General features: G+C 42.7%; 8 protein-coding genes and 1 pseudogene across 31 annotated transcripts in view; 1 reads left to right on the forward strand and 8 right to left on the reverse strand.

Annotated features, from left to right (window-relative positions):
- LOC139411440 (TEA domain family member 1b) overlaps positions 1-41,427 on the reverse strand; it is a 63,726-nt gene extending 22,299 nt beyond the window's left edge. For 5 of the 7 annotated variants that reach the window (XM_071157816.1, XM_071157812.1, XM_071157813.1 and 2 more), the window contains exons 1-3: positions 41,242-41,415; positions 40,694-40,820; positions 15,351-15,603 (exon numbers count right to left, since the gene is read on the reverse strand). In XM_071157816.1, the coding sequence (XP_071013917.1) occupies positions 15,351-15,552 (202 nt within the window). In that variant the 5' untranslated portion in view covers positions 15,553-15,603; positions 40,694-40,820; positions 41,242-41,415. Of the gene's footprint in view, positions 1-15,350; positions 15,604-40,693; positions 40,821-40,946; positions 41,051-41,241 lie in introns of those variants that run through there. The other 2 variants (XM_071157814.1, XM_071157815.1) reach the window with 2 other exon arrangements.
- Positions 41,428-44,439: 3,012 nt separating this feature from the next.
- On the reverse strand, positions 44,440-60,385 carry LOC139411441 (alpha-parvin-like). The gene is made up of 14 exons (XM_071157817.1): positions 60,047-60,385; positions 57,483-57,572; positions 56,389-56,459; positions 56,165-56,267; positions 55,868-56,008; positions 54,751-54,866; positions 54,592-54,650; positions 53,561-53,580; positions 53,359-53,420; positions 53,204-53,272; positions 53,021-53,122; positions 52,842-52,914; positions 47,127-50,704; positions 44,440-46,656 (listed from the first exon to the last, which is right to left on the reverse strand). Exons 1-13 carry the CDS (start codon positions 60,180-60,182, stop codon positions 50,628-50,630), a joined length of 1,119 nt encoding a protein of 372 aa, XP_071013918.1. The 5' UTR covers positions 60,183-60,385; the 3' UTR covers positions 44,440-46,656; positions 47,127-50,627.
- A 6,018-nt stretch (positions 60,386-66,403) lies between these two features.
- LOC139411432 (microtubule associated monooxygenase, calponin and LIM domain containing 2a) lies at positions 66,404-112,384 on the reverse strand. Of its 9 annotated transcripts, XM_071157784.1 has the most exons (28): positions 112,206-112,384; positions 94,195-94,575; positions 88,110-88,317; positions 87,459-87,575; positions 85,235-85,336; positions 83,015-83,170; positions 82,755-82,855; positions 81,918-82,175; positions 81,690-81,805; positions 81,443-81,569; positions 81,170-81,266; positions 79,731-79,878; positions 78,727-78,926; positions 77,140-77,240; positions 76,795-76,866; positions 76,540-76,677; positions 76,002-76,121; positions 75,280-75,639; positions 74,357-74,464; positions 71,953-72,105; positions 71,688-71,765; positions 71,355-71,447; positions 70,562-70,690; positions 70,072-70,249; positions 69,691-69,767; positions 69,517-69,595; positions 67,585-67,645; positions 66,404-66,613 (listed from the first exon to the last, which is right to left on the reverse strand). In XM_071157784.1, exons 2-27 carry the CDS (start codon positions 94,453-94,455, stop codon positions 67,587-67,589), a joined length of 3,636 nt encoding a protein of 1,211 aa, XP_071013885.1. In that variant the 5' UTR covers positions 94,456-94,575; positions 112,206-112,384; the 3' UTR covers positions 66,404-66,613; positions 67,585-67,586. The 9 variants fall into 9 exon arrangements, with proteins under 9 accessions (XP_071013885.1, XP_071013887.1, XP_071013886.1 ...); XM_071157786.1 differs by lacking the exon at positions 71,953-72,105 and having other exon boundaries at positions 112,206-112,374; XM_071157785.1 differs by having other exon boundaries at positions 66,410-67,645.
- A 1,159-nt stretch (positions 112,385-113,543) lies between these two features.
- Positions 113,544-118,346, forward strand: LOC139412179 (dickkopf WNT signaling pathway inhibitor 3a). The gene is made up of 8 exons (XM_071158996.1): positions 113,544-113,654; positions 113,820-114,117; positions 114,465-114,590; positions 114,788-114,868; positions 115,797-115,889; positions 116,682-116,826; positions 117,240-117,396; positions 117,570-118,346. Exons 2-8 carry the CDS (start codon positions 113,911-113,913, stop codon positions 117,655-117,657), a joined length of 897 nt encoding a protein of 298 aa, XP_071015097.1. The 5' UTR covers positions 113,544-113,654; positions 113,820-113,910; the 3' UTR covers positions 117,658-118,346.
- A 120-nt stretch (positions 118,347-118,466) lies between these two features.
- Positions 118,467-142,211, reverse strand: LOC139411442 (ubiquitin specific peptidase 47). Of its 7 annotated transcripts, none has more exons than XM_071157820.1 (30): positions 141,926-142,194; positions 138,651-138,710; positions 136,587-136,781; positions 135,825-135,938; positions 135,518-135,671; positions 133,673-133,769; positions 133,416-133,561; positions 133,125-133,204; positions 132,843-132,863; positions 130,740-130,889; positions 130,407-130,502; positions 130,104-130,256; positions 129,697-129,855; positions 129,399-129,530; positions 129,151-129,227; positions 128,664-128,719; positions 128,359-128,471; positions 128,134-128,241; positions 127,690-127,897; positions 127,479-127,594; positions 127,197-127,316; positions 126,259-127,057; positions 123,983-124,158; positions 122,125-122,205; positions 121,829-121,944; positions 121,199-121,317; positions 120,744-120,874; positions 120,394-120,441; positions 120,143-120,273; positions 118,467-120,048 (listed from the first exon to the last, which is right to left on the reverse strand). In XM_071157820.1, the coding sequence occupies exons 1-30, from the start codon at positions 141,968-141,970 to the stop codon at positions 119,874-119,876; spliced, it is 4,176 nt and encodes a 1,391-aa protein (XP_071013921.1). In that variant the 5' UTR covers positions 141,971-142,194; the 3' UTR covers positions 118,467-119,873. The 7 variants fall into 7 exon arrangements, with proteins under 7 accessions (XP_071013921.1, XP_071013919.1, XP_071013923.1 ...); XM_071157818.1 differs by having other exon boundaries at positions 132,843-132,860; positions 141,926-142,176; XM_071157822.1 differs by lacking the exon at positions 138,651-138,710 and having other exon boundaries at positions 141,926-142,211.
- A 993-nt stretch (positions 142,212-143,204) lies between these two features.
- Positions 143,205-146,503, reverse strand: LOC139412180 (tetranectin-like protein; annotated as a pseudogene).
- Positions 146,504-148,041: 1,538 nt separating this feature from the next.
- On the reverse strand, positions 148,042-185,238 carry LOC139411443 (synaptic vesicle membrane protein VAT-1 homolog-like). Its single transcript, XM_071157826.1, has 9 exons — positions 184,941-185,238; positions 183,839-183,968; positions 181,962-182,177; positions 181,064-181,206; positions 179,194-179,297; positions 175,973-176,028; positions 175,635-175,829; positions 153,417-153,500; positions 148,042-150,482 (listed from the first exon to the last, which is right to left on the reverse strand). Exons 1-9 carry the CDS (start codon positions 185,168-185,170, stop codon positions 150,384-150,386), a joined length of 1,257 nt encoding a protein of 418 aa, XP_071013927.1. The 5' UTR covers positions 185,171-185,238; the 3' UTR covers positions 148,042-150,383.
- A 1,322-nt stretch (positions 185,239-186,560) lies between these two features.
- On the reverse strand, positions 186,561-192,992 carry LOC139411446 (bolA-like protein 3). Of its 2 annotated transcripts, XR_011634602.1 has the most exons (5): positions 192,825-192,992; positions 192,493-192,619; positions 189,909-189,997; positions 188,237-189,627; positions 186,561-186,750 (listed from the first exon to the last, which is right to left on the reverse strand). XR_011634602.1 is itself a non-coding variant. In XM_071157830.1 (4 exons), the coding sequence occupies exons 1-4, from the start codon at positions 192,858-192,860 to the stop codon at positions 189,562-189,564; spliced, it is 318 nt and encodes a 105-aa protein (XP_071013931.1). In that variant the 5' UTR covers positions 192,861-192,992; the 3' UTR covers positions 186,562-189,561. The 2 variants fall into 2 exon arrangements, 1 of the variants encoding a protein (XP_071013931.1); XM_071157830.1 differs by having other exon boundaries at positions 186,562-189,627.
- A 91-nt stretch (positions 192,993-193,083) lies between these two features.
- LOC139411444 (beta-carotene oxygenase 1) lies at positions 193,084-201,782 on the reverse strand. Of its 3 annotated transcripts, none has more exons than XM_071157828.1 (11): positions 201,673-201,782; positions 197,043-197,171; positions 196,691-196,820; positions 196,358-196,505; positions 196,119-196,269; positions 194,867-195,087; positions 194,495-194,746; positions 194,291-194,396; positions 194,055-194,149; positions 193,844-193,955; positions 193,084-193,690 (listed from the first exon to the last, which is right to left on the reverse strand). In XM_071157828.1, exons 1-11 carry the CDS (start codon positions 201,734-201,736, stop codon positions 193,536-193,538), a joined length of 1,563 nt encoding a protein of 520 aa, XP_071013929.1. In that variant the 5' UTR covers positions 201,737-201,782; the 3' UTR covers positions 193,084-193,535. The 3 variants fall into 3 exon arrangements, with proteins under 3 accessions (XP_071013929.1, XP_071013928.1, XP_071013930.1); XM_071157827.1 differs by having other exon boundaries at positions 193,086-193,690; positions 196,101-196,269; XM_071157829.1 differs by having other exon boundaries at positions 193,090-193,690; positions 194,867-195,066.
- Between the last annotated feature and the right edge of the window lie 30,870 nt (positions 201,783-232,652).

The following is a 232,652-nucleotide window of genomic DNA, read 5'->3' on the forward strand; positions in this document are numbered from 1 at the left end:
CATGTTTAAATGTCTTACTCACCTCGGCTGCAGTGAAGGAGAGACCGCATGTTTTCGTTGCAGGCCGTGTCAGTGGCACTGTATTGTCCTCAAAGCGGGCAAAAAAGTTATTTAGTCTGCCTGGGAGCAAGACATCCTGGTCCGTGACTGGGCTGGGTTTCTTCCTGTAGTCCGTGATTGACTGTAGACCCTGCCACATGCCTCTTGTGTCTGAGCCGTTGAATTGAGATTCTACTTTGTCTCTGTACTGGCGCTTAGCTTGTTTGATAGCCTTGCGGAGGGAATAGCTGCACTGTTTGTATTCGGTCATGTTACCAGACACCTTGCCCTGATTAAAAGCAGTGGTTCGCGCTTTCAGTTTCACACGAATGCTGCCATCAATCCACGGTTTCTGGTTAGGGAATGTTTTAATCGTTGCTATGGGAACGACATCTTCAACGCACGTTCTAATGAACTCGCACACCGAATCAGTGTATTCGTCAATGTTGTTATCTGACGCAATACGAAACATCTCCCAGTCCACGTGATGGAAGCAGTCTTGGAGTGTGGAGTCAGCTTGGTCGGACCAGCGTTGGACAGACCTCAGCGTGGGAGCCTCTTGTTTTAGTTTCTGTCTGTAGGCAGGGATCAACAAAATGGAGTCGTGGTCAGCTTTTCCGAAAGGGGGGCGGGGCAGGGCCTTATATGCGTCGCGGAAGTTAGAGTAACAATGGTCCAAGGTCTTTCCTCCCCTGGTTGCGCAATCGATATGCTGATAAAATTTGGGGAGTCTTGTTTTCAGATTAGCCTTGTTAAAATCCCCAGCTACAATGAATGCAGCCTCCGGATAAATTGTTTCCAGTTTGCAGAGAGTTAAATAAAGTTCGTTCAGAGCCATCGATGTGTCTGCTTGGGGGGGGATATATACGGCTGTGATTATAATCGAAGAGAATTCTCTTGGTAGATAATGCGGTCTACATTTGATTGTGAGGAATTCTAAATCAGGTGAACAGAAGGATTTGAGTTCCTGTATGTTTCTTTCATCGCACCATGTCACGTTAGTCATAAGGCATACGCCCCCGCCCCTCTTTTTACCAGAAAGATGTTTTTTCCTGTCTGCGCGATGCGTGGAGAAACCTGTTGGCTGCACCGCTTCGGATTGCGTCTCTCCAGTAAGCCACGTTTCCGTGAAGCAAAGAACGTTACAGTCTCTGATGTCCCTCTGGAATGCTACCCTTGCTCGGATTTCATCAACCTTGTTGTCAAGAGACTGGACATTGGCAAGAAGAATGCTAGGGAGTGGTGCGCGCTGTGCCCGTCTCCGGAGTCTGACCAGAAGACCGCCTCGTTTCCCTCTCTTTCGGAGTCGTTTTTTTGGGTCGCTGCATAGGATCCACTCCGTTGTCCTGTTTGTAAGGCAGAACACAGGATCCGCGTCGCGAAAAACATATTCTTGGTCGTACTGATGGTGAGTTGATGCTGATCTTATATTCAGTAGTTCTTCTCGACTGTATGTAATGAAACCTAAGATGACCTGGGGTACTAATGTAAGAAATAACACGTAAAAAAACAAAAAACTGCATAGTTTCCTAGGAACGCGAAGCGAGGCGGCCATCTCTGTCGGCGCCGGCACAAGCAGCTAATGTGTTGTGCACTGAAGTCCCACCCATCCATCCCTCCTAGCTTTTACAAACGGAACGTTTAAGCCTATATATCTAAGCCTATATATCTTCCAGAGCGGCCGTCTGTGTGTGCGTCCATCTGCCTCCTGCTGAGAGGGCACGGTCACACGCAAACACACGTATACACATCCTCTACATCCTACTCACTCAGCTTGCTTTGATAATCCATCGCATGGTGCCATGCTGCTGAGTTAGAGGAAACAAGGATTAATAAAGACCATATGTTCGTTTTTTTGTGCAAATAGTTTTCAAGAATGTTGTTCTGAATTATTTGAAGTGAAACATAGTGAAGGATTCTGATTGTCATCTGCAGTCTATACATTCATTGTAGCCTTCACCCAAAACTCCACAATCCATGATTTGACTATTTGATTTGTAGATCCTGCTGTGTGCCTGTGTAAATGTAGGGCAGGCTCCTTAATGTCTCTGGGAGAGGGAAATAGAACATCAGTGGCTGTTTGCTTTCAGCTCTGACCTCGGCCCCCAACACTCAACATGGGTATTTCTCATTCATACAGCCACATACCACAACAATTCTGTGCTCATTTGAAACAGAAAAAATGAAAAAATGAACCCAATCCATGAGGGCACTTATGTAACACTGAAGAAGAAATGTGAAGAGCTAATGAATTTGGTTTAAAAAGTCATTAAGTAATGTGGACTTCTCAAACAGAGATTCATATCACCCATTTACAAAACATGAATGCCCTCGAATAACTCACTAAACTCACATATGGGTTTACACGAATAGATGATGTTTTTAAGATTATGTTTACATAATATCACGTTTAATATAAAAAACTATGTATAAAATGAGCTCCACAAACAAAAAACAAAAATCCAGTCCACTTTCAAAGACATAGATATAATGACGTTCCCAATCTCTTACATAACCTTTAGCATACAATGTGAAATGATAGAAAGTAACATTCAAATGTAATGTCATGATTGTCATTTTAGAAACAGGGGCCTACTATTACTCAAAACTATTACTCAAATACATTTACAGTATTTCTCTAAAATCGATGTGCTAGTAATCTGTTGCAGACGAATACGTTACAAAACTACCATAAACCTATATTTTTAATACTTCCGTCTAAAATGTATTTATCTACGAGAAGATAAGATCTTATGAGAAGATATAAGTTCTTATGAGAAGATAAGATCTTATCTTTATTGAAGTATAATCACATTTTCTCTTAGATACACTGATTTCAAGTGATTCATCGATCCCATTTCTGCAGTTTGTTAATTTGTGGTTTCTAATGTAAGGACTTTGCTGATTGATTGAGAAAATAGAAGCAGTTCCTTCTGACGATCAGGGCTACAAAGGGTGAGCTCTTCTATGGAACGGCTAGGCTATATTGGTGGTCTTAAGAAAACAAAGAACAAACAAGGCAGCAGACCCCAAACTTGAGTAACGTTTCTCATTCAGTCGTCGTGCCATCCAACAATATCCACTACTTAATCATTGTCATGTGATATAACTGTTGTTCCACAGTGAGTAACAGCATGGTATGCAACCAGGATCTACAAGCATTCAGTGGTAATAGACCATCACTTTCACCCGCAGAAAGTGGCCAGCTGAATTGGCTTTTGCCAAGTTCCTGCGACTCCTGATACACATCCATAATTCAACCCAGTGGAGATCGGCGCACACACACACACTCAAAGGCACTGTGTTTAGTCTTCCGGCCTGATTAATGGATAAAAAGTCTCATTCGGTGGCTGGAAATCTGACTGCGGATCAATTCATTTCTCAGTATAATGTCTTTGTATGTAATTAATACCTCTTTAGAAATCTATTTATTTCTGCCAACACCAAAAAGAAATCAATACTTCACTTTAACTGACCTTAAAGTGGGTTAAAAGCCCAGTGAGTGGTTGAGGTAATGAGTCAGGTTAATCGTGAGAGGTTAAAGGTGGGGTATTTTTTCTCCAGCTAACAGGACATCAGATATCAACGGGTTACTGACCCGGGTCTTCATGGAGACACAGAGAGGATTACACCAGCTAACCTCTGCTAAATGTTGACTGTGTTTCGGACAGGGGCGAGGAGTTAGGGGCGCCACCCATCACTCAGAGGCCCTGGCCGGCTCTACGTCCTCTCTCCCTGGCCTGTCCTGCTCAGGCGAGCCTGCGGCTGAAGCCTACTCTCAGAGCAATACATGCGCTCACCGGGGAACAATTAACGCAGCCAGCACTAGTCTGAATCACTCTATCAATTAGGAGCCACTGAGTATATCATCACATACACTACTGCAGAGGCAGGCCTGGCCGTTGGGTCGGGGTGTGTCTTTTAGGAGTAGTGGGGGAGGAGAAGAGAGAGAAGGTGGGAGGGATTAAATAAACAACCAGGGAGTCGGGCTACAGTCAGACTGGCTGCTGGACTAATCTGTGAGGGCGGCGGTAATTAGGAGTCCCCTGAGGAACTTGTAGCGGAGCGCGGCCGATGTGTGAACATGACGCTGGCTGGCAGGCAGAGAGGCACCCCCACACGCCTCCTCACAGGGTTAAATCAATATTTTCAATCTCTCAGGATCAATCCGGCATCTGAACACAAAGAAAAACCTGTTAGCGGCGACCAATATGTGTAAATGAAAAGCCCAACTTTGTGGCCCTGATGTGGTCTGCCTCTCCTTCTCCTGTGTGCTTCTCTTTAACTCACACAGGCTGAAAGTAAAAACCTTATCTCTTAAAGTTGTGAGGGAATTCTATCCTTTTCCAACAGAGAAATCGCACACAATCCTCTCTGTCAAGGCTGTAACAGTCTGACAGCTCCAATCAGTCTAGAAGAGATAGCTGCCTGTGATACAGACCAAACACGATAGTAAATGATAGTAAACGTGCCCAATGTGATCATTTCTCTGCTGTTGAGATATGAATATAGAAGTCTTCTAAGTGCAGCTCCTTTGTCTGCTTCTCTGCGATAAACACTGCAGTATTGGCAAGGCTAGCATATATCCTACCTGATCTTCATGATCCTCTTCACAAACAGACTTACAGTTTGTACATTTGAGAATCCTATGGGCTTTACCTTGGTCATACAATCACAGGCTTCAACATCTGCTGCCAACATTAAATGACAGGCTTTAGGAGCACTGGTTGAAAAATATAGAGATACAGTACAGATTCCATTCTTACGGATTCCATTTTAGACAATCTGGACGTTCTCTTCCTAAAATGATCTGCTGCCATTGTTGCAACCCCTATTACCAGTCTGTTCAACCTCTCTTTCGTATCGTCTGAAATTCCTAAAGATTGGAAAGCGGCCACAGTCATCCCCTTCAGGGATCTTACAGACCTATATCCATCCTGCCCTGCCTTCCTAAAGTCTTCGAAAGCCAAGTGAACAAACAGATCACCGACCATTTAGAATCCCACCGTACCTTCTCCGCTATGCAATCTGGTTTCCGAGCTGGTCACGGTTGCAACTCAGCCACGCTCAAGATCCTAAACGATATCATAACTGCCATCGATAAAAGACAGTACTGTGCAGCCGTCTTCATTGACCTGGCCAAGGCTTTCGACTCTGTCAATCACCGCATTCTTATCGGCAGACTCAACAGCCTTGGTTTCTCTAATGACTCAAATCGGAGGGCCTGTTGTCTGGACCTCTGGCAGTCTCTATTGGGGTGCCACAGGGTTCAATTCTCGGGCCGACTCTTTTCTATGTATATATCAATGATTTCGCTCTTGCTGCGCGGGTGATTCTTTGAACCACCTCTATGCAGACGACACCATTCTGTATACGTCTGGCCCTTCTTTGGACACTGTTTTAACAAACCTCCAAACCTTCTATTGTGTTAAGAGGTTCAATGCCATACAACACTCCTTCCATGGCCTCCAACTGCTCTTAAATGCTAGTAAAATGAAATGCATGCTCTTCAACCGATCGCTGCCCGCACCCGCCCGCCCGACTAGCATCACTACTCTGGACGGTTCTGACTTAGAATATGTGGACAACTATAAATACCTAGGTGTCTGGCTAGACTGTAAACTCTCCTTCCAGAGTCATATTAAGCATCTCCAATCTAAAATTAAGTCTAGAATCGCCTTCCTTTTTCGCAACAAAGCCTCCTTCACTCATGCTGCCAAACATACCCTCGTAAAACGGACTATCCTACCGATCCTTGACTTCCACGATGTCATTTACAAAATAGCCTCCAACACTCTACTCAGCAAATTGGATGCAGTCTATCACAGTGCCATCCGTTTTGTCACCAAAGCCCCATATACTACCCACCACTGCAACCTGTATGCTCTCGTTGGCTGGTCCTCACTACATATTCGTCGCCAAACCCACTGGCTCCGGGTCATCTATAAGTCTTTGATAGATAAAGCTCCACCTTATCTCATCTCACTGGTCACCATAGCAACACCCACCCGTAGCAAGCGCTCCAGCAGGTATATTTCACTGGTTATCCCCAAAGCCAACACCTCCTTTGGCCGTCTTTCCTTCCAGTTCTCTGCTGCCAATTACTGGAACGAATTGCAAAAATCACTGAAGTTGAAGACTTATAACTCCCTCACTATCTTTAAGCGTCAGCTGTCAGAGCAGCTTACCGATTGCTGCAGCTGTACACAGCCCATCTGTAAATAGCCCATCCAACCAACTACCTACCTCATCCCCATATTTGATTTTGTTTTTCAGCTCTTTTGCACACCAGTATATCTACTTGCACATCCTCATTTGCACATCTATCACTCCAGTGTAAATACCTAAATTGGCCTATTAGTTGCCTTACCTCCTTACTTCATTTGCACACACTGTATACAGATTTTTCTATTGTGTAATTGACTGTACATTTGTTCATCCCATGTGAAACTGTGTTGTTTTTGTCGCACAGCTTTGCTTTATCTTGGCCAGGTCGCAGTTGTAAATGAGAACTTGTTCTCAACTGGCCTACCTGGTTAAATAAAGGTGAAATAAATAAAAATTATTACACAATTGATTACACAGAATGGTTTTATCATTGTAGAATGGTTAGTCTCATCAGTAGAATGGGTTTCATAAATATAAAATGGTGCCATCATCAGTGTTAAACTGATGCTGTACATGAATGGAGAGCATAAGACACTGTATCTTTAAGAAGTCCAGAGTTCCAGCATTTTACTCAAACAAAAGCAGCCAATTGGGAGCGTGCAACCTGAAACCAGCCCAGCTCTATAGAGACTCACACAGGCTTCCCTGCTGGGACACACCCCATAAAGTCCCTGACACACACAGGCAGCAGAATATTCCCTACTAACCTAACCCTGCTCTCACATGCAAACCTTTCCTGATAAAACATTGAGCAAACCTCACTATGGTCAAATCACAACTGAGCACACTGTAACCCTCTCTCTTCCCTGCAGGTCAGGAGTTACATGGCACCTTAAGAAAGCGCTCTTTCTTCTCTTGTTAGAACAGGATGGAACTTGAAAACACGATTGTGTCCTTTACATGGGAAAAACAAACATTGTATTTTGTACAATCATTTAAGGATAAAAACAGCCTCAGTGTTGATCATTTTAGGACAGAGGTCCATGCTTGTTGTGTGTACGCTTGTGCGTGTGTGCGTGTGCGTGTGCGTGTGTGTGTGTGTGTGTGTGTGTGTGTGTGTGTGTGTGTTTAGCCTACATGCATGTATGTGTGTCTGCTTTGTCTGTGTATAAATGTGTCTGGGTTCTCACAGTCTCTAAGAAAGCCATCTGAGATTCCATGGTACATTCCATTCTGATGAGGAGCCTGTGTCTGGACATTGATAAACCAACTGAGGTCCTGACCTATAAAATACAAACTGAGACTGCTGTTCATACCAGCCACTGTATGCTGATGGATTTACATAATATACCGAAAAGTCCCTAAATGCCACTAAACAAATCCAGCGGAAAGAGATTTACAAGAATTTTCCTTCATCCAACCCTGACATATGGATACACCAAAAGCATCCTCAATATTCAAAAACGTTGCACACAATCTCAAATCAAATCAAAATCAAATCTCCGTTCCTATTGCTCCGTCTACGAGCAAGCCGTCTCTTTAGCACTATTTAAGCGCCTGCCAATAGCATCCCGTCACTCACTGGTCAACAAATAACAACAACAAGAGTCCAGGGCCCATTGTTCTGCCTGAGCAGCCAAGCGTGGTGCAATCCCCCAACAGCCTGAGGCTGGTTAACGCAGCAGGCAGGCAGGCAGGCAGGAGACAGGAATCTAAGACAAGTGCCAACATGCCATGCCTGGTCACACCTCACACACAGGGTCACTTCAATATCAACACAGGTCGACACTGGGGTCTACATGCTGGGGAGACCCCTACTAAAAATAACAGTACTGATCATCAAAAAAGCTGAGAATCTAGATTAAAATCCCTTCTAATGTAAATTGATTACATTACGATTACATAAGTGATATGAAATCCAGTTGTAAATATAACCAGACCTGTTTCTATCACCTGTACTCCTACTCTTCGAGCTGGGCCTATTGACCGAGCACACGTCTCTCTCTTCATTGCCACAGGCACAAAACAACAACAGGTGCAGGCAAGCAGCAGCAGGATTGTCAGTGTTGAGCTTGGTTTAAAGTGACAGCACAAAGAGCACATATAAAAGGTACCCTCCTCGAATTTTAGAGGCTGAAATGTCATGTGAGTCTCGTTATACTGCAACAGTCTCCCTTTGAAAATCCGACAGAATTTTAAGGAGCAGACAATTGGAAGCATTGTTCCTGAGAATAAACTAAATATACTGTAGTGAGTGGGGCAGGGCAGACGACAAACAAACAGAGAGAGAGCAGAAACTGACTGACCCAGAATGACTACATAACTTTGGTGTGTCAACCTATGAACTCATGACCTTTACATCCTTTACATTATTCAACACAACCCCCTGCTAGTCTCACAATGCCAACATCCAGCCCGTCCAGACTGAACTCCGATTACACTTCAAGGGTTCCTCTTATCAGGAGAAAAATATAATATAATTGGAATTTTTCCTTTATGTGTGTAAAAACACAGCAGTGCTCCATTGCCACAATGGCTCAGGAACAAAGAGGGGATTATTGTGGAGGTGTCTGATGCCTCTCCGTCCTGAAGTTCCGCACACTCCAATCTGTGTGAATGCAGGTGACTCAGGGAGCCTGAGCTGATCCCAGAATTCCTCATTATCCGCCCAGCGGGGGATCTCAGGTCCGCTCGCTGTCTCTGGAAGCACTGCAGGGCCGGCAAAGCGGGCCCCAGAGGAGCACAGAGCTGGGCCATCGGGGGTGAGCCAGGTCTGCTCATTATGCCTAACTCATCCTTGGCATCCCTGCAAACCAAGTGCCACTTAGTGCCCGTAGGAGAGGCATGGGTCGGCCCACTGATGAGATGACAGAGCACACAGCATAGCAGTAATGGGAAAGCTTTGTTTCAAAAGACAAGAAGGACCAAGACATACGTGGACTGTATGTGGACTGATAGTGTCCCCAATCTCCAGAATCGCATGTAAAGCCCTGTCTTACCTGTACCTTAGTCATCAAGCTGAAATGACAGAAAGCAGTAAACATTTTCCACCTCTAAACTCAACAGATACAGTGTAGTGATTGGCCAGGCCCAGATAGGGCCCAATCAGACAGCCTCCAAGAGCAGAGCACAGATGGTCGTTTCACACATCATAATCATTACTGTTGACACGGCTTCACTGCTCCAACACAAACATATTGTGATATTTAGACTGGTTTATGATAGCTGTGCCAGTGCTTTATCTACATTGATGCAAAGTGGAATATTTTGCTGCGGTATGTAACACACACACCAGAGTTAAACAGCTCTGCAATGGAACACATGAATTAGATACAGCCATCCTTTGAAGGTGATGAGCGTAAAATACAAGAAATGTGACTATAGGCAACACCTGGGAAAATTGAATGAATTCAGATTTTCTTTGGCAGCAGTAAAATGGGAAAGATTCACTCACTTGTATTGCAAGGCTAGCGCGTAAATGCAAATACACAGTGAATACATTCATAATGTGGGGCATGTCATTTCATGCGTCAACCCCATTTCTGGGCTGAGTTAAATAGAGGCTTGCACAGCAGGTGAATTATGTAAGTAAGCAGCAGTGTTGGGGGCTTGGGGCCACAGCCACTTTCTCACTGTGCTTTTCATGATCCTCTCATCAGCCAGCCCAGGGCCAGGCTCTGCCTACCATGCAGCTGTGCTGTTGTTCACCCCAGTCACAATTAACCTCTGAGACTGGGCACGGCGCCAGCCCCGATGAGACTCAGGGCACCAGAAAGCTCTTCAGGTAAACACCGCCACGATAGGCTAAGAAGCCGAAATTAGACATTGTTTTGAACCATGAGGCAGTTGCTATAGAGACTGTTGCTAATTAACTGCACTCGGTCCGGGGGCACCAAAGGGCTTAAGGGCACTCAGGACGATTCCTCTTGTGATGAGCTTTATGCACGGTACCCAAGTACTATCCCCAGGGTCTCTCATCACCAAAATACCTGCGTCTCCACCCCCCACCTGTCACAGATGCCATGAGAGGGGCGGTGGTGGTCTGTCTGTCTGTCCATCAGGACCAAACCCTGTGAACCAGGATTACAAAGCTGTGTGAGGGGAGATGCTCTATGGTTGGCAGGGCCCGGCTCGCCCTCTTAAAACACAAATCACTGTGGCGTTTCAGACCAATCAATGCCCTCCATCAGCACTGAGGACCACTTCATGGCTTTCTCATCATCTCTGGTGGCATTCTGAAGTGATGCCCTGTGAGCTAGAGCACCTCACTAATGGAAATCTGTAGCATGCAGGGAGAAACAGACACATATCTAACATCATAAACAAAACGCTTCAGTTTTTCTCGGGGAAATGCAACAGGTCGGAATGTCTAAAGATGAGGCTCTTGCTGGTAAATCTGCTTTGACGGGGGCTACCTCTAGAGATATCCCCTTTGTTCTCTGTTTTTTAAAGAATGACACCGTCATCATACAGATATCCCAACAATTCATGATTGGTGAGAAAGGAAGGAAGGTGTGAGATTCCTGAGGGAGATGGAAGAGGCTGTGTTGTGAGATTCCTCTTGGCTCTCCAGTCAGACACAGTGTCTCCTGTGAGACAACATTGCCTCATTGAGAGCTGCATCTTTCCACAGTTTACAACACCACTGACTACATCCATAGCAGACTACCCTCTAAAAATGGGCCTTCTTCCAATAATAATACTAATACAATTTCAATGTTTGATAATTATTACATTTTTGTGCAAATAGTATTTCTTAATAAAACAATAACATTTGTGAGTTCAATTATTTTGGTAAAATTGCTTGAAGGTAAGATGTTTGATATTTCTTACTATTTCCTTAATTACACAGTCATAATACGTAAACAAACACTATACCCATGTTTTTAAAAATCAAAACAGTCCCAATAAAAAGGCAGCCTATTTTCCATACTGGGCAGTGCTACAGTCCTCTTAATGGCTCAGTGAGTATGAGTGGGGTCACAGTTCACGCTATGATGGGTTTGGCACTAGGACCCAGCAACAGCTGCAGGGTTGAACAGAACAGCTAGCCTTGCCCCCAGAAAAAGCCCACAAACACACTGAGACCAGTTCCAATCTGCTCCCCTCCCCACCCTCCCGCCTCAAAGTCCCACCAAACTTTGTGTTAGTTAGGCACTGAAAGACCACGTCCCCCCTCCTCCCTAGCCCCCTGAAAATAACAAAAACAAATCTTCCTCTACACACTGTCTTTCAAAAGCTCTTTCACACAGCTGAACACTGGCTCTCGACCCAGTCTGTTTCCAAGGCACAACAAACAACCTTGTATAGAGCTTTCATGTGCAGCATGTAAGCTTGTTGTCTTCACATCTTTGGATCCGTTGGCCATTGTGCTGCAGAAAAGCAATTGAATTGTGCAGCATGAAAATTAAGAGAGAGTGTTACTCACATAATACACTGTCCATTAACACATCCCCTGATAAACTTCAGTGGTAAGCATTATTTCAATACAAGGATCATCCCACTAGATTTACACACCTACGCATGTTGCCTCCAGAACAGCCTGACTTCTTTGGGGCATGATGAGCTGTGATGTTCAATTGTTGCTCAATCGGACGTGCTACCTGTCCCAGACCTGTTGTTTTCTCTCTAGAGACAGCAGGAGCGGTAGAGATACTCCTAATGATCGGCTATGAAAAGCCAACTGACATTTACTCCTGAGGTGCTGACTTGCTGCACCCTCGACAACTACTGTGATTATTATTATTTGACCATGCTGGTCATTTAAGAGCATTTGAACATCTTTGCCATGTTCTGTTATAATCTCCACCTGGCACAGCCAGAAGAGGACTGGCCACCCCTCATAGCCTGGTTCCTCTCTAGGTTTCTTCCTAGGTGCTTCTACACCTGCATTGCTTGCTGTTTGGGGTTTTAGGCTGGGTTTCTGTACAGCACTTTGAGATATCAGCTGATGTAAGAAGGGCTATATAAATACATTTGATTTGATTTGTTATCAAGGGACCTTGAAAACATTCCCTACACCAGTACACCACTACCACCAGCCTATACTGTTGACACAAGGCAAATTCGCTTAGGTCACTTGTTTTGCACATTCTAATGTTCAATCGGACAGTAACTGAATGCCTTGATGCCAGTCTGCCTGCTATATATAGCAAGCCACGGCCAAGTGACTCTGTCTGTAGGAGCGAACCATTTCTGTGAACGACGTACCTAATAAACTTGCCACTGAGTGTATATTTCAGTCAATATTTCACCGTGATGGGCTGACATCTCTGGCTCAGGGCACAGTGAAAGGCCAGTCCGGGGACACAGTGGATTATGCTGGTGAGTATATACAGTGGGGCAAAAAAGTATTTAGTCAGCCACCAATTGTGCAAGTTCTCCCACTTAAAAAGATGAGAGAGGCCTGTAATTTTCATCATAGGTACACTTCAACTATGACAGACAAAATGAGAAAAAAAATCCAGAAAATCACATTGTAGGATTTTTAATGAATTTATTTGCAAATTATGGTGGAAAATAAGTATTGGGTCTCCTACAAACAAGCAAGATTTCTGGCTCTCACAGACCTGTAACTTCTTCTTTAAGAGGCTCGTCTGTCCTCCACTCGTTGCCTGTATTAATGGCACCTGTTTGAACTTGTTATCAGTATAAAAGACACCTGTCCACAACCTCAAACAGTCACACTCCAAACTCCACTATGGCCAAGACCAAAGAGCTGTCAAAGGACACCAGAAACAAAATTGTAGACCTGTACCAGGCTGGGAAGACTGAATCTGCAATAGGTAAGCAGCTTGGTTTGAAGAAATCAACTGTGGGAGCAATTATTAGGAAATGGAAGACATACAAGACCACTGATAATCTCCCTCGATCTGGGGCTCCACGCAAGATCTCACCCGTGGGGTCAAAATGAACACAAGAACGGTGAGCAAAAATCCCAGAACCCCACGGGGGGACCTAGTGAATGACCTGCAGAGAGCTGGGACCAAAGTAACAAAGCCTACCATCAGTAACACACTACGCCGCCAGGGACTCAAATCCTGCAGTGCCAGACGTGTCCCCCTGCTTAAGCCCGTACATGTCCAGGCCCGTCTGAAGTTTGCTAGAGAGCATTTGGATGATCCAGAAGAAGATTGGGAGAATGTCATATGGTCAGATGAAACCAAAATATAACTTTTGGTAAAAACTCAACTCGTCGTGTTTGGAGGACAAAGAATGCTGAGTTGCATCCAAAGAACACCATACCTACTGTGAAGCATGGGGGTGGAAACATCATGCTTTGGGGCTGTTTTTCTACAAAGGGACCAGGACGACTGATCCGTGTAAAGGAAAGAATGAATGGGGCCATGTATCGTGAGATTTTGAGTGAAAACCTCCTTCCATCAGCAAGGGCATTGAAGATGAAACGTGGCTGGGTCTTTCAGCATGACAATGATCCCAAACACACTGCCCGGCAACGAAGGAGTGGCTTCGTAAGAAGCATTTCAAGGTCCTGGAGTGGCCAAGCCAGATCTCAACCCCATAGAAAATCTTTGGAGGGAGTTGAAAGTCCGTGTTGCCCAGCAACAGCCCCAAAACATCACTGCTCTAGAGGAGATCTGCATGGAGGAATGGGGCCAAAATACCAGCAACAGTGTGTGAAAACCTTGTGAAAACTTACAGAAAACGTTTGACCTCTGTCATTGCCAACAAAGGGTATATAACAAAGTATTGAGATAAACTTTTGTTATTGACCAAATACTTATTTTCCACCATAATTTGCAAATAAATTCATTAAAAATCCTACAATGTGATTTTCTGGATTTTTTTTCTCTCATTTTGTCTGTCATAGTTGAAGTGTACCTATGATGAAAATTACAGGCCTCTCTCATCTTTTTAAGTGGGAGAACTTGCACAATTGGTGGCTGACTATATACTTTTTTGCCCCACTGTATGCAAGCGGATACCCAGCACATCAAGCATGGTTGACCTCCGCTCAATCCCCTTGATCCCAGGCAGGTCAAGTTACATTCAATACCACCAATAACACAACCACTGACAGAATAGCTGTAGACACCACTCTGCATGGCACTTCCCTTTACACAGCACTGGAAACAAACAAAGCAGAGGACAATGGATTTTTATGAAAATGAATAACCTTGAATCGGTTATTATCATATTATTTATGCATTAGCAGAGCCAGCAAAGGCCTATCAATTCTCCCAAGGTTTGCATTTGACACAAAACGTGCTGTTTTATGTTAAATGCTGTTTTGTGGAATTTGAAATGGTAGAAGTGCCTGAGGTATATAACTTGTCTGATGGTGGCCATTTGATCTCTTATCGGAGAGAAGAATGCGTCCAACCAAAAATGAGACTGGCGTGTCCAGTTGTGCACTAGTGAGTCTTGTCCTTGGCGTTAATCATTTAAAACTTGCTAGGCAAACCTATTTGTTATGCTCAGAATGGCACTCCCATTCTGCTTGCGGGAGAGAGGAGGTGGTGCTGAGGTGGTGAGCTGCTTGGTCATGTGGTCTGAAGCCTCTTTGTACCGGCAGCTGAGGGGGCTTCGCTGCAACTCGTAGACTTTACATTTGGTTTGGCCGGAGGGGTCACATGACAGCTGCAAACTAACACCCCGAGGGGCTTTCTGCTTTCACTTGACACTGACAGGCTGTGAGAGAGTCCAACACTGCAGAAAGAAAATATTCCCTCTTTCCATGACATCACCCAGCCAGGAATGGGGGAGGTGGGGGGGGTTGGTGGCAGCCACAGCTGGTGGCAGCCACAGCACCATCTGCCCCTGCCTAATAGTTAATGCTGCTTTACTTATAGACTTCTACTTCTGCAGAGAAGAGACATGAATGTATGGCTACCGCCAAGGAGCCCTTAACAGCCTGCAAGTCCCACAAATGAATTCCTGATTGACATTTTCACTCCCAGTCTATTGTTTCACTTGTACGGTCCCTTTATTAACACTGAATCTCTCTGAAAATCTTCCTCAGTCACTTTGGGCACTTTTTAAGCTCCCATACCAAGATTATTTGAGTGTGAAATGATGATATGCAATTGGTTTTAAAAGTGAAATGTTGTGACTACCATCTTAAAAAATCTACGTAAAAAAAAATAATATATATATATATATATGTATATATAATAACAAAGGAGGGTATCGTCGCTCTTCCTCCCATGTACCAACCCACATCCCTGACCCCATGTACTCACCGTACATCTTTCCCTCGTCAGATAGAATGATCTTCCTGCGCCCACAGGGGGGATAGATGGCCAGCGCCTCCTGAAAGCTCTGCTCGATGTCGGGGCTCCACACCCCCTCGGCGTCATTGTCCAGGGGCTTGTCTGCCGAATCGCTCATCCTCTCCATGTCCTCGGCAGGGCTCTCGCTGCCGCTCCAGCTGCTGGGGTCCATGGTGGTGCTTGGGATCTCCAAGCCGAAGCCTGGAGCACAGTAGGGATAGATCTGGAATTCCCAAATAAACAAACACAAACTATCCGTCACTCTCCACAGCACAGGCATCTGCCTCCAAGACGACAACACACTGCTCATGGCCACTGGTCAATAGTGTGGTGAGCCAAACAAGAGAGGATTCTTGGCCTGGCTATCTACCTATGATGTTAGGATTAGGATGACTGTGGTACAGTTTCACTAGATGCCATGGAAGGGACTGAAGCGTTCCTTCATGCTAGTTTTTGTCCGAAATTTTAAATGGTACTCTTGAAAATACTTCATGTTATCTCCCATTTAAAACAAATGATGTGATGGAGGTCAAGTGCAGCGACTTCATCACAGGATCCATTTTTAGCTTGTTGTAGTAGAATCCCCTCCTTTACTTTCCAAAATAGATAAGCAGGCAAATAAAAAATACAAGACTGCAGACATAAAATATCTAATGAGAACATAACCCTAAAACACATCCAGCGCACCTGGCATCTCCTGCACAGGAGCAGTTGAAGCCTTTTAATACCAGCTGTCAGGACTGTCAAATAGACTCTTAAATCTGGATGAAATTCATGTAGGACAACTGTAGAATGTTTATGAGGCAAAAAGAAATAGAGAAGCCCACTCAAGAAAGGACACAACCATATCTGTACCACTTTAAATTTCAAATGGAAAAAAATATCCCCTGTCCTCTTTGTTCCAGGAAAGAGTCTGTTTTCCACATTGTGAATTCCCTTGACAGAAAATTCCACTGTGAGATTCCTCAATTTTCTTTGCATTTATGCTGTGTAAACAACCTGCTCTGAATTAGATCCCCATTAAAAACTCATTCAAACTGCTAAGCGAAGGAGGAGGAAATCACATTTAAATTCGAGGCAGAAAAGTACCTAAACTGAAAGGGTCCATCTCTCCTCAATCAAAACTATTGTCCACAAAGTAACTCATGAAAGCAATGTAGATTCTTATATATTGCTGTAGACAATGATCTCAGCATGCTGAGTTGAATTTTAACGGTGAAAATCACAACTGGGGAGTTCATTTGGTGGATGTTTTTGTAGCCCTTCACTCTAGCACCCCGCCCCCCCCCCCCCCCCCCACACTTCCCCATCTCCCTCCCTATCTTCCCCTCTCCCTCCCTATCCTCCTCTCCCCTTCCAGACGACCGCTTCCTCTCTAGGCAAGATCCTATTCAAGCTGCACAAGCTGTTGTGAAGTGGGACTAGCAGCATATGTTTCTTCTAGAATGTCGGTTCGTGAGGGGGGAGAGGGGGGGGGGGATGGGAGCAAGCTGTTTGGGAGAAGAAAAAAACCTCCCAGAGAGTGGAGGGAGCGTTTACTGAATTCTGTTTTTGTGAACTGACTGCTGACTCTGCAGAACTTACTCACAGACTGATGAGGGAGGGGAAAAAACGTCCATTTCGACCACTAAATGGCTTGGTCTTTTTCTCCAGCCCTGCTCCCACCACCCAGACTGAATAATAAACTACACCGGTAACCACATGCAGCACGGTCATGATTGTAATACCTGACCTCAAGCAAGATTTTTTCTTTACTAAGTAACGCCTTTGCATTTGTCATTGCCAATGCCATTGCCGTAAGGGATTCTGAAAAATGAGTCTTCTCTGTGATACAGTATTTATTTTTCTTAAATGGCTGGGAACACTCTTTCCAGGGGTTCACCATTCAGAAAGATAGAGAGAAAAAATATATATATATAGAGAGAGAGAGAAAATAGAGAGAGAGAAAAGAGAGAGCGAGAGAGAGAAAGAGAGAGAGAAAGAGAGCGAGAGCTAACGTGAGTGTCTGGACACGTCTGGTTTCCATGCTAGCTCATGATTTCCCTCCAAAAGAGGGAAACAACACTAATATTTGGAGGGGTGTTTAGTGAGTTCATGGCCATGTTCATTCCACAATGGTCTGATGTTTCCCCGCTCTTCTACAGGTGGTTTCCCCTGACGCGCCACACCAGGAAATGAATACTGTTACACTGAAGCGTGCAATGAATTATTGAATCCAACACCCCACCCTGTCCAAAAAAAAAAGCTGCGCTCTCAAACACAACTAGCATTTACCGCTAGGGAAGGGCAGCAGAGAGCCTTGGCCTATCATATTGCTAGATGAAAAGAATAGAGCAGAAAATATTTGAATCTGGGGTATAAAGATCGAGGGGGGTAGGGGTGGAGGGGTAATACATATCATTGAAATGGTATAATAGAACTTGGTTGGCTAATTCATTCATTTTAAGTGGTACTCTAAATTAATTTTGTTAATATAACCACTATAAATAAACCTTTCCTCTCTCCTCCATCCATTGCTGGGGATGGTGGCAAGCCGCATCTGCTGAAGGATTACTCTGAGGGGGGAAACAGCGGTACACACTCCATGCCATGTAATCACAAAGAGCTTCAAAGACTGAGGCAGCAAAGGGGCTCAAGAGTACCTCTCTTGGCCAGTAGAAGCATCCACGTCGTACAGCTGACAGATCTACAGTAAGTCAATGCTATTTAGAAATGCATTTACTTAGTGGCAGTTACATTGTGATATAATCAATGTCCGCATAATTCTATGACATACTGGTGTCATAGAATACACATTTCTCTTGTTATTGGTACGTTTATTGCCACCATTCGCCAAAGTCAATTCAATGGAATAATACATTGTCAAGGGCGTCAAGAAGTTTATTTCCCACCAAGACACCACAGCCAGAAGCACTCTACCGTATGTCCCCTGAATGAATGTCTTTAACCTAACACTGTCATTAGCACGCTGTAGTCTATTAACCTGAACAAGTGTTAGAGAACATCAGATAAATCTATTGAGTTACAACAGCTTAATCACTGGGCATGGCTGAAGTGACTCTGCAGTCATTTGGCTTAGTAATAAATCACCCTACATAATTGACCTCTGTCACTATTCCATAAGGAGCATCTCTCAGGAGAGCACCTCGACAACCAGATGAATTCTGGGTCCAAGCGGATGACCACCTCCTTGAGCATGCTGAGGAAATATGAGGTCAGGTTCACTCAATTAGCCAGAGTTTGATGGGTATGTCTTCATCTTTCAATTACTGATAACCCTTTGTTTCATTGATCTCTCGACATTGACAAGTGAGTCGTTCTTGCCGTTTTGAACAGAGTGAGATCATCAGTGGAGCATAGCACTAGACATTCTTTGCTGAAAGTTTGCACTTTTTTTTTAACGGATAAAACATGTTTTTAAACACAAGACAAATATAGAACACCTTGAATATTCTTCTAATGAACGTCCTCTAAACTATGGTCACTCAGCTGTCTTAATGGAGAAACAAACGCAGGGGCATTGTCACGACTTCCGCCGAGTTTGGCTCCCCTGCCTGTTCGAGCGGTGCTCGGCGGTCGTCGTCACCGTCCTACTAGCCACCATCGATCCCTTTTTCGTTTGTCTGTTGGTTTTGTCTTATTAGTTTCACCTGTGTGTATTTTAGTTTATTGACGTCCTTATTTATAGTAGGTTGTCCCGCCCTTGTTTCGTGCGGGATTGTTTTGGTTTCATGTATTTTAGTTATTACGTATTGTGCTATTTTGCTCCGATATCTCTTAATCCTGTGTTGGATTATTTCACCCGTGTTTTCGGGTTTTCAGTGTTTGTTCCGGAGAATAAAAACTATCGACTCACTGCACCTGCTCTCTGCGCTTGATTCCACCTACCTTGTGAATACGTGACAGAATCCCGCACCACCCATGGAATCAGCAGGAGCAGCCGCGTCTCCTCTCCCATCGATGGAGGAGAGAGTCCTCCACCACACCAGCGTGCTCCATCGGATTGGTTCTGCCATGGACCAAATGATGGAGAGGATGGATCGATGGGAGAGGAGTGGTCTTCCCACATCATCACCAGCACCCCCTTCTCCAGCACCTCCTGTTCCTGTGACCACATCTGGCTCCGGGGCTCTGCGGTTGACGCTCCCACGGGAGTATGACGGAACGGCGGCCGGGTGCCAGGGTTTCCTCCTTCAACTGGAGCTATACCTGGCTACCGTGCGTCCTGCTCCCTCTGGAGAGGAGAGCGTGAGCGCCCTCGTCTCCTGCTTGACTGGGCGAGCCCTCGAGTGGGCCAACGCAGTATGGAATGGCCCGGACTCGGCGAGGGATAATTACCCAGAGTTCACCCGCCGATTCCGAGCTGTTTTTGACCATCCACCGGAGGGTCGGGCGGCGGGAGACGAGGAGCGCTCAGGACTTTGCTCTGGAGTTCAGGACCCTGGCCGCAGGAGCAGGATGGAACGACAGGGCCTTGGTCGACCATTTCAGATGCAGTCTCAGGGAGGACGTCCGCAGGGAGCTGGCATGTCGGGACACCACCTGCACACTGGATGAGCTCATTGACTTGGCTATCCGTCTCGACAATCTGCTGGCTGCTCGCGGGCGTTCGGATCAGGCCCTGTCGTTTCCACTTCCCAGCCCTCCTGCCCCTATCCCTATGGAATTAGGAGGGGCAGCTTCGAGGGAGACCGGAGGAGGAGTGTCCTCCTGTACCAGTTGTGGTCGACGAGGGCACACGTCAGACCGGTGCTGGAGGAACTCGTCTGGGAGTCGGGATGGCAGGCGGAGCACTGCTCGATCACCCCAGGTGAGTAAGCACCAGACTCACTCAGAGCCTCCTGTCGGTCATGTGTATGTTTTGATTTCTTTCCCTGGGTTTTTCCCCTCTCTACAGCATAAGGCGCTAGTCGATTCAGGCGCAGCTGGGAATTTCATGGATCGTGGGCTTGCGTTAAGGCTAGGGATTCCCCTGGTGTTGGTAGATCAACCTTTCCCCGTGCACTCATTAGATAGCCGACCATTAGGGTCAGGAGTGATTAGGGAGGCTACGGTGCCACTGGACATGGTAACGCAGGGGGATCATAAGGAGCAGATTAGTCTGTTCCTTATAGATTCACCTGCGTTTCCGGTGGTGTTGGGGGTTCCCTGGTTAGCTCAACACAACCCGGTGATTTCCTGGCGACAGGGGGCTCTTAAGGGGTGGTCAGAGGAGTGTTCAGGTAGGTGTAGAGGAGTTGCCGTTGGTGCGACTACGGTGGAGAGTCCAGACCAAGTTTCCACCGTGCGCATTCCCTCTGAATATGCCGATTTGGCTATCGCCTTCAGTAAAAAGAAGGCGACCCAATTACCACCTCATCGTCGAGAGGACTGCGTGATAAACCTTCTGGAGAACGCTGCACTTCCTAGGAGTCACGTGTATCCATTGTCCCAGGAGGAGACGGTAGCGATGGAAACATACGTTGCTGAATCACTGAGACAGGGGTACATTCGGCCCTCCGCATCACCCGTCTCCTCGAGCTTCTTTTTTGTGAAGAAGAAGGATGGAGGTCTGCGTCCGTGCATTGATTATAGAGGTCTAAATTCCATCACAGTGGGGTTTAGTTACCCACTACCTCTCATCGCCACGGCGGTGGAATCATTTCACGGGGCGCGCTTCTTCACAAAACTGGACCTGAGGAGCGCGTATAATCTGGTGCGTATCCGGGGAGGGGATGAGTGGAAAACTGCATTCAGTACTACATCTGGTCATTATGAGTACCGCGTCATGCCATACGGGTTGAAGAATGCTCCAGCCGTTTTCCAATCCTTCGTAGACGAGATTCTCCGAGACCTGCTCGGGCAGGGAGTGGTAGTGTACATCGATGACATCTTGATCTATTCTGCCACACGCGCGGCGCATGTGTCTCTGGTGCGTAAGGTACTTGGGCGACTGCTGGAGCATGATCTGTATTGCAAGGCGGAGAAATGTGAGTTTTTCAAACAGTCCGTTTCCTTCCTGGGATATCGTATTTCCACCTCTGGGGTGGTGATGGAGGATAACCGCGTTACCGCCGTGCGTAATTGGCCGACTCCGACCACGGTGAAAGAGGTGCAGCGGTTTTTAGGGTTTGCCAATTACTACCGGAGGTTCATCCGGGGTTTTGGTCAGGTAGCTGCTCCCATCACCTCGCTGCTGAAGGGAGGACCGGTGCGCTTGCGCTGGTCAGCAGAGGCGGGCAGAGCATTCACTCGTTTGAAGGAGCTGTTCACCAATGCACCCGTGTTGGCGCATCCGGACCCCTCTTTAGCGTTCATAGTGGAGGTGGATGCGTCCGAGGCTGGGGTCGGAGCCGTGCTGTCCCAACGCTCGGGCGTGCCACCCAAACTTCGCCCTTGTGCTTTTTTTTCGAGCAAGCTCAGCCCAGCGGAGAGAAACTATGATGTGGGGGACCGGGAGTTGTTAGCTGTAGTCAAGGCTCTGAAGGTGTGGAGACATTGGCTTGAGGGGGCTAAACACCCCTTTCTCATCTGGACTGACCATCGTAATCTCGAGTATATCCGGGCAGCGAAGAGAATGAATCCACGTCAGGCTAGATGGGCCATGTTTTTTACCAGATTCCGGTTTACCCTCTCATACCGGCCCGGCTCCAAAAACACCAAGGCCGACGCGCTGTCCCGCCTCTATGATACCGAGGAGCGGCCCGTTGAGCTAACTCCCATCATTTCACCGTCATGTCTCGTGGCACCGGTGGTATGGGAGGTGGACGCAGAGATAGAGGAGGCCTCACGGTCAGAGCCGGCCCCCCCCAACTGTCCGGTAGGAACCCAGTACGTACCGAGGGGGGTCCGGGACAAGCTGATTCGGTGGGCTCATACTCTCCCCTCCTCGGGTCATCCGGGCATCGAGAGGACAGTGCGGAGTCTGAGAGGGAGATACTGGTGGCCCACGCTAGCTAAAGACGTGAGATTTTATGTCTCCTCCTGCTCCGTGTGTGCTCAGAGCAAGGCTCCTCGGCACTTGCCTAGAGGGAAATTACAACCCCTCCCCGTTCCACAACGGCCGTGGACACACTTATCGGTGGACTTTCTTACCGACCTTCCCCCGTCCCAGGGAAGTACTACAATCCTGGTCGTTGTGGATCGGTTTTCTAAGTCCTGTCGTCTCATCCCGTTGCCCGGTCTCCCTACGGCCCTGCAGACTGCTGAGGCCTTGTTTACCCATGTCTTCCGGCACTATGGGGTGCCTGAGGACATCGTTTCTGATCGGGGTCCCCAATTCACGTCCAGAGTATGGAGGGCGTTTATGGAGAGACTGGGGGTCTCGGTCAGCTTAACCTCAGGTTTTCACCCCGAGAGTAATGGGCAGGTGGAGCGCGTAAATCAAGAGGTGGGCAGGTTTCTGCGGTCCTATTGCCGGGACCGGCCTGGTGAGTGGGCAAGGTATGTTCCCTGGGCTGAACTAGCTCAGAACTCCCTACGCCACTCCTCAACTAACTTGTCTCCTTTTGAGTGTGTGCTAGGTTACCAGCCGGTCCTGGCTCCATGGCATCAGAGCCAGACCGAGGCCCCTGCGGTGGAGGAATGGGTACAGCGCTCCAAGGACACATGGAAAGCCGTTCAGGACTCACTACGGTTAGCGGGCGAACGGCAGAAGAGGAGCGCTGACCAACACCGCAGTGAGGCCCCCGTGTTTGCACCGGGGGACAGGGTCTGGCTCTCGACCCGGAACCTGTCCCTCCGCCTGCCCTGTCGGAAGCTGGGGCCGCAGTGTGTGGGGCCGTTTAAAGTCCTGAGGAGAATAAACGAGGTGTGTTACAGGTTACAACTTCCTAGGTATTACCGTATTAACCCCTCGTTTCATGTGTCTCTCCTCAGGCCGGTGGTGGCTGGTCCCCTGCAAGAAGGTGAGGTGCCTGAGGTCCCTCCGCCCCCCCTGGACATCGAGGGGTCCCCGGCGTACACAGTTCGGGGCATTCTGGATTCGAGACGCCGGGTGGGGGGCCTACAGTACCTCGTGGACTGGGAGGGGTACGGTCCGGAGGAGAGATGCTGGGTTCCGGTGAGGGACATTTTGGACCCTTCTCTCCTGAGTGATTTCCACCGCCTCCACCCGGATCGCCCAGCACCTCGTCCTCCGGGTCGTCCTCGAGGACGGTGGCGGCGCGCTGCGGGGGCCGCGCGTCAGGGGGGGGGTACTGTCACGACTTCCGCCGAGTTTGGCTCCCCTGCCTGTTCGAGCGGTGCTCGGCGGTCGTCGTCACCGTCCTACTAGCCACCATCGATCCCTTTTTCGTTTGTCTGTTGGTTTTGTCTTATTAGTTTCACCTGTGTGTATTTTAGTTTATTGACGTCCTTATTTATAGTAGGTTGTCCCGCCCTTGTTTCGTGCGGGATTGTTTTGGTTTCATGTATTTTAGTTATTACGTATTGTGCTATTTTGCTCCGATATCTCTTAATCCTGTGTTGGATTATTTCACCCGTGTTTTCGGGTTTTCAGTGTTTGTTCCGGAGAATAAAAACTATCGACTCACTGCACCTGCTCTCTGCGCTTGATTCCACCTACCTTGTGAATACGTGACAGGCATGTTTGCAAACAGAAAATAAAACACTTATCTTTCTTGATAGGAGAGAATGGAGGATTTGCTGACTCCCAAGACCTTGACTTTTCATCCCTAAAACACTTACATGACGAACATAAATCATTGCTGTCCCCTATAGACTTGAGTAATGAAAGGCAAGGGAAATACATTTACCAATAGAACATGATGTAGATGAACTGAGCCAAATCCAAATGCAAACCATGCCAAGTGCACTGTGTTGTTAAGAACTCTTTTACAGCAATCAAACAAGTGTGTCTCTAATATTTAGTCTATGTTACACAGCCTTATGTATAAATACACTCATAGGAGAATGTGCCTGGGTGCTTTAGCCATAACAGGTATGCTATGCTGAGCTGGCTGTGTGTTTGGACCGGGAGAGAGACGAGTGTTGTGATTAGTGCAATATGTCTCCAGATGATGCTGAAGTGGTGATGTTTGTCCAGGCCCCAGTGGCAGATGGGAGACAGAGATTAGTCATGCAACAATATACTGTGGCTGGGCTGCTGTTGCTACACCTCGCTCTCAAAGCAGGGAAAGCATTTCAGACATACCCAGAACAAGGACACCATAGGCTACAGACAAATCCTATTCCCACCCAGGGAGAGGTGCTTTCTCACGATCGTACATCACTCAAAACAAAATAGCCCACCAACAAACATGATAATTTCATCTGGTGTGCACTAACGTATCACTATAAGCAGGTGTTTGCTGCACACTTTTCAATACAATTATGGAGCTAGACTGGTAGAGCAACATTGCATTAGCTGCCCTACAGCATGTCTACAAAGTAGAAATATGCTTAATTAAAATGCATTTGGCTGTAATAATGGAACTGTATGGTAGATGGGAGCTTCTCAATCTGGCTCCATTCATATATTTCTGCGTAATAGTACAAAAATGGTGAAACAATACGAACACCTGCAACCTTCAGCAGGTAAAGAGCATTGTGGCTTTTGTGAGTCATTACAGTTAATTGAATGTCTGGAAATATTTCTGTAAAACTCTAATCAAATTCCCAACTCAACTAAGCCCAACTGTTTCAGTCATCAAGACTAATGGACAAGAACACAGACATCAACAAAACCCCACATGAAAAGTATGTGATGACTATAATGCGACCACTTTAAATTAATTTGATTAATTTAATTCCCAAAAATCAAATCAATGATGAAACAACAGTGTGTACTCAAAGTGTGTACTTTTCTCCACACACATTTTCCTATAACCCTCTTCACATACAATGGATGATTTCTTGCATCGTGTCTACTCTAACATAAAATTGGAAATTAGGATTTCCCTTCTCTAAGAGCCTAACACTGTGGATGGCAAATTCTATGCTTTTAAATCTCAGTGGCACGGTCATAAGCCAGGCCTATGTTTATATAATTTTGTACTGATGTGCCTATAATATCATAGTGGAGTTCAATAGCTTTCCTCACTCACCAAAAGGTTGTGTTCATTGTATCTGTGTGTGTGTTCACAGGTTCTCCTGAGGCTGTACCCCTCTCTGAAAAGTCTCCCCAATCATTGCAGCCAGGATGTGCCCCTACACGCCTCTTTCACAACTCACACACACACACACACACACACACACACACACACACACACACACACACACACACACACACACACACACACACACACACACACACACACACACACACACACACACACACACACACACACACACACACACACACACACACACCAACAGTTCAAGGATTGGGGATTTGGATCTGTAAAACAAAATGATGGAAGCTTAACAGGATACACCACGTGACTGTTGTTTGATGGCAGGATTTCTGGTATCTGTTCTGGTTGGATGATAAGGCACTGATGTGTCTCATCCATTATTACACAAGAGAGATAAAGAGGGAGAGAGAGACACAGGGAGAGAAAGAGAGTGAGAGAGAGAGAGAAGGAGGGAGAGAGAGAATGATATAAAAAATAAAGTTAGAAAGCAAGAGAGTGATAGAGCGAATCAGGGCAAAAATCAATTTATCAACATGCATAAACAAAGAAAATGACAACTTATACCTCAGAGAGTTCAGTGATACGGTTGAATGGCGGGAACCTGGTTACTGAAATTTTCCAGGATTTACCGCTCAAAACCACTCCCTTTTCCCGGGATAAATAAGTATGAGAAACTGGTAAATTATAATAAATTATTTATATGAACAGCACGGTTGTAACGAGTGCGCTGAGAGTCAGGAAGCAAGTTCAGGGAGTGAGTGATTTAATCAATAAACGAAACATAATACAAAACAAGAAACACGAACAACGCACAGACATGAAACAGAAACAATGACGCCTGGGGAAGGAACCAAAGGGAGTGACATATATATAGGGAAGATAATCAGGGAGGTGATGGAGTCCAGGTGAGTCTGAAGACGCACAAGTGCGAGTAACGATGGTGACAGGTGTGACCCATAACTAGCAGAGTGGTGACCTAGAGGCCGGAGAGGGAGCACAAGTGACAATGGTGTGAAGTGCAACTGTTAAATTAAATGCGATGCCTAAATCTGGCTTCTCTACGGCCTCTGCATGATGAATCAACGCTGAGGGTGGGGACAGACAGTCCATCTCAGTATGGAGCGCAGTTCACAATGCATGTAGACTTACCATCTCATCATGGTAACTTTTTTTCTTGTGACAGGTAGGCCTACATTTGCTGCAGAATAGTCTATGCTACAGTAATATAAAGACGGAATTGGCGTCTAATTTACCCATCTCCATCTGGCTTTCGGGGGTCAGCTTGTTTTTTAATTGTAAAGATTATATATTTTTTTAATTACAGCTGCAGAGTTTTAAAAAAGCCTATCACTCGAATATCGTTGCTTTAAATCAGTGCACACGCAAGCACTCTCTCGCATTCTGTCTCTCACCATCTATTCCATTTTAGAATAAGGCTGTAACGTAACAAAATATGGAAAACGTCAAGGAGTCTGAATACTTTCCAAAGACACTGTATGTATTGGATAACGGCATTTGGGCTTTTTTACGCTTGGACTCGTTAAATGTCTTTAATGTATGTCTCATCAGGCTCAGGTAGCATCAGGTTGGAATTTTCATGCTGATCAAAGCTCCAATCAAATCCAGACATGCTTTATAATGCTTTCGAATGACACTTCCGGTTTTGGCAGGAAATACCGGGTTTTGTAAACATTTGTAAAATACAGGGGGGGAAAAAATTCAACCCTATTCTGTAATAAAACATGACACAAACAAAGTCCCTAGAGAAGTCAACTGTCTAATCTGGGTGCTTGCCAAAAACTCGCTTACTGGAACTCCAAAGGCAATAGCGCTATCCAAAGATGCAAAGACTCGGCTCACTGCACTAGTAATATAGGATGGACAATTCAAAAGATGTTGACAATCATAGAATTTCACTTTGGGCCAATTTTACGTGTCACGCTCTCTCAAGGTCATTGGAAAAGATGGAGGAAAGAGATTTCTCTAACAAAGGAAACCACTACGGAACAAAGTTTGAGATTGTCAAATGTACAATATTCAGGGGGGAGACATTCTTCCCATAATTGAATGTTTTCTGTGTCCTGCTTTTCCTTAGCAATGACAATACAACTACAACAAGATTACTTTTGGACAGATAATAAGCATCTACACTGAGTATACAAAACATTAGGAACACCTTCCTAATATTGAATTGTCAGGGCGTGGACTGTAAAAGGTGTCGAAAGCGTTCCACAGAGATGCTGGCCCATGTTGACTCTAATGCTTCCCACAGTTGTGTCAAGTTGGTTGGATATCCTTCTGGTGGTGGACCATTCTTGATACACACGGGAAACTGTTGAGCGTGAAAAACCCAGCAGCACTGCAGTTCTTGACACAAACCGGTGTGCCTGGTACCTACTACCATTCCCCATTCAAGGGAACTTAAATATTTTGTCTTGCCCCTTCACCCTCTGAATGGCACACACACATTCCATGTCTCAAGGCTTAAAAGTCATTATTTAACCTGTCTCCTCCCTTCATCTACCCTGAAGTGGATTTAACAAGTGACATCAATAAGGGATCATAGCTTTCACCTGATCAGTTTATGTCATGGAAAAAGCAGGTGTTCCTAATATTCTATACAATATTTTATATTCTGATTCCATTGTCTTTGTAACCCTAGTAAACTCCATGGCTTGGTTTGACATTTTAATTTACGGTACAACTATGTTGAGGACATTCCAACCCATATGTTTTAAAACAAGCTTCTTGTGAATAAGGTTATTGCCAAGGATTATGAATAAGGTTATTGGATCAATTCAAAATAATTTCTACAAACTACAATCATAAAATGTCTACTCAATTAAGCTAACCTAAAAATAACCCCTTAATAACCCCATAATCTCCACCGACCTTTCACATTTATAATGGCACACATCTGTGTGAGAGTGTGCATATTTTGTTGTGTCTGCTCACTCTCTGCTGAGTGGGTCCGGGTTCTTGTATTCCTGCAGAAGACTCTGTGGCAGTGAGAATCATTATCACCTCATCACACAGGCTGTCATGGAACAGACCCATCTCCTTGTGTATTCCTGTTACTGGTGTTCATAGACTCCACATATCCCCAGGACACCATGTTACACCTTGTTTATCACAAAACCTCCAGTAGCTACCAGGCCCACAAGGAAGAACAGCCATTACTGATGCTGTTAGAAGGTACTTTTTAAATCTGCATTGTTGGGAATAGGCACGAAAGTAAGCGTTTCAATGTAAAGTCTGCTGTACCTGTTGTATTCGGCGCATGTGACCATTCAAATTTGTTTTGAAGGTAATAATGCTGTCGACAGTCAAATGTGATAAATAGAGAACTAAAAGATGTTAGGAATTAGTAAATACATCTTTTTTTGTGAAAAAATACTCCTGAAACCTCGATTGAGAGAGTGCATCACAGAAGTCATGCTCAAAACTATGTGCGCCCAGATTCCATCTCCATCCCTGTCCCCAGATGCCAGGTCTTCAACACCATGTGGCATCAATCAGATAGTCCTGAGATGTGAGAGGTACATGGGGACTGTGAGGTTTCCTATTGAGCTGGTCTCCTAGTGTCTGAGAATCTGAACACTAATTATCCTGGCCAAAGAGAGAGGTAGGAATGTCACCTGTAGAAACACTTGGGGCCTTAACAGATAATTGCATACTCCTATCACACCAAGGTCGGAACCATGGAAATGGTCTTATTAGCAAGATAAGGACAAAAGCGGGCAACAAGTGAATGCATTGGCAAGGGTTGGGCCATAGTTGTGACATGGCATTATGGGAGATGACACTTATCGGCAGATTACATAAACCACTCTCGTTCACGCTAAAATGGAATCCAGCTCCTTAAATTAAAAGAACCCATTTCACCGATCATACAGACCTGGGTAATGAAATAGCAGATGAGAGGTCTCAAATGTAATTTTCCATGTGGAGTCCTTTTGTGCTGTTATCTCAGAGGGTGCAATAATGATCCTGTGAATGGCTTTTGCGCACCCCATAATGACCCATAGTAGTTAAGCCTGCACTGTGGAGAACTATAATTACCATGTGATTACAAAACTCAATGTTCGCTGTGAGTTTTAAAGGCGTACCATGGGCTTCGGCTAATTATTTCAGTAATGTTGAATGTATGCCAAAGCCCTCATGTTAGGAACAAAAAGTATCCAATTATGCATATTACCATGATGGGACATTACTGAGATTCCATTTACAGTTTGCTTCATCAAAACATGTTCATTATAACTGGAATGGCATGTATCAAGAATGACGAGCAGAAACCCTTTCTGTACGGTATGGACCTTGAGATATAAAGTTCTAGAACATTCATGAAATGATACAATTCAAACATTCAGAAAGCTTTACATTTCTTTTCATTTCTTAGATGCACACCTAGCAACATCGAAATATGACGTTTCTTCTGTTAGACATCTATTCTTTCTGAAACAGGCTTATTAAAAGCTTTACCCCATCTATGACTATGGACGCAAGTTTTGACTGACGAACCCAGTGCACCAGTATTGTGCAAAAAATGTCCAATTGGCACAATTTCTGTTCTGCTGTAGCCTCTTTAAGGAGAGGAAAATGACAAGGTGTGCAGGGGAACACAAGAATGTCCAGCCGTACACAGGGACAAACCGATTGATCTACGTAGTATTGGATTTTCCTCCAGGTTTCATGAATAAATCTGCTGGGTATGGAGTGCTGATGAAATGAATGAACACGGTTTTCAATACCAATCTCCCAATGCAGGGAGCAAAAGGTTCAGTAGAGTAGCTCGCTAATGCTCCCTCTGTTATTGGCAATGGCCAAGCGTTTATTTCATGCCTCTTTAAACCAGCAGGCTTGGGTGTAGTGAATCTGTCTGATAATATCCCACTCAAATGTGAGGCCTAGAGCGCCCGACCAACGGGCCGCCCGCTCGGGGATCAATCTCTACTCGGTAGAGAATGGGATTGATTTACAGGCACTGTCAAAGAAGCTCTCCCAGTCCCCACCTGCCTCACGACGTATCAGAATCAAGTAGCACCTTCTAGACACATCAGATACAGTGGGAGTACAAGGGACCAATTTCCATCAGTCTTTTACTGTAGATGTCTATTCAGAAAATTAGCAACTGATCTGCTAAAAAATGTGCCCATGATACATTCTTCACGTCAGAAATGACGAACTACAAATCCATGACATAAAAACATGCCATCCAACCGCAACAATGTTGGAAATCAATGCATTCGACGCAATAAACTTCTGTTCGTCAAAAATATGCAGGGCATTCCAACGTCTGCACATGGTCGCGTCACACTAGTGAGGAGAGAAGGGGGAGCACATAAAGCGCAGGAAATTAAAGCTGTAAATAAACGTCTGGCAGATAAAGGATCCCCTGACAGTTATGAGAGCAGAGCAGTCTGGGGGCTTCAGGCTGGGCGCAGGCTCAGTCAGGACACTGTGGATAAGCATGAAAAAACAAATCAGTGATGAGCATGAAGACCACCATCTGCATCCAGCTCCTCCACACCACACTCACCATCACAGAGCCCTCCATCTCAGGAAGGACGTCTGTTTGGGCCTCCATCTGCCATAAACCAGCCCAAGGTGCTACCGGTAGAAAGGTAAAATGGAATTTTCTAGAAACTATTGTTTGCTGTTCATTGTGTGGCGGATGCTGTCCAGTTTATTGGTACTTAAAGGAAGGCTTGGCCAGATGAGACACATCATCCCCCATGAAGCTCCAAGGTAATTTGATGGAGAAAATTCCTTGTTGACCTGGCTTGGTTAAGTACATATTGAGTCACTGTACGAAACAAATACCATATAAATCTGCCAGTGTCAAACAAAAGCTCAAACCTCACTCAAGGTTTTCTCAAACTCTGATTTACTCAACTGAATTTTTCACCCAACTTCAGCACAAAGCTTTAATTCATTTCCTTGAGCTATTTCAATTAAGCAAGCAGTGTACACAAACAAAAACCATTGAACAGTTATTGAAAGAAACTAAGTTTTACATTGACAATGATCATTTCCCTATTTGAAGCCCAAAATGTAAGGAGCTCTATTGAAGTGCTTACCTTGTAATATAATTTATTTGTCAGGGCAAAACGATACCAAAACAAACAACTTTGTCAGAACATTTTGAGACAACATTTTTAATAAATGCAAGGAATGTCTAAACATGCTGTAGTCCATAGCCACATCCAGCATCAACGCAAAAATGGACCAAAGCAACATGTACTGTATGGTCCTCAGACGGAGCAATTAAAACTGTTTATGAGGTGTAATCATATTAGACCAATGTTTCCCAGCCAAACATGCTTACAGTAGTATTTACATACACAGATCTAAGCCGTAAGGAAACCTACGAATGCTGTGCTTCGGGCTAGAGTTCAAACTCATTCACTGGGCACAGAGTGCATACTAATGTTGGGAGCTCACCCAAAGTCTATCTGTGCCTCGGCTGAATCCAGGGCAGCTTCAGGGCAGAGCGAGCCTGCCTGATCTCTGTCGGCCATGATAACAATACAGCAGCCATTAATGAAAGGCCTTGTAGGGATTTATTACAGGAGAGGACTGGGGAATACGGTGCCAGAGAGCCTGGTCAGCCCACATTTGAATACAGACCACAAATTATAAACAGTTTCAGTAAATGAAGTGACTGAGGGCCTTTGTTCTACGGGCGTACATCTTCCTATTGCTAGTGGGCACTAAACCACTAGTATAGCCTGCACTGGGAAAGGAAGTTATTGAAGCCTGGATTTCCTGCTTTCAGCTGTGGCCAACAACTTGAAGGTTTATAGTGGTTTCAGGAACTGACTCATCTAATGATTCATGGATTAGATATTGCTTCTCATGTGTGTCTGGTAATGTGGTAACTCATTTAAATGACTTTTTCCCATCCAAAAAAGAAGAGTTCGGAAAGTGTGAAAGTAGGGAAGGTACTTATAACAATTTCCCAATAACTTCCAAATCATTACAGTTTAATAAGACGCGATTAAGACGACTTTCCTGAGAAACTGACTGAGGCTGACATATGGTATGACTTATGAGGCTATAATTGTAAAGTGCTGAAACAGTGGTTTCTTTACTGTATGACTTCTAAAGATGAGGAAAGCTCTTACATTTTATTTTTCTCTTTCCTTCTTATTTTCCCCAGATTTCCTGCAACAGTATGGCAGCATAATGCTCTACAACTTAGTTTTTTAAGATTTCTTTGACTCTTTGACTTATCTAGAGAGAAAGTGCTTTGGACCTTTTGAAAATTAACATATGATGAGGTAAAGGTCAATATACCAAAAGACAAAGCGGGACAAACAAATTAATACAAAAGCTGTTTGTCATAATTATACATATGTAGAAAAAGTGAATTACACTTGCAAAGGCAGTTGACAAGGCCAAAGTGCACTCTAGCTGGCAGTCATTTTATGACTGCAGTCCTGAAGCAGATTTACTTAGATGACGTCAGTGGCTTTGAGCCAGCTTTTCGTTTTTGGTGGCACTCTACATCGGCCTCTCTGCGGCCTTACTGAAACTGTTGAGCAGCAGACCATACTGCAAAATTCTCTTTCTAGAACAGAGTTTACCTCAGGGTACAGAGTGACTGGAACCCAGCAGTACGTTAGTGTGTTTTAGTGAAGCATGCTATCCGATCACAGACACAATGATGTGGCGATGAGTCCCTCCCCTGCTAAATGTCTGCATGTAATTACACAATTAACGACCCTGTGTCCAGATTAAATGACAGATCACATCTCTTTTACTCGCCCTACTCCTCTTGTTTTGTGTAGCTATAACAAAAGCAGCATCCTTTCATTTCATCAATTCTTCCCTTGATTAGATAAAGGAATGCTTTGTGCCATTCTGATTCCCACAAGGCATTTCTCAGACTGTTATCATACAGGAAATAGAAAATATTTGTTGGGTATGCGTAATTGTGCTTTTGATCAGTTTAGGCCTTTATTCCTAACAGCTGTTTCCATTTCTTAAAGAATGCAACAAATGTAAGAGGATTGAAAAATAATAGATTTTCTGAAGAAAATAAATGTCTTCCATGCCAACCTACACTACTAAATAAATACATAAAATAACATTGTGAAGGAAAACTTGATATGTGGCACCAGCCCAAGCACAATCCCCCTGCACAAAACCAATGCACTCAAACATCCAACAGTTTCCATGGCATTCTTTTTTCCTATGATAACTCTTAATTAGTTTTGACCGCAGATGGATTTTAATAGGAAATTATGACTTAGTAGTATATTAAAACGACAGGACGTGCCTGTTTGCTTTGGGCTGTAATCCCACTACAGTTTACATGTTCACAATGACCCATGACCACAGAGGGAAAAACCAGCTTGCTGATTGTAAATGATGTGGTAATGCCCATGTGTGGTTCATTCATACCTGTTGCCTTGTCTATGTGAACTTGTTTACAAAACTATGAACGTATTTGTTCGCTTAGTAAACCTTGAAGTGCAATTCAAGGCCAGGAATTTCAAGTCAAGAAGAAATCACGCATGTGCTCAGAATCACAAGTTGACTCAAATATGAAGCATATTATGCTTTTTATTTATTTATTTTTTTTACCCCTTTTTTCTCCACAATTTCGTGGTATCCAATTGTTGTAGTAGCTACTATCTTGTCTCATTGCTACAACTCCCGTACGGGCTCGGGAGAGACGAAGGCTGAATGTCACGCGTCCTCCGATACACAACCCAACCAGCCGTACTGCTTCTTAACACAGCGCGCATCCAACCCGGAAGCCAATGGCAACCTTGGCAACCTTGGCTAGCGCGCACTGCGCCCGGCCCGCCACAGGAGTCGCTGGTGCGCGATGAGACAAGGAGATCCCTACCGACCAATCCCTCCCTAACCCGGACGACGCTAGGCCAATTGTGTGTCGCCCCACGGACCTCCCGGTCGCGGCCGGTTACGACAGAGCCTGGGCGCGAACCCAGGGACTCTGATGGCACAGCTGGCGCTGCAGTACAGCGCCCTTAACCACTGCGCCGCCCGGGAGGCCATATTAAATGCTATTGATAAGGTAAGGGAACAGATAGCTTATCAGAAGCATACAAGAGCCATATGGTGTCATAGTCAGCGCAGCCTGTTTTTGACCCAACATTGGCCTGGCCAGGACGTAGAATCACAAGTTGACAAATAGTCATTGGCATGAAATCTCAGAGCAGTACAAGCTAGAGCAAATGTTGATATTTGCATTTTTTCATACAGGTGCAGAAAATGACCCAAGCAGATGTCAATGAGAACTGGCTTGTTTGCTCTCAGCAGCTCAACAGCCTCGCACACATTCAGTCTTGGCAACAGGAAAGACAATGGGTCTCTCTCTGCTCCCAGAAGTAATCCAATCCACTCAATGCCTCAGCAATGCACATATTCTCCCCACATTTCACAAGTGAAAGACTATATTCTTCTTTTCCCGGCCCTGAGACTTCCACATTCCTAGCCAAAACAGTAGAGCGGTGGGATCTATAAAAAGGCATGTGTATTCAGAGAGAGGTGGTCTGCGTACAACTACTACTGAATATTGAGGGTTCAAAAACTCACAATTTTGAGCATGTTTTAAGCTAGAATCCTTAGTTGCTACATCCATTTTGTAAATTATAAATTAATGATATACCCGTGCATTCGGATAGTATTCAGACCCCTTGACTTTTTACACATCTTGTTATATTACAGCCTTATTCTAAAATTGATTAAATCGTTTTTTCCCCCTCATCAATCTACACACAATACCCCGTAATGACATAGCAAAAACAGTTTTTTATAGTTTTTTGCTAATTTATTAAAACCAAAAAATGGATATATCAAATTTACATAAGTATTCAGACCCTTTACTCAGTACTTGTTGAAGCACCTTTGGCAGCGATTACAGGCTTGAGTCTTCTTGGGTATGACACTACAAGCTTGGCACACCTGTATTTTGGTAGTTTCTCCCATTCTTCTCTACAGATCCTCTCAAGCTCTGTCAGGTTGGATGGGGAGCATTGCTGCACAGCTATTTTCAGGTCTCTCCAGAGATGTTCGATCAGGTTCATGTCCAAGCTCTGTCTGGGCCACTCAAGGACATTCAAAGACTTGTCCCGAAGCCACGCCTGCATTGTCTTGGCTGTGTGCTTAGGCTTGTTGTCCTGTTGGAAGGTGAACCTTTGACCCAGTCTGAGGTCCTGAGCTCTCTGGAGCAGGTTTTCATCAAGAATCTCTCTGTACTTTGCTCCGTTCATCTTTACCTCGACCCTGAACTAGTCTCCCAGTCCCTTCCGCTGACAAACATCCCCACAGCATGATGCTGCCACCACCATGCTTCACCATAGGGATGGTACCAGGTTTCCTCCAGACGTGATGCTTGGCATACAGGCCAAAGAGTTCAATTATGGTTTCATTAGACCAGAGAATCTTGTTTCCCTTGGTCTGAAAGTCTTTAGGTGTCTTTTGGCAAACTCCAAGCGGGCTGTCATGTGCTTTTTACTGAGGAGTGGCTTCCGCCTAGTCACTCTACCATAAAGGCCTGATTGTTGGAGTGCTGCAGAGATGGTTGTAAGGTTTTGGGGCAGCAGGTAGCCTAGTGGCTAGAGCATTAGGCCAGCAACCGAAAGGTTGATGGATCGAATCCCTGAGCTGACAAGGTAAAAATCTATCGTTCTGCCCCTGAACAAGGCAGTTATCCCACTGCTCCCCGGTAGGCCGTCATTGTTTGTTCTTAACTGACTTGCCTAGTTAAATAAAGAGCCCTTTTCCCCCGATTGCTCAGTTCGGTCAGCTCTAGGAAGAGTTTTGGTTGTTCCAAACATCTTCCATTTAAGAATACTGCAGAAATGTTTTGGTACCCTTGGTTTTTGCTCTGACATGCACTGTGGGACCTTATATACACAGGTGTGTGCCTTTCCAAATCATGTTCAATCAATTGAATTTACCACAGGTGGACTCCAATCAAGTTGTAGAAACATCTCAAGGATGATCAATGGAAACAGGATGCACCTGAGCTCAATTTCGAGTCTCATAGCAAAGGCTCTGAATACTTATGTAAATAATGTATTTTTGTTTTTGTTATTAACACATTTGCAAAAAAATCTAAAACAAGTTTTCACTTTGTCATTTTGGGGCATTGTGTGTAGATTGCTGAGAAAATAGGTATATTTAACCAAATTTGGAATAAGGCTGTATCCTAACAAAATGTGGAAAAAGTCGAGGGGTCTGAACACTTCCCAAAGTCACTGTATGCCCATTGATTCTTGAAGAATATAACTTATAAATGTGTATGAGATTAGGTCTACTGTCGTACCCCACCGGAACCCAAAATATAAGCTTGTTTAACTCCAATGTTTGTAAACAATGCAAATGTAAACAAACACTGTATAGCCTCAAAACCTGGTTAAACTACATATTTCATATAATGGGTGGTCAGTCCTTGCATCCATAGCTCTGTCTATGAATTTGAGAGTGGTTACATTTCTCCAGCTTTCTCTTAGCTTTTTTAGCAAAACAGGGACGGGGAAAACGCTGTATTATTGTTTAAATAACAGCTTTAAGCTTATACAGTGCCTTGCGAAAGTATTCGCCCCCCTTGAATTTTGCAACCTTTTGCCACATTTCAGGCTTCAAACATAAAGATATAAAACTGTATTTTTTTGTGAAGAATCAACAACAAGTGGGACACAATCATGAAGTGGAACGACATTTATTGGATATTTCAAACTTTTTTAACAAATCAAAAACTGAAAAATTGGGCGTGCAAAATTATTCAGCCCCTTTACTTTCAGTGCAGCAAACTCTCTCCAGAAGTTCAGTGAGGATCTCTGAATGATTCAATGTTGACCTAAATGACTAATGATGATAAATACAATCCACCTGTGTGTAATCAAGTCTCCGTATAAATGCACCTGCACTGTGATAGTCTCAGAGGTCCGTTAAAACCTCAGAGAGCATCATGAAGAACAAGGAACACACCAGGCAGGTCCGAGATACTGTTGTGAAGAAGTTTAAAGCCGGATTTGGATACAAAAAGATTTCCCAAGCTTTAAACATCCCAAGGAGCACTGTGCAAGCGATAATATTGAAATGGAAGGAGTATCAGACCACTGCAAATCTACCAAGACCTGGCCGTCCCTCTAAACTTTCAGCTCATACAAGGAGAAGACTGATCAGAGATGCAGCCAAGAGGCCCATGATCACTCTGGATGAACTGCAGAGATCTACAGCTGAGGTGGGAGACTCTGTCCATAGGACAACAATCAGTCGTATATTGCACAAATCTGGCCTTTATGGAAGAGTGGCAAGAAGAAAGCCATTTCTTAAAGATATCCATAAAAAGTGTTGTTTAAAGTTTGCCACAAGCCACCTGGGAGACACACCAAACATGTGGAAGAAGGTGCTCTGGTCAGATGAAACCAAAATTGAACTTTTTGGCAACAATGCAAAACTTTATGTTTGGCGTAAAAGCAACACAGCTGAACACACCATCCCCACTATCAAACATGGTGGTGGCAGCATCATGGTTTGGGCCTGCTTTTCTTCAGCAGGGACAGGGAAGATGGTTAAAATTGATGGGAAGATGGATGGAGCCAAATACAGGACCATTCTGGAAGAAAACCTGATGGAGTCTGCAAAAGACCTGAGACTGGGACGGAGATTTGTCTTCCAACAAGACAATGATCCAAAACATAAAGCAAAATCTACAATGGAATGGTTCAAAAATAAACATATCCAGGTGTTAGAATGGCCAAGTCAAAGTCCAGACCTGAATCCAATCGAGAATCTGTGGAAAGAACTGAAAACTGCTGTTCACAAATGCTCTCCATCCAACCTCACTGAGCTCGAGCTGTTTTGCAAGGAGGAATGGGAAAAAATTTCAGTCTCTCGATGTGCAAAACTGATAGAGACATACCCCAAGCGACTTACAGGTGTAATCACAGCAAAAGGTGGCGCTACAAAGGAGGGCTGAATAATTTTGCACGCCCAATTGTTCAGTTTTTGATTTGTTAAAAAAGTTTGAAATATCCCATAAATGTCGTTCCACTTCATGATTGTGTCCCACTTGTTGTTGATTCTTCACAAAAAAATACAGTTTTATATCTTTATGTTTGAAGCCTGAAATGTGGCAAAAGGTCGCAAAGTTTAAGGGGGCCGAATACTTTCGCAAGGCACTACTGTGTTTTTGTACGATGTAGTGCATTGTGAAGATCACTTCCACCACATTGAAACTGCACATGTAAAATTGAGTGCTAACAAATACCTGTCCAATGAGTCATTGGGGCTAAATGAATGTTATAACAAAAAACTATGCAAAGCTTATGTTTAGAAAAGGGGGAGGAAGGGCTTACTTAGTAGGCTACAGTCTATCTGTGTTAAAGGCCAAGTTCAAAATACCTTCAATACATATTGCCATAATGTACATTGACTTGTTATTTTTTATCAATCTTAAATGTTTCTGTGATTGGGTTTTAACATAAGTTTAGATGGTATTACTTTGGAATAAGAGAAATTCCAGATAATTATTATAATTCTTAATTACAAATTTGGGGTTCAACTGATATCATCTGGTAAAATTGGAATTCATAAGCCCACTTTCAAAAGTAAAAACTCATGGAGTCAAGCAAAGACAATGTACTATTCTTGCACTTGAAAATGCCATGCGGGCTAGTGTCCAACAGGTCCACTTGTTGCATAAGCAGAAAACAAAGCATCTATTGCTGGTCCTGATTTCCCCCCTACAGCAAGCAGCTTTACTTCTCAACATCATGACATGTCAGGGGTTAAGTCTGATAGAAGTCAACCTAATTAATGTAGTAAATTCTAAATGCCTAGTTAGAGGAATCAACAAATAACACATTGTATCTTGCTGGCCCCTACTTTCAAGAGAGACAAACTGAAAAATAAGGCTATAATTAACTGCAAGAAAGGAGGTCTTTCCCCAATCACACAATAGGGGAACTTAATAGAATTAAGAGGTGAATTCCACTCTATATCAGAGAACTTGCACAGCCAAAGAATACCCTCATGCAGTTTGGTTTGTTTAGTTACGAATGAAGTGGATATTACCACGCATCAAAATAAACAAGACATTTCACCTTCTATATTCACCAACAAGCATATACAGATATATTTGAATATTTACATTATTTGAGATAATTTAAACAACACTATAAGTTAATTACACAATAATTGCATAGCCTACTCTATAAAATATATTTGCTACATAACCTATTCTTATTCATATGTTTTTTAAGCTCTGTAATAGCATCAGTGCAAACCACAACATCCACACAGCCTACAATAAAAGGCAGTGCAAAGTTTCCCGCAAAGTTACCCCCAACAAATTCATCCTTAAAATAGCAATAGTTGAGCATCTGTGTAATCTATAGGTAATGAATGTATATTACGAAATTCTAAAGCAATAAAAAACTACATAATCCTCCTTAACATTCCTTAATCTTGATCTATACTTTCCTGAGATTAACGTTATAGGCCTACATGTAATAGGCATCGGATCACACGGTTTCTTCGGATGCGATGAAACTTTATAACACATAGAAAGAAGTGGCCTTGGCTACATAATACGACCCCCATCCTTGTGATTTATTCAGATTTTAGCTGAGCAGGCAACAATGTATCCCGAAAAAAAGGCGGATATGGAAAACAAGGATCGAACAGAGCAATGAAGCAGACATAAACATAGCTCAGAGCCCACAATAACCTACTTGTAAGAATATATTTTTGAAATAGTTCAAATCAATATTGAATTACCAATTGTTTAAAAACTAAACAGACAAAGAGAGTTGCAAATAAGGACTGGGTGTCAATGGTCGTTTTGTGTTGTTGTTGCAACGTTTCAATAGTGTCCGAAAGCAAGAAAAACCTAGCATTGAATCCAAACAGATATCAAATGTTCCCATTCACTATCACTAGAACACCAAAATTATGTAATAACATTTTTTGATTATTTTGTAAATGCAAAAGATGTGTTTTATAAATTATATTCTCTAAAAGTATGTTGCCCGGCCCACTATCCCACACTGTGAAAGCACATGGGCAATATATGTTTAAATGTAGGCCATAATCTTCTACTGTCAAAGATTATCAAAAATTATCTTAAAAGACACATCTAATCAATTCGGCAGCATTGATGGATCTTGACTATGATCGGTTGAATCAATTCCGCATGTGGAAAATGGAATGCAAAGAATTTGATGGAATTTTTGTAGCCTAAACCTGATAAAAGAACAAAAATATACTTACAGTGACTTCAAGATGCGATGGATAAAATACACGACCAAAGGTGTTGGAGCAACAAGTCTTTCAGGAGAATGTTTTTGCACTGCTCCGAAAATGTTCCACTGAAATCTCCAACTCCCGGCTGAGCCAACTAAGGAGAAGAAAACAGCAACATTTTGATCCGTCATCTTGTCCAAAATTGTCATTCATAAAATAATGTACGTCCAATCGTATCCGGAATCTTGTTAGGAGTTTGAGGTTCATGCACTGGACTTACTGTGATATAATAGGGCGTATGGTCGGGCTTCTTTACAAAAATGTGAAAAATGTCAAAGATATTCGTGTCAGTCGAATACAACACTGAGTGGACAAAGTGAAAGCACCCTGTTGCAACAGCGACAAGAAACGGCAACCTAAAATCTCACCGAGACACACTTTTATTGTAATATAAAAATATGCCCACTCATTCTAATACCATACATTACTTCTTATTTCTAATGAAAGGCGCAACTTCATCATAACAGTGTTAGTCTGCAACCATTTTGCATATTATTAACTACATTGAAACTTACCTCAAACACCTCCGTTATTGTTATTTGAAATAAAATTCGTCCCCCTTTGTTTGTCTAATGTGGGATATATAGTTTTTGTAAACTGTGTAAAGTTATTGTTGTGTTTCTGGGTCAGCCAGATATGTGTACGTGAATCGACAACGCACGGACAGAGATGCGAAGAATGCTCGGAATGAGAACAGGAATGAAATGAACGCGAAGAGCGAGTTTGCATTGGGGGCGGAGCACAGGTGGCGTCATCCCGAACCGAACAGCCCTAGATTATGGCAGATAGGAGGGACAAGCGGGGAAAAAATAAGAAGAATGACCTCACAGGACATGTCGAATTCAAATTGGTGGGAGAAAGAAGATGGGATTTCTTTGTGGAGTTAGTTCATTCTATTTTAATCATCTACCTCAATAAAGCTGAATAAAAGTAGTACAAGTATGATACCTTTATCACAACCATGTCAGTCATTTCAAATGTTGTTGCTAGATAAATATATGATGTGAATACAACTGACATTTTTTTATTTGACACTTCCACAGCTGGGACATGAAATGGAGCACATTTAGAAACATTTATCAGGTTGAACATCTGTCACCTGCCTCTCATACTTCGGTAGCTGCATGTGTTGTAAATGTAACATCAGTAGGACTCATATATTCAGAACTATATCTTCAATACAGTATCATCTGAGACACAAGCAGGATAGAACTGTTGGCTAGACCTTGTGAGCCTGTGGAGAGAACCATGCCAGTGCCACCACACAACCACATGGGGGGGAATTATGAAGTACAAACTGGTAATATGGGAGAGCAGACAATCATAAGACATGTCAAAGAACATAGAGCAAGTTTGCTTACAGCAAACCTGGTTTGGGCTACATGTCTGATCGTGTCCGTGCAAGCCATCCATTAGGAGGCAATGTTTTGACACCAATTCTTATAAAGAGAGATCTATGAAGATGAATGGCTGGCTTTTTGAAGACATCCATCAACACTTGTAACACCTGTCTGTGCATGTTTAGAAAAGAGAGACAGAGGAAGAGAGCAGGCAAGAGAGAGAGGTGGGTGAAGAGGGAGAGAGGTGGGGTTTTGCTCTTGAACTATAGATAGTATCACACACACATGGATTGCCAGTCAACAACATCCTCATTTGCAATTTAATTTAAATTGTGGTTCACTTCCATATTCCTTATATCAGGCAGTCTCAATTGCATAATCTTGGGGGAGCTCTACTTTAAGCTGTGATTCTTAACCAGCATGTCTGCTTTCCAAGGGCCCCTTATCTTATCAGCTTCTCTCTTCTCCAGGGTGGTGTCTGTTCCCTCAATACCAACCTATTAACCATCAAAAGGGAGTCTTATCTATGCAAATGCAGCAAGCCCTGGAGGAACAAACTCTGCTAGCACAGCACATGTGACACCACACCAACACCTGAGTACAGTCACAGCGGTGATTCATTCACAGCCATGGGGTCATCTGTCGACAGTGTTTCACAAGCTCCTTGTTAAATATTAGCCCTGCATATCCAGGAAGCCCACCAATGGATCCCAGCATAATGGCAAATTGTAAAATGGTTCATAGCCTTACATCAGAGCCAGTTCTCATTGCCTTATCGGGCACATGAGTCGCCTGGCAGATTGCATCCAGGAAATGTGGCCATATGAAAATGTGTGTGTGTGTGTGCATGTTTGTACCCAGTTTGGACGGCATTTGACAAGGTACAATATTGAACCAACACTAATTTCAGTGTAGAATGTGTTGTTATTCCTTATTCCTTCCTATGTGTAGGTGAACAAGTTAAACTGAGTTAATAGTACACATTTCAATAGATATTACATGTCATAATGAAGCCATAAAAGTGTTATCTGACAGCATGGAAACACATTTCTGTATGACCTGAATTATTTATCAGTGCGCGTGAAAACGTAACATCTGAAATTCTCGTGTGTCTCCGCTTGCAAATTTTACCTAGACTAATCATTGAATCTGTGTGCATTGTTACAAAGGACCACTGCATGTGGTGAGGGGAGAAGACAGTGCTCAACACGGCTGAACTGTTTACCCCAAAACAGACATTGCAGGTTTCTGTCCCCACCCCCTTATTCACACAGCCTTCAAACTATTTTATGACTGGGTGTGGCCACAGAGCAATAGGAGTGGGGGTGGAATAAGGGAGGACATAAACCTCACAGCAAGGATTTTAGTGGGGGGGCATTCCCATAATTCAGAGACAGTTGATGGAACCAAACAGATACGCCTAATATAATTGTAATTGTATCAAAGAAATATATTGGTATTTCAGCAGTGGACATCAATATCCTGTTAGATTCTATTTAGCCCTAATTTGTAATAAATATGTATTCGTTCACGGATCATTGTTTTTAACATTGACATCTTTAAAAAGTTTAGAATATTAATTCAAACAGGCCACTTTTTTATATGACACATTTCTCATTCAGTGTTAACTACATAGGTCTTACCCCAGATAAGGATTTGCGCTCTACAGTACCATTTGTCACTACAGAAGCCTCCAGGGATAGCTGCCTGCTGCCTGACACCAGGGCAGATAAGGCCCTACAGGTCTAGTGTGGCAGGGCTTTGAACTGGAGCCTTCTGGAGCCTCTGCTCCAGGGGAGGCCTGAGGTGCTGCTGGTTGGGGAGGATGGGGAGATGTTGGGGAGAGAGGTGAACCGGCTGCCCTGCCCTCCGACCTCTCCTAATCAGACAGCCCTGGGAGGGCAGGTGCAGACCATCACTGGCTCTTTGCTTTGACGGCACACTGATTCGCTTTATTAGAAGATAAGAGAGGGGTTAGCAAGGAGCTGAGGACCATTCTCTCTGGTGGAAAAAGCTCACATAATTTCAATCAAAATATATAGAGAAATTGGTCATACCTAAGGTGGCTCTGGGTCAATATGATCACTGATTTCAAATTAAATGTATCTTACATAAAGTAACATGTTTTTCTTAATGAATGAAATACCAGAATTATTCCTCAACACCTGAAGGTTAAATTATTATAACAAAACAGTATATCATAGTGTGTAGCCATTTTTGTGTTGACATTGGCCGAAATTGGACATGCGTTGGAGTTTGTTTGGGAACTATAGACATTCAAGTGCATCATGCAAACAAACCAACTGTGTTAGCAGATGCCATCTTGTGGTCACTTAGAAACAGTGCTTTGTGAACATACTAAGGAACATTGAGTGAGCTGCATATGTCGACTACTTTTATTTTATTTATTTTTTATTTCACCTTTATTTAACCAGGTAACCCAGTTGAGAACAAGTTCTCATTTACAACTGCGACCTGGCCAAGATAAAGCAAAGAAAGTGCGACACAAACACAGAGTTACACATGGGTTAAACAAACGTACAGTCAATAACACATAGTACAGTACGACCAGGCCATAGTAGAGCCAGAGCTCAGTCAACGACTGACACATAATTGCAAATGTTCTCTCTCTAAGGTCCAACTTCATATGACCTTAAAACTTTCAACACTGTACACAGCCCCCACTTCAAATGAACTTCCCATGACCAATCATTGTGATGTATTGAACAATGAGAAATTGAAGACAGTTGAAAACAATGAAGTATGAGGATGTCATTTTTTCATGCTGAATATTAAGCTGGGAAATTATGATGTAAACTCAAAGTTGGAAAATATATTTATCTGTGTATATAAATTAACATTCAATAGTAAAAAGTGCCTTGACAAAAGGCCAAATTGTGACAAAGGGAAAAACTTGAATTACTGCATACTCCAGCAGTGAATTCAGCAGGCAGACTGAATTACAGACAGTGGATAACAGAGTACACTTGGGCCTCTCACAAGGAGGGGCAATTTCACTCCTTACCATTCTTACCCTCTGAACTGACATACATACAGACAATCTGCCCGTCCATCCGTTCGTCCTCTCTCTCTATATCTCTCTCTCTCTCTCTCTCTGAGGGTGCAGACACTTAGCCAGTTTCACTAGTCTCCAGGCAACAGCTGAGGTTTTGATGTCTAAATGTTTGTGCACTAAATTTCTCTTTAATTCAATTCCATAATGCAGTGTTTGAAGATATGGATCAATGCCTGCTGCCTTTGATGGTCATCCTGGTAGTCAGAGGCATGTCAATGTACCAATCCTGCACTACAGAGAACAACAAGGACCCCATCACATGATGCAGCCAACGTGGCCATGCAGATCCTTTCATTGTTGTCTCATCATAGAGGACTATGTGCTAATTCTGAATCACATCACATGAAGGATAAGTGTGCAACCATGTGGATAACATTTTCTTTTTTGAGTACAACTCCTAAGGTACTGGAAGACCATTATACAGTAAGCATGAATCCTACCAACCCTACCCTGCATTGAGAAGAACAGACCAGGCGCTATCTTTATTCACATATCTTATCTCTTCATAATTACACCCTCTGCCAGATCAATACAAATAGCAAGGGAGAGAGTGGATGAGTTAATCAATTGTCTGTTTTGTAGTAACCTGACACAATGTAAATAGAACGAAGAACAGCTACAGCTATAGGTTTGTCTGGAAATGTGATTACCCCAACAAAGGATATGAACTTCTTGAAGAGGTAACTTCTTAAAGAGATAACTGGTAATCATTAAATAAGACACATAAGTCCTGGTCAACACATTCATTGAAATAGTGTTTTTCTTTCACAGCATTGCATGTAAAACAGATACAGTTGAAGTCGGAAGTTTACATACATCTTAGCCAAATACATTTTAAACTCAGTTTTTCACAATTCCTGACATTTAATCCTAGTAAAAATTCCATTATAGGTCAGTTATGATCACCACTTTATTTTAAGAATGTGAAATGTCAGAATAATAGTAGAGGATTATTTATTTCAGCTTTTATTTCTTTCATCACATTCCCAGTGGGTCAGAAGTTAACATACACTCAATTAGTATTTGGTAGTATTTGACTTTAAATTGTTTAACTTGGGTCAAACATTTCAGGTAGCCTTCCACAAGCTTCCCACAATAAGTTGGGTGAATTTTGGCCCATTCCTCCTGACAGAGCTGGAGTAACTGAGTAAGGTTTGTAGGCCTCCTTGCTCGCATACACTTTTTCAGTTCTGCCCACAAATTTTCTATAGGATTGAGGTGAGGGCTTTGTGATGGCCACTCCAATACCTTGACTTTGTTGTCCTTAAGTCATTTTGCCACAACTTTGGAAGTATACTTGGGGTCATTGTCCATTTGGAAGACCCATTTGCGACCAAGCTTTAACTTCCTTCACGGTTGGGATGGTGTTCTTCGGGTTGCAAGCCTCCCCCTTTTTCCTCCAAACATAACAATGGTCATTATGGCCAAACAGTTCTATTTGTGTTTCATCAGACCAGTGCACAATTCTCCAAAAAGTACAATCTTTGTCCCCGTGTGCAGTTGCAAACCGTAGTCTGGCGGTTTTATGGCGGTTTTGAAGCAGTGGCTTCTTCCTTGCTAAGCGGCCTTTCAAGTTATGTCGATATGTCAAGCAATGAGGCACTGAGCCTTGAAATACATCCACAGGTACACCGCCAATTGAATCAAATGATGTCAATTAGCCTATCAGAAGCTTCTAAAGCCATGACATCATTTTCTGGAATTTTCCAAGCTGTTTAAAGGCACAGTCAACATAGTGTATGTACGCCTCCCGGGTGGCGCAGTGGTTAAGGGCGCTGTACTGCAGCGCCAGCTGTGCCATCAGAGAGTCTGGGTTCGCGCCCAGGCTCTGTCGTAACCGGCCGCGACCGGGAGGTTCACAATTGGCCTAGCGTCGTCCAGGTTAGGGAGGGCTTGGTCGGTAGGGATGTCCTTGTCTAGCGACCAGCGACTCCTGTGGCGGGCCGGGCGCAGTGCGCGCTAACCAAGGTGTTTCCTCCGACACATTGGTGCGGCTGGCTTCCGGGTTGGATGCGTACTGTGTTAAGAGGCAGTGCGGCTAGGTTGGGTTGTGTATCGGAGGACGCATGACTTTCAACCTTCGCTACAACTCCCGTACGGGCTCGGGAGAGACCATGAGACAAGATAGTAGCTACTACAACAATTGGACAGCACGAAATTGGGGAGAAAAGGGGGTAAAAGAAGAAAAAAAACACTGGAATTGTGATACAGTGAATTATAAGTGAAATAATCTGTCTGTAAACAATTGTTGAAAAAATGACTTGTGTCATGCACAAAGTACATGTCCTAACAGATTTGCCAAAACTATAGTTTGTTAACAAGAAATTTGTGGAGTGGTTGAAAAATGTGTAAGTGTATGTAAACTTCCGTGTATGTAAACTTCCGACTTCAACTGTAGATTAATCTAAACCGAGCAGGACTTTCCATCTACAAACTTCACTGTCAGAAGGTAAACCACGGCCATTAGAGAGATTATGGCATAACCGATTTCTAAAATGTGATTAAAACCAGATGGGAGTGCAGATTGTATGAGGCAGAGGGTTTTACGGTATCACACAAAAGCATGTTTTTAAAGCAGAGTTTCATGTCCTGCCATCTAGAAAAAAAATCACTTTAGTGCTGCACATCTTTAAGCAAATTAAGAATCTCTCCCTTTAGAAATGTCTTTAAGCAACAAACAGGAATGATGGGTCTCTAAACGTGATATGCATTGCTGCCTATCTGCTAATCTCTTGACTGGATTTAATTACAGAAAATCTCAAAACTCTTACCAAACATAAATCAATATCTTCCATCTATTGTTGAAATATGTGTGAAGAATCCTGGAAAGGAAAAAACTGATTGCACACAGGGAAAATGGCTTAAGCAATCTTCAGCAAGAAATGTAACAAACCATCCATACAAAAGGAGTACAAGGTAAAGCCTTTACACCCATATGCTACATAGAAAATAGGAGCTTTCAAGTAACTTCAATGAAGGACCAATTCACTCTTTCAGATCAGAATCCGTGGTGCCAATCAATAGATGCCAACATAAAGTGCCAACCCTGTAATAACTATGAACCACTTATCAGTAGTATTACTCACTTCTTACCTCACCTTTTGTGTGTGCGTCTGTTTTCTCAGCATAAGAGCAGCTCTTACACTACAGAGGCAAGAGAGTATCATGTCTGTTAGTCATGCGTAGAGGCTTATTTGATATAATGAATGGAGGGAGGGATGTAGAAGATGCGATGGGAGGGTAATTACTTTAATGGCTGCAAAGGCTCCTGTTCAAAACACCTTTGCGCACAATGGTTGATTATGGATGGTCATTTCAGCTTTCTGATGAAAACGCAGAGCTCTTAGTCTCTGGGCTTGACTGATAATAGCATGACCAGAAATGTGTCAGAACAATGAAGTACCGAAATACATTGTCACATTCTCCCCTAAAGGTCTAAGCCTTCAGTTCTGAGCTTCAATTCATGGAAATAGTGGTATTTGTTAAACGCACCACAAAAAGCAAGATGAAGACAGAGGGTCAGAGTTTATACAGTATGATGTATAGAAAGATAGCAACTCAGTTCACAAGAGATATGACCAAGAGTAAAAACAGAAATATCAAGAAAACAAAGAACTGAGCTATGAGTATTTTCTACTTTAGGTAACTCACTCATTTCTCCTCTCACTCATTTCTGTGCTGAATTAAATTAGTTGACATGACACACTAAAAGCATCTTAACTAATCTTAAGTGTCTGTAAATTGAAATAAGTGAATTTCAACTTCTAAAAAGAAGCAATTAAATAAAAGAAACATGCTACATAGATCAAATCAGGCACAAAGAAATTCCACTGAAACTTCTATTGTACCCTTGTCATGCATTATGTGCTGTGCTCAGTAGTGTTGTTACTCAAAGGAAAAATGTGACCTTCCTATTCGCAGCTAAGCACTTAGCAAAGCCACTCCGTCAGTGTGTGGTTAGCAAATCCATTCATGAATTGCATGTAGAGCACCTCTACTTCTTGGGAATACTGTAAGCTAAGTTCTCGTTGTAAAGCAGCCACTTCCCCCAACACCCACAGTCCCATACAATATTATTTGTCTATGAAACGGTCCAATGTCAGGTGTAATGAAAGTTGTTAAAACCACCAAATCCTGATGGTATTTAAAACATGTATTTAAAAAGGCAAGTCAGTAATGAACAAATTCTTATTTACAATGACGGACTACACCGGCCAAACCTGGACGACGCTGGGCCAATTGCGCGACGCCCTATTGGACTCCCAATCACAGCCAGTTGTGATACAGCTTGGATTCGAACCAGGGTGTCTGTAGTGACACCTCTAGCACTGAGATGCAGTGCCTTAGACCCCTGTGCCACTCGGGTGCCACATTTTCTTGTGCTCTTCTATATTTCACTTGATGATAGGGCATATTAATAATACAGAGCATACAAGTTTCCATGGGAAGGAATGCCACAAGTTTGCTACAGCACAAGACCCATAATCAAAACTGCACTCAGACCACAACATAGAAAGAAATGATTACGACCTTCAAATTAAAGTACACAACGGAATCAATTTTGGTCAAATTCCCACACTACATTCTCAGCACTACTAGCTAGTTCTGTTGAACATAGTGTATGTTTTATCGTTTGAATTCATGCTCCACTCTTGAAACTGGCACTGTACTGGGGTCTTGCTGTTCTGTAGTTTTAGTAAACACTGCTCTGGAACATTACTTTACAAACATTTTTTATGAATAGATTATGAACAAATAGTCAAAATTAGCCATACATCATGCTTTGGATAAGTACAAAATATTTTTAAGACTAACAGCTTCATATAATTTATCTAAAATACTTTCTTTGGTAAATGATGAGCCAAAATGTCACTAAAAGGTAGACTATTTTTAAAGCACAATGACCAGTATTAAAATATATAAAATTAGACATAAACCAAACAAAGGTAAAATATATGCAGCGTGGCAGTATATAAATTAATAGTGCATACTGTGTGGTCCCATTGCTTTATATGCACAAAAATCAAAAACACTCTGAGCCAATTCAAAACTTCTGATTTCTTTCAAAAGATGGAAGTAAATACTTTGATAAGCACAAACTCAGCTGTCATACATTCAATACATCTATATTCTGATCCTTCATGTAGTCGCAAGTGAATCCAAGTAGACTTCAAACTGTGTCGGCCCGGAATGACATGGGCAAGAACAATTCAACATGGCAATGACTCAACAATACGACGGCATAATCAATAATTCATTAAGTTAACCTTCAATAATACTGAAATATATCTGTCTTTTCATATCCAAGTACTTTACAACATATTGTGCTGTACTTGTGTTTTAGTGAGCCTTCAGCAGGACAAAGCTAACACAGGTGTGCTCTCCCTATTAGATGCATCGTGTTTGCCCTGAAATATACATCTAAACAGGGCATTTGCTTGATAGATATGTCGATATAACTGAATGAATGGTGAAGCTCCCGTCTTTATTCCACATTTCTGTATTTGGTGAAGAGGTTGTAGAGTACCCTCAGAGTAGACTTCAGGTCACAGTTCACAATATCTGCCAAAAGATCAGAAAAACCAAAGGCAGACTTTAGTCTGGGAAACATTTACTAGAAAATAATCTAAAATGACCCAGATTCAGAGATACGATTTACATGCTATATGATACCTTCTTCAAACATTGCCTGTAATTGGAACCAGCTCCTGTTGCTAGCTACTGTATACTTAAGACACAACACCTATAAGATCTACATTAGCGCATTACATCCAGTGAGGCAAAACTGGAAAGATGGAATTATAAAAATGCATTATAAAAACAGATGCTTCCATGAAGCTGTTTTGATTGCAGTGCGCTTTAAGTAGGCCTATTGCTATAATTTGGCATGCAACCACCTTTAAATAAAAGCTAAAGGGGAACACTTAAATGTTACAGCCCAATGCAGTCATCATGTGCCACTCACTGGTGCTTGACCGTACCATTAAAACTATTACAGGCCTCAGTTCAATTAACACAACGGTCACATAGTAATACCCAGGGGGAAAAGTAATCCCACATCAAATAGGGCGGCAGGTAGCCTAGCGGTTAAAAGCGTTGGGCCAGTAACTGAAAGGTTGCTGGTTCGATTCCCCAAGCCGACCGACTAGGTGAAAATTCTGTTGATTTGCGCTTGAGCAAAGTAGTGCCTATAATTCGCTTTGGATAAGAGTGTCTGCTGAATGACTAAAATGGAAATATGTGCGCTCTCTCTTGGTTGTTATGATTAGAAGGCATGCTCTGATTATATATAGAGTGTTGAGTGAATACTGCCCCAAGGGATTTTTATTTTATTTTTTATCCCTTAATACAAAATGTTGAAATTCTGTTGTCACATATCTTTCTTTCAGAAACAAGTGGGGCAAAAAAGTATTTAGTCAGCCACCAATTGTGCAAGTTCTCCCACTTAAAAAGTTGAGAGAGGCCTGTAATTTTCATCATAGGTACACTTCAACTATGACAGACAAAATGGAAGAAAAAAAATCCAGAAAATCACATTGTAGGATTTTTAATGAATTTATTTGCAAATTATGGTGGAAAATAAGTATTTGGTCACCTACAAACAAGCAAGATTTCTGGCTCTCACAGACCTGTAACTTCTTCTTTAAGAGGCTCCTCTGTCCTCCACTCGTTGCCTGTATTAATGGCACCTGTTTGAACTTGTTATCAGTATAAAAGACACCTGTCCACAACCTCAAACAGTCACACTCCAAACTCCACTATGGCCAAGACCAAAGAGCTGTCAAAGGACACCAGAAACAAAATTGTAGACCTGCACCAGGCTGGGAAGACTGAATCTGCAATAGGTAAGTAGCTTGGTTTGAAGAAATCAACTGTGGGAGCAATTATTAGGAAATGGAAGACATACAAGACCACTAATAATCTCCCTCGATCTGGGGCTCCACGCAAGATCTCACCCTGTGGGGTCAAAATGATCACAAGAACAGTGGGCAAAAATCCCAGAACCACACGGGGGGACCTAGTGAATAACCTGCAGAGAGCTGGGACCAAAGTAACAAAGCCTACCATCAGTAACACACTACGCCTCCAGGGACTCAAATCCTGCAGTGCCAGACGTGTCTCCCTGCTTAAACCAGTACATGTCCAGGCCCGTCTGAAGTTTGCAAGAGAGCATTTGGATGGTCCAGAAGAAGATTGGGAAAATGTCATATGGTCAGATGAAACCAAAATATAACTTTTTGGTAAAAACTCAACTCGTCGTGTTTGGAGGACAAAGAATGCTGAGTTGCATCCAAAGAACACCATACCTACTGTGAAGCATGGGGGTGGAAACATCATGCTTTGGGGCTGCATGGAGGAATGGGCCAAATTACCAGCAACAGTGTGAAAACCTTGTGAAGACTTACAGAAAACGTTTGACCTCTGTCATTGCCAACAAAGGGTATATAACAAAGTATTGAGATAAACTTTTGTTATTGACCAAATACTTATTTTCCACCATAATTTGCAAATAAATTCATTAAAAATCCTACAATGTGATTTTCTGGATTTTTTTTCAAATTTTGTCCGTCATAGTTGAAGTGTACCTATGATGAAAATTACAGGCCTCTCTCATCTTTAAGTGGGAGAACTTGCACAATTGGTGGCTGACTAAATACTGTTTTGCCCCACTGTATGTGTACAGAAAGAAGTCACCCACCCTCTGCCCGTGGCTTGGGTTTCTCCAGGCTGCCATCTTGCATCAGCTCAAAGGAGAAAGCCACATTGTGCACCTATATGGGAAAAGAGATCCAGCATTAGCCATGCCAGTCCAGTAAGCAGCTCACTGTAAACTATTTGTAAGAGATGAAAATGAGTCCGATTCACAATGTAGCCTACCTTTTGGTCAAAATGCTCTGGCGTTAGGAAGAAGTTGAAGAGAGGAACAAAGTAGCCCTCAAGCAGTCCCATCAGCAACACCAGGTACACACCATCAGCAAACTGCATGACAGGTAGAACAACATACTAATAATGACCATGTTCATAAGCAGGTATATTAAAAGGGAAACAAAGTAATCTCACCTGTGTGTCCAATTCAGACACCTCCAAGTTCAACTTGTTCAAGTGCTTGTTCACAAAGGTGATCAGAGTCTGCAAGAAGGGCAGGTATTCAGTCAATTTTAATGTTACACAAACAATGAATACCTTCGATTTTTCAAATTAGGATGGAGACTTGCCTTTTTCACCACATTCAGCTTGTCTGGTGCATGGTCAAACAAAGTGTCAAACGCATCTCGCTCTGAAATTGAATAGAGGTTAAATGATTACAATAACAGAATGTTCATTTTAGTAACACAGAAGTAATACAATAGTAATAATGTAATGGCTAATTAACTCAAATTAATACATGGTAATATGACACATTTTGAAAATGCTTACCATGTCTTCCTGATAGAGCCCTGCAAGAGAAGAGAACAACGTATTTCAGCACTGGTATCGTACGGTGTAATCACAGCGCTGGAGAACGACATTAGACAAGTTCAAATGAGAAGAAAAAATGAACTAGGACTTTGTTTAAACTGGAAAATATTAACTGAATGCAGATGGTCTAATCAAGAAAGCCAGGCGGAAAGACAAACAAAGAGATTTGCGTTGTGGTTCTATCCCAGGAGCAGTCCGATCAAACGCTGTGTGGTGGGCCTGCCTGGTGGACATGTGCCCGGGAGGCAGTGGCTTGTCTTCACGGTCCAATCTTCCCCGGCAGAGACATGCTTGAGCAGCTGCTGCCCCTCGCAGGACAACAGCCCAGGGCCCCCTCCCTCTTATCTCCAGAGCTGATTTGCACCCGTTGGACCACTATTAATCAGATGCAGCTCCATAAAGCAGTGGTGTGGCTGGCAGGAGCAGAACCCCCAAACCCTCCTCCCCTCACTAAATCTGCCCATCAGCATGGGGCTCCAACTGTCCATATCAACCCCCCAAGGTGTTGGCGTGTCCGCATTGTCTTTCCGCTTTAACGCGAGACCGGGAGAGGCCGTTCCATTCCCCTCATCAGTCCCTCAATTGTTCCAACTGCTTCAATGCCCAGCGTACTCATTTGCTGACTAATTTGTAAACAGATATTTACAGACATGTGATTCGCCCTATAATCACCTTGTTTTGAATGACCTTTCCAAGGCAAAGTACATGATTGTGTTCGGTTCTCGTCCCTTATACTTATACCTCCATTAACTTCGAATATGGAAAGCAAATGATACAATTAACATAATCTTCACTGACAAGTTTCTAAGGCCATCTTTCCTTAAACATTGGCCTTCATTTTCTTGGCTGCCTCTGTAAACAATTTTCCAAAATTTTCTCTTCATACCCTGAGGGTCTGATAAAGGCCTTGTGGAAGACAGGACAAGTTGGGTAGTTTCATCCAGACATCTGCACATAGTTAGTTAAAAAGGATGACAGTGAAGACATACTCCGTGTTCCCTGTGATCTCTTCCTGAACCTGGCGAGACTGCAGGATCCCCTCCCGTTTCTGTAGGGCAAAACAGACAATTATGACATTTGACAAATATTTCACTTGTTTTCAGGGTTTCCCTTTTCATAGTACAAAATGTATCAGGAAAGGACTATACCTGTACAACCACAACTTGAATGGACACATGATCAGGTAGGCGGATGGGGGCGCGGCAGTGCTGAGACAGCGCCACCAATAAATGGAGAATGGCCACGATGCTTTTAGCATGGACAGCTAGGGGAGAACATAGGAAAGGAAAGAGGGAAGGAACAAGAGGAATGTTATAGTACATCCACTGGGCATTGTCATTAAACAGATGATGCACACGCTGGTGCACTGGAGCAGGGTTCAGATAAGGAATTCTCTTTTTTCACAATTAGCAAGATAGGCGACTCAGCTTTCACAATGCCAAGTTGAAGGTTAAACAAAGGTCAAAAACAAAACGATGAACTCCGTGTCAGGTACAAACTGAACTTGTGTCTTTGGGGTAGAAGTAATGTGCCTTTGTTAGAAAACTGTTACAACCAATTCCATTCTTGTTGTCTGTTGTGTCAAAGCGATTCCTGTGACTAATACACCGAGCTGCAAATTACAGCTTCTTGAAAGATGGAATTCCAAACATGCTCATTTACCACAAAAATATTACATTTACTATTTAGAGAACCTGTATGTGAGGATATGAGTGAAAAACAAAGGGATTAGCTGTCCTTTGATCACAGTCAGAAACAATCCAATTGATTTCCTCAAGTGCTTTTAGATCATCTACAAAGGATAAACCGAAAATTAAACTGAAATTTAAGAGAATTAGAAGGTTGCAATACACCAAAGAACAATAAACCAATGGAGAAAAAAAACATGGCTTCAGCATATTCTTAAAAAATAAACATGGCAAAAAATCAAATTGAAAAATGATTTTTTTTCGTTGACCTGCTGTGTACCGTGACCTCCCACCACTTGAGACAGGGATTACTTCTATGGTCATAATGTCAGAGGGTCAGCAGGGTGCAGATTAGTCCAATGTGAACTTTCTCTGTGCCTCTCTGTCACCCAACAAAATGACCAAACAAGCAGGGTAAAAAAAATAACGACCTTATTACATTACCTTTACATTGTCTTTTACACACACCATTGGCATAATAATCATTTTGATCAACACATTCCAAATGGTTTATTAACAAATTAATAGAATACCAGGGATTCGAGTGAAACAGCGCTCTGTGAAACATGTCACCTACAGTCAATGGTCCATTTGATGTTTCTGATTGAGACCTTCAGAGTGTCGTTGATCTTCTCCAGAACTGTCTGCAACTTCTGCTTCTGGGCTATCTCAGACTGGGTCACCTCAGCCACATTCAGCCGCTCACCCTCCAGCTTCTCTGTAATACAAAGATAAATAAATATGCTTTATTGTCACATACAACGAGAACACAGGGAGGACCATCAAATCCAATTGGAATCAGACAAATACCAGAGGATAATGTGCTGCATTGCAAGCATAGAAGGGATGTTTTGGAGGGAATGAAATACTTTACCAAAGAGTTTCTGCAGAACCTGCCCATCGTAGAGGTCCTCAGCCAGGTCTTTGACAATGATTCTCTCCCCCACCAGCACATCATTGATCCAGTCTATGAGTACCTGCATACAAAACCTTATATAGAATTTAACAGGCACATACAAACTGTACATTCACGAGGCCCATAATATCGCATTCCAATGCTTTGATTGTGACATACGGCAGTCATTTTCTATCTCACACCTTCATCAGTTCTTGCAGTTTGGGGTCATTCCTGGAGTTAGGGTCAACCATGGTGCGGACCTCATTCTCCTCTAGAACCACACACACACACACACACGTTTAGAATATAGACAATGAGAAAGAGCATGAGAGTTTGCTGACGACACAACGATGAAGATGGCCTATAGGGAGGAGGTCAGAGAACTGGCAGTGTGGTGCCAGGACAACAACCTCTCCCTCAATGTGAGCAAGACAAAGGAGCTGATCGTGGGCTACAGGAAAAGGTTAGCCAAACAGGCCCCCATTAACATCAACAGGGCTGTAGTGGAGCAGCTCGAGAGTTTCAAGTTCCTTGTTGTCCACATCAGCTACGAACTATCATGGTCCAAAAACACAAAGACAGTCGTGAAGAAGACACAACAAAACCTTTTCCCCCTCAGGAGACTGAAAAGATGTAGCATGGGTCCTCAGATCCTCAAACGCTTCTACAGCTGCACCATCGAGAGCATCCTGACCGGTTGCATCACCACCTGGTATGGCAACTGCTCAGTATACTGATCGTAAGGCGCTACAGAAGGTAGTGCGTACGACCCAGTACATTACTGGGGCCAAGCTTCCTGCCATCCAGCACCTGTATAATAGGCGGTGTCAGAGGAAAGCCCATAAAATTGTCAGAGACTCCAGTCACCCAAGTTATAGACTATTTTCTCTGCTACCACACGGCAAGCGGTACCGGAGCGCCAAGTCTAGGACCAAACACCTCCTTAACAGCTTCTACCCTCAAGCCATAAGACTGCTGTAAAAAATTACCTCAACTAACCTGTACCCCCGCACACTGACTCGGTACCGGTACTCCCTGTATATAGCCTCGTTATTGTGTTACTTGAGTTTATTTGGTAAATATTTTCTTAACTCTTCTTGAACTGCAATGGTGGTTAAGGGCTTGTAAGTAAGCATTCCATGGTAAGGTCAACACTTGTTGTATTCGGCGCATGTGACAAATAAAATTTGATTTGATTTGAAAGAGCAAGAAAGAGAGAGTGTGTGTGTGTGTGTGTGTGTGTCTGTGCGCGTGGGCATGCGATACACTGCAGGAGTGAAGGTGGAGGCCTTACCCAGCATGGTGTCCTCTGGGTCCAGCTCAAAGGGGATGGGGCTGAGTGGCAGGTTGATGGCATTCATGCCCTCCTCCTGGAGCTCAGACACTGCAAAAGCAGAGAAGCAGAGACCTTTAGTGGCGTGACTCAATGTGTGACAGGCTAATTATTATACAACTGTGCTGAGACCTCCATTGAGTTAATAGGCACAAAAAATGTGTCCAGCAGAGAAAATCGGAGGGCAAGTCAAGTAGCATCAGCAACACACAACATTGGCCCTCATCATCTCAGCAGTAAAGCTCACATGTACACAAATAACAGAGAGAGTGAGTCTTTCCTCCACTCACCTAAGGTTGTCCTCTACACTCATTCCACCCAATTTAGGGCTATTTTCTTCAGGTTAAGCTGTGCTCTTCATGCCAGGTTGTCAGTATTATGGCACATTGGTCTTACCAGGAAGAGTTGGCTCACAACGCATGTCTCTAATTATAACCGGTTATCTTTGGTCACGTTCGGGTTAGCCAGGAGAGAGAGAGCTCAGTCTAGCTTTGATCAATAAGATGAAGCGCCTCATTGTAGCCAGTGATAATACTACATGGGGAGATTCCCAGAATGAGCCAATCACACTATTACCGTAAATTGGAGGAGATGTAAGAGAGTGTATGTCTATTAACTAAGCATTCATGGTCAGTTGATCTGATAGCTCAGACCATGCTGAAAGCCATTACCTCTTTGAAAAAAAGCTTTCTCTCTGAGACACATCGCCCCACACAGGACAAAGCCATCCTCTCCATCCAGTTGCTAGGCGTTCATAGATCTAGGCTCGGTCTCATGCTGCTGTCCTGAGCATCCGCCTCCTTCCCTGATCATTTCACTTACCTCGCCTGGCGTCGTGCAAATTGGCACATGTGGGGAATTCACACAGGTGATGTGACAACCTGACCACTCTGTCTGGCCATGGTGCCAGCACTGCTAGTTCCTGTCCGGACCAGTTGATATGTCAGTAAGATCCCTATAGCACTGATGCAGAGCTGCATAACATAACGTGATAAAGGCCTGCAGAACAAACTACGATATGTTTTTTTTCCAGTTTCCTCCCAAACAGAGAAAGCGCCCCCTGGAGATGTCAACATCCTGTTAGTAATCAACACCAAGATCTCCCTCTGCTGTTCAGTCCTAACCCACAGAGACACCTTCCTCCTTCCTCACACTAAAAGAGCTGCATCCATTTGGTTCTTCAACAAATTGTATAACCAACGCAAAAGCGTCATCTGGATAATGTAAACCTCTCTGTCTGTCTCTGTCTCTCTGATCTGAAAGGACTGCTCCTCAGTTCACAGGCAGAGACACAACATGGTTTACAATAACGCTCATATGATTGAAATACTGTATGTTGCTGTCATGGCAGCGGAGAGGCCCTCCATGGAACAGACCCCTACAGGACCAGGTTGGACGGTATTTGTTCAGTATTTTGGTGAATGGGGCTCAGCTGCACACTCACTTTCACATGCCCCTCAGGAGTATATATAGGGCATGTCTGTATCAAAAGATACGCTTCAAATGTAATTAATAGAAATGGGGTCAAAGTGTCTTCCAAGAAACATTATAAACAATAATAGTGCTTCAGACATTTAATCATACTTGATGCTTGCTCATTTACCAAAAAGATTCAACGAAAACTTAAGTGCTTGTCTAATTCATACTTAATTGAAGGTATGATTTAAATAAATGTGAAACTATGAAAGCCTTGGCAGCCTCTGGTCTGAACTCAGGCAGTGGTTGTGCTGGAGAGAGCATGCGACTTTTTCCTCATTCCTTGGTGAACACATCTGTGATGGAATATCAGCAGCCTCTTATCCTTACATGGCAGTAGCTCAGCCATGTGTACTGTAAACACAGACACACACAGCCTTCTTCTGCAATGGCTTGGACAAACACAATGTAATACAACTCAAATAGATCCTGTCCCCCTCACCAAAAACAAAATTATCCAAATTATTATCACAGTTATTTGATGATAGATTCAGACATCAAACATGAAGAGGGCCTTTCAATCACCATCCCCGTTGTCGTATAACAAAATGACGTCATGGAAATAGACACACCTCAGCAATTACTCGTGGGCCTATACTATTACCGCGTTCAAAACAACTGTGAACTCAGAAATCTCCGACTTCATTCTTCAGTGTGTTCAAGCTCCGAGTGGGAATGTTTTTTTTTCTTCCACCTCAGAATTCACAGTCGGGAACTCGGGCATCTTTCCCGAATTTCCGACATGAAGATCACATACGCCATGATTTGACCTAGTTTTTTCCGAGTTCCCAGTTGTCATGAAAGCACCATATAGCAACGTTTCTTAACTTGTTTTCACGCAAAAACTGTCATTAATCAATTCAACAAAATGATTAATTCTGAAGAAAAAAAACGGTGGAATGTGTCTATTTATAGCATATAGCCTAATGTAGCTTACTGTTCAACAGGAATCGTATTTTATTTATATATTTTTTAGCTTTCGTGATGTCAACCTTTTTATGTAGATGCCTTAATAATAAATAAATAAAAATATAGCCTAATGAACGAACCTTCTTTTGCCTTTTTTCTTCTGGCCAAAGTTCCCCCAAGTTTTCCGAGGAAAGAGTCGTCTTTTTTTCTTGAAGGTGGTGATTTTGGAGTCGGAGATTTGGGAGAAGAAGGTGATTTCTGTGGCGAAGAAGCCATTTCCAGTTTTTACTGGATATTCAAGCTATTGAGACTGTTGTAGACTATCATAGAAACACAACTTTCTGCTTGTCAAAGTTTACGGAATAGACAACGATGGAAACAGAATTCCAAGTATTTGCGCAGCCATCCGACTTCTCCCTGTTATTTGATTCCCGTACACATCCCGTTCCCACCCACATTTTATGGATATGGAAAAAATAAGATAGCCTATGTCCAGCTATGAGGAATAACGGTATTGTGAAGCATGAGCCGACAATATAAAAGAATCAGAGGGTTTTCGATTATATTCATAGGAAAATTAAGTCCAGCGAAATTATCAAACGTATTTTTCCACTATCCAGATTTATTTACTTTCAGCAATATAATTCTCCATCAGTTTTATTTTACTTTTGCTAAACATGAGTTTCCATGGGGCTAGAACAAGGCCAATATAGGAAATATCACCAATGATATACAGCACACTCGTTCTGCAGTCCTAACATGGAGTGTAACAAACTTGTTCAAGGAACCCCTATCCTTAATGGGGGAGAATGGGTAAGCCAAGGCAGCGGACTCAATCAGTGTTCAGCCAGATCAATACACGATTGCTTATTTACCTCGTTCTGCTAATGATCTGGTGAACTTGGTCTAGCTAGCACAGCTGACCAGGCAAGTGGGAGCTGTTAGCAAAGCAAGGACATTCAAGCCTCTACACAGGCCTACACATTTCTGCCACATTATTTACCTCCAACATCTTGGGATGTAATCAAATATGCAGATGATAATAAATACATTTTTGTGTGTTGTTTTTACATTAATAGTAACATACTCTTGCTGTCTAGTTTTATGAAAAACTTTGGGTGAACAAAAGGCCTATTGTGCAGCCAGTGCAGCCCTTTTGCCCTCTCTTTTGATACAATTATGTGAACAAAGCCATGTAAACAAAATGCACAATGGCCCTGGCCTTGCCCTGGGCTGTCATTAGAGGAGACATTTCCCATGCAGTACTGTTGGACTATCTGTGGCATGGCCCTGGTGTAGACAGTGAGGAGCCCTCTGGTCAGGACGTCTGGGGCCACTTCACCCAAGAGCTCTAACATTGAGTTTGACCCATTTGACCAAGCTTTCTAATGCATTTCTCACTAGACTGACGTTCTCTTATTTGACAAGAGATGGACAGATATGCTCATAGAAGCTTGTTTTAAGGCAGGCTTTAAGAATGACATAATCAAATGGACTCATATTAGCACTCAACTGATATGACTAAGAGCATGCTTACCAACTTATAGGTTTTTCTTCTGCCATCAGGAGTCATACAGCAAAAGGAATAGAAGTCCTAGATACAGTATTTCACCTGAAACATGGTTTATAATTAACACATGTAGATATTACTCTTCTGAGATACATTTACTGTAACAATGTGGGGTTTTTTTTGCTTATGGGAACATTTGTCTTGTTTCATTTAAGGGAATGATTTGGAAAGTTCTAAGAAAATGAAATTGTGAATTTTATTTATTTATCCTCTCCACAGCGTTCTATTTTCATTGCCACTCACAGCTTCTGTAATTTCATTGCAATTTCAGCCTCAGATTGCTGTTCTTTTTTAATGCTAATCATTGTTATTATATAACCTGTGTGAACGACAGTTTTTTCCCATTTAAGATGAGGGCATTTACATGAAAATATGAAATGCTCTCAGGGTCAATCCACAGTCACATTGCAGTCCACGGGGATGAGCAGAGCGGACAGGCAGATACAACAACGAACAATGACCTCTGCAGTGGATTCCATTTTACACCAGCATTCTACCAATGCCCCTTGCTGTGCCATACTCAGTTCTGTGAAAGACAGTGAGGGGTAAGAGCAGGGCCACTTCACATATTCTTTGCATGACTGAAACCTCATACGTTTCTGAAATCACATTCAACATGTCCCTGCAGCTTCTGTTGTGTTGATCACATGCGGAGGTGGGAATGTAACTCTTTAGACTAGATACAATTAATGAGAGAGATCTGTGATAGGGCTTGTGTGATTATTTGTCAGTGCATGTGTTCTCCCATGGCCGTGTCAGCTCTGTTAGATTTTCCCCTGTGCTGGAGGATCCTGCTGTGGTGTGAGGCATGAGGAGCACGTTAAAGAGGAGTGGGAGCGCTGAGCGCTGAGCCCACAGCCCTCCTCCTTACACCTCCACATCCCCTCGACCTCAGCATCCGGCCTCCTCTGTGCCTTCTAAACTCCCCGCTGTGGTCATCTCCACAGACACAAAGAACACAACTCTAAAACGCTCCCTTTCCTCTCAGTGGAGTCCCACCTCTCTATCCACCATTCAGGGCCATGCACCCTGTCACCCTACACCACGGACTACTGTCTCATCTGAACCCTTAGGTCATGAGTGCGGCTCGCAGGTGGACTCCCAGAACACGCTGATCATAACGTACTGAATTAACAACATGTATTTTGACTGATGCATTGCTGTTGTTTCAGAACGGTGAAGGACGGTCAAGTTCACAGGCAGAGGGCTCCTCAGATGCAGTGGTGACACACACAAACACATGTGCACACATCAAAACAGACTTGAGTTATCACTGTGATACTTGACTTGCCCTCCATAACTGGTCTCAATTAACCCCAGCTCTCACCAATTCCATCTCCAGGCATTAAATGCTGTGTCCGTGACAGACAAGTAATCCAATGCCAAAGAGATCATCTGTGCAGTTTGGTTGGGGTAAATGCTTTTAAACTGCATCTCTGTTCTCTTCAATTACGTAAGCAAGGAGTGTGTGCCGAGTATAAATGACTTTGCATGATTTGTTCTCAGCTGGTAATTTAATTTAATATCACTAGCCAGTTAATAGGCAGATAACCCTTAGGTACTGTATTATATAGCATCTGGTACCTCCACTTGCCCAAGCATCTGTTCCATGATAAATAACTGACGTCAAGAGGTATGGTTATACAAAATGTATGAAACAAATTAATAGAAGTGGTTATCACAACTGATAGCTAGCTATTTAGCAAGTTCCTAAAATAGAAGCAGAACTTTTTAATTTCCTTCAACTGATAGATTTCATTAGAATCTGTGTCAGTATTGGTCACATGTTGGATCTGACAGGTTTAATTGTTTGTCAGATTGAGATGTGACTGATGGTCGTGGTATTCAGAGCACCTTAACCTTTCTATTGGGAAGATAATGCAGTCTGTCCTGTAAAACTTGGCCTGTTTGTCACCAAGCTGCCTTATCTTACAATAGAGAGGTGAGCCATATGATGGGAGCCAAACACTGGGGATCAAACAGACCCTCCCTTGAGCAATACGATTATTCAGGCAAGATTTCATCCTGTTGTGAATGACATTAAGCATGGAGCAGCCAGTGTGGTCTGATAGGAGAGATATCAAATCAGCCACCATGCATATTGTGATACCAACATAAACCTGCCTGAAGCTGATGGTTTAACTGGTTCAGTGAGCTGAACAAGTGAGAAAGTTGGAGACAGAAAGAGAAAGAAAGTGTTTCCGATTCTATTGGTATGCTGTAGGCCTTGGTTCTTTTAAACATGTTTATGCTGGCCAATGCCTGAACCCACATATTAGACAATTACATAGAGGCATTTTTGGGTCATTTCCATGATCTCTTGATATGAGCCTCTTTCTAAACAACAGTGCTTTCTAGTGGTTACCTGTTCCAATGACATGTTAGAGGACATGAAATAGAATCAGTAGGATAGAATCATTACACTGTTATGAGCTGTGGTAGATGGTAGTTGCCAACCCGTAAATGACTCATACGTGATCAGTTAATAACTTAGATAACGTAATTTGACCCATTTAGTTTATTTTCCCAGAGTTGAGATCATAAAAATTACTGTGAGAACTAGAGTCCAGAGGGTATTGCTATTACGTAGCAGAGCTGCACAGCAACGGGTGATGACAGAGGAGGAAGGAAGGGGCAAGAGGTACAACAGGAAAAGGAAATGGTGGAGACAAGAGAGGAAGACCTTACAGACAGAGAGGCAGACATGCACTATAGTGGCAGAGGAGAGACAAAGTAGGGGAGAGTGAGAGACACAGGCAAACATACATGCCCGCACATACAGGCACTATATATTAATATCTCATCACCCTCCCTCTCCTGGGACAGTGGCATAGATCAGGGATCAAGCTGAGGGGAAGGTGTGAGTCAGAGTAGAAAGTGGAGCCATATCACACTGTTATTGGAAACAGTGATTCCGCCAGTGGGTGGCATCAGAGGCTCAACGTTAGTCTCATCCAGGCCAGATAAGAAAAACAGTCCCTTAACCAGCTGCATATTACTATAAGGCAGTGATTTACAAAGCACGGCTGCTGAATAGAAAATGCCATGTCAAGGCGGTCAACTCTAATTGACTGTCAAGAGAGTGTGCCACTTCAGTTGAGTGTAATTTCCCTTTGCAAGTAATTGTTCTGTAATTTCTGGAGACATTAAATAGCTCAAATGCCACTTAAAAAAATTGTAGCTTGCCCCTGGATCCCGCTTGCATAAACAGTTTTTTTTACCTCCATTTTTTACAAATCATTTATTATATTCTGTCCTGTTGATCACTCAATTACTAAATAATGTCAGCTATGCACATTTACCCTTGACTTGATAGCTCCAATGGCTGAGGTAAAACAGTTGGCATTCCTCAATTGACAATCTCAAATCTATGCTAAGGGTTGAATGCTCTGAAGGCAGCAGATTAATGAAATAAAATATCTACCTTTATACAACACCAAATAGACACATACCTGTGTGTGTCATGATTTATCTCACTGAATACATTGCTTTTACAAACCTCCATTGTTATTTAGTCAAGAAACACTTGGCCTTCTGTAGACCTTTCAATGTTTTTAGGGGTCACATTTCCTCAGCTTCTCCCTGATCTCTGCTGTACTGGAGGAGGGAGTGAGGCATAACCTGCTGACCCCAGTAGCTTCGATTACATCACAGCACACACACCATTGGTCCGTCACACTGTGTGATGCAAAGCTTCTGAACAAAATGTCCAGGCCCATCCAGCCCCGGTCTAGCAAATGTGCCAGATCAACAGTATGCTTAAAGTTGAAGTTTGGTTTAGAACATCTCCCTCTGATGTTTGTGTGAGAGGCTCTGAGGACTCAAGGAAACAGACATTTTTACAAGCAGCATCATCAGGACTTGCAAAATTGTTGGCTGAAGGTTGTTTTTTTGGTTTCCGTGGTGATAGTTTGAAGGGACAAGTGGATGATACTAGAAAAAAAGAGTGCTTCAATAGTATATACCTCTGTTGTGATTACATTAAATCAAGCTTTCCCCTTAAAAGCAAAGCTAATGGAAGGTTTTGGATACTGGTGATAATACAGCCAGGGACATATGCTTTGGCAGCTAGTATAATACATTGATTGTATGTTTCCTTTGAAATAATTCTATTCTTTATAAAACAGTACACACCATTTTTTTTAAACACTTCAAATTCTAAAGTATATGCTTTAAAAAAAAGTTATTCTAGTGGTGTGGGGTGGCATGTAGCATAGAGGTTAGAGCGTTGGGCCAGTAAGCGAAAGTCTCTGGTTCGTATACCCGAGCCGACAAGGTGAAAAGTCTGTCGAAGTGCCCTTGAGCAAGGCACTTAACCCTAATTTGCTCCAGGGTTGCTGTACTACTATGACTGACCCTGTAACACAACACATTTCACTGCACCTATCCTGTGTACTGTATGTGACAATAAAACATCTTAATCAGGTATGATGAGAGATGATTTCATGGCTGTTGAATAAGACACAAGACACTGATGGAGCATATGGGGAAAGAGAACTGACTCCTTCCTGTGAGAACCATGAACCATATCTGGCAGGACTACAGTGGACTGGCTGGGGAGAGAGTTGTATGGTTTGACATGTCCCCTTTGACCTCATCACCAAAGAATCCTTTCTGGCTCTCACGGATACAGAAAGAGCTCCAGGAACCCATCCAGGAACATGTCCGCCTGGGATAGAGGAACTTAACCCATCCAATCATACATTTTAATTTAGGAGACTAGACATGGTAAGTAGACTAAATATAGGACATGCTCTGTAAAAGGAGTTCATGTTTAGGATTTACTTTGAGTACTGAGCCTGTATACTATGTGATGCTGAACGGCTCGACTTAAACGTGTTACCCCTATCTGTACTATTCTATGTGCCATGTCAACCCATGGGGAGAACAACATTGTGATAGTATGAAAGAATGACACTAAACTGGATCAAGATGACAAATCACTTTATTTACATTTGTTGCTTTAGGTCATACATAAAGCAACACAGAATCTCCATGAGAAAAGCAGGCTGCATTTGAAGTCCCATAAAACATTGTTCAATGTATTCATTTAAGACAACATGAGCTATGAACCTGTTGGGAGATTCATTCCCTTTGTTTGTGTGGGTCAAGAAAAAGTTATCCTGGGTGACAGCGTCTGGAAGAGAGAAAGATTGATGGCAAAAGATGGGAGAAAAAGTGGCATGCCTTTACATGACAGAAAGCTGTCTGTCAATCGTTCAACATGCACTCGGGAAGACCAATGCAGTCCAAACACCACAGTTTCCGTGTTATGCATGCAGACACTGAAAAGACAGTCTCGTAGAAGGTGTGACTTTGAACATCATGGTATTATGATGTGTTTCAACCTATAACAAGTGTGTGCTGTAGTTATGGTTCTGCTGGGGGTGCTGGACACAGACATTAGTAGTTTAATAACTTCATAGGTTCCAGGGAATTCCACATATTTAGCCTCACATTGACGTGTTTTACCATTTTATTTTCAGGACAACCAGGGCTACAAGTAGAACATAACATTTGACATAAACAGTTGCATTCATGAGTTTTATTGACAAATGTCTATAAAAAAAACAAGGTCCAGCCCCCAGAAAAGCTGATTAAAAATGAGTATATAATAATTACAATTGTAAATTCAAAAATGGTTTGCTTAGTGGGAAATTAATATCCAACTAGTCAGTGACAACTGTGTGGAGTATGGAGTTTGTGACAGCAACTATGTGAGTTTATAAACACTATGTCCTGCGATTTCCTATGATCTACTAAGAAGAACTTGTTACCTCCTAACAACTCTTGATTGGCTTATGAGCGTCATAGAGCAGACCAGATTACATTTACGTGTTTGTGAGAATCTCAGCCTTTCAGAGTACGGTCATAATAGTTTGTAGATTAGACATTTTTGTGAGAATAATCGTTTTTGGGATCTAATATCGGCGGATGCAGACGAAATAGAAAAATCCTATGCTAAAAACTGCTGTCGGTAGCTCAAACACAGGGGTTAGAAGCATTTTTTACTTGTGTGTGGAAATGCTGACAGTAATTGGACTAATCTAACAAAGCATCCACTCCAAAACATTGTTCACAAAACCATGTGACCATGCAGGTGATCACCTTCAGAATGGCATGTCTCCTAACCAATCAGGAGGCCCATCATCAGAAAGTTGAAAATAGACTTCCAAGTGAACAAGAATAGAAATGAAAGGAAGGAAATATAGTAGGTTAGAATATAGAGAAAAATCTGAGGAAGGATCAAATCCAGTTACAATGCATAGAAACTTTGTAATTGTTAGATAACATGAGATTGTGCTATTCAACAACATGCAATTTAGCACTGTACAGTGTACTGCATGAATTATGTAACTTCTGGTTAGGGCTGAAAACACTTCTCATTTTTAAAGTGCACCAACTGTATCTTTGGATTTTGTATTGGTAATAAAGCTGAGATCCTGCTATCATACTTAACATGGTTATTAACAGTGAGATGAGTGGCAAGCACATACACACCACAGCATTCAAACAAAGCCTGTGTTATCATGTCTGATTCAGTCCTTCTGAACAATTCAATTCAGCAATATTCTTAACATTCTGAAAAACATATTGAAGTGAAATAGACCTGTACAAATAATAAAACATGAAGAAAAACCTCCTCTATTACAAGCATACAACAACTCTTTAGAAGATTGTCTCTTATTCCACCTTATCATACAGTAAATTGAATTTGGCCTTGCATCTGTTTCACCAACAGGTGGCAGCAATGAGTAAGCATTAAACAGTCCATGAACTGTAGTAAACCAAAGCCCATGTCCATGAAACCTTTTCCCCTTTTTAAGTACAACGGACAATGCACAAAAATACTGGAGGCACTGGGCCATAAAATAAAGCAATAAAAGTTATCATAATGTGTTGCGAAAGTACACTATGGTCACGGTGTCATACGAGATCTTACAATAAAAACATAAACATTTTAATTTGTGTCAAACAATATTGAAATTGAAAAAAAGATGATAAAACCTTGTCGAGCACAGATCCACGTTGGCCCCCGACCCAGACCCCGACCCTGACCTGTGAGTTCAGCAGGGTTTAGTAAACGTGCAGCGTCAGCACTAGTCATTATCCAAGGCCTGGACAGCCATTAGGCAGCCATTAACTCCCACACCATTCATCAGGCATCAGCCACAGGTCAAGGCAGCTCCCCAAGTTAAAGTGCTTCAAGTCAGTCTTTTCATTTAGATTACTTTTTCCACACAAAAAAATCTGTCATAACCTGAGTTAAGCCATGTAAAAACTGGCTCGACTTTGACAGCCAGTTGTTGAAAGACTCAACTCTAGAGCAATATAGATTGGATGATTTCAGCAGTCATATCAACCACATACCGTGAATGATTTATACCACCATGAAACCATGTACAGCACATTACCCCTCATCATAAAGAAAAATGTCATGTTCATGAAACATCGCACGTATCACAAACCAAGCTACCACTTGGGAAATGTTACTTGTTCTTTGGTTGGTGTAGGACTAGATCTAATGCACTGACAGCTACATATTCTGTGAGAAAATATTAACAAGGTGCTTGTACACATGGTCAAACGGTAGCTTGCCATCATATGACATGGCACAAATGCAAGATACGCCAGTTAATGTTCGGCCAGGCTTCAGACCCTATTGCATGAAGGTTAGGGATAGAGATAGGGATAGGGTTAGGGTTAGGATTAGGCTTCCCTCCCTGGTGGGCCTCTACATGAGCCTATGGCCTAGGTGTTCCTCCAGCCACAGCAGTAGGGGCTGGATGGACTGGGAGACAGGCCCGGTTTCAGAGTACATCTGCAGCAACACCTCCTGGAGCATGAACAGCAGGGGCACTCCCAGGCTCAGCAGCTCATACAGGAAGACATAGTCCTGCACATTGGCTCTAAAGTGGAGGCCCACAGCATGGGCCGTACCATGCACCCAGCGAGACAGGAGGCGGGGGGAGTCACACACAGCCCGGGTCACACTCAGGGGCCAGCTCAGGCACTTCCTCAGGCGGGAGCTGATGGTACCTGGTGACTGGCTCTGCCGTCCTTCTGTTGTGTCACAGTCAGGAGTCTGTGTCCCTGATCCCTCCTGAACCCCAGCTCCCTGAGGGAAAGACCCATTTAGTCACAAAGATGTCCCACAAATTAACATCAAAATGACAATGGCAAGTGGATGATTGAATGATCCAGAACAATTACCAGATGTGAATTGAATGTCCTCCGATGGTTCATTCCATTTTTACGTTGTGTGAAGTGCAGCTTGCAGTACAACTTGCCTAATTGAACATGATCAAAGGAGGATTTAGAAAAATTGGCACATAAACAGTTAATTATCTCTACCCGGCACAGACAAAAGAGGACTGGCCACCCCTCAGAGTCTGGTTCCTCTCTAGGTTTCTTCCTAGGCTCCTGCCTTTCTAGGGAGTTTTTCCTAGCCACCGTGCCGCTACATCTGCATGGCTTGCTCTTTAGGGTTTTAGGCTTGGTATCTGTATAGCACTTTGTCACAACTGCTGATTTGATAGATTGATTGATTGACAGCAAGCAAACATCTAAACCTTAGTGTTGGGAAACACATACCCTGCTCAGAGTCGAAGGCATGGCCTCCCTGGCGCAGGATGGAGCCACAGGTGTCACAGCGAAAGCATTCCCTGTGGAAATAAAGTCCCTCAGCACTGATCCTTTCCACCACGTACACACGCTTCTGACAGGAGTGACACTGGTCACCAGACCCGGGGAACTCCCTCCGCAAGGAACCCTGGGAAACAGAACAGAGAGGCAGACAGTGCTACAAATGCTGTCAGCCCAGTAAATGACGATAATAAGGGAGTGATGCACTTGTGTCAGATTCCACAACTTTGACCCTAAAAGGCCTTATGGCCGAGTTTGGCCTTTAGTTCACAAAGCATAAAGAGTCATAGAGTCCTGCAAAGAATAATCATCCCAATCCTTATTTTACACAATCCCCCGCCAGGGCCTGGGACATAGTCTATGTTCTTCACCTAGATAAGAGCTGTTGTTCAAGGCTGGTACAGTCTGAGAGGCTGCATGCTCAGCCAGACATGCTTACCGGAGACAGAGGCGCAGAGGCTGGGGGTGAACAGGGGGAGGAGGCTTTAGGCCTGTGGTCAGTCTCATAGAGGGTGACCAGCGTCTCAGCCCTGGCTGCTATAGCCAGAGACACCTTCCCCACCGTCCTCTGACATGCAGCAAGGAGGAAAAGACAGGAGGAAGACAGGGAGGACGAGAGGTAGGAAGGGAGAAAGAGAGTAAGAATAAAGGTCAGAATGATGAAAGCAAAAGTGATAGTCCACATCACTCACAGACCAGACCAGACCAGACCAGACCAGACCAGACCAGGATAGGTAGATAGATAGATAGATAGATAGATAGATAGATAGATAGATAGATAGATAGATAGATAGATAGATAGATAGATAGATAGATAGATAGATAGATAGAGATTTGATTACTTTGTTCTCTGACTAAGGCCACTGTTGGGGAAATTAGTAAAGTTCTTTCATCAAAATAAGAGTCTCAGCTCAAAAGTATGGCCACAGAAGAGGAGGGAATGTTTTCTCATTATGGTTAGCTGGTGGGCCTGTCTGGATGCTTCAGATTGCACTGACTGCATGGCGCTGGCTCAAAATGATCAGAAATCTGTGGACAGGGAGGGGCAGTCTAACCCACAAAGTGCAGCACCACAAAAATATATTCAACCATTGCATGAGAGGCCCTAGGATAGCTAAAAGACATCTCAAATGCTTCTTGCATGCAAGACCTTTGTGTCTACACGTGTCCTTTGTGATTTAGAGGATAGTACAAGTTACTTTAGCAGGCATGTGGCGCTGGGGGCAAAATACCTGTTTGACGTTATTAAAACCAGGTTCTGGCTTTGGTTGTAGTATTGCAGTGCGTTGTTGTTGGGATATATATGTGGAGCCACTGCTGTGACACTGAAACAGCAACATGACTGTGATGTTAATAACTACAACTGTAATTTACAGGCAAATTAGATTCAAAGTTAAACAAATATATACTTCTAAAATATATACAATTTACCAGATTACATAATGTTTCAAATCAAACAGACAGCACTGCATTTTGTGTTTCTCTGAGAGGCAGCAGGCTCTGCATATAGAAATGATGTGGCCATAAATAGTGCTATGGTTTGGAGGCACACAAGAGTCACTCACCACATGTGACTCATTCAAGGGATCTCTTTGCATTTCTTTCTTACAAAGCTGCATATCTAGTGCCCCAGATTGACTGGTCTTTGGTTTTCCATGAAGAATGAAGGAATTAGAGGAAACAGAGAAGAAAACTTAGTTTAACAGTTCAGTGACAGATAAGGGATAGATTAGTGCATCAAAATAATAGCATCATGTCTGCTCTGACATTAGGGGATATGGGTTTCATGATGACAGACAGATGGTGAGAAATGGATGTGCTTGTTTTCACCTTGAGTTGGAGTAGAATGGATGAGGATGAAGACACGGTTTGAGGGAGTGAGAAGGTAGAAAGGGTGATTTCTGGACAAAGGAGGGAAGTGACTTTAGGAGTGGGAGCAATGAGGATGGGAGGAGAGGGAATGGTCTGTTCAGCAGATCCAGACTAGGGTGGGAATGGGAAACAGAGGAATGGAAAGTCAAAGAGGGAGAGGATTGTTAAAAGAGAGACTGAGAATCAGATAGGTTAAATGATAGTTGGCATGCTCAGTTTGATGGGCTACAGCACCTGGCATTCCATGGCACTCTACCGTCCTATTGACCAAGCCCCAACCTGCTTAGTCTCAACTCAAGAACACTACATTCCATTTCGATGCCAACTCAGTTATAGTGCTACAGATTAAAGATGTGCAATATCTCTGCAGGATGAATATTGAATGATCACAGATGTTTTAGCATAGCACACAACGATAGGGACACAGCAAGCATTTCACCCTAAGGTCTACTACACCTGTTGTATTCGGCGCATGTGACAAATATAATTTGATTTGATTTGACATGCTGAAACACAGACATGGATGTGGTTATTTATACCTGATGTTGAAGTAGACAGGAAGAGGAGGACGATGGAGAATATATATGAGGGGGTGAAAATGTAGAAAGGGTGATTTCTGGACAAAGTACCGATGAAGAGATTTTAGGATGGGGAGCAGGGAGGATGTAAGGTGAGGGAATGGTCTGACTCTGTCTAGCAGATCCAGACTAGTGTGGGAATGGGAAAGTCAAAGAGAGGAAGATATTATGAGCCTCAGATGGGAGTTAAATTAGAGTTTGCATGCTTAGTGGGTTGGGCCTCAAGCCTAAAATGCCTGGTATTCCATGACACTGCATTCCATTGAAATGGAAATTCAGACGGATTTAGATAAAACGTGTATTTCGCCATGATAAATGTTAAATGATCAAAGGTTGTAGCATGACACACAGTGATAGGAACACATACAAGACAGTGAGACAGACATGGATGTGGTTCTTTTTTACCTCAGGTTGGGGCAGACAGGATGAGAATGAGGAATAGGGATGAGGAGGTGAGAAGGTAGAAACTGTGATTTCTGGGTAAAGGTATAATGAGGTAACTTCTGGACTGGGGTTAGGGAGAATGGGATCAGACTCTGAGGGAATGGCCTGTTTATCAGAATCAAGCTAGGTGAGGAATGGGACAGGGGAGATTTGCAAATGAAAAGAGAGGGAGAGGATTGTTAAAGGAGAACTTTGAGTGTTAATAATTAGATACAAGTTACAATGAGAACTGGCGTGCACAGGGGGATAGGCTTTAGGCAAAGGTATTCCGTGGCACTCTCCTATCATAGTATTAACTAAACCCCAACCTGCTGAGCCTCAACACAACAGCTTACCCTGGTTTCCACTGAGATGGAAACTCATTTAAAGAAGGTGAGCAGTTTCTTTTTTGATGATAAAATATATTTTCCTGTAATGGAAATTGCAGTATGATGATGATGATGACTACTCTAGCACTAAACACCTTGTTTGATGACTGCAGCCTCTTCCAGTGAAGCACAGAGAACCCAGTGCAACCTTTCAACAGTGTCCATGCTGAAACCCTCTGAGTCTCTGAGCACAGAGTAGGCGAATTACCATCACAGACAGAGCTGAGAGAGGAGGATACCTAGTTTTCCGCCTGAGCTCTCTTCTGCAGGTCTGTCTCAGTGGGAATATAGAATCACGATGATTTCTGCTTTAAACAACGAACTGCCTGATGTGTTTTCACAGGGTGTTATATTGTTTTAAAAAAGCCTTGTTGAAACCCACAACGTAAACAGTCATATATTGACTGACAGTGAAGGCGATTTAAATTACAGATGTAGGATCTTAATTTGATCACTATTTTGTTGCTGAGAATTTTCTTGCACAGCAGGAAATGCAAACGTGTAGCGTATTCAAGGTTTAAAAAGGTTTCTAAAGTTTGTAATTCCCACTTTAAAATGTCAGACTTTCTTTGCCCTAAAGAAAAATGTATCAACACAAAAAACAAACAAAATGCCATTAATTATAATCCACATAATAATTCAAATTTCCTGTTGCTGCAGGATTATTTTCCTGTTTTAGCAAACTGTCTCAAATTAAGATCCGACATCTGTTTAACAGAACACTGTCCTACAATAACCTGAAATCACCTGCGCTAGCTGTGTTCTGTTGCTACAGACTCTGAGCAGCTGATGAAGACATTGCCAAAAAGGTAATGTTTCTGGAGATGATGGATGTTGAATTTCAACACAGGGAGGATTATATGAACTCTGTGCAGCAGCAGTAATGTCAAACAAGACTAGAGCGTGCAACACGACAAACACACTGAAGGACGGGAGAGGTGAGGGGTCAGAGTTCAGGGGTTAGATAGTCACCTGGGACGTAGAGGTCACATCCCCAGAGAACAGTGCTCTCAGGTGGACCGCTTTCTCCTTGATACTTTTATTATGAAACTCTCTAGCATTCTGGGTCTGAGCTTTCTTCTGCAGGACACATACAATGAGACACAGAGACAAAGAACAGGCATCAGAAAGAGAAAGCTGCACCCGCAACACAGTACCACATACTCCCTGTCTGATGAATGGGTCTGAATAGTAACATAATTAGGCGGATTATTAACTCCCAAATCAGTTATAATGTACAGACAAATAAAAGTATGAAATGTATGCACTCATTATTGTAAATCGCTCTGGATAAGAGCGTCTGCCAAATTACTAAAATGTCAAAGGTAATGATCAAGCAAGATAAGTGGACTTTGGTCCTACTTTCCCACTGAAGGAGCTAGATGGCACATTGTTTAATGGGTGGTGGGGAACAATAGTGTTGCTGTGTTGAGTAGAGTGGCAGTTTTTTAACACTAATTTGACACACCAGCAGAGATGACTCCACACTTAGACATGTGCTCTTGGAACAGCAGACTGAGACCCAAACAGAGACAGACAGACACACAGGACTGGCACAGAACAAGGCTACAAGGGCAGCGCACTGGCTAAACTTGCCAGTCAGCAGCCTCTGTGCCTCTTTGTCTCTGCCAGGGCTGTGGGTCTGTTCTTGCCATTGTGGTCGTCAGCGTGGATGATTAGGGGTTGACTTCACCAGCCGACTATGTGCTATACAATGCTAAATGTATAATCACGATGATTATCTCAACACTCATATTCAGCCTTTTCCTAAAAAGGATGTCTTATATGATCACACAGTAGGAGGCAATAACAATAGAAAAAGACAGAGCAGACAAAGAGAAACGGACAGATGGAAAGGAAAGGAGAGGAAAGGAAATGAGAGGGGAATAGGTCACCTGGGTGATCTTTTCCTCCACTTCCTGAAGGCGTTGGAGCATTCTAGACATGGCTAGGACTGCTGAGTGGCAGGAGGGAGAGTAGCCAGGGTACTCTGTGCTCTCTGGCTTTTGAGGAACCGTCTGAGGTTGCGTCTGAGCACATGTCTGATCAGCCTGTCTGACCTTCCTGAGGATGGGATTTGGGATGGATGGGGGTTGGAGCTTAGGTTGGGGCTGGAACTGGGGTTGGGGCTGGTGCTGAGACTGAGACTGAAGCTGGGCTTGGAGCTGGGGAGAGAGCTTGGGTTTGGGAGGAGGCTGTGGTGGGGGCCGAGCGATGCACTCAGCTGCATATTTGGCACAGGTTGCAGACGGAAACTGGAAACACACAGCACATGTGAGCTGCAGTTCTATGGCTCTCCATCAACTCAGGGTAAGCTTGATGAAAAAACAAGAAGCAATTGCAGCTAACAGGCTCCAGTAGTTTAACAGCTGGAGAGAATAGGAGGGAGATTTATGCCCCATGCTTTTCTTTATCGTGTGAATCTACTTCACTGGGGGGCTTATTTTTCATTTCCAACCCACAGGGAGCATTAAACACTCTCACTCCAGGTAGAGGATGACTGGTTTGTGAGTGAGTGTATACCAAAACTGAGTGACAGTGTGTGTTCTGCAGAGTGTATCAGCATGGGTATGCGTGTGTATTACAGTATGTTGACCAGGCTGCTCCAGTCCTCTACCTGTGTCTTGGGGGGAGGGTTGAGTGGGGTCTGCTGCCTGAGGTTGGTGAAGCGTGGGGTCTCAGTCATGTCCATGGAGCGTGGCCGAGGGGCCCTCTCAGAACCCCAATCACACTGAGACTGATGGGGTTTGTCAGCCAGAAACAAAGCCAAGGAAAAAGGTTAGTAGAAAGACAGAAAAGGAAGAAAAGAGAGAAAGTGACTTGCAAGATAAGTTAAGTATCTCACCAAAACAGTTAAGAACAAATTCTTATTTACAATGACGGCCTGCACCGGCCAAACCCGGACGACGCTGGGCCAATTGTGCACAGCCCTATGGGATTCCCAATCACAGCCGGTTGTGATACAGCCTGGAATCGAACTAGGGTGTCTGTAGTGACGTCTCTGTTCTATAGCACACTGTGGTATAAGGCATCTGAGAACAAACATGCCAGGTACTATACCATACTACAGTACTGTATAAGCTATGGAGGACACTGTCCAAAACTGACAAAGTCCTGAGGAGGGGGAATGGAGGACATATCTTGGTGGTTCTGACCTGTCTCCGGAGGGTGAAGCTGGGGTTGCTCTCCTCAAACTTGGACAGGAGTTGGCTGGCCATGGAGCGGACCTTGTTCTCCTTTACCCCCCTCCCCTCATCCACACAGGACACACTCTGACTGGAGAAGTTGGTTGCCTGTCATGAGAAATAGTGACTTGAGCTATCAGGGCCAAAATAAATAGTATTTTGTCGTATTTGACGTTGGTGCGCTTAGAATGTCATTATGAAATTGTAGTTGATGATAATAACTACCTCTTCCAAATAACTGCAGACTTTTCGTCTCCTTTTGTACGTTGGGTCAGTATCTTCTAGCTTCTTCTCATCCTGAAAGAAAACAAACAGGCCATAGTATATGACTAAATATTTCAGACTGCACTCAATGGTAAAAAGATTCAACATGAAAGTGAACTAATTAAAAAGAGCCCATCTCAAAAAAAAACTCTAGAAGAATACATTTAACTTGTGGAAGGCCCCAATACCGTCCACTTCCTCAAATGAAATGACTTTTGAAATGATAACACAGGGAGGCTGAAATGGCTCTCAAGTTGCAGTAGTTATCAAGGCAGACAGGTACCTTTGAGAGAGGAGTGTGATTACCTTTGGTACCCTTTTTCTTGGTACCAAGTTCAGAACTTTGTTCATACTTCTGACTGCCTTTGAAGGATAGTCTTCACTGTTTTCGTCGGCCCCTCTAGAATCTGCAATGAAACACGAATGCATTAAAAGGTATGATATATTCCACGGAGCTCAGCCATGAATGCCAAATAAAAGCAATGGCCAATGTTTTTTTTTACATTATGTCTAAAAGAAACCTAATATTATTGTGTTGGAAAGAACCAGATGGGGCAAGACCATCTGCGTTTCCTGAGAAATGCCACCTAATAAAACCAATACTGGGAACACTTCACTTCAGATCATAAGAATGTATACAATTATTGCTAAATAGTGCATCCTCATTCCATCATGTGGGAAACCAGCTTTGCTGTGGAGAGAGGCATATCATGTGACCTCACAGAGACCATAAAGCTAGTACAACTGATGTCCCTGTGGCAATAATATGCTCTGTTCACCTTAGGCATCTCAGACCAGAAACTGGAGTAAGGTATAGTGTTTTCTCTCCAGGCACCCTAGACTCAGAAGCTATTTGTAAGGTAACCTGCACTGTGCTGGGCAGATGTGCATTCCTCTCATGCCAGACAATGTGACTGATAAGGTTGTGCAACGCAGAGCTCCTTTCAAAGGAAGCTAAATGAAATCTCATACCCTCTTACACACCGGCAAAAGTGTCTCTAGAAAGACATAACTTATCTGAAAGAAAGCAGGGGTCAGCCCAGAAGCAAAGGGATGAATTACATTAAGGACAGAGACAGCTTGATATGTAAAGAAATGGCTCTGGTGAAAACAGAAAAAGTGAGAGGCTGGGCTTTTAATACAGTGGACACAGTGGAGTGGTAGGGCCTTCGACGGTGACAATGACGAGGTGGTAAAGTGTGGAGTTTCAGGTTTTGTTATTAGTCGTATGTACGGGCTACACATGGTATACACAGTCCATATAAATGCTTACTTGCAGGTTCCTACGTGACAATACAACAACAATAAGAAATAAGAAATTATAAGAATACGAACATCAAGTAAATGGCTCAGTTGAATATTTTACCATAAGTATAATACAGGAAGGCACAATTTATAGTCCAATATTTACACTCATTATGGGGAATGGGGATAGGGGTGCTAGTATTTAAATTGTGCAGTATTTAGCAATAATGATGAGAGTCTGGTGGCAGCCTTGTGATGTAAGTGTAGCATGAATGTGTGTGTGTGAGTGTGTGTGTCTACAGGGGGAGCATACACCTGCCAGTGGCCAGGGCAGAGCAGTAGGACCATATGCCTCTCCACCCTGTCTGCTCCTCCTAATGAAGTGTTCAGAGCCAAATGCTTCTGCTGCATTTAAAAATAACTCTGACATGGGAAGGAGCCTTTAAAAAAAGACCTGATGATTTAAAGGGCTGCTACTCTGTGTGTGTGTGTGTGTGTGTGTGTGTGTGTGTGTGTGTGTGTGTGTGTGTGTGTGTGTGTGTGTGTGTGTGTGTGTGTGTGTGTGTGTGTGTAGGAGTGAAATCTGAAGTCTGGGGCTTCAGGACACATGTGTCTGCTGGGGGATGGGGTGAGGGGTGTGAGGCGTACCTGAGATGGGGAGGGGGGTGCCACGGAACAGCTCGTAGAACTTGGAGAGGTAGGTGACCATTCTGGTCTTGTCTGGTTCCTGACCAGCAGCCATCTCCACCCCAGTGGTGAAGGGCCGGATGCCAAACTCCCGCTCAGCCAGGTCACATGCCAGCTGGAGGTTGTTAGCCGAATCCTCCTCATTCAGCGAATCAAACTCTCTGAGGGAAACCGATTGAAATGATATCACGCAATGTTGTTGTAATGTTGTGTAGGTAACTAGGTGAAGGCTTTATAAGACTAAGCTGGTGTCAACATAGAAGTTATGAAACAGTTCTAGACTAGCAGTGTAGCCCTCCCTTTACCACAAAGAAGAAGTCATAAATAACAAACTGCCCTACATACTGAATGTGACATGTAATACATAGTTATGCTTTCCAAACTCCCTTTCACATACTATAGGGTTTCTCTAAAAGCAGTTGTGTCTTCCGTGTGCTCTGTTTCATCACACCTATCAGTAACAGAGAGAGAGAGAGAGAGAGAGAGAGGAGAGAGAGAGAGAGAGAGAGAACTGACATCGGGAAAAAGGCTCTTCGATGAATCTCACACCCACCACTTTCATTTACTCTCACACAAAGATGGGCTGTGAGTGAGAGGCAGGGGCTTGTGTGTAGATAGTACACCAGGACATACATTGACATACTTTCATGCCTGGCATAGTTTACATTAGACACCGTCAGAAGGAGACAATATTACGGTGTGGGTGTAAGAAATTGTGCTATTACTGGTGTCTTGATGTAAATGTTAGCCTAATGTACAAATTCCCCATTACACAATATACCATAGAGGCATTTTATGAGGAGCCAGTCTATCGACTTACAATGACGAAGTGCTACATGCCAGGGTGTGACATAAAGAAGTCTCACACATGGAGGTTATTTACAGTCACAGGAAGGTACATGAGGCCAGTCTTACTGTGGTGGTTTACAGGGTAGTTGTGTGTTGCAGTGTTTTGCTCTACATACATGAGGTGGGATCTGAACCGGTGGATGAGGGCACAGAGAGCCAGGCCGCTCTGCCACGAGGTGGTCAGGTCTGTCACGCTCACGTTCCTGTAGCCCTCGGTCTGTTTCTGGCACCACGTCAGCAGCCTGCCCGGCCTGATCTCCGACTCTACACACACAGACAGGAACAAGGTGTTCAGTAGGGTGAAAATGGCGTGAAAAAGGGAGACACTACCTTCGTTGGTCCAATAAGAACAACATAGATGTTTGTTTTCCATTGCCCTATTTTACATTTGTGTAACTGTCCCCGTCTATCAGTGTATCAGTGTTTTGTCACTTGTCATGTGTTGTGTTTTTGTGGACACCAGGAAGAGTAGCTGATGCTTCTGCGAAAGCTGATGGGGATCCAAATAAATAAAATACTAAACACAACCCAGCTAACAGCCACCCACCCACTCACCCGGCAACACAAACACAGAGCTAACAGGAAGTGAGATCATAGATGTGGGAGAGTGACAGCAGGTGACGTTAATGAGAGGTAAGACTGATAAGAGGTAAGTTATAATAGGGGCTGAGGTATGCATATGACTCTGTCAGGACATGTTGAACCTGTCTGTCATTGTGTAATAGGACCCATGGTTGTGTAACATTGTGTTTGGTGCATTGTGTAGAGGCCAGGGTGTGCTTAAAGATATACTGTATACATGGAAGAAACATTTTCTGATGATGGAGACCGTACTCATGTTTAACATGATCCATGGGGCCAAAAATATCTTGAAACGTAACCAGCTAGACTTTGTTAGGTCTGGTATCTGAGATCATCCTAAAGATTTCACAGATGCGTTTAACTACTAGTGTATCAAGTCATGTTTTTCCTTTTCACAATACACAGAACCACCAGCTTTGGCCTCCAATTAAATGATGAATATAGGGGGGAGGGTCTGTACCCTATATGACCCTGTCCACAGTCCAGAGGCTTCACCAAAACCCCCCTCTCATCAGGGATCATTGAAAAAACAAACCTCAGAAGGTGACTTATTTCCTAAGCATGAGATTAATGCGGTCCTCAGTCTGACACTCCTGTTAGCAAGAGAGGTCTGCCTCACCTTAAAGACTTCTGTGGGCCTCTGTCTCAGAACACTCCCAGAGCACAGGGAACGGGAGAGAACTCAATAGAACTAGAGTGGAATAGCTTATCTTCTCCTACTTTTTGGGTAAATAGCCACTGAATGAATGAGTGCTGCAGATATTTGGGCCCATGAAACCCAAGGGACTCATCCGTCATCATTTTCAAATGAGTTACTTGAACCAGTTGAATAGACATCACAACATGTTCTGTAGGTTGGAGCCATGCACTGGATCAGAGGTAAGTCCATACTAGACAGCGGTATCCAAACACTGTACTAAAGCCTCCCAACTCCACAGTCTCTCTGGCCTCTCTTGTATCGTGTGTGGCTCACCTCGTCTGGCCAGGTTCACAGGGTGACGTATTGTACCATTACGCTCCAGAGAGCACGACTTCACTGGCAGCTCTCCATTGATGTACAGGTGACGCACCTGGAAGAAATAACAAAGAGACACAGCTGAGATTTAGGCAGAAGAAGAGATAAGAGATAAGAAGACAAGCACAGTCCATCCTTCTTGTGTTAATGTTAAGGGTGAATCTGATATTGGTGACAGCAGAAAGTGAATACTGCAGTAAGCAATGTGATCCTTGAGAACGGCCTTCGTACCTGGTTTTGCCTGACACAGGTGGAGATGAGGTTGGGATACCGAGTCCCAGGGTCAATGGTGTACTGCTCAAAGTTTTTGCCAATGTTTTCAGTGGTTGTCTGCGGCAGGATTCTGTAAAGACTCTCCCTGGAGAAATATATATATTTAGTGTGTGTGTGTGTGTGTGTGTGTGTGTGTGTGTGTGTGTGTGTGTGTGTGTGTGTGTGTGTGTGTGTGTGTGTGTGTGTGTGTGTACTGACCACTGACCTCTCAGCTAGCACCTCCAGAGGGGTCCTGCCCTCAGCCCACCTTTTCACCATCCAGGCTGAGTCAAAAGCAGCCAGGAAGCCTCTCGCACACCCTGTACCCATTGGCCAGAACGGCTGCACACACAGACACATAACATCAGCATAACAGTACATTTTGCTGAACATACAGTATTAATGTCCAACTATTTTAAAGCATGATTGAACCCTGTTGTCACAGTCTCCTCACCTCTAACAAGCTGTCCCCAACCAGTGCCACCAGTAGCTGATGTCCGAAGCGTTCTCTGACCAGCGCTGCATTCTCCGAGGCATACATGCTGGTGAAGTCAAACATGGCCACGTCCGGCTGGCCACAGGCATTTATGGCAAAGTCCAGCGTGGGAAGCTGGTAGTTGGTGCCAAAGTCAGCAGCTTCGCGGGCGTAACCCAGCAGAGCTTCCTGGTTCACATTCTCACTGCTCAGCAGCATCTCTGTGTCTATGTAGTCCTACGAGACAAAGTCAGGGGAATTGTGTTTATGAGAGAACATGACCAAAATGATGAAGTAAAAGAGGCAAAATGAGATGCAACATTGATACCCTAGGTGTAATAACAGTTATTCACCTTGTATATTAGAGGACCATTAAAGATGGATGCTCTTTAAATTGTACTGTGACGCCAGTCTCAAAGTCCCACATTGTCTTTATGAATGAATTCATGGGATGACTCATGCAGAACCCTGGCAATTTGAAGTGAGAACGAGCGCTGAGAGGATTTCATAAGCAAGTGAAATATGTGCTCCTTTAGGGATGTTTATAACACTTAGCTTTCATGGATGTCATTGTGGTGCCCACCCGGCTCATGGGCTGTTCAGCTGGCAGACCACCAAGGATGAGATTCCTCCGACCCAGCACCCTCCTCTATTAACTCCTCACCTCTCCTTCTCTCTCCCCCTATCTCTATTTCTCTTCCTTTCTCACACACACATCTGAATACACATCTGAATACAACACCCTCAGACAGCAGGAAAAATCGTCCCGAGGCTGAATCTAGTTGATGATCCCTGATCTAAACAATGTTTGCTCACATGAATGATGACACCCTTGTCCAGTAGGCTCTGCTTCTTTGCTGTCATGACAAAGTAGTGTGTGTTGTCCTTGTAGTACACAATGTTCTCCAGGTCAATACCTGCAACAAATGACAGACACAGACAGGAAGGTTAAAACCCCCCATGATAATGACAGGGTTGAAGATTGCTGTTGTTTGACAATGTGTGAATTTAAGTGCATTCTAGGGGCAGTCTGCTCCTCTGGCTGAATCATTGGCTGTGGGGGATCTCAAGCCCACCTGTCTCCTCTTTGAGGTCCAGGAAGAACTTCTGGTTAAAGATGAAGGCCACACCGCTGATCTCCTCCACCTTGGCCTCGGCCGTGGTGTTCCTGTTGACAAAGTTGGCCGTGATGGCGATAGCCAGCTTCCCACGGAACTCCTTCCTCTTGAACCCTAAGTGCGAGAGAAAGAGGGAGAGAGAGAAAGAGAGAGAGATAGAGAAAGAGAGAGAGGGATAGAGAAAAGAGAGAGAGATGGGATGTTACTATTCTCTGGCTAGGCCAGCGGAGTCATACTAATCCAGAGGAAATCTAGCACTGAGCTGTAATCACAGGCCAGTTATTTTAGGATCAGAGAGGCTTGTTACCGAGGTGATACTGTTTATATCACCAGGGAACAAAAGCCTCGGCAGGAGAGTTGGGTCAGTACTAAAATGTTATGATCTAATAAATATGTTTTCCAGGTTGATTAACTTTCACAACTTCAGGTGGAGTAGAGTGCAGTCACTCCTTGCATGTAATGGACTATCGTAAGAGAAGGTGCAGTCTCATTTTTTCACGGTGAGATTTTACAATATGTACTACTTTGGCTGCAATTTTGTACACTTCTGCTATTTCGGATATCAACAACAACGGAACAGAATTCAGTTCCTCTTCAGATAGAAACATTGGGGAAATGCTTCTTGCATTGAAGTTTAATGCTATCCTCTCACTGATCCTGAATTTCTTTTTTTTTTAATGGAGACATTTTAGAGGCTCATTTAATATTAACTTTCTGTGCCCTATCCAGGGCCAAACATAACTGCAGGCAAGCCTTAAAATAGACTGAAGCATGGGCTCAGACTTTTAATGCCAGACTGCTATTCACTTGGGTTCCTGTTGCTCCTATTCTCACAGTTACAGTTTTATAAAAAGCTGTCTGACTTTTTAAATGACATGCAAAACCTTGCCTTTGTGAAAGAGAATATGCTGAAGTCTCTTTGTGGTGTCAAAGCTCTACCGAAGCTCCTAAAGCCTGGAAAAGGCAACCAACCACAGCCAATACCCGGGATATGTCACTCCAGGATGTATGTCCCACAGGCCACATGTTAGTATGCTTATAACTGTCCTGGGGAAGAGGAGGGTTCTGTACCAAAGCCCTTTAGTGAAGGAAGATACATCCTCATTACCTCTAGACCTGTGACTCAGGAAGGAAAGGGAGATGAATGTTCTAATGTGTTCAGCCTCTCTTCCTCCTACAAAATAATGTATGAGCTTCTGAGAGATGCTTTTCTAGGAGGTAGCATTTTAATATGAGCCAGAAATGTTCCATTACGGTCACTGCTAATTCACTGGGGCATCCCCCCCCCCCCCCCTCACATCACTCTTTCCAATGCAGCTGTGTTCCTCTCAGACGATTAGCTGGGTACAGAACAGATTGCGGTATATTTAACCCTCCTCTCAGACAGGGCTTGCATGGCAGTTCAAAAGTAGAAGGACTTCTAAAAAGAAAGTTTGCCTCAGGCTTTTCGTCATCAGACGATGACCTAAACGCCTCATTGTTTGGAGACAGAAAATGCCCTTTTTAGGAATAAGCATCTGATGTGGATTGGTGAGGAGATGACAGGCATCTGTGAGGGAGAGTCCTACATGCATGCATCAACTGTTGAACAGCATCCAGATGACGACACAAACAGGGTCCCAGATCTTTTTTATTACAACGATATGGTGATTTCATGTGTAACCTTGCCCTTTGAAGGAGAGATTAATGACATAGGGTATCGTTTTACCGAGGCGAGCTTGATTTTATGCCTTCCTAACTTTCTTGGATGAGACTATGCTTTTTTAAATGGATGCTTTGTGCAGCCAATAACAATCGTATGTTTCTTAGTTACAGTTGTTAGGCTGCTATCCAGACAAAATAATGATATGAGAAAGGTGTCCTGGATATTATTTGAAACAAGCTACTGTCAACAAAGCTACGTAAACATACTTTTCAAGATAGAAATGGTGTTTGAAGGCGCTCCAGATAATATCCAACTGCATTTTAACTTGTAGCTAAATTTAGCTTTGGAGCAAGTAGTGTTTAGTAAACATATTGAGCAATCTCAGAGAGAGCCATTCCACGGATGTCATCGCATGATATCATATACAATACCATATCACCATATCCTATGTCTGGGGTCAGGTCATTAACGGTATGTAGATATACTCTGCATGGATACAACCCGTCACCCTCCCATCCCTCCAGAGTTCTCACCTTCCAGGGTATTTCTCCTCCCATCAGCCCCCACCACCACGTCAAAGTCAATGTTTGCCACGGGGTGATCGGCAGGCCTGATCTCAGCTCTCCAGCCAGGCCCTGAAACACAGACAGAGGAGAGGAGAGAGAGCAGGAAGGGAGGAGAGGAGGGGAGAGAGGGTCAGTACAGTTCCACATTCACAGGGACACACACCTCAAACAAACATACTTATCAGTATACAAACGGGTAGAGTTCAACCCAGATAGAGAGAATGAGAGGACATGGGCTAGAGAAACAGACACAATATTTACTTGGTTGGTCTTTAGGCCTGTTATTTCTGGGGAACAATATTTATGATGCCTATCAACACCAGTGGGGAAAATGGTTTGCTAATCCTGACAGCTCTTAACAAAGAGGCTGACACAGAGGTCACACACATTGTGTAATTTAACTCAGCAGACTATACCGTGCAGTAATTATATAAGATATTGATTAATGTGGGGCGGCAGGTAGCCTAGTGGTTAGCCTGTTGGGCCAGTAACTGAAAGGTTGCTAGATCAAATCCCCGAGCTGACAAGATAAAAATCTATCGCTCTGCCCCTGAACAAGGCAGTTAACCCACTGTTCCTAGCACGTCATTGTAAATAAGAATTTGTTCTTAACTGACTTGCCTGGTTAAATAATTCATTAATTAAAATGTCAGTCTCACTTGTACTGTATAATTGATACCAGGGCATTAACCATCTACATTATATAATTCAATACATAACAACATTTTAGCACTTAGTGGATCAAATGTGGTGAATGATGTCAGCCACAGAGGCAGTGTGAGACCCCAGCAACTTTGGGTTGGCTGTCTATCCGCTGTGTAATATCACCACGTCAAAAATGCATTCCATCATGTCAAGGACACCGAGCACCCTGTGACAGCAAAAGTAGGGGGACCATTCTGTATCCAAATTTAGTAAAGACTCTTGTTTTTATCAGTTGGTTGACGTCGCTGTCGAGGCCACACATGGGATAGCTAATGACCTCCAGTCCAGGAGTCCAATCAACAAAGCTCTGTAGGAGGGAGGGGGGTCAAGTGTAGAGGTATTTCAGATAGCCAGCCTTTCAGCTCGGCGCCACATCACCACACACCCCGCAGTGTTCACATCTTGAAGCAGCTAGTACTGTACTGTTATAAGAACTTAGCCGAGGTGGCACGGTTGTAATTACACCGGCGAATCAGCTCTTAATTAACTTCCATGGCCGTAATTTGGCTCTGCTGCTCCTTAAACAAAGCCACTAGGTCTGCTCTGCTCACTGAATTTACTGTGTACTTTGCTCAGCAGCAACCATAAAATAACATTAGCATCTGGCGAGGTTGCTAACCATTAGCAGCTGAATAGGAATGGCGAAGCAATGATTATGACTTTTAAACATTTTGATTTCCATGGCAATGCAAATATCAAATAAAGGGTGATCAGTGCACTACTCTAACAGTGCTGCTGTTTACTGCTGGTTGCCAAGGAGATACACTGTTGAATGGGGAGGCAGAACTACTCCAAAAGGTACTAGTTATGGACTTCAGTAACTCCCTGTAGCTCAAGGTACAGTGATGTAAAGCAGCGGAATGATATGGTGTGGGAGAGAATATACTGTGTTGGGATCCTCTGGGCAGCTACATACAGATGTAGGATCTTAATTTGATCACCCTGTTGCAGGAGAACTTTCCTGCAATGTAGGACATTTTAAACTTGTAGTATATTTGAGGTTTTTCAAAAGGCTTCTGAAGTTGGTCATTTCCACTTTGAAATTTCAGACTTGATTTTCCCTTAAGAAAAATGTATCAACCTCTACAAAAAATGTCCATTAATTATAATCCACATAACAATTCACATTTCATGTTGCTGCATGATTATTTTCCTGCTGTAGCAAACTGGCTCAAATTAAAATCATCTGCAACAGTCTTACTGACTGTTGCTGATGCAAGGCTCATGTTAAGGTGCACTGTTGATGTTCTCCATATGCATTGCATGAAGCCCTTCAACCCCAGCTAACCTGTCAGATATTGGAAGTCTGGTACCAAATGCTGTAACCTAGCCCTTGCCTGAACCCCTGAACTGCATCCAAAACACCCTTAATGGTTAGCAGGAAGGAGCAGGGATGATGGGTTGATTTGTACTAGGCCAATGTTGATGGAGCTCAATGGACATACAGCTACTGTAAGTGACGGCCTGTAAGTGGGCTGTCACTCACCGTCATTCTCCTGGTTCTCTGGAGGTTCCAGCAGTTCGACAAACTCCACATTGACATGGAACTCCACAGCTACGAGCAGGGCGATCTTCAGCAGCATGAGCTGGAGCTGACGAATACCTGGCAAACACAGACAAGAATTAGGAGTTCTGAGAACCGTGCAAGAAACCCAGCTGTATTTTCTGCATTATCTAATACAGTACCTAGTACATGCACACTGCACCGGTATCCATGCATTTACAAATTAACATTAGCAAATGAGCATTTACAACAAAACTTGGCCTTTGGCCTCTGTCACTTGAGAGCTGTAGAAAGATTTGCCTTCAACACCAGCAGTTGGCAGCTCTGCTTTGTATCTCTGTAGCTAAGCGCAGATGGAAGGTTCACCTTCTATTGCTCACAACCTTGGCATTATGTAATGGAAGGGATTGGCAGCATCAAGGCTACCAGACAAAAAATAGCTTTGGAGGGGAAGAGGATACAATAGCATAATCATAAGCTGAATCAAACAATATCGATAAGCAAAATATTCCATTGCAAAAGTAAGTACATGTCGGGCTATGGGAAATGTCACTTATTAATAACAACTGCTATGGCTGTACGGGCGGAAAGGTTTCCTGATGAGATGCTTACCCCACATGTAAAAGTACTTACTGATGTGGTCTATGGCTCCAGCGCAGAATTTGCCATAGAACTTCTTGGCCCCGAGGCCCTTGAGGTCGTGGATGGTGTAGGGCCACAGGTGCAACACGTTGTTCCTGGAGAAGGTGTCCCTCTTCTCAATCACCACCACCTTGGCCCCCAGCAGTGCCAGCTCGATGGCCGTCCGCAAGCCACATGGACCTCCCCCAATGATCAGGCACTGCAGGGACAAGAAAGACAGAGGGACACCATTATCATTATGAGTGCAAATAAAGGACTCAAAATTGTATTTCATAGTCACATTTCTGTTACACAAAATACGATACATGTGTGCATCATAACCATATGCCTGCCAAAGAGATCATATACTGTAACGTGCCTTATCATCATCATAAATAATACTTACTGAAAATAGAATCATTGTTTTAACCTGTAGACATACTCAATAGCAGATTAAATAAGAGGGGAGGAGTTGCGTGTTTACTGTATATTGCCAAGTAAAGTGTCTGGGGTGGATGTTTATGGTTACAGTATGTTGTGTGTTACTCTGACCCAGCGCTGGGAGAGTATGTGTCATTACCTCAACCGTAGATCCTTATTACAGCCTAGTCCTATCAAAGACATGATTCATGCATCTGCCTCACTCATCTGCCTCACTCAAAAATGCATGAAGTCAGTTATTTTGGGTTAAAGGATCCTTCTGAGAATGTGTGGTGAGAACATGACTTCATCCAGCCTTCTAGAAAGGATGAGAAGGAACTGTTTTGGAGTGTTAGTTCTTCGGAGGAATCATCTCACCATCCAACCACTCCTGAGTCAGACAGTAGCCCCTGCAGTGGCCAACAAGTTGGGTGGCTTCCTGTTTCCTTAACCTTATAACCAATCAGAGCCTCTCTCAACCAGGCTCAGCCATCTCAGCCCACTGTGACCTTTTCATTTTAGATCCCTTATTTCCTCCCCAGCCCAGTCAACCCACACACCTGACCTCTAAATCCCCCCTGTGTGCAGGGAGGGCCAGCAGTATATTTGAACAGCAGGACTCACTTCCTGTCACCCTGTGTGTTTGCCTGAAGAGCCACAGGAACGCACAGGAGGTGTCAATCTGATCAATATTGTGACACGGTCGTGTTTCAGCCCCAGCTTCGGGGGCCTTATCATGTTTGTATACTGTAGCTCTGTGCTGAATGGGGTATACTCGCTCTCTTTTTCTCTAGCTTTCTATCCTTCTCTCTCTCTCGTTCTCCCTCTCCCACTCTCTCTCCTTCACTTTCTCTCGCCCCTCTATCCCGACCCCTCTCTCACTCCCGCTCTCTCCCAGGGTGCTGTTTACAGAGCTAAACGTGCCAGCTGCCCAGATCACACCATAAATGGTACCGCTGCTCCCGGCAATAAAAATAATATTGGGCTTTAGTCATTCTGTTTTCTCATTCTGCATGTGTGAGTCTGCTGCAGGGTGTCATCAGAAGGCGAAGGAGAACATAACAGGGGTAAGAGTATGAGGTATTCAATACTCATCGGGTATACTAGCCAAACCCAGGTGGCTGCACGTGGCTGTGTCTGAACAGGAATGGTCCAGTTCTTTTCATCACGAGGAGTGATTAAAGTGAATGGGCTCTTTAACCATTGTCAGAAGAATCAGACAGTCACTGAGACGTGCCAGGTGTGTTAAGCATCACCGCCACAGAGGAAAAAGAAAAAAACATATGGAACAATGCCTTATTCACAAACACAGAAGAACATTAGCTCAGTTTATTCAGATGTGCCTAACCACACATCCCACAATGTGGGGTATTATCAAACCTGATATGAACTAGATAATCACTATCAAAGCACTACTTTTGTTTTAGTCTGTCTCTATGGTGCTATGAGAGATGAGCGGTTTGTTTTCCCTGTTTCTATGCAGTGCTGTGTTATCGCAGATGGGAGGGCTTCCTGAGGGCCCACTGCAGTTCTGCTGAGTCAGATCACAGCTACTTCCTGTCTGTCCCCCACCTGTGACCTCACTCGCTCACCCTCACCAGGAGTGGAAGACCCCGCCCCCCGCCTCACCTTTCATTCTCTCCCGTTCATTACATTACTGCACCTGGAGCCCTATTAGATGGCAATCAAATCAAAATCAAATCAAAGTGTATTGGTCACGTACACAGTTTATCATACTCACTACATGCAGAATGTACACTGGAGGCCAACTCAAACATGCTTATCAAATGGAAAGTGGACACAATGTCAGGCAGCTGGCAATTATTGTCTTCTGGAATCCTGATCAATCTATAGAGCTCAAGACTATAGGATACTGCTGAACCAAACCGTATCCTCCATAACTGCACTGTTTTGAATGAGTACAAATGACTCATTAAACTCTACAGCTATATCTCTTTAAGGAGTATAGTATGTCCTCTAAGGTCTAAGACATTAGCTGACTGGTGGTCTCTAGTGTGTACATGCTGTCCAGCCACTTCAACAGGCCAGCCAGGTTAGATTGACAGGAACACCCCCAAACACTGGGCTGAGTGGAGCTCCTTAACACACATGCTTATTCTGGCTTCACCGGAGTAAAACAAACTGACTGTGTGTGTGAGTGAGCGAGCGAGCGAGCCTGTGCACCTGCAGACATGATGTGATGCCTCAATAGCTTGGCCCAGCGCACAGTGATGGCTCACGCTGTTTTAGGACAAAACGTCAGACTTAAGGTACTCAATCCACTGAGAGAGACCACCAGGAGAGCCACAACATGAACTGGCAACACTCTCAGACAGCCATCTGGGATTTCATGGGAATTAGAACAGGAGAAAAGGAGCAATACTCATGTCTGGGCATGAAATAGGCCTGGGAAACAGGCAAGGAGGGCACAGTGTGTCTCTGAACTTTCAAATCATACCGTAGAAGGTTCCATATAGTGAATTATTTGCTCAGTGGAAGCACAATTTTCCACAGTATCAAACCATATAATTAAGGGAAAATAGGTCCATCTGTCAAGATGTCACAATTGGCAAGGGAGGATGCCAAGCATGGAAATGTTGATGACACACTGTTCAATGTTGGGCCATCTAGGGTGAGATTTACGAGCATGACAAAGACAACCTGTTATAAAGGGGAGCTCCTCTACAATGAGAGGGGAAATAATCCTTAAAAAACAGTTGTTCTGTATTTAATTCTAACCCGCATTCAGTGGGTTGTGAAGTAAAGAGTTCATGTCTTCACTGTAGTTTAGTCTAAAGGGCAGGAGACTGGGGAACTGAACAGTGTAATAAACAACAATACAATGAAAACGTTTCCATGTGCTTCATACATGAGGTATGTGCCAACATTATACAGGCATAACAGTTCACGTAAGAAAAAGGAAGTGAAATGTAGCACTTATGATTGAAGGCATTTCATGAATGCAAAGCCATTCCAAACATATGGCCGAGCTCAAGGAGCTTTGTGTTTGCACAACTGAGACCACAAATGATCATGCTGTTTGCCGTATGATTTAACTAGGCTATTATTGCAATGATAGTATGTGTCATAATGTGGAGTTTGATTGCCTGATAACTATAATACTTAAAAATGCAGAGAACAGACAAATCAGTCCCTTAATAGAAAACAGTGTCTGTATTTTGCTGAGGTATACTGGCGCTGAAGTGCAGGTCAGGAGCTCACCTTCAGGACATAGCCGGTCCAAATAGTTTCCATAGAATCTGGCACTGGACAGCGGCACCGCCCTGGAAAACTAACCGTCTCTCTCACTGGGCCTCTTCCCACTTCAGCTCACTTCTCCAGACCTCTCAGATGAGACGAGCACAAAGCAACTCTGATACTAATAAAATAAGCTTGTCAGATCTCAGGCTCAAGAAGCCACTTCAATAGGCCTAAAGCGCTTACATTTAACAGCATAATCAGTGAAAGAGACTAAGCCCAGTAACATATGACCATTCTGTTCAGTGTATCTGCTTCATATTTTAAAAAATAAATACGGGCCTTCACTGTGTTCCTTATTAAAAATGTATATATAAGAAACCAACAGTACGTGTGTGTCATTAGCATTATAGGCAGCTGTATGCAGTAACAAACTGGGGATGACTTCATATCCTATACAGATTGTATCTACAGCAGGCATTTGGAGGCTGGGTGAGGAATGCTAAAACATTATTATTCTCTGTGAACCACCACCAAACCCTAACGCATCGCTTACGCCATCCACTCCTTGTGAAGAAAGTCAAGTAAAGTCATTTATCAAGCTGTGGCAGGTGGGCCGCAATTAATCACAACAGGAGAGCCATATGCTGTACCACTATCTGTGGGAGATGTCCGTCAATTATTTTACTCCTTAAATCTCTTATTCTGTAAACAGACTTGAAACGTAAGAAGTGAGGGTAAGTTGAATTCTAGCCTCAATTTTTTTTACAAGGTCGTTCCTGTTTCCATCCACACAGCCAGCGTAAATCAAATACTTACGTGAGTCTCTCCTACTGTACCAACAGTATAGTTAATTACCCAGAACCAAGAGACTGTACATCTGTTTTATTACTTTGATAAATAAGACCATTCTACGCCGTCCTGTGGCTTGTCAGACTGAGGAGACCTAGCTGAAACTATTTGGCACGGGACTAAAGACAATCAGACAGTTTAATGAAGGGTTCAATAGAACTGGGATAGCACCTAATCATGGCATACTCTCAGATCAAGGGGGTATATGGTGTTCCAACCTGGTTTATAGTTGGTATCAGAGAGAACTAGTAAAAAGCTGTCTTATTTTGAATAACTTAAAACACACTTTAATAACATTCTGGGCATGGTTCCAACCTTTTAGGAGGGCCCAATAAAGAACACCGCCCCCTCAGTAGAACCAAGGAAAATAATCACACTTGCTGAGTGATGCTGTCTGTGGATGTGTGTTATGAAAGTATTCTGGTGACTGATTGAGGGTGATGTAAGAGGCAAGACTCTGTAGAGCTGTGGATGAGGAGGAATGAGGATAGTGCCGAAGTGATGGAGGGGGGGGGGGGGGGGAGTTACAGTAAAGGCGTTGGCATGCTTCCCAGCCGTTCAACAGTTCGGAAGAGTTTGTAAATATATTAGGATGACATTTTGTGGTGTTTTTTTGTTCGTTTTGGAGGGGTTTTTCGGCTGTTCGGACACATTTAGAGAAATGCTGCATCTGCAACAAAACATCTTAGTTAGATGTAAAATTGCCCAACTAAGATATCCTCAGCAAAAACATCAAAATTAATGACAGATTTGTTGAGTTATCTTAGATTAATTCAGACTATTTTGAGGAAGTATATACTGGCTATGGGGTTTCAAAATGCACAAACACCCTGCCACTTTTGTTCGGTTCGCCTAGGTGAGTTCGAACTGGCACCAACCGACCTGAAGCATGCAGATGCCTTAAGTGTCTGTGTGTGTTTGTTTGATTGTGGGCATGTGTGTGTGTGTGGGCATGTGTGTGTGTGTGTGTGTGTGTGTGTGTGTGTGTGTGTGTGTGTGTGTGTGTGTGTGTGTGTGTGTGTGTGTGTGTGTGTGTGGAGATGAACCTTGAGTTCTGTCTGATCAGAAGAAAAGAACACACTTTCTCAGCTGTTTATATGCGTCAGCTGCAGTAAAGGATAGTAGAGGATTTAATGTGTTCTGACAGATACAGTTTAAAGTGATGACCATGACGTTGCCTATGTCACAACCCTCCACAATGACAGAGCACTTCTCTACTAAGGAAGGACAAACTGTCGATTGTCTAAAACCGATTACAGCTGGGAAAAATGCAGAGAATCAGTCACACCTCACTATTGTGACTTGAATCTGGATTAATCATAAGCTAATGGGTCAGACCAGTCATACAACTCACAGTTACACAACGAGAAGTGAAATGCATAACATTCATAAATATTACTTCCACATGAATATATTGGGATCTTATTTCAAACTACTGTAGGGTGTGCACTGGGCACTGTCAAGACAATTTTCACGCTGATGGTCTTGGAGTTCTTTGTCTCTTTTGTCTCCAAAGACTTCCATGCAACAGAGCTCTGTGCCAATAATACCAAAGGTATATTCAACACCTCTGAATGATACAAAGCAAGTGTTATTTGAATGTCATGGTGAGTGGCTCTTACTTTACCTTGGTGCCCACACAAGCCTGGCCCTTCTTATACTCCTTGTGGCAGGTTCTCTTGTCCAGCTTGGTCCAGAGGGCCTTGGCCCTCCAGGAGGTGAGCCTGGTCTTCAGACTACAGTAGAACGTCTCATGGTCCTGAGGGTCTAGATCCAGCAGCCTGCACAGGAGGTTGAAGGACTGCAGGGTGCCCTTACAGGTGGAGGCTTGGATGAAATTCTCAAACAGCTTCCCTGCCTGGTCCTTCTCCTCCTCTGTCTCCCCCATCTTCCCCAGCGGGAGTGCAGGCTGCTTGGCTGGTGCCGGCTTGCCTTTCCTCCTCTCTCGCTCTCCCCCAGCTGTCTCAGTGGCTACACCCACAGCCTGGCCCCCATGGTCATGCCCAATCTGAGGAGGTACAAAGAAAACATATTGAGTCTGATGTCATCGCATGGCCTTTAGAAGTGTAGAATCCTTAACAGATGGCTTTATGGAACAGTGGAAAATTGTTTAAAACAGTCAAATATTGGACAGGAAAAGGGGCAACCCTCCATAAAAAAAATATTTGTTTTATTAGGTAAGTTTAAAAGGTTGACGTTTCGACTTTCAATGGCCTTCTTCAGAATAATCACAGAGGAAAAAGACTCGTTCATATAGGGCATGGGGAAGATAATTAGGGAGACAGTCAATTAACCAGCCTGCAACAATCACTGGTTTTCTACAGAACAGGTTTCATTGCATTTATTTTGCTTCAAATCAATGACTTACATATTGAAACATTTGGCATTGTAACATTTCCAATGTAAGAATAGATGTGTTTGAACTCTCATAGAAAGCATTTTTACTTTCTGACAAACTAATACAGCATGCCATACTAACTGATTGTTTATAGATAGATCCTGGGATAACGATTGTCTTCATTTCTGGACAACAATGGACTATAAAAGAGTGCACATTTCCAAAAGTCACAGCTCAAGTTCAAAAGCTCAAAATAGAAACCTGTTTCAAAACATGCAGTACTCCCATTTCTATGAACTAAATGACATACAGGAGGTCATACAGTAACACAGAGAATATCAACACAATAATGAATCATGGCTTCCATCGAGAAAAAACAGCTTGTTTCATTCTAATGACCAAAACTATGGATAAAAATACCAGACAGCTCATTGAGGTCAGACAGTTCTGTCCATGCCTGTTTGCACATCACTGACTTGGCACTAGTGGACACGGACATACTGCTAATCAGGGAGAAAAAAGTGCTTGTCTTGTGGCTTTCGCCTTCCAGCTGAAAACTGGACAGATATATATAGATATATATATTATATTATATATATATATATATATATTTAAAAAAATAAGAATCATTTGCAGAAGAGGGACATCTCCTACCCCTGGATGTACTACCTAGAGTTGTAGACTGGTCTCATAGGTCTACATTACATAGTAAGTGTACAACTGGGACACTCAAATTAGTATGAGTGATATGCATTTTTACTAATTAGCAGATTTGCAACTACTTACTACTTTTAGCTACTTTGCAATTACTTAGCATTTTAGCTAACTCTTTCCCTAACCCTAACCTTAACTCTTTTAGCTAACCCTAACCTAACCTTAACCTTAAGCCCTAAAAAAACAAATGTTAGCATTAGCCACCTAGATAACATTAGCCACAACACATGGGAATTTGTAACATAGAGGTTTAGCAAATTCACAACATATTGTATGTTTAGCAAATTCACAACATATTGTATGTTTTGCAAATTCACAACATATTGTATGTTTTGCAAATTCACAACATATTGTACGAATTGCAATACGTAATTTATCAATGAGTTGTCATTCTAAACATATCATAGAAACAGCTACAAATTAATACATACCATATGAAATGTAACACACACTAAATGTAATGTCCATAGATTTATGTAATAATATAATAATTTACGTAATTTACGTACTGTCGAGACCACGTTGAGAGCTGTGTATTTTTTCCGCTTCCCGCTAGTATTTCTAAGCCGTTGAATTCCCTAAGATAGTATTGATGTCTCGACAGGTCCGAAGGATAAAAGTGAAACAGAATATTAGTTTGAGGACAACCTCTCTGTATCATTGAGTGGCCAGGGTGGTACTCAGGCCACACCTTAACTGAGAGAGACTGAAAACTCTTCGTTAATTATGATTGAGGCTCACATATCACAGAAACTGACACAAGAAAAATAACCCAATCCCCTCCTTCAAAAACCACTAATCAAACATTTGAAAATCATGCCAGGGAATCCACACCAGAGCACAACATCAAAGCAAAATATGGAAACTTCTCCTAAAATATGGGAACGTTTTGGGTGGAGATCATGGCTTCTGTGAGGTTTGGGAACAGCAGTCCTTTGATATTCAAATCATCCATGGAGAGGGCTGGCCTGTGCTGGGCTTGGCCATGGGAGAGGTGAGCCCAGCCCAACAGGACCTGCTGCAGTGCCGTCCCCCACTCAACTAACACTACAGGGCCTGGGGGAGGAACACTATATATACAAAAGTGTGTGGGCACCCCTTCAAATGAGTGGATTCGGCTATTACAGCCACACCTGTTGCTGACAGGTGTATAAAATTGAGCACACAGCCATGCAATCTCCATAGACAAACATTGGCAGGAGAATGGCCCGTAATGAACAGCTGAGTGACTTTCAACCTTGCACCGTCATAGGATGTGACCTTTCCAACAAGTCAGTTTGTCAAATGTCTGCCCTGCTAGAGCTGCCACGGTCAACTGTAAGTGGTTATTGTGAAGTGGAAATGTCTAGGAGCAGCAACAGCTCAGCCGCAAAGTGGTAGGCAACACAAGCTCACAGAATGGGACCACCAAGTGTTGAAGCGCGTAACTTCACTAGTTCCAAACCGCCTCTGGAAGCAAAGTCAGCACAATAATTGTTAGTCTGGGGCTTCATGAAATGGGTTTCCATGGCCGAGCAGCCACACACAAGCCTAAGATCACCATGTACAATGCCAACCATCAGCTGGAGTGGTGGAAAGCTTAACGCCATTGGACTCTGGAGCAGTGGAAATGCATTCTCTGGAGTGATGAATCCCGCTTCACCATCTGGCAGTCCAACGGACAAATCTAGGTTTGGCGGATGCCAGGAGAACGCTACCTGCCCGAATGCATAGTGCCAACTGTAAAGTTTGGTGGAGGAGGACTAATGGTCTGGGGCTGTTTTTCATGGTTCCATGCTAGACCCATTACTTCCAGTGAAGGGAAATCTTAACGCTACAGCATACAATAACATTCTAGACAATTATGTGCTTCCAACTTTGTGGCAACAGTTTGGGGAAGGCCCTTTCCTGTTTCAGCATGACAATGCCCCCGTGCACAAAGCGAGCTTCATACAGAAAGTGTTTGTCGAGATCGGTGTGGAAGAACCTCACTAATGCTTTTGTTGTTGAATGGAAGCAAGTCCCCGCAGCAATGTTCCAACATCTAATGGAAAGCCTTCCCAGAAGAGTGGAGGCTGTTATAGCAGCAAAGGGTCATGCAGTGTATCTGCTCTGCTGCCTACTGGAGTTGGGCCGAGTGACACCACCTCTCGTCTTCCACTGTGCAGCAGCTGTTGAGAGAACGATATGCCATCTGTCCATGAAGAAAAGTGTTATTATGTCACTGACACATGATAAGCAACTCCATACATGAGACTTGTCTTCTGTTGTCAAGTCCTTGAACCAAGTCTTCGTTCTCAGACAGCTTTCGGGGATGCGTTTTGGGAAACAACTCTAAATAGGCATACTTAAAAGGAAAGATCCACTCAAAAACTATCTTCAGGTAGTTTTTTCCATTAGTCCACTGTTGATACAGTCTCAAAATGTTTTGCATGTCAGCAGTCAAATTTTCAAGATATAGGATTTTCAAGAAGCAAAGTGTCACTCATGATGATGCATTTTGGGACTATATACCATGGACTAATGAAAAAAATAACAAAATATAGATTTTTCCTGGAACATGAGCACTATTTGTGGTCACTGAAAACAGTTCTCATACAAACAAAATCATCCTATCTTACAGAATCCTGTTTGGCCCAAACTAGCTGTATATTTTGCATCCTGTTCGCTGTTGTTTTTTTGCCTTATAGTCATTCATCCTGGATAATGGGATGCAAGCTCGTATTGAGGACAATGTGGGAGGGGTGTCAACTTTTGTCCCCCAGGCTGATACACACACCATAGTGACCCCCGGCTCCTGTCCCAGTGTCAGACACAAAACCCTATAGGCCTCTCTCTGGAGACAGCCAAGCCACAGACCGCATTCCAACGCTGCATGCCTCACATAGCACTGAACTGCTCTATCAACAAGGAACCAGAGGCAACGCCTACCGAGCTCTGTCAATGGTTCAACCACAGTTATCCAATGGCGGTGCTCATGACTCTGGGCCCATTCTGCAGTCCGTTATCAGTGTGTTTTTGTGATGTAATGTTTATGAGTGCTGGGAGATGGCTGGGAGGGGCTCAGCATAGTATACAGGTGCTTTAATTAGTTTGGGGCAGGGTCATTTGTTTATGCAAAGGGTGTATTATTATTCTGCTGGGGGATAAGGTTGTTCCCTTTGCCCTGCAAGGTGTGGTACAAGACAACATCTGCATTCACACCATTGTTGAAATAACAACAGCAAATGGTGAGAAAATCCTGCAGTGGATGGAATGAATGGACCGCTTTGTCCTCTGGTTATATTGGTCTTGTTGGATGTGACCACATGATGGTATTTGCAACAGTTTTTTCTGTATAGATTTCATAATAAAAACTTAAGGACTTCTGTTGAACTACAGTAAACAACCGCTTGGGCTTCCATTAACAAGTAGTTGTACTCCCAGAACAACATTTCAGAAAGCAATTTTAATATGTGGCTATCACAATATCAGACCATTTCCAACTAAAATATACAGTAACTACAACTTCTGCTTGGAAAGTTGAGATACAACCAGGGGTTTACGCTCCAAGCTTCACGAATTGTTTTTCCCTCATCAAATGTTTTTCCCTCATCAATCTACACACAATATCCTATAATGACAAAGCGAAACATGTTTTTAGAAATGTTAGCAAATGTAAAAATGTATTGAAAACAGAAATACCTTACTGACATAAGTATTCAGACCCTTTGCTGTGAAACTCGAAATTGAGCTCAGGTCCATTCTGTTCCCATTGATCATCCTTGAGATGTTTCTACAACTTGATTGGAGTATTTGTGATGAATTCAATTCATTGGACATGATTTGGATAGGTACACACCTGTCTATATAAGGTCCCACAGTTGACAGTGCGTGTCATAGCAAAAACCAAGCCATGAGGTCAAAGGAATTGTCTATAGAGCTCCGGGACAGGATTGTGTCTGGGCACAGATTTGGGGAAGGATACCAAAAAATGTATGCAGCATTGATGGTCCCCAAGAACACAGTGGCCTCCATCCTTCTTAAATGGAACATGTTTTGAACTACCAAGACTCTTCCTAGAGCTGAGCAATTGGGGGAGAAGGGCCTTGGTCAGGAAGTTGACCAAGAACCTGAATCTAGAGTTCCTCTGTGGAGATGGGAGAACCTTCCAGCAGGACAACCATCTCAGCATAAATCAGACCTCGTAGAGTGACCAGACGGAAGCCACTCCTCAGTAAAAGGCACATGACAGCCCGCTTTGAGTTTGCCAAAAGGCACCTAAAGACTCTCAGACCATTCGAAACAAGATTCTCTGGTCTGATGAAACCACAATTGAACTCTTTGGCTTGAATGCCAAGCATCACATCTGGAGGAAACCTGGCACCATCCCTACAGTGAAGCATGGTGGTGGCAGCATCATGCTGTGGGAATGTTTTTCAGCGGCAGGGACTGGGAGACTAGTCAGGATCGAGGCAAAGATGAACGGACCAAAGTACAGATAGATCCTTGATGAAAACCTGCTCCATAGTGCTCAGGACCTCAGACTGGGGCAAAGGTTTACCTTCCAACAGGACAACGACCCTAAGTACACAGCCAAGACAATGCAGGAGTGGCTTCGGGAAAAGTCTTTGAATGTCCTTGAGTGGCCCAGCCAGAGATCGGACTTCAACCAGATCTAACATCTCTGGAGAGACCTGAAATAGCTGTGCAGCAATGCTCCCCATCCAACCTTACAGAGCTTGAGAGGATCTGCAGAGATGAATGAGAGAAACTCCCCAAATAAAGATGTGCCAAGCTTGTTGGGTCATAACCAAGAAGACTCAATGCTATAATCGCTGCCAAAGGTGCTTCAACAAAGTACTGAGTATAGTGTCTGAATACTTATGTAAATGTGATATTTAAGTTTTTTATTTTTGAATAAGGCACTAACGTCACAAAATGTCGAAAAAGTCAAGTGGTCTGAATACTTTTCGAAGGCACTGTACGGCCAGCTAGAAAAGCTGAGGCTACATTGTCCCAGATGGAATCCCATGACCTCACCCATGATCTCCATCTGATCGCATGGAAAGGCAATCCGCAGGCAGACAGCACCATCCCACAAAGCACCCGTAAAAACACACATACAAAAAAAAGAGAGAGAGAGAGAAAGAGCGAGAGAAAGAGAGACACAAAGAGCTGGGCTCGATGGCCGTTCCAAGCTGTTTTTACGCGAACCTGGACGCTCGATTTCACCATACGGTACAGGTTTCAACAATCATACCTGTTTTTTAAAAATCGCATCTGCCCATCTATGACTTGGCTAATTACTAATCCATTTGCAAACACTGGCTACTCATTTTATGCCTGTAATATCATTTTAACAATGAATCAAACAAACCATCCCATCACTGGTGCTTTCACAATACAGCACGGGTGTCTCAGTTACCTGTGATTGTATTAGATAATAGTTCTCATAACTTTGTTATTCAAAGACACTTGACTCATGACTCTGACAGAGTATACTCTACAGCGAAACTGAGGCAGAGCTACAGTATATAGCATATAGTATATCTCCTGAAGGTTATTCTGAGCTCAGGTAATCCAGTGCATTTTTCAGAGGGATGAGTGTACATGCTATCAGTTTCCAGAGGAGGAATTCTCAAGATGTGAAGTATGTACCTGTTACAGCTGGCCTGCCAAGGCAGAACAGCTAAAGGGAGCTAGCCAGAGACACACACTCCCTCAAACACACACATACCTGTATACGCATTATACTGTAAATAAATCGGCACATTTTCTTTGAGAGCAAAACAATTATTCAAACACCAGCTATTTAATTAATGCAATGAGACTTGTAGTGGAGCGCATTTAGTGAGGAGAATCCCAAGTCACCTTAACACCTAAAATACCTTTACAACAACACCAGTGTCAGGTTGTATTAGTCTAATAACAACCAACCAGGCAATACATGGTATTAGGCAGAAAACACTGGCCAATAACTTAATAAGTGGGCCTATTGCTGCATCAGCCATGGCCATAGAAACTGAGCAATATAGTACATACTGCTAGACCAGTAAAACACAAAACAATGACGTGATGTCCATCTGTGTTGCTCCACACAGCCTCAAGCTATCAAAAGACAATGAGAAGCTGACGACTCAAAGGAAAACAGTGTGAGGGCTGGGAATGACACGTAATGCAGTTAATTACAGAGAGAACTGAAGGAAACCAGGAAGGAAGCCCTCAACCCCTGATAAGGAGACATTACGCCTCAGAGCTGGAAAACAATCTAAGAAAACCATATGTTCCAGCATCCCACCAACAACTTTGCCCCTCTCCAGCCCTCATAACTCGCTTGTACTATCTCAACTCTGAGAAACCTGGCTGCCTCTTCAGGCAGCGGTGCCAAAACAAAGGAGAGCGTCTTGGACACGGTTAAAAACACTGCGTTATCTGTCCGGTTCCAGTGAATGTCATTCATCTAGAGAGGAGAAAATAATGAATTTACACAGAAGCAGGCGCTGGAGAGGTGAAGCAGCTGTCTGCCGTCTGGAGGCCTGTCTGACCCACGCAGTGTGTGTTAACCACATGTCCTCTTGGACTTGGAGAAAGATTTATCTGGACAAACTTCAGACACACCAAGCACACAAATAATGTCTGTCCAGCTATTTGAAGTGTGACAGACAGTATGTAATCCACTTAGCACAATAGTTTGACCTCATCCAGTGGCACATTCTTTTCTTCATTTCACACAAATAAATGAGCAAATAGCTGACAAACGCCGTGAACTCTCGCCATGTATAAAGATCCCACAAAGAATGCTCTGATGTTCTTAAATCAACATTGAAAAATCAGGGAAACACTGGAATAATGCCATATTCAATGCAATCATTACACCAATAGGCCATACAGTAACATGAGGTCCTCATAATGTGAGTGAGATCAAGATTCTTACGGTGAGAAGTGACTGCACAAGGCAGATTTTTTGGTAACTGACATTCCCCAGACAGTCAGACAGACATTCAGTCAGCAGAGGCAATTGGATCCAAAGATTCTGTTCCATATTTCAGAATGGCACCGAGGGGTTTATATGACACTGTATGACCACAGGGAAGGAATAGAGGAGCCGGTAAGGCAACTTTCAGGGAAGTCATGCTCAGAATAGACAGGTGTCATGTTCCAGAGGAAAACAGCACATGTCCTGGAGGATAGCCTGACATCTGTATAAGACCACTCTACAAACATAAATACACTGTGTTGCTGACCACAAAGAGAACAGCTCCATCAGACCTGAAGGATCTGTGCCACTCTTCAGAAAAAGGACTGCTGGACTCTGTCCATGACACTTGATGACCATTTATTGTGATCATAGACACAATGATGGAGTGCTTAGGGGTTGTTGCTCTGTAAACACAATTATACTTTAACCCTTACAGTAATTTGAGGGTAAAGAAAGTCATGATATGCATCCAGCAAGTGGTGTAAAGTACTTAAGTAAAAATACTTTAAAGTACTACTTAAATCATTTTTCGGTGTATCTGTATATTTTTGACAACTTTTACTTTTACTTCACTACATTCCTAAAGAAAATAATGTACTTCTTACTCCATACAAGTAGCATTTTGAATGCTTAGCAGGACAGGCAATTGCTCCAATTCATGTACTTATCAAGAGAACATCCCTACTGCCTCTGATCTGGCAGACTTACTAAACACACATTTATTTTATTAACGAGGCAAGTCAGTTAAGAACAAATTGTTATTTACAATGACAGCTTAGGAACAGTGGGTTAACTGCCTTGTTCAGGGGCAGAACAACAGACTTGTGTCTTGTCAGGTCGGGATTTGATCTACAACCTTCAGGTTACTGGCCCAACGCTCTAACCACTAGGCTACCTGCCGCCCCTCATGCTTTGTTTGTAAATTATGTCTAAGTGTTGGATTATGCCCCTGTCTAAAAAACATGAAGGAATTTATGTAAGGTAGGGTAGCCTAGTGGTTAGAGCGTTGGACTAGTAACCAGAAGGTTGCAAGTTCAAATCCCCAAGCTGACAAGGTACAAATCTGTCGTTCTGCCCCTGAACAGGCAGTTAAACCCACTGTTCCTAGGCTGTCATTTAAAATAAGAATTGGTTCTTAACTGACTTGCCTAGTTAAGTAAAATTAAAAGGTATTTGAAATTATTTATAATTTTACTTTTGATACTTAAGTATATTTGAGCAATTCCATTTACTTTTAATAGTTAAATATATTTTTACTCAAGTAGTATTTTACTGGGTGACTTTCATTTTTACTAGAGTCATTTTCTATTAAGGTATGTTTACTTTACTCAAGTATGACAAATTGGGTACTTTTTCCACCACTGCCTCCAGCTACATGTGGCAGAACTCTGATGTGTTATTGGGTCATCTGATATGTGAGTCTGTCTGTTTTCCTGTCCAGATCAAAGGGATGGAGAGCTGCCACTGTGAAACTGCCTTTGCTGGAGGTTAAAGCACAAGGACTGAGTCAAAAACTCTTTTTAAGTTCCCTTAATGACCGATTTCTGAGCTTGTACAAGCCAGGGGAAACGTGTTAATGTAGTCTAGTTGCCGATTTATATCCTGCTGATGACCGTGGTGGTTTAAGTTGGCAGAGCGGGATCCTACTGAAAGGATCAACCAATTTAAACCATGCATAAATCCTGCAAGTGATTTGCTTTCTGAGCCTCAACCTCCCACATCCTCGTTCTGTCCTGGTGCTGGAGCTGTTGCCTGGAAACATGTGCTCACTTTCACAGTGTGGCTCTAGGAAGGAAATAATGCAAAGAGGAAGAAGAAAGTTCACACAGTTCTGCTCTGGGATATTGTGAATAAGCCTACAGACAGACGCTGCTCATTTGGAATGCTGTCTGCTGTTTTCTTGACTTCAGCTTATTTATCTTCTTATCTTCTTTACTGTAGTGAGCCCTGAGAGAGACATAGCTCTGAATCCAAAGGCTTGGTTCATGTCAAACTAGTTATACAATTAGATTAACCTGAGGCCCCAGAGCAGGTGCTCTGGTGCGTTTTTTTATCTCTAACATCCGTGTATAAATCAAGCCTCACACAGGCAAATTGTCCATCTGGCAATTCTAGCAAATGCCAGATGGGCCAGACCCTCTTTTTGTTGGGCTGGCTGGTAAAAACAAAACAAAATAATTTAAAAAACGGACATGGCAGGAGGTCCATGTGCCTGTCAAGATTTGGTTTGAAAGATTTTTGTGCAATTTCTCTATTGTCAATAATATACTGGAGCATTTGGGACGGCCCGGTTTTCTGATTGGCTGAGCTGAGGTCACAAAAATTGTCACATTCAAACTCAAACATGCCTCAGTAAAAACACCCGCTCTGACTCTCTGTCATCAGTCAGCCCAGATCATGGATTGTTAAAAGGTGGTGCCTCGAGGCCTACGCTGCTAAATGTGTGAAATTTACAAACTTATTTTCTAAACATTCTGGTTCTGCTGAGTTCTAAAAGACATTAAATACAGCGCTACTGCTTTTTATTAAAGTTATAATGTATTACAATGAAACACTGAATTAATGTGTAATAATTGCTAAATAATCCTCTGTTAAAGGTCAATTAAAAGACTGTATTTAAATGGTTTTTTCAATGTTTCTGAATCTCAGTCTGTTCAGTCAGCGAGTGAGTATAAGTTTATGAGATGGAGTAACGAGCAGTGTTGCCAACTAATTTTCAGGGTAAGTTGCTAGAGGCAGGTTGATTTGTTGCTAAAAGTTGCTAACTGACATTGTGATGTCATTGCTTGATAACGTAAATCTGTGTCATTATGTAGAATACACAATAACGTTACTCAAATTGACTGGCCATCTCTGCAAAAAATATGATTTGACATTTGTTCAGGTACAGACTCCCACTCTTTTCTGTACTTCTGGCTGTACAATTTTGATTGAGACATGTTGATTGATGTTGTAAGTTCTGTTCAAGATCAAACATTCGGGACCAACTATATTCATTGGGTTTGGCTCGCCGAACACGTACTACTGCGGCGGCAGTCAGCCAACAATGATTTGCAATTTACTGAAATTGCTGCTGGCCTGCTGCTGCCCTGCTGCTGCCCGTGCACGAGCTAAGTGCCCGCTGCTGACATCACTCACAATGCACTTTTGCAGCCAGGCACGTGTGTTGTGACTGAGTGTGACAGAGAAATCGTTTTTGTGTCATTTAGAGGGAAAATTAGTGCATTTTAGCGTTTGAGTCACTTCAAATGTTGCTAAAAGTTCCAAATACATTTTTAAAAGTAGCTAAATGTGTTGCTAGGTGCTGTTTGAAATAAAAGTTTCCAGGGTAGTCTGAAAAGTTGCTAAATCTAGCAATAAAATTGCTAAGTTGGCATCACTGGTAACAGTGACTCTGGTGTCGGATTACATTACATAGGCATCGCCACTGGAGGCTGGAAAGCCTATTTTGTTCGCTAAAAGGCTGTAGAGATGTACTGACAGTTTCTTAATATTGTGGCTCCTCTATAATATATACAGTGCCTACAGTGCCAATCCAATGGCGTGCTCATGACTCTGGGCCCATTCTGCAGTCCGTTATCAGTGTGTTTTTGTGATGTAATGTTTATGAGTGCTGGGAGATGGCTGGGAGGGGCTCAGCATAGTATACAGGTGCTTTAATTAGTTTGGGGCAGGGTCATTTGTTTATGCAAAGGGTGTATTATTATTCTGCTGGGGGATAAGGTTGTTCCCTTTGCCCTGCAAGGTGTGGTACAAGACAACATCTGCATTCACACCATTGTTGAAATAACAACAGCAAATGGTGAGAAGATCCTGCAGTGGATGGAATGAATGGACCGCTTTGTCCTCTGGTTATATTGGTCTTGTTGGATGTGACCACATGATGGTATTTGCAACAGTTTTTTCTGTGTAGATTTCATCATAAAAACTTAAGGACTTCTGTTGAACTACAGTAAACAACCGCTTGGGCTTCCATTAACAAGTAGTTGTACTCCCAGAACAACATTTCAGAAAGCAATTTTAATATGTGGCTATCACAATATCAGACCATTTCCAACTAAAATATACAGTAACTACAACTTCTGCTTGGAAAGTTGAGATACAACCAGGGGTTTGCGCTCCAAGCTTCATGAATTGTTTAAAAAGCTATAGTATTAACACATGCTGGGGAGGTCTTTCTGTGTTGGTTAATGGAAGCTAGCACACACTGCCCTTACGGTGCCTGCAGAAAGTATTCAGACCCCTTGACTTTTTCTACATTTTGTTACGTTACAGCCTTATACTAAAATAGATTTTTAAACTATTTTTCCACCGCAATCTACACACAATACCCCATAATTCCAAAGTGAAATTTTTTTTTAAATAATATTGCAAATGTATAATAAAAAAATAAAAAAAACAGAAATACCATATTTACAAAAGTATTCAGACCCTTTGCTATGAGACTCAAAATTGAGCTCAGGTGCATCCTGTTTCCATTGATCATCTTTGAGATGCTTTTACAACTTGATTGGAGTATCTGTGTTAAATTGAATTGATTGGACATGATTTGGAAAGAACACATTGGTCTCCATAATTCTTAAATTGAAGACATCTGGAACCACCAAGACTCCTCCTAGAGCTGGCCACCCAGCCAAACTAAGCATTCGGGGGAGAAAGGCCTTGGCCTTTCAGAGAGATCCTTGATGAAAACCTGCTCCAGAGCACTCAGGACCTCAGACTGGGACAAAGGTTCACCTTCCAACAGGACAACAACCCTAAGCATACAGCCAAGACAATGCAGGAGTGGCTTCAGGACACGCCTCTGAATATCCTTGAGTGGCCCAGCTAGAGCCTGGACTTGAACGAGATCTAACATCTCTGAAGAGACCTGAAAATAGCTGCGTAGCGATGCTCCCCATCCAACCTGACAGAGCTTGAGAGGATCTGCAGAGAAGAATGAGAGAAACTCCCCAAATACAGGTGTGCCAAGCTTGTAGCATCATACCCAAGAATACTTGATGTTGTAATCGCTGCCAAAGGTGCTTCAACAAAGTACAGAGTAAAGGGTCTGAATACTTTTGTAAATGTGATATTTCCATTTTAATTTTTAATAAATTAGCAAAAAAGTCTAAAAACCTGTTTTTGCTTTGTCATTATGGGGTATTGTGTGTAGATTGATGAGGGGGGGAAACTATTTAATCAACTTTAGAATAAAGCAGTAACGTAACAAAATGTGGAAAAAGTCAAGGGGTCTGAATACTTTCCAAAGGCACAGTATGTAATAGAAATTAACCCTTAAGATAGGGGAGGACATGTATGACAGTCAGGCACTCTGAGGATTTTATAAGGTATTATGGGCCAATGGTCATCTATTAAGCATTTATTCAGTAATTTTTGTTATTTTTTATCTAATACATGTGCTTATTCATTCACAACTAGGATGTTGCTGGGCCCAGCACAGGCAGTGGGGTCCCCTGGTCTTCTGTTACCAGTGCTGTGGGAAAGGAGGCTTAGCAGAGACAGCTCAGAGGTGAGTACAGTGGAGGTAGGAAGAAAATAGAGACACACAAATGTATGATCTTAATTTGAGCCAGTTTGCTACAGCAGGGAAAGTATCCTGCAGCAACGGGAAATGTGAATTATTATGTGGATGGGGGCTGGTGTGGCTAAAATGCCAGGGCTGAATTTTGTCCCAGTCTGCCCCTGAAGCCTCGGCACAACCACTAATTACAAACTTAGTAAATTTTGACAAAATTACAAGAACAGCAGATTCGTGCTGAGTTTGGGAAACTCCCTTAAGGGGGCAAATTCAGATATTTTGGCAACACACTAACTCTTGAGTTTTAACAACATTTGGGAACTTTCATGTAGACATATTAAAACGTAATAAATCAGCGTGGATTTGATCTTTACCCACCCACCCCCTCAATTAGACCAACTGTGACATCTAGAGAGAGACCATAAACCTTCAGCATCTTTACATCTCTACATTCACTCCCAATATAAAACCTTGTGATCTTTCTAGAAATCTGCTTTTGGGGAGAGCAAGTCAAACCTGATGATGTATTGTTATTCCAGATAGCATAGGTATGCTGATACAAACAAGAGAAGAAAAATGACAGAAGAGGACCGCTACAGATAAACTTTTGATTTGTTAATGTCTGTTGTATACACTGCACAAAAACATTTGCTCTGAAGAAATCACATTTGTCTATGTTCTATAGTATTGGAAAAAGGTTCCACATCAAACCAAAAAGGGTTCTATCGCTTGCTTCATACATGGAACACCTAAAAGCTCTATACAGCACTCCAAAGAACACATTTTTCTAAGAGTATACTCCCTTGGCTAACAGCAAGTGTATAAATCTTAGTGAACAATATTATTTTTACTGTTCCTTAACTTCAGTTAAGCACAAGAAATACTATCAAGATTGAACATTCCTAAGGAAATTCCAACAAGACAGGAGAAAAAAATGTGTGTTTTCTGTTTGAGCGTGCAATGTTTTTCAAATCCAGGGAGAACAGAGTATTTAAATCACACATGGACAACCAATGCCTGAGACAGATTCAGACACGTAGACATGTCGTCTATTGAGATGTTGACACATACTCTATCAGTAAGGTAGTGAAGCACAAAGTAATAAAGCAGGACTTTAAGTCTTACAGCACGGTGAGGAAGAGCGTGCCATGTTTTCAACCGGCACAGGATGCACAGGAAATTATTGCTCATTCAAGAGGGGGCGGAAAATTACATGACTGTATGATTGCCGCTGCCTTCTCAAAATGTCCTTACTGAGTCACAGCTGCTCTCTCATGGCCAGGTACTCACAGTGGCCTATTTTCTAGTGTGACTTTGAGATAAAAATAAATCAGACAGATACCACCACATACTGTAGGTACACTTTCAAGAGTACCCAAAAGAAAATGGACAATTCCATTCAGATTTCAGTCATCCAAAATGTGTGCTTATAACATATTATATATAGCGTATCTAAATACCTTACAGATGTCTCTGAAACTGATCTGTGATCATCTGACCTTGTATGCTGTAGCTAATGTGCCTCGCCTGGGACAAAGCCTGCTGTACAGTATTTATTATTTAAAGTCACAAGTTCAAACTCAAAATCAAACTCGTTAGTGAGTAAGCTTAGAACGTCCCATAATTCTTCTGAAAGGGGAACATGAATTCATCTGACAGAAACAGGGCCTTTGTGTAACTCTGTATTTCACCACTAAGAGCTGCAGGGGGAGAAAATGCTCACTGGCTTGTGCAGACAGTAATACCTGTTGATTTGAATACAATATAATAAAGCCTTAACAGTATACTATGATTAAGAAAACAATCAAATAATAATAATAATAATATAGTTTTCCTGAGATAAAAGGGTGATGAACGTTCAATGAATGACTGCTTAATCATTGTCTTTCTCTTAATGTAACTCAATGTAAAGAAAATACCATGCCATGGTAGAAGCCTATACCACTGTAAAACTCAGCCAGATACAGTTGAAGTCGGAAGTTTACATACACCTTAGCCAAATACATTTAAACTCAGTTTTTCACAATTCCTGACATTTAATCCTAGTAAAAAAATCCCTGTCTTAGGTCAGTTAGGATCACCACTTTATTTTAAGAACTTAAAATGTCAGAATAATAGTAGAGAGAATGATTTATTTCAGATATTATTTATTTCATCACATTCCCAGTGGGTCAGAAGTTTACATACACTCAATTAGTATTTGGTAACATTGCCTTGAAATTGTTTTACTTGGGTTAAACATTTCGGGTAGCCTTACACAAGCTTCCCACAATAAATTGGGTGAATTTTGGCCCATTCCTCCTGACAGAGCTGGTGTAACTGAGTCAGGTTTGTAGGCCTCCTTGCTCGCAAACGCTTTTTCAGTTCTGCCCACAAATTTTCTATGGGACTGAGGGCAGGGATTTGTGAAGGCCTCTCCAATATTTTGTTGTCCTGAAGCCATTTTGCCACAACTTGGGAAGTATGCTTGGGGTCATTGTCCATTTGGAAGACCCATTTGCGACCCAGCTTTAACTGTCTTGTCTTGAGATGCTTCAATATATCCACAGAATTTTCCTCCCTCATGATGCCATCTATTTTGTAAAGTGCACCATTCCCTGCTGCAGTCAAAGCACCCCCACAACATGATGCTGCCACCCCCGTGCTTCACGGTTGGGATGGTGTTCTTCGGCTTGGAAGCCTCCCCTTTTTCCTCCAAACATAATGATGGTCATTATGGCCAAACAGTTCTATTTTTGTTTCATCAGACCAGAGGACATTTCTCCAAAAAGTACCATATTTGACCCCATGTGCAGCAAACCATAGTCTGGCTTATTTATGGCGGTTTTAGAGCAGTGGCTTCTTCCTTACTGAGCGGCCTTTCAAGATATGTCGATATAGGACTCGTTTTACTGTGGATAGCTTCTAAAGCCATGACATAATTTTCTGGAATTTTCCAAGTTGTTTAAAAGCACAGTCAACTGTTGTAAAAAATGACTTGTGTCATGCACAAAGTAGATGTCCTACCCGACTTGCCGAAACTATAATTTGTTCAAAATAAATTTGTGGAGTGGTTGAAAAACGAGTTTTAATGACTCCAACCTAAGTGTATGTAAACCTCCGACTTCAACTGTACATCAAGCGTAAAGGCATAGCCTGCCAGAGAACCTGAGGGGGGCCGAAACCGAACATATTTAAAAGAGATCTTAATACACACCTTTTTAGCTTAGCTTCTCCTTAGGGTGCTTTTTTAGTCTTTCAGTTTTTATTGTTATTCTTTTGTTTTTTATCCTATTATGTTTGTTGTGTAGTAAATATTTAGGTATTTATTTTCATAATTTTGTATTTATGTTTTTTTCCTGTGAAGCACATTGTGTCGCTATATAAATAAATACATAAATAAAAGCTTGATTTCAATTGACAAATGAATCCAAAATTGTGACCAATTCTAATTTGGCATAAACATAGTCTCACCTGAGACAAGTGATGATTGAAGACTAAACGATTATCTCTGAGTATTCAGGCTGGAACATTTCTCACAACCTCTCTCATATATGGGAGAAAAGTTCCAGCCTGGATACTCAAATGATCCTTTAGTCTTCAATAGTCACTTATCTCTGGTGACAAATCACACTACTCAAACTAATAGTACAGTGTTAGTAATTTACTGCCTCGCTCTTAATGTAACTCAATGTAACTTTAAAGAAAATACCATGCCATGGTAGTAGCCTATAACATTGTAAAACTCAGCCAGACACATCAAGCATAAAGGCTTTTAAACCTGGATTATGGTGGAGACACATTCATCATTATTATAATGGTTGAACACACAGAGCTATTTTATCAGAGTATGGAGACAAACCAGATGCTTTATTGTCCAGTTCAGACACACAGGCTCTTACTGTATGTACAGGAATCTGTATCTAATCCTATCAGAATGTATTTATTTGAATACTAAGGCAAAAAAACATGTACAAATCCCACAGTAGAGAAACAAAATAAATTCCTCAGATAAGATTCGATTTTACAAACTTGAATGAACTATGTCACAGTGTTCAGACTTAACTGTCATGTTGCTCAATTGCCTAGACATCTGCCCAGCGGTCACTGATTTGTGAAACATGCGTAATTGGAAGTGTGACTTACTTTAGTTTACAGATTAGAAAAAATAAATCAACTGGTCCAGTCTTGGCAGTTGATTGAAGAGGGATATTCAAAACCTCAATGACCGGTCAGAGAAAATGTTTCTAATAGAATTTGCGCTGGCTATATGTGTCGGTACGTCTCTTCCAGTCACTCACTCTGAACTACTACTGGGCTAAATTACTGTCTCACTATAGTATCTCCCGTCTATTGCACGAGGGCGGTGCTGGAGATTACAAGACCCAATGGTAACTTCTGATACACTGTGCTCGAAATTTAAATGATAAAAGGCGTCATTACAACTTTACACGCAAATACTGTAGATGTAGCCACAGTGCAAAAAAATTACAGCATAGATTGTAGTATACTCTGATTATTTTTTATGGAGAATAAAGATGGATTTCAGTTTAATTGGTCTTTTGCTAATTAAGCAACAAATAAATTAACCAAATGTAATATCAGCATATAGCCTAAATCATGATGCATATCATTGTAATAATTCAAATTTTGAGGCGCAAGATGCACTCAGCAAATGATTGAGGCACGTGCACAGGCTCTAGCAAAACTATAATATCCAGCGGTTCAGTGTAGTGTCCAGTATGTTTCAAGAACAAACAAACAAAACAAAGAACATGCATCAAATTATGCTAAATGTATGTATCATCTAATAGGCTACATTTGGGAATCAATAACGCAGTGAGTAAAATTGGACTGCTTTCAAAGTATTGACTGTTTCTTCCATGACATAAAATGACATGTTCAGATGATGGCGATGACATGGTCAGATCATCACCGTGACACCTCTCTGCCCCAATGTCATCACAAGGCCCTCATACCAAGGAGTGACCTCTCTAAACAGCCTGGTCTCAGACTCGACTTAACATAGTAAGGCTAAATCCAGGACACTCAAATTAGCATAATATGTTTATGTTTGGTATGGTTACATAAGATGGTTACTTAGTCAGGTGGTTGCTCGTGGTAGTGGGTGGGCGTTTAACGCAAACGTCTAGCAGTAACCATAAACCTATAAACTAGGCTACTCCGCAGTGGTTTAGACGAGGCTACTGAAAATAATTTCCATGCAAATGAGGCCATCTAGTGGTAAATGGGAGAAAACATGCGACATTGCAATATTATGCATCCACGTTTACATACAGTCACAGCAGACTCTATTTCTGTGTATCTAATTATCACAACTGTAATACATTGTAACTAGGCATAATGATTGTGAAACATATTAACAAGTGAATTATAAACTTCTAATTGAAGAGTCAAAATAAAGAGTCGTTGTCAACACTGACGGTGGTCTCATTAGATGTTTCAACGTCAACAAAGGCTCTGGGCAAGTCTGCTCATTGCGGTGTGCCACCGTCCCTCCTCCATTCGCCGCATCCTCCCACAGCCTGCTGCCGCTGGCCCAGAATAGGCTCGCCTCTGGCGCCACTATGAAAGGTAAGAGCATCGAAAATGTACCACTTTGGCTTGCACCTGTCGACTAGGCTATAGCCTACAGTCGTAGTATAACTTGGGGCAAAATAAACTACATCTTTCTCAAAATATAAATACATGCATAAGGCAATACAGTCTCTCCTCCCCCCTCCCCCCCTCTTCCGACAGAGTGCAGCAGCAGCACCGCACACACCCAATGCGCAGAGGCAACGTCCAAAGAACCTAATTCATTCTGGTGCCTTTTCGTGCAGCAGCAAGGATGTTGTATTTCTCTCTTCTAACCCTGGGCCTAACGTCTATCCATGGCATCCTCCTTCCTGAATCTGCCAGGCCCGTGGATTTGGACATCAACCAGATCCTTGGGGATAATATGGCACAAGGACACACGCCATTAAACGACATGTTTGAGGAGGTAGAGCAACTGATGGAGGACACGCATAATAAACTGGATGACTCGGTGCACCAGGTCGGTTAATGGTTAGGTGTATTCAGATGTATATTTTCAGAGCTTTGATAAATAAATGAGCCTATTATGTCCCATAGCACCCCTTTCATTTGTATGATTTTTAATGTTATGTAAAATGCAACAGATAATAGTGCAGTACTCTCTTATCATATAATTTTAGTTGATCTGAAACTTTTTTGTTAAAGCAACAACAAGTTTAACTTGAGACATAAATCTTTATTAGACTAATAAAAACAGTTGCCCATGTGGGTTGAGATGAGTCTAAGTCAATCTTAACATGCACATTGTGTAAAAAAAACAGTGGTGACCTCAATATAACATTGATCTTTTGCATCAAACCTCTTTAGATGGACAATGAGAGTGCCAAGTCCAGCTTGCATCCCAATAACCTTCCCTCAAATTATCACAACGATAGCACTTCTGAGAGTGTGGTTGAAAACCAATCCATTCACACCATAGAGACAGTACACAAGGTACAGTAGTAGTCAAACGCAAATGCATTATTATACTGTATTCCATTCAAACCTAGAATGCTGAAATGCTATTATGAATTGTAATACTGTATGGTAGTATTATTTTGGCATCCCACATGTGTTATGAAGACTGAAAGCAAAATTGCAGAAATCCTACAGAAGTGATCCTAACTGGAAATGTGTCTCTCTTTCTTTAGGAGACAGACAACAGAACAGAAGAGACCCACATCACCAGAACAGTTGTCCAGTCCAGTGGCAAGGAAAATCATATTAATCATGTGAGTCAACAACAATCTTTGGAATTTCCCTCCATCATTTACAAAAAAATTCAAGTCCACAATAACTGGAACACTACAACTCTAACTGGTGTTTTGTGTTTAATAAAAGACAGTGGGCATAAGATGAAAACAATTCCATCCTTAATGCAAGTCACAATTCATGAAAAATGCATCAAGTCATGGGCTGTGTTTCCTCTTTCTGCGCTGCTCTGCATGCGGCCACAGCGGCTGTCATGTTTGGGCGTCTCATTTCACTTGACTCAGGCTCTGTACGCCTCTCCAGTCTCAACTGCGCTGTCTCATTCTCTATAAGCCAGGCTAAAGCTGTGTCTTATCCAGGCAGAGTGACATGTGCAGGATGGTGGCTGGTTGATAAGCTCTCTTCAGAGCTGCATCCTGTCTGTACGATAATTATATATGGCAGCCACGACTCAGCCCTTTATTGCAGTTACAGGTTTTAATATTTAGTTAAAATAATTGACAAGTCTCAGAGCGTGCTATTCCTGCCAGTCTTTTCCTTATCATATGTGGTAGAGAGACAAGTGAGAGGGAATTGGATGTTTACTTTAACATTTTGGGACAATTAGCCCATTGTCCCAGTTTCAACAGCAGGCCCATTTTATTCAGGTCACTTTTGGCACAGAAAAATATTGGAGGACATCGTGCAACAACGTATCACATCCTCAAAAATGTACTTTAAAGTTATTTTAAAGTAACTTTTGTAAAGAAGTTTGCAATAGTACATGGCTACAACCTCTGCATTTCTCTTCAAGACTACCATGTTTGATTTAGCCAATTTTCCCAGTACAATCTGTTTTCTAGTGAAAAACTCTGGATTGTGAGCGGCTTTGGTACCATATAGCGACCCTCTGCAGGTGAATCTGTGAAGGAGGGTGTTTTGAATGTCCCCTCTTCCCTTACCTCACAGGAGTGTATCATTGATGAGGATTGTGAGAAGGGGAAATATTGCCGGTATGAGACGCACCGATCCAAGTGTCTAACCTGCAAAGCCCTCGACGTGGTAGGTCCATTTCATGGTTATTAACAGTGCCACACACATTTTACAAACCCTGACACTGAACCCATCTTTGAATGTATTTATGCAGACCCATATTTCCCAGGGGTCTTTGACTACTTTCTAGTTCCTATTATGTACAACTTCAGACCATCTCCAGGTTTTGTAACAGTGCCTTAGTGCACACATGCACACACACAGCAATCACAGAGCAGCAGATTGCTTAAACAATATGATGCAGCTGCTTCTGCATTGTTACTGCATTGCAGTGTTGCCACAAGTGTAACTGGAGTGTTTCATGGGGGAGAGCTTCTCTCCTCTTGGCTGCATATTAAAGCATGTGTCTGATTGAATAAGAGCTCCACCTCTCTCCCCCTCTATCCGAGGACAAAGAGAGGAGCAGGATGAGAGGTAATGAGAGAGCCTACTCTACAGACACAAGCAATGTAATTGAATTTAAGACCAATGTTTTTGGCAGGGCAGAGTGGAAATCCATCCACATAATACTGTAGATACTAGCTTGCATTCAAAGTCAAAGGTATGCTGAGAATAGTTCTTCATAGTTGATAAGGCCTGTGTTAATGTCCTGCACAGAAAAACACAGTTATATGTCAAGCAGCACACTATTAATTAGATCCCAATATTGGTTCAGCTTGCACAAGTAGCAGGAATTTGCTGCACCTAGAGAGCTTATGAGAGTTACACGAGACCGGTCATGCAATTCCATGACCATGGGGTTTATATGATGCCATGCATGTCATCTAACAGTTTGTCACTGTGTGTGTGTGTGTGTTCCAGCCCTGCAAAAAGAATGAGGAGTGCTGTACAGGACAGCTGTGTGTGTGGGGCCAGTGCAGCCAGAACGCCACTAAGGGGGAAGCTGGCAGCATCTGCCAATACCAGAACGACTGCAGCCCAGACCTCTGTTGTGCGTTCCATAAAGGTGCAGGCCACAAGGTCACACACACAACATAATTCCTCTGCTAAATTATACACCATGAGTCATTCTACATGAAATTAACATAATCTGTGGTGAGTGAAATGGGCTCCTTCCATTTGGCTATGACTCAGCCAGATAAAAACCTACAGGGATTTCTTTGACATCCAAAAAAGGGAGGCTTCAAATTGCAATACCACAAAGTCTCTGTTCTCAATGTAATTAGCCAATTATGATAGTCACGAAGTCAAGTGAAGCAGGGTGCATTGAAGTTTCAGATAGTTAAGTGATCATTTGAAAGCCCATAACCCTTTCCCCTCCAAACACGGTCCATATACTGTACGCCTGTATTTAAGTTTCTGTAGTAATGTCACTTACCTTTGTCACTACCCATCTCTCTCCCCTTACCTTGTGGTCAGCCCTGCAGTTCCCTGTGTGCACGGCCAAGCCAATAGAGCGTGAGCGCTGTCATGGCTCCCCCAACCACCTTATGGAGCTGCTGTCCTGGGACATAGAGGGCCAGGGATCAAGGGAACACTGCCCCTGTGCTGGGGACCTCCAGTGCCAACATCTCGGGTAAGAGTCTATGTGCTGCAAACCTGCAACATTTATATTCAATTGAAATTAAGGCATAAGTCATTACATTTTTTTTGCAAAAACACGTGGTAGACAAAAGCCATAGCCATCACTCAAAATGCTGTTGACCCAGTATGATGCTACAAATGGATATTTCTTCATCTCTTTGACAGACGAGGCTCCCTGTGTCTGAAAAGACAGAACTCGAGTGAAGAGGACCTGACAGACACACTTTATTCAGAAATTGACTATATTGTCTAGGAGTAACCATGCAGCTCAACCTTTTCAGGCCTGTAGACAATCAGATAGAGGGGTCTCCAGTGATTTCAGCCTAGAAAATTAAGTTGCTCACCGTCTCACAAGGCTTACATGTAAGATTCTTCCATCTATAAGCTTGTCATTGTTTATTCAAGCCATTGCAGTTCTCTCTATCTGCTTGAAGTTAACCAAAGCTCTAGATATTACGTAGTGCATAACACCATGTATGTATTAGATTAAATTTACATTTTTGGGAAATCCCCAATTCCTAGACGTTTACGCTGTTCAAAGGTAGTGTGTATGATGACTACACTCCAATACCGCAATAAGAGTTTGTGTTTTAACAAATATGTACCCCCTCCTGCTCTCTGATGTCTCACTTATGTGCCTACCCTCAGGATGGATAGTTTGCTGGAGATGCACTGTTGAGGCCCTTTGCTCAAAGGAATTAAGTCAAGTTAGGGACGAAGAAAGAATAAACACAATGCACTGTATACATGTGAAGTAGCTTGCTTAGTCCTGGTTTTTGTTTTAAATAGTGGTTTAAACAAGAACAGATGACATTTCTGAATATATGGAGCCCTTTGACAGGTCAGCTCATCATGCTCACAACTTGGTAATGGAAACTATAACCCAGACACATGCAGCTTGCACAACTTTCGCTCATAAGAAAATAAAAGGCTTTGAAAATGTAGCGGTCTATTCTTGAGATGTAAATATTCTTATATGTATACCATGTTCAATACATATAAATGCAGCATTGGTAAAGTGGGGAATCAAAATACTTCATTTACAATAACAGAATACTGCAGTTATGAAAAAAACATTTTAATTTCATTCTAAAATCACCTTAACTATGTTCACACAAGATTTAAACCTCAAAACAAAGAAACAAATTATTTTATTGGCATTTCTACTGTGAACAACTTGTGTCAGGCAGCATTAGAAGCCCAGAGGAGCTCTGCTGGGCCCTGCAGTGTGGAGACCCAGTCAGCTGGTCCAGTAGGGTCTATGCCCTCTGGTCTCAGTCTATGAGAAGCAGCAGCAGGTATATATTGCCCCCAACCATCTCCCAAAACCACTGAGGGCTCCCGCCCCTCAAGCAATCAGCATGCACGTGGCCTCGACAGACACGCACACCATTCACATCGTGCAGAAATAAAAACGACAGAGGAAATAAACATGTTTCTAAATTAACATAAGGTTAAATACAGACAAAATGTTTTTAATGTGTGCCAGAGGTCACTCACAATAACATCAAAATAATTTACATTGAACAAAATGATGAGCGCCTTAACGTAGTCTACTTGGTGGTCTAGTTGCCATTTCCTTGGTAATTGGAAGACTAACACATATCAGTGAATCAGGAGGAAATGGCAGAGGCTGAGCTCCTATAAAGCGAAGGGGGTGGAGCAGCAGTAAGAGGAGTTTCCACAGTGATGCACACTGTGGCATTCTGGGAAAACAGCATAAACGTCAGCAAACTTAAAAAATGACCACTTTATAGAATCAGAGATACAGAGGTCATTCAAATGTTGAGTGTGAACTACGTATCAATTTGCCAAAGATGATAAACTGCAGTTTGGATTAAAGAAGACAAAGAAACTGGAAGAAAACTGAAAGTGAGTTTGTTGTTGTAGATACTCTTGGCTTTATACTCACAGTCTCTAAAGTGGGTGGGTGGGACGAGCATCGCTCTAGCCTGGTAAAATTTCAAATGTGGAGAATTTGAACCAGGTACATGTTCACAGATGGGTCAGGTAGTCTCTTGCTAGTCTGCATAACAGAGGGGGAGAGCGAGAAACCAAGTGCTAGAGGGAGATGAGGAGAAATAAAGTGTCGCAGAGAAGAGAGGAAACAGAAAGACATTTCTTTCCCCCTGGCTACACAGCTCTACTCTGATCGTGCACCCATGTCTGGAACATTTCCATTAAATTGATTTGTCGGTATGGTATTTTTTATTTTTTAATTGAATAGCTTTTGCACTTCCCTTTAAACTTCACAGTACAATAAACTATAGTGCACAATATGATTTCTGAGCCACTCTTTCCCCTAGAGCTCAGATGGGAGGACGAAAGAGGGCGTGAAACGCACTGCTCTGGTGACGTCGTCGAGTCAACGTGGGGCCCCACGCCAGACAGGGTCCCCTGGCCGGGCCAAGCTACACTGCAGCAGGCAGGCAGGCCAGCCAGCTAACTGGGACGGGCCTCAGATGGGCCTCAGTCCTGCCCCGGGTCCTTGACCGGGCCCCCATCCAGGTAGATCTTAAGGGCCTTCTCCTTACGAGGTGAGTAACTGACCCGGTGGCCAGTCTTCAGCAGCCGGCTGCTCTCCTTCTTCATCAGCTCATTGCGTTCATCTTCCGACTGTTCCATAGGCTCCTCTGTGCTGTCCCTGAAACACCAGAGCACAAGCTGTGAGACTTTCTGCAGAATATACCTATATTGAACCAAATATCTGCAGTTTTCCCTGAACATGAGGGGTTTACCTGTAGAAGACCACAGCACCATCATCACAGATGTACAGAGGCCACACATTCAGAGTGGACACTTTAGGGTTCCAGTCCAGATCCTGATGGATCTCCAAAACCGAAATATCACAAGGAAATGTTCCACGCCCCTGCAGGAGACAATCAGGATGCCAGTCAGTAAACTGGGAAACATTTCAGGAAATTAAGTGGAGTGAATCAATGCAAGAGCAAAAAATAAATCCTTACAGTGTCAAAAACGGTTTACCTACCTTGGCAAACTCCAGGTTTTCAAGAGGAATACCACTTATTTCACTGAGCTGGAGAGAGAGAATTGATGTCACAAATGGCCTTTTAAATATTAATTTAGCATGCCCTATAATTTACCTTGCAACATCTACTTATGCATCTCAAAGTCTAGAGGCTGATGTTATATACTGTGATGTGAAAAGTTACAGTGCATCTCACTACTCCCAAGTGGTGCATCAGACCCAGTGATGTTGCTGGGAGCAGCACTTAGTGGGTAAGACAATCCCAGTGCTGCCTTGCAATCCAGTGTGTATGTGGCCTCAGACATGTACAAGGCCTGGCACCGACATTCAGTATGTGAATACACACACACCTTTTCCTTGAGTTCCTCCACACTGCTGCTCTCCAGAACCACTTCCTGGAAGGGCTCCAGCTTCATTTGGGCGGGGGTCCAGCGGCGGGTGAGCACAGCCAGCTGGGACATGGACTTCATCTTCTCCGGTCCTGGAAAGGGGCAGGAGAGGAGGGTTGGGGCTGGCTGAGCACACACACCCACTGTCTCTGTCTGCCTCTCTTTCGCTCTCTCACAAGTGATACTCATTCAGAGGAGAGACAATTCAGTTCTACAGGTTTTTTTCCCCTTTTACAGAAGTAATTATGTTAAATCTTCCTCTAAAACCATTTTTACGTGACCTAATATAGGCTTTTGATATAAAAGCAGTAATATATTTGAGTGTAAGTTTGTCTCTATTCAGGCTATGATGACCATGAGGCGATTTACAAATGGCTCTGAAGAGAGTAGTCGAAACAATAGCAAACCAGTATTACCATCTAGAACCTCCAGAAAGACCTCCCAGTTACTGGAGATGTTGATGTCCTCCTCATAGACGTGGTAGTCCAGAAACACTGTCCCTGGGTTCTTCCACGTCTTCTTCCTGAGACGGAACCTGACCCCACATACAATTAGGATTCAACAACACTTCTAGCAATAAGCATCAGCTGTGAGTCAGTGCTTTAAAAAGTCACTCACAGTACCCATCCATAAGAGAACAAAGGTGCCCATGATATTTTGAAGTGAGAGGATCTACAGCAGGTAGCCTAACGGTTAAGAGCATTTGTCCAGTAACCGAAAGGTCACTGGTTTGAATCCCCGCGCTGACTAGGTGAAAACTCTGTTGATGTGCCTTTGAGCAAGGCACTTACTTACGCCTGGTAAATTACTAGAGACTTTGACATTCTGATTGTATCACCACAAAGACAACTGTGGAACCTTTTACAGTCAAGTAGTCAGTGCCAACAAATGCTTTCATAAGAAAATATGTAGGTAAGGGATTCAAGTGTATAATAGTTGATGTATGGTTGGATGTGTGCCCATACATTCATGTGCATTAGATTGTGTACATAGATCATCTTAGATATGCAGATTAGATGTTTTTAAGTGTGTAAGGTGGAACCCACTTGTCGATGTTGAGGTCCAGCTTGCATTGGTCTTTCAGCTGAGGCATTAGCTCCTCTTTGGACTGTTTCACAGTCATGCCCTTAGCAAACACTGTGTCCACAAGGAACTTACAGGGCTGGGGAGGAGAGACACACACACACACTTAAGCATGAAACACAATGACATATACAACTGTCACATAATACAAATCCATCAGTGACACACCTACAGGCTGCTGTTAAGTAAGGAAATTGCACAACACCGAATAACAATCACTTCTGTGTCTGAAGAAACATCAGCACATCCCGGTCCTTACCTCTGTATCATTCACTAATAGCTGGTACACTTTCACCCGATACTCGCCCTTCTTCAGTGCTCTGCCTAATCGAATGGTTATCTGTAAGAAGACCAAGAGGAGCGTCATGGATCAGATATACACACACATATACACACATATACAGTGCCTTGCGAAAGTATTCGGCCCCCTTGAACTTTGCGACCTTTTGCCAAATTTCAGGCTTCAAACATAAAGATATAAAACTGTATTTTTTTGTGAAGAAACAACAACAAGTGGGACACAATCATGAAGTGGAACAACATTTATTGGACATTTCAAACTTTTTTAACAAATCAAAAACTGAAAAATTGGGCGTGCAAAATTATTCAGCCCCTTTACTTTCAGTGCAGCAAACTCTCTCCAGAAGTTCAGTGAGGATCTCTGAATGATCCAATGTTGACCTAAATGACTAATGATGATAAATACAATCCACCTGTGTGTAATCAAGTCTCCGTATAAATGCACCTGCACTGTGATAGTCTCAGAGGTCCGTTAAAAGCGCAGAGAGCATCATGAAGAACAAGAAACACACCAGGCAGGTCCGAGATACTGTTGTGAAGAAGTTTAAAGCCGGATTTGGATACAAAAAGATTTCCCAAGCTTTAAACATCCCAAGGAGCACTGTGCAAGCGATAATATTGAAATGGAAGGAGTATCAGACCACTGCAAATCTACCAAGACCTGGCCGTCCCTCTAAACTTTCAGCTCATACAAGGAGAAGACTGATCAGAGATGCAGCCAAGAGGCCCATGATCACTCTGGATGAACTGCAGAGATCTACAGCTGAGGTGGGAGACTCTGTCCATAGGACAACAATCAGTCGTATATTGCACAAATCTGGCCTTTATGGAAGAGTGGCAAGAAGAAAGCCATTTCTTAAAGATATCCATAAAAAGTGTTGTTTAAAGTTTGCCACAAGCCACCTGGGAGACACACCAAACATGTGGAAGAAGGTGCTCTGGTCAGATGAAACCAAAATTGAACTTTTTGGCAACAATGCAAAACGTTATGTTTGGCGTAAAAGCAACACAACTGAACACACCATCCCCACTGTCAAACATGGTGGTGGCAGCATCATGGTTTGGGCCTGCTTTTCTTCAGCAGGGACAGGGAAGATGGTTAAAATTGATGGGAAGATGGATGGAGCCAAATACAGGACCATTCTGGAAGAAAACCTGATGGAGTCTGCAAAAGACCTGAGACTGGGACGGAGATTTGTCTTCCAACAAGACAATGATCCAAAACATAAAGCAAAATCTACAATGGAATGGTTCAAAAATAAACATATCCAGGTGTTAGAATGGCCAAGTCAAAGTCCAGACCTGAATCCAATCGAGAATCTGTGGAAAGAACTGAAAACTGCTGTTCACAAATGCTCTCCATCCAACCTCACTAAGCTCGAGCTGTTTTGCAAGGAGGAATGGGAAAAAATGTCAAGTCTCTCGATGTGCAAAACTGATAGAGACATACCCCAAGCGACTTACAACTGTAATCGCAGCAAAAGGTGGCGCTACAAAGTATTAACTTAAGGGGGCTGAATAATTTTGCACGCCCAATTTTTCAGTTTTTGATTTGTTAAAAAAGTTTGAAATATCCAATAAATGGCGTTCCACTTCATGATTGTGTCCCACTTGTTGTTAATTCTTCAAAAAAATACAGCTTTATATCTTTATGTTTGAAGCCTGAAATGTGGCAAAAGGTCGCAAAGTTCAAGGGGGCCGAATACTTTCGCAAGGCACTGTACATATTTATATATATATTTACAAACACACACACCATTATCTTTTGAGAAGAGTCATGGTGTTTTGAAAGGGGCAGATAGTGAGACGCTACGGACCTTGTTGTCGTCAGAGAAGGAGGAGAGGGTCTCGTTGAGCCGTACACTCTCAAACTCCTGGTTGTTGGCGTAGACGCGGAACACTTTGAACTGGGTAGAGGTGACCCCCACGAAAGGCTCCAGGTTCTGTTTGAATGCTGACAGAGTTATCCTCTTATCCACGTGGACCAGTACACCTGACAGGCAAACAGCACCAAAACATAAGTTTCAATTAGTTGGAACAAACTAATCATATAACAGTAAATAAATACTACATGTGGATTTTGTTCTAAGACCATCTAAACCAGTGTTTCTTAACCCCCAAGGTGTTGCTCACCGGTCTGTCAGATAACTGACATGAGTGCTTATCTTAAATGAACCCATTCACATTTTATAATTTAAATGAAATAAAAACCTTAAAAAACGACTTCAGCATATGCATTTTGAAATATACTTAAAAATTAAATTGTTTAAAAGCATATAGTATTGATATTTAAGCCGAAATATATAATTCATGACTCAACTCAATGTTGTTTGTGAACTACAGCCATTTCTGTATCGTACTATATTTATTCTTTGGACAAGTGTTGCTGTTTTTTTGTTGTCAACACCCACCACCTAGAGTATATACAATACTCGCTGATTTAATGGAGATTGGAGAGTCATTGTACAGCGTTCTCCCGCTCTCAGATCTTAAACTTCAAATCTTACTTTACAGCGCAAGCCAATCCAATGTAAGTCAATGGAGAGTGAGGCCTGCTACATCATTCTCCCTCTCTCTCACAAGCAGGGGGACACACATACCACAGACATACACACATGCAGGTGTGCATGGATGTCTCATGGTAGGGTATGGAAACTAATCTTTGAGCACTTTCTGACCTCTTCTACCATGGACAAACATGTATGGAAGGTGTCCTTCAAATCAAAATGTTTTAAATTCATATGAACGATCCACACTTATTTACAAAATAACAATTTTACAGTTCCCACAAACTAAACTTTCAAATAAACCAGTTAGGACATCAGACTAAACAAGATTAGCTTCAAAGACCTGCATTTGTAAATACATTTAGAACAGTTGGACTTTCCCACCAGCTGTTTGAGCGGGCGCATGGGTGTGCAAGCGTGTGAATGTCTGTGGTGTGTACACATGTGAGATTGTGAGAGAAAGAGGGAGGGGTGTCGTCACTTGAGTGGGTTGAGTCACTAACGTGATCTTCCTGTCCGGGTTGCCCCCCCCCCGGGTTGCCCTAGGACCATGCCTCAGGACTACCTGGACTGATGACTTCTTGCTGTCCCCAGTCCACCTGGCCGTGCTGCTGAGCCAGTTTCAACTGTTCTGCCTGCTGCTATGGAACCCTGACCTGTTCACCGGACATACTACCTGACACAGACCTGCTTTTTTCAACTCTCTAGAGACAGCAGGAGCGGTAGAGATACTCTGAATGATCGGCTATGAAAACCCAACTGACATTTACTCCTGAGGTGCTGACCTGTTGCACCCTCGACAACTACTGTGATTATTATTATTTGATCATGCTGGTCATTTATGAACATTTGAACATCTTGGCCATGTTCTGTTATAATCTCCACCCGTTCACAGCCAGAAGAGGACTGGCCACCCCTCATAGCCTGGTTCCTCTCTAGGTTTCTTCCTAGGTTCTGGTCTTTCTAGGGAGTTTTTCCTAGCCACCGTGCTTCTACACCTGCATTGCTTGCTGTTTGGGGTTTTAGGCTGGGTTTCTGTACAGCACTTTGTGACATCAGCTGATGTAAGAAGGGCTTAATAAATACATTTGATTGATTGAATGTTGTAGCAGGCCTCACTCTCCATTGACCTGCATTGGATTTGCTTATAATCTAGGAGTGAGTGGATTTCTTTAGAGATATCTCCTACACACACACACACACACACACACACACACACACACACACACACACACACACACACACTATATATACACACAAAAAAAATATTAAGATTTGATCATTTGAACATGTATTTACAGGACTTGATTAATGAAATTAGTAAAAAAAACTAACCCCATTTGTCCAAAGATTAAATATAGTACAATATCAAACTCTCACATCGTAGACAAACTCTTCAGATATGTCCATCAGTAAACTCAGATAACATGTCTGCCAAAGGAAATGATACCCATTCATCTCTAATGGAAATGTTAGGGGAGGGAGACTATAGTTTCCCGAGCCCCATTACAGAAAAGGTTGAGAAACACTTTGTACAATCGAAATCATTGCTGAGTACAGAATCATCATACAGAGAGAAGACGTACATTTCTGGCCTCCTTCCCCAGAGCCGTCCTCCTGTGCATACGGCTCTGCTCTGAAGTAGAGGTAATAGGATTCTGCCTTGCTCTTCCCGTTCTCGTCATACTCGCTGTCCGTGCCACTGTCCTCCTCGGCTGTGTCCCACGTCTCTTTCTTGCCCTCGTTGGCCTTGGAGCGGCGGCTGCTGGTGATGCTGTGTGAGTCCAGGCCGTTGGCCAGTTGGATGGGGCCGCTGTCGGCGTTGCACAGCGTGTCACTGCTGTGGCTGGAGCTCAGGATGTCACTGTCCACTGAGCTCGTGCTGCGGTCGTTGTTCACCTCAGAGTCTGAGCGCTCCTCCCCAGGGAACTGGGTTTCCGGGTCAGAGTAGGCCCCTCCGCTGGCCGCCCGGATCCGGTTCTCCAGCTCTCGGTTGTCGACTGCAACAACAGCAGATACGGAGGAGGAGTCTGGTTCCTGAGAGGGTGAGGGGGACTCGATGTGCTCGAAGTCGCTGGTGTCTGAGCTCTTCTGGCTGTCACTGGTGCTGGAGCCCTGCTGCTGCTGGAGGGACAGGTTCTTCAGCTTCTCTGTGCTCTCCTCCAGGATGGCCTCTACGGAATTCCTGTTGTCCTTTGACCCCTCAGAGCACTCCTCAGTGTCACCACCAACTTTTTGGCAAATAGTTCGGTTGGTGCCGGGGGATTGCACAGGCAGCGAGACAAACAGGCGGATTGTGTTCCCATGGCGATCCAGTAGTTTCCACAAGAGGGAATCAGTGAAGGTGACCTGGTGATCTGGGGATTCAGAGCTTTCCACAAAAACCTAAGAGAAACCAGAGAATGGACAAATTAGATGTGTGTTACATCTGAGATCAAAGCACTGCTGAAAAATGTTTACAGATACACAACATTAAACACAGCAGACCCAAGCTGGAAAGGACAATAATAAAGTGGAGTGCGACCTTGTTGCTCCTGAAGAAACCCTCTGCTTTCAGTGTCTTATTGGGCACGTAGAGAAGCCGAAGGTCATTATAGCAGCGCTCCAGGACGACACGCATGGTTTCGGCTGAGAGCTCTGTGGCCTTTTAACAATACAATACACACACCGGAGAGATAATTCACCAAAGATCCCAAAACAAATACGGGCAGATTTTATGGTCTTACAAGTATAGACTGTATCAGGCTGGATTAGACTGGATTAGATAGAAATGAAGAATTAAAGAGGAGTGTCTGAACTAACTTACCTGTGCAATGAGCTGCTTGAACTCAGTGATTGACTGGTTTAGATAGGCCCTGATGCTGACGGGAGGGGCGATAGTGTCCGTCTTCAGATCCACCACGTGAACCTTCACCATCACCTCTACAGAGACACACACAAACAACTCACTTCTGAAAAGGCTAAAAGAGTTGCTAGTTATAGTATTATATTTTAAGTCTTGAATGTGTTTTACTGACCTCCAGGTTTGTATGGCTGGAAGACTTGTTCAGCTCTGCGGGTCTCCAGCAGCAGGTCAAACATGTAGGACGACTTGACCCCGCCCAGCAGCAGCCCCATGGGGGTGTCGTCCTCGCCCTCGTACGAACGCTCCAGGTACTCATGGAACTCATCGTACTTGACCAGGCGACAGCAGTCCAGCGGGACCACCCCATCCAGTTCCATGAGCTAGGGGGCAGAATGGGTGGCCAAAGACACACACACATCCAATTGCTAATAGACACATAAGAGAATGTTTTGAGGCTTCTCTTGGCCATTGCGACCCCCATTTTAATCTTAGAACCATGTCTATCCTTGGACCACTCTCTATTCTGACACCGACCGCTGGCTGGTATGCACTGCAGCTGCTGAGTGAGATTAGCTTTCAATGCTTTCCTCCGCGTTTAGCTTCCACTCTGACGTACCTTGTAGGCCATCTCTGTTGCCTCTCTGAGCGTCTTGTCCTTGTGCACTTCCAGCTTGTTCTCCATCATAGCCATCATCTTCACCGGATGCATGCAGAACAGCTTGATCTGACAGAGAAATACAGAGCAATTAACAACAATACAACCGCTGTGAAAAACAACAGAACATTCAGTCAAATGACCGACACCGTTGCCCATGGGAAAGTCCACAGGAGGAGGATGTACCTTGCAGGTATTGCGCTCGATCTCCCTCTGTCTTTTCTCCTGCTCCTCAGACTCCTTCTCCCTCTGGACCAGATGCTTTATGTGCTCAGGGAAGTCATCACAATCCAGATACTCTGCAGTGGTAACAACACGGCCCATCAGTCAAGAGATCACCATAACTAACTGGGGGTCTAAGTCATTGAGAGAGACTTGGAAAGTAGATTGTTATACCCACATATGTAACTTAATACAGTTTAACAGTCATTTTAGAAATGTAAAAGCAAACTTGATAATGGAACTAGACTTGATTAATACGTTTCCCTTACTTGCATTCCTTGAGGGGTCTTTCAACCTATAAATCAGCATATACGCATTCGTAGAGCTGTTGGAACAGAAAAACATCTTATTAAATGCAAATGGAGTAAAGGAAAATGAGTAGCCAAATAGAGTTCCATCTTCCTTTCCAAACACATGAAAGAACAGTGCATTACGTAAAAGCTCAGTTATCAACAGGGCTTTGTCCTAGCCTGAATAACAACCCTCTTGTTTTTCTCCCAGGGAGACTTCAATAAAATGTAGCACACTAAGTAAAAAAGCCCCAGTTCATCCCTATTAAAGCTTCCTCTGGTATTGAACGTTGCGGTGTGTGAAGTGAACAGATACTGGTAATGTTCTGGCCATGTATGCATGCATTAGTAGGTACATACAATGAGATTGTAAGAGGGGAGAGCCAGGCATGGGAGTGAGATGTGTTCAGGGACATATTGATTTCAGATCAATCCAGAGATTGACAGAGACAGGAGCTCCACTGACCTGGCAAAGGCACTGGAGTAATAGCCTCTGCTCCCCGAGGACCCTCCATATGTTTTCCTGATGTCTTCCTGGGTGATCTATAGAAGGACACACACACAGGACAACCACCATTGTGTTTCTGACAACTGTCAATAGAATGTTACAATGACAGGCGTCAATTTCTTAAGTCTATTTAAAGCGTAGGTCGAGTTGTTTTGTCTAGTATTACATGCATAGTAAACATAAGTTATTTGAAGACTGAGAATAACCTTGCTGACGTGCTGGTCGTTGAAACTGTACCACTGGCCATCGCTGAAGGACTTAATGCAGGCATAGTAGTGGCCACCTGCAGCGCTGCCCGAATGGACCATGACCGAGAACAGCTCAAAGGTCAATGAACTCTGGAGACGAGACAGGGGAAGGAGAGACAATTATCTAACAATTAAATCTAATGACAGCAGATTGCTCTACATGCAAACAGACCAGGATGGGCTATAAGACACAGAGTACGGATGCTAGAGTGTAAGGACGGTTTGTGTGGTATTACATAGTGTTGAGGCTGGGTACCTTTGGCTTCAGGACCCTCTCAGTACTGCTGGCGCTGTCCAGGCAGATGCCCTCATCAACACCGTCGTCTGCCGAGAAGTCGTTGCTCATCTGGTCACTGTGGCAACTACCTTCATTCTCTGCCCCGCTGTCAGTGCAGCTCTCCGTTTGAGGAGATTTCTATGAGAGCGGGCATTGATCAAAAACAAAGAGCAGGATGGAAAGAGAGAGAAAGCAGACAGAGCTCAGGTATCAGTTACACTCATGAATTAATGATGACATTGAAATGACTAAATACATGAAACATAATCGAAAATCTAATTTGAGTGGACCTGAACGCCTGGCACTATTCCACCCTGGGCCTGATATCATTATTCTATCTAGACTATAAAACACATAGGAGGCCACACTGGGCTGGTGTGTCTCACCTCGTCCTCCACGTCAATGAAAGGACCCATGTCCAGCTCCTCAGGGAAGGACATGCGGTCGTTGAGTTTGATGCGGTGCATAGTGGTGTAGTCAAAGTCAAAACGCTTCAGCTGCAAAGTCAACAGGTAGGGAAAGTGCAGAAACCTCAGCCCCTGTGGAGGGAGGACAAAGGGCATGGGTCAGAACACAAATGGCCAGACCAGTGACGACCTTCACTCAACATCCTCCCCAATCAGTTCTCCCTTGACCCAAAGGGAAGTGTGGTCTTCAACATCAACAAGATCACTAGTCTGTATACTCACCTTACGGGCATCACATTTTTTCTTGCAGCGCTCACAGAAATACTGGTTGGCCCCATCCAGAGTCTCTGGCTGGACGAAGGCCTGCAGAGCCTCCTCCTGTTTCAGTGAGTCACAAAGGCACTGTATCAGTAACAACTCTAACCACATCTACGTCACATTACACTGTCTTACTATTAAAAGTCTTAGGAAAATGCAGGAGCATACAGCAGGGTCCGTGTCTGCGTGGTGAACACAAATGACCATCATAGCTTTGATCTCCTCACACACTTGGATTAATACTTCTATAGTCATGAAGGGTAGAGACATAAGAGATGGTGGCAGAGAGACACGCACCACGCTGCCATAAGCCTGGCTGGCCGCAAAGGGTCTGATGACCAGAGGGATGTCCAGGTAGGTGTCGATCCTCCAGCTCTCATAGCCACACTCCAGACAGCGCACATAGTCCTTCAGCTTCCCCTGGTACAGCTGGTTAATCAGGTCAGCCTGAGGGGGGACACAACACCAGGGAGTCAGGCCCGAGAAGTCAACACTCACATGTATCTCTCAGAACTCTGAAACATGCTCTTCACTGCTCACACAGTACATACTACTCACACAACCTCAACTCTATGCCAGCGCAATAATAACGTAAACTCCCCAAAGACAATGACCTGGCTCCTCTCCAAGAGTCAACACATTTCACTAAATATGTGACTGCAACAGCAGGCCCATTACCTGTTAAATAGGGCCTTATGCAGTCAGAGACCAATTGGTCCAAGTGTTGGATGTTAATGGAAAACTGGAGATTAGCTGTGGGGTCCCACAGGGGAGCGACCTTGGTCCACTGCTCTTCCTACTGTACATTAACGATGTGAAATCAGCCTGCTCTTGTAAATTGTTTTTGTACGCGGATGACTCTTCTCAATTGGTTTCCCAAAAGAACAAAGCCTGAGAGATCCTTAGTGCAGAGTTATTCAATATTACTAAATGGCTTTGACAAACATTCTCTGCATCTTAGAAAAACAGAATTCATTTTATTTGGTTCCAGAGTAACGCTTGCAAGGTTCCCTGGTTTTAGTGTCAAAGTGGGAAACTCAGAGGTTACACCAAAAACATCAAATTCACACCCAAGGTGATAGGTACCAGACCTGTGAGATTATGTTTAACAAAAATAAACCCCAAAATGTAATTCTTAGCTAGACCTCAAAATGGCTTGATATTGACACCCTGAAGAGTCTGGCAGGTAAGCTAGTTCAGTGTCACTGATTATGTGTGCTCATCATGGTTCACCAGCAGCCACAAACATCTAAACAATAATTTAGGAATTAAACACTTTTTATTCTAAAGAACAAGCCACAGACCAGCTGAAACAAGCTTGTTAGAATTTTATTTTAACTCTACCGGCCCTCGTACTCATCTGGGGGTCGAGCATTTTAAGCAGCTAGGCTGGCTGTGTGTGTAAAAATTAATTGTATTAATTGAACTTGGTCTGGTAAGGTCCACAGAATTATCACTGACTCGGTCCTCACGTACTTATCCAATTGCTTATTTTGTTAGAGATGCCCACCAGCATAATACCTGTGCCAGAGACTCAAATAATCACCTTTTTAAAATGTAAGAGTATATCAGGTAAGAACCCTTTTTTATATTCCGGCACTGTTGAGTGGAACTACCACAGCAACAATAACATCAAATAAAATGTAAAAAGTTGGCTAATGATTTAAAAGTAGAAAACATTTTCATGTCTGTATAGCTGGAATGTTTCTACCCTGAATGTACAAAACATTAAAAACATCTGCTCTTTCACTGACCAGGTGAAAGCTATGATCCCTTATTGATGTCACTTGTGAAATCCACTTCTTCAAAATCAGTGTAGATGAAAGGGAGGAGACAGGTAAAAGAAGGATTTTTAAGCCTTGAGACATGGACTGTGTGTGTGCACAGAGGGTGTATAGAGGGCGTATAGGCAAGACAATAAATGTAAGTGCCGTTGAATGAGGTATGGTACTAGGTGCACAGATTTATGTCAAGAACTGCAATGCTGCTGGGTTTTTCACACTCAACAGTTTCTCATGTATATCAAGAATGGTCCACCACCCAAAGGACAGTCAGCCAACTTGACAACTGTGAGAAGCATTGGAGTCAACATGGGCCCGCATCCCTGTGGAACGAGTTTGACAACTTGTAGAGTCCATAACCCGATGAATTGAGGCTGTTCTGAGGGTAAAAGTGGGTGCACCTCAATACTAGGAAGGCATTCTTAATATTCTGTACACTCGGTGCATGTCAACAACACCCCCCCCTCCCAAAATAAAACCAATTGGGACCACAGAAATAAATCTGACTTTATTGTGCAATCCCAATCACGTTTTTTGTATGCATATAATATGTAATTTGTTATATGACAAAATCAAACAAACAGTTGAAAAAAACAATAATAGAAATTCAAATAAGTACCGTAAGTGGAGAAAACTGCTGCTGGGGACACAAATATAGCAAATATCAAAATGGGACTTTGATTAACCACAATGATAATGCAGAGCATTCTTTACAAATACAGCTAAACGCAGGAGCTCACGTACCAAACTCCTGAGATCAGAAAAAGCTAACCCTCAGCCTTACTGGCACTTTCTCCCCTTCCTACAGAAGGCCCTTTGATCTGGGTCTTGGGGAGGCCCCTCATTGGCTCCCTGGATTAGTGTTTAGACAAGTGTTTTAGGGTTCACTTTTCTTTCATACCTGCTCTGTCTGCTTCCATTTCTGCTCCAGGGCATCAAACATGACCCTACACAGCTCCTGGACATCATGCTGCTGCCAGGCTACAAAACACAGATACGCAGACACCACAGAAGAGAAAACACACACAGATCAGTTAAGACACAGCAAACTGTGTGACAAAACACACAGTACCCCTTCCCCACACTCTTCCAGTTCCTTCATCAAAACATCAGAAGAGGTTGAGCCTGGGCCACTCCTGGTTACAGGGATGCCTGGCGGGGGTTGTCTAGAAGTAGCAGTGTGACAGCCCACCTTCGCTGCTGTCCCAGCCGAAGCTGCGGGTCACGTCAGTGGTCTCGATGGCCCTCTTCTTACTGGTCTGCAGCAGCAAAAACAGCCTCTGTAGCTGGTAAGGGATGCTGGTGACCGGGTCTTCCTCCGACTCCTCAAATTCCCAGCTGGAGGGAACAGTGGACAAGTAGAAAATAGTTTTAGGACAACACTCTTCCCATTAAATACAGTTGTTTAGTAAAACAATCACAAAGAGCTTCATGAGAACAGGTACTTACTTGTACAGTGCGTTTCTGAACTCCGGGGTCATAAACAGAGTTTGTAGAAGGCTGTTCAAATAGCAGGTCATGGCCTGGTTCACCAAACCCACATATCCTGCAGAGGGGGAAAAAGACATGAAATTAAATGTTATTTGTCACATGCACCAAATACAACAGGTATTCCACCTTACAGTGGAATGCTGACTCACAAGCCCTTAACCAACAATAATCAGATAAGTAAAGAAATAAAACAAATCATTAAAACACAGAAGTAAAATAACAATAGTGAGGCTTTATACAGGGGGTACTGGTACAGAGTCAATGTGCAGGAGCTACGGTTAGTCGAGGTAATATGTACATGTAGGTAGAGTTAGTGACTGCATAGATAAACAGAGTAGCAGCAGCGTAAGGGTGGGGGGGGGGGGGGGGGTAGCCATTTGATTAGCTATTCAGGAGTCATATGGCTTGGGGGTAGAAGCTGTTAAGAAATCTTTTGGACCTAGACTTGCCGCACCGGTACCACTTGCAGTGTGGTAGCAGAGAGAACAGTTTATGACTAGGGTGGCTGGAGTCTTTGACCATTTTTAGGGCCTTCCTCTGACACCGCGTGGTATAGAGGTCCTGGATGGCAGGAAGCTTGGCCCCAGTGATATACTAGGCCGTGCACACTACCCTCTGTAGTGCCTTCCGGTCGGAGGCCAAGCAGTTGCCATACCAGGCAGTGATGCAACCACGGTGCAGCTGTAGAACTTTTTGAGAATCTGAGGACCCATGCCAAATTCTTAGCTTAGTGATGAGCTTTGAGGGCACTAAGGTGTTGAATGCTGAGCTGTAGTCAATTAATAGCATTCTCACATGTGTTCCTTTTGTCTAGCTGGGGAAGGGCAGTGTGAAGTGCAATAGAGATTGCATCTATGGATCTACTATCTATGGATCTGCTGAGATGGTATGCAAATTGGAATGGGTCTAGGGTTTCTGGGATAATAGAGTTGATGCGAGCCATGACCAGCCTTTCAAAGCACTTCATGGCTACAGACGTGAGTGCTAAGGCTCAGAAGTCATTTAGGTAGGTTACCTTAGTGTTCTTGGGCACAGGGACTATGGTGGTCTGCTTGAAACATGTTGGTATTACAGACTCAGACAGGGAGAGGCTGAAAATGTCAGTGAAGGCACTTGCCAGTTTGTCAGCGCCTGCTCAGAATACACGTCCTTGTAATCCGTCTGGCCCTGCGGCCTTGTGAATGTTGATCTGTTTGAAGGTCTTACATCAGCTGCGGAAAGCGTGAGCACAGTCTTCCGGAACAGCTGATGCTCTCATGCATGTTTCAGTGTTACTTGCCTCGAAGCGAGCATAGAAGTAATTTAGCTCATCTGGTAGGCTTGTGTCACTGGGTAGCTCGCGGCTGTGCTTCCCTTTGTAGTCTAATAGTTTGCAAGCCCTGCCACATCCGACGAGCATCGGAGCCGGTGTAGTATGATTTAATCTTAGTCCTGAATTGACGCTTTGATGATTCGATGGAGGGCATAGCGGGATTTCTTATAAGCTTCCGGGTTATAGTCCCGCTCCTTGATAGCGGCAGCTCTACCCTTTAGCTCAGTGCGGGTTTTGCCTGTAATCAATGGCTTCTGGTTGGGGTATGTACGTACAGTCACTGTGGGGACGACGTCATCAATGGACTTATTGATGAAGCCAGTGACTGATGTGGCGTACTCCTCAATGCCATCGGAAGAATCCTGGAACATATTCCAGTCTGTGCTAGCAAAACAGTCCTGTAGCTTAGCATCTGCTTCATTAAGTGAGTGGTCAGGGGGGTTACGTAAAAGGAAGTGAGGTCAAGTCTATGCTGTTGACAGAGGGTGTACCTGTGTCAGACTTGTTGAGGATGGAGGAGTAGGAATAGCTGGGGCTGCTGTAGTCGCTGCTGCAGCCCACCGTGCCATCTCTGGGCAGCGGGCCGATGAAGCGCTCCTGGGAGCTGTCATCCAGACCACTGCTGCCCGCTGTCCCCGACTCATCCTACACAAAGGAGAATTAAGCTTCAGCTTATAGGTAGGTACCACTAGTCTACCAAGAACGAACTGCATGCAATCCCTCCTTCAGGGGAATGCCTTAGGCATGCTGGTATTCATTAAAACCATTAACTTAATTTTATCTTCCCCACTCACTCACCGACGCAATCTGAGGCTGTTCTCCGTCCTTGTCTGTGAGCTGGAGGAAGTTCCTCTTCCCGGGCTCGAACCCAGACTCAGTGAGGGACATCTCACTGCTGGGATCCAGCGACCCCTAGGGGAGAACAGAAAAATAAAAAAAAACACCCTTCAGTTTGGACAGGCAGGTCTGAGCATGAAAAAATTATTGCAGACGCAAACAAAATAAAACTAGGATTTGAGAGAAAAATATCAGTAGATCCCCACAATACAACCCAACATAATCAACCTGTCAAATCAAATTGGTTCCCATTGAATTCAGAATGAGAATCCTCCCCATGTTGATCAGTCAAAAGATGAGCTTTTAGGACCAGCTGGGGGAGCATGCTATGAAGCAGCAGTGTTTACCCCTGTTATGTTGGCGGGTGAGGAGGGGTGGGGGGGGGGGGGGAAAGAGTAGCCAGCTATGGAAATAGAGCTTAATCCACTGACCTACTCGTGAGAACTCCAGCCTCAGATTACTTCAGGGACAGGAAAGATAGACTGGCGTACATTCAAACAAAGCCATTTACACCTGATGGGGAGGATCCAAACAGCACCATTTCAAGCCGTTGGTCATTGAGTGCAGCTCAGTAGAACAGCTGACATAGAGTAGACAGTGTAGCCATGTGTGGAGGAGCAAACAACGGACGTGTTGGAGGAGTTTGGTCTATGTAAACCCCCCCCAATCAGGATCCAATGAAGGGACCTGGGATCATAACGTTGTCTTAGGACACAGACTCACCATGTCCCCGGTCTTGCCCCATGCCAGGTCAAAGGTGCCGTTCACATAGCTCGCCTTGTGGGCCACATCCTCAAAGAGTTTGGAGAGAGTAGTGGAGGCTGGCAGGTTGAGGGTGAGCCTCTCGTTGACCGTCTTAGCATTGGTAGTGTCCTGGACTATGCACAGCACTCTGGGCTCCTCTGACGCATTCTCTATCTGTAGAATACAGGACACATACAAACACCTTGAGCGCAGATCACACATCTCCATTCAGTTTTCTACTTCATGACAAAATGTTAAAACAAAACGTTATCAGCAGCTTATTTGCATGCATTCAGGGAGCTGAGCGATTTGACTACAGTCAGTGGTTAGGGCATTCTCCTACTCACACATGAATGTCATAACTAGAGGTCGACCGATTAATCGGAATGGCCGATTAATTAGGGCCGATTTCAAGTTTTCATAACAATCGGAAATCGTTATTTTTGGGCGGCAAATTTGCAGATTTTTTTTATTTAACTAGGCAAGTTAGTTAAGAACACATTCTTATTTTCAATGACAGCCTAGGAACGGTAGGTTAACTGCCTTGTTCAGGGGCAGAACGACAGATTTTCACCTTGTCAGCTCGGGGGATCCAATATTACACCATTACAGTTAACGAGTCCAACGCAATAACGACCTACCTCTCTCTCGTTGCACTCCACAAGGAGACTGCCTGTTACGCGAATGCAGTAGGCCAAGGTAAGTTACTAGCTAGTATTAAACTTATCTTATAAAAAACAATCACTCATAATCACTAGTTAACTACACATGGTTGATGATATTACTAGATATTATCTAGCTTGTCCTGCGCAACGCAACGTATAATCTGACTGAGCATTCAAGCATCTAAGTATTGAGCAGTGGTAGACAGAAGCAGGCGAGTAAACATTCATTCAAACAGCACTTTTGTGCGTTTTGCCAGCAGCTTTTCGTTGTGCATCAAGCATTGCACTGTTTATGACTTCAAGCCTATCAACTCCCGAGATGAGGCTGGTGTAACGAAATGAAATGGCTGGCTCTTTAGCGCGCGCTAATAGCGTTTCAAATGTCACTCGCTCTGAGCCTGTGGTTGTTTCCCTTGCTCTGCATGGGTAACGCTGCTTCGAGGGTGGCTGTTGTCGTTGTGCTTCTGGTTCGAGCCCAGGGAGGAGCGAGGAGAGGGACGGAAGCTATACTGTTACACTGGCAATACTAAAGTGCCTATAAGAACATTCAATAGTCAAAGGTTAATGAAATGCAAATGGTAGAAAGGGAAATAGTCCTATAACTACAACCTAAAACTTTTTACCTGGGAATATTGAAGACTCATGTTAAAAGGAACCACCAGCAGGAACCATCATATGTTCTCATGTTCTGAGCAAGGAACTTACACATTAGCTTTCTTACATGGCACATATTGCACTTTCACCTCCAACACTTTGTTTTTACATTATTTAAACCAAATTGAACATGTTTCATTATTTATTTGAGGCTAAATTGATTTTATTGATGTATTATATTAAATTAAAATAAGTGTTCATTCAGTATTGTTGTAATTGTCATTATTACAAATAAAAATTGTCCGATTAATCGGTATCGGCTTTTTTTGTCCTCCAATAAATCGGTATCGGCATTGAAAAATCATAGTCGGTCGAGACCTCTAGCTTATTGTGACCTTTAATTGTCCACAATTCTAATCCATGTGTGTGGTGTGTTGACATTTGTCAAATGTTTTCCTAATCCAATAACCTTTTGTATTTTCCTAAAGGATTAAAATGGGTCATCCCCAAACAAAAATTATTATGGTCAGTTTATTTAACCTACATGCGTAGCCTGTGTGTCATGTTGGGCTGGTGTTACTGCCATTTTGGTGAACAAAACTGGCCCTCACTCAATCAGCCCTCTGTTCTAGTTAATATTTTGTTATGGTCTAGGCACAGTGACCAGCTGGTATTAGGTTGGCTAAACATTCAGGACCGCAAAAACCGGAGGCTCCATGCAGTCATCAGCAAACCCAACACAGTAAGCTGCACACAGTCACTCCACTCGACTAGGAGGGACTACCTGAGAAAACCTCTTCTTCATCTCATTGAAAATACTCTGCCTGCAACTCCAAAACATACCCTAATGGACACATAGGGAGGAGGGGTGAAAAACACATAAAAGATTAAAACAGTGCAAACAGCTGTTACCGAGAAGGGAAACAGTTACGCAACATGCTAGAGTTTCTCTATGTATCCACAAGCACACCGGCTCAGACGAACTAATTTGGAATGGCACGCTTTCAATTCACTTCTAAAGACCACCAGTAATATACTGTAGGTATTATTAAAACCACAGACAGAACAAGTGACCATCCTAAAGTAACTATGTGAAGCTGGTGATCTTGGCAAAATCTGTCAGGCCGATGACACAAACAAGCCGCAGATGTCAACACACACACACACACACACACACACACGTGAATTATCAGATTAGGGGTATTTATAATCACAGATAATGTTGCAAGGCGCTGACATGCAGCCGTAGGTTCAACAGAGCCCAGACAATCGCACTACACAGAACAGATATGAGAATCTAGGCTAAGTGACAAACACAGTAGAATTATTACTTATCTAAAACCAGAGTTATTAGTCTGGATTTCTGTTAAATCATTATTGATCCAGTCAGGTGACCCTGAAAAACATCTTCCTGCCAACAGGGCAAATTACAGCAAACAAACACCCTGCATCAGTAGGCCTACAGCAACACTAACTCTGTTGATGAGCCTTCAGAAGGTGAGAGAACAACCTGGTCTATAGTCACTGGCTGGCAGAAAACCCTGAATTTCAGCAGAACTTCAGTCTCCTTTTCAAGTCAGTCGAGTCTGTAAGAAACATTTTTCTTCAATCCAGATGACAATATGGGAGAAAAAAAGTGGATCTTTACTTCCTGGTTTTACAGTAGCACCTGAGGTCTAATGACTTCCTGAAACAGATACTGAAACTTTTCTATGCATGTTGTTTCTCGAGAACTGACCATTGCATGAAGGGAAAGTAAGAGAGGGCTTGTTAACCGTAACCGGTTTGGGGATTTGGTTTTTAAAAGAACATTTAGGCCTAACGTGAGTTGTCATGGGAATTACATTGCATTAACATGCATTTGCACATCTGACAAACATTTAACATTACCCTGAAAGAAGAACCATACTAGGGACATTTTATGAAAAGTCTGAAACTTAAGTTTACCAAATCAAGGAAAAACAAACATGACAATGAACGTAAATACAATAGCCCTTACACAGTATTAAATGTCCTGTTATCTCCTAGGAAAGCCTGCTCCCGAAATGGAGCTATGCAAAGGCCACCACCACAGAGGAAATTAAATGAGCATTTGAAGCTAGCTTACATAACCTTAGAGAATAAAAGAGACTTGAAGACCTTGTTGTACTTGATGAAACAGGAACAATTTTATAACAATACATCAGTAGGTGTGCATATGCCCAATGCCAGATTGAGAACTAAGTCTAACCTCAGAGGCCGAAAACACCCTCCACCCGCTGACTCATCCCACTGCACACAACTTCTGTCAAGCGCTTTAACAGAAGCTAGCAGGTGGCTCTGCAAAGTTTAAACCAACCAGTTCCCCCTGGACAACGCAAAAGTAGGCTGGAGTGACTAATGTGAAGCTACTGATTCAAATACTGACTATTGCCTTCATTAGTTGGACAATGACATCTTTAAACTGAGTTTTGGTTCTGTCAAAAAAACTATTTCAAGTCGCCTAACCTGTTCCAGTTCAAATTGAGACAAATTAAAGAATAGTTATCTTGCTTAGTTAATGGATAACGAAGCCGATTCTCCATTATTTTACACATTACATCCAACTGAAAAACGAGTTCTAGCCATGCTCAAATGCAGAGTGACAGCAGCCCAGGCAGCAATGTGCGTAAGGTTGGAGATTGTCATCAGCATCCGGACGTGGAGCCCTGAATAGAGCTGAAATAATGGGTTCAGCCGCATGACTAGGGGGATGGAGAGAGGACCGATCGAGGCGTCGCTGAGCACAGTGGCTTGGACCTTCAGCACTGGGAACACTTGATTATTGAGAGAGGCTGTCCAGAGCAGATTAAAACTAGAGTAAATTCAATTTTAAAGAAATGTATCATCCTACTGAGGTCAACATTCCAGTCTCAGCCCTAATACCAGCCTAAACAGAGTCTCAACACTCCTTGTCTTTATCCTTGATCTGCAATTATGTTATTTCTCAGCTAGATGGATTCACATTTCGATAGTAATATAAGATTTGGATTGTGTGATGATTATAGTATCATTTTCAAAAGGTGGGAAATCCATTAACACAATGTCAAATGGCAATGTAATTATTTCTAATTGCAATGAAAGGAGGCAGTTCACTGACTACAGGCCTGGAACTTTTCTACAGCCCCTGGCACGATAGCTCAGCCAAAACAGTGGCCGGATTAGCTACAATAAATCTTCGTGTGGAAATTGTGGATACAAAAACAACCCTATGAAATGTAAATAAGGAGATACTGACACAAAAACGTTTAGATTGTTAACTATTAACAGTTAGACCTAATTGTATGAAGCAAAGGAGGGTATTGTAGTATTACTAGTTAATGTTAGCTAGTTAAATTACACTGAACATATAATATTATCACAGCTAACTAATAACAAAATGTTTGTATAATATATATCATAGTTAATTAACGTTAGCTATGAAACCAAAATGTTGTCGTTTGAGACTGATGTTTAGAAAAATATATAACCAGCTGGCTAGCTCTCGCTAACTGGCTAGCTAACGTTGACAGCAATAAGGACTCCATTGTTTACCCGATCTGAAACTAGCAAGGTAGCTAGTCATCAACAACCTCGTCCAGCTGGCTAGTTTGCCTTTGCTTTGACAAGCTAGCCAGCTACAAGATAACGTTACCAGCACCTCAAAGCAATGTCTAACGACATTATGATAAAGCTAGCCACAACCAAAAACTAGCAAATAATACTCTACAATTTTATTTTTCCCCATGTAGCTAGCACTGTTGTCCACCAGTTTCCTAATTAAACGTTACTACGCCTTTTTGAGCGAAACAATCGGGTTTAAAGCTACAGTATCTCGCTAAGGTTAGCATGCTAGCAACCTTTGCTAACTAGCTAGATGAAAGCTAACGTTAGTTAGCCAACTCGATCATTGCGGTTTTAAGCGTCAGTAGATAATGCCACCAACTACTTTTCTGTGCTAACTTCTAAAAAATTGCTTGTATCATTGACTGTCATAAGAATTATTACTAAGGGCCCGTTGTTGCCAGAACCCCGTTCTGTAACTGGCTATGATAATCTCACCTCTTTTGGTACGAGCTGGTTCTCTTCGCTGGGCACCATTTCCATTTGTGTGACAATTTATACAGCCATCTACCCGCGCTCGATGTCAACAGGAAAACTTTACGACGGTGAACAAAAACATAATGTGTTTTTTCAACCCGAGGGTCTGTACAACTAAACTGAAACTAATAAAAACTTGTATGAAACTGATATAGGATAGTTTCTGTTACACCACCTAAGCACAACACACAGCTATCAATGGGGAGGAAATGGACAGCCTTCAGTTTCCCGAGATTCCAGAGAAGGTATCATCGTCACATCCTTAAACATCTCTGATGTTACTGATAACCTACGTACTTAGAGCAAGTCTGTAGGGAATGTACGTACAGGTAACTGCCAAAATTAAAGTAAACACTTGAGTAAATTACTGATATAAAGTATATTGAAAGCAGGTGCTTCCACACAGATGTGGTTCCTGACTCCCCGTCATGCTTAGGGTAATGCATAAAAATGCTGGGCAGGCCATTATTTTGGCTGCCATGGCTATCCCCCATAGGATGACAATGCTCCTGCCACAGAGCACAAGTGGTCACTGAATGGTTTGATGAGTATGAAAACGATGTAAGCCAGGGTCATCTCAGTCACCAGATCGCAACCCAATTGAACACTTGTAGGAGATTCTGGAGTGGCGCCTGAGACAGAATTTTCCACCACCATCAACAAAACACCAAATTATGGAATTTCCCGTGGAAGAATGGTGTTGCATCCCTCCAATAGACTTCCAGATACTTGTGGAATCTATGCCAAGGTGAATTGAAGCTGTCCTGGCTCGTGGTTGCCTAACACCCTGTTAAGACACTTTGTTTGGTGTTTCCTTTATTTTGGCAGTTACCTGTATGTATGTAGGCCTATGTATGGATGTAACTTTGTCTGTCTGTCAGTTATGGACAATATCACAGATTGGAATAGAATCTACTGTAAGGTCTAGTCCTGTACCAATCATTGAGTGGCATATTTTGGTATGCATAACAGTGTGCCCTATCTACTCATTATTTTAAAATAACTATTAAACAATGAACACATTAACAATACTTTTTGCAAGTGGCAGTACAGAAGGGAATTGTTTACCTAGAATTTCAACTTCCCTACAAATTCACCAACTCATAAATTAGCTGTATAATACAGACGACTCAGTGAAGGTGAAAGAGAGACTCACAAACCAGTGTGGTACCATAGCATATGTATTTTTTTAATGACGAGCATAAATGATCATCAGGTTGTCAACAACCATCTGGTCTCCATGGTGGTACACAAGTTAGGGAATGGGGTATTCACAAATGTACTTTTTCTTGCCAAGGCAGACCTCATCATGCCACTTTCCCTGTGCAGCCAGTGAGAGCACGACACAGCTCTCCCTCTTTGTCCCTGTGAGCTGCTTCTTGGACTTGTCCCAGTTGAAGTAGCTGATGGGCATGCTGTTGATGTCTACATACTGGCCCTCCTTCACAATGTCTGTCACACCAATCCAGAACTCCATGGTACCTGGCGCACTCCTCTTGGCATAATCCCTCAGGACATTGTTTTCATTGAGGTCACGTGGAGTGGCAAGTGTTCCACCCCATGCGATGGAGTGTTCGTTGGCCTCATGGTAGCGCTTGGGTTCCTCTGGTCAGGTAACACTTCCTGTGAGCGTTGATACCACGGAGACAAATTGGAAGCAGAGGGAAGCAGTTTAGTACATGTATCTCCTTCAAACTTCCTCCGTCAATAACCCTACCTACCATGTTCAAATATTACTGAAGAATTTGAAATATACAGTGGGGAGAACAAGTATTTGATACACTGCCGATTTTGCAGGTTTTCCTACTTACAAAGCATGTAGAGGTCTGTAATTTTTATCATAGGTACACTTCAAATGTGAGAGTCGGAATCTAAAACAAAAATCCAGAAAATCACATTGTATTTTTAAGTAATTAATTTTTATTTTATTGCATGACATAAGTATTTGATCTCCTACCGACCAGTAAGAATTCCGGCTCTCACAGACCTGTTAGTTTTTCTTTTAAGAAGCCCTCCTGTTCTCCACTCATTACCTGTATTAACTGCACCTGTTTGAACTCGTTACCTGTATAAAAGACACCTGTCCACACACTCAATCAAACAGACTCCAACCTCTCCACAATGGCCAAGACCAGAGAGCTGTGTAAGGACATCAGGGATACAATTGTAGACCTGCACAAGGCTGGGATGGACTACAGGACAATAGGCAAGCAGCTTGGTGAGAAGGCTGCTCACCAAGCTGCTTGGCGCAATTATTAGAAAATGTAAGAAGTTCAAGATGACGGTCAATCACCCTCGGTCTGGGGCTTCATGCAAGATCTCACCTCGTGGGGCATCAATGATCATGAGGAAGGTGAGGGATCAGCCCAGAACTACACGGTAGGACCTGGTCAATGACCTGAAGAGAGCTGGGACCACAGTCTCAAAGAAAACCATTAGTAACACACTACGCTGTCATGGATTAAAATCCTGCAGCGCACGCAAGGTCCCCCTGCTCAAGCCAGCGCATGTCCAGGCCCGTCTGAAGTTTGCCAACGACCATCTGGATGATCCAGAGGAGGAATGGGAGAAGGTCATGTGGTCTGATGAGACAAAAATAGAGCTTTTTGGTCTAAACTCCACTCGCTGTGTTTGGAGGAAGAAGAAGGATGAGTACAACCCCAAGAACACCATCCCAACCGTGAAGCATGGAGGTGGAAACATCATTCTTTGGGGATGCTTTTCTGCAAATGGACAGGATGACTGCACCGTATTGAGGGGAAGATGGATGGGGCCATGTATCGCAAGATCTTGGCCAACAACCTCCTTCCCTCAGTAAGAGCATTGAAGATGGGTCGTGGCTGGGTCTTCCAGCATGACATCGACCCGAAACACACAGCCAGGGCAACTAAGCAGTGGCTCCGCAAGAAGCATCTCAAGCTCCTGGAGTGGCCTAGCCAGTCTCCAGACCTGAACCCAATAGAAAATCTTTGGAGGGAGCTGAAAGTCCGTATTGCCCAGCGACAGCCCTGAAACCTGAAGGATCTGGAGAAGATCTGTATGGAGAAGTGGGCAAAAATCCCTGCTGCAGTGTGTGCAAACCTGGTCAAGAACTACAGGAAACATATGATCTCTGTAATTGCAAACAAATGATTCAGTACCAAATATTAAGTTATGCTTTTCTGATGTATCAAAGACTTATGTCATGCAATAAAATGCACATTAATTACTTAAAAATCATACAATGTGATTTTATGGATTTTTGTTTTAGATTCTGTCTCTCACAGTTGACGTGTACCTATGATAAAAATTACAGACCTCTACATGCTTTGTAAGTAGGAAAACCTGCAAAATCGGCAGTGTATCAAATACTTGTTCTCCCCACTGTATATCTCCATGATATATTGGTGTATAATGTCTCACTGATATTTTATAATCTATAGAATTTCAATCAGACATAATGAGGACTAGTAGGACAAAGCAAATGTTTTCATCTGTATCTATGTTTCCTAAACCAAGTTCCCAAAATAAGACATAAGCCCTTTCAGTGGGAGGGAACTCAGACAGGGCATACTATATGAGACAGTAACACTATGTTCTTCCACCCTCCCTGTATAAAGAACCTGTCTCATCATAATACTTTTATATCCATCATCATGCATTTCGCAATGCGCTCCAAGGCCTTTACGAAGAAATTCAACAGCATTATCTTCCCCAGCACATGACTCAGTGCTCTGTCAACATTATTGCTGCTGCGAGGCATGAGGATGAAGGTAAGAGTACTCCTGCCCTCTACTGGTGACTGAGCATATTAGTAAATTACAAATGAAAGTGTATGCTAACCTGATGTCTGGGGTTAGTGTGAATTACCATAAGAAATATAAAATCAGAATTTCTCTGCATCGATTCCACACTATTAGAAAAAGAGTTGCCAAAAGGGTTCTTCAACTCTCTCCATAGGAGAACCCTATTTTTTGGGTTCTACCTGGAACCAAAAGGGTTCTACTTGGAACCTAAAAGGGATTTCCTATGGGGACAGCCAAATAACCCTTTTATGGTCCAGATAGCACCTTTTTTTCTCTAAGAGTGCATGTACCAAAGTTACATACAGTATACAATTGCCTAACCCATAAGAAACAGAGTAACTGCTAAATCTGCACTGTTTCCCCATGAGAAGCATTCCCTCTTTGAAACCTTCCTGGCAATAAAGCAGCACTTAGTATGAGCGCACAGAGCAGCCAGCTCAGCATAAACTGTCTGCAGAGCTGAGATCTCCTTCAGGGAGTTCACCTCCTGTCACAGCTTCTCCAACTGCGACTTTACATCATCCTCATCTGCCGCTGTATCGCCATAGTAACACAGACAAGCAGGCAGGCATGTCAGAGAGAAAATGTACAGAAAAACATAGTAGAGCCACTGAAGTTTAGTTTAGTGTGTGTGACGAGTGTTACCTCTCTGTGATGCTGGCACTGCTTTCCTGGTACGAGATGGACGGCTATATCCCTGGTGGAGCAAGGTGAGAGAGAGAACCAAAAAGATGGGGAGAACCAGACGTGCCATCTCTGTACTAAATTTAGACAAAAGTATGGGGCACACCTTTTAACACTGACACAGGAGCCCAAAGCACTGTGGGCAGTTCACTATATACAGGCCCAGTTTGCTCCTGCAGTGATTCACCTCTCATTGGCTGACACTATGTAACTTTGGGTTTTTTCAAACGTCAGGGGGAACTCAAATACCATGGGTAGGGGTGACAAAATTGATGCCCCTGTTTCTGCCCATTCATAAATATTTAATTGGGACACGGTGCATTTCATTTAGCGTTTTCCAATTTCACAATCAAGCCGTAAATTCATTGACTGCAATACCGCACAGAACGTTCTGTATGAGAATATCTGACAGCTTCTGTATCTGACCTCCCACAACTCTCCTGTGCATGGATACATTTGACCCACGGTAAATTAATCCTAAAAAAAGAAATGTTGTTACTCCCTAGATGGCTAAGAGGAGATGTGTTACTTTATATACCATGTCACCAAAATAATTTGTATGACCAAATACATAGATAGGTCTTCCAATGCGTCAAAACATTATGAGGATGATAACATTTTGCTTGTCAACTCTAATTATATCTCATTCAAATGTGCGGGAAAAATACAAAGATTTAGTTGTGTAACCATGGAAAACAGGGAGCTTAATAGAGCTGAGAAAGTCCAGCTACCTGCTCTGGTGCAGCAGAGGTTTTCTTTTGTCTGTGATGTTGTCGAGTAGACAGATCAGATGGAAGAGGGGTGCAGTGTTAAGAAAAACTCTGCTGTCTGATTGAGAGAGCCAGGATGCCCAAAAGGCGTCTCAGAAACACGTGGCCTCACTTAAAAATGAATGAAGAGATACCTTTCAAATGTGATTAGATGTAATGGTACAGTAAATATAATGTCTGTGTGAAACCATTTGCATGAATTAATTCCCAAAACCTGAAGAGCAACATTGAAAAGTAATCACAATGTCGTAACAACACTCTGGAACCCTGGTCTCATCCAGATAATAGTCTAGGGCTGTTGAGAGGTGCAATATGACCGCATAGTTAAAGTGGTTTAGCTACACAATGATAAAAGAATGCAATCCATATTTCAAATAGATTACAGTATTGGAGGAAGTTGTGGTGGTGACATTGTGAAAGGCCACCGGCCTGCCAGTAAATAGCAAAGGACCAACCTCATTTATTTTGCATAATAAAGGTGTTAGATACCCCACTGCTATAAGTGGAAAAGGGATGATAAGAAAATATCAAGATTCAATGTGATTGGGAGAGATGCAAATCAGTAATTTATGTTGAATCCATATGACCTAATAAGACAAGAACCTAAGAAATATGCAGCGCTACTTAAAGTAACCATGGTCAAAGTCTATTTACCGTTGTTAACAGGAAAGTCATTTACAGTGAGAAAGTTACCATGGATTTAAAGCTTAAATCATTTTTCATACTGTACATTCTCAGCCTATGAAAGTGTGATATTATAGGGAGTCTTTCACAGGGTGGCTTGTGGAGAATACCTGAAAATGACACAGGCCAAGAAAAACACACAGCTTTCCCAGAATGCTCTGCAGATACATTTATTTATGTAAACAGAACTGGACTACGTACAGTATAACATAACAAAACCACTAATACCAACAAATACAGTTAAACAATATCTTCATATAAGTCTGTAATCAGGCTCCAGCTACAGTACTAAACACGCCTACATAGTTTGTTTATCTTTTATTATTTTTTTTATTTTAAGGCAAGTTGACTATCCATCATAATGACCTCCCATGGAAACACACAGACAGACACACTGCAAGTTACTCTACACTCTAGACCTAGACTAACAGGAAAACCCAAAAAGACATTCACATTTAGATGTACTGTTGTCCTTCATTAATATACTTGATTTCCAGCACCATTGCCAAGTCTATCATGAAAGGAAATAGGTGCAATGTTGTGACGTAGCTAATAAAATATTTGAATAAAATGTTGTGACATTTAATGTGACTTAGTTAATTAAAGATCATACGAATGTTGTCAGTGGCAAATGAAAGATCAATGAAATGTGTGGAACTGTATTTCTTCACCAGTGGGTGGTTCGTTTGGAGAAGCACAGCTGGCTACATTCCAATCATTACTACAGCCATGTAATAACTGGGCCCTTTCTTCTCATACAGACAGAAGGGTACATACAAAAATGTATCATATTTTCTATTCACTTACAAAGTTACAAGAAATTGTATGCTGTTATACGGTGTCTGTACATTTTCTTTTTGGTGTGGGAATACTCCTGAAGGTAATATGTAAGCTTGCAATTATATGAAACACATCTGCCTTAGCTAGGTTTACTGTTTATAACAAGGCGATTCAGTAGCTTTCATCTCCATACATCAATGGTAGTTTCATATTTTTATGAATAAATAGCTTTGTACGTTGGACGATTAATTTCACACTTTCCATATGGATAATACTAGTAGCACAATGCAGTTGTCATACCAGATCTCACATGAGATGTTAACATCTGATATGAATAACTCCTCTCCTGTGGTATCCACAGCAATAGTACTTCCATTCTTGATGGCCCAAAAGCTCATCTGTAAGTGAATGTGTCTTTAGTCCTCCCTCTCTGTGGCACTCTATTTGGAAGGCATTGCACACTATACACAGGCACCAGCAGGTAAACGTAACACAACTTATTACACACATGCATAAAGAACACAGACTAAACAGAAACAGGTGTGGTTAATCATCATCATCACCTGACCCCCATGCCATTTCTATCTGCATTGTTTGTCTGAAATGAAGACTACGGATGAGACCAAAAGCTGACGTTATATTTCTTATTTTCATTAGTTATAGAAATGTAGGAAACACACTCAGAATGCTGCCTGGCATTTGGCAGAACCACCATGAAATTGAGTGTCTGTGGAATGGGTACAATTCAAATACTGAAATCTTCTACAAGACTGCTGCAGACTTCTAGCTCAAAGGCACTGGTGATCCCATAACAATACCGCAGAAGGTCGGATCCCTAATGTGTCGGTAAACATGGTAGCAGGCATTTACAGTGGCATTTCCTAATACTCTCTCCTAGCTCACACACTGCTGAAAATAACCTGAGGGAGGAGGGTGAAAAACAATCTCAGAGAGTGGTTTTGATAGACTCACTGCAGCAGGTGGAGGTAAATAGCCCAGGGCCAATCTGCTCTGGGTTTGCTGTGTATTCAGTGGTAATAGGGTGATCAGAGTGACTAGTGTTCATGAAGCAGCTGAAATGAATCTCACTTCTGAGTCACCATAATAGTGGTAAAAGAGAAACGGGAATATAGCTTAGAGGAGACGTTTACGCTAATACTCACCCTCCTAGTTTCCCTCTTGTTTCAACCATCAAGACAGGAGTACAACCATGGTCAATATCACTTATGTTCCTGGTTCACTCTCACTCACTTACTGTTCTCTTTCACACTCAATCACGCACTCTTGTATTTTCCCTAAAAGCAACATAATCAACCACTTATTCACTCCGTTCCTACTTTGCTCCCTTGTTGAGGTTGCCATAGAACACAATGCACAACACTGAGGCTGCAGATAGGTCTTAGCATCTCTGAACATCATTTGGTCAACAACACAATGCTCATCATAATACTGGACAGTGAATGGCACTTTAGCTGATTGGCAACTTTGACAACCAGTGTCTTATGAGTTTTCATGTCTTTCAAACATCTTACATAACAAAAGACACAAAGACAACAGACCCACACACACGCACACAAACATACACTCACATACAGTACAACAGTTTGAGTTCACTGTGCGTAGTTCGAGTTGTGGAGTCATCTGTTATGGAACTAATCCCCCGCTCCACCTCTTTCCTTTGAGGTGTCCAGGCCAGTTGTGGTGCCGTACCTTGGCCTACTGGATGAAAGGCATGCGCTCCTTGTTGTCATTGTCCCCTTCATGTTCCTCCTCCTCCTCACCAGCCTCACTGGTCTCTGTGCTGTCACTGGCCATCTACACAGAATACAGAACACATTGTAATTTCTACAAATACAGAATGGAGTGTACTGTATCAACTGTATCTATAAGAAAACATTCAAAGATGAGGAACAAATAATTCAAATATTCATGTATCTGTCCAGTGTTCCAGATTTTTTATGAAATATTACCAACAATGAATGACAATCTGAATTAAATAGATTATTAATAAAAATATATATATATAGAATTGAGGATGTGTCCCTGCTTGGCCAGTTTAGAAACAACAGAGTGGTTTGGGCCAATACTCGTAAAAAAAAAATGATTTGACAGCTCAGCCAATGAGACTCAGCCAATGAGACACTTGGATATTCAAATTAGTTCCCACGTGGGGGTACTGGGGCAGATTGCCTGAACCTGGTTCAAATAGTATGGACAGATTCAGGATTTCGAAATGCACAATAAAACTACTAGGGCACTTTACTATAACAGCAATAAATGAATAAATGCACAGTGATTATTTCACAAGTATTAGTCGTTTCTGTCCTTTGCTTTGTCATTATATTCCTGATATTTTTGTTGTAAAGGAACCTAAATAACGTTAGCTAGTTAGCTACTGGCTGCTGCTATCTTTAGCACTCAACAACAGCTAACTAGGTTTCCTCTTGACCTAAAACTTTTAGCTGCAAACCACATGATTTAAAATAGAAGGAAATTGTGAGATGGTTGTTGTGTGGAGGATCTGCTTTGACTTGATTTCTTGTTGGTTAGCCAGCTGGCTAATTTTGCATCGATAGCTATCATTAGCATGCTAACTGCTTCTAAACATCCAGCAGCCCTACTCTAACCTAGGGTGACCACATGTCCCGGGTCAATCCTGCAGTTTGGCCCTTTTTCCCACGTCCCACAACCAAACAATTATGTTCTACATTTGATTAACTAATTGAAACAACACTAATTTAGATTTTTTTGTTGATTCGTTCCAACCTGTCTCTCACTTTTCGTGTATGAAAAATATATATAAATCATAAGAATGGGGTAGCCTACTGGTGATGCTAAATACTCCAATAGTTGTTGAGATCTGATATTCTGTGCAAGACAAGATGTAGATTTATGTCATAGGCCTATGGTCAACCAATCGAATTTCTCAAATCCTTTCGGGCTAAATTCTAGCTAAACTTGGAGAGGACACGCAGGCCTAACTATTTACAAAAAGCATGCTTCTGAAAAAGAGCTACGAAAGTAAATACCCGTATTAGACTGAAAGATAAAGTAATTTCCAAATGTGTGAGGGTCTTCATGCTCATTAGTTGCGCAATAAACATTATTTGCTACTGCTTCACTAAATCCCATTTTAGAAGTCTCCCTTCCTAACTATTTTACCAACCAAAAATATTTTATTGGACAAATATTCCCAGATTTTCATAAAACAACCACACATGTAGTTTTCTGTTTTTGCATCACCAAATTTTGCTCAAGGCAAAAGAGTAGAATAGGTGCGCTTCAATTACTTGTTTGGTGTAGTGCTGCCACTGCTACTTCTCACAATTGTGCTCATTTAGTAATGTTAGATCAAATCTGAATCAATGTCTTGGAAGATCATATAATGATTAATTGTCACTGGGCACAGACGTCAATTCATTTCATTGAAATGACTTGGAAACAACATTGATTTAACCAGTGTGTGCCAGTGGGTTAGTATTCTACATAACAACCAAATATAATAGCATAGTATAATGTTACTGTTACACCAAAAACACCCTCAAATCTCATGAGAAATTAAGTGATGGCAAGCTGAATAGTGGCCAAAAATTATCAGGGGGCCAAAGCTTAACAGCACCAGAATGTGCTATGATTGAAAAAAAAAAAATGCAGGAAGGCTATAAAGTTTAACACCATCTGCTCTAATTTGCCCACAAAATAGGAATTCAAGAAGATCTAAATGCATATTCCCATGAAACTGATTGAGATCAAATGATCGGCATGCAGACGCAGTTTGGACATTTCACTTGTAAAATGTGAAGAATATTAATGATTGACAGTTATGAAGCCATGGCCTATTTTGAAATGAGGTATGCCTAACTTGGTGTTTGAGGGTATTAAAAATATAAATGTTTCTTGAGACAATATGTGTGGGCCATAGGTAGATGTTGCAATTGGAGGATGCATTTTATGCATATTCTATAATGATATTCAATAGGCTACATCTGGGACGGGGACGTGCTGCTAAATGTTTTTATTCACGAAGGCAACTGTCCCGCGAATGTCCCGAAAATCATCCTGTTGTCTCGCATTTAGGTATTTTAAATGTGGTCACCCTAAACAAACCACATGATTTGAAATAGAAGTGACAGGCGAGATAGTTGTTGCATGGGCATTGTTCTTTTTGCTAACACCAGTTGTGGATTGCTTGGATTGCTAGTTATCTTGCTTGTGTGCAGTGAGTGTGCATTCCTGAGCACGTGCCTCCCATTATCTCAAGAATGATCCTTCTCCCCACTGGAGAATAAAAACATAAAAAAGACAAAAGCTGCTGGACCAATCACATAAGGGCCAAGTAAATTACAAGCATAAAAAAAAACATTCAAAGAGTTTGAGATTAGGTTTTACTGGACAGTTACTTTAAACATATCGACAGTGAATCAACATTTTGTCAACACTGCTCAGGCTTTTGTTTCTTATGTTTGCTGCTCCAAATGGGGACGCTGATATTCATGGGTCACCATAGAAACCAGTGCCATTGGAAGATATATTCATTGTTATCAGACTTAGTGCTATCTAGGAACCTCAACCTGTGTTGATTTGGCCAAGAGTTCTCTAGGGATAAATTACTCACTGGTGAGTCATGATACTATTTAATCATTTCCTTTTTCCTCAAGGTTTTTCAAACTTGTTGAATGCATGTGCAGTTTTAGACCACTTATAAATAACTTGTTCTTGTAGAAAAAAAGGTCAGGGTTGTGTACTTACCAAAGGAGTGGGAGATTTCTCCACATCCAGGATTAGCTTTCCTATGTTGCCTCTGTCGTGGATCCTCTGCATGGCTTCTTTTACCTGGGGTACAAACACAATAAGACCAAACACTGACTGTCACATAAAATCAATGTCAGTAATAACAATATATACCATATAGTTTAGACATTCGATCCCCCAAAATACAGCTTGTGATTTTGTTTGGGAGTTGTATGTGACTTTCTGAATAGAGTGCATGCAGTTTTAGGCACTGCACATTAGATGGCAGTGGTGACACAGCAAGCCCAGGAAAAACATAGAGACAGAGTGTGATGTATGTGCACAGAGGAGTTGACTTGCGGTCGGGGTGATAAGGGTTTGCACTTCTCTTCACAGCAACTTCCATCCAAACTCTTACAATAGGAGCCAGCTAAAAATCCCATTCTTAAATCCTAGTCCACATTGTCTGCAGAACTGAATGCTATTACAGTGGGCAAATAGCCTGCCTAACAACGTTTAACAGTGTTAAAAAAAACATATTGGTGCAGTGAAATGTGTTGTTTTACAGGGTTAGCCATAGTACAATCTTCATACACAGCCCAACAAATTGCACTCAACAACCACAACTAATTGGTGTTCAGATTCCAAACTCTACCAATCATATATGATCAGTGTTAGTACACGCTCTCATTTAGAATGATCAGAGTGTTATTATCTGAGTGGAACAGTTGCTACATGTGCTAAGCTGAAGGTCATGTTTTAAAAGGTTACTGCCTGTTCATTCAGCTGGGTGGAAGTGAGAGGTCAAGCATTACACTTCCCAGAGACAGTGACTCTGAAGCACACATTGATTCTCTCTCAAATAAATCAGTGCAGGTCACTGTATAATCATTCAGTCAGTCATCAGAGCCAGCACACATTTAAGACAGCCAGGATGTGCCCAAAGCACGACAATCATCACACCATTTCACAGGACTGAAAAATATGTGTCATTTCTAGAATACTATATGTTGCATATTGCGTGACGTGGTCTGGTGGCTTTTCTGAATTGATATACATGGCCGGAGAAGATTAGCGTCCCTGTCCTTCATCTAGCCAGACTCAGTCAATACCCAAACCCTCCGTCAGAGCTTATGACATTTACAGATGAGTGGAACTGCTCCCCACCCACCTAAAAAAAGTGCTGCAAGTATATTCCTCTTACTTCTAGGGGTCAACTCTGCAATGCAAATACTTTTCATCACACCATGATGAGATAGCCTATAATGATTACCTCCTCTAAGTCAATGCCACTGGAGACCACTTTAGGGCTGTCTTTCCATGTATTTTTTACCTTACTGTCAGACTCCATTTTAAAGTTGCATCTCTGCCTCCATACTCTTTGTTCTATGTGGTGACTTTTCACCAATCCCAATGTTTCAGTGCTCAAAGTACACCACACCGTGCCCTGACTGTAAACTCCCCATGCTCCCTATCACCTGTTGCTGCGTAGAGCAGAGAAGGGATATCTCAGACCAGTCTGCCCTGATGCATCTCGGAGATATTGCCTGTGTGCTCAGTGTGATTACTGCAGAATGAATTCATTTACAGCAGTCCATTTCCAGACGAGCACAATAAAACGCTGAGAGAACAGTTCAAAATATATATTTTGCATCTTTCAAGGCACGGTGCATTTTCAAAGTCATAGCCGTATAATGGAGCAATTGCCTTTGAGTGTTTTGAAAGGAAGAAATTTAGAGTCATGAGTAGGCGCCCATTACATTACTGTAATATCTTTAGTAAATGGAAATGTATCATTGGTAACATTTCTACAATGATTCTGAAATCCATTGAGCAGATGTTTTGTTTCATTCCCCTCGGGGTTGGATAGATCTCTAGTTTCCTTTAATTCATCCCTGGTCATTTCTAATGGCAGTAGTGTTTGCATTACCAGAAAGCCACTTGAGAACGCAATTAGGAAAAGGAGTGGACCAAGAATCAATCCTATAGTCAAATACGGCGAGATGCTCTAGAAGGCTCTGTGGTGCTGTAATTCAACATGATGCACTCTGCAATGGAAAACATGCGTCACATGGCTCTACAGTGCGACCATTTTACTTGCATAAGTGCCTAAATATTTTGCTGTGCGACCTGGAATTTTAATTTAGGAGCACCAGTGAGCTTAGAATAAAGATGATAATTGTTGCAATGATTCCTTGACTGTACTGCAGGCCCTGGTGCCATGGAGGATACGCTTGCACCATTACTATAAAGAAAACAGCTTGTTACCTCAAATATTTGTCATTGTGTTCTTAAATTTCTTTGTGCTCCAAAATGTTTCAATTTAGGCACACACGTGCTCCCTGTAAAAAAGGTCAGCGTAGAGCCCCGAGTCACATCCCTCCCTGTAGGTAAACAATTATCAGCATGTGAATAATTACCATTCATAATGTTCACCTTAAATCTAATACATGCTTACCAACTTCAGCCGCACAGAATAGCCCAGTGTACAATAGCTTGTTAAAATGTAGTTTTCAATGTCCAGGAACCTAAGTACCAGTGGCTCAAACTGGAGACTGGCTGCTTTAGTACTGGCAGCTGTGAGCCACTCCAACCTGATGGGTGGTGGGTTGTGGAATTAGATCTAATCCCCATGTTATTTCTCCAACAATTCCAACAGGATTTACCAGTTGGAAGAATAACTATTTCATTTTCTTTCACCTTAAGACTAAAAACGGATTAAAAAAATATCTAATCTAAAATTTCAATTTTATCCAGTTTGAAAGGCAAATATTTTTAGCCTTGTGATATCTAAGTGGAGTGCTATCCAGACAGTATTCAGTAGGTACACCATGAAAAAAGCATTTCTACCAGGTAGGTGCATATATTTGGACAACATTTTGTGATGTTTTTGTTAATTTTTGGTCATTGGCAAGGGTTTTTTCGCCTGTTCGTGCTCTTGTCAGTAGCCGAAGTCTATGCCCCTTTGTTGATGATTGGTCAACAGTAGGGATTCTTGAATGACAACAAACACTTAATTGAATGAGAGATGAATCGTTTTTATTCACACTTTTTCACTTGAGAAATACTGAACTAAACATCTTAGTTAGATGTAAAATTGGTCAACTAAGAGCTCCTTGGCAAAAACATTCAAAATAATTCAGACTATTTTGAAGAAGTGTATAATGGCTACGGCGTCTCAAGATGGACAAACCGTAGTATTGACGATTTTTTTCTCATTTTTCAAACTAAGGTCTTTTAAAGGAGTATTCAAGCACACTCGTTCAGTTCGCCTTGCGGCCGAACCAAAGCATGCTGAAGGCTTAAGGGCATTGAGTCTTTTCATGGGCTGTGGAGGGTGGAAGGAACTCAAGCATGAAACCAGAACAACATAATCCAGACTGTAAACCAGCAGTCTGTATCAGTGTCTGTTCCTGTGTTCAAAGCCGTTATCAGAGTTACTGCATTGGAAATCATGTATATTATAAAGTCATTCAATAACTGCTGGCGTGATGGAAGGTAGAGGGGTTTCATGGAAAAGGGTAATGAAAAGGGTAATCTGATCTTGCTCATTAAAACTCATGGGGATCTACATAATCACTACATGGGAATTGTTCAATCCCTCAGAGATGATGACCGTGGATGGCCTATATCACTGTTCTCATTACCATGGTACACACAGACAATGTACCTCTTTGTCTGGATCCCATTGTTTCCAAAACATTCTTTAGCTAAAAGAAATTACGTAATCCAAGCCTAAAGCAGAAATAGGTCAGGGACTGTTAATGTGATGTTAATTAACAATGATGGAGAATTGTGGCTGGTTGGAGAGTTGGTGGGGGGTAAATTGTGAAGCAGGCATATACAGTGGGGCAAAAAAGTATTTAGTCAGCCACCAATTGTGCAAGTTCTCCCACTTAAAAAGATGAGAGAGGCCTGTAATTTTCATCATAGGTACACTTCAACTATGACAGACAAAAGGAGAAAATAAATCCAGAAAATCACATTGTAGGATTTTTAATTTATTTATTTGCAAATGATGGTGGAAAATAAGTATTTGGTCAATAACAAAAGTTTATCTCAATACTTTGTTATATACCCTCTGTTGGCAATGACAGAGGTCAAACGTTTTCTGTAAGTCTTCACAAGGTTTTCACACACAATACTTATTTTCCACCATAATTTGCAAATAAATTCATAAAAAATCCTACAATGTGATGTTCTGGATTTTTTTCTCTCATTTTGTCTGTCATAGTTGAAGTGGTGAACCCCTACTGTACTCCCTGTCTGGATCCCGATTACACCCTAATTGGTCAAGACACTCCAGGTTAGATAGGTGTAACAGTGCTCTTCTTGCGTTGTGTACAATCAATCACCAACATGAACTCCAACTTGTAGCACCAGTCATGGAGATTTATTATGACAGCACAAAATTGCACGTCATGCAATGCACAGCTCACCATCCAACTCTGCACTCACGCAGTGTACAAAATATTCCCCATCGGATGGTAAGGTGTGGTGTTAGACTTCTGAACAACTGCAACACTCAACAGTTTGGCTATTAGAGAAGTTGGCTCCCTGATCTGGGTGTATACGGCGAGGAATCCCGTAGACACAGAAATAGTTGTTACACAACTGATGAGCTAGACTTAGCAGACTGGTTCGGACACAAGAAGGCATGAGCCAATTTGGTAAAGTGGTCAGTAACAACGAGCACATGCAGGGACTTGCTTGAATAATCTTCTGCAGACCAAAAGTCTATGCACCCTAGTTCAAGAAGCTCAGTTATTATTATGCTCTCAAGAGGAGCTCTTGCTTCCGGACTGGGAGTTTAGCTCACGACGCATCTCCTGCAGCACTTCACATATTCCTTTACCTCCCTCTCCAGGCCATGCCAGAAGAACCTCTGTCTTGTCAGGTAGACTGTTCTCTGTTGGCCCTGGTAGCCAGCTTCATCATGGACACCCTCCAACACCATTGTTTTCATTTAGACTGGAACCACATACAGATACGTTTTCCTCTTTGTAACCACATTCTTTGAAACATGATAGAGTACACCCATCTTCATGGTCAACTTGTCCCAACTTCTGAGAAGACACAAAACCTCAACACTCTCGTGGGCACACTCTCTCCGAGATGATCTTCTCCCCCTTTCCACAAAGAAGATCACTCTGCTCATCACATTGTCATCACGCTGCTTATTCATCAGTAGGTTGTGTGGCAGAACACCGACATTGGTCTGCTCTGATGGCATAACAGGCTGCGGAAGCTGTGGCAACAGCAGTGCATGTGGGCCAATCTCACCCACCCAACACCTGTGTGAATGAAGAACAGCTGCAGCTTCATGTCTTGATAAAGCACCAGATGGGGGGTCAACAGAAGCCTGGCAGCTAATGACCACGTCGTTGGAGTCAGAGGCTTTGTCAAAGGTGTGGTTGGACCAGCGAAACATGTCTTGCACTCTGTCTGTGCGCACAGCGTTAGCTTCAGCTAGTAAGGCCTCGTACGGGACCCTTGTCAGGCGATGGAGTGCACTGGGTCGTACGAAGGGCTCTCTGCTCAAAGCATCTGCAAAACAAATTTTTTGGCCTAGGGATGTACTTGATGTCAAACTCATACGATGCCAGCTTGGCGACCCATTTCTGTTCACAAGCATCAAACTTTGCTTTGGTCAGGATGTATGTCAAGTAGGGATGCACAATATATCGGTGAACATATCGGAATCATCGGTATCGGCCGATGTCTAGTTTAACGGTGATGTGCAAAACCGATGTCAAAGCTGACGTGCATACCTATATAACATGACGTAATGACGCCGTGTAAAATTTTGCACTACACGTGCAACACAGCGTTCCTAACTTAGCCCACAATGTCTTCTGTGTGGATCGAGCAGTCAACAAGTCAAGCAGTCATTTGAAAGAATAAGACAATTTCCCTTGGCAATCAACCGTTCTCTGTCGTGGGTGATGTTGAGCACCGGTACACACTACCAAGTGAGCTAGTTTTCAGATGTTGCCCTACCGGAGTTACACAGTAATAGCGTCACTGCTATTAGCTTCACGACATACATACTATGGAACGCCATTTGGGTCTTTGCGTGTCAAAAAAAGATACAGTAGCACTGTCAAAGCTGTAAAAAAAAGTCTGCAAACAAGAAAACACCAGCCACGAATGATGTGTTTTCAATACCGCTTTGGTAATAAAGCAGAATATGTTCGGCCACAACTTCTGGGGTAGCTAGCTTTAGCCTGGTACCTAGCTAGCACCAATACAACCAGCCTGAAAACAATGAACAGTAGAAACTGCAGTAATTTTCATTATTCTTATCAATGATTTAGGAATCCTTGTGAGTAAGTATTAGCTAGCTTACCACTTGTTGTTCGCCTATTGAAATTGAACTTCAGTTCATGAGAATAAATAGCTAGCCAGCTACTTAACCCTGTTGCCCAAAGCTAACATTATAAGCAGCCAGCTAGCTTCATCTGGCAAGTGAGGCTCGACCGGACCAGGTTATGTGTTGTGAAGCTAGCCACAATAAGGATTAGGCACAATAGTGGAATTTTTGGTTTGATTGGTCAACAAGCATAGTGTTATTTGACATGTCAAATCATGTTAAAACAGTATCTTTTTTGACACGCAAAGATCCAAACGACGTTCCATAGCAAAGACCCAAACGGTGTTCCATTGAAATCCTAGTTGAGAATGAAACGACTGAACAAATGTACAACAAAACAGCACAGCAAGTAAGTGAAAAAAAATTGGTTTTAATGATGTTTTACTGGTAATGGGGACATACGTAAATGCCAACAAAATAACTTTTTGGTCAGTGTGGTGTGTGTTTGTGTGTGTAACCTTTATTTAATTAGGCAAGTCAGTTAAGAACAAATTCTTATTTACAATGACGGTCTACCTCGGCCAAACCAGGACGACGCTGGGCCAATTGTGCACCGCCATACGGGACTCCCAATCATGCCGGATGTGATACAGACTGGATTCGAACCAGGGACTGTAGTGACGCCTCTTGCACTGAGATGCAGTCCCTTAGACTGCTGTGTTCATGTTAACTATTTAACTGTACTAGAATGCTTAAAAGGCTGCAATTCTTTTTAAATATCGGTTGTCAGTATCGTTTTTTTTGTCAAGGAAAATATAGGATCTCGGTATCGGCCAAAAATGTCATGGTGCATCACTAATGTCAAGGGATTATTATCTGTCCATACCGTGAACTGCTCCCCTCGTACCAGTGGTGGAACTTGTCACAGATAGCCCAACGAACTCGAGCCTGTGCGCAGGATACCTCAACTGTGCATAACTGAAGGACTTGCTTGCGAAGGCTATATGTCTCGCTGTAGCTCCCTGTTCCTGTACCTGGGACAGCACAGCACTTAAGCCGTTGCTGGAAGCGTCCACCGACAGTAGAAAGGGTTTGTCGAAGTTGGGGTGGGTCAACAAAACCTGGTCCAGTAAGGCTTGCTTTAGCTGGAATAAGGCCTGTCTGCATTCTGCTGTCCAGTCGGCAGCCGTCAACTTCCTGAGAAGTGAGCGTCACTTCTTTTTCCAGCATGGAGCCTTGTGTAAAGTCGCCAATCCAAAGAGAGGATTTGCGATGGTCGAGCAACCTTTAATGAACTGTTGGTAATACACCACCATCCCAAGGAATGACCTCAATTTCTTCTGAGATGGAATGTCAGTGCCATCTTCCATCAGATCAGCTTCTGTTACTCCTGTAACGGCCATCACATTCTCAGGGTCTGTATCTACACCATTCACACTAATGATATGCCCCAGAAACTTCACAGACCTCTGCATTGAGTGACACTTTTTTGGCGCCAACTTCAGGTTGTGAGCCTTGAGACGCTCAAAAACTATTTCCAGGCGCAGTATAGCCAGATCTTCAGTGGGCGCATAGACCAAGATATCGACAAGGTAACACAGCAGCCTAAGAAAGTTCTGATCCCCAAAGATGTTTAGCATCATCCTCATAAATGTTGCAGGACGATTACATAACCCCTGTGGCATACGGTTGTATTCGTACAATCTAAATGGTGATGTAAAAGCTGTGAATCTCCGGTCATCCTCATGTACTTCAACATTGTAGTAGCCAGAGGTAAGTTCCTTTGTCGAGAAAAAGGCATTTCCACCTAAAGCAGCCAGCGCGTCAGCCTGGAGAGGGAGTGGGTTCGTGTCTTGATGGTGCAAGCATTGAGCAAACGAAAATCAGTACAGAATCTCAGGTCTCCAGACTTCTTCCAGACGAAGACAAGGGGTGAGGCGTACTTACAACTAGACTTCCTTATGATTTCATGTTCTTCCATCTCATTCAACGCTTTCTTACGCTTCTCATAATGACTTGGTGAAATGCGTCGGTAGGGCATCCGAAAGGGTTTCTCGTCACTCAGTTGAATGCGATGAAGACATCCGGTAGCTTTTCCACAATCCAACTTGTGCCTGGAAAAAAATGTACTGGTACTCAGCTATGAGATGGATGAGTTTCGTCTTACCAGCAGGAGAGACTTGACAGGAGTCAACGTCAATATCAATCAAACCTAAGTCACGTAAGACCCCAGGACTGCTTGAACTGTCAGGTCCGTCAAGTCGTCTGGAATCGTCATCAGTTAGAGTCAAGTCATCTTGGCAGTCAATGAGTATGTCAGCCACTTGCTGCTGTAAAGCTGCTGATGAATCATCATTCACACACAAACCATTAAAGTCCTCTAGAGCCATGCAAGGAAAGACATCGGCTAGAGTGGCGTTTCGTCTCAATGTCACTGTCTTCTGAGAAGGGTTTATCACTCTAACAGGGAGCCACCCATCCCCCCGCATCAGAGCTACCGTTCTCCCTACCAGGATTGACCTTGGTGTTGACCTTGAACTGCTGGGCTCAATGAGAACAGCACTGCCAGCTCCATAGTCTCTAGTCTCACAGTTCTAACTTTGTCAGGTACTTCACTGTCCCTCCATCTCTCCACATTAGCCATCATGTTGATTAGCTTGCTATCCTCACCCTGTCACACACTGGAGTATAAACCCTCTTCCAGAGATCTCCATTAGTCTTCAGGTGGCAAATTAAGGTCTTTAGAAGACCCAAGATGAGAAACCCAAGATTGCTGCCCAAGATGAGGTCAATACTCTGGCCCTCAACCACCAGTGTAGGCACGGCAACTCTACAGCCGTACAACTCCATCTCCAGCTCACATACTCCAGAAGGCCTGGTCTTCAACCCCCCACAACCAACCAAGACTATCTCTGTAGGTCTCAATGATGGACTTTTCAACACTCCTGCATTCAAAAGTTCAGGTAAGACCCTAGAGCTCAAGGTACAAGCCATGGACCCACTGACAAGCATAGCTCTCACTTACACTTCTCCTCCTATTAACACATTGGCATAGAAAAAATTATCATATGGGGAAAGTCTCTGCGTGTTCTGCATTATGATACTCTTCTCAGTCTCCATTTCGTCTCAAACACTTTTATATACAGACTCCAAATCAACAACTCTCACTGATGGGGACAAAAGGCCTAACACTCTGCCCTTCTACATGCAAGCCTACTAGTTTTCCGGGAGCTGAGCAGTGATTACTTTAGGAACTCCACCAGCTGTGCTCAGAGCTGCGGCCTTGGGGCACTGAGAGTGTGCGTGGCCAGCTACATGACAAAAAAAGCAGAGGTGATTGGCCCTGCAGTGAAAGTAAGTATCGTGTCCAGCATCCCCACACACTTCACATGGCCCATTAGACCTCCATTTGCTCCTATTCCCTTTTTGGAACTGACAGTTTGACTGCTATTGCCTCTGCTCCAGCACACGCTCCAGCATTGCAAGGTTATGTTCCATCGGCTCAGCTGAGCCATGAGTAGCCTGGGCTGGGGAAGTCAACGCATTAGGTGATTCCATGTGGAGCCTCACAGCAGGCATGGTGAGTGGTCACATGGGCCCTTCCCATGACAGCACCAACTTCCTGCTTCATTGTTGCGATGGCTGAGGTCACCTTAGATAAGTGAGAGTACCTCCGCTCCCTCCTGTATTCATCTAACCTCTCATGAACATCTGCAGCGGTCCACTGCTATATTGGCTTGCACTTAAAGATAAGTGACAGTTCGGCGTTAGGGCAATGTCTGACGAACATGACTGTGAGCTCATGAGATGGGTCTTCAACACTTTTTCTGTCTCTTTAGACAATCTTCAGCAACCTCCATAGCCCTGTTTAGTCTGAGCCAATAGTCTAATGGTTGTTCATCAGTCAGAGCTAATGTGGCATAAAAGTCAGCGGGGGGCATGCTTGAAAAATAAGTGTCACTAAAATGTTGTTTCAGTATGTCAAAGATGGGACTTTAGATAAATCAACAGAGGGATTGCTGAGTATGCCCACTTTAACAACAATGCGGGCCTTTCCCATAAGCCTACCCATAACCTCATCTGCTTGGTCCATCACAGATACGCCCCTTTTACGCATATAAACCATGACCATATCCTCCCACTCATGCACTGTGCACTTTTCAGAGCCATCCCCCCTAAAGTACACCGGCTCCCTGATATCAAACATTGTCCCCAACATGTCCAACAATTGCCCTTGGCTCCAAACAGGAGGCAATGTTCTCCCCAATGGAATGACCAATCTGCTGTACAATGTCTTCTATGAAATCCATGGAGACCTCCCCACTCCGTGTATTTGGCAAACCTCTTTCATTCACATCCTTGGGCGTTTCCATGAGGAAACTATCATCAAAACTCCCAAAACCCTCCAGTTTAGGCATAGGTGTAGAAGCAACTGGAATTTTGGCTGAACCCCTACCAACAGATAGTGACAGATTAAATGTCAGGAAACCCCTACCTCTCCCAGCACCTTCCATCTTAATAATGGGAAATCAACACACTAAAACAAAAATGCAAATAGCAGAATATGTAAAAAAAATATAAGAAATGAATGTCAAAATGTAACCTATATCTAGTACACTGGTAAAACTCACCCTAGTTATATCATATGTACGTTAGAATTGCAAATAAACAAGTAACACAAAAGTTATATTGTTTGTCTGTGAAGAGAAAGTCCCAATAAAGATAGTCTCAATCAGAGAAATCATCAATATCAGTAAGGGAAAAAAAACGTAGTTGCGTCCTCTGTGGCGAAATGTGATATCGCCATAAACTGCACCAGCAACGTCTTATCTGATTCTCGAACGGCAACCACCGCGAAGTTCTGAGATGGAAATCCAGCGAAGGATGATCCGATCTAGTAGAACCGTCACGGCACCACTGTAACAGTACTCTTATTGCGTTGTGTACAATCAATCATCGACACGAACTCCAACTTGTAGCACCAGTCATGGGAGATGTATTCTGATAAACAGCACAAAATTGCACGTCATGCAATGTACGGCTCACCATCCAACTCTGCACTCGCGCACTGTACAAAATATACGACCCCCTCCTCCACCAGACACAGTAAGTTGCTAGCTGGCTTTAGCTGGAATTCTCTACAACAAAATGCACAACAAATATGCACAAAAATGCTGCATCTTGTGTGATGTTCTAATAACATTTTCAAACAAATGTATATAATTTACATTCAATTTACATGTACATTCAAATAATCATTTTTAAGTAAAAAATCACTTTTGACGTACAGTGCTTTGCAACCAACAACTTACCGCTGGTTTGGTGTTTTTTCACTGGGGCGATTCTAACTGAAACATCAACCCATTTAAAGCAAGCCACGCAAACCAGCCAATAAGATGCCATGTTGAGTATGTGAAGGCAAGACAAAACTAAAACCAAAAACCCATTGGCTTAACAATAAAGTGGGAAGGGTAATCACCAATATAGCCCTGTTACACAGGCAATGCTGCATGGGTATCCAGGCAACCTCTCCTTCATTCCATCCTAAAGACACACCCTCCACCCTCTCCAGCCAGGCGAGAATCGTTTTCCAGGCTCAGCATTTACACGAACCAACGCCCCCTGAATTCTCATCCCACACACACAAGCAACGGGAGTCTTTGCCCCAGGCTCGCCACCCCACTTCCCTTTAATGAGGCTCTTCATGGGCTGTGGTTACAGAGAATACCCTGCATTTCACTGACAACAGCAGAGCACAGGGTTCCCAGGAAAAAGACCAAACATCTCATAAACACACCTCTCTCTCTCTCTCTCTCTCATACAAAGCTGAAACTCACATGCTGCACGACATCCTCCCAAGACAACACAGAGCGCTCCACAGACAGCTACAGTATCAGTCCTCCCACAACTGCTGACAATTACACAACTCATTTCACCAACTGTGACCTGTTCAAACCACAAAAATAACTTCAGAACGGATTTCACAGAACTCACTGGGAAAATGTACAGAAAAGCTTCTGCTTACACAACCAGGTATGGCTACATCCCGGTGGTATCCATGTGATGTTAAACAGACATATCTTGTAATTCCTTTCTGAGACCATGCCAGCAGTAGTACTGTAATGTGTTGTACCGGTGAGTGCCAAGCCTATGAGGATCAGAAGGCCCTTTCCGAAAACGCATCGTCAGGTTTGTTAAATGACTTGACATTCTTTAGCAGGCAGCCGCAATCTGAATGTTTAGCAGAGAGCGTGCTCTGATGAATGTGGGTAGCTAGTTAATGAACAGATCCTCCTCCTACAACAGGAAAAGGCCAAGGCATCCCACACCAGCCTCACACAGGATATTGATCTCTAGGCAGACAGCTACTGTCACAACTTCTAGTAGCATCCAACATTGACAAAACCCCAAATGACAGGAATGGCAGAAATTCTGAAGGTCTGGAGAAAACGATTACATTGTTAGGCATATTATAGCAAGTTCAGGCAGAGCTGTGTAATGGGAATTTTAATGTTTGTGCTTATAACTAATTTCTGTGTTCTATTAACCAATTTCTGTGTTCATGCAAGTGGTTGACTGAACAAATCCGCCTCTTATCAGTAGCTGCAATTTGGAAGTACGCCCAGATGTTGTTTTGAGAACGAACAAACGAGATCTCCATTTCCAGGTCTCAGCTTAGAGGAGAAGCCTCGTGAGGTGTTGGTAGGTCACATGAATGAAACAAAATGGTAATGATTAATTAATTATGCTAAATCATGCAAATATAACTTGTCTGTGTATAAGCCGTACATAAGACAACTACTGGGACTGCCCAGGAAGAGCTTCTGACAGAAATGTGTTCTATGGTGCATTGAGTTAGTTGGAACCTCTCCAGCGCGCTGACAATAAACAATGATTAATTTAAGATTGACTTTGAATGTCCATGTGTAAGAATTTGTCCACAACAGATGTTTGTAGCATAGAATATTGCTTGAGAGCAAGAGAGGTAACCAAAGCCATAGCATCAATAGACCTGTGTTACAAATGCTTTATAATGGAAAATATTTTTTCATCACGCAAAAAAGACCGTCCTTTGTGCCACCAAATAACAGAATCTTGTCACCATGTGAGCTTGAGTGAATCTAAAAACTGAAAAGAAAATGCTGACATTGAGAAGATGGATGTGGGTTCCCAAGACCTTTAATGTGTTTATGGTGGCCAGTGTGGCCAAGTTCTTTTCAGATCATTGTCCCACAACAACAAAAGCAGGTTTTCATTGAATTTGGCAACACTGCTGTTCTATGGTGTGCTAGTAAGAGGGCAAAGCATATGTTCCTGTTAAATACAGTGCCTTGAGAAAGTATTCATATCCCTTGACTTACTCCACATGTTCTTGTAAAAGCCTAAATTCAAAAAGGATTAAAATTGCACTTTTTTTCACACCCATCTACACACAATACCCCATAATGACAAAGTAAAAACATGTTTTTATATATACAGTTGAAGTCAGAAGTTTACATACACTTAGGCTGGAGTCATTAAAACTTGTTTTTCAACCACTCCACAAATGTCTTGTTGACAAACTATAGTTTTGGCAAGTCGGTTAGGACATCTACTTTGTGCATGACACAAGTAATTTTTCCAACAATTGTTTACAGATTATTTCACTTAAAATTCGCTTTATAACAATTCCAGTGGGTCAGAAGCTTACATACACTAAGTTGACTGTGCCTTTAAACAGATTGAAAAATTCCAGAAAATGATGTCATGGCTTTAGAAGCTTCTGATAGGCTAATTGACATCATTTAAGTCAATTGGAGGTGTACCTGTGGATGTATTTCAAGGCCTACCTTCAAACTCAGTAAGTGCATATAGAAAAGATAGCTTACCCCTTCAGTACTGTACTAAGTTTGTATTTTTGAAAATGTACTTACAATATGAAGGATGAATGTCTAATAGTCTTCAAATTGGGATGTTGTCAGCAGAAATAAAGAGATCCCATCTAAAAATGTCTACCACATCTGTGGATTGAAAATACCCAAAGGACTGCTAATAGCCACAAGAAAATAGAAGTGCATTACAAACCAACAAAAGTGACAGCATTTCAGACTTCTTAATGGAGCAAAAGAGAAACTGTCATCATTCTGGAAATTATGATGTACTACAATTATAATTAGAAAATTCACAAGCTCCCGTCGATCACCTGAAGGAAACTCAGTGTGCTGTGATGGAGATATCTTGACTTGACACTTTTAACAATGCAGAAGAAAATAGTCCACTCAGTCAAGCGACACAGAAATGTACATTTCCAATGCTATGCATATAAGGAAAAAAGTTTCAAAATAGATTAATCAAAGTGAATAGTGTTTAGGAATCACAGTGTTATTATCTAGTTATTTACAGCCGTGTACATGCTGTTCAATTCATCTCTGCAAATCAGTTGGATTGCACATGGATGAATAACATTAACGTCTGTCATTTCACATGTTTATGAACAATTCACTAATACTAGTCAGGCATCCATTTTCCTCCATGTATTACAGATGAACAGATAACAGCAGACAACCTTTTCTGGGGGCTTCAGTTTCTTCTACCATTTGGAAACATTCAGCTTACTGCCTACTACGAGAGGAGAGGACTGTGTTCATCATGCTGTCTTACACAGGCCAGGTTTGGCAGGTGCGAGGTCATTAAATCAACAAGCGAAGCTAAGGCCAAGATTTAAGAGCCTTAATTCAAATGATAGTGGTAATAGAAAGGTGCAGGAGCCAGAGCAAACATGGGGTGAATGGCAACAGCCATTTGAATCACTGAAATAAACAGGAATGATCAGACCATTTGGTGGAATCAGTAGCTAACAATGATAACAGCCCATAATACATGCCTGTCTTAGCACGGCTAATTTCAGTGTGTCAGAGAGCCCCCATGCTGCTGATAGATTTCACAGTTCTACACATCACTGGTCAGTGAAAATGGCTCTAAGGTGTCATAACAGGGTGTGGCAGCCTGGTCACTCTCTTGCCACCCCCATATTCAGAGAAGTCCCTGGCTACACTCCGACCTGTTTATCAATGCAGGGCTGTGGTTCCTATGGCAACAGTGCCAAGTTTGGCTCAGCCGGGGAGGTAACGCTAGAGCTGGTGTGGCCATGCCGAGAGCTGTGCCGTGATATACAACCACGTAATACTAATGCTGTAGCTTAGTCAGCGACCCGAGACCGCAGAGCAGGAGTCAACTGGGCAACAAGTCGCAACAGAAAAGGTGCTGTGTTGAGAATACTTCTCGGCTGTAGGATAGGATACAGACGACAGCCTTAAAGCACTGATAGTGTGGTTCAAGCTTGTGTTACACAATATTTAGGTGACAACTCAGCAGACTTTAACCATGACAGTCTCATTAATGAGAAATTGAAACGTATTTTCAGGACAAGGTGGACTAGTGACTCTACTGAGGCTTGGGTTATTGGTAGCCTGGCTACGGTGGTAGTACATCCTGAGTAATGCAAGTGTCAGTAATGGCCTTCTCCCTGGTAGGCTGGTGAGGGGAAAACACTGCTGGTGCTGAGTTTTAACAAGTGCTGTCTGAGAGGACCATAAATCAGATTGTCCAGAGCTGCCTGGCTGCCTCCTGTCAACGCCAGAACTGAGGTATCAGGGAGCAGAGTGGAACAGCCAGGCTGGGTGAGAGGGAGAGCTCTGCAACAACAGTAAACAACCGAAATGCGTCCAAGTGTCAGGACACAGACAATTCCTAGGCAACAGACAAATGGATGTGGCCCAAGGTAAAACTGGTTTCTTCCCTGAGTGAGCAGCACAGCATAAACCATACTAGAGTTGTGTTTCTGGAGGGATGTTCATTTCCTGGAGTGCTGTGAAAGACTGACTGGTTTGGAGGAGCAGGATACAGCTGGTTGATGTGCATCTCTAAGGGGGAGCTTTGTGCATTATTTGGCTGCATTCCTCTAATAGCCCCCTCAACTTCACTATGGACCTCTCCAGGACTTCACTTGACTCATGGCACAGGAGAGAATTGCCTCTGTGATGCTCAGGGCATTCAGAAATAGTTTGTAGTAATTGAAGTCTGTGGCTTCAAAGCTGCTCTCCAAGACAAGGGCCTTATAGGTAAACTTGCTTTTCATTGTGCAAACCTGTTTGATATATTGCTTTGCAAAACAAACCCGACTCTAGAGACATTAAGAGGCTGTGGAGAACAAAAGGATATCCCCTGGTCAGGATGTCACGGGGAGATGGTGCATGAGTTTCCTCATGACTACTGTGGAACAGAAGGTAGAGGACCATACCAAACAATCACAGCGAGGCCCCTGGCCACACTGGTGCTGAATGATGAATGTTGCTGTCATAGAAAGTGTCCAGATAATCATCTTCAGCTCAGGGGGTTAAATGGCATCCAGAAAGCATGGCCACAACACAGGTAATAAGATTCACATTGCTTGGAGAAGACATGGCCAACTCATCTATTTCGCCCTCTGGGTCTGGTATTGTTTCCAAGCAGAACAGTAGGATCATAAACAAGGATGACTATTAGGGCTGAGCTTTAGTGTGAGCGATGCTGTAAAATGTTACAACACTGAAGCTTCCTTCAAACCTCTCCCTTTCAAAACACTATCCTCCACTATCCCTTGCTTTCTCATTAACCACTAATTTCTCTCTCTCTCTCTGCCCTTACACTCTCTCGCCCTCTTCTGCGGTACCAGCTGCAGTCTCCTCATGATTAGCAGAGTAGTTTTGCTCCGGGCAGTGACTAGTCTGCAGACGTATCAGTCAGGAGATACAGACCGCGTAGTTAGTATGTTATTACATCTTATGACTGCCCGGTATGGCAACTGCTCGGCCTCCGGCTGCAAGGCACTATAGAGGTTAGTACGTACGGCCACGTACATCACTGGGGCCAAGCTTCCTGCCATCCAGGACCTCTATACAGGCGGTGTCAGAGGAAGGCCCTAAAAATGGTCAAAGACTCCAGCCACCCTAGTCATAGACTGTTCTCTCTGCTACCACACGGCAAGCGGTACTGGAGCGCCAAGTCTAGGTCCAAGAGGCTTCTAGGTCCCCCCTCCACACACACACCACTGCCACTCTCTGTTGTCATCTATGCATAGTCACTTTAAGTAACTCTCTAGAAGAAAAAGAAACGCACACCTATTAAGACGAGGTGCTGGCTAGCGGAGTAGAAAACTTGAAAATAAAAGAGAGCCGCACACTCTAGGAGCTCAGATGCAAAAATGTAATACCAACGTTTCGACAGCCAAGCTGTTTATACCCTGATGAAGACAGCTTGGCTGTCGAAACGTTGGTATTACATTTTTGCATCTGAGCTCCTAGAGTGTGCGGCTCTCTTTTATTTTCAACTTTAAGTAACTCTACCTACATGTACACACTACCTCAACTAACTGGTGCCACCGCACATTGACTCTGTACCGGCACCCCCCTTTTTACTGCTGCTCTTTAAATACTTGATATTTTTATCTCTTATTCTTATTTTTTGAAACTGCACTGTTGGTTAGGGGCTCATAAGTAAGCATTTCACTGTAAGGTCTACTACACCTGTTGTATTCGGGGCGCACGTGACCAATAACATTTGATTTGAGTATGGAGCAGCAGGTACCAATCTCCCTGACTTTCTAAATAACACTTTTCCACGCTGTGACGGCATAAGGCAGAACACACCTTCACATCCAAAACAGAACTCTCTGTGTGGTGGAGGCTTCCAGATAGAGAACATGTGTTCTGAAGAGCCCTCTTGGGGGAGAAGTGAACAGCAGAGATTAATAAGAGCCATGTCCAGGTACAGTACATACAGTCCTCAGAGTAAAATGATTGTAAGTTTAGTCAACACTCTACAAAATGCTTCTAATGGACAGATCTAAGATAGGGGAGCCTTTTAGAAAAGTCAATTTACCAACTCAAAATGATTTACTAATTAAAAATCTTGATTGGGAAAAAAATTATAACTTATTACAGTATGCATATCAGTGTGATACATCTGTAATTAGGGATTTCAATTCCTCAATCACTTTCTTTCCTATTCTGGTATGAGCATTTAAAGGTGCCACCCATCTTGGCATGACTTTGCAGAACGCTGTGGATAGATCAACTTCTGAAACCATGACAACCATGCAGAATAGTGGGGAGTCAGTCTGTCACTTTCCCCCCACAACGCCTGATAGGATCCAAAGAAAAACAAGAAACCAAGATCCCAGAAATGTTCCATATGCACAAAAAGCTTATTTCTCTGAAATTGTTTACATCCCTGTTATTGAGCATTTCCCCCTTGCCAAGAGAATACATCTACCTGACAGGTGTGGCATATCAAGAAGCTGATTAAACAGCATGATCATTACACAGGTGCACCTTGTGCTGGGGACAATAAAAGACCACTCTAAAATGTGCAGTTTTGTCACAACACAATGCCACAGATGTCTCACGCTTTGAGGGAGTACACAATTGGTATGCTGACTGCAGCAATGTCCACCAGAGCTGTTGCCAGAGAATATAATGTTAATTTCTCTACCATAAGCCACCCCCAACGTCGTTTTAGAGTATTTGGCAGTACGCCCAACTGGCCGCACAACTGCATGCCCGCCCAGGACTTCACATCCGGCTTCTTCACCTGTGGGATTGTCTGAGACCAGCCACCCGGACAATTGATGAATCTGAGGAGTATTAATATCTGTAATAAAGCCCTTTTGTGGGGAAAAACCCAGTGGGTGGGCCTATGCCCTCCCAGGTCCACCCATGGCTGTGCCCCTGCCCAGTCATGTGAAATCTATAGATTAGGTTCTAATGTATTTATTTCAATTGACTGATTTCCTTTTATGAACTGTAACTCAGTAAAATGGTTGAAATTGTTGCATGTTGCGTTTTTTATTTTGTGTTATTGACTACGTTTGTTTATGTGTAACTCCGTGTTGTTGTTTTTGTCGCACTGCCTTGCTTTTTCTTGGCCAGGTTGAAGTTGTAAATGAGAAACTAGTTCTCAACTGGCCTACCTGGTTAAATAAAGATGAAATAAAATAAATCAAAATATTTTTGTTCAGTATAAAACAAATCTTGTCCTCTATTCATTGCTTGCTGTCTTCAAGCAAGTCAGAGGTGGCTGTTCAACAAAGGCTGTTTTCTGAAGACAAGGGAGCCCATTTATTAAATGTCCTCTTGTTAACGGTACACTCGTAGAAAAAAAGATGCTATCTAAAATCAATAAGGGTTCTTCGGCTGTCTCCATAGGATAACCCTTTGAAGAACACTATTGTTCCAGGTAGTACCCTTTTGGTTCCAGGTAGAACCCTTTCCAATGAGGGTTCTACATGGAACCCAAAAGAGTTATACCTGGAAACAAAATGGGTTCTCCTATGGGTACAGCTGAAGAACCATTTTGGAACCCTTTTTTTTCTAAGAGTGTAGTGTACAGAATCATGTACCAAACCAGGACTGCTGAACACTCACTACATTTCTAATAAACTTCATTTTCTGAGTTTCTATAGTTTTTTTAAAGGTCTTCATGAACATTCTCTGATTACAGGCAAAATTATTTTCTTAAAGAATGTTGGGCACATTGAGTAGAAGCCAAGATCAAAGAGGGAGTGAATAAGTATCTATGCCATCCTTCTGAGAGACAACACTGAGTCATCTGGTGGGCACAGGGTCAACGTTCAAATAAGTGGAGGGTTTTTCTAACAAGAAAAAATGGATAGAATCAAACATATAGTCAGTCAGTCACCTACTGTTCAAACAGGCTTTCCTCGCACTGCCCTCTCTGCTGGAAAGGCCAATTATTTTGCAACTTTAAAACCGGAATGACGCAAGAACATGTTTGCAGGCAGCAATTTCAGCTACAAAATGAAGCAAAAAAAGGATGGCTTTTATTTTTATTGTCTAGTGCACACAACCAAAACTTTACTTCCGCTTTTAACCCAACCCCTCTGAATCAGAGGTCGGCTCTGTCATTTGAACTGGCCACCTGACCAACACAATGTAATTCAATCAAATCGCATGACACACTGTATCTCCTTGACTGGTTCTACTCAAATAACAACATGTCAGTCAGCCTTACCAGAGAAACTATTCACATTTCCTGGAATGGATAAATGGGACTAAACACCTCCCTCTGCAACTGGATCCTGGATCCCCCAGCCACCCCAGTCATAGACTGTTCTCTCTACTACCGCATGGCAAGCGGTACCGGCGTGCCAAGTCTAGGACAAAAAGGCTTCTCAACAGTTTTTACCCCCAAGCCATAAGACTCCTGAACAGGTAATCAAATGGCTACCCAGACTATTTGCACTGTGTGCCCCCCCCCCCAACCCCTTATTTACGCTCTTGCTACTCTCTGTTTATCATATATGCATAGTCACTTTAACTATACATTCATGTACATACTACCTCAATTGGCCAGACCAACCAGTGCTCCCGCACATTGACTAACCGGGCTATCTGAATTATGTCCCTTCACCCACCACCCCCCCAAACCCTCTTTTACGCTACTGCTACTCTCTGTTCATCGTATATGCATAGTCACTTTAACCATATCTACATGTACATACTACCTCAATCAGCCCGACTAACCGGTGTCTATATGTAGCCTCGCTACCGTTATTTTTCACTGTCTTTTTACTGTTGTTTTTATTTCTTTACTTACCTATTGTTCACCTAATACCTTTTTTGCACTATTGGTTAGAGCCTGTATGTTAGCATTTCACTGTAAGGTCTACCTACACCTGTTGTATTCGGCATTTCACTGTAAGGTCTACCTGCACCTGTTGTATTCGGCATTTCACTGTAAGGTCTACCTACACCTGTTGTATTCGGCATTTCACTGTAAGGTCTACCTACACCTGTTGTATTCGGCATTTCACTGTAAGGTCTACCTACACCTGTTGTATTCGGCATTTCACTGTAAGGTCTACCTACACCTGTTGTATTCGGCATTTCACTGTAAGGTCTACCTACACCTGTTGTATTCGGCATTTCACTGTAAGGTCTACCTACACCTGTTGTATTCGGCATTTCACTGTAAGGTCTACCTACACCTGTTGTATTCGGCATTTCACTGTAAGGTCTACCTACACCTGTTGTATTCGGCGCACGTGACAAATAAACTTTGATTTGGAACGTAGAGTAGTGTCTTAGACATTGGATAGGCAGGACAGAAATAATGAAATGTGTCTATTCATTTTTCCCCTTGAGACAGATTTAGGTGAATATCTGTATGTATACTGTGTATGTATACTGTATATGTGTATATATGTATGTATACTGTATATCTGTATGTATACTGTATATCTGTATAATTAAATATAACTGAGTGGAGGTAAACACCAGTAATATGAATGGAGAGGAAAAGCCTTTCACTGTTCTATAAGCAGGGGATCTTGTGAATAATTAAACCACCAATCATCTACCTCATAGCAGCAGGAGTGTTGTGTCAATAAATGACTATATGACCCTCCATGCTGAGCTGCCTGCTAACCACTAGCAGTTCCACTATCAAGTCCACAGAAATAGCAGAATGTGTGAAACACCCAAATGTCACATTTGTGTTTCTTTACAAACAGAGTTGGTGACTGTGTAGAAACAGAAAGAGGAAAACAGACACACAGAGAGATGCACTGGCAGAGATGGAGAGGAGAGATTGATGTATGGAATTCATGTGGGCGTGAATATAAACGTCGCATAACTGCAGCCATCAAAAACCAGCACGGCCCACCTGCCATCTGCAGGCCAAACCAACGTCCACTAACAACAGTGACAATCAACAGATGACACTCCATCCAAGATGTTTCCATAACAACTTCTCTAAAACTTCCCTACCCATCTGTGTTTCCTTAGTGACCGTGTGGATCATTCCCAGATTGTAGACCTGCCAGTCAAAGACATCATGCCAGATGTGTTCAGGGAAATGTCCCTGCCCACCAGCTGTCCCCTTACCTCCTCCAGTGCCCACAGGGAGTCCACCACAGGTTTGATCTTCTTCTGGTTGTAGAGGGAGAAGAGTTTCTCCACCACCGTTTTCACCTGCCCACACCTGCCCTGCTTGAACAGGAGGTTGAGCAGCGAGAATCCAGCAATGACCTTGTTCTCTTCATAGAGTTTAATAGGGTTCACCTTCTCAACCTGCCACCACTGGGGAGTCAAACCAGAGACACACACATCACTTACCCCAATAACTCATTTGTGTTTCATTGTAAGTAATGAATGTTCGATAAATATTAAACAGACTGTTCCATTCTGTAAACTCAGTGACAGACTCAGCATTTCTAACTCACAGATTTTGCAAGGCTGAAGAAACTCTTTGTTTCCCCAGTAACCATGTTTGATGAGCCTGAAAACACAAAAACAAAGGCACAAGCTTATAGAGAGAGACAGGGTGGCGATGTTAACTGTTGGGCTGAAGTGATGGGTGAACCGTACAGAGCCGTGAGGTGAAGAGGGGTTATTGTGGGGGAGGAGTGGTTGCCTCCTTTAGATCTGGCACAGCTAATGAACTCTGTTCACCGTCATACCATTAATTGATTCATGCCGCATTAGTGTTACAACTCCACGACTGTCATACTGACAGAAACACTAATTCTACATTATCTGAAACCCAAGAAAACTCTTGTAATTAAACAATTCAGATGTGGATAAAAGCCAGGGGCAGTAAAATATATTCAGGTGTCCTTTTTTATCCATTTGAATTAACCTACATTTCGCACTGAATCACAACGCACGCCTGGTTTTCAATGAGGTTCAAGCGGTCGCTTAAATTCTGTCCAGATTGACTATTGAGTAGATGTAGGGATATTACCTCGAAATAAAAGGACCATCTGTATTCTAAGTGTCCTTAGACGAGGTGAAAGTCTGAAGAGCTTGAGCCTATATCTTACAAGAAACTTTACAAATATTTGTGGTCTAAGCTATGTCATAGGAAACAGTGCCTTCAGAAAGTATTCACACCAGTTTACTTGTTCCACATTTTGTTGTGTTACAGCCTGAATTTAAAATAGATTCAATTCCGATTTTTTTGTCACTGGCCTGAACACAATAAAGTACCCCATAATGTCAAAGTAAAATGTAATTTAAAAAAAAATGTATTTCGTAATGACAAGCTGAAATGTTATGGGTATGCTTGTAATCGTTAAGGACTGAGGAGTTTTTCAGAATACAAAAGAAACAGAAGGGAGCTAAGCACAGGCAAATCCTACAGGAAAACCTGGTTACACCAGACACTGGTGGATGAATTCACCTTTCAGCAGGACAATAATCTAAAACACAAGGCCAAATCTACACTGAAGTTGTTTACCAAGATGACAGTGTATATTTCTGAATGGCCAAGTTACCGTTTTGACTTAAATCTGCTTGAAAATCTATGGGAAGACTTGAAAATGGTTGCCTTGTAATGATCAACAACCATATTGTACAATCCAAGTTTGCAAAGCTCTTAACAGACTTACCCAGAAAGACTCACAGTTGTAATCGCTGCCAAATGTGATTCTAACATGTATTGACTCAGGAGTGTGAAAACGTATGTAAATTAGATATTTCATTTTGAATAAATTTGCTAACATTTCTAAAAATAAATATTTTACTTTGTCATTGTGGGGTATTGTGAGTAGATGGGTGAGAAAAAATATATATTTAATCAATTTTGAATTCAGACTGTAAAACAACAAGATATGGAATGAGTCAGGGGGTATGAATACTTCTTGAAGGCACTGTATACAGTGGGGCAAAAAAGTATTTAGTCAGCCACCAATTGTGCAAGTTCTCCCACTTAAAAAGATGAGAGAGGCCTGTAAGTTTCATCATAGGTACACTTCAACTATGACATACAAAATAAGAGAAAAAAAATCCAGAAAATCACATTGTAGGATTTTTAATGAATTTATTTGCAAATTATGGTGGAAAATAAGTATTTGGTCAATAACAAAAGTTTATCTCAATACTTTGTTATATACCCTTTGTTGGCAATGACAGAGGTCAAACGTTTTCTGTAAGTCTTCACAAGGTTTTCACACACTGTTGCTGGGATTTTGGCCCATTCCTCCATGCAGATCTCCTCTAGAGCAGTGATGTTTTGGGGCTGTTGCTGGGCAACACGGACTTTCAACTCCCTCCAAAGATTTTCTATGGGGTTGAGATCTGGAGACTGGCTAGGCCACTCCAGGACCTTGAAATGCTTCTTACGAAGCCACACCTTCGTTGCCCGGGCAACGTCATGCTGGGATCATTGTCATGCTGAAAGACCCAGCCACGTTTCATCTTCAATGCCCTTGCTGATGGAAGGAGGTTTTCACTCAAAATCTCACGATACATTCATTATTTCCTTTACACAGATCAGTCGTCCTGGTCCCTTTGGAGAAAAACAGCCCCAAAGCATGATGTTTCCACCCCCATGCTTCACAGTAGGTATGGTGTTCTTTGGATGCAACTCAGAATTCTTTGTCCTCCAAACACGACGAGTTGAGTTTTTACCAAAAAGTTATATTTTGGTTTCATCTGACCATATGACATTCTCCCAATCTTCTTCTGGATCATCCAAATGCTCTCTAGCAAACTTCAGATGGGCCTGGACATGTACTGGCTTAAGCAGGTTGACACGTCTGGCACTGCAGGATTTGAGTCCCTGGCGGCGTAGTGTGTTACTGATGGTAGGCTTTGTTACTTTGGTCCCAGCTCTCTGCAGGTCATTCACTAGGTCCCCCCGTGTGGTTCTAGGATTTTTGCTCACCGTTCTTGTGATCATTTTGACCCCACGGGGTGAGATCTTGAGTGGAGCCCCAGATCGAGGGAGATTATCAGTGGTCTTGTATGTCTTCCATTTCCTAATAATTGCTCCCACAGTTGATTTCTTCAAACCAAGCTGCTTACCTATTGCAGATTCAGTCTTCCCAGCCTGGTGCAGGTCTACGATTTTGTTTCTGGTGTCCTTTGACAGCTCTTTGGTCTTGGCCATAGTGGAGTTTGGAGTGTGACTGTTTGAGGTTGTGGACAGGTGTCTTTTATACTGATAACAAGTTCAAACAGGTGCCATTAATACAGGTAACGAGTGGAGGGCAGAGGAGCCTCTTAAAGAAGAAGTTACAGGTCTGTGAGAGCCAGAAATCTTTCTTGTTTGTAGGTGACCAAATACTTATTTTCCACCATCATTTGCAAATAAATTCATTAAAAATCCTACAATGTGATTTTCTGGATTTTGTCTGTCATAGTTGAAGTGTACCTATGATTAAAATTACAGGCCTCTCTCATCTTTTTAAGTGGGAGAACTTGCACAATTGGTGGCTGACTAAATACTTTTTTGCCCCACTGTTAGTATAGCACAAGTACAATGGTGCCTAATCTATATACAATCCCTGTCAGTAAGTTTTAAATGTCCTAAATTAAAAATGTCACTCAAGATACTTCATCATTCACAGGCTAACACCAGATCATATCTCAAGAGCGTTATGTGCGATACTGGTGGCACAATGTAGCGAATTTATGAGTAGCATCCTGATAGGACACCAACCGTAGAGGATGTAGGTTCCCAGGGGCCTCAGCAGTCCGAGGCCTTTACCAGTGTTCTCCCCAGACAGACAGTCCAGGACGATGTCCACTCCCTCTGGAGAGATCCTACCAAATACAGGAAATTCAATTAACAAGAATCAACATGTTCCTCATTTACAGACAGCCTCAACTGCAGGCTTCATCAGAAGCCTATCAATCTATTAGTCATTCAATGTTTAGCTCAGATTTCAATTGTTACATTTATATATTTTTTGCAAATACTAAACAATACAGTTTATTGACATTTCGATCAGCCTTTTGTTCAATCAAATTCCACTCTTGATTTCAAGTGATACAGTATTAAAAGACCTATAAGCATTGGACAGGTTAACCATTGGTGTGATTTTTCATGGCATGACTCACTTAAGAGCACCAATGTGAAAGAAAGAATGAGAGCAATGTTCTGATCAAGGGGTCCTAATGCCTTCCTTTCTGCCTGGTGGCCTGCCCGCCTGCATGGCTAAACTGCTCAGGGGTCTTATGATGCCTATGGCCTTGCATATTGTAAAAGGGGCGACTTAAGACCAATTTAATTTTGCTTTGCTCTTGATCCTGAGAGGAATGTGGGGCCACAGAGATGAAAGGCTTATTAATCTGCCTCTCCCTCTGATATGGCTGTATTTACTACCATTGTGATATGCAGGCAGACAGTATTCTCCCTCTGTCAATAAGTACTGAGGGGGAACCAGGGATTAGGCTCCTTAAGAAAGGAACTCAAGAGGAACGCTTGGTTGAATGTATGCATTTATAAAGCACTTCAGAATAAATTCAGAATGTGATTATCGGATGAACATGCTTTAAGACATGTAGCTAGCTAGCTAAATAAACAATTAATCGAGCTAGGTAAACATGTAAGATCACACACACGAGCCAGCCAGCCTCCTGATTGCATGACTCACCTCCAAGACACTATTCCTATTAGACAGTAGACATGAAGTTGGCCTTGGCATAGAAGGTTATTTTCTGATTGTCTCCTATTGAGGAGGCAGCATTCCTATGGATTGCACTGATTGCTAATCAAACATGATAATTAGTGATGGGTGACAAAATCCATATAGTTACATATCGGGATATTATTTTTGACAATATATCATGTCGTTTTGACAATATCGCAATATTATTTTTGCGCTAGTTGGACAAAACTCCAGTTTGTTTCCTCCAGAGATTGTTCTCCATCTTCTTTTTAAATAGGGAGCCAATTTGTTTTCAGCACTTTTATTTCCATGTCTAATCAAAACTCGTTTTCTCATGGCTCTCACTTGTCCCTCTGCAGCAGACATATGGTGAGTAATATGTTTGGAACAGACAAGACAACGACATGCAGAGTGATCTGAATGGGCATAGTATTTATGAGGCATCAGGGCGCTTTCCTGATTGGCCCAGCTGTTCCACGTCCCCAGCAGACAGCCTGTTGCAGGTTGCCTTCAGAGAGCCTTTGAGCACTCTGCCTCACACACTGCCGTTGCTCTCGGAGACGAGCTGTGTGTTGCCATGGGGACCGCAGCCACGCACGTCCAAATATGGCATCAACTAACATCTGCATCTCCCTGATCTCTACATGCTCTGTGTTCTACGTTATCACATTATCATTGTTAATTCATATGTACATATCAAATAGCACATTATAAACCAAAAGAGATTCTTAGTAATTATGTGAAATTATATCTAAACATATTTTAATAAACCTGTAAGATCCAATGAAATTACACATTTGCTAACAAATTAGTCTTATTCATAAAAATTGTGCAGAACAATTACCTCTGCAACTCTATGTTTAGAAGAAAGATTTTATCCCAAATAATTTTTATTGTAAAACAAAAAACAAACCTTACTTTTTAACTTCTTGTACATAATCAATGTTTCTGTCGAAGAGGTGGGTCACAGAGTCCTTGATGGCTTCATGTTTGAAAGATGAGGCCGTTCCAAACACAGTGACGCTGGGTATAGTGGAGCATAGCTGAGCCACAGCTTGACCCTGAAAAACACCACACAATCCCAGTCAGACTCTCCAAGACACAATTACACAAGGCCAATCCAGACAATGACATTTCCACAGGTTATGCATCACAGCTTTACCAACCATAATCCATATTTGATATGAAAAATAATTATAATAATTATTCTCATCCTGTTCTAATCATTCAACACACTAGGTAAAGACAGTAAATGTTTTCTTGTCCATCTCCACTACAGTATGGTACTACATGCGTGAATTAAACAACAGAGTTATACCCTATTGTGTGCATCGTCTGAAATCTGAGCAGTCGCTCAACTGTTGTTCATGAATTACAGTCTGTAGGAGCATCTCTAGAGTATAGTTACATATCTAGTTATGTTTAATTATTAAAGCTGGGAATCATTAACCGTGCTTTCGCTAAAGGGAAATGTGCTTCATGAGCCTGATAACTCAATGTCTTGTAATTTTTTTTTTTTAAGTCTGAAGAGTCTGTGTGCATATATACTGTAAACAGCACAGCCCAGACACTCTCTATCTTCAACCACAGTCACATCTTTCCTAGATGTCCTTTTCTCAGCCTCATCTCACCATCATCTTCAATCATGAATACAGCATTATGTAAAACAGCATCTGAGCTGTCTGATAATAGCCACAGGCTATTACCCTCAAGAGCCACCAGAGATACACACCTTGGCGGTATCTATAGTAACATCACTGATATCATTTTCAGATGCTGTGTTTTTCTTTCCACCTCCTTTCGGGAGTTGACTTACCACACCCCCTCCTGCTGAATGGACCAATACTGACATCCCCTCTCTGAGATTGGCAACCTCAAACAGCATCATGTAGGCAGCCACGAAGTTCATGGAGAAGGCTGCTGCCTCAGGAAATGTCATATCATCAGGCATGTTATAGACGTAATCCAGCGGTGTGCAAACCACCTCTGCCCAGGCGTTGTAATTTACAAAAGCCATAACCCGGTCTCCTATCTGGAGAGAGGAAAGGGTAAGCTATAAAATATGATAAATGCACATTTTGGAGGTGACATGGTTACAGGTTTGTTTTAGAAATGCACCAAACCTCACATGCTACTCCGACCAATGAATTTCAAAATATCAACATTAACCAGTTCAAACTGTAACACAAATCAATATTTTTGGGGGTAAAAATGCAAAGTGAGATCAATATAAACTCAGCAAAAAAAAGAAACGTCCTCTCATTGTCAACTGCGTTTATTTTCAGCAAACTTAACATGTGTAAATATTTGTATGAACATAACAAGATTCAACAACTGAGACATAAACTGAACAAATTCCACAGACATGTGACTAACAGAAATGGAATAATGTGTCCCTGAACAAAGGGGGGGTCAAAATCAAAAGTAACAGTCAGTATCTGGTGTGGCCACCAGCTGCATTAAGTACTGCAGTGCATCTCCTCCTCATAGACTGCACCAGATTTGCCAGTTCTTGCTGTGAGATGTTACCCCACTCTTCCACCAAGGCACCTGCAAGTTCCCAGACATTTCTTGGGGGAATGGCCCTAGCCCTCACCCTCCGATCCAACAGATCCCAGACGTGCTCAATGGGATTGAGATCAGGGCTCTTTGCTGGCCATGGCAGAACACTGACATTCCTGTCTTGCAGGAAATCCCGCACAGAACGAGCAGTATGGCTGGTGGCATTGTCATGCTGGAGGGTCATGTCAGGATGGGTACCACATGAGGGAGGAGGATGTCTTCCCTGTAACGCACAGCGTTGAGATTGTCTGCAATAACAACAAGCTCAGTCCAATGATGCTGTGACACACCGCCCCAGACCATGACGGACCCTCCACCTCCAAATCGAGCCCACTCCAGAGTACAGGCCTCGGTGTAACGCTCATTCCTTCGACTATAAACGTGAATCCGACCATCACCCCTGGTGAGACAAAACCACAACTCGTCAGTGAAGAGCACTTTTTGCCAGTCCTGTCTGATCCAGCGAAGGTGGGTTTGTGCCATAGGCGACGTTGTTGCCGGTGATGTCTGGTGATGACCTGCCTTACAACAGGCCTACAAGCCCTCAGTCCAGCCTCTCTCAGCCTATTGCGGACAGTCTGAGCACTGATGGAGGAATTGTGCATTCCTGGTGTAACTCGGACAGTTGTTGTTGCCACCCTGTACCTGTCCCGCAGGTGTGATGTTCGGATGTACCGATCCTGTGCAGGTGTTGTTGCACGTGGTCTGCCACTACGAGGACGATCAGCTGTCCATCCTGTCTCCCTGTAGCGCTGTCTTAGGCATCTCACAGTACGGACATAGCAATTATTGCAGTGACCCTTTCTTTTGGTGTTTATCAGAGTCAGTAGAAAGGCCTCTTTAGTGTCCTACGTTTTCATAACTGTACCCTTAATTGCCTACCGTTTTGTAAGCTGTTATTGTATTAACAGCCGTTCCATTGGTGCATGTTCATTAATTGTTTATGGGAATGTATGGGAAACAGTGTTTAAACCCTTTACAATGAAGATCTGTGAAGTTATTTGGATTTTTACAAAATATATTTGAAAGACAGGGTCCTGAAAAAGAGACATTTCTTTTTTTGCTGAGTTTAGTTGTGCTACTAATCCACAACATAATATCTGTGACATACTGTGATCTAGATTCACTGACCTCAAATCCCTTTGTGTTTTCTCCCATCGCCTCCACTATTCCAGAACACTCAAATCCAGGGACAAGTGGAGTTTTCGGAGGACTGTCAATATTACCTTGACGCACCATAAGATCCAGGAAGTTCAAGCCACTGCAACAATAAATGTCTCATTGATATTAACCTCACAATCAAGCAAAGTTATTATTATTAACTTATGATATTGGAGAAGACACAATATTGCATGATGGACATTTTCACTATTTGATAAATGTTACTTAGACTTAAAATATGTTAATAAATAAATGCCTGAGCAGTCATAAGCACAACACAAGCTGTTTGATATCTACAAACCCATGCTTGAATTCCAGACTATTAAAAGGGGCTACAGTTCCAAGGCCATGATGATTAACATGTACTGAACAATAAATAGCCAATCTGTGATAGAGCATATCTGTAACAGGCTCTCCCTCTTACGAAAAAATTGCTTCTCACTTGTTGAAGGTATAGTTTGTGTATTTCAATATTATCAATAAAACAATATTGTTGGACTAAAGACATTTATCCAATCCCTCATCAAAATCGAACTTACTAAATGCCAAGTAGGCAATCATAAGAGAATAGAGCACAAATACCACAAGTGTAGGACTTTGCATGAGCCAGTTGTAGTGAGAAAATCAATTTCAACTGGCTTGTGGTATTTACAGTAACTATTCCCCCAATAAAAGCTCATTAAGATGATCAGTCAAAAACATGCCAAGCAAATACTTTTATCAAGCCAAATTTGTATTAATTCCAACATTGCAGGTGTTTTTGCTTTTCATTTGCATGCCTTCTCCACAGACAGTCCTTATTCATCATCTACTACAGACAGTGAAACATCAGAGGACATGTGGCTTCATGAATGCAATGAGTCCTTTTATCGTGTCACTTTTACAAACTACTCAGGTCGAGTTTAACCTACTTCAATTCAAGGTTTATTCATGGCTCGCCCATACTGAATCAAAATCTGCAACATGTTGCAATACACGTATGAATGTGGTAACTTCGCATCATTGATATTTTAAGATCATTAGGCAGGCATCAATGTAACAATTAATCAACAGTTTAATATGCAACGTTTACCATGCTTTGACGCGAATTTTCACTTCTCCCTCCTGTGGCTCAGGCATCGCCTTCTTGGTTACCCGGAGTTTGTTGAGACCCCCGAAACCGGACAGTATTACGGCTCGCATTTCTTTAGCATCTCCTGCAGATACTACAGTTTCTGTTTCTTTTGCTCCATTCTTCTCTATCATGTGCTCAGTTTCCTCTGTCATCTCCGTTCCTTCTTTAGCCATGTCGGTGGGCTTCATGGGGCTGGAAGGGGATGCTCGAGATTGTAACTGGTCCTTCCTTCCTCCTTCCAAGTTAAGAATGCGCAGTATGAGCCGAATCAGTTCTCTTTTGGAAGAGGGAGAGGCTATTCCGACTAAAGATGTTTATAAATCTTGGATTGCCGATGTTGTATATTGGCCAATGAGAGGATTTGAAGCCACCACTCGGCCATATTGGCACTCCTCAATTACATGTTTCAAAGACAACATTACATGTATTTAAGTATTGTTTTGTTGTAGTGGGGACAATAACATTATTAATCTCTAAAAAATATACTTTAAGTATTTAAAAATATATTTTTTTATTCGTTTTTTTACGTTTAGCTCACATAATATAATTTAAAGTTTGCATTAAGTTGTCTGTAATATAATAAACGTGGCAAAAACGAATGTAGACATTAATCCATGTATTTATGTAGCTTTCAAAAGATTTGTTTTACCACCGGTGGGGAAGTGCCAAGATGGAGGTACAGAGAGTTAAATTTAGCGCCCCCTTAAAGTAATCTAGTGTACATATATATAAATCATTAACATGGACACGCCTAGTGCCCAAATTGATCACATATGTCGCGCAGTTTAGAGTCGAGTGGAGACGAAAGGCTTCGGTTCAGTCAGTCGTCCTGATGAGCCTAGTTTATGCTGATTAGCTGGCAAAACAGTAGCATGGAATTGGCACTAATTAAAACTTGTAAAAGAATGTGATGTTTATTTCAATGGACGAGTGGGAAATAACTTATAGTATTGGTCACCATCTGGATGTCAGCTAACGTAACGACAAGGCCGTAGGAATGATCAGTACAACGGCTTTGTATTGAGGTGCTCCCCCAGCTGGGCAGTAGTTGCTTCACGGGCCAATTGTATCACATGTCGCTAACGTGGTGAATTTGTTCCATCCCACGGGATTATATTTCGAGTAGGATAGCAGCCTACACGATAAAAAAAAAACTTCAAATATTGGTAGCAACCATCTAGATGTCACCGTGATACAGTCTACTGCCCAATGGGGAAAATGTGTGCTGCAAAGCTGGCAACACAACAACACGTCATTCAGTAAGGAGAGAAGTAAGTAGGCAGCTAGATAGTGTCGCAATATCAGGCCAGGCTGGCAGCTAAGGTACATTTATTGTAGTGATTTTCACCGAAAATGTGGCCTCCAACTACAGCATTAACGTCAACATTTTTGTAAACATTTATAAATAATACATTTAAAAAAAATAACAATTATTCCTTTACACATATGATTCTGATAATGAAATTGTGTTATGTGGGTGTCAATGAGTAGGCTGACACCCCGTTTCATGGGTGCACAATCCATAGGTAAGGCTGTACAATGAATATACAGTACCAGTCAAAAGTTTGGACACATCTACTCATTCAAGGGTTTTCTTTATTTTGACTATTTTCTACATTGTAGAATAATAGTGAAGACATCAAAACTATGAAATAACACACATGGAATCATGTAGTAACCAAACAAGTGTTAAACAAATCAAAATATATTTTATATTTGAGATTCTTCAAAGTAGCCACCCTTTGCTTGATGACAGCTTTGCACACTCCTGGCATTTGGTTCCCACATATGCTGAGCACTTGTTGGCTGCTTTTCTTTCACTCTACGGTCCAACTCATTCCAAACCTTCTCAATTGGGTTGAGGTCAGGTGAATGTGGAGGCCAGGTCATCTGATGCAGCACCATCACTCTCCTTCTTGATCAAATAGCCCTTACACAGCCTGGAGGTGTGTTTTGGGTCATTGTCCTGTTGAAATACATATGATAGTCCCACTAATCACAAACCAGATAGGATGGCGTATCGCTGCAGAATGCTGTGGAAGTGTGTGTAAGTGTGGAAGTGTGCCTTGAATTCTAAATAAATCACTGACAGTTCACCAGCAAAGCACCATCACACCTCCTCCTCCATGCTTCATGGTGCGAACCACACATGCAGAGATTATCCGTTCACCTACTCTGCGTCTCACCAAGACACGGTGGTTGGAACCAAAAATATCACATTTGGACTCATCAGACCAAAGGACAGATTTCCACCGGTCTAATGTCCATTGCTCGTGTTTCTTGGCCCAAGCAAGGCTCTTCTTATTATTGGTGTCCTTTAGTAGTGGTTTCTTTGCAGCAATTCAACCATGAAGGCCTGATTCACACAGTCTCCTCTGAACAGTTGATGTTGAGATGTGTCTGTTACTGGAACTCTGTGAAGCATTTATTTGGGCTGCAATCTGAGGTGCAGTTAACTCTAATGAACTTAACCTCTGCAGCAGAAGTAACTCTGGGTCTTCCTTTCCTGTGGTGGTCCTCATGAGAGCCAGTTGACTTTTGTAACTGCACTTGAAGAAACTTTCAAAGTTCTTGACATTTTCCGGATTGACAGACCTTCATGTCTTAAAGTAATGATGGACTGTCGTTTCTCTTTGCTTATTTGAGCTGTTCTTAACATAATATGGACTTGGTACCACCCATACCTTGTCACAACACAACTGATTGGCTCAAAAACATTAAGAAGGAAAGAAATCCCACAAATTAACTTTCAACAAGGCACACCTGTTAATTGAAATGCATTCCAGGTGACTACCCCATGAAGCTGGTTGAGAGAATGCCAAGAGTGTGCAAAGCTGTCATCAAGGCAAAGGGTGGCTAATTTGAAGAATCTCAAATATATAACATATTTTAATTTGTTTAACACTTTTTTTGGTTACTACAACAATGTAGAAAATAGTAAAATAAAGAAATGTATTTATGTATTTCCCCCAATACAATTATGTAGTCTAATACATCCACAATGGGATCATTGTTTTATGTCAGATGGCATCACTCCTATGCAAAGTGCGTCTCTCAACCGATCAGTGCAGGCAGAATTTACGCATTATCTGACGTAAGGCAACGCAGTTGAATTTCAACAGATTTTTCTGTTTATTGTCAAATTAATTCATTATTGTATTTCATTTTAAATTATGTAACAATATTCCAACTTTGTTTAGGATTATTCTGTCCAAATATGGCATGAATCCACTATTTTTATTTCTTTGCATCACTTTCAATGGGGGACTTTTATTTTGAAGATGAACAGCAAATTCCACTATTGTGCCTACAGATGAGCACGTGATCAGACAGGGTTATTCACAAATTTCTTCTTCCAGGCACGTAAATTCTAATATTTGTGAGTATCAAAACACGGACCTAACATTGATTGACTACAACAACACATAGGCTACATGACACTGTATATCAGTATTTGGGGAAATGATTCATGTCCATTTCCTGGCAATAGTTTTCATGTCTATTATCCAATTATAACCTGTTTATGAATAAGCGAGCAACAAATGTACATCTCAAGTAGGCTACCATGTAGTAAAATTTATTTTCACTTGAAGTACTAACCCACAAAAATATTGGGGAAATAGCTAGGGGGCCCCACCTAATGGTGAATTAAACAGTAGAAAAAAACTGCAGTACACATTTACCAAGTATGGGTCGCATTGGGGCCACACAGTTGGAGTAGGCCCACACAGTGATTATTACAATCTAACGAGGTTGTTAGACACCTGCAAATGATAACTTCTACAGTAGTGTAGGCAAAATCCTGAAGTATCCCTTTGATAAAGACATACGGATCCTGTATTTTTGGCCTTTGAATCACATACTATTTATTGAAGTGCATCTACTTTGACAGCAACTGTTATTTCTACATTTATGGTTAACAAGGAGGAATGACAGAACATAAATACTGGAAACGGAATCGAAACTTGTCTCATGACTGTGTCTCATGACTTAAACAAACAGCTACTACACTAAACAAAAACACAAATATAGGAAGGATTTTCAATGACAGATTAAATGTACAAGAATAGTTGCATAGCTAGTCGTCATGAGGTTTTCTGACTGTTCACTACAATGTATTTGCATTCTATCTTTACAATGGTTAAAAACACTATAAGCCAACTCAATTGGTTAGGGGGCTAATTGACTTGGCAATTTACTAATGAATCCTGACAGCGTCATTTTGTGCTTATCATAGCTTTTTAGGTCAATGTCTTCTGTAAAGGCAGCATTCGAATAATCTCATAATCAATAATTGAACTTTTTATGGTGAATAAATAAAAATATATGATGGTTTTAGAGTTACATTTATTACACAATTGACATTGTAAAATGTGTCCCTACCATAAATTCTACAGATTATTTCTGACAAAACTGTCAGGAAATAACATGACAAACTGTTTCCTTTGTTACTGTCATAGACACATCAGCAATTAAGATTTTGGGGTGTTCATCCTCAGATCAAAATGTAATCAGCATATGAGCATTCCGTTTGAGGTGTGTATGTTCAAAGACCTACAATTTGTGAAAGGGCTTGGTCTTACTCTCGAGGAACATCTGTGAATATTCGTAGTCCATGCATTCCTTGGATCTCTTCCTTGAGTGCCTGTGGATGAGAACATAGCACTTTTCAGCTGTGCTGTTTTTGCAACAATTTTGCAAATGGAATAAAATGCATTACAGGATAATAATTTCACCTGAAAGGTTTGACATAATACTTGACATACATGACTATTTGTTGTTGCTTTCTCTCTCCCCCCACACAACCGATCGGTACAAAACAAAATCAACCAAAGCAGATGTAACATTTTGACAGCTATATAGCCTACGCTTCCATACAATGGTGCAAACTAATTGATCTCTCCAGAATGTATCTCCATAGGTTACCTGGTTGACTAGTTGGTGTTGTTGAACAGTTCTTTTCCCTTTAAATTCATTGGATTCTATGTGGACTTCATACATGGCACCACAGCCACCTGAGAACACAAAACATAATGACACACAATTGTCATGAGCGCACCAAGGAATCAGAGACGTCATGCCCATAAGAGGAACAAGGTCACGTGCCCCCTCAGATTTGTCCTGTTTTTGATTTGATTTTAGCTGCAGGACTCACAGGAGGTAAGTTTATAAATGCATTTGATTAAGCTATGCGGCCTATTGATTTATTTTTGATGAATAAATAAAACAATATTGTTGTTTCTCTGTAATTCTAGCCACTTTATGAAGTTTGCTTTAGCTAGCCTGCTAGATAGGTTCCCAATCTCCCAACCTCATAACTAGCGCAGCTTGTCTAACTATCTTAGCTGGCATGTCTGCTGGCAATTTTGCTAAACTTTAGAAAAGCAAGTAATTACTAAATGTACTGAATAAGACTCACATTCCTTTCAATATTTTACCCATATTTTAGCAGAGATGCAGGGAAGCATAACAAAAATAACCACCAGGCAGGAATATACAGACAGCTCAATAGGTATGTTTAGAAAAATGCATAAAAATACTTGGTTTCAATGTAATCTGGCACCTTATATCATTATAGTTGTGAATTAATTATGATGCCATGATATGTGCCTGTATTGATGTGTGTTATGATCCCATGTACTGTGGTGTAATTTGTATGTAATATCCTAGGCATATTAGTGCAGTATATTGATATGTGTTATTTACAATAGTCAGAATGACACCCTCATTAAAAGTGAACAGGTACAGAGGTATGCTTAGATAACCTATCCAGAAAAATCTTTTTTTTTTACATAGAATTAGGCATAATGTTTATGCCTCTAGGTTTCAGAAAAAAAGCTGTTTCGGGTATTTGAAAAATTCTCCAACTTCCCCCTCCATCCTCTCGTACTTCGTAACCCCTCTAAAATAATGGGTGCATGACGCCCCTGCCTAGGCCGAGCACTAGCCGAGCGTAGACTTACTAGCCCTCGCACAAATAAATTAAGAGATGAAGCTGAAAACCTTTTTTTCTCCGGTAATAGTGATCATGGAGGGAGAGATATGGAGTGAGGGAAGTGAAGAGAGTTAAGATGAGATAGGTAAAAATGGAAGTGAGGAGTCTGAGAAGAAAGATCGGGCGACTGCTGTGCCTTTGAAGAATGGAAAGCAAGCAGATCTGGGGAATCCAAATAAGCGGATTGTCTATGAGGATTCTATGGTGATTGGAGTTTGGTACTTAGAAAAAGTCAATCATGGGGTTTTGGCAGACCCGTTTGAGGTCTCAAGTTGGGTGGAGAGTAGGATAGGGAAGTATGTATGCAGTATGCTAAGATAGAGATGAGCTTATTCGTTAGGATAGGATTCATATCCACCTTCCAGAGGGACTGAGCATTGTGCATGGTCCGACTGGGAGAACGAGAAATAATATGCTTTAGTTTACGGAGCAGGGCTCCACTCAAGGGCGTAATAGCAGTGCCTCTAAGTGTAGAGGTTGAGCAGCTAAAGAGGAAGGTTCATGGTGTGTGAGGCCATGTGGCTTAGCTGTAATCGAGATGGATTGGAGGAGGAGCCTGTCGGTTTTGCTATGCTTTGATTTGGAGGTACTTTTGATCTGGTTGAGATATATTGAGCTATCTGGTTAGCGCATTCATGCCAGCTGTTCTGCAGTGTTTCCACTGCCAGAAATGTGGTCATGTAGCATCAGTGTGTAGGATGGGGCAGCCTAAATGTACAAGGTGTAGAGGTTTCCACATAGTGGAGAAATGTTTGAAGGGTGAGCCCAGAAAGTGTAGTAATTGTGGAGGCAGTCATGAGGCCAGGGCTACAGACTGCCTGGTAAAGGTGAAACAGACACAGGTGGGACTGAGTGTTACATAAGCAGAAGCAGTGAGAAGGATGAATCAGGAGGTAGGGCTCAGGGCTCTCCATGTTGCCTGCTCAGAGGGAGGACAAATAGTAAATAGTAAAAGTGGTTGTGAATTGTGCTGCACAAGTAGAAAGCTGGTCAGATAAAATTGGAATTGTTGGGTAGAGCAGCTGAACCCTTTCTGGATATTGTAGATATTTCTGCAAAGGATCTACAGAAGATGTTGGAAGAGGTAGTGTTGCCCACTCAGGTCTGTGGTTAGAGATAGTGCTGGGTATGGTAGTACAGGCAGTTTGGGCTGGGTTTTTGGTTGTTCTTCCTTAAGTATTTTCTTGAACTTATGAGTGCATCTATGCATCTGGAACTCCAACATGTGAGAGAGTAAATAAAGTACAGGTCGTTGCGGTAAAGCACTATTATTATTGGATGCCAACCGCCAATAATCCACACAAGAAGAATGCACTATCCTAGGAGCTTCTCGCATTTCGTTCCAATAGTCGAGTAAACGAGACCTAATATGGAAGGATGACCACGCGAGTGAGTCCACTGAATACCAGTAAGACAACAACACATTCAGCGTCGTAGTAACATACATTTCATTATGCATAATGATTTAGCTAGATCAGGACCCCTTTTGACACCCATGTTTCGAGGTCTATTTACCTGATATGTCCACAACTTTTAGAGACGTGGCCGATGGAAACTTCTCTTTGAGAATATGTGCAATTCGTGTCTCTCCATCGGTCTGAGAAGACAGAGTCCTCTGCAACTGTCTAGAAACCAAAATAGCCTAAAACAAATGTTTTCAAAGACAGTTAGCGAACGTTTGCTAACTCACAAGACATATGAAATGACATGTGACGTTAGCTAGCTCACGTCAAATGGTCAGTGTCACTTGCTGTCTGATTTGATTGAGTGAGCACAAAATATTCGCACTCAACCTTCAAATTTAGCTAGTCTAACGTTATGCATTAAAATGAATGAAATTGATTTACTTGATTTTTTTGAAGAAATTTTAAAATAGAGAGCATCGTGACCAAGTACTTTAATGGCGATAAAACAATAATGAACAGTAATCCACCACACGTTTATAAAAAGTCATGACCCTCGCATTGAGGTTATAATAAAACCGCGCCTCGATGACAAATGTTGATGGTCGTCTCGACAATATGACGTAGGGATCAGAGTCACGCAAACATCAACGTAAACTCACTTTGGGGTAACTGGCGCCCTCTTATGGACCGGAGACAACCATCACTCTTTTCACACTTTATTAGGCCTAATTAAATAACAACAAATGGTACAATAATTTGTATTATAAGGATTTTCCTTGACAATGCTATACAGGACAAAACTACATAAAAACATGAACAATAAAATACATAATTATGTGATTGGTGTGTTATATACTTAGTTAGCAAAACATTTTCTTAAATATTTCATGGTAGATGATTTTGAGGATATTCATAATGGGTTCCCTTGAGATAAAGACAAATTCAAGACTACACTGGCATTAGTCCATAGATAACTGCTCACATGTGTTGTGCAAAATGTAGCAATATTAGCACTGGGACATTGTTAAGAAAACATTTACAAGGCACTTTGGTATTTAAAGTATCTAATACTATCCCTATCGCTTCCCATAGTGTCTATTTCTTTGTGGAGGGTAGTAGGCTACTCTTGGAGTAAATCATTTCTTTGTCATACTAATTTTCCATTGAGATGAAGTATCCATGCATGTCCATGTGAAGCTCTGCATTCATATATGCTCGAGCTACCTCCTTGAAAGACTTTGCATCCAGCACCAAGATGAAGCCAGATCCCCCTGGATTGGAGTTGATGACTGTTGTCAAGACCACACCTGGACATAGGAGACATTTTGTTTGAATATGTTAGACAGACTTTCATTGAAATTCTAACTTTATTCAGAATACATTGTGAATGTCTGGCCATTCTAATCAAAACATAAGTCTTCATATATTTAAGATTTGAGGACCATGTAAAGCAATCTCACCATCATCCTCTCCTTCTCCGTTGGGTCTTGGAATGAACACAGGCTCTGATGGCCAGCAGTTCTCCTCACTCCATTCAGTCTTCTCCTTTGTCTCAATGTCCAACTTCATGATCTATTTATTAAAATTAAGTATATAGTTAACAAAATATTAGATAAGCAACACATGCAGTTATGTTCACAAAGGCCTAAATTAAATCACAGGGACTTTTACCTTAGTTGCCACTGCTGTCATTGCAACACAAGTCATGTAGACAAATCTGTACTTCTTGCCATTGAAGTCATAATTGATCCTGGGTAGTTCCACACCTGTAGATACATTTTGGGATTGAACAACAAAATCAACACGAGTATATTGTGAAAGAAAATGTTGGGGTGATATGTATTTTGAGTGTCTATAAAGGCAGAAGAATTTAACAGAACATTGAGCAATACAAGTTTTGGTCTTACTGTCACAAAGCACCTCTGGCTGGCAGAGTAGTTTACCCTCTTTCTCTTTCACAGCGCTGGCTGTTGTGTATTGGAGTTTCACCATATCATCTCCTACATCAATCCCCTTCAGAAACAGTTCTCAACATTATAAAAACAGTTGACTACGCATTAGTTGAGAGCAATGTTTAAAGGTTAAGATAGTAATCAGTTGCAAACCATTACCTTGTCAGTCTGTACAGGAAGGGCAAATCTTTTGCACTTTGGCACAGACATTGCGGAGGTCTTTGATTGTTCTTTTAACACATTTAGGTAGAACATGTTGTATAAGCTGGGATCTTCATAGGCGATAACATCAAAGATGACATGACCATCCTCTTCAAAGGCATTCACGTGATGGTACACTATCATTGCCTCTGTGTAGTACTTTATGCCCACTTCTTTGCCTGTCTTTCTATCGATCAGGTGAATCAGGGTCTGTCAAAATTGAAAACACAAAGGGATGTAATTTCCATGAAAAGGAAAAAACAATGTACTTGCACTTACATTGGACTCATTAAATTCATTGCCAAAGAAAATGAGTCTTATAACCCTTACATTTTCCTCAGGGAAAAACTTTAGACAACTAGCCCAGTTGACCCCTCTCATGTATGCTGTGGCCATCTTGAGGATGTCCAGTTTGAATGGCTGCTCAATGAAGATGAAGTAGTTGTCAGTCATGCCGAAGCTGTGGTAGTAGCTGGGGCTGAGGAGGGAGCGGCAGGGCACTGTGCAGATCACCTCAAGGTTCTTCAAGGCTGGAGAAGCATTGGCCTTATCTGATTAAACAAATAAACAGATCATTTACAACCATTTACAGCTATTTGTAATGTTTTGTGAAAACTATCTGCTTCATGGTCAGGATACTTCTCTATCCATGGTGTAAAGTAATAAGACAAAACCCAGAAAGGTGATGGGTAAATGGTTCTGCTAAATGTTTGAGATTGTAAAATACAAAGGTTATTGCTCAAATGGGTTAAAACATGACGTCAACAATTTAAAAAAAGGTCTTGACCACTGCTATATGAGACTATGCATTTTCATCAGATACCAGTGAAGTTCAGAGTTTACAAGGTCAGTGGTCTAAAGTTTAACTCCTGGGGGGCAGACGTCTCTGCTGGCTGTCTCTATTTCCTTTTAATTGGTGTCTGTTTTAGACTTGACAACAGAGGTGTGGACAGTGATCAAGTCCAAGGCAGAAACAACCTGGGGACTGGTGATACCCTATAACTAGGAATTAACTAACTCAGACATAAAGATAGACAAGGTGATATTTTTGAAGATATACAGTACAGATAACAGTACCAGTCAAAAGTTTGGACACACCTACTAATTCAAGGGTTTCTTTATTTTGACTATTTTCTACATTGTAGAATAATAGTGAAGACATCAAAACTATGAAATAACACATGGAATCATGTAGTAACCAAAAAAAAAAAAAAGTGTTAAACAAATCAAAAACTATTTTATATTTGAGATTCTTCAAAGTTGGACCGCAGAGTGAAGGAAAAGCAGCCAACAAGTGCTCAGCATTTGTGGGAACTCCTTCAATACTATTGAAAAGCATTCCTCATGAAGCTGGTTGAGAGAATGCCAAGATTGTGCAAAGATGTCATCAAGGCAAAGGGTGGCTCCTTTGAAGAATCTTAAATATGTTTTGATTTGTTCTACACTTTTTTGGTTACGACATGATTTCACATGTGTTATTTCAAAGTTTGATGTCTGCACTATTTACCATGTAGAAAATAGTAAAAATAAAGAAAAACCCTTGAATGAGTAGGTGTGTCCAAACTTTTGACTGGTAGTGTACCTCCCGCAGTAGTGTCTGGAACCTTGAATAAGGTGTATTTAGTCTTTCCCTTCTCCGCTATTGAAGTTCCCATGTTGTAGGCTGTTCCGTCTTTATCGTAATGTGGATGGGATGTCACCAGGTTCACAGCAAGGTATTTCATGTAGTCAACCTAGTGAGATAACAAGATAGGCTTATAAACAGGTGTGTTCATACGTATGGTCATCCAGATGGCAACGCCAGTATTAACTTTAAATGACCTTGTCCTGAGTTTCCAGAGTCACAGGATCTACTTTGCGGATGTAGTTGGTTTCAGAGGTTGCATAATAATCCTTTCCATATCGAATGAAATTGTTGCCACAGTTGTCAGTGAAGTCTGGGACCGTGTGGTTAAGAAAGGTGATCACCCTGGAGACAAAGATCATTTAAAATCAGCAACAGGCAAATTCATAGGGACAAATTAAATTAAATCATCAACAGTCAGATCAGATGCACTATCATGCCTGATCTTTTGCTGCAGCATGCCAGAACATAATTGAATTCAACGTCTTGCCTTTTTAATGTGCAAAAATGAACCATCTGTAATGTACTACCTAGATATGACGTTTTTGCCTGGGTCCGGGTAGGCCATTGTCCCCATTTCAGACACAACAATTCTTTTGGCTGCCATGTTGTCTTTGTATGTGTCTCCACGTAAATATCTGCTTCTGTAGATTACCTCACCTGAAGAAAATAATTGTACACACACACACACACACCACACACACACAATGATTTACTTCTATTGAGAGTTTAATTGCTAAATGTGGGAATTAATTGTACTTGCACAACCCATGGCGCCCATAGCACCAAAAAGCCCAAAAGCTTGCCAATTGGACTTATCATTAGATCATCTTGTTCGAGTTTCTATATCACAAAAAAGAGAAACACTTCCAGTCATTTTACCATCTTTGAATGTAAAGCTGTGCATCAGGGCCATCCCATCGAACCAGTGGTTGTATGTGGTATCCCCCACTGAGAATATGCCTGGCCCATTGCGCAACAACGTGCCATGCAGCCAGCTTGGAAGGTTTCCTATATAAAACAATAGTTTAGTTTTACAAAACAGCATGGGGGGGGGGGGGTCTATGACAGTGTGTCCACTCCGCCAGCAAGAATAAGTAAGATACAGCAAGAATAAGGCTGTGTCCTCTGCGATTTTTCTTCAAAATAAAAGTTGTACAATTAAGATGGTGAGAAATAATACAAATGGTCAAAATTCATAACAGTATATGGGGAAATGTTAGCAGATTTACAATTTTGTTTAACAATATGACAAAATTTATAAAGTTAATCACCTTTACAGCACAAGTAATATTATAGCATTGACATTATTGCATTCAAATAATTACTAGATAATTATGGTAACAGTAATACAAATAAAACATTCATAATGATACTATTAATAACAATATTATTATAATAAACTTCAGAAAACACTTAAATCCCATAGTTAATTAGCCTATTCGTATTGCACGATGTTCAGTACATTTTCATATTGGACATACAGTAAGTACTGCACAACTTCCTGTACATTCTGGCGTAGTAAAAGGGGGGCCCTTCTACTCAGGAGCACCACTAGTTTCGAAATCCACAGGGTTTACAACCGAGGAGCATCACTGCTCATTCTGCACCCCTTAAAACCTTTTGCTGCAGTGGGCTAGGTCAGGGTCACAGAGTGTTTCTTGGTAGTCTTAAACAAATCTACTTTGAAACAGAAGTATACAACTCACACACAGGGTTATGGGCTTTAAAAATAAAAAACAACAACTGTACCATGCCAGATATGGACTTGAAATGTATACAATTGTTTGCATCCCAATATTACACTTTCACAGAAGACTGAAATATAACAATCATTTGACATGGAAAAAAATGATTTTCAGCTGCTTTTTGAAATCATGTTTATTAATTATGAAAAATATTAACATTCAACCCACGAGGTCATTTGACTGCAAGAAAGTGCTCAGGAGTGGCCTATCAGCTTAAATCCAATCAGGTTTTCATATTGGACATACTGCACTGTACATAATTCTCTGTACATTGTGTCGCAGTAAAAGGGAGGCCCTTCTACTCAGGAGTGCCACTAGTTTCCAAATCAGAGCGTACACCCAGAGGAGTGTCGCTGCTCATTTTGCAGCCCTTAAAGTGTGGCCAATCAGCTTAAATCCAATAGTATTTTCATACTGGAAATACATATTGCACCATACACAATGATCTGTGCATTGTGTCACAGTAACATTTTATTTAACCAGGTAAGTTGGCTGAGAACACATTCTCATTTACAGCAACGACTGGGGAACATTTACAGGGGAGAGGAGGGGGAATGAGTGAAATTGGAAGCTGGGGAAGATTAGGTGGCCATGATGGTATGAGGGCCATATTGGGAATTTAGCAAGGACACTGAGGTTCACACCCCTATGCTTACAATAAGTGATATGGGATCTTTAGTGACCTTTAGTTTAAAGTCCCATCCAAAAGATGGCACTCTGCACAGTCTACTCAGGAGCACTTCTAGTTTCCAAATCCACAGAGATTACACACAGAGGAGCGTCGCTGCTCATTTGGCGGCCCATCAACTTAAAAATCCAATGTTGTTTTACACATTGGACATTCATATTGCACTGTACAAATGGGACAGCAAGCCTCACAAGGGCCGCCAAATAAACAGTGACGCTTCTCTGGGTGTAAACTTTTGGATTTAATTTCCAAAATCCGTGTCCCGGGAGTACTTTGTAATTTTGGCCTGCTTCACAGCGGTCACTCTGGCTACTATAACTGTAGTAGCCTAGTACTGGTGAATAACTAATAAGAGAAGAAATTGTCTTTGTTCCAGGAGTGGTCTTTGTTCCAGGCCTCCAGAATATTGTTAATTGACTATGAGATACAATTTTGAAAACTGGGTTCAACATTTTGCGAAACAACCACATCCATTAGCCATTTCACATGGCCATTATTTAAATCATTAAAAGCCTATAACTATGCAGTTCGTGCCATAAAGCTATTAACCTTCAGATTGTGGAAAATTGTGGGATGTCGTCATAGATATTAAAACCAGGGGATCTCTCTGACCCTGTATGTGTAGCCCATCTATCTGATGCGTTCTGGTCAGAAAGAGTATAACGTTGTTGCCACCAGTAGCATTGAATGCAAGGGAAGCCAGCAAGCATTTGGCCTCCCTTGACAACAACAAAAAATATGTATATACACTGCTCAAAAAAATAAAGGGAACACTTAAACACAATGTAACTCCAAGTCAATCACACTTCTTGTGAAATCAAACTGACCACTTAGGAAGCAACACTGATTGACAATAAATTTCACATGCTGTTGTGCAAATGGAATAGACAACAGGTGGAAATTATAGGCAATTAGCAAGACAACCCCAATAAAGGAGTGGTATGAGGGCCCGACGTCCACAGGTGGGGGTTGTGCTTACACCCCAAACACCGTGCAGGACATTTGGCATTTGCCAAAGAACATCAAGATTGGTAAATTCGCCACTGGCGCCCTGTGCTCTTCACAGACGAAAGCAGGTTCACACTGAGCACATGTAACAGACGTGACAGAGTCTGGAGACGCCGTGGAGAACGTTCTGCTGCCTGCAACATCCTCCAGCATGACCGGTTTGGCGGTGGGTCAGTCATGGTGTGGGGTGGCATTTCTTTGGGGGGCCGCACAGCCCTCCATGTGCTCGCCAGAGGTAGCCTGACTGCCATTAGGTACCGAGATGAGATCCTCAGACCCCTTGTGAGACCATATGCTGGTGCGGTTGGCCCTGGGTTCCTACTAATGCAAGACAATGCTAGACCTCATGTGGCTGGAGTGTGTCAGCAGTTCCTGCAAGAGGAAGGCATTGATGCTATGGACTGGCCGCCCGTTCCCCAGACCTGAATCCAATTGAGCACATCATGTCTCGCTCCATCCACCAACGCCACGTTGCACCACAAACTGTCCAGGAGTTGGAGGATGCTTTAGTCCAGGTCTGGGAGGAGATCCCTCAGGAGACCATCCGCCACCTCATCAGGAGCATGCCCAGGCTTTGTAGGAAGGTCATACAGGCACGTGGAGGCCACACACACTACTGAGCCTCATTTTGACTTGTTTTAAGGACATTACATCAAAGTTGGATCAGCCTGTAGTGTGGTTTTCCACTTTAATTTTGAGTGTGACTCCAAATCCAGACCTCCATGGGTTGATAAATTTGATTTCCATTGATAATTTGTGTGATTTTGTTGTCAGCACATTCAACTATGTAAAGAAAAGTATTTAATAAGAATATTTCTTTCATTCAGATCTAGGATGTGTTATTTTAGTGTTCCCTTTATTTTTTTGAGCAGTGTACATTGATAGCCAATCAGCATTGAGCTAAACTGTGAATGATCCTGGTGCACCAAAAAAATATAAGCCAGTTTGGATTTGGCTTCACACCAATCACATCAAGCCAGACTTCATTGAGAGAAAAAATATTTAATTCTTGCCTCTCCTTGTGTTGTTGTCCTCCAGTGTCTGGCTAGCTAAAATTGTCCCTTTCCTAAATTAGCCATGGACAGAGATTTGAACTTGTGGTTTTACTTAATTCTCCGTACTGGCCAATGATTATAAAGGCGATTCTGATCCAACCAAAAATGCATACGTTGTGCCTCTGGCCTGAGAGGATAGAAGTTCAATATGTAGCTAGATGTAGTAGGCTAATGTTTACTAGCTGGCTAATCATTGGCCATGAAATGCTTGCAAGCAAGCACTTTAGCCAGGTAGCTTATGACAACAAAAACTAAAAGCTTGTACTGTATGACAGTCATTGATGTTTCGGGACATGAAAGAGAGGAGGATGGCACTGGCATTTCTCTACAAGTAGGGTGAAGCAACATGTTTTTCTACACACACACACACACGAGGGAAAGAAAGAAGTACCATGGACAGCCACATGATATTTAGCGTACATTGATTGGACTACATTGTTTTTGGAATATTTTAGTTGTCATTGTATTAGACTAAGCATAGGTGAGTTGATGATGTTGCCATTTTGATGTTGCCATTTTGAAGTTGAAATGGTGCTGGAATAGTGGAAGCATCTCCTGTTTTCTTTGGGACTTGAGGTAACTCTCAGTCAGGTGTTCTAAATCAATAGTTGTTCAGTTGTCTGAAAATCTCAGAAACATTGATTGACCATGCTGTAGGTCATGTAACTGTTTGTTACATGCAATATGCTTTGTGGCTCCACCAGACAGATGTTTTCTCTGGTTTTGTGATGAAACAACGTTATGGTTTAATTTATTCTGCCACTGCCTCTTCTTATTGTCTCGGGCGTAGGCCAATATCACGATGGCAAGGCATATGAACAGGATAAGAGAAAACAAAGCAATTATCACAACCCCAAAATTGTAATAGGCAATTTTTTCCTGGCTTGGCTTCTCTAGTGATTTTACCCACGCACTGCTACTGCCCTAGTTATACCTGTGAATGTTACTGCGCATGTTATGTTGATAATGAAAATGATATAAAGTTTCCATAACCATCTCACCAGTTTACATACCTTTGAGGTCAGCCTTCACTGGATCAGGTCTTTCTTCTATGTTTTTAGCGTAGTCGTAGGCCATCCTTATTGAGATGAAAGACAAATATTCATGCGTTACCTTCCTTAGAAGTAATGAGAGACGAAAAAGGGTGTCGTTTATATATTAGACAAAAGAAACCACTCCCATTTCTGAGTTTCCAAGTAGTAGCCTAATATAAGCGCAAGACGCTTACATTTGAGTCATTTAGCAGACGCTCTTATGTGGAGCGACTTATAGTAAGTAGTGAGTGCATACATTTTCATACTTTTTTTCGTGCTGCCCCGCAGTGGTAATCGAACTCACAATGCTCTACCAACTGAGATACACGAAACTATAGCATATCATCTTTCTCTTATCTTGTCTACTGACTGACTATATTGTGTATGTTCCTGATCGGTCATTAGGAGTTCACATATGGAGCGAGATACCTGCCAAAAGGTTGAACGTACATACCATTAGGATCATAAGAAAAGTAAACGTGAAATTTAATCTGTGAACATACAAACACCATGTTACGATTACCAACTAACATTTTAAGCTTGAACAAATCTCGTGTTGCAATTCTGACCTACAATAATACCTTTTAGAGTTTTGGCAGTGTCATCTCAAGAACGCAAAAACAATGACACCAAAAGGCCACACTAACAAGCCTAAAAAAACAGAAGTCAGAGAAACCGGAAAGAGGTATGTTGCACATTATCAAGTTAAAAGTCTCCATTCTCTATTACTCCTCAGTTGAGTTTACTTCACATATTGGTAGTTAATGTAATAGATTTGTTTGCCAGGGCAAATGTAGATAGCACTACCTCTATTATGCCTATTATCTCTGGGTGACGTGGACATCCCCATGCTCGCACCTTATCAATATATGACTAATTCAATATTGCACCATCCCATTCTCTGAGCTCTATCTGCAATCATAACCAGTTGTATCTACCAAGAATAATGAAACATATAATACATGTTTGGTGAGTCTATTAATTATTTAGACTGTTAAATATTGCTACTCAATATTTTTCTATGGAATATTTTGATATTTCTTTCATCACTTAAAATCTTGCCAAAGCATATTCTGTAAGAGGGGTTCATATGAATTTATAAGAATTGTAGAACTCTATTTGTGTTTTATAACTGTTTTTATTATAGGGCTCCCCTTAACAGGAGACTCTAGCTCACAGGCCTTTAAATATAGCCTCTAAATACATTTTAAACAAAATAGTTGAAGAAGCATGTGCAGTGGCAGTGGCTGATTGCCAAATCGTTTTTTTTTCTATAAGAATAGGCAATAGATAGTTATGACCATTCCGCTCAGGACAGGTTATAGACCAGACTTAATCAAGATTTTGTTTAGTCTCTTTTATTGATATGGATAGGTAGTTAAATGACTACAGACCCGTAGCACCCACGTCCGTAGCCATGAAGTGCTTTGAAAGGCTGGTAATGGCTCACATCAACACCATTATCCCAGAAACCCTAGACCCACTCCAATTTGCATACCGCCCAAACAGATCCACAGATGCTCTCTATTGCACTCCACACTGCCGTTTCCCACCTGGACAAAAGGAACACCTATGTGAGAATGCTGTTCATTGACTACAGCTCAGCGTTCAACACCATAGTACCCTCAAAGCTCATCACTAAGGTAAGGATCCTGGGACTAAACACTTCCATCTGTAACTGGTTTGTGGACTTCCTGACAGGCCGCCCTCAGTTGGTGAGGGTAGGTAGCAACACATCTGCCACGCTGATCCTCAACACTGGAGCTCCCCAGGGGTGCGTGCTCAGTCCCCTCCTGTACTCCCTGTTCACCCACGACTGCATGGCCAGGCACGACTCCAACACCATCATTAAGTTTGCTGACGACGCAACACCGACAACGACGAGACAGCCGACAACGACGAGACAGCCTATAGGGAGGCGGTCAGAGACCTGGCCGGGTGGTGCCAGAATAACAACCTATCCCTCAATGTAACCAAGACTAAGGAGATGATTGTGGACTACAGAAAAAGGAGCACCAAGCATGTCCCCATTCTCATTGACGGGGCTGTAGTGGAGCAGGTTGAGAGCTTCAAAAGTCCTTGGTGTCCAAATCAACAACAAACTAGAATGGTTCAAACACAGCAAGATAGTTGTGAAGAGGGCACGACAAAGCTTATTCCCCCTCAGGAAACTAAAAAGATTTGGCATGGGTTCTAAGAGGTTCTACAGCTGCAACATCGAGAGCATCCTGGCTGGTTGCATTACTGCCTGGTACGGCAATTGCTCGGCCTCCGACCGCAAGGCACTTCAGAGGGTAGTGCGTACGGCCCAGTACATCACTGGGGCAAAGCTGCCTGCCATCCAGGACCTCTACACCAGGCAGTGTCAGAGGAAGGCCAGCCATCCCAGTCATAGACTGTTCTCTCTACTACCGCATGGCAAGCGGTACCGGAGTGCCATGTTTAGGACAAAAAGGCTTCTCAACCGTTTTTACCCCCAAGCCAATAGACTTCTGAACAGGTTACCCAGACTATTTGCATTGTGTGCCTCCCCCAACCCCTCTTTTATGCTGCTGCTACTCTCTGTTTATCTTAAATGCATAGTCACTTTAACTATACATTCATGTACATACTACCTCAATTGGCCAGACCAACCAGTGCTCCAGCACATTGGCTAACCGGGCTATCTGCATTGTGTCCCACCACCCGCCAACCCCTCTTTTTACGCTTCTGCTACTCTCTGTTCATCATATATGCAGTCACTTTAACGATACCTACATGTACATACTACCTCAATAAGCCTGACAAACAGGTGTCTGTGTATAGCCTTGCTACTCTTTTTTTCAAATGTCTTTCTACTGTTGTTTTATTTCTTTACTCACACACCTTTTTTTTGCACCATTAGTTAGAGCCTGTAAGTAAGCATTTCAATGTAAGGTTTACACCTGTTGATTTCGGCACACGTGACAAAAACTTTGATTTGATCAAATCTCAGTGATGGAGTTGTGAAATCTAAATGGCTATAACAAGCCTACATACAGGGTGGGATTCCTGCAAAAATAATTTCGGATGAGCCTAGCTATGACCACAGGGCTGGAGAAGGAGAGGTAAAATGTTTAAACATAGGCTTATTTATGCGAAACACGCACAAATAGCTGTCGTTTGGTAAGCCAAGCTGACAACACACAGTGGCAGCTAGTAAACTGGCTAGCTAGTTAGCTTATAGCATAGTAGTAATACCAGGGGAGAGGGATGCCTAAGGGGGGCAATCTGAATCTCACATCATATACCGTTAGCTGGGTAGGCTGACAATCTTCCTAGATGCTGTTATCTAGGGAAGTGACCCATTCGAGTTTTAAATAGTCGAAGGAAGACTAGTGCCCGGTGGCCTCGATAACGAGCACAGCAGTGGAGGATATCTTGACAAGGTTAGAAACACACACACTAGCTGAAGTACGGTGGCCACACCCACACTGGTTGGTGGTCTAAGTCAGCACAAAACAAGAAATCCCAATATCCTCCGATAAAAGGGATAGGTAGGGGAGAGCTGTCACTCAGCGTGAATTTCACGCTCTGACCCACAGGTCACAGGCTGTTGGTGATAGACTGACAGTACAGTATATTGTTTTATTTTATTTAACCTTTATTTAACAGTCCATACAACTCATTCAGAGTTTAGCTTACCCTACCACGACCTGGGAAGATGCAATCTGAAAAACGGGAGCAGTCAACTTGCGCGATACAACTAAGCCATACTTTGCGAGAGGAAATAAGAGACAGTGCGTGGTCTGACGTACAGTTTTATATGAACTGCGGGCATGTCCTCCCACGCTGTCATCGGTGTGACTTTGTTGTTACTATTATTGCGGAACAAGAGGGATATGATCCATACTTTCAACCGTACTGACGGTCTGAAAGGTATGAAGTAGAACTAGAGGCAATGATTGTCTTTGTCAAAAATAATGACACCGATTGGCCTATAGGTGACGCTGTTATAAGCAACCTTTAAACCCTCTTATCCGCTTGCCCGTTTTATCTAGAGACTTGTAGTATGTACAGTGCCTTCAAAAAGTATTCACACCACTGGACTTTTTCCACATTTTCTTGTGTTACAGCCGGATTTTCAAACGGATTCAATTTAGATTTTGTGTCATTGCCCTACACACAATACGCCATAATGTCAAAGAGACTTTTTTTACAAATGAAACCTTTTAAGCTGAAATGTCTTCAGTAAATAAGTATCCAACCCCTTTGTTATAGCAAGCCTCAATAAATTCAGGAGTAAAAATGTGCTTCACAAGTCACATGATAAATTGCAACCTCGAAGAACAGGGAATTTTTCCAATGCCTCCCAAGGGGCTCCTATTGCTACATGGGTAAAAATAGAAAAGCAGATATTAAATATCCCTTTGAGCATGGTGGTTATTAATTACTCTTTGGATGGTGTAGCAATGCACTCAGTCACTACAAAGATACCGGAGTCCTTCCTAACTTAGCTGCAGGAGAGGAAGGATAACACTCAGGGATTTCACCATGAGGCCAATTAAAACATTTACAGAGTTTAATGGCTGTGATAGGAGACAACTGAGGATGGATCAACAACCTTGTAGTTACTCCACAACTTTAACCTAAATCACAGAGTGAAAAGGAAGCCTGTACATGATACAAATATTCCAAAACTCGCATCCTGTTTGCAATACGGCACTAAAGTAAAACTGCAAAAAAACTGTGGCAAAGAAATAAACTTTTTGTCCTGAATACAAAGTGTTATGTTTGGGGAAAATTCAACAACACTGAGTAGCACTCTTCATATTTTCAAGCATGGTGGTGGCTGCATCATGTTATGGGTGTGCTTGTCCTAGCAAGGACTAGGGAGTTTAGGATAAAAATAATAAAGCTAAGCACAAGCAAAATCCTAGAGGAAAACCTGGTTCAGATTGCTTTCTATCAGACACTGGGAGACAAATTCACCTTTCAGCAGGACAATAACCTAAAATCCAAGGCAAAATATACACTGAAGTTGCTTACCTAGACAATATTGAATGTTCCTGATAAGCCTAGTTATAGTTTTGACTTAAATAGGCTTGAAAACCTATGGCAAGTCATTAAAATGGCTGTCTGTCACATCTACTCCCGCTCCTCCCTTCTGGCATTCGACGTCGCCGGTATACTACCACCGATCCTGGGATCTATCATTATCTGAACCTGCACGTCATCATGAAGCACACCTGGACTCTATTACCTCACTTATTACCTCCCCTATATCTGGCACTCCCTTAGGTTCTTTCTCCGGTCAGTATTTTTCTTGTATTTATGCGTAGACGCCACTGTTATGTTGTCTTGTTCCATGTTTTTTGTTTTATTAAACGTTTCCCCTGCAGCTGCTTCTCGACTCTCTCCGTCTCCGTTATAGAATACTGACTCCAACAACGGAAAGCAGCAGGAAAACAGAATATCTCCTAGACGGTCGACGAACAGGGATACCTTCTATGTCAACACCATGACCAGCTGGCACAACTGGGGGTGGCTATGGAAGACGTTCTTCGCAGTGTGCAATGCCTCAAACATACCCGGGAGGCGTTGCCATCAACTAGCGGAGGATACTCTACAACCAGTCGACCCAGCACAACAGCCCATTCAGCAACCCACTCAGGTCAGCGATGCCAGTTCGTTCCTCCCGGATAAATGACGGCATCTTATCTAAATGCTGTGGCTTACTACTTCAAAGCTCCCTCTACTTTACGCACTTGATGGGAGCCCCCACCACGAGAGGTCCAAGGTTGCCACGGTTATTTCTCTGCTGATTGGGCAGGCGTTGGAATGGGCCACAGCAGTCTGCGAGAGAAGAGAGGAGCAGCTATTCATATGAGGGGTCCATGGCTCTGTTCAAATGCATTTTCAATCATCCCCTGGAGGGCAGAGATGAGGTGAGCGCTTCCTCCAATTACGGCAGAGGGACCAGACTGCTGCTGAGTAAGTGCTCACCTTCTGGACAGTAGCAGCATCCAATGGATGGAACGAGCCGGTGCTTCGTACGCTATTCAGAAGAGGTCTGTGCTAGGAGGTCCAGGCAGAACTAGCCTGTCAAGATGACAACCTCTCCTTGGATGCACTCATTGCGATGGCCACCCGTTTCGATAACCTACTTCGGGAGCGTCGGTACTCTCATCACTTCTCGCACTCCCTCAGTGAACACCCTGGATCAGAGCCTGAACCCATGGAGGTAGGGGGTCACACGCCTCCCCGCGGCAAAGCGTTGCAGACGGAGATAGCTGGGGCTCTGCCTGTATTGTGGTCAAGGAGGGCACCAGTTCCAGCAGTGTCCGGCACCTTCTAATCCGGGATCCACAAGAGCAGAGGGACAGTCATGTGATCTTCCACCTCCTGGGGCAGGAGTGAGTATTCCATCTTCATCACTTTCAGCTCAACTCTTTTTAGTGTCCATCACACTATTTGACTGTCCCTAATGTATTGTCTACAGCATTAGTGGATTCCGGTGCCGCATGGAACTTTATTGACCAGACCCTTGCCTTCTCTCTTATCATCTCATACCCGCTCTCCTCAACTTTCCAGGTTCAAGCCCTCGATAAATCGGCCACTAGGATCCGAAACCATTACACACAACACCCAACCCCTCACCCTCTCCATGGAGTCCATTCATCAGGAGAACACCCCCTTCTTCATCACCAATGTACCAGTTCACAAGATCATCCTCGGCCTCCCTTGGCTTCAATGCCATAACCCCACCATCTCATGGTCGAGGATGAGAATCACAGACTGAATACCCAAATGCCAGAGGACCTGCAGCCCCATCCCCTGTGGTTCCACATCGGTTGAGAGTCCTGTGGTTGTCCTTCAGCCCAACATCCCAAGGTATACCAGGACCTGCGGGAGGTATTCTCCAAGACCCGCGCCACCTGTCTTCCTCCTCATTGCCCGTGGGACTTTCCCATCAAATTGCTGGCAAGGTCTGTGCTTCCACACAGACGCATTTACACTCTGTCGGTGGCTGAGACACAGGCCATGGAGGATTACATCCAAGAGGGGCTCCAACAAGGTTTCACCCGCACATCCACTTCTCCTGCGTCAACTGGTTTCTTCTTCGTGGCCAAGAATGGAGGGTTAGGTCCATATATTGATTACAGAGGACTCAATGAAATCACCAAAGTACCATTACCCTCTCCCGTTGGTGTCGGCAGTCATCGAACAGTTCCGCGGAGCCTGGTTCTTTACCAAACTGGAGTGCACACAATCTCATCGACATCTTGGAGGGGGATGAATGGAAGACTAGGTTTAGCACGATGTCTGGCCACTACGAGTACTTGCTGTTGCCAGGCATTCGTTAACGAGGTGTTCAGGGACATGCTCGGGCCAGATTGTCGTGGTCGTGTATATCGATGACATCCTGGTCTTACTTATGTTCAGAGAGTGATGATGGATGACAAGAAGGTAGATGCGATCAGGTTATGGCCAGTCCCAACCCCCCTAAAGGGGTTACAATGTTTTTGGGGGTTTGCCAACTTCTATCGTCGTTTCATCAGGAACTTCAGCTCCATCGCCGTCCCTCTCACCTCAAGGGTGGTCCCCCGTAGGTTGGTATGGAGCCCAGCAGCTGATGAGGCCTTCCATCTACTCAAGGGATGTTTCACCTCTGCCCCATTGCTCAAACACCTAGATCCCACGATATCATTTGTGGTGGAGGTGGTCACTTCAGAGGTAGTGGGGGAAGTTCTGTCTCTAAGAAAATGTCCCCTGCAGAGAGGAATTACGACATCGGTGATCGAGAGCTCCTGGCGGTGTCGTTGGAATTAGAATGTAGACATTGTCTGGAGGGTGCCAAGGAACCATTTGCCATCCTCACTGACCATCGGAACCTGGAGTACATACGGACAGCGAGGAGCCTGAATGCGGGCCAAACAAGTTGGGCCCTTTTCTTCACAAGGTTTGACTTCACGCTGACCTATCGCCCAGGTTAAAAATAAACTAAGGCCGATGCCCTGTCCCGTCTCTATGATTCGGGAGAGGGTCCGTGTCCAGAATGCACCTATAACCCCATCCTCCCGAGTCGCAGCTCCTGTGGTCTGGGACATAGATGTGGACATTCGCCAGCCTCTGGAGAGGGAGCCCGCACCCACTAACTGTACTCCCGAGCACATCTACGTTCCCATGGGGACAAGGGATCAGCTGCTGACCTGGACACACATCTGTCGTCACTGGAAATCCAGGTATTTCTCGCACTACCCAATCCATTTCTGAGAAGTACTGGTCACTCAACGTCAACTCCTGTTCCGTATGTGCCCAAACCAAATTCCCCTTGGAATTCCCCCCTTCCCGTGCCTCAGCGCCCCTGGTCCCATCTATCCATTGACTTTGTTACTGATCTCCCCTCCTTTGACGGTTTCATCACCATTTTGGTGGTTGTGGATAGATTTTCAAAATCCTGTCGTTTAATCCCTATTTCTGGTTACGGGCACATTCACGTCATCCTGAGGCACACCTGGACTCCATTACCTCACTTAATACCTCCCCTATATCTGGCACTCCCTTAGGTTCTTTCCCCAGTCAGTATTGTTCCTGTGTTTGTGTAGACGCTACTGTTATGTTCTCATTCCATGCTTGTTTTATTAAACGTTTCACCTGCACCTCAACTCTCAGCATCTCCATTATAGTATCAATGATCAACAACCAATTTGACAGAGCTTGAAGGCTCCAAGGGATGGCCAGTCCAATTCTGGCTGTGCCTGGTGGAGATTATAAGAGTACATGGCCATTAAGGCCAGATCATTCTTCAAGATGTTCAAATGTTTTTAGATAACCATCTGGGTCAAATAATAATCATAGTGATTCTAGAGGATGCAACAGGTCAGCATCTCAGGAGTAAATGTCAGTTGGATTTTCATAGCCAAACATTCAGAGGTTGAGACAGCAGGTGCGGTAGATAGAGACAGGGTCGAAACAGCAGATCCGGGACAAGGTAGCACATCTATGTGAACAGGGCAGGGCTCCATAGCCACAGGCAGAACAGCAGAAACTGGATCAGCACAAGACAAGGTGGACTGGGGACAGGGACAGCCAGGAGTAGTCAGGCCAGGTAGTCCTGAGGCATGGCCCTAGATCTCAGGTCCTAGAGCTGAGACAGAGACAAAGAAAGAAAGAAGAGAAAGAGAGAGTGAGAGGAAAATGAGAGCGACCATGCCTAAGATTACACAGATCAGATAAGACAGGAGAATTACACCAGATAGGACAAACTGACCCTAGCCCTCCAGCACATAGACTATTGCAACATAGATACTGAGGACTGAGATGGGGTGGCGGGAGACACTGTGGCGCCATTCAAAGTTACCCACAGACAGGGCCAACCAGGCAGGAAATAACCCCTCCAACTTTACCAAAGCACAGCCCCAACAGTACCAAAGGGATAGAAATAGACCACTAACTTACTACCCTGAGACTAAGCTGAGTATAGCCCACGAAGATCTCCACCACCGCAAAAGCCAGAGGGAGCGCAAAACTGAACAGGAAGATCACGTCTGTGACTTAACCCAATCAAGTCAAGTATAGCGAAAAAAGCCTGACATGACATGATGCACCCTCCTAGGGACAGTACGGGAGACTGCAAGCAAGGCCGTGACTCAGCCCTCTTAATAGTAAAAACAAACATTTGGGGGGGCTTGCTTGTTTTGCATGCTATTTTGGCATTAATACGTGTCACATATATATTTTTTACATTGTTTGCAAACTTATATGTAAATGTAAAAAATATATATGTAATTGAGTTAATTAAGCTGCATACAAACATGGTCTCATTTTGTTTTTCTGGAGTAAGGCAGCTCCAAAATGCAGGTGTTTCAGCCTAGCTCAGTGCTTTCTGTGGTGGGGCAAGAAAATGTGGAGCGTTGCACCATGATTAGCGCAGTGTTCTGTCCCACATGGGGACACTACTTCACCGCTAAGTTTAAGGGTAGAGCTCTAAAATTCTAGTCCTTTGGGTGCTGCCATAGAGTTACATTAGAAGTGCCCATCCAAGAAGGGTCATTGGCCACAGATAAAATTACATCAAATCACGTTATATCTACAGTAGCTTTGATTGGTGTTACATGTGCTCCCTCTCCAGCCTCGTTATGGCGCACACCTGTCACCATCAGTACACACACCTGCGCATCATCAGACTCACCTGGACTTCATCACTTCCCTGATTAACTTCCCTATCTATCTATCTATAACTCCCTAGGTTTCTTCCCCAGGCGTCATTGTTTCTGTTTCATGTCTGTGTGCTGTTAGTGTTTCTTGGGTTTTTATTATGTTCCGTTTATTTTGTTAAAACACTCACTCCCTGAACTTGCTTCCCGACTCTCAGCGCACATCGTTACAATTGGACTGATCATGTCAACATCATACTCTCAAAATCTTAGCTAGCAGTCAACATCATGAAACAAGTCGACAATCTACTGGCTAATCCTTTAAATTTACGTTTTGAACTTATCCAACTCGAAATTGTAAATCGGGAAATCAGGCCTCTTTCTAGAGCTATAAACTGAAGATCATTGACGTCATCATGATTCAACCTTTTTTTCTCTCGAGTTCCCAGTTGTTTAGCACCATAAATCCAGAGAATGCCAGACTGATGACAAAGTTTGATGACAAGATTTGCCCATGAAGGACCGCAGCGTCACATTCCTGTTCAAGTGAGCACAGCACAACAAGGTGAGTCCAAACATGTCTTGATTATTCTGCTTAAATTATGTTTTTTAGTTTATTAATTCGACCATTTAAAAAAAAACAAGCACACAAAACTTAAAAGCCATACATGCACATGAGTAAAATCATTGAGGATAAAAGTCTATAACTTATTTCCATTCTGGTCCTCCTGAGACAAGAATGAACACAGTTAAACACAGTATGGCATTGTGATAATAAACAAAAACAAAAGAACATTATCTCATCATTGCAGGTACATCATAGCGGTTATTCATATGGGCACAGAAGACAAACATTTTTAAAGCTGCCCAGAGAGGATGTCGTTTTTATGGGCAGAGGCAACTCATTCCATTCTGAGGCTCCAGAATAAAAGTACCTTTCCCAGCATTACTCCTGAACCTGTATAAGCACACATCAGCAACGCCTGATCTGGTGCTTCGATTGTGTGCATCCCTAACATGGGTAAAGTAATCAGTTAGATATGTGCACAGAACCATAAATACTCATGTAAACCAAATCTAGTATAATCTGGGACACCCTAGCCTTAACAGGCAGCCAGTTTCTGAAAGCAGCTCCTTCCTATATGAGTACGTGGACTCACCTTCAATTACTACCCTGATCAGCTTATTCTGGGATATCTGGAGCTTCCCCTTCATAAACTTAGATAAGCCCCCAAAACCAGGAGGTACTAGCATAGTCAAAATGGCATTGAATGAGGGCAGTAGCTAGCACTTTCATGGAGTCCTTATCAAGCAGCTTGGACTTTCTAGAGTCTAGAATCTAGACAATAACTTAGTACTGGCATTAACCTTCCCTAGCACTTTATTGGCCATGCTCACACCTCCCAAGCTTCCATCAAGGATACATCCCAAGTAGCTAACAGAGATTTTAGTAGTCAGCACCTCACCCCCTAACTCCACTCTGATTTCAGATGGCCTACACCATTTAGGTCTGGATCCAAAAATAATTGCTTGAGTTTTCCAAGTGCAGAGAGAGCTTATTACCTCCAAGCCGTTTGTTAATGTTAGTAAGCTCTGTGCTAAGTATGCTCTCCAACATAGTTCTACTTTTGTGAGACACCAGAAGTGTCGAGTCATCCACATAATGGAAAAGACGGCAAGAACAAGCAACTTTTTCATATCGTTAATATACAGTAAAAAGAGTACAGGCCAAAGCACACTCCCCTGCGGAACGCCACAACTCATTGGTTTTGCCTGAGACAGTGAACCATTAAGCTCTACTACTTGCTTGTAATATGCCAGGAAGGTATGTATACTGTAGCTAAGAAAGTAATACTAAGTGTATGTTGTGCAGTAAGCTGTTAGTAGCCCATGTGCCTCACACTAATGAGTGTCTATTTTCACCTTAATTTCACCTAAATCATCAAATCAAATCAAATTTTATTTGTCACATACACATGGTTAGCAGATGTTAATGCGAGTGTAGGGAAATGCTTGTGCTTCTAGTTCCGACAATGCAGTAATAACCAACAAGTAATCTAACTAACAATTCCAAAACTACTGTCTTATACACAGTGTAAGGGGATAAAGAATATGTACATAAGGATATATGAATGAGTGATGGTACAGGGCAGCATAGGCAAGATACAGTAGATGGTATCGAGTACAGTATATACATATGAGATGAGTATGTAAACAAAGTGGCATAGTTAAAGTGGCTAGTGATACATGTATTACATAAGGATGCAGTCGATGATAGAGTACAGTACATACGTATGCATATGAGATGAATAATGTAGGGTAAGTAACATTATATAAGATAGCATTGTTTAAAGTGGCTAGTGATATATTTACATCATTTCCCATTATTCCCATTATTAAAGTGGCTGGAGTTGAGTCAGTGTCAATGTCAGTGTGTTGGCAGCAGCCACTCAATGTTAGTGGTGGCTGTTTAACAGTCTGATGGCCTTGAGATAGAAGCTATTTTTCAGTCTCTCGGTCCCAGCTTTGATGCACCTGTACTGACCTCGCCTTCTGGATGATAGCGGGGTGAACAGGCAGTGGCTCGGGTGGTTGATGTCCTTGATGATCTTTATGGCCTTCCTGTAACATCGGGTGGTGTAGGTGTCCTGGAAGGCAGGTAGTTTGCCCCCGGTGATGCGTTGTGCAGACCTCACTACCCTCTGGAGAGCCTTACGGTTGAGGGCGGAGCAGTTGCCGTACCAGGCGGTGATACAGCCCGCCAGGATGCCCTCGATTGTGCATCTGTAGAAGTTTGAGTGCTTTTGGTGACAAGCCAAATTTCTTCAGCCTCCTGAGGTTGAAGAGGCGCTGCTGCGCCTTCTTCACGATGCTGTCTGTGTGAGTGGACCAATTCAGTTTGTCTGTGATGTGTATGCCGAGGAACTTAAAACTTGCTACCCTCTCCACTATTGTTCCATCGATGTGGATAGGGGGGTGTACCCTCTGCTGTTTCCTGAAGTCCACAATCATCTCCTTAGTTTTGTTGACGTTGAGTGTGAGGTTATTTTCCTGACACCACACTCCGAGGGCCCTCACTTCCTCCCTGTAGGCCGTCTCGTCGTTGTTGGTAATCAAGCCTACGACTGTTGTGTCGTCCGCAAACTTGATGATTGAGTTGGAGGCGTGCGTGGCCACGCAGTCATGGGTGAACAGGGAGTACAGGAGAGGGCTCAGAACGCACCCTTGTGGGGCCCCAGTGTTGAGGATCAGCGGGGAGGAGATGTTGTTGCCTACCCTCACCACCTGGGGGCGGCCCGTCAGGAAGTCCAGTACCCAGTTGCACAGGGCGGGGTCGAGACCCAGGGTCTCGAGCTTGATGACGAGCTTGGAGGGTACTATGGTGTTGAATGCCGAGCTGTAGTCGATGAACAGCATTCTCACACTCTTGTCCAGATGGGTTAGGGCAGTGTGCAGTGTGGTTGAGATTGCATCGTCTGTGGACCTATTTGGGCGGTAAGCGAATTGGAGTGGGTCTAGGGTGTCAGGTAGGGTGGAGGTGATATGGTCCTTGACTAGTCTCTCAAAGCACTTCATGATGACGGAAGTGAGTGCTACGGGGCGGTAGTCGTTTAGCTCAGTTACCTTAGCTTTCTTGGGAACAGGAACAATGGTGGCCCTCTTGAAGCATGTGGGAACAGCAGACTGGTATAGGGATTGATTGAATATGTCCGTAAACACACCGGCCAGCTGGTCTGCGCATGCTCTGAGGGCGCGGCTGGGGATGCCGTCTGGGCCTGCAGCCTTGCGAGGGTTAACACGTTTAAATGTCTTACTCACCTCGGCTGCAGTGAAGGAGAGACCGCATGTTTTCGTTGCAGGCCGTGTCAGTGGCACTGTATTGTCCTCAAAGCGGGCAAAAAAGTTATTTAGTCTGCCTGGGAGCAAGACATCCTGGTCCGTGACTGGGCTGGATTTCTTCTTGTAGTCCGTGATTGACTGTAGACCCTGCCACATGCCTCTTGTGTCTGAGCCGTTGAATTGAGATTCTACTTTGTCTCTGTACTGACGCTTAGCTTGTTTGATAGCCTTGCGGAGGGAATAGCTGCACTGTTTGTATTCGGTCATGTTACCAGACACCTTGCCCTGATTAAAAGCAGTGGTTCGCGCTTTCAGTTTCACGCGAATGCTGCCATCAATCCACGGTTTCTGGTTAGGGAATGTTTTAATCGTTGCTATGGGAACGACATCTTCAACGCACGTTCTAATGAACTCGCACACCGAATCAGCGTATTCGTCAATATTGTTATCTGACGCAATACGAAACATATCCCAGTCCACGTGATGGAAGCAGTCTTGGAGTGTGGAGTCAGCTTGGTCGGACCAGCGTTGGACAGACCTCAGCGTGGGAGCCTCTTGTTTTAGTTTCTGTCTGTAGGCAGGGATCAACAAAATGGAGTCGTGGTCAGCTTTTCCGAAAGGGGGGCGGGGCAGGGCCTTATATGCGTTGCGGAAGTTAGAGTAACAATGGTCCAAGGTTTTACCACCCCTGGTTGCGCAATCGATATGCTGATAAAATGTAGGGAGTCTTGTTTTCAGATTAGCCTTGTTAAAATCCCCAGCTACAATGAATGCAGCCTCCGGATAAATGGTTTCCAGTTTGCAAAGAGTCAAATAAAGTTCGTTCAGAGCCATCGTTGTGTCTGCTTGGGGGGGGATATATACGGCTGTGATTATAATCGAAGAGAATTCTCTTGGTAGATAATGCGGTCTACATTTGATTGTGAGGAATTCTAAATCAGGTGAACAGAAGGATTTGAGTTCCTGTATGTTTCTTTCATCACACCATGTCTCGTTAGTCATGAGGCATACGCCCCCGCCACTCTTCTTACCAGAAAGATGTTTGTTTCTGTCGGCGCGATGCGTGGAGAAACCCGTTGGCTGCACCGCCTCGGATAGCGTCTCTCCAGTGAGCCATGTTTCCGTGAAGCAAAGAACGTTACAGTCTCTGATGTCCCTCTGGAAAGTTACCCTTGCTCGGATTTCATCAACCTTGTTGTCAAGAGACTGGACATTGGCAAGAAGAATGCTAGGGAGTGGTGCACGCTGTGCCCGTCTCCGGAGTCTGACCAGAAGACCGCCTCGTTTCCCTCTTTTCGGAGTGTTTTTTTTGGTACGCTGCATGGAGTCCATTCCGTTGTCCTGTTTGTAAGGCAGAACACAGGATCCGCGTCGCGAAAAACATATTCTTGGTCGTACTGATGGTGAGTTGACGCTGATCTTATATTCAGTAGTTCTTCTCGACTGTATGTAATTAAACCTAAGATGACCTGGGGTACTAATGTAAGAAATAACACGTAAAAAAAAAAAAACTGCATAGTTTCCTAGGAACGCGAAGCGAGGCGGCCATCTCTGTCGGCGCCGGAAGTTGACCAGAGACAATAACAACCTTTCTGTCACCGTCAGGTGTTTCTGGAGCACCTACTGTTCTGACTTGGTGGTGCACATGTAGCCTAACCTGTTTGTGAGAAATGTAGTCAGAATATTGTAATATTGTAATATTGTCTACTTATATGCCCCCATTATCCTACACATTTCAAAAGTGCTGAACAAAGTTATTGACAACGTCTAGCCTAGCTCGCTCATTAATGTCTTCATCGAAATTACGGATTACCTCTTATGCGCATGTCATCCACTTATGCCATAGTTTGTAGATCTCAATTGTCAGTAGAAACCACATTTGTTTAAGCAAGCCAGCCATTTCAGCTATGGTTTTTTTAAAGCAGTAAATAAGGCTGAATGAATTGTTTCGCTGCCAGACAAGGCTCCGCTGATAGCCAGGTGTAGCAGTGGTATAGTGCAGTTGTATAGTGAAATACGGGTATTGTTTATTGTTGTGTAGTAGCTTTGCTGGCATGCATCCCACTTGTTTTATTTTTGCCCAACCAAGATTTACATGCTTAAACCGCCACTGAACAGGTTAAAAAATGATTTTAAGCCTTGAGACAATTAAGACATGCATTTTCTATGTGTGCCATTGAGAGGGTGAACGGGCAAGACAAAACATTTAAGTGCCTTTGAACGGGGTATGGTAGTAGGTGCCAGGCGCACCAGTTTGTGTCAAGAACTGCAACACTGCTAGATTTGTCACGCTCAACAGTTTCCCGTGTGTATCAAGAATGGTCCACCGGGCCTCCCGGGTGGCGCAGTGGTTAAGGGCGCTGTACTGCAGCGCCAGCTGTGCCATCAGAGTCCCTGGGTTCGCGCCCAGGCTCTGTCGTAACCGGCCGCGACCGGGAGGTTCGTGGGGCGATGCACAATTGGCCTAGCGTCGTCCGGGTTAGGGAGGGCTTGGTCGGTGGGGATGTCCTTGTCTCATCGCGCACCAGCGACTCCTGTGGCGGGCCGGGCACAGTGCGCGCTAACCAAGGTTGCCAGGTGCACAGTGTAGCCTCCGACACATTGGTGCGGCTGGCTTCCGGGTTGTATGCGCGCTGTGTTAAGAAGCAGTGCGGCTGGTTGGGTTGTGTATCGGAGGACGCATGACTTTCAACCTTCGTCTCTCCCGAGCCCGTACGGGAGTTGTAGCGATGAGACAAGATAGTAGCTACTACAACAATTGGATACCACGAAATTGGGGGAAAAAAGGGGTAAAAATTTAAAAAATAAAAATAAGTGGTCCACCACCCATAGGACATCCAGCCAACTTGACACAGCTGTGAGAAGCATTGGGGTTAATATGGACCAGCATCCCTGTGGAAAGCCTTGATGTTTGGTGCATAGTGAAAACAGTAGTGGTTGTCACGAACCGGCTCAAAGCCCGTAACAAATAGGGAGACAACGTGGAGATAAGGAGTAACAAAATATATATTTATTAAATAATTAACTAAGTACAATATACAATGGGTAATCAGTAGTGTAAGTGAGTGTTTTGCAATGCATGAATGTGATAATGCATGGTGTTGAAAGGTGCAAACAACCAAAAGGCCACCAAGAAACACAACAAAATCTAGAAAGGTGTCTGCATGGAGAGAGTCTCTTCCATGAATGTGGAAGAAGTCTATTTATCCTGGGACACACCGGGCCCAGGTGTTTCCCATGTAGCTGACGACCCTCCCAACTCCGCCCACCGGCATCCTAATAAGGAAACAAGAACAAAGAGAGAATACGGCAGACAGAGTGGGAGGGTCGTCACATGGTCCTCGAACTTAACCTTAAGGAACACCGAAACTTACCTTGATTTGTCAGAGGACAAACCCTCCAGAGACAAACATATTTCAGACAGATTAGATCTATACCAGGCAAGAAATATTCTGCGTAGACCAATTAGGGTTTCCAATCCCTCCAAAATAATGTGGTGATCAATGGTGTGGGAAGCAGCACGAAGGTCTAGGAACACAAGAACAGATGCAGATGACGCTATTAAAATGTAATTTACCACCTTCACGATAGCAGTCTCAGTACTATGGTGGGGTCTGAAACCAGACTGGAGCGTTTCTTATACATTATTTGTCTTCAGGAAGGCAGTGAGTAGTTGAGCAACAGCTTTATCTGAAAATGAATTTGAGTAATGGGAGATTCGATATAGGCCGATATTTTTTAAATTTAATTTCCGGGTCGAGGTTTGTCTCTTTCAGTAGAGGCTGTATTAATGCCACTTTTTTATTTATTCATTTTTTTAATTTTACCCCTTTTTCTCCCCAATTTCGTGGTATCCAATTGTTGTAGTAGCTACTATCTTGTCTCATCGCTACAACTCCTGTACGGGCTCGGGAGAGACGAAGGTTGAAAGTCATGCGTCCTCCGATACACAACCCAACCAAGCCGCACTGCTTCTCAACACAGCACGCATCCAACCCGGAAGCCAGCCGCACCAATGCGCCGGAGGAAACACCGTGCACCTGGCCACCTTGGTTAGCGCACACTGCGCCCAGCCCGCCACAGGAGTCGCTGGTGCGCGATGAGACAAGGACACCCCTACCGACCAAGCCCTCCCTAACCCGGGCGACGCTAGGCCAATTGTGCGTCGCCCCACGGTCGCGGCCGGTTACGACAGAGCCTGGGCGCGAACCCAGGGACTCTGATGGCTGCAGTACAGCGCCCTTAACCACTGCGCCACCCGGGAGGCTTAATGCCACTTTTAGTGAGTTTGGTACACATCCGGATGATAGAGAGCCATTTATTATGTTCACGTGAGAATTGAAAATACAGTGCCTTGCGAAAGTATTCGGCCCCCTTGAACTTTGCGACCTTTTGCCACATTTCAGGCTTCAAACATAAAGATATAAAACTGTTTTTTTTTGTGAAGAATCAACAACAAGTGGGACACAATCATGAAGTGGAACGACATTTATTGGATATTTCAAACTTTAACAAATCAAAAACTGAAAAATTGGGCGTGCAAAATTATTCAGCCCCCTTAAGTTAATACTTTGTAGCGCCACCTTTTGCTGTGATTACAGCGTAAGTCGCTTGGGGTGTGTCTCTATCAGTTTTGCACATCGAGAGACTGAAATTCTTTCCCATTCCTCCTTGCAAAACAGCTCGAGCTCAGTGAGGTTGGATGGAGAGCATTTGTGAACAGCAGTTTTCAGTTCTTTCCACAGATTCTCGATTGGATTCAGGTCTGGACTTTGACTTGGCCATTCTAACACCTGGATATGTTTATTTTTGAACCATTCCATTGTAGATTTTGCTTTATGTTTTGGATCATTGTCTTGTTGGAAGACAAATCTCCGTCCCAGTCTCAGGTCTTTTGCAGACTCCATCAGGTTTTCTTCCAGAATGGTCCTGTATTTGGCTCCATCCATCTTCCCATCAATTTCAACCATCTTCCCTGTCCCTGCTAAAGAAAAGCAGGCCCAAACCGTGATGCTGCCACCACCATGTTTGACAGTGGGATGGTGTGTTCAGGGTGATGAGCTGTGTTGCTTTTACGCCAAACATAACGTTTTGCATTGTTGCCAAAAAGTTCAATTTTGGTTTCATCTGACCAGAGCACCTTCTTCCACATGTTTGGTGTGTCTCCCAGGTGGCTTGTGGCAAACTTTAAACAACACTTTTTATGGATATCTTTAAGAAATGGCTTTCTTCTTGCCACTCTTCCATAAAGGCCAGATTTGTGCAATATACGACTGATTGTTGTCCTATGGACAGAGTCTCCCACCTCAGCTGTAGATCTCTGCAGTTCATCCAGAGTGATCATGGGCCTCTTGGCTGCATCTCTGATCAGTCTTCTCCTTGTATGAGCTGAAAGTTTAGAGGGACGGCCAGGTCTTGGTAGATTTGCAGTGGTCTGATACTCCTTCCATTTCAATATTATCGCTTGCACAGTGCTCCTTGGGATGTTTAAAGCTTGGGAAATCTTTTTGTATCCAAATCCGGCTTTAAACTTCTTCACAACAGTATCCTGCCTGGTGTGTTCCTTGTTCTTCATGATGCTCTCTGCGCTTTTAACGGACCTCTGAGACTATCACAGTGCAGGTCCATTTATACGGAGACTTGATTACACACAGGTGGATTGTATTTATCATCATTAGTCATTTAGGTCAACATTGGATCATTCAGAGATCCTCACTGAACTTCTGGAGAGAGTTTGCTGCACTGAAAGTAAAGGGGCTGAATAATTTTGCACGCCCAATTTCACTTGATTTGTTAAAAAAAGTTTGAAATATCCAATAAATGTCATTCCACTTCATGATTGTGTCCCACTTGTTGTTGATTCTTCACAAAAAAATACAGTTTTATATCTTTATGTTTGAAGCCTGAAATGTGGAAAAAGGTCGAAAGTTCAAGGGGGCGAAAGTTCAAGTATGTTTTGATTGCTATGCAGGCTTTTTGTTTGAGCTGAAGCTGCAATACAGGATTGTGTAACATATAGTGTGACTAGCTGAGAGGCTGTGGTTAAGCTTGGGCGTAAACAGTATTTAGATCGTTGACACATGCATAGAAGAAGTGTTGCAAACAGTTAATTTAGGTTGGAACACGAAAGCAGGAACTGTGCCTGCAGCCGCAGTCTCTAGTGTGCGATCGCATTGATAATCTGCACAACAACAACTACGCCTGCCAACTGCAGCGCCTGGGAGCTGGGACCAGCCTGTGCGCCAACAATAGGCTGAGCAAGTTTAAACCACACTCAGCCTCTACTCTGATAGGCCAGCTCAGATGCTGGAACTATTTCTGTCAGAGTATTTAAGAAGAACCTTGTTAGGAACAGACCAGTTCTCTGCTTGCCCTGCGTGGTGTTGCATTGAGCCCGTGTACACGAAGATTGCATTTATTATACTTAATTCAAACTTGTTACTGAGAACAATGACCTAGTCTTACACGGTCCTTTTTCAACAGATTTGATTCACGCGACTTAACATTCAACATAGGAGGGCCAAACACAGGAAGTTGCTCTTTCAGTAGTTTAGTTGGAATGGAGTCCAGTAGACAGCTGGAAGGTTTAGAGGCAATGATTATTTTAGTGAATGTGTCGAGAGGTACTGGATTACAAATGTTTAGTGTCTCCATTGATCTAAGGTCCTGGCAGTTCTGTGCAGTCTCAGGACAACTGAGTTTTGGGAAAATATGCATATTCAAAGAGTCCGTCATTTGTTTTCTAATGATCATTTTTGTCAAAGAAGTTCATGAATTCATCACTGCTAAAGTGAAGGTCATCTTTACTTGGGGAATGCAGCTTTTTACTTAGATTTTGCACAGTACTGTCTTTCCAAGCTGTGTGGAAGACTTCCCATTTGGTGGAGCACCATTACTCACATGAATGCCAAAGTATAAAATTGGTGTGAGTACCAAAGATAGTCAAAAGCGGAACAATTTAGATCCAGACCAAAACTTTAAGACCTAGACCAAGGATCAGTGGAGCGAGACCATGACCAGACCAAGACCAGTTTAAATGGATAAAAATAAGATCCCGGGGCCTCAATATGGCCCAAAACACACATGCACCAGTTGTCACACACAAGTTGGCATTTAAAAAGAAAACTGAACTTGACATGAGAATGTGCTTATCCTCACATAAACTTTAGAATGTTTCTAGTGGTTAAGGTATTGCATTGCAATTAAAGGCAAAAGTTGCCTAGTAGTAGCCTACTGGGCTGTCACAGCTGTTGAAGGATGAGGACCAAGGTGCAGCGTGGTGAGCGTACATTTTCTCTTTTATTCTAAATAATGCCACCGTCGACAAAACAATAAACAAAACAAACCATGACGTTTAATGCAATGTGCCATCAAACAAGGTTAACTTCCCACAAACACAGGTGGGGAAAAAGGGTACCTAAGTATGGTTCCCAATCAGAGACAACAATAGACAGCTGTCCCTGATTGAGAACCATACCCGGCCAAAACCTAGAAAATCATAGAAACACAAAACATAGAATGCCCGCCCCCAACTCACGCCCTGACCAAACCAAAATAGAGACAAAATAGAGATAAAAAAGGATCTCTAAGGTCAGGGCGTGACAGGGCAGACGTCAGTTCCATGTCTAGTTTTGATTTAGATTGGGTTGAGATGTCAACTAATGGGAATTCAACTTGAAATAGATTTGTTTTTTTAAATACCATGCCATTGGATTTAGGTTAAAAGTTTGGTGAAAAAAATACGAGATTGCCTTACATTAACGACTTTTTGCAAATCCAATCAGTTTTCCAAGTTGATTCAATATCATCACATTGGATTTTTTTTGTTGAAATTATGGGAATACAACGTTGATTAAACCAGTTTTTGCCAGGTGTGAGCCTTTTGAAGGGATATATGATGACACTTATAACAAACAAAAAACAGGCAGCTAAATATAGCAATGCAATCATTTGCCTTTAGTGAGAATATTTATTTTATCTTTGCATTCTAAAATAATTAGAAATAGGCATGTTTCCTATTTTTTTTATTTCCATGATCATTGCAAAATACATCCCTCCCCTTTTCTGACTGTGATGGTTTCATACTGGCGAAATAGCCAGCCTATAGGCCTACAACAAGTTAGGATAGGCTACATATGCCCCATCTCTCATTTAATTGGACCCACTTCACATTAGTAAATAGTTAAGCTACAGTATTTAAACTATTTTGCACTATGCGATCTGATCCGTAGCGCAGTTTAAAGGTAGAACTCACAGTTCACGTCCATTGACGTTTTTAGACTGTTTAAATACTGTAATGTCAAATTTCACGATCAGACCATATTTAATTTACAACATAATACATAACCATTGCAGAATAAATTCCTCACCTTTTCTGGCCATGATGAGTTCATATTTCATGTAGACATAGGTCTATAACAAATGACCTTGCGCATCTCTCATTTAATTGGGCCTATTAGACAGGCTATTATAATAAAAACATTTTGCTCTGAAAGTATTGTTATTTCTGACCATTCACCATGAGTGTCATGGTCGTCATATGGAGTGGACCAAAGCGCAGCGTGGTTAGAATACATTCCTCTTTATTGTAGGAAGAACACAAAGAACACTAAAACAAAAAAACGATAAGACGAACTTGACCGCTATATAAACAATGTGCTAACGTGCAACATAACATAGACATAGATAATCACCCACAGAATATGGCTGCCTAAATATGGTTCCCAATCAGAGACAACGATAGACAGCTGCCTCTAATTGAGAACCAATCTTGGCAACCATAGACATACAATTTACCTAGAAAGGTAACAGCCCCATAAACATACAAAACCCCTAGACAAGACAAAACACATACATCACCCATGTCACACCCTGACCTACCCAAAAAAACAAGGAAAACAAAGAATACTAAGGTCAGGGTGTGACAATTAGTTCTTGAGCTAGAGTTTCCCCAGCAACTTATGTGTTATCAATGGCATTTTAACTCAATTTTACTCTCAGATAAGGAGTTTGTCAATTTAATTTCTTCGGAAATCACCTTATTCCTAGAAATGTATTCATCCCAAAGTACAGTGGGGCAAAAAAGTATTTAGTCAGCCACCAATTGTGCAAGTTCTCCCACTTAAAAAGATGAGAGAGGCCTGTAATTTTCATCATAGGTACACTTCCACTATGACAGACAAAGTGAGAAAAAAAATCCAGAAAATCACATTGTAGGATTTTTAATGAATTTATTTGCAAATTATGGTGGAAAATAAGTAAATGACTAAATCATTTTTTGCCCCACTGTATGTCCGGCTCTTACATATGGGAGTCTCTCAACGCAAATCTACATGGCCAAATTATTTCTTATACAGCCAACAAAAACAAAGCTTGCTCTCAGCGACTTCGAGGCCTGAGCAAAGCCATAGCTACACTGGATAAGAAGTATGCTACAGATCCTTCCTCTGATCTATATAAAGAATGCCAGCTACTCCAATCTGAGTTTGACGAGCTCTCTACTCTTATGAGCTTGATACAGAGTGTATGAGCAAGATGACAAGGCCAGTAAACTCCTTGCACATCAGATCCGTAAGTCTGAGGCCTCACGTTTAATCCCGCAAATAAGGATCCTGTCTGGTGCGACCACAGTTATACATAAAGAGATCAATGATCAATTCAAAAAAATGTACTCTGCGCTGTACACCTCCGAATCTCCTCAAGACCCTTTGTTGATTGATTCTTTCTTCGATGGTCTGAATATGCCTTCAATTGATACAGACTCCCATGATGGTTTAGAACACATATGTCAGAGTCAAGGCCCGCGGGCCACATCCGGCCCGCAAGAAGGTTTTTTACGGCCCCTGGGATGATCTTGATTTATTATTAGAACCGGCCCGCAGCAAGCCGGCAGCCCGCAGATCTTTTACACGCACCAATACTACATTTCCCACAATGCAAAGGTGACGCACCGAGCAGTAGGCTGCTTCATTTCAATATTTATTGGCACAGCAGTCGTCAGCATCACAGTAAAATTAACTTTCAGATACCCATCAAAAATGGCAAAACGGAAGGTGGATACTGAGAACCGGGGGTTTCAAACAAGGTGGGAGTCGGAGTATATGTTCACGAAGGTAGCTGGAAAACCTGTGTGTCTTCTGTGTGGAGAAAGTGTGGCGGTACTGAAAGAGTATAATCTGAGACGACATTATGAAACGAAACACGCGGACAAAAACAAGAATATGGACATGGAACAAAGGCTACAAAAGGCAGAGGAATTAAAACGAGGCCTCAAATCTCGACAGGCTCTGTTCAAAAAAGCCAAATCACAAGGCCAGGCTGCTGTCAAGGCCAGTTTTATTTTGGCAGAAGAGATCGCTAAATCAGCCCGGCCATTTACGGAGGGGGATTTCATCAAAAACTGCATGATTAAAGTTTGTGACGAAGTTTGCCCAGAAAAAAGGCAACTCTTTTTAAATGTGAGTCTGAGCAGAAACACCATTGCCGAGAGAGTAGACCAGTTGTCCATCAATCTAAAAGAGCAGCTTGTGAAAAAGGGAAAAGATTTTATTGCATATTCCTTGGCTGTGGATGAGAGCACCGACATTTCTGACATTGCCCAGTTGTCAATTTTCATCCGCGGAGTGGACTCCAACCTAAGCGTGACAGAGGAGTTTTTGGCTTTACATCCTATGCATGGCACAACTACGGGGCATGATTTGTATGAAGAGGTGTCAAGATGTGTAAATGAGATGGAGCTGCCTTGGGAAAAACTCGTGGGTTTGACAACCGACGGAGCACCTGCGATGTGTGGACACAGGAGCGGACTGGTGGCGAAGATACGGGAAAAGATGCAAGAGGAAAACGCGACAGGTGAGCTGACAGCTTATCATTGTATCATACACCAGGAAGCGTTGTGCGGTAAAGCCTTGAAAATGGAGCATGTAATGAGCATCATCACGCGCACAGTTAACTTTATCAGAGCCAAAGGTTTGAATCACCGCCAGTTCAAGGCATTTCTGACGGAGTTAGAAACGGAGCATGGTGATTTGCCTTATCACACAGAGGTGCGATGGCTAAGCCAGGGAAAGGTGCTTCAAAGATGTTTCGAGCTTCGTGAGGAGATTTGTCTGTTCTTGGACAGCAAAGGGAAAGACACAACACAACTCCGAGACGAAATGTTTCTGTGTGAAATGGCTTTTCTGTGTGACATTACGAGTCATCTGAATGCAATAAACTTGCAGCTGCAGGGTCGGGATCGTGTCATCTCTGATATGTACAGTACAGTGAAGGCATTTAAAACCAAACTGACTCTGTGGGAGACGCAGATGCGGAAAGAAAATTTGAGCCACTTTCCCAGCTGCCAGACCATGAAAGAGAAGCTCTCTACCAGTGCGTTCCCGAGCACACAGTTGGCTGATAAAATAGGTATGCTTGCCGCTGACTTTCGACGCCGATTTGCTGACTTTGAAGCACAAAAAAGCAGGTTGGAACTGCTCGGTAACCCATTTGCTGTTGACGTGGAAAGCTCACCACCAAACCTCCAAATGGAGTTGATTGACCTCCAATGCAATGATGCACTGAGGGCAAAATATGCGGCAGTGGGTGCTGCGGAGTTCGCCCGTTTCCTCCCCGGCACAATGCCCCAGCTGCGCATCCAGGCTGCTCAAACGTTGTCTATGTTTGGCAGCACATACCTGTGTGAACAACTGTTTTCTTTGATGAACCTGAACAAAACATCACACAGAAGTCGACTTACTGCTGAACACCTCCACTCAATTCTGAGGATTTCTTCAGCTCAGAGCCTTACCCCGAACATTGATGAACTTGTGGAAAAGATGGGACACCACCAAGTATCACCCTCAACCTCAAACAAGTGAACATTACTGTGCAATCACATATTTAGAGTTTTTACTCAGTTCAAGTTTAAAAGTTAAAATTTAATATTTGTTTTCACTGCATGTTACTTCTCCTTAAACAAAGTGTTGTTTTTGATTAATAGATTTTTGCACTTTATTTTTTTGTATTTCAATCCAATTATATTTTAAAAATATTTCAGTTGAGTGGATGATAGAAAATTGCTATTATTGTTTTTTCTTTGAAGTAAATTTAGCCCACTTTTGCTAAAATAGAAAATATAGTCTACTGATGGTGCCTTGAATACCGGTTTCTTTCATTTAATGTTCATGTTATGGGGATATTTATATAAAGGAAATTTGTCTTTTGTGTCTGTTGAAAATTAAAGATTACTGACAGAGCCATAAGAAAATATTGCTTTATTTATCTGATCATATTGTAATATATTTGTTAGGTTTTCAGTAGGTTCAATTAGGTTCACTAGACTATATGCGTCATTTAAAAATTTTTCAATGAACATTCGAACAGTCCGGCCCTCGTCTTGTAGCTGATTTTTTTATTTGGCCCTCCGTCCATTTGACTTTGACACCCCTGGTTTAGAAGAACGATTTACACCAGAGGAGATTGCAACTACAGTGTCCACAATGAAAGTAGTGAATCACCGGGTCCGGACGGTTTTCCAAACTCATTTTCCAGGATGTTTTCCAGTCTGCTTTGCCCATTCCGGTCTCAATTATTTGCAGAGTGTCTTAAAACGTCAAAGCTACCGCTGAGTCTTTATCAAGCCTCAATTTCATTACTATTAAAGAAAAACAAGGACCCCCTGGAATGTTGATCTTATCGCCCAATCTCGCCTTTAAACTGTGATTACAAAATCATAGCCATGCTCTTAGCCATCTGAATGGAAAACTCGCTGTACCAAGTAATAGACTCTGACCAGAATGGCTTTATGAGAAATAGGCATTTGTTTTTCAATATTAGACGCCTTGTGAATATACTGTACTCCCCAGCGTCGGGGGACCCGGGGTGGTGGTCTCGATCAATGTGAAAAAAGCTTTTGACCGCGTTGAGTGGGACTACCTAACTGCCGCCCTTTATAGATTTGGCTTAGGTCACAAATTCATTGCGTGGATAAAGATTCTTAATTTCTCTTCCATGGCTTCGGTACAGACTAACAACTTGTTCTCTGACTATTTTCCCCTGCACCTTGGATCCAGACAGGGTTGTCCACTCTCCCCCTTGTTGTTTGCTTTGGCAATCGAGCCCCTTTCCGTCGCACTGTGCTCAAATGATGCTATTCAAGGTATACTCAGGACAGGCTTAGAGCAGAAATACCTTCTTTTGTTTATCTCCAACCCTGATACCTCATTACCACATTCCGTATCTATTCTTAAACAGTTTGGAGCAATCTAAGGGTACAAGCTGAATCTAGGCAAGAATTATATTTTACCTGTAAATAAGGCTGCTTTAAGTGCTCTTTTACAAGCTTTCAGTTTAGGATTGTCTGGGATCAATTCACCTACTTGGGAGTTAAAGTTACAAGGAAATATTCACATTTGTTTAAGCAAAACATTGTTGCTCTAGCAGACAGTTTGAAACAATCTTTTACTTTTTGGAATTCTCTACCTCTGTCTCTTATTAGAAGGGTTAATGTCATTAAAATGAATGTGTTGCCCAAATTTGTATACTTTTTTCAATGTTTACCCATTTCTATTCCAAAATCTTTTTTTAATTCACCGGATCAAACATTCATGTATTTTATTTGGGATGGCAAGGTACCACGGATTGGTAGAAGACATTTACAAAAGCCTAAGGTATTGGGTGAGTTAGCTATACCAAATTTCCAGACATACTATAGGACTGCAAATTTCAGAGCCCTTTATACTGTCTACAGGTTGATTCTACTGGCCCAAATCCACTCTGGGTCCAGATGGAGTCTGAATCATGTAAACCTGCTTCAATTTCCTCTGTTGTGCTCCTCTCTCCCAGTGTTCCTAGGAAAAAGGTGTGTCAACCCAATTGTAAAGCAGTCTCTTAAAATGTGGATTCAGTTCCGTTTAGCCTTTAGCCTTCGAGGTTTTTCTCTATCAGGCCCAATCAATCAGAACATCTTATTTTCTCCATCTTTAAATGATGGGACTTTTGGCATCTGGCACTCATTGGGCCTCTCCTCACTAACCCAATTATTATTTGATGATACATTTGCCTCTTTTGCTCAGCTACAGGAAAAGTTCAACCTCCCCCAATCCCACTTCTTCCACTATCGCCAGACTAGGAACTTTGTTAGAGCTACCACACCTGAACTTCCCAATATGCATCTTTGAGCTAAACAAGCTTCCTAAGTGTGCAATTTCCGATGTATATGCAATCATTAATGACTTACAGAACCCTTCTTTGTTGCCTTTAAAGACTCGATGGGAAAAGGATTTGGGGGAGGAACTTGGGGATGACACCTGGGAATCAGTTCTGCACAGGGTGCATTCTTCCTCTTTTAGCACTAGACACAGCCTCATTCAATTCAAGGTGGTTCACCATATCCACTGGTCCGGTGACAAACTCTGAAGAATATTCTCTGATTTTGATCCTACTTGTGTTCGATGTAAAATAGAACCAGCCACACTGTTTCATATGTTTTGAGACTGTCGTAAATTGTCTGGTTTCTGGGAATTAATATTTCTCTGATATGACACTGTTATACATCCGTCTCACCTTATAGCCCTTTTTGTAGTACTGCCCATACGTACCCCCCTGTCAATAATTCAGTCGGACACTATTTCTCATTCAACTGTTTTAGCTAGATGACTAATACTCTAGAACTGGAAGATGGAGCTTCCCCATTTATATAAATATTGGGTGGGAGATGTGTTGTGCTCTCTGAAATTAGAAAAATGTAATTCAATACACATGGAAACTCCATCTTTAAGATGCTTGGGCTCCAAACATCATAAAACAGTCTTACTTTGAACAGTCCACCCTCTGATGGCATTCTTATCTGTCAAGCGGTGGGTGTAGCTTGTGCAGGGAAGTCAGGCGCAGGAGAGCAGAGATGAGTGAACAAAGAAGCACTTTACTGAGGCCAAAGGAAGAACAGAACACAACCGCGTCACAAAAACAAATGCCCAAAGAACAAGCGAGGCAGCACAAAATACAACAAGCAAGTACAAAGTACCGGCTGCCACAAATCACGGGTACAAATAAAACCCAGCGCAACCAAGCCGGAAGCGTGCCAACCTAGACAATAAACAATACCCCACACAGACATGGAGGGAACAGAGGGCTAAATACACATAGTAATCATGAGGAGATGTAAACCAGGTGTATGGAAAACAAGACAAAACAAATGGAAAAAATGAAAGGTGGAGCGGCGATGGCTAGAAGACCGGTGACGTCGACCGCCGAATGCCGCCCGAACAAGGAGAGGGACCAACTTCGGCGAAAGTCGTGACATTATCAAAACAAAAATAAGTCTGGTTGGTGGAACATTTCTTTGTGGGTTTTTTTGGGAGGTCATTGAGGTTGGTGATGTGCCTATTGATACTTATTTAATGTGAATTGTGGATGCCTTATTCCTCTTGCTCTGTCAGAGCCTAACATGCAAGCTTGTATTGCCCTGTTTTTTATTTGGTTTACAATTACATTGTAAAAAAAATATAATAACATTGTAAACTTTAATTTTGGTCCATTGGATGGTCAGTCTGTGGTCATGACTTGAGTGTGAGTGGTTTTTCTCCACCCCTTTCTCTCATCTGTTTACAGCAACAATGGTGAGGTGACCCCTCTGTTCCTGTATTCATTTTAATTTATTCAAGATTTTTATTGTTGCTAGTTTTTTGCACTGCATTTGCATGATAACTCTGAAAAAGCTGACAACAGGAGGGCCCTTCCAAGGCCTCTCTAATCTAGGAAGGAGAGAACAGCGAGAAACTGCCAAGGCTGGTAGAAAAAAGTATGTGGACCAAAAGTATGTGGACACCTGCATGTCGAACATCTCATTCCAAAATCATGGGCATTAATATGGAGTTGGTGCCCACTTTGCTACTATAACAGGCTCCACTCTTCTGGGAAGGATTTCCACTAGATGTTGGGACATTGCTACGAGGTCTTGCTTCCTTTCAGCCAAAAGAGCATTAGTGAGGTCGGGCACTGATATTGGGCGATTAAGCCTGGCTCGCAGTCGGCGCTCCAATTCATTCCAAAGTTGTTTGATGGGGTTTAGGTCAGGCCAGTCAAGTTCTTCCACACCAATCTAAAAAAAATATTTTCTGTATGTACCTCGCTTTATGCAGGGGGGCATTGTCATGCTGAAACAAGGGACCAAAACTGTTCCCATAAATTTGGAAGCACAGAATTGTCTAGAATGTCTAGTATGCTGTAACGTTAAGATTTCACTTCAATGGAACTAAGGGGCCTAGCCCGAACCATGAAAAATAGCCCCAGACAATTATTCCACCAAACTTTACCGTTGGCACTATGCATTCGGGCAGGTAGCGTTCTCCTGGCATCCACCAAACCCAGATTTGTCCGTCGGACTACCAGATGATGAAGCATGATTCATCACTCCAGAGAACGCGTTTCCACTGCTCCAGAGTCCAATTTGGCGGTGAGCTTTGCACCACTCCAACCAACACTTGGCATTAAGCATGGTGATCTTAGGCTTGTGTGCGGCTGCCTGGCCATGGAAACCCATTTCATGAAGCTCCCGACAAACAGTTCTTATGCTGATGTTGCCTCCAGAGACAGTTTGGAACTCAGTAGTGAGTGTTGCAACTGAGGACAGAAGATTTTTATGCTCTACACGCTTCAGAACTCAGCGGTCCTGTTCTGTAAGCTTGTGTGGCCTACCACTTTGCAGCTGGGAAGTTGTTGCATTTCGATGTTTCCACTTCACAATAAAAGCACTTACATTTGACCAGGGCAGCGCTAACAGGGCAGAAATTTGACCAACTGACTTGCTGGTCATAGTCCCTCGATGAAAGTTACTGAGCTCTTTCATAAGGCCAACCTACTGCCAATGTTACCTATGGAGATTGCATGGCTGTGTGCTCGATTTTATACACCTGTCAGCAACGGGTGTGGCTGAAATAGCTGAATTCACTCATTTGAAGGGGTGTCCACATACTTTTGTATATATGTGTAGCTTTGACCCTCTCAGCTATGTACTCTATG

This window comes from Oncorhynchus clarkii, chromosome 6 (assembly GCF_045791955.1).
Source record: "Oncorhynchus clarkii lewisi isolate Uvic-CL-2024 chromosome 6, UVic_Ocla_1.0, whole genome shotgun sequence".
Taxonomy (NCBI): Eukaryota; Metazoa; Chordata; class Actinopteri; order Salmoniformes; family Salmonidae; genus Oncorhynchus; species Oncorhynchus clarkii.

Excerpts from the sequence above, each read along its gene's own strand:
- LOC139411441 (XM_071157817.1), bottom strand. The coding sequence starts at position 60,182 with ATGGCTTCTTCGCCACAGAAATCACCTTCTTCTCCCAAATCTCCGACT. Across the intron at positions 56,268-56,388 it reads AACTGCAAGAACTGATGAAG|GTACTCATAGACTGGATCAA; the intron begins GTGTGAGATAGA and ends TTTTGTATGCAG. Across the intron at positions 50,705-52,841 it reads ACCCAAGCCACGGGCAGAGG|ATATTGTGAACTGTGACCTG; the intron begins GTGGGTGACTTC and ends ATCTTTTGGCAG.
- LOC139411432 (XM_071157782.1), bottom strand. The coding sequence starts at position 94,455 with ATGGGGGAGACAGAGGAGGAGAAGGACCAGGCAGGGAAGCTGTTTGAG. Across the intron at positions 82,856-83,014 it reads GGACCTCAAAGAGGAGACAG|GTATTGACCTGGAGAACATT; the intron begins GTGGGCTTGAGA and ends CATTTGTTGCAG. Across the intron at positions 74,465-75,279 it reads TGGAGGAAAAGATCACCCAG|AAGAAAGCTCAGACCCAGAA; the intron begins GTGACCTATTCC and ends TGTGTCCTGCAG.
- LOC139412179 (XM_071158996.1), top strand. The coding sequence starts at position 113,911 with ATGTTGTATTTCTCTCTTCTAACCCTGGGCCTAACGTCTATCCATGGC. Across the intron at positions 114,591-114,787 it reads CCATAGAGACAGTACACAAG|GAGACAGACAACAGAACAGA; the intron begins GTACAGTAGTAG and ends CTCTTTCTTTAG. Across the intron at positions 117,397-117,569 it reads CTCCAGTGCCAACATCTCGG|ACGAGGCTCCCTGTGTCTGA; the intron begins GTAAGAGTCTAT and ends TCTCTTTGACAG.
- LOC139411442 (XM_071157820.1), bottom strand. The coding sequence starts at position 141,970 with ATGGAAATGGTGCCCAGCGAAGAGAACCAGCTCGTACCAAAAGAG. Across the intron at positions 129,531-129,696 it reads AGAGGGTCCTGAAGCCAAAG|AGTTCATTGACCTTTGAGCT; the intron begins GTACCCAGCCTC and ends TCTCGTCTCCAG. Across the intron at positions 120,442-120,743 it reads TGGAGGAACTCAAGGAAAAG|CTCAGTGAAATAAGTGGTAT; the intron begins GTGTGTGTGTAT and ends CTCTCTCTCCAG.
- LOC139411443 (XM_071157826.1), bottom strand. The coding sequence starts at position 185,170 with ATGAAGCCCACCGACATGGCTAAAGAAGGAACGGAGATGACAGAGGAA. Across the intron at positions 181,207-181,961 it reads ATTCAGCAGGAGGGGGTGTG|GGTCAAGCTGTGGCTCAGCT; the intron begins GTAAGTCAACTC and ends GGTGTTTTTCAG. Across the intron at positions 150,483-153,416 it reads AGAAATCTCCCACTCCTTTG|ATGGCCAGTGACAGCACAGA; the intron begins GTAAGTACACAA and ends TATTCTGTGTAG.
- LOC139411446 (XM_071157830.1), bottom strand. The coding sequence starts at position 192,860 with ATGCTCTCTATTTTAAAATTTCTTCAAAAAAATCAA. Across the intron at positions 189,998-192,492 it reads AAAAGTTGTGGACATATCAG|GTGGCTGTGGTGCCATGTAT; the intron begins GTAAATAGACCT and ends TTGTGTTCTCAG. Across the intron at positions 189,628-189,908 it reads AACACCAACTAGTCAACCAG|GCACTCAAGGAAGAGATCCA; the intron begins GTAACCTATGGA and ends TCTCATCCACAG.
- LOC139411444 (XM_071157827.1), bottom strand. The coding sequence starts at position 201,736 with ATGGCCTACGACTACGCTAAAAACATAGAAGAAAGACCTGATCCAGTG. Across the intron at positions 195,088-196,100 it reads AGGTACACTACCAGTCAAAA|ATAAGGCCAATGCTTCTCCA; the intron begins GTTTGGACACAC and ends TTGTTTAATCAG. Across the intron at positions 193,956-194,054 it reads TGACAGCAGTGGCAACTAAG|ATCATGAAGTTGGACATTGA; the intron begins GTAAAAGTCCCT and ends TTTAATAAATAG.